The 255,894-nt window shown below is 44.9% G+C and overlaps 3 protein-coding genes and 1 long non-coding RNA gene across 5 annotated transcripts; 1 reads left to right on the top strand and 3 right to left on the bottom strand.

The window, feature by feature from the left end:
* Positions 1 to 16,050: 16,050 nt before the first annotated feature.
* RRP36 (ribosomal RNA processing 36) lies at positions 16,051 to 58,103 on the bottom strand. The gene is made up of 8 exons (XM_030195688.1): positions 57,971 to 58,103; positions 56,421 to 56,747; positions 46,396 to 46,540; positions 43,581 to 43,647; positions 33,186 to 33,290; positions 30,503 to 30,577; positions 21,496 to 21,613; positions 16,051 to 16,858 (listed from the first exon to the last, which is right to left on the bottom strand). Exons 2-8 carry the CDS (start codon positions 56,713 to 56,715, stop codon positions 16,719 to 16,721), a joined length of 945 nt encoding a protein of 314 aa, XP_030051548.1. The 5' UTR covers positions 56,716 to 56,747; positions 57,971 to 58,103; the 3' UTR covers positions 16,051 to 16,718.
* Positions 58,104 to 69,575: 11,472 nt separating this feature from the next.
* KLHDC3 (kelch domain containing 3) lies at positions 69,576 to 142,598 on the bottom strand. The gene is made up of 10 exons (XM_030195684.1): positions 142,381 to 142,598; positions 123,981 to 124,157; positions 123,757 to 123,872; positions 116,576 to 116,647; positions 109,560 to 109,773; positions 98,910 to 98,996; positions 95,051 to 95,159; positions 92,633 to 92,706; positions 71,142 to 71,220; positions 69,576 to 70,081 (listed from the first exon to the last, which is right to left on the bottom strand). The coding sequence occupies exons 1-10, from the start codon at positions 142,538 to 142,540 to the stop codon at positions 70,015 to 70,017; spliced, it is 1,155 nt and encodes a 384-aa protein (XP_030051544.1). The 5' UTR covers positions 142,541 to 142,598; the 3' UTR covers positions 69,576 to 70,014.
* A 45,985-nt stretch (positions 142,599 to 188,583) lies between these two features.
* MEA1 (male-enhanced antigen 1) lies at positions 188,584 to 235,218 on the top strand. Of its 2 annotated transcripts, none has more exons than XM_030195685.1 (4): positions 188,584 to 188,637; positions 225,133 to 225,437; positions 228,478 to 228,577; positions 234,908 to 235,218. In XM_030195685.1, exons 2-4 carry the CDS (start codon positions 225,150 to 225,152, stop codon positions 235,063 to 235,065), a joined length of 546 nt encoding a protein of 181 aa, XP_030051545.1. In that variant the 5' UTR covers positions 188,584 to 188,637; positions 225,133 to 225,149; the 3' UTR covers positions 235,066 to 235,218. The 2 variants fall into 2 exon arrangements, with proteins under 2 accessions (XP_030051545.1, XP_030051546.1); XM_030195686.1 differs by lacking the exon at positions 188,584 to 188,637 and adding an exon at positions 203,497 to 203,559.
* Positions 235,219 to 235,430: 212 nt separating this feature from the next.
* Positions 235,431 to 236,426, bottom strand: LOC115465294. The gene is made up of 2 exons (XR_003941389.1): positions 236,109 to 236,426; positions 235,431 to 235,759 (listed from the first exon to the last, which is right to left on the bottom strand). It is a non-coding gene; the product is annotated as an uncharacterized LOC115465294 (long non-coding RNA).
* Positions 236,427 to 255,894: the final 19,468 nt, after the last annotated feature.

Genomic DNA, 255,894 nt, shown 5'->3' with positions numbered 1-255,894 from the left:
CCATAAATGAATTTATCAGCTCAACTTAGAAACGAGAAAAATGTAGGCAGATAAAGACCAAATGGCCTATCCAGTCTGCCTATTCATGCCATCTACTCTCCCTATCACTCCCTTGGAGATGTTATGTACTTGTGCCAAGCTCTCTTGAATTCAGACACAGTTTTGTCTCCGCTACTTCCACGGGTGGCCATTCCACAAATTCACCATCCTTTCTGTGAAGAAGTATTTCCTCAGGTTACTTCCAATTTATCCCCTTTTCAATTCATCGTATGCGCCCTTATTCCAGAGCGTCCTTTCAAATTAAAGAGATTCACCTCCTGTGCCACATAGATATTTAAATTGTCTGTATCATATCTCCTCTCTCCCGCTTTTCTTCCAAAGTATTTTGAAATGTTTAAGTCTGTCCCCATACGCTTTATGATGAAGACCATGACCATTTTAGTAGCCGCCCTCTGGACTGAAGTCAGGCTTACTGGTCTGTAATTTTCTTGATCATTCCTGAAACCCTTTTTAAAAATCGGCATTACATTGGCCACCCTCCAATTTTCAGGTATTAAGGATGATTTTAATTACATGTCACAGATCACTAATAGCAGATCAGCAATTTCATATTTGAGTTATTTCAGTACCCTGGGGTGTATACCATGGTCCCATGATTTACTACTCTTTAACTTGTCGATTTGGCTCAGTACATCTTCCAGGTTCACTGAGCTTGCTTTCAGTTCCTCTGTATTGTCACATTTCTGGTACAGGTAGATCTCTTACGTTCAGGAAATATCAAAGTAAAGAATTAATGCTCTCTGCTATGGCCTTGTCATCCCTGAGTGCCTCTTGATGATATAATGGTTCCACAGATTCCATCACAGACTTTCTGCTTCTGATGTACCTGAGAAAGTTATTACTATGAGTTTTTGCTTCTGTGACAAGTTTCTTTTCATATTCTCTTTTAGCCTTCCTTTATCAGTGCTTTGAATCTAACTTGCCAGTACTTATGTTGCTTTTTATTTTCCTCATTCAAGTCCTTTTCCATTCTTTGAAGGATGATCTTTTGGCTCTAATAGCCTCTTTCACTTCACATTTTAACCGTGCTGGCTGTCGTTTCTGCCTTTGTCAATACATGGAATGCATCTGGTCTGGGCTTCCAAGATGGTATTTTTAAACAACATCCGTGACTGATTTAACGTCATAACCTTTACAGCTGATCCTTTTAGCTTATTTTAAACCATTTTCTCACTTTATTAATCAACCTTTTGAAAATTAAATGCTGCTACAGTAGATTCCCTTAGTGACTTCACTCTAGATATTAGCTCAGTGGCTTTTGCCATTGATGTGTCCACCGCTCTTCTTTCATGCACAGAATAATGCCACCTGCTATACAAGATCACTTCCTTTGGGTATTCTTGAAGCCCAAATGTAGGACCCTGTATGTTTAGCATTAAATCTCAGCAGCTACATTCTAGATCATTCCTCAAGCTTCACTAGGTCACTCCTCATGGTTTTCACACCTTCTAGCCTCCTTTCCTCCTCTACTTCTATCCCACTGTCAATTGGTGTACCTCAGGGATCTGTCGTGGGACCTCTTCTTTTCTCCATCTATACTTCTTCCCTTGGTACTCTGATCTCATCCCATGGTTTTCAGTATCATCTTTACGCTGATGACTCCAGATCTACCTCTCCACACCAGAAATCTTAGCAGGAATCCAGGCCAAAATATCAGCCTGCCTGTCTGACATTGCTGCCTGGATGTCTCAGCGCCATCTGAAACTAAACATGACCAAGACTGAGCTTCTCATCTTTCCCCCTAAACCAACCTCTCCTCCTCCCCCATTCTCTATTTCTGTGGATAACACTCTCATCCTTCCTGTCTCATCAGCTCGTAACCTTGGGTCATGTTCGACTCCTCCCTTCTTCTGCACATATTCAGCAGACTGCTAAAACCTGTCGTTTCCTCTATAATATCAGCAAAATTCGCCCTTTCCTTTCTGAGCACACTACCAGAACCCTCATCCACACTCTTTTCACCTCTCGCTTAGACTATTGCAACTTGCTTCTTACAGGTCTCCACTTAGCCATCTCTCTCTTTCAATCTGTTCAAAATTCTGCTGCATGACTAATATTCCACCAGGGTCGTTATGCTCATATTAGCCCTCTCCTCAAGTCACTTCACTGGCTTCCTATCCGTTTCCGCATACAGTTCAAACTCCTCTTATTGACCTATAAATGCATTCACTCTGCAGCTCCTCAGTACCTCTCCACTCTCCTCTCCCTACATTCTCCCCGGCAACTCCGCTCACTGGGTAAATCTCTTTTATCTGCACCCTTCTCCTCCACTGCTAACTCCAGACTCCATTCCTTTTATCTTGCTGCATACGACTGGAATAGACTCTTGAGCCGGTACGTCAAGCTCCATCCCTGGCTGTCTTCAAATCTAAGCTAAAAGCCCACCTTTTTGATGCTGCTTTTAACTCCTAACCTTATTCACTTTGTTCAGAACCCTTATTTTATCATCCTCACTTTAATATTCCCTTATCGCTTGTTCGTTCTGTCTGTCCTAATTAGATTGTAAGGCTGTTGAGCAGGGACTGTCTCTTCATGTTCAAGTGTACAGCACTGCGTATGTCTAGTAGCGCTTTAGAAATGATAAGTAGTAGTAGTTTTTCACACCTGTCTAGCCTTTTGTAGATTTTAATATATTTGACTACATTAATCAACTTCCTGTAAAACCCAAATTGATTTACAATACAAAATAGCCACCAGCTCTCTCATCCAACCCATTACAAAATCACAAAGAGAGGCACATTCTAACATACATAGCTAGCTCATGGGTAATGATTCCAACCCATTAGCATACAGCTCCCTCCCTTCACTTAATGCACAACAATCTTGACAGTGACCCCACTCATAGCATGAATTGTTGCCCAAACAACCAAGACTTAAGTGTCAGAAAGGTAGATAGAACATTCTCAGGGAAAGCATTCTACCAAGAGGATCTCAAAACATTAACATCTCATCCTCATGTATTGCCTCAGTCAAACCTGGGATCACTGTCAGCTGACCGTAGGTGACAACCTGGAACATAATTTCAAGTTTATCACCTAAATAAGCCAGGCTAACCATGCAATATTGTAGAAATAGTTGTCAACCATTTAAAACAAACACAAAAATCCAATAGGCAACCAACGAAATTGCTGAAGCTTAGGAGAACATGGACACACAAGTGCAATGCTCCAATAATCCTAGCCACAGTATTTTGTAGAGTCTGCAACCTTTCAAAGACCTTTGTGAAAGACCTGCATAAGCGGAGTTACAATAGTCTAATCTTTAAGACAATCACCTACGGTACAGTTACCACATTTGAAAAATATACATAAGGTCACAATTGTCATAATTTTGCAAAGTTGCACAAAACAGGGTTGACTTATAGCAAAGACTTGGCAAACATAAAGTTAAGAAGAGTCAAGGCACAGTCCAAGATCTTTTTCCTGTGATTTATGCTTATATTTCACACTGATCTTTTGTATATACAAAGTGTTCCAATAGAGATTATAGGGGTTTTTTTTGTCATTATTCCTGGGTATGTGCTTAGACCATATTTAAATGACTTTATTGTTGGACTTTGTTATATTATTTCAAATATTGATAACTGTATGTGTCCTATTTTCAGTGCTATATGTGAATTGTCAACCTCTGATGCATCCTTAGGGTAAAACATGGTCACCTTGGGTTTTATCTTTGTGATCACATTGTTTACACTGATAAAAATATATATATTCTTATATGCTGACTACAAGCCACATATAGTGTTGTAATTTATTTTGTGGTGCTGTTCCTTTTGGTTGTTTTTTTTTTAATGCTACCTGCCTCTCTTTGTTCTTGTTCATTTGGAGGCAGCTGGCTTTTCACCATGGGACAATGTTTTAAGTTTTAATGACGGTTATGTTCAAGAAAGACTACAAAACAGAACTGCTAAGTTCTATATTATTTCATGATGATTCTATCCATGATGATCAACTAACTCATTACATTAATCAAGCTAATCTTGGCAGACAGTTTCTCTGCTCGACATACTGTTTTGTGTTAAAGGGGTTTCTCAGGGTCTACATATTAACAATGAACCAAAGCTGTTTATAGAAAACAAGGATTTAGTTTACAAATGGAATGCAATTTTCAACTAATGTTCTTTAGATTCAATGACATTTCTTATTGACCATTCTTAAAAAAAAAAAAAAAAAAAAGAGTAGTTTCAGTCGAGATAGAACATACCCGCTACAGCACTCTTGTTCATGAACATAATAAAAAACGTTGACAATTTTAGAAAAGAAGTTACAAAATGAAATACTGACTATTTAAAAAAGAATGAGGTGGATCATCAGAAAGGATCAATGTACCCTTGGTTAGATGCAGAGAATCAGCATAGAGGTAAAGTTTACTAAGAACAATTGAGAGAGACTACATGAAAGTCTCTTTTAGAACTAATTATGACACAAGGTAAAAATTTAGAGATACTAGAGTGAGTGAAAAGGGAAGTGTTGATCTCCATAAAGAAAGGGAAAGGAAAGGATTAAAAGCAGTTCAGGGGAAGCTTTTCCTTCCCCTCCCTCCCTCTTTTCTCCATTTCCTGCACCAAAAAGGAACATCTGTGGCGATTTAGATTTTTTACAGGATATGAAACAGACAGGGAAGAGGTCCTTATGCAGGGAGAACCAACTAGGCCTGCATCTTGGGATCTTGACAGGTATTTGTGACCTGGATTGGCCACTGTTGGAAACAGGATGCTGGGCTTGATGGACCTTTGGTCTTTCCCAGTCTGGCAATACTTCTGTACTTATCACAACCAGCGTGGGTAAAAGGTGGGGTGAACGAAGCTATTAGAACCAAAAGAACATCCTTCAAAAAACAGAAAAGTATCCAAAAGAAGAAAATAAGAAGCAACATACGCATTGTCAAGCCAGATGCAAAGAATTGATAAAGAAGGCTAAAAGAAAATACGAAGAAAACTCATAGTAACACTTTTTTTTTCAGGTATATCAGAAGGAGGAAGCCTGTGAGGGAATCTGTGGGACAGTTAAGATCAGGAAGAAGCAAAAGGAGAAAGGAAAGGCCATAGCAGAGAGATTGAATGAATTCCTTGGTCTTTACAGAAGAAAATGTGAGAGATCTACCTATATTGGAAATAGTTTTCAGGGCTGATGATGCGGAGGAACTGAAATACATCTTGGTGAACTTGGAAGATGTACTGAGCCAAATTGATAAGTTAAAGAGTGATAAATCACCTGGACTGGATGATATACATCCTAGGGTATTGAAAGAACTCAAACATGAAATAGCTGATCTGCTGCTAGTAACTGTAACCTGTCATTAAAATTGTCTGTAGTACCTGGAGGGTGGCCAATGTGACTCTGATAGGTAAGCCTGACTTCAGTGCTGGGCAAAATAGTGGAAACTATTATAAGCAATAAAATTACAGAATATGTAGTAGACAAACATGGTTTAATGGGACAGAGTCAGCATGGATTCAGCCAAGGGAGGTCTTGCCTCACCAATTTGCTTAATTTCTTTGAAGGCGTGAATAAACATGTTCATAAAGATGAGCTGTTTGATGTAGTGTATATAGATTTTCAGAATGTTTTTGACAAAGTAACTCATGAGAGACTCCTAAGAAAATGAAGGAGTTATGGGATAGGAGCAGTGGTGTGATGGAGCCGGCTCGCAAAAGCCGGTTGTTACATTTTTAAAGATCTTGTGAGCCGGTTCTGCACGGAGAGCCGGCTCCAGTAAACGAGGTAAGCATGGCAGGAGGGTGCCACAAGCCATGCTTGCCTCACCTCCCACAGCCCACGTTTCCCTGCGCCTGCCCTGTACCGTCCTGGGCGGGGGTGGGTGTAAATCTTTTTTATTACCTCCGTTGAAGCGGGCGCGTCATTGAAAGCCCTGCCCATCTCTAGCCTTCCTTCGTGAGTTTGTTCCCTCAGAGTCCCTTCTGACGTCATTTCCTCTTTCCATGAGGGCAGGACTCTGAGGGAATGAACTCATGAAAGGAAGGCTAGAGACGGGCAGGGCTTTCAATGATGCAGCCGCTTCAACGGAGGTAATAAAAGAGATTTAAACCCTGCAGGGTGGCACAGTGGCAGGAAGAAAAAGGGGGATGTTGGGGGGAGAAGAGGGCCGGCAGGTGGATATGAATGGGCGGGGAGGATGGGGCGGAGAATTGCTGGACATGAATGGGAGCGGGAGGGGAGGGCAGGGGGGAGAGAGGAAAATCGCTGGACATGGATGGGAGGGGAGGGGGGGCAGAGGAGAATCGCTGGACATGGATGGACAGAAGGGGCAGGGAGAGAAGAGAATTGCTGGGTATGGATGGATAGAGGGGGGCAGGGGAGAAAAGAGAATTGCTGGGTATGGATGGATAGAGGGGGAGCAGGGGAGAAAAGAGAATTGCTGGGTATGGGATGGATAGAGGGGGGCAGGGGAGAGAAGGAATCCCTGGGTATGGATGGAGGGGGGCAGGGGAGAAAAGAGAATTGCTGGGTATGGTGGGGGGGGGGAAGGGGAGAAAAGAGAATTGCTGGGTATGGATGGATAGAGGGGGAGCAGGGAGAAAAGAGAATTGCTGGGTATGGATGGATAGAGAGGGGAGCAGGGGAGAAAAGAGAATTGCTGGGTATGGATGGATAGAGGGGGGGAGGGGAGAAAAGAGAATTGCTGGGTATGGATGGAGGGGGGCAGGGGAGAGAAGAGAATTGCTGGGTATGGATGGATAGAGGGGGGGAAGGGGAGAAAAGAGAATTGCTGGGTATGGATGGATAGAGGGGGGCAGGGGAGAAAGAGAATTGCTGGGTATGGATGGATAGAGGGGGAGCAGGGGAGAAAAGAGAATTGCTGGGTATGGATGGATAGAGGGGGGCAGGGGAGAGAAGAGAATCCCTGGGTATGGATGGAGGGGGGCAGGGGAGAAAAGAGAATTGCTGGATATGGATGGAGGGGGGGAAGGGGAGAAAAGAGAATTGCTGGGTATGGATGGATAGAGGGGGAGCAGGGAGAAAAGAGAATTGCTGGGTATGGATGGATAGAGGGGGAGCAGGGGAAAAGAGAATTGCTGGGTATGGATGGATAGAGGGGGGGAGGGGAGAAAAGAGAATTGCTGGGTATGGATGGAGGGGGGCAGGGGAGAGAAGAGAATTGCTGGGTATGGATGGATAGAGGGGGGGAAGGGGAGAAAAGAGAATTGCTGGGTATGGATGGATAGAGGGGGGCAGGGGAGAGAAGAGAATCCCTGGGTATGGATGGATAGAGGGGGGCAGGGGAGAGAAGAGAATCCCTGGGTATGGATGGAGGGGGGCAGGGGAGAAAAGAGAATTGCTGGATATGGATGGAGGGGGGGGAGGGGAGAAAACAGAATTGCTGGGTATGGATGGATAGAGGGGGGAAGGGGAGAAGAGAGAATTGCTGGGTATGGATGGATAGAGGGGGACAGGGGAGAGAAGAGAATTGCTGGGTATGGATGGAGGGAGGGCAGGGGAGAGAAGAGAATTACTGGGTATGGATGGATAGAGGGGGGCAGGGGGAAAAGAGAATCCCTGGGTATGGATGGATAGAGGGGGAGCAGGGGAGAGAAGAGAATCCCTGGTATGGATGAGAGGGGGGGCAGGGGAGAGAAGAGAATTGCTGGTATGGATGGCGGGAGGGCAGGGGAGAGAAGAGAATTACTGGGTATGGATGGATAGAGGGGGACAGGGGAGAGAAGAGAATTGCTGGGTATGGATGGATAGAGGGGGACAGGGGAGAAAAGAGAATTGCTGGGTATGGATGGATAGAGGGGGGCAGGGGAGAGAAGAGAATCCCTGGGTATGGATGGAGGGAGGGCAGGGGAGAGAAGACAATTGCTGGGTATGGATGGAGGGCAGGGGAGAGTTGCTGGACATGGGTGGATGGAGGGGAGGGGAGAGGAGAGTTGCTGGACATGGGTGGATGGAGGGGATAGGAGAGTTGCTGGACATGGATGGATGGGGAGGGAAGACAGGAAGGAGATGCACATGGATGGAGGGAATAGAGAAGAAATTCTGGACATGGATGGAGGGGAGGGAAGACAGAGGAAGATGCACATGGATGGAGGGGAAGGGAGAGAGGAGAAATGCTGGACATGAATGGAGGGGGGAGAGGAAAATGCTGGACATGGATGGAGGAGAGGGAAGGGAGAGAGAAGAAATGCTGGACATGGATGGAGGGGAGGGGAAGAGAGGAAAGAGATGAGATGAGATGAGGGCAAAAGGAAGAGAGGAGAATAACTGCACATGGATGAAGAAATAGGCAGAAGCTAGATCCACTGGACAGTCAAGTCCTGCGGAGGACCCTACGGATGTAGGGCAAGAAATGAAGAAGAAAGGCGGAAAGTAAAGAAATAAATGGAAAGGAAGCCCTGGAACAGAGGTTAGAGGACAGATAGCAGCAGAATCAGATACTGGGCCAGCATGATCAGAAAAACAAGTCACCAGACAACAAAGGTAGAACAAAAATCATTTTATTTTCATTATAGTGTTTGTAATATGTCCCTTGAGAATCAGGTGCTCAACGTTAAAAAGTTTATATTATTTATTTATGGCATTTTATCCCACATTAAACATGAATTAGACTGGAACCTGGGATCATTTAATTGTTTTTTCCTGGACAGCGTAATGCATTGCCCCCCCCCCCCCCGGCTCTCTCGCTGGCTATAGCCAGCTCTGCAATTTTGAGGGGGGGGCGCAGATGTGGACTGGGGAGAGAGCCTGTTAACATTTACCACCACACCACTGGATAGGAGGTAATATCCTTCTGTGGATTTAAGAATTGGTTATTAGACAGAAAACAGGAGGATAGGGTTATTAAATGGCTATTTTTCTGAATGGAGGATGGTGAATAATGGAGTGCTGCAGAGATCTGTACTGGGACCAGTGCTATTTAACATATTTATAAATGATCTGGAAAATGAAATGATGAGTGAGGTGATTAAATTTGCAGATGACACAAAACTATTCAAAGCTGTCAAAATTTATTTATTTGTTGCATTTGTATTCCACATTTCCCCACCTATTTGCAGGCTCAATGTGGCTTACATCATGCCGTAATGGCAATCACCATTTCCGGAACTAAGAAATACAAAGTGGTATTGCATTAAAGTTCATAGAAGACAGAGTAAAGTGAGTTAGACAGTCAAATATAGAAAGTTCATTTCCGGCATGGGAATGCATGCGGATTGTGAAAAAGTGCAGGAAGACCTTAAGAACTGGAAAACTGGGCATCCAAATGGCAGATGAAATTTAATGTAGACAAATGCAAAGTGATACACATTGGGAAGAATAATCTGAATTCACAGTTATCTGATGCTAGGGTCCATTTTAGGAGTCAGCACTCAAGAAAAAGACCTAGATGTCCTTGTAGACAATATGCTAAAATCTTCTGCCCAGTGTGTGGCAGCAGCCAAAAAAGCAAACAGAATGCTAGGAATTATTAGGAGAGGGATGCAAATAAGACCAAATCTATTATAAAGCCTCTGTATCGCTCAATGGTGCAACCTCACCTTGAGTATTATGTTCAATTCTGGTCACTGTATCTCAAAAAAAGATATAGTGGAATTAGAAAAGGTTAAAAGAAGAGCGACCAAAATGTTAAGAAGGGACGGAACTGCTCCCATGTGAGGAAAGGCTAAAACGCTGAGGGCTCTTCCGTTTGGAAAAGAGACAGCTGAGGAGGAATATGATTGAGGGATAACAAAATCCTGAGTGGTGTGGAGCAAGTGGAAATGAATCGATTTTTAACTAATTCAAAAAGTACAAAGACCAGGGGGACACTCAATGAAATTGCATGGAAATACTCAAAGAAATAGGAGGAAATAATTTTTCACTCAAAGAATAGTTAAGCTCTGGAACTCGCTGCCACAGAATGTGGTAACAGAAGTTAGCATGCCTGGGTTAAAAAAAAAAGGTTTGGACAGCTTCCTGGAGGAAAAGTCCATAGTCTGATATTGAGACAGACATGGGGAACCCACTGCTTGCCCTGGGATTAGTAGCATGGAATGTTGCTACTAATTGGGTTTCTGCCAGGTACTTGTGACCTGGATTGTCCACTGCTGGATATTGGGCTAGATGGACCATTGGTCTGACCCATACATGTGTCAAGTTTTCTTCTGATGGCAACCCTAGTGTGGACGGTTGTAGAAGGGGAAGGGTGCAACAGTAGGTGTGGCAAGTGACTTGGAGTGGGGCAAGGGAGGGGCATGGAGCAGGGCAGTGTCAGTTTTTTTTGTCAAAAGGTTGACAACCCTACCTGCTGAGGTTCCCTAGATACTCTTTGGTTTGCTATAGCTGACTGAAGGAAAATTTTGCTACCTTTAAATGTGTTGTGATTTTGTCTGAAGTGAAATATATCTTTCTGGGAACTTGTACACAAGACATCCTTTTGGCTACTAGGGGATCTCTGTATCGGTGGGTTACAGTAATGGGGGAATTTTAAAGTACTTTGCCCACATAGCTGGATCTTTTCTTAGTGAATTAATATTTTCCTTTACTCTCTCTGTTAGGAGAATTAGAACTCTTAATTGTAGTGAACTTGAATAATTTCTGGTTATTTTCATTGCTTAATATTGGGTTTCCTATGATAGCATTGTGCTTATTTGAGTTAGTTTTTCTGTACAAGTTTTCCTTGATTTGTCTTTATTTGAAATGTTATAAATAAAAATTTTTAAAACACATCTTGTTAACAAGGGGCAGGCTAGGCAGGGAGCTCCACCGAATTGGTCTGCTCAGAGCCCTGCAAATGTAAGACCGGCCCTGTCTGTCGGGCTGTTAGCTTCTTTGTATACGTTAAATGTTCTATTGGTCTGTCGTCAATAAAAATTGTTGAACCATAACTTATGCCTTTCAGAAAACTCAAGGTATCAATAAACTAACACAAAAAATAGGGTGTAATTCAACCTTATGATGGAAAAGATGCCTTAATAAATTTTAAGAGCAAGGACTATTATAAACCAGCTGACAAAGGTGATTTCTTAATAAAGAGCAACTTTCAGATAAAGTATTTTATGTATCTTTAGAATGTTGACCTACCTCCACCTTTCAACAACTGACTGACTGACTTTTACATTTTGGCAAAAAATGCAGGTTTCCTCATCCAATAATATACTTTTTTTTTTGTAAAGTCTCTGGAAGAATATAGATTGTAGGAATAATCAAAGGTCCACAAATCACCGGTTGTGGACTGGTTCCAAAGGTCCAGAAGTAGGCCATTTGTATCAGCCACTTCTTGAATCACTGTCCATCTTTACCGATACTCATTTATGTCCACTTGTTTCCCGCATCCCATCTTACATCCGAGATTCATCATATTTGACACAGATACTTGATAACATTCAGCGGACACATCACAATATTCTTTTTATAATATTAGATATGGATTCACTCTATACAATATTCCACAGAAAGAAGCTATTTTGTTTGTATGTAAAGGTGAAACAAAAAGAACTCTAACTGTTTGGATACCCACAGACTTCCTTACAGAATTAGCTGAAATTACTCACGGAAAATATTTTACAAGCAAATTATGTGGCCGAGTTTGAAAAAAAAAAAAAAAAAAACCCATCTTACAGAACATAATTTTTCTAATAACATTCAGCTTTGGAAATAAGTACATTGATGGTGTGTTTATGACAAGGTGAAGAAGTTCAGATGAATTAATAGATGTCTTTCGGTGGTAAATGAGTTATGATGTTGAAAAGGGTCCTTTCTCAGATATTTTGATTAAAAATACTAACTCTGAATTTGCCAGAAATATAGAGATTGGAATGGAAACCAACACATCATAATAAGTATTTTCATTGTGAAAGTTGCTTAAGAAGAATCTTCCGATAAGTCAGTTTCTTAGGTTAAGAATATCAATAGAAATCAAACAAAATAAAACATGGAAAAGAAAATAAGATGATACCTTTTTCCATATTTTCTTTTGTTTGATTTCTATTGATAACCTTAAGAGTGGACTAACACGGCTACCACACTCCTCCTACTTAGGTTACGAATACATTCCACACATTTTAGATTTTGAAACACAAGCCATTGATATGATAGAGACTTTTCCTAGGCAATATCCATATAAATGTATACAACTATTTAAAGAATCTGTGACAAAAACTCAAGAAATTATGATTTGTCCATTACACTTTCAACATTTGCCATTCGAAATAGAAAATATTCTTGGAAGGCATTTGATGATTATTTAAGGGGCACAATTTGAAAGTAGACTGTACTGAACAGCATATTTTACTATTCGACCAAATACGAATAATGAAAAATATTATTCAGCCAAGTATGAATAATGAGTATTGAGTTTTCACATAAGAAATAATAAAAGAAAGCAACATGAATTCAGAGATCAAGTGTATTGCAGTAGGATTTAGCACAGTAGAAGCCCCGGATTATTCATATTTGAATTTAAGTCACTATTTGGCAAGGACGACAGAAAATTTTAGAAAAAAAACAGGAGAGAAGGGTTGGTTTGGAGAAATGAAGAGGAAAGGGAGATATATAACAAAGAAAGAAAACATGAAAAGAAAAAAATATTGAAAATTGTTATAAAGGAAAAACAGAGAAAAAATGACAAGAAAAAGTTAGTGTAAACTAATTATGTCTTTTATTTACTGAAAACCTTCACAAAAGAGTTGACAGGTTTGTTTTTTATTGGTTAAAAACACATTATAAATTCTTGACTTACTCTTGTTCCAGTGAATGATATAAAAATAACCCCATTTTTGGCACATTTAGGGCCAGATGCACTAAACTTAACGAGCCAGCAACATGGTTTTTAAACTAGTTCTAGCCGGTTCAGCGCGCAAGTAGTAAACCAGAACACGCACAAAAGGGTTCTCCGAGCCATTTTCCTGTCACGGTACCAACTAACAAAAATGGAATGCAAAGCTATAATAATGAGCTAATTACTATTATTATGTGCATGCGATGCACTACCGATGCAATGCACAAAAGCAGTCCTTACCTTTACTGTGGAAATTTTAACGGGAGGTCTGGACCTGCCGGTTCTTCATTATCGCAAGTAGGAGAAGGGGAGAAACAAGGCAGGGAAGATGGAGCGCACACACACACACACACACACACACACACACAAAAAGTACACCGGCTTACACGCAGCTTATTTGCATGTATGAAAGCCATGTCATGTTTCTTTTTCAAATGAAATTTTACTGGCAAGAAATTGGGGGGGGGGGGGGGGGGGGGGGGGAAGAGGGGCAGTAATGAAATGTAAAGCATAAATGTAATGGTGACTTACCAAAAATGCAAGGAAGACAAGGGTCCATCAAACAGCATCTGTGGGAAACACTCAGGGCTTGGTTCCACCCCCAGCTGTTGCTTCCTTCTATTGGCCGGCTGACATCCTAGAACGCCCATCTCCCTGAAGATGGACTCTCATTGGCTGGCTGCTGTCCCAACTCCTCCTCCCTTCAGGGCTTCCCTGATGACATCACTTGAGAGCTGTGAACTGATTGGATCCGAACTTCCTGGTGTCCCCCTCCAGTAGTGAGTAGGTGGGACATCCCAGGCTGATGCTGTCCAATTGGTTTAGCCCCTCTCTGTGGAGGGAGACACCAGGAAGTTTGGATTCAATCAGTTCACAGCTCTAAAATGATGTCATCAGGGAAGCCCTGCAGGGAGGAGGAGTTGGGCCAACCAATGGAAGTCCATCTTCAGGGAGATGGGTGTTCTAGGATGTCAGCCGGCCAATAGAAGGAAGCAGAAGAACAGCTGGGGGTGGAACCAAGCCCTGTTGTTGATTCCTCACAGAATAGCAGAGAGGTTTTACCCACTTTTTCCCAGCAGCGGGAGGCACGGAGCCCCAACACATGTATGCCCATCCAAAAAAACAAAAAAAGCACTTGTGCAGGAAGCCGGCAAAAGAATCGGTTGAGCTGCTGGATGACCGAGGGGTAAAAGGGGCGATCAAGGAAGACAATGACGTAGTGGAGAGATTGAATGAATTCTTTGCTTCGGTCTTCACCGAGGAAGATTTGGGTGGGATACTGGTGTCGGAAATGGTATTTCAAGCGGACGAGTCGGAGAAACTTACTGACTTCACGGTAAACCTGGAGGACGTAATGGGGCAGTTCAGCAAACTGAAGAGTAGCAAATCTTCTGGACTGGATGGTATTCATCCTAGAGTACTGATAGAACTGAAAAATGAGCGTGTGGAGCTACTGCTAGTGATATGCAATTTATCCTTAAAATCAAGCGTGGTACTGGAAGATTTGAGGGTGGCCAATGTAACGCCCATTTTTAAAAAAGGTTCCAGGGGAGATCCGGGAAATTATAGACCAGTGAGTCTGACGTCGGTGCCGGGGAAAATGGTAGAGGCTATTATTAAAAACAAAATTACAGAGCACATCCAAGGACATTTACTGAGACCAAGTCAGCACGGCTTTTGTGTGGGGAAATCTTGCCTACCAATTTACTTCAATTCTTTGAAGGAGTAAACAAACATGTGGACAAAGGGGAGCAGGTTGATATTGTGTATCTGGATTTCCAAAAGTGTTTGACAAGGTACCTCATGAAAGGCTACAGAGGAAATTGGAGGGTCATGGGATAGGAGGAAATGTCCTATTGTGGATTAAAAACTGGTTGAAGGATAGGAAACAGAGAGTGGGGTTAAATGGGCAGTATTCACAATGGAGAAGGGTAGTTAGTGGGGTTCCTCAGGGGTCTGTGCTAGGGCCGCTGCTTTTTAATATATTTATAAATGATTTAAAGATGGGAGTAACTAGCGAGGTAATTAAATTTGCTGATGACACAAAGTTATTCAAAGTCGTTAACTCGCAACAGGATTGTGAAAAATTACAGAAGGACCTTACGAGACTGGGAGACTGGGCGGCTAAATGGCAGATGACGTTTAATGTGAGCAACTGCAAGGTGATGCATGTGGGAAAAAAGAACCCGAATTATAGCTATGTCATGCAAGGTTCCACGTTAGGAGTTACGGACCAAGAAAGGGATCTGGGTGTCATTGACGATAATACACTGAAACCTTCTGCTCAGTGTGCTGCTGCGGCTAGGAAAGCGAATAGAATGTTGGGTATTATTAGGAAAGGTATGGAAAACAGGTGTGAGGATGACATAATGCCGTTATGTCGCTCCATGGTGCGACCACAACTTGAGTACTGTGTTCAATTCTGGTCGTCGCATCTCAAGAAAGATACAGCAGAATTGGAAAAGGTGCAGCCAAGGGCGACTAAAATGATAGCTGGGATGGGACGACTTCCCTATGAAGAAAGACTAAGGGGGCTAGGGCTTTTCAGCTTGGAGAACAGACGGCTGAGGGGAGACATGATAGAGGTATATAAAATAATGAGTGGAGTGGAACAGGTGGATGTGAAGCGTCTGTTCACGCTTTCCAAAAATACTAGGACTAGGGGGCATGCGATGAAACTACAGTGTAGTAAATTTAAAACAAATCGGAGAAAGTTTTTCTTCACCCAACGCATAATTAAACTCTGGAATTTGTTGCCGGAGAACGTGGTGAAGGCGGTTAGCTTGGCAGAGTTTAAAAAGGGGTTAGACGGTTTCCTAAAGGACAAGTCCATAAACCACTACTAAATGGACTTGGGAAAAATCCAAAATCCCAGGAATAACATGTATAGAATGTTTGTATGTTTGGGAAGCTTGCCAGGTGCCCTTGGCTTGGATTGGCCGCTGTCGTGGACAGGATGCTGGGCTCGATGGACCCTTGGTCTTTTCCCAGTGTGGCATTACTTATGTACTTATATATGTACTTATGCGCTTGCAAAAAACAAAAAAAAAATGAGGTAAATCTATTGCTTTCAAATACACAGCTTGTCTGCGTGTGAGAGCTGTCTGTAGCATGCACAGAGCAGCCACGCATAGCGACTGACTGTTCTGCGCATGCTCAGCTCACAAACTGGCTTACCCCCATATCGAATGCAAATGAGCTGGGTTGCAAAAGCAACGAGCAGCTCATTTGCATGCGATTCTTTTTGTGAATCCCTCTGTGTTTCTAAATCAGTAAATTTTTACCAATTTGGAAATGAAGACGGATTCTTAACGGGACCTTTGTGCATCTGGCTCTTAGACCCCCTCCAGTGCTGCTTTTATTCCCAGCTCCTCCTTGACACCTGGATCCAGATATATCCAGGCCAGAATGTGACGTTTCTTGTCCAGGTTCCACAGAATGTGGCTTATTTCTGAATGAATGAAAGCTCACGGCAGTGAGGGTCAAGACAGACCATAAAGTCCAAAAGCACAGGAAAAAGGTAGCAGTCTTTCATTTAATAACTATGTCATGTTCAGTCACTGGTATGTGGTAGGAGGGTAAATAAACCCAGAATGCAAATAGTAATAATCAAACAAAATTCATCTTTACTACCTCCAGTGTTCTTCTCACCTATGCAGGGATGGCCGTGTGCCAGACTGCTACACCTCTAGTAAATGGGTACCCTGTATCAAACGTTCGTGAGTGAAAGAGTTAAAGAATTTATAATAGGCTCCGTTTTCTTAAGGTTCCTGCTTGAACAAGAGTGTCTGCATGCAACAGAAGACATGTAAAGGTCCTCAGCCAGTATGAGCATTTGACCTCTCTGAAAGCTCACTTTCTGTCCCATGCTTCTTCAGAGTTGCAGCACGTGACAGGGTATCTGATCTGAGGAGTCACCTCGCTCCTTTCTGACATGGAATTCACAAGCCTTTGCGGACAGGCATCTTGCGCTTGTCCTTGCTGGCATTTCGCTTCCGTTTCTTGCTCAAGAAACTCTCCAGCTTCCCACTCTTCTTCAACACCTCGTACTTTTCAGCCAGCTCCAATTTGCACTTCTCAGCTGCAGAACAAGGAAAGAATTGCTCATTCTAGCATGGTATAAACCTTCTAACCCAGCGCTCCCTCTTAACAGTGTCTTCTCCCTACATCTCCCTGCTCCCACGCTTTCTGTATCATCCTGTCCTCAGGATGCCTTTCTATAATTCTATTAGTGCTCCCATAAGCTGCTCTGTACCTCAACTAACTACACCCCTGGCTTTCTTCACTATAAGAACAGTACTGGGCAGACTTCTATGGTCTGTGCCCTGAGAAAGGCAAGGACAAATCAAACTCGGATATACATACAAAGTACGTATAAAGTATGTATCATGGATCTTCCTCCACCCCCATCCCGCTCTCTGTTGGAGTTCCTCAGGGATCTGTCCTTGGACCCCTTCTTTTTTCAATCTACACCTCCTCCCTGGGCTCGCTGATCTCATCTCATGGTTTCCAATATCATCTTTATGCTGACGACACTCAGCTTTATCTCTCCACACCAGACATCGGCCTGCTTATCTGACATTGCTGCCTGGATGTCCAACCGCCACCTGAAACTGAACATGGCCAAGACCGAGCTTCTTGTCTTTCCACCCAAACCCACTTCTCCTCTCCCTCCACTCTCTATCTCAGTTGATAACACCCTCATCCTCCCCGTCTCATCTGCCCGCAACCTCGGAGTCATCTTCGACTCCTCCCTCTCCTTCTCTGCGCATATCCAGCAGATAGCCAAGACCTGTCGCTTCTTTCTCTATAACATCAGCAAAATTCGCCCTTTCATTTCGGAGCACACCACCCGGACACTCGTCCACTCTCTCATTACCTCTCGCCTTCACTACTGCAACCTATCCCCTCACTGGCCTCCCACTTAGCCATCTATCCCCCCTTCAATCCGTTCAGTACTCTGCTGCACGTCTTATCTTCCGTCAGGACCGATATGCCCATATCACCCCTCTCCTCAAGTCACTTCACTGGCTTCTGATCAAGTACCGCATACAGTTCAAGCTTCTCCTACTTACCTACAAATGCACTCGATCTGCAGCCCCTCATTACCTCTCTACCCTCATCTCCCCTTACGTTCCTACCTGTAACCTCCACTCACAGGTCAAATCCCTCCTCTCAGTACCCTTCTCCACCACCGCCTACTCCAGGCTCTGCCCTTTCTGCCTCGCCTATGCTTGGAACAAACTCCCTGAGCACATACGTCAAGCCCCCTCCCTGCCCTCTTCAATGTCACCTTCGGCACATAACCATTATACCTCCATTGACGAAATCTAGACTACCCAATTTGATATTTCATCCTTTAGATTGTAAGCTCCTATGAGCAGGGACAGTCCTTCTTTGTTAATCTGTACAGCGCTGCGTAACCCTAGTAGCGCTTTAGAAATGTTAAGTAGTAGTAGTATCACATACCATGTAAAATGAGTTTATCTTGTTGGGCAGACTGGATGGACCGTACAGGTCTTTATCTGCTACTATTACTACTATTTAGCATTTATATAGCGCTACAAAGCATACGCAGCGCTGCACAAACATAGAAGACAGACAGTCCCTGCTCAAAGAGTTTACAATCTAATAGACAAAAAAATAAAGCAAGCAAATCAATTAATGAGTAGAGGAAAGAGGAGAGGAGGGTAGGTGGAAATAAGAGGTTACAAGTGGTTACGAGTCAAAAGCAATGTTAAAGAGGTGGGCTTTCAGTCTAGATTTAAAGATGGTCAAGGATGGGGCAAGACGTAGGGGCTCAGGAAGTTTATTCCAGGCGTAGGGTGCAGCGAGACAGAAGGAGCGAAGTCTGGAGTTGGCAGTAGTGGAGAAGGGAACAGATAAGAAGGATTTATTAATGGATCGGAGTGCACAGGAAGGGGAGTAGGGAAGGACGAGTGTGGAGAGATACTGGGGAGCAGCAGAGTGAATACATTTATAGGTTAGTAGAAGAAGTTTAAACAGGATGCGAAAACGTATAGGGAGCCAGTGAAGCGACCTGAGGAGAGGGGTAGTATGAGTAAAGCGACCCTGGCGGAAGAGGAGACGGGCAGCAGAGTTTTGAACCGACTGGAGAGATGACTAAGTGGGAGGCCAGCAAGAAGCAGACTGCAGTAGTCTAAACGGGAGGTGACAAAGGTGTGGACGAGGGTTCTGGTAGAGTGTTCAGAAAGAAAGGGGCGGATTTTACGGATGTTATAAAGAAAGAAACGACAAGTCTTGGCAATCTGCTGGATATGAGTAGAGAAGGAGAGAGAGGAATCAAAGATGACCCCAATGTTAGAAGCTGAAGAGACAGGGAGAATGAGAGAGCCATAAACAGAAATAGAAAACGGTTGGAGCGAGGAGGTGGGTTTGGGGGGGAAAAATGAGAAGCTCGGTTTTGGTCATGTTTAATTTCAGGTGGCGTTGAGACATCCAGACAGCAATGTCAGATAAGCACGCTGATACTTTGGGTTTGAATGCAAGGTGAGATATCAGGGGTAGGTAGGTAGATTTGGGAGTCATCAGCATAGAGATGGTAGGAAAAGCCATGGGATGAGATTAATGAACCAAGGGAAGAAGTGTAGATAGAAAAGAGGAGGGGACCAAGAACAGAACCCTGAGGTACACCGACAGGCAGAGGGATAGAAGTAGAAGAGGATCCACCAGAGTGAACACTGAAGGTGCGGAGGGAGAGGTAGGAAGAGAACCAGGAAAGGACAGAGCCCTGGAATCCAAGTGAGGACAGGGTATCGAGGAGTACGCTGTGATCGACAGTGTCAAAAGCGGCGGAAAGATCAAGAAGAATGAGGATGGAATACAGACCTCTGGATTTAGCCAGTAATAGGTCACTGGAGACTTTAGTGAGCGCAGTTTTGGTTGAGTGGAGAGGGCAAAAACTAGATTGTAGTGGGTCGAGAATAGCATGTGAGGAGAGAAAAATCAAGGCAGTGGTGGTGAACAGCACGCTCAAGTAATTTGGAGAGAAATGGGAGGAGGGAGATGGGTCGGTAATTAGAGGGACAAGTAGGGTCGAGTGAAGGCTTCTTAAGGAGAGGTGTGACCACAGCATGTTTAAAGGCAGCAGGGACAGTCACAGTGGAAAGTGAGAGGTTGAGAATGTGACAGATAAGAGGAATAAGAGCAGGTGAGATGGCATTAAGAAGGTGGGTGGGAATGGGATCAGAGGAACAGGTGGTACATTTTGAGGAGGAAAGGAGAAGTGTAGTTTCCTCAATAGTAACGTCAGGAAAGGAGGAAAGGGAATGAGGGGAAGGAGAGAGAGGGGAACGGACTAGTGGAGGGAGAGCTGGTGAGGTAGAGAATTCAAGGTTTATTTTTGAACCTTGTCATAAAAGAATTCAGCAAGGGTCTGAGGAGATAATGAAGGGGGAGTAGGGGGAGGGGGCACCTTGAGTTCAATGTGGTGAAGAGAAGTCGAGGGTTAGAGCCAAGAGAGTTAGTCAGTTGGATATAATAATCCTGTTTGGCGCGTAAAAGAGCAGATTGGAAGGAGGTCAGCATGAACTTAAAGTGTAAGAAATCAGCAAGGGCCTGAGATTTCCGCCAGAGGCGTTCGGCGGAGCGGGTACAGGAACGTAGGTAGCGGATATTTGAAGTCAGCCAAGGTTGGGGTTTTGTACGCCTTACAGGGCGGGTCATCAAAGGTGCAAGAGTGTCTAAGGCAGAGGATAGAGTATTGTTGTAAGAAGAAACAGCCTCGTTGACAGACGTGGATGGTGCCACAGTAGAGAGGAGGTTTGAAACATGGGAGGATAGAGATGAAGGGTCAATATCATGAAGATTCCTAGAGAAATTAGATAAGATAGGACGGGATTGGGAGGGAGGAGATTTAAGTGTAAAAGTTATAAGATGGTGATCAGAGAGGGGAAGATCAGAGGCAAGGAAACTAGAGGGTGAACAGTTGGAGGAGAAGATAAGATCAAGACAGTGACCATTTTGATGAGTGGGGGAGGTGGAGCATAGTTGGAGATTAAAGGCGGATGTTAAAGCGAGTAACTTGGAAATATAAGAGTTAGAAGGATCATTAGCAGGAATATTAAAGTCACCAAGGATGAGAGAGGGGGAGGAAGGATCATGGAAGAAGGCAAGTCAAGCATCAAAGTCACTGAGAAAGGATGAAAGGGACTTATCAGGGGGACGATAAATGACCGCTATTCTAAGAGGCAGAGGAGAGAAAAGGCGGATAGGGTGGACCTCAAAGGAGGAAAAACAGTGAGATTGAGGTGGAAGAAGGGGTTGAAATATGGAGGAGGGAGAGAGAAGTAATCCAACACCGCCCCTGCGACCAGCAGGGCGAGGAGTATGTGAAAAAAGATAACCGCCATGGCAGAGGGCTGTGACTGAAGCAGAGTCATAAGGGCAGAGCCAGGTTTCTGTTATGGCGAGCAGATGCCGTCATTTACTATGTTATCATCCTCTGCTACTCTATTTCTGACCCTCAGATCAGATTCAAAATGTCTCACCACCCCTAAAATATTTCCTACACCTCTCCAATGTCAATCAGCACCATTCCTGCTTGAGTGTTTTATGGGCTGTATGAGAACCTGCAAACTGCTGACACATACTGCCTGCTTTCACAAGGCCAGGCCTGGAGAAAGAACATAATCCTCCCATCAGTTTATTACAGACTTTTTTAGGACTCAGTCTACCATGCACAGAAAATCTACTTACATTTCTTCAGATAGAACGGCTTTTTGCCCTCTTTCGCCAATTTCCTTTGCTGGCGTTTGAAGATCTGCAGTCGCTCCCGCTGCCTCTGCCCATTTCTTCCAGCTGTTTCCTGCTGTACCTAGAAAACAAGAGTGAATTAGATGCACCCTGCTGAAGCCTCTGCCTCAGAGTGTTCATACCAGAGCAAATAAACAATGTATGTTTGGCTAGCCTGCACAATTTCCTTCCTGCTACTACAAGGATCCAAGATTCTTAACCCTGATCCTCACAACCTATCGTTCAATCTAGCTTTCAGTATCACCACAACTAATATAAGTAACAGATATTTACACTGGTGTATCTAGCTGGCTTACCACCCAGGGTGGGTCACTGCTGCATGCACCCCCCCCCCCCCCAAAAAAAAATGCATCACCCCACCACCCTTCCTTCTAGCAAGGGGGTCCACGGAGCTTCAAGCAGAGTTGTACCAGCCAGAAATTGGCACAAAAGCTACAGTATCTGGGTAATATCCAGTCTCCTCATCTATCTTTTGGTTGTAAGGTGATTCAGTAGAATCCATTTTATTAACACCAACAATCTGCTGCTTTCCACCCAGGGAGGGCATGCTCATGAGTCTGTCCATTCTTGGAAATAAACAGCTTCAAATTCACCAACACCAGCAACAATCAGCCTGAGATGTGCCAGTGATCATATTCTTGATGAAATCTCTGTGGCTAGGAGCATCAATGATGGTGACATAGTATTTGCTGGTCTCAGACTTCCAAAGGGAGATGCCAATGGTGGTACCACGCTCACTTTCTGCCTTCAGTTTGTCTAACACCCAGGCATACTTGAAGGACCCTTTTCCCATCTCAGCGGCTTTCTTTTCAAACTTCTCAATCGTTCTCTTATCAGTACTGACACATTTGTAGATAAGATGTCCAGAAGTAGTGGACTTGCTGGAGTCTATATGTCCAGTGATGATGATGTTAATGTGAGTCTTCTCTTCCCATTTTTGATAGTCAAGTGATGTTTGTCGATAGACACCTTTGAACTGCAGACTAGAGAATGACGTGGGGACAAAGTTTGTCCCCCAACCCCGCAAACTCTGTCCCTATCCACAGAAGCCTCGCTGTTTAACCACACTTAAGATTTACCTTTGGGTTTAAAATGCAAAAATCATGTGCATGTAAGGACTGCATACACGAATTAAAAGAAATGCCCTTAAAATGTAATAATACTGGACTGGTATGGCAAGCACTAATAAAACAGTGATGGAATATTCATTCACATAACAAGCAATAATGAGCACTAATTTTTCTAATCATTCTACAACTCCAAGCACATTTAATTCTTTTCTCACTATACAAAACAGGGAACCACAGAAAAACTGAAATAGAGAACTCCCTCAAGAAATCCAAAAGAGAAACAGAAATGTATTTTCCCCTGCACTCTGCAAAATACAAAAATAGAACAGACATACATTTCACAAAGCAGGCACATCTCCTCTTGGCTTCTTCCTTTCCTTCTCTACATCTGTTTGGCAGTGACCTTTCATTTCATGCCCGCCCCCATTTCTCTCACCTTAGTCTCTGTTTCACTTGTCATCTACCTACTAGCTTTTACTTTTGCTCCCTCTGTCTCTCACTTAATATCCAGTCTTCTAAACCCCTATCTTTCCCCATCTTTCACCCACTTCCATAGCCCTCATTCCCTTCCTATTAGCCCTCATCTACCCTCCACTGAATCTCATCACCCTATCAGTCCCCAGCTCTATCCTTGCCTCTTTCATTCCCTTGCCCCCATACCCCATGCCCTTTCTTCCTCCTCCCCCACCTTGCAAGGTTGTGTCACTCTCCCTCCCTTCTTCCTTCCCTCCAAGGTCCGATGTCGCTTTCCCTCCCTCCCCCTCCCAAGTTCGGTGTCACTCTCCTAATCTTCCTGCCTCCCCTCCCCCCCACAGGGTCAGTGTCACTCTCCCTCCCTCCGTTCCCACAAGGTCTGGTGTTGCTCGCTCTCCCACCCCCCCACCCCTGCTGCCAGGTTCTCTGTCGCACTCTCCCTCCCCCCTCTGCAAGCTCCAGTGTCACTCCTCTACCTCTCCGCTATGCTCCTGCTGCAGCCTTTCCATCTTTCGGGCTACCAGCAGCATTAGTAATAAAGACATTCAGGTACAGTGGGATTTTTATATGCTACTTTGGAGACATATGGGTTTGTGGGTAGTTTCTTTCCATGCTTAGAGCTCTATATCTCTCCTCAGACTTCTGTATCTGTTAACAATTGTATGTCTGACCTATTCCCAATTCTGAGGGGTACTAGGCAGGGTTGCCCACTCTCTCCACTGCTTTTTGTTTTGATGTTGGACCCTTTGTTGCGGGACCTACATGATCGACCAGATATTTGTGGATTTTGTGTCTGTTTTACCTGTTTCAAGGTGGCAGCCTTTGCAGATGACATCTTCGTACATATTATGAACCGTAGGGAATTCATTTCTGCACTTGGAGCTTTTTAATGAATACGGAGATTACATGGAGTTTAGAATAAATCTCCATAAGCCAGAGGCTTTGCCATCGTTGGAGCAGGTTACGACCTTCCTGATGTCTGGTGATGCTGCCATCGTTGATATGATCCCAGGCAAACCCATGTGCACAGAAAGCTTCTCTGACTACCCTCCTTTGGGTCGTTTTGAGATGCGGTGACCAGAACTGCACACAATAGAATGTTAGGTATTATTAGGAAAGGAATGGAAAACAAAAATGAGGACGTTATAATGCCTTTGTATCACTCCATGCTGCGACCTCACCTTGAATATTGTGTTCAATTCTGGTCACCACATCTGAAAAAAGATATAGTGGAATTAGAAAAGGTACAGAGAAGGGCGACTAAAAGAATAAAGGGGATGGGAAGACTTCCCTATGAGGAAAGGCTGAAGCAGCTAGGGCACTTCAGCTTGGAGAAAAGACGGCTGAGGGGAGATATGATAGAGGTCTATAAAATAATGAGTGGAGTGGAACGGGTAGATGTGAACTGTTTGTTTACTCTTTCCAAAAATTCTAGGACTAGGGGGCATGCGATGAAGCTACAAAGTAGTAAATTTAATACGAATCGGGAAAAAAAAATATTTCTTCACTTAACGTGTAATTAAACTCTGGAATTCGTTGCCAGACAATGTGGTAAAGTTGGTTAGCTTAGTGGGGTTTAGAAAAAGGTCTGGACAGCTTCCTAAAGGAAAAGTCCATAGACCATTATTAAATTGACTTGGGGAAAATCCATTGCTTTTTTCTGGGATAAGCAGCATAAAATGTATTGAACTTTTTCAGGATCTTGTCAGGTATTTGTGACCTGGATTGGCCACTGTTGGAAACAGGATGCTGGGCTTGATGGACCCTTGGTCTGTCCCAGTGTGGCAATACTTATGTACTTATGTAGAATACTGAGCATTTAACCCTACTCTCTATCTTTTAACCAGTATTTTAATCCACAATAGAACACTATCTTCTACTCCATGACTCTCCATGAGTCTTTCATGAGGTACTTTGTCAAATGCCTTTTGAAAATCCAGATACACAATAATCAACCAGCTCATCTTTATCCACAAGTTTGTTCATCCTTTCAAAGAAATGTAGATTTCGCCTCACTAAATCCATAGAAATCCACGCGAGGCGGGGAGAGTCTGATAGGTACGGGCGGAGAGAGGGATCTTGGGGTGATAGTATCTGAGGATTTGAAGGCGACCAAACAGTGTGACAAGGCGGTGGCCGTAGCGAGAAGGTTGCTAGGCTGTATAGAGAGAGGTGTGATCAGCAGAAGAAAGGAAGTGTTGATGCCCCTGTATAAGTCGTTGGTGAGGCCCCACCTGGAGTATTGTGTTCAGTTTTGGAGGCCGTATCTTGTTAAGGATGTAAAAAGAATCGAAGCGGTGCAAAGAAAAGCTACGAGAATGGTATGGGATTTGCGTTACAAGACGTATGAGGAGAGACTTGCTGAACAAAACATGTATACTCTGGAGGAAAGGAGAAACAGGGGTAATATGATACAGACGTTCAAATATTTGAAAGGTATTAATCCGCAAACTAACCTTTTCCGGAGATGGGAAGATGGTAGAACGAGAGGACATGAAATGAGATTGAAGGGGGGCAGACTCAAGAAAAATGTCAGGAAGTATTTTTTCACGGAGAGAGTAGTGGATGCTTGGAATGCCCTCCCGCGGGAGGTGGTGGAAATGAAAACAGTAACGGAATTCAAACATGCGTGGGATAAGCATAAAGGAATCCTGTGCCGAAGGAATGGATCCTCAGAAGCTTAGTCAAGATCAGGAGGTGGGGCTGGTGGTTGGGAGGCGGGGATAGTGCTGGGCAGACTTATACGGTCTGTGCCAGAGCTGGTGGTGGGAAGCGGGACTGGTGGTTGGGAGGCGGGGGTAGTGCTGGGCAGACTTATACGGTCTGTGCCCTAAAAAGCACAGGTTCAAATCAAAGTAGGGCATACACAAAAAGTAGCAAATATGAGTTATCTTGTTGGGCAGACTGGATGGACCGTGCAGGTCTTTTTTCTGCCGTCATCTACTATGTTTGTCTCATTAATCCATGCTTTTGAATGTGCTCTGTAATTTTCTTTATAATAGCCTCTACTATTTTGCCTGGCATCAATGTCAAACCCGCATCTTTATAGACACAACGTTCCAGCACTTTTGGTAGTCCATAAATCACATCTTGCACCGATTCATTACCAATTCATCCCATATTAAGTGTGTCATCCCTGAGGCAGATGGGTGAGTCCCGTTGAAACACGGTCCCGTGTTGGGTCCAACAGATGAGGTGCCTAATAAAGTTACAGGTACTACCCAGCTGGCTGCAAGAGTTTTCTTGGTCCACCCCTACTTCTGGATATGGCTGTTGTGTGTAGGGGGGTCCTTTACCTTTTTGGTTTGTATTTCCATTAATTTACTTACCACAGAAAGACTTACTGGCCTGAAGTTCCCAACCTCTTCTTTACTTCTGCTTTTGTGGCGAGGGACCACATTTGCCCTTCTCCAGCAATCTGGGACCACCCCCGACTCTAAAGAAGCATTAAAATGGTCCTTCATTACCCTCAGATGTATGTCATCCGGCCCCATCGCTTTGTCCACCTTTAGTTTAGCCAGCTCCTCCTACCACACCTCTATTCCTATTTGTGTTTATCTTTCTATTTCATTTGTTCTATGAAACTAGATATACTATGTGTAACGGAATCCTGGTTGTATTACTTGGGAATGGGCATTCATAGAAGATAGACGAGGAGGATGGGGTATTATTTTTATTCTATTCTAATATGAACTTGCACAACATTTCAGATAGAAATTTTAATTGGGCTGATGTGTTAGTAGGTAGCAATTCTTTGATAACTTTGTGTGTGGTTTACTGTCTGTTAATATCACCTGGTCTATAGGATTTGACTTTCTCTCTTCTTTACAGGTTAACTTTGATATTCTTTATGTTATGGAAGATTGTGTGTGTGAATATCTTTACTGATTTCAAGTAAAAAAAGAAATACAAAGATAAAAGGTGCAACAAACACCAAGGGACCTAGCCAAAACCACTATCCTATGCCTCACCCACCCCCATGTACCCGGCCTGATCTGGAGTCCACAGATAAGCGTTCCATGTTAAGCAATTCGTACATCTGATTCCACCATAACATCAAAGTGGGTGGATCTAGCCGAATCCACTGCAACAAAATACATCTCTTCGCTACTAGAGTTGCCTTTTGGAGAAATAGTGTAGAAAGCTGAGTATCCTCTACCACCACTGAGAAATCATCCAGTAAGCACATCTGGGGAGTGACACAACAATTTCTATTATAAAGCATGCTCAAGTGTTGCCAGAGATCAGTCCAAATACAGTGTCGATAGGAAGCATTAGCTGCATGACATTGAGGGCAAGTGCCATCAGAGGGAAGACTCATTTTTTTAGCTCTAGAAGGGTGTATATACATTCTCATAAGAAATTTATAGTGAACTTCCTGCAACTGAACATTGTCCACCAAACGAGAACTGTCAGTTAAGCTTTGGAGGCAAGAGTCTAATGTATAAGAGCCAAAATCATGGGCCCACCGATCTACAATCTTTGGAAGATGGGAGAGCTGTAGTTTCATATTCCCATATCATCGGTCCACAGCTGGAAGAGGACATTTTTCATCAAAGGGTAATTCTGAAAAGTCTTCTGGGTAATAGTGTAACAGGGTACCAATATAATGGCTTAACTGAAGATAAGTAAACCAGTCAGCTGGAGTAAGGAGACATGTGGTTTGTATCGTTTGATATAGTAACATTTTGGGTTCGTCTTATAGTAACATAGTAAATGGTCTTTATCCAAGGCATGTTGCACAGGTACCTCTGTCAGCCCAGGACTGGAATCTGGAATCAGATACCCTGGGCGGAAAGTCCACATTTCCAATAATAGAAAGTGAGATGTAGTAGAGTATAATCCAAATTTATGCCTAATGGAAGCCCATGCCCAACGCAGAGGTGATGGTAGTTCATGGTACATCTCAGATGATAGGTGACCAGGATGTAAAGATTGTGAATCAGATTCACAGTTTAGGTGTAATTATTGATGCAGAATTAACTTTCAAGAAACAAGTAATTAGTTACCATTTAGGACGATATTAAAGACCTGTTTCAGAAAGCCTATAATTGAAAGTTGAAAGTTAATTTAATTCGGATTTTTCATGGATATTATAATTTCAGATTTTTTTTTTTGTTACATTTGTACCCCGCGCTTTCCCACTCATGGCAGGCTCAATGTGGCTTACATGGGGCAATGGAGGGTTAAGTGACTGTATTCAGATCTTTTCAGGATGTTATGTTTAAACTTTAGTTTGTAGTGACTTAGAATTTTGTATGTTTTATTGTACACCACCTAGTGCGATATAAATAAATTAATTTGGGCAGAGGTGAAATCCTTCTTTTTTTTTAAAGCTGTGGTTGTTACCCAAACTGAAGACTGTCCCTCCTGATATTCAGTCAGCGTTTTTTTTTTTTCTTAAACGCTAACCGTCACCGGCTAAATTAACCTCCAATAGTCAGTGCTGGACACTGAATATTGGGGGTTAAATTAGATGGGGATGGCGGCCAGAGCCTAAGTAGGTCCCAGCTTATATTCAGCTGGGGTCCGCATAAGAAAGTTATCAGCTGAGACTTGTATAACCATTTTCATCCTTAAAAGCCCTCCGTATTCCACTCCCGGCCTCTGAAATTGCCCCTCCCTCCTAACCTGTCCCCCCCCCCCCAGCCTACAAGCATCAGAGCAACTCCCCCCAGGCCTACCTGCCTCCCTGGTGGTCCTAGTGGAGTCACTGGGGGCAGGAGTGAAGCCTCTTCGGTCCTGTCCACTGCAGCTGCCACAAGAGGGCATGGCAACCATGTCCAAATAGCAGCCACAAGGGGCAGGAGCGAGGGGGCTTTGCTCCTGCCCCCAAAGACTCCACTAGGACCACCAAGGGATGTGCTCTGATGGTTTCAGGCTGGGGGGTAATTTCGGAGGCTGAATGCTGCCAGCACCTGCATAAGGCCTGGTTCCTCCCCAATGCTGACCCTGACCTGCCCACATTTTTGTTGAATGGTCTGTATGGATATTCAGTGGTACTTTCCAGTTAAGTAGCCCTGAACATCCCCACTTAGGCAGCAGTATGTGATTTAAGCGAGCAGGAGAAGCTCCTGCCTATGATGTACATCGCCTTGGGTGAGTCTCTTCATAAAGGCAATTAATCAATCTCAATCAATAAATAAATCACTTTGGATATCGGCCAGTACAATTAATGCGGAAGACTTGGTTATACACTATATGATAACATGATATGATAACACAACCCTACGATTCCTAATTTGACTGTACCACATCAACTTTATTTTACCACAACATCATATTGTATTTGTTCACATTGGAGTCTGCAAACGCCTCTCCGGCACTATGTCAGCCACACTGAACCTACGAATACGTGGGAAAATGTGGGATACAAATGTAACAAATAAATGATTGTTTTAAAACTGGACTATTATAATTCACTCTATTTTGGTCTTCCACATCTGAGCATTTGACCTTTTTGCAAAACTACAGAACTGCATATCAGGGCTCTTCCAACATATCAGCCCAATTATGAAGGAACTGCACTGGTTACCGATTGAATTAAATTCTTTGTTCAAAATTCTTGTGTTGATACATAACACACTAAACCACAATACTTACTACCACTTATTGTCTATTTTGAAAGTCAATAAGCCAACCAGATTTTTATGGCTGGAGTCGGTCCTCACATTGAAAAATCATTTTTACAAAGTAAACAGATCAAGGAGACATTTTACGATTACACTCTCAATAAGACATCACCCAAACTTGTGTCACACTCACACCCCAGAAGATGACATTCCTTCCCAATGCAAACAAAGGAAGAAGCACAGCCAGGGATGCTAGAAGACCTCATCTATCAGTATGTACTGGAAAGATTGCCAACGGATGACAAGAACAAAAAACCATGAACAATTCCACAAGCAAAGTTTAGCTTAAAACGTTCACGTTGAAAGCTAAGTGCTGTTTTTACTGTGCAATTGGACATTAGATATTATGCACAGGAGATTTATTTGTTTGCTGCAAGTATTGTGAAATAAGTAATGAGAATTAATTGAAAGAAAAAATTGGGGGGAGGTTTTTTTTGCCAGTGATTGGTCTTAGCCAATAGGCAGCTGTGGTACTCTTGTCAGAATGACGGAGTGGAATGGACAATGGCTCATTTCCACAGCATGAGCTTATGACGGCTGAGGCTTTTTTCCTCCCATTTGAAATAATATCTACTAATTAAAAAATTGTGTACTACAACAGTGAAGAGAAAAGGATTGAATGTTGCAATTTATTTCTATAGGTGAATCAGAATTCCACAACTGATGACAAGATCAATTGATGGCCAATATGGAGAGCCTCCCCTAATTAGGATGATGATTCTTTTTAGAGAAGAGTTCAAAACAGGTCACCAAATATAGGAACGCTAAGCTCACCATTCTCTGTAGGAGCTGTTGTAACTTCTCCTTTTCTATTGGATCTTGAGTTTTCTTCAGTGCCTTCTGAACAACCTGTGAGAGACCACAATCATTTTATAATCCAAATTATCTGCATAACATAGAACTCTACTATGGATACACACAGCAACTCTCTAAACACTACTAACAACATACACAGTCCCTCCCATGCTAAGTGCATTTCTTTTACATTCAAATTACACATCCATTTATACATATGGCATCCCTGTCCTACACACAACCCTACTCGCCAACACAGACGCAGCATATGCCTCCCAAGCTACACCAAGTCTACTCACCAACACACAAACGGCATATTCCTTCCAACCTACACCAAGTCTATTCGCCAACACAGACGCAGCATGTTCCTCCCAAGCTACACCAAGTCTACTCACCAACACAGATGCAGCCAGACTTGTTGTAAGCTTGGGAGGGATATGCTGCGTCTGTGTTGGCGAGTAGACTTGGTGTAGCTTGGGAGGAACATGCTGCGTCTGTGTTGGCGAGTATCCCTACCAAGCTACACCAAGTCTACTCGCTAACACAGATGCAGCATAGACTTGTTGTAAGCTTGGGAGGGATATGCTGCGTTTGTGTTGGTGAGTAGACTTGGTGTAGGTTGGAAGGAATATGCTGTGTATTGGTGAGCAGACTTGGTGTAGCTTGGGAGGAATATGCTGCATCTGTGTTGGCGAGTATCCCTACCAAGCTACACCAAATCCACTATTTCTGGGATAAGCAGTATAAAATGTTTTGTACATTTTTCGGATTTTGCTGGGTATTTGTGACCTGGATTGGCCACTGTTGGAAACAGGATGCTGGGCTCGATGGACCTTTGGTCTTTCCCAGTATGGCAATACTTATGTACTTATAAGTCTACTCACCAATACAGACGCAGCATATTCCTCCCAACCAAATCTAAGTCTACTCACCAACACAGACACTGTGTCCTCTACTCACAACTTATATTCACCATCAATCCTATCCACTACATAATCTTACTGGCCAGAACCTCCATAAGCTAAGACAGACAGATGTACTTTTTGGGATTCGCCAGGTACTAATGGCCACTGTCTGATACAGGATGCTGGGCTCACTGGACCTTGATCTGACTCTGAGCAGCATTTCTTATGTTTTGGCACGGAATAGAGCCTTAATCTCTAATCTGTACAAGTCAACCTTACTGCTAACAATATCCTAGATTCAGGCACATTATAGAGCTGGGGATCTTAACACTGGGTACTCAAGGGCTGCAACTAAGTCTGGTTTTCAAAATAACCACAACATAAATGAATAAATATAGGTAGGTATGTATATCATATAAATGCTAGAAAACAGGTCAATTTAAAATTAGAGGACTACAGCTGAATTTCCCAATCTAGAAGTTTCCTTTTCTTTGGACCGCTTCTCCTCTGCTTTCTTCTCCTCCTATAGGCCTCTGATTAATGTTCCCCCACGAGACGATATAATAAAAACGTGAGAAAAATGTGTGCTGAAGTTTAGTGCATTTTATTTACACAAGACAGTCACAAACAGAAGGAAAAATACTCTACTGAAAAGGGGGCACCAAAAAATATAGAAGAGTAGAGCAACAAAACTTCTCACAGCTCATGTTCAAACCAAAAATTTATTCACAATTCTTCTAAAAACATTGGAGCACGACCCAATTTGTCAGCGACTATGGGTCTTAATATATCATTTTTCTTTTTGGATGTCTCAATAATCAGGATCATAAGGTCCAAAGAACATTTGTTCAGGATTGAACACCACTGGTTGAGAAAGGTTTCGTCAACAAATGAGGCTCCTTCATAATCCTAAGAAATTTGGAATTTTTCTTATTCTACAATATTGTAACAAAGTGGCATAATGCAACTCATTCTGAATAATTGATCTATTTATTTTAATCATATCAGTCCAAACATCAACTAAAGATTCTATAGTTTGTTCTTCGTCTTCTAAGGGTATGGATTCTTATGGAAAATGGACTTGTACCTAAAAAAAAAAAAGTGTTTAATCGATTTTCACAAAAAGGCTTATATTAGAACAGGAGTTCTCAAGCCAGTCCTCGGGACACACCCAGCCAGTGAGGGTTTTGGGATACCCACAATTTATTTTCAAAACATTTTAGCCCTCTAACTCCAAAGCGGGGTACAATAATACATAAATAAAATCAACATTAAAACAATCACATAACGTTTCCAGAAACAAATCTTACTTTCCAAAAACAAATGCATGAAATCAATTTGTATACAATGGATATCTGGTGTGTTCCAAGGACTGGCTCGAGAACCCCTGCATTAGAAGAACATTGTGCTCATAGCTTGAATGCACTCATTCCTGATAGACAAAGATCTAGTACTGCATAGCCATATGACTCTGTACCTGAAGTCATGCACATAACAAGTAATAATTAATGTGATTAAGTTAGGAAATGTGTAGGGAGTTGGCAGAGCAAGGGATGGAGCTTGGAAGAGGAGAAGACAGAGGAAGAAGTAGCTCTGCGGGTCTCATTTGTTCCTTTTACTGGTACCAACAAGGGAAAAGAGGCATTTTAGGAATACCTACTTTCCACACTCATGGGCAAACTTGATTTCCTGAGACTAAGCCTCACTTTGCTTTAATTTGCTACTTTTCATCTGTAAGTCAAAAGAATAAAAATTACCTCCTCCTCTGCCTCCTTGATATCCCTCAGGAAGCCGTACGTTTTCTCAAATACTTCTGGGTTGTACTCTCCTGAGAGGTTGTCAAACCGGGGATCTCTATGTACCTGCAGAGAAACACAAGAACTGTTCATCTATCCTAGATTTCTTATTCTCCTGTCACAGAATTTACTAGAACACAACATTATATTCAAAAAGTTCAACTCTTCAAAGTCCCAGAACAAAACTGCAGGAGCTGGAGGGAGAAGGGGGGTAAAATCTGCTCTCTCTAAAGGAGGCAATCACATACAAAAATTGTGCATTCAAACCCATGGAGGGGTATGCAATCACACGTCAGCCCATCCAGGCGGCTCCACTGCAGGAGCTGGGGGGTGGGGGAGAGGGGGTGAAATCTGCTCTCATCAAAGGAGGCAGTCACACACAAAAATTTTGCATTACCCGTGGAGGGTGTGTGCAATCACTTGTGAGCCCGTCCAGGCGGCTCCACTGCTGGAGCAAAACTGTCCTGTTCCAAGACGGAACTGGAAGAAGAGAGTGTGATAGAAGGAAAGAATATACTGATTTAATTTCTAGTTACCTCATGCCTATTTCAGTGGTAGTTTAATGTCAGTTAGATTCAGGTGCCCTAGGTATTTCCCTTTGCTTGGAGGGCTCACAGCCTAAGTTTCTACATGGAAAAATTAATTCTTACCTGATAATTTTCTTTCCATTAGTCCCAACAGATCAATCCAGAGACTTGTGGGTTGTGTCCCTCTACCAGCAGGTGGAGATAGAGAGAACCTCTGAGGTTTGCTATATATGGACCTGTGCAGCCAGCTGAACCTCAGTATGAACGATACCAAAGCAGTGGAATGGAAACAATAGAAAACTCTCCTGACATTGTCACACCAATTGCCCAACACACTTCCACCACTTCTACATTTATTTATTTTATTTTTTAATCAAACATTCAGAACGGAACCCAAAAAAAACCCTAACCAACTGCAACAAAACCGCAGATAGTAAACCCCGGGGGGGGGGGGGGGGGGGGGGGCCTCTGGATTGATCTGGTGGGCCTAATGGAAAGAAAAATTATCAGGTAAGAATTAATTTTTCCTTCCATGGTGTCCCACAGATCAATCCAGAGACTTGTGGGATGTACCCAAGCAGTCCTCAAGTAGGGGCAGGACACCCCCAACCCAGCAGAAATCACCAACGAGCCAAACACCGCATGTTGACGAGCTGCCACATCCACCCGATAATGACGAGTGAATGTATGGACCGAAGCCCATGTAGCTGCCCTGCAGGTATCTTCCAGGGAAACCAAACGGGACTCTGCATAGGAGGAAGCTTGAGCTCACGTAGAATGAGCACAAACTTGCAAGGGGGCTTGCTTGCCAATGCCATGTATGCCAAAGAGAAGGCCTCCGGTAACCAACGGGCTATGGTGTCCTTGGATGCCATATGACCCTTCTTTTATTGCCTCCAAAAAAAGACAAAGAGATGGTCAGAAAGACTAAATTCATTCGTCACCTCCAAATACCTGAGAAGAGCCCGTCTCACGTTGAGGCAGCAAAGAGCCCGGAATTGCTCAGGGTAATCTTCCTGGCGGAAGGCCGGCAAATTAATGGACTGACCCAAGTGGAAACGAGAAACCACCTTGGGCAAAAACGAAGGAACTGTCCTAATCGATACCCCCGCCTCCGTAAAACGGGGGAAGGAGTCTCTGCAAGAAAGGGCCTGCAACTCTGAAATTCTCCAAGAGGAAGTAATGACTACTAGGAAAATCGCCTTCAAGGTGAGATCCTTAATCGTAATCCCCGATAAGGGTTTGAAAGGAGGACGATGAAGCACTTTGAGAACTAGATTAAGGTTCCAGGATGGCAGAACTGGCATGTGAGGAGGGCGCAAACAATTTACGCCCCTCAAGAAATGAACCACATCCGGGTGGAAGGTGATGGACACCCCCTGAAGACGGCCTCTAAAACGTGCCAGAGCTGCCACCTGCACCTTAACAGAACTCAACGAGAGTGATTTTTGTACAGCCTCCTGAAGAAACGCGAGGATAACCGATACTGAAGCTGAAGCCGCAGACAATCCCGAACTCGCACACCACAAATCGAAGGTACGCCACACCCTAGCATAAGCTATCGAGGTGGATCTTTTCCGAGCCTACAGCATCGTAGCGATAACCCCGTCCGGATATCCTTTTCTTCTCAACCTCTCCCTTTCAAGGATCAAGCCGTAAGACCAAAGGGGGAGGGATCCTCCATCGAGACTGGCCCCTGCAGCAGAAGACCGTCCTGCGCCGGTAGCAGAAAAGGACGATCGAACAGAAACCTGATCACATCTGCGTACCAGGGACGTCTGGGCCAATCCAGGGCCACCAGGATCACTCGACCGGGATGACTGGCAGTGTGAGTCAGTAACCTGCCTACCATTGGCCACGGGGGAAAGGAATAGAGCAGGCCCCTGGGCAAAGGTTAAAGAAGGGCATTGATGCCTTCTGAGCCCAGCTTTCGTCCCCTGCTGAAGAAACGAGGAACCTTCGCATTGAATGTGGTGGCCATTAAGTCCATCTCTGGCATCCCCCAACGGGCAGTTATCTGATCAAAGGCCAGAGGGGAGAGCGTCCACTCCCCTGGCTCCAACTGGTGGCAACTGAGAAAGTCCGCTTGCACATTCTGTGACCCTGCTAAATGAGCCACTGTCAAGAAAGAGAGATGAGTCTCTGCCCAACGGCAGATCAGAACCGCCTCGCGCGCTAGGGGTGCACTCCTGGTGCCCCCATGACGGTTTACGTAGGTGGCCGCCGTCGCATTGTCCGAAAGAACTCGAACTGGGCAACTGCGAGGAAGAGACAGAAACTCCCGAAGGCCAGACGAATCGCCCATAACTCCAAGCGGTTGATGGACCATGACGCCTCTGTCGAAAGTCCAAACACCCTGGGCCATCTGTTGCAGGCAATGAGCCCCCCAGCCAGACAGTGACACATCCATGGTCACTACTTTCCAATCCGAGGTTGCCAGAGGAATGCCCGACACCAGATTCTTTTGAATTAACCACCAGTGCATGATTGTGTGAAGATAGGCCGAACATGGCACCCGAACCAAAGGCTCAAAAGGTGCCACTGAAGGGGGTGCATGTGAGCTCTGGCCCACTTTACCACATCCAAGGTGGAGGCCGTGGCACCTAGAACTTGTACATAGTCCCAAGCCTGCGGGTTCGGAGTTTGAAACAGTGCTCGTAACTGAGCCTGTAACCGCTGTGCTCGAGCTGAAGGAAGAGAAACTATCCCTGTTTGGGTATCGAAGCACACCTCCAAGTATTCCAGCGTTTGGGAAGGCGTTAGGTTGCACTTAGGGAAGTTGATCACCTAACGAAGCGACTGAAGCAACCCAACCACTTTGTCGGTTGCCCACAGACTCTCCTCAAAAGACACCCACACAAGCCAGTCGTCTAGATAGGGATGGACCTGAATCCCTTCCTTCCTGAGATAGGCCACCACTGCTACCAGTACCTTGGAAAAGGTCCGAGGCGCTGTGGCTATGCCGAAGGGCATCACTTTGAATTGAAAATGACGACCGAGCGCTGCAAAATGAAGAAAGTGCCTGTGGGGAGGCCAGATTGGAATGTGTAAATAGGTCTCTTTGAGATCAAGAGAGGTCAAAAACTCCCCTGGCTGTTCCGCTGCGATCACCGATCGGAGGGTTTCCATGTGGAAAAGCCGAACCCATAAGGACCTGTTGATGCACTTGAGATCTAGGACGGGTCGGCAAGAACCGCCCTTTTTTGGCACCACAAAATAAATGGAGTATCGACCGCATCCTCTTTCTGCTGGGGGTACAGGCTGGACAGCACCCAGCCATTGTAAGTTGAGGAGGGTGTGTCAAATGGCCCGCACCTTGGCGGGACATTTGCAAGGAGATTCCAGAAAACAGTCTACTATTGGACGAGCCAATTCTAACTTGTAGCTGTCTCTAATAACCTCCAAGACCCATTTGTCGGATGTTATCCTGGTCCATTCCACCAGGAATAGGGACAGTCTGCCCCCAATAACTGGCTGGATATGGACCAGGGCCCCATCATTGGGGGACCTGGCTGCGGGATGGTTTCTGTTACCAGAAAGGAAGGCCCGCCTGTCACCTCAAAAGGGCTGAGGCCTCTGAGAAGACCTTGTTCTCTGAAAAGAGGCCCCGCGACCTGGACGGTAACGCCGTGTATCCCTAAACTTAGGTCTAGGTCCCGCCGGTCGTACAAACTTGGACCTGTCCTTTGGGAGGCGCTCGCCCTTAAGAGTCACTAAGGTCCTTCACAATCTGTTCTAAGTCTGTCCCAAACAAAAGCTTTCCCCTAAAAGGAAGCCTTGCTAAACGTGACTTAGAGGCCACGTCTGCAGCCCAATGCCGCAACCACAGCCAGCGACGTGCGGTGACCGCTAGGGAAACCTCCTTCACTGAAGCCCTCAAAAGATCATAAAGAAGATACGAAAGGAAGGCTAAACCAGACTCCAAGGCTGGCAAAACAGCCACGAGACCTTCCGGAGAAGAGGCTTTCTGTATCCACGATAAGAATGCCCGCCCCATAGGAGCCACAAACTGAGGCCTGCAGGGAAAGGGCCGCTACTTCAAAGGACAGCTTCAAGCAAGTCTCCAATTTACGACCCTGAGGGTCTTTGAGCGCCATGCCACCCTCCACAGGGAGAGTGGTTTTCTTAGTGACCGCTATGATTAAGGAATCCACCGTAGGGACCTTCAGAAAGTCTAAGTCAAGAGCAGGTAGCACGTAAAGACGCGACATAGCTCTAAGCAACCTTAAGCCCACTGTCCGGCGTATCCCACTGCACCGAAATAAGGATCTTCATGGCTTCATGCACATGAAAGAAACGAGGTGGGCATTTGATGCCAGACATAATAAAGGGCACCAGACCTGTTCCCCCTGACGATTCAGGGGGTGAAATGGCCAAAACCTCAAAAGCCTTAATAATTTATTTATTTGTTACATTTGTATCCCACATTTTCCCACCTATTTGCAGGCTCAATGTGGCTTACATAGTACCGTAGAGGCATTCGCCAGTCCGGTAAAGAAACCAATACAGGTGGTATTATGGTTGAGTAAGGAACATATGTTTCAGTTACAATGCAAATCAAGAAGAGGAAAGATTATTTAGTGTCTAGTACAAGCTTTGGTTAAGATTGTATTGCAGAGTGCAGGCATTTATGCTGGGTCGGCGGGGTATGCCTTTTTGAACAGGTAGGTCTTTAATGATTTCCTGAAGTTTAGGTGGTCGTAGGTTGTCTTCACAACTTTTGGCAATGCGTTCCATAATTGTGTGCTTGTATAGGAGAAGCTGGACGCATAGGTTGTTTTATATTTAATTTTTTTGCAGTTTGGATAGTGGAGGTTTAGGTATGTTCGAGATGATCTGGTTATGTTTCTGAGTGGCAGGTCTATAAGTTCTGTCATATATCTTGGGATTTGGCCATAGATAATTTTTTTTTGTTACATTTGTACCCCGCGCTTTTCTACTCATAGCAGGTTCAATGCGGCTTACACATTATATACAGGTACTTATTTGTACCTGGGGCAATGGAGGGTTAAGTGACTTGCCCAGAGTCACAAGGAGCTGCCTGTGCCTGCAGTGGAAATTGAACCCAGTTCCCCAGGACCAAAGTCCACCACACTAACCACTAGGCCACTCCTCCACTTTGTGGACCAGGGTGCAGATTTTGAAAGTAATACGTTCTTTGATTGGCAGCCAATGCAGTTTTTCACGGAGGGGATTGGCACTGTCGAATCATGATTTGCCAAATATTAGTCTGGCTGCTGTATTCTGAGCGGTCTGGAGTTTCTTTGTAAGTTGTTCTTTGCATCCAGTGTAAATTCCGTTGCAATAGTCTGCATGACTTAACACCACTGATTGTATTAGGTTACGAAATATTTCCCTCGGGAAGAAAGGTTTTAAGCGTTTAAGTTTCCACATCGAGTGGAACATTTTCTTTGTTGTAGAGTTCATTTGGCTCTTGAGAGTGAGGTTGCGGTCAATTGTCACGCCGAGTATTTTCAGGCTGTTTGAAATAGGGAGGGTGTGTTCTGGGGTGATTAAGGTTGTTGGTTTGTATGTATTGTGTTGAGATGAGAGGATGAGGCAATGTGTTTTTTCAGTATTCAGTTTCAATTGAAAGGAGTTTGCCCATGAATCCATGGTATTCAAGTCGAATTTAATTTCGTTGTTGATTTCTGTTAGATCATGTCTGAAGGGAATGTAAATCTGCGTAGATGAATGGGTTGAGGCCTTGCTTTGATAATGCCTTGGCTAGTGGGATCATCATTATGTTGAAGAGTATTGGTGATAGTGGTGATCCTTGAGGTACTCTGCAGTCTGATTTCCAAGGTGGTGATATGTTTGATTTTGATTTTACTTGGTATGTTCTGGTGGTTAGGAAACCTTTGATCCAGTTGAGTATGTTTCCTCCGATACCGAAATAGTCTAGGAGTCTCAGTAGTATTTTGTGGTTTACCATGTCGAATGTGCTCGACATGTCAAATTGTAGGAGAAGTATAAATTTACCTATGGCTATTTCCTGCTTAAATTTGGCCAGGAGAGTGACTAGCCCAGATTCGGTGCTATGGAGGAGGTGGAAACCTGATTGTGATTCGTAGAGTATTGAGATCTTGTCCAAGTAGTCAGTAATCTGTTTGGTCACCATGCTCTCCATCAATTTAATTGCTAGTGGTATAGATGCAACTGGGCGGTAGTTGGTAATTTCGGTTGCTTTTTTCTTGGTATCTTTTGGGATTGGGTGAGTAGGATGTTGCTGTGTTCCTCAGGGAAAAGACCTTGTTGGAGCATGTAGTTAAGGTGGGATGTGAGGTCTGTTGTGAAGCGGTCAGGGGGCGGTTTTTAGTAGGTAGCTGGGGCAGGTATCCAGTTTGCAAGGGTGCTTGAGAACCTTTTGATTGCCTGGGCTACTGTTTCAACGGTGAGGAGCGTGAAGTTGACCAGGTTCGGTCGGATGGGTATTCTCCAGGGTTTGGGTCCAGATTATGATGAAGTTTTTGGTGTTGGTATTGTTCTGAGGTAGCGTTTTTCGTAGGTTGGTAATTTTATCATTGAAGTAATTAGCGAGTTTGTCAGCAGATGGGATGTCTGTGTTGGTTGCAGTGACCGCTGTAGTATCTAGTAGTTTGTTCACAATTTGGTATAATTTCTTCATATCCTTGTAGTCTGGCCCTATTTTAGTTTTGTAGTACGTCCTTTTGGTTTGTCTTATAGCGTATTTGTATTTTCTGTGTATCTGTTTCCATGCATTGAGTGTGTGTTCATCTTTTATTTTTATCCATGCTTGCTCGAGTTTCCTTGTTTGTGTTTTTATTTTTTTCAGATCATCATTAAACCATGGTATGGTGTTATGCCTGCGTGAGGTTCTTGTTCGTAAGGGTGCTATTTCGTCTAGTATGTTTCTGCATCTTTCATCCCATTCTGTGAGGTAGTGTGCAGAATCCGTTTGTGCAGTTCATCCGCCATTGTAGATCTGTAGCCAGAATATTTCCGGATCTATTTGGACTCTGGTGCTGTAAGTTGTAGGTTGTTGTGTATGGTAAAAGCCTTTCTTCCGCCATTTTAGTGATAGGTTTAGATTGTGGTGGTCGGACCATGGTGTTTCTGACCATTTAATATCTGTTATTTTAAGGTTCTGGTCTGATAGTAGTTGTATGAGATGAGGTCCAACGTGTGCCCTTTGACATGGGTTGGTTGCATTTGTGGCCATGTGAGGTCCCATGAATGGAGGAAATCCTTACATTCTTGTGTGTTAGTGGAGTTTGGGTCTTCTAGGTGAAGGTTGATGTCTCCTACTATTAGTATGTTGGAGTTGGTCGCCCATGTGTTTGAAATGAAGTCAGTGAAGGTAGTCTGGCACTTATTCCAGGACAGAGTTGAGATGGTTGTGGAAGGTTATTTTTTTGTTGTTACATTTGTACTCCGCGTTTTCCCACTCATGGCAGGCTCAATGCGGCTTACATGGGGCAATGGAGGGTTAAGTGGCTTGCCCAGAGTCACAAGAAGCTGCCTGTGCCTGAAGTTGGAATCGAACTCAGTTCCTCAGGACCAAAGTCCACCACCCTAACCACTAGGCCACTCCTCCATTGAAGTAATTAGCGAGTTTGTCAGCAGATAGGATGTCTGTGTTGGTTGCAGTGACCGCTGTAGAGGTTTTGTTATGGATTCTAAGTGAGGCAATTTCAAGTTGTGGTGTTATGGACTCGGCGATGGTTTTGATAGTGAACTGGGATTGGTAGATTAATGCTATGCCTCACTTCTCTTTTCCTTCTGGTCCAGTGAACCATTTATATCCTGGGGGGGCAAAGATCTAAGATCAAGGGGTCTTTATTGTCATGGAGCCAGGTTTCATTGATGAAGAGTAAGTCGAGGTTGTCTGACGTGACCCAGTCTTTTAGTAGAGTTGTTTTGTTTACTACAGATCTGGCGTTGATGTAGCCGATTTGAATTTTTTGGAATGGGTCAGTTATGTTTGGTGTTATGTGGATTTTTGTTATTGTGGGTTTGTTGTGGGGGTTCTTTCCCTTCTGTTGGGGTTTTCTGCGTATTGGTGGTCTTCCCTTTGGTATGATTGTTGGTGGTCTGATGAGGTAGTGTGTGTCTGGTCGGTCGCGCTGTTGCTCGAGTGATCTCCCTGGGAGCTCTTGTGTGTTGCCGTGCTTCCCTGCTATGGTTGGCCCGCAGGCATGGCTCCCTCACCTATGTAGGATCGGGTGCCCGGCTGTTCGCGGCTGCAGCGTGCGGGATTGGATGGACCCCACTGAGTTCACCTCTATTGCGCTGGGAGGCAAGCAGTGGAGACAGGGGTAGGCGCGCCGCGTGGTCCCTGTGCAGGCCCCTGTGGGAAGAAGTTCGATTGCCTCTCCCTGCACAGAGGGTGGCCTTGAGTCCGCTGGGTCCCAATCGTCTTCTGTCTTTCGCTTCTGGGCTCGAGCGGAAGCAAGGTCGGATCGGACTTGCAACGGACCCCGTGTGAGCCCTCGTGGGGTGAGGTTCACTTGCCTCTCCCTTCTCCGAGGGCTCGTCAGCGGATGCCGATTGCGTACGGGCCTCCTCACTTGATAATTGCTCACACTCGGGCACCGTTCTCAGCCACGGCCCGGTTTTATTCCAGTGTTATTCTTGTTTTTCTGGGCTCGGCGCTCCCTTAGGTATGTCCTAGTCTGACGCCATCTTGTCATGAGCACAGGGAGGGAAGGGAGGGAGGGAAGCTCTTCCCTGCGAAAAAGGCAGTCGTCGGATCATCCCCCTCCTCAGAGGGCAGGGTGACCTCATATGCCAAATGCAAAGATTCTGAGGGAGAGCCTGGAGACAAAACCAGGCCATCTGTGTCAGATAGCTCCTCGGGATCCAAAATCTACACCCGGGGACATTTTGGCAGGAAAGACTGAGAGGCTGCAGCAACTGAAGTTTGCTGAGGAAGAGACGGGGCTGCCTGAAGAGAAGCTCCTGACTTCTTCAAAAGAAAGGCATTGTGCATTAATAAAACAAAATCCAGGGAAAAAGGAACTGCAAGGGACTCCCCTGCTCCCTGTACATCGCTTCCCTCCATCGGAGCCTGTGCCACAGAAGCGCATTGCACCTCTTGTCTATCAACCGCCAACGCGTGCTGCACTAACTGCCCCGGAGAAATCGCTAAAACTATCCCCTGCGTTTCCGACTCACCGGACGCCTGAGGGGAACCCCCGTCACGCTGAACACTCGCTGCGGGCTGAAGGCGGCAAGACTCACACTCCCCCGATGCTGCTCTCCGGCCCCCACAACGTATGCTCCACATACGCCTGCCACAAAACTGACTCGGCAGAACGTCTAGTTCCTCCGTATGATTAAACAAAAACAAAGTCTCTTACCTTTTTTTTTTTTTTTTAGTCAGGAGAGAAAGGAAATACCCGATCAGGCCAACAGCCCCAGGCAACGGAGGAAAGGTAGGGGGAGACTGGGAGGGACCTGGCACCACCAGGTGTACACCACAAGCTGCAAACAGCCACTCAACCCGGTCTGTGCTAAAACTAGGCCCAAAGGACACCAGGAGCCAGATAAAAACCAGAGCTGCACAGGAATGTCCCTCTACCTGCTATAAAGAGGGAATACTGAGGTTCAGCTGGCTGCACAGGACCACATATAGCAAACCTCGGAGGTTCTCTCTATCTCCACCTGCTGGTAGAGGGACACAACCCACAAGTCTCTGGATTGATCTGTGGGACGCCATGGAAGAAGCACTGGAAGGTTTAAGTGACTTTCTCCAAGGCCACAAGGAGCAGAACTGGGATTTGAACTCTGGCCTTCTTGGTTCCCAGCCCACTGCTCTTTAACCTCTAGGCTACTCCTGCACTAGCTTTACCAAGGAAAGACCTACCTTCTTTCTTATGGGCACAACCTGTCGTAGGAAAGGCGTCGGCTTCTTAGCAGAGACTTCTACAGGCCTGAAAGCAAGACAGACAATCCTATCAGTCACATGGAAAGAGCCTGCCAGGTTTTCCCCACCTGTTTCAACTCACAATGATCACATTCTGTAGCAATAAATTCCAGACTTTAATTAAATATTTCCTATTTCTTTCAGATTTACAACTAGTTAGCTTTATGGAGCGCTCCATGGTCCTAGTGCTTCTCAGTAAATAACAGTCTCTGTTGACTTACTCCACCCCATTTAAACTATCATATCCTCCTCAACCATCTTGTTTTCAAGCTGAAGAGCCCTAGCATATTTAGGTCCATCAAGCCCAGTATCTGTTTCAACAGTGGCCAATCCAGGTCACAAGTACCTGGCAAGATCCCAAAACAGTACAATGCATTTTATGCTGTTATTCTAGAAATAAAATGAGCCAACACTCTGTCGAGTGTAAAAATCACAAATAAGATACACACACAAAAAATATGAATGCAAATGCACTCTACATCGAGGCTCAGTAGATACTATAAAGTGAAGTGGAGTCTCATATGTTGACACAAAAACAATTTTTCACTCAGTAGGTGAATGAGTGATTCGTGTGCATTGCTAATCATTGACTCGACCTCCACCACCCTCTTCTTATCACTGATTTGTGACTATTATCAATCCAACACTCTCAATATAATCAAATAAGCACAGCACTTAGCTTTGGCAGGATGGTGCACTCACACACCCCGTTTCGTATTAACTTTATCAAGGGGGAGTCACCAATTCTGATAACTGCCTCAAAAGCCGCTTTAGCCTTTCCTCATAGAGAAGTTGTCCCATCCCCTTTATCATTTTTGTCGCCGTTCTCTGTACCTTTTCTAATTCTACTGTATCTTTTTTGAGATGTGGTGACCAAAATTGCATACTGATATTCTCTAACAAAAGTATAAACATTATGTGTTGAGAATGGCTGATTTTTCATGCGCATAAGTAGTGTGAAAAAGTTACATCTGAACTTCTGTAACTTTAATTTTTCACATAGAAGGATGGGGTTTGGATGATTGAATTGCAAATTGTTTGCTGTCACAGATTTTGATAAAACCTAATTTTATTCCTCTCTTGGCGATTCCTTGGCTGTCCGATCTCGAACCCCGAGGGCTGTATCCTGGGCTTCCTGTGGTTATTAAAACTCCCACTTCAGACCTGGTACGGTTCTTCCCAGACTTTTTTTTTTTTTTTTTACACAGAGAACCATCAATATGCACCAGCTTTCTAGCTAGGTCGTGAAGACCCTGTTGGGCGCAACATGGGTTGAAATCGTTGGGTCACCTCTGGAAGGAGGGGGGACCTATTCATTTTTGGAATTACAGGAAGAATACAGCCTGACCCCCAGGGATGCTTCCATTACAGACAAGTCTGGGATTATATATGAGAAGGGCTAAGAATGCTTTAAGTCTGGCGGAGACTTCATTGGAGGCTGCCCTCAGGGGAGGCGGATGGCAAGGGATGTATTTCACAGCTATACCAGGCCCTGGCCCTATTGCATTATACAACTCCTAAGTCACAGTATACTAACCTTGGGGGGACTGATTTGGGTGCTACCTTTCCTGCTCAACAGCGAGAGAAGGGTCTAAAACGATTATTGAAAGTATTGTTGGCTGTACTTTGATAGAAAATGGCTACAAGATACTGTATACGTGGAACTATACGCCCATTGCGCTTGTATCAAGTATATAACAGGTTTGGGGCAATGTGGAGCACACCAGGGGACTTTTTTCAGGTTTGGTGGACTTGCTTCAAAAATAATATTCCAGACTTGCCGACTCACATCACGCAGGTTCAATGTGCTCCACGGATGGATTACTGTTTGTGAACTTTAAGCCGGTGGGAGTCAAACTGGAGACACACAAATTGGCTGCCCGACTGTTCATGGTTAGTAAAACTGCCGTAGCAGCCCATGGGAAATGTACAGCTGTCCCTTCTGAAGATCAAGCGTTAAGGAAACTGGACTACGTCTATCAGATGTCTCGGATCCGTCAAGAGAACATACTGCAATTTCACAAAGTGTGAAGACACCACGAGGGCACTGGCCTTTGAACCGTTATACTAGGGGCTATTATTAATAAGCCAATGAACAGTGTGCTTTGATGTTGTGTAAGAGAGGGTTGGGGGTAGGAAGGGATAGGGTTCTGTGAAGTTATGATTGCGCTTTTTCTAAGCTATATTTTAAGGAAAACCCTTATTTTTTGTTTTGGTGACTTTAGTTACCTTTTCCCAGAGATTATCACAACTGTTATTCTGGTTTTGTTATTATTTAAGACATGAGCATTAGTGATAGGACATATCTGAACTATTTTCAGGAACCTGCACTGTTATTTATTTGCTACGATAATTTTTCCCAAAATCCTAAGGGTCAGTATCTGTTATCCATGTGGGAGGGGTAATGAGTTTACGAGCCATGGGGTCAGGTGTGCTAAGTTACCCTGGACATACAGACCTGCATCTGTTTATCTCACAGATCCATTTGCAAACATCCCTTTCACCACCATAAGCATTACAGGTAAATGTGTTCAGTACTCGTGTCATTTTTGTAGCCAATACAAGTTTTTCATATGTTGAAAATGAGACAAAGCCTGTCAAGATGCTCTGGAAAAAAGGTTAACTTACAGCCAAAAAAAAACCCCAAAAGTATTTTGGCCAGAGGTGATGGCAAACAGCACAGCCCTTGGGCAGGAAAGAGAAGTCACAGACAGCGCAGGATCCCAGGGAGCACTTTTGAAATGTGCAGGATTACCTGTTCTTGTTTAGTCGTGGTTTCATCTTGTGGCCGTCCCTGGCTCTTTGCTCATTCTTTGTTTCATAAGCCACCTGGTTATACAGTTTTGTCCCCACCTTGTTTTGAAGCTGTAACAGTTCCTCAAAGGACATGCCGGAAAGTTCTGCGAACCAACCAAGACATTTATTTCTTTATTAAACATACATAAAATCAAATGCACATTTAACACTTTCAACAATTTCCACTTTAGGAGAACTCATCAAGAACAGGCCCAAAGTCATTCCTCTAAAAACGCCTTCAGAAACAAGGAGTCTTCAGATATTTTTAAATTGTTGCTTATTTGAACAAAGTTTCAAATGTCCCAGAAGACTGATCCACATAGTGACACCAACAACTGAAAAAAGCTTGAGTACTACTACTACTACTACTACTACTTAACATTTCTAGAGCACTACTAGGGTTACGCAAAGCTGTACAATTTAACAAAGAGAGACAGTCCCTGCTCAAAGAGCTTACAATCTAATAGACAAGTGAACGGTCGGTCTGATAGGGGCAGTCTGGATTCACTGAACGGTACAGCATTGAAGAGGTGGCTTAACAAAGACTTGAAGACGGGCAGGGAGGGGGCTTGGCGTAAGGGCTCAGGAAGGTTGTTCCAAGCATAGGGTGAGGCGAGGCAGAATGAGCGGAGCCTGGAGTTGGCGGTGGTGGAGAAGGGTACTGAGGAGGGATTTATCGTGTGAACATACTAGTACTAGGTCATTATCCAGCACAAACACACGAACTATCCTTCCAACTTACAGATGCTCAAGGTCACCTGTTTCCTGCCAATCCCCTTTATCTTCTACCCTGAAGCTACACTAACATCTTGACAATCCCTTTGTACATTCGCAATCTCTCTTGCTTGACATCCTGACATCCTTCTCACATTCTGCTTCCCTGTGATTCTGCACTTTGTCAATTTAAACCAGCTGTTCTCAACCCAGCCAGTCAGGCTTTCAGGATATCCACAATGAATATGTTGAGAGAAACCTGCATGTAGTACCTCTGAAGTATGCAAACTGTTCATGGACATTCATAGAGAAAAGCTGACACACACCGGAGCGAGTTCTCTGACTCATAAAAAACAAAGAATTCTTCCTTGACTGACTGCCGAGGATTTTGCATTACATTTTAGTAAAACGTCGATGGTCTTTAGCAAAGTTTTAATTCTGAAGTGCCTGGTTATTTTTCGTCTGTTGGGTCAGACTGGACAGATTCTGAACAGGGGTCAACAAATGAAAACTTCTCTTTAAAAGCTCTAAATCCACCCATGCCAATTCAAGAGGTTTGCTTTACACTGGGTTCTAAAAATGCTGCCCCAGTTATGTTCTTTGGGAAATTTATCATTAAAATTAAATTGATACCGAATAACCGTTACTGAAAAACAAACAAAAACAAACTTTAGACCTTGCTGATTTTATTTATTTGTTGCATTTGCACCCCACATTTTCCCACCTATTTGCAGGCTCAATGTGGCTACATAATACCGTGAGGCGTTACCACCTCCGGTGATGAAACAAATACAGAGTGATGTTATAGAGAATGAGATATTTGCGTTACAGACACATTAGAAAATCGAAGAGAAAAGTTATATAATGTTCATTGCAAGTTTTGGTTTCGTTGTGTTAGGAAATTATAGATAGATTTCGACATTGTTTATTTTGTCATAGATAAGGATATGCTGTGTTTCATCAATTGATGGATTCTGAGGAACAACCTTTTCAGTTTGGTTTGAAAAGAACCCATGGTGTTCAAACATTGTTAAGCACCGTTCAAATCCCGGACAGGCCCTTGTTTCCTGGGATACTGGGCTAGACGGACCATTGGGCTGACCCAGTATGGCAATTCTTATGTTCTTATGTCTCCGTCTCCACAAGTCCTGTCCGATCCCATCCACAGAAGCCTCAAACTATTATGATTGTATATTTAAATCATTTTATTCAAGTATAAAAAGCAATATTCAGTACAACTGTCGTTTTATAAATCACAACCAAAACAGAAAAATGATTTTAAAAAAACACTTCTAGCTCCCCTCCCAATTCACAAATAGCATCTCCACTATTATTTTATAGACCTCTATCATATCTCCCCTCAGCCGCCTTTTCTCCAAGCTGAAAAGCCCCAGCTGCTTTAGCCTTTCCTCATAGGGAAGTCGTCCCATCCCCTTTATCATTTTTGTAGCCCTTCTCTGCACCTTTTCTAATTCCACTATATCTTTTTTGAGATGCAGCAACCAGAATTGAACACAATATTCTAGGTGCGGTCGCACCATGGAGCGATACAAAGGCATTATAACATCCTCATTTTTGTTTTCCATTCCTTTCCTAATAATACCTAACATTCTATTCGCTTTCTTAGCTGCAGCAGCACACTGAGCAGAAGATTTCAACGTATCATCAATGACAACACCTAGATCCCTTTCTTGGTCTGTGACTCCTAACGTGGAACCTTGCATGACGTAGCTATAATTCGGGTTCCTCCTTCCCACATGCATCACTTTGCACTTGCTCACATTAAACGTCATCTGCCATTTAGACGCCCAGTCTCCCAGTCTCATAAGGTCCTCTTGTAATTTTTCACAATCCTTTTGCGATTTAACAACTTTTAATAACTTTGTGTTGTCAGCAAATTTAATTACCTCACTAGCTTCCATGACTGCACAGAATCATACCAACTTCTCACCACTGCCTGAAAGAATAGATGGTTCACAGTAGGTTCGAAGACTATGTTATGTAGCACAGAAGCATCTGTCCTCACAAGTGTTGCCCCTGTTCCATTACAGCACTGTGATGTCCCTGAAAATAGAACTGAGGCAGAACAAAAAGTGGTGAAGGTGGAACAAAAAGCAATGAAGGTGCCCAAAGTCACCCCATAGCACTAATATTGAAACTCATACCAGGAAACTGTTGCTACTAGGGGATTCCATCATCAGAGGCATTAACTTTGAAACAGTTCAAGGGGCCATGCAAAGTGAAATGCCTTCCAGGCTCCTCAGATACCAGAAGTACCAAGCAAATAATCTCTATAATCAGAGAAGGAGTCAAACACTGATGTTGTTATCAACCTAGGAACAAATGACTTGTCCAGTAATACCCCACTTGCCACGCGGAGAGCTTTTCAGGAGCTGGGAGAGGGGTTAAAACCTTTGATACAAACAATTGCTTTCTCTGAAGTACTACCTACCTTTGGAAAGGGAGAGAAAAGATTGCAAAGTACTGAGAATTTCAATAGCTGGCTCAAAGCCTGGTGTCACCAAGAAGGATTTAGGTACATAGGAGGATGGGGCAATACATGGAAAAAGAAAAGACTATACTGTACGATGGGCTGCATCTCACTGTGCCAGAAAAAAAGTCCTTGGGCAGAAATTTAGACAATATGCTTGTAGGTATTTAAACTAGATGGCGGGGGTGGCATATGAAGTCAGGTCACTTCAAGTGATCACCCCCAGCTAAAGACAAGATGTGACACTAGATAAGAAAGCAATGAAAACAATCTTAGTAAATCACTTCTTACCAACACAGCAGGAAGTGAAAACAAACCAAAAACTAAACAGAAGATAAAATGCCACTGAAATGTAGATGGAAAGCGATGACCACATATGCTCACAGTCTAAGCAATAAAGTTAATGATCTGCAAGCCCTGATGTTAGAGGCAGACTTAGACATTGTTGCAATCACAGAGACATGGTTCAATGATTCCCATGAATGGGATGCAAACATACCAGGCTATAATCTATTTAGGAAGGATACAGATGGTTGTAAAGGAGGAGGAGCAGCTCTGTATGTGAGAAATGATATCACAGTGACTGAAATGACAGGGGCCTGGGGAAAGGAAGAAGCAATATGGATCACCTGAAAAAGAGATGATGGAACTTCTGTCTACATGGGTGTTATCTACAGACCTCCGACACAATTGGAAGAACTCAACACAGAAAAAACACACTGCCTCATCCTCTCATCCCAACACAACACGTACAAACCCACAAACTTAAACACCCCAGACTACACCCTCCCTATCGCTGACAGCCTGAAAATTCTCGGGGTCATAATCGACCATATCCTGACACTCGAGAGCCAAGTGAACTCTACAACCAAGAAAATGTTCCACTCGATGTGGAAACGTAAACGCCTGAAACCATTTTTCCCCGAGAGAAACTTTCTGCAACCTGACACAATCAATGGTACTAAGCCACATAGACTATTGTAACGGAATTTATACAGGATACAAAGAGCAACTCTTAAAGAAACTTCAGACCGCTCAAAACACAGCAGCCAGACTTATATTTGGTAAAGCGCGATTCGAAAGCGCCAAACCCCTCCAGGAAAAGTTGCACTGGCTCCCAATCAGAGAGTGCATAGCTTTCAAAATCTGCACTCTGGTCCCTAAAAGTATCTATGGTGAAGCCCCAGGATACATGACTGACCTCATAGATCTCCCAACCAGAAATGCAGTCAGACCTACAAGAACTTACCTAAATCTCCATTACTCAAGTTGCAAAGGACTCAAATATAAATCACTTTATGCATCCAGCTTCTCCTACATAAGTACACAATTGTGGAACACACTATCAAAAGCTGTGAAAACAACGTATAACCACCTTAATTTCCAGAAAGCACAATTCCTGGAATAACATGTATAGAATGTTTGTACGTTGGGAAGATTGCCAGGTGCCCTTGGCCTGGATTGGCCGCTGTCGTGGACAGGATGTTGGGCTCGATGGACCCTTGGTCTTCTCCCAGTGTGGCATTACTTATGTACTTATGTAAGACCCACCTGTTCGAAAAGGCTTACCCTATTGACCTAACTTAAGGGCCTAAATCTCTGCAGCACAACTTAAACAAACCTTATAATGTATACTATACAGCTCTCCTTCTCTACTATTCCTAACTAGAACTATAAACCTTATAAGACTATAACATCAACCTGTATTTGTTTCTATACCGGAACTGGCAAATGCCTTCATGGTACTATGTAAGCCACATTGAGCCTGCAAATAGGTGAGAAAATGTGGGATACAAATGCAACAAATAAATAAAGATCTGGTCACAGATATCTATAAGTTGGGAAAGAAAAGAGAGGTGCTGTTGCTGGGAGATTTCAATCTGCCAGATGTGGATTGGAAAGTTCCATCTGTGGAATCGTAAAGAAGTAAGGAGGAGTTAGAACTAGGGCGTGTGATGTTAGAGACCTTTTAAATCCGCGCCATTTTAAGTGTCCGGTATGATGAATAGAAGGAAATCCAGCACTCACAGTAAGATGCTACATAAGGGGACAAAAAAGTGTGGTTATATTATGTCATTGATTTTGTTCTTTTTTCAGATCCCAGTTTTTGAGCACCACGGACCCTGAAGCAGGAGACGAAACCTTGGCCAAAGTCGGGCCGTGGTCAGTGGTTAGAGTCTCAGCAGACTACTGGGTGACTGGAAAGGTAAGTCTTTTTTCATACCTAATCTAACAGCTTCTTTGAAGAGTTAGTAGCAATAAAAGCAGGAGGTTTTCAGCCGGTGATGAAAGTGTTGGCCTCCCTAAGTTGATTATTATATTAACAACGGAGTGTCCCAATGTTTATTTGAGGCTTTTCCTCCTTAGACAACCCTAGTACATCGTCAACGGTAGATATCTTGTACTTTTTGATTGGCTTATTCTCAACTCACTAGCCAGGGTCTCCTGCCCACTCAACATTTCTTCTTTCTCCATGCTCACCATCCATCTTTCATCTCTGTGTACACATTTGTCTCCATGATCAGAATCTCCCTTTTCTGTGTCCCCTAGATCCATATACCCCCTCTATGTCCATATACCACCCGCATGCAGCATCTCACCCTCCCTTCCTTCCCTCTCCTCCAGCGCTGCCTCTGTCCCCTTTGGCTCCCTTCAGAGCCGTCTCTGTCCCCTCAGTTCCATCTCTCCCTCCAGCATTGCCCCTCTCAGCTCCAGCTCTCCCTCCAGGACTGTCCCCTTCCCCTGCGCAGGTCCTGTATTATTTTCGCTATGAAGAAGATCCCCCACAGGCCGGCTCCAGGGCCTTTCCTCCTCTGGCTCCCATCTCCTGAAGTAACTTCCTGTTTTGTGAAAACAGGCAGAAGAGTGAAGGCACCTAACAGGTCTGTGAGGGATCTTCTTCGCAGCTCAAAAAGGTAGAAAAAAAGACAAGACACAATGCGTCAAGGTGGGGAGGGAGGGAGGAAGCAGATGCCGGACCCACAGTAATCACGGTGGATTAAAAAACATTTTTTTAAATGTGGGAGTGAGGCTGTTTACTGCTCCTGCAGGAGAGTAAAACGTTTTGTTCCTGCATTTGTGGTAAAAATGTGGTAATTTTTTTTTTACTCTAGATTTACTGCGGATCCCTGTCCCTGCGTCATTCTCTACTGTATGGTCCATCCAGTTTGCCCAACAAGGCAGCCAAAGTTGAATCTGACACTCTGCACAAGCTCCATTAATCTTCCTGCCAATTTTGGGGAACAGAAGTCTGCTCCGCTCACACAATCATATGATCTCTAACATATTTATAAATGATCTGTAAATCGGAACAAGTGAAGTGATTAAATTTGCAGATGACACAACATTATTCAAAGTTGTTAAAACACTTGCAGATTGTGAAATATTGCAGGAAGACCTTAGGAAATTGGAAGACTAGGCGTCCAAATGGCAGATGAAATTTAATGTGGACAAATGAAAGAATAATCCTAATCACAGTTACCTGATGCTAGAGTCCACCTTGGGGTCAGCGCTCAAGAAAAAGATCTGGGTGTCGTTCTAGATAATATGCTGAAATCTTCTGCTCAGTGTGCGGCAGCAGCCAAAAAAGCAAACAGGATGCTAGGAATTATTAGGAATGGGATGAAAAATAAGACCAAGAATATTATAATGCCTCTATAGCTCCATGGTGTGACCCCACCTCGAGTACTGTGTTCAATTCTGGTCGCCATATCTCAAAAAAGATATAGCAAAATTAGAAATGGTTCAAAGAAGAGCGACCAAAATGATAAAGGGGATAGAACTCCTCCCGTATGAGGAAAGGCTAAAGAGGTTAGGGCTCTTCAGCTTGGTAGTCAACTTTGGAATGCTCTCCCAAGACCCATCTGAGCTATTAATAACTATTTACCTTTCAGGAAAATGTTAAAGTCCCATTTTTTCAAGCAAGTTTACCCTAATGGACCAGCTTATTGTATTGTTAATGTTAAAAAAATAAATAAGTGTTCAGATACTAATCAGTATATATTTTATCCTAGTTGTTTATTAACACAAAGCTATGTACTATAGACAGAGAATCTGATTTCTGACTCCCTGTCTCTCAGCTGATATAATACTAGAGTTTTATTTTCAGCAAGACAGTGCAGCAGCCCATCAAGCTCGAGAAACGGCGCAGCAACTGACGCAACAGCCCAGACTAAACCCGGTGGCTAAGTCTGGACAGCGAGATGATGATGGGAAATGCACTGTAGTATGAAACTGCTTTTCAGTCTATACGCGTTAGGTCTGTCGGAGTTCCTTTCTGACAATATCTCTATCAGATCTTAATAAACCATAAACTAACAAACCGTGAAATCTGCGACTGCACTGTGACAATGTAGGAAATGTGTGATCAACGCTGCAATAATATAGAGGCATACATGTCTTTGCACAAATTCTGTGACTGAAATCACTTTTACTTTGCAGGAGTAGCTCTGGGTATATCAATGCATACTAAATAATTATCAATCCAAGAAATAACAGGGAAGAATTTTAATATTTCTACCACAGAAAAGAATACAATAGAAAAACTGAGGACCAGGGAATGACCCACAGCATAAGTTTTGTGGGCAGAGTCCAAAAGGTTCCATCAATTGAAGAAACCAATAACTGAGAAGCGCTATTAGCGTCCACACTGAAATCCCCTAAGAGCCAAATAAAAAGCCAAAACATAGTAGATTAATAAGATGAAAAACTTAGGTTGAGTACATAATTGAAGAAAAAGGGTCTCAGGGACATGGAGTGGAGAGAGAGGAGGAGCTTACCAGCTAATAAATCCTCAGCATTAAGGGGAAGGGAAATGGGATTTGATATACTGCCTTTCTGAGGTTTTTGCAACTATATTCAAAGCGGTTTACATATATCCAGGTACTTATTTTGTACCAGGGGCAATGGAGGGTTAAGTGACTTGCCCAGAGTCACAAGGAGCTGCAGTGGGAATTGAACTCAGTTCCCCAGGATCAAAGTCCACTGCACTAACCACTAGGCTACTGCTCCACAACACTGCTCCTTAGTATGGACAAGTTGGTTGTGTCATCTGAAAATGTACAAATGTTAAACAAAGAGCAGATTGTGAGGAATTGCAAGAAGACCTGGTAAGATTGGGCAACCAAATATCTATAAACATCTTTAGCTCACATTTAGGAACAGCAGGTAAACGAATGTAAAAGGGAAGCATTTCTATCATCCATTGTTGTAAGCCACACTTCACAAACATAAGATTACAATAACACCGCGGTGACATTTTAAGCTGATGAACAGGGATAACATCCTCAACTTTAAAAATGTTTTCTTTAGGTCCCGCCATCACAAATAAGTACCTGTATATAATATGTAAGCCGCATTGAACCTGCTATGAGTGGGAAAGTGCGGGGTACAAATGTAACAAAAAATAAATAAAAAATAAGTAATGTCTATGATAAAAGGTTCTCACTTACATGAATAATAGAAGTTATGTTGTGAAGAATGTGGGAAGGGGGGAAACAGAGGTGGGAGGGTCATGAAGCTGTAAGTATGCCGATGTTAAAGGCTGTATGGATATGTATGTTAAAAAATTCTCAATAAAAGTATTGGAAATGTTTTCTTTACCAATGAATTAATTTGATTCCCCATCTTAGGCTAGGATCCAGAATCACAATGAAGAAAGGGATAATCATTCAGATTTATCCGTAAGTGATCTAAAGTTGTTCAATTGCCACATAACATAAATTTAATTTCAGTTTAATACCATTTGCCCAATATGCCAGACTGGATAGGCAAATGCTAACTAATGAATCTAATTGTTCCATATCCCTAGACACAAAAGTAATAACGTTAACTCATCTGCACACATGAATAGTTGAGTGGAAAATGGGAACTGAATTTTTCCCAGACTGCTCATAATTGGGAATGTTGCAACTATTTGGGATTCTGCCAGGTACTTGTGACCCGGATTGGCCACAGGTGGAAGCAGGATACTGGGCTAGATGGACCCACTATGGCTATTCTTATGTTCTTAAGAACTGGAGCCGGGGAAAACAAAATTGACTTATTATTGAATTTTACTCTGTAAGTTCTAAATTTCAAAAACCTTTTAAACCAAGAATAAACTGATCCAGATAATCAACTTTGATTCAACCACGATACCAGAATCTCATGATCTAACAGCAGCCTATGTAAAAGAGAAAAGTCCATCTAGATCTCATACCACCAGTTCTGATCTGAAACTAGTCCAAAAACATCTGGCAAAGCATTCTCAATGATCTGTCATCCTGAGGCTCCCCCCCCCTCCCAATCAACAGGGGCAAATGTTACTTCACCACCCTGGGCAAGTCACTGAACCCTTTGTACCCCAGCTATGAAAAGAAAAAAAGTACAACTTATATTGTGAGTCCACTAGGGACAGAAAAAGTACCTGTATATAATATGTAAATCACTTTGGTTGTATTACAGAAAGGAAGTATATCAAGAATCAAACAACCAAATTACAAAAATGGAGAGATCAATGCCAGGGGCAAATGAAAACACATGGTTTGAGGAGTGGAAGCAGAGCCTCCCATCGGGGCAAAAATCCCCTCATCACTGAGGGGAGAGGGGCCTGATACACAAGGAAAAGAGGGAAAGCAAAGTCCCACACATGGGGGAGCTACACACTTATCATAGAGAGATGGAGATCATGAGATCTTCCCAGAGAAGGGAGCAAAGCCAACAAGGAGCATGCAAAAGAGAGAATGCTGGTTATTAGGATAGGGTTTCAAAGGTAAAGGTGCTTTGGATAGATGTGGTACCTTTTCTTAGCTCCTGTTCTGGTTCTCTTGAAATAACAGTGTGGCTGCTCTGACTCTGGTCTTGCTCATCCTCACTGGAAGTGCCCTCCAAGCTGCTCTCAGGACTGCTCGCCTGCACCTCCTCCTCTGTGGATAACAGTTGCTTCTGAATTCTGCTAGCTACACGCATTGTCTTTTTACAAGTTCTGGATCCTTTTGCCCCATGCAGAGGTGGCCTTATACCGATTCTGCTGGGAATCTGATCCTGCTCAGCACTGCGTGCCAAAGTATTTGGCTGGGATGAGGAGCGGTACATTGTGACCCTGGAGCCAAAGATCTCTACAGGACCTGGAAAAGAAAGAGATGGATTAGTGCTTTGGTTAAATCTTAAACCCAAACAACACCAAGCATGACACCGGTAAACACATGCATACTAAGTACTAATACTTATTTCTACAGTGCTACCAGACGTATGCAGCACATGTAGGAGAGTCCCTGCTCAACAGAACTTACAATTTAATCAGGACAGATTCCAGGCATAAGTGGGAATGGAGTCTGCTGGCAGTGGAGAAGAAGGGACACATAAGAGAGATTTAGCCAATGGGAGGAGTGTAGGGAGAGATGAGTGTGGACTGAGGAGCTGCAGAGCCAATGCCTCACCCTTAACTGTCTTGGCCGTCTGAATTATTTAGACTGTAAGCTCTTTTGAGCAGGGACTGTCTCTTTGTATCAGGTGTTCAGCGCTGCATATGTCTGGTAGTGCTATACAAATATAATAATAATGTTGAAATGGATCGGGAGCCAATGAAGTGAATTAGGAGAGGGCTAATGTGAGTGTAGTAAGGATACGTCTTATCTACCGTGTGAACCGATACTCTCATATCACCCCTCTCTCAAGTCGCTTCACTGGCTCCGATCCGCTACCGTATACAGTTCAAGCTTCTCCTTTTAATCTTCAAGTGCACTCAATCTGCAGCCCCCCATTACCTCTCTACCCTCCTCTCCCCCTATGTTCCCACCCATAACCTCTGCTCTCAGGACAAATCACTCCTATCTGTACCCTTCTCCACCACCGCCCTTTCTCTCGCATCACCTTATGCCTGGAACCGACTTCCCGAGCCCATACGCCATGCGCCCTCCCTGCCCATTTTCAAGTCCTTACTCAAAGCCCATCTCTTCTCCCTTGCTTTTGGCGCATAACCACCTTCCCCACTCATGATACCTACACTGACTACATAGTTTGTCACCTTTAGATTGTAATCTCTCTCGAGCAGGGACTGTCCTTCCCCATGTTTAAACTTGTACAGCGCTGCGTAACCCTAGCAGCGCTATAGAAATGCTAAGTAGTAGTAGTAGTACTTTTTCACAATGAAGGCTTATAATTATGGATGTCTTCCTGCCACTAAGTTTTTTGTATCAAGTGAATTGGATTTTCACCAACAGTAGTAGTACTTCCCTTACGCATCCCAGAGAAAGAGATCCATTAATATGTGTAACTACATCATGGAGGCCAAAAGGTTAAAAAAAAACCCGGACACAGCTGGATCCTCCCAGATTCCATATTTACAAACCTTTAAAAGTTAATTTTTCTCTTTGCCCAGTCGTTTATCCTCCAAAACAAATGTTTTTAGAAGGCAGCAGCTGAGGATTATTCTCCCGAGATCCACCGACCTATTTCCTTACTATTCGTGTCCTCCATAACAGTTCCATCCTCCCTGCGACGGTTTACATGACGTCACAGGGGGCGACGGTTTACATGACGTCACAGGGGGGCGTAACTTAGCGGATCGGGCGTTCTGGAGCTTAACGTAAGGTTTAATGCCGGAAGGAGCGATTCTTTGTTTTCACGCCGCTACTGCTTACAGTATGCTGCGATCACCAGCCATAACCCAGCGCTGTACAAATCTTTTAGAAGGTTAAACAAAGCGGTACAATCAACTGGAATGGAAATGAGCCTATCTAGTCCACTATAAACAAGGAAGCCAATTTGGTTAATCTCTGTTTCTACTACCCCTAAGCAGCCGTCATCCAGTACACTCAAAACAAAAAAAGCAAACCTATGAGCTGCTGAAAGGAGGTTTAATAGACAGGAGTGGAAGTGAGCCTATCTAGTCCACTGTATGCAAGGAAGCCAATTTGGTTAATCTCTGTTTCCACTCCCCCTCGCAGCCGTCATTTCTATACACACAAAACAAAGCAAGCAAACCTATGAGCTACTGCAAGGAGGTTTAATAGACATGAGTGGAAGTGAGCCTATCTAGTCCACTATAAGCAAGGAAGCCAATTTGGTTAATCTCTGTTTCCACTCCCCCTCGCAGCCGTCATTTCTATACACACAAAACAAAGCAAGCAAACCTATGAGCTGCTGCAAGGAGGTTTAATAGACAGGAGTGGAAGTGAGCCTATCTAGTCCACTGTATGCAAGGAAGCCAATTTGGTTAATCTCTGTTTCCACTCCCCCTCGCAGCCGTCATTGCCATTCACTCAAAACAAAGCAAGCAAACCTATGAGCTGCTGCAAGGAGGTTTAATAGACAGGAGTGGAAGTGAGCCTATCTAGTCCACTGTAAGCAAGGAAGCCAATATGGTTAATCTCTGTTTCCACTCCCCCCCCCCCCACGCAGCCGTCATTTCTATACACTCAAACAAAGGAAGCAAACCTATGAACTGCTGCAAGGAGGTTTAATAGACAGGAGTGGAAGTGAGCTTATCTACTCCACTGTAAGCAAGGAAGCCAATTTGGCTAATCTCTGTTTCCACTACCCCATGCAGCCGTCATCTAGTACACTCAAAACAAAGCAAGCAAACCTATGAGCTGCTGAAAGGAGGTTTAATAGACAGGAGTGGAAGTGAGCCTAATCTCTGTTTCCACTCCCCCGTGTAGCCGTCATATCTAGTACACTCAAAACAAAGCAAGCAAACCTAGGAGCTGCTGCAAGGAGGTTTAATAGACAGGAGTGGAAGTGAGCCTATCTAGTCCACTGTATGCAAGGAAGCAAATTAGGACCGTCTAAGGTTTCCCTTCCCAGCGCAGCTGTCATTCCCGTTCACTCAAATCAAAGCAAGCAAACCTATTAGCTACTGCAAGGAGGTTTAAAAGACAGGAGTGGAAGTGAGCCTATCTACTCCACTCAGGAACCCAATTTGGTTAATCTCTGTTTCCACTACCCCCCCCCCCCCATGCAGCCGTCATCCAGTACACTCAAAAGAAAGCATGCCAAACTATGAGCTGCTGCTAGGAGGTTTAATAGACAGGAGTGGAAGTGAGCCTATCTACTCCACTGTAAGCAAGGAAGCCACTTTGGTTAATCTCTGTTTCCACTCCCCCCCCCCCCCATGCAGCCATCATCCAGTACACTCAACAGAAAGCATGCCAAACTATGAGCTGCTGCTAGGAGGTTTAATAGACAGGAGTGGAAGTGAGCCTATCTACTCCACTGTAAGCAAGGAAGCCAATTTGGTTAATCTCTGTTTCCACTCCCCCTCGCAGCCGTCTTTGCCATTTACTCAAAACAAAACAAGCAAACCTATGAGCTGCTGCAAGGAGGTTTAATAGACAGGAGTGGAAGTGAGCCTATCTAGTCCACTGTAAGCAAGGAAGCCAATTTGGCTAATCTCTATTTCCACTACCCCATGCAGCCGTCATCTAGTACACTCAAAACAAAGAAAGCAAACCTATGAGCTGCTGAAAGGAGGTTTAATAGACAGGAGTGGAAGTGAGCCTAATCTCTGTTTCCACTCCCCCGTGTAGCCGTCATATCTAGTACACTCAAAACAAAGCAAGCAAACCTATGAACTGCTGCAAAGAGGTTTAATAGACAGGAGTGGAAGTGAGTTTATCTAGTCCACTGTAAGCAAGGAAGCCAATTTGGTTAATCTCTGTTTCCACTCCCCCCCCCCCCCATGCAGCCGTCATCCAGTACACTCAAAAGAAAGCATGCCAAACTATGAGCTGCAGCTAGGAGGTTTAATAGACAGGAGTGGAAGTGAGCCTATCTACTCCACTGTAAGCAAGGAAGCCAATTTGGTTAATCTCTGTTTCCACTCCCCGCCACCCCCATGCAGCCGTCATCCAGTACACTCAAAAGAAAGCATGCCAAACTATGAGCTGCTGCTAGGAGGTTTAATAGACAGGAGTGGAAGTGAGCCTATCTACTCCACTGTAAGCAAGGAAGCCAATTTGGTTAATCTCTGTTTCCACTCCCCCTCGCAGCCGTCTTTGCCATTTACTCAAAACAAAGCAAGCAAACCTATGAGCTGCTGCTAGGAGGTTTAATAGACAGAAGTGGAAGTGAGCCTAATCTCTGTTTCCACTCTCCCGTGTAGACGTCATATCTAGTACACCCAAAACAAAGCAAGCAAACCTAGGAGCTGCTGCAAGGAGGTTTAATAGACAGGAGTACCTCCTAGCAGCAGCTCATAGGTTTGCTTGCTTTGTTTTGAGTGTACTGGATGACGGCTGCATGGGGGATTGGAAACAGAGATTAACCAAATTGGCTTCCTTGCTTACAGTGGAGTAGATAGACTCACTTCCACTCCTGTCTATTAAACCTCCTAGCAGCAGCTCATAGGTTGGCATGCTTTGTACTGGATGACGGCTGCATGGGGGGGGGGGGGGGGGGGGGGGAGTGGAAACAGAAATTAACCAAATTGACTTCCTTGCTTACAGTGGACTAGATAGACTCACTTCCACTCCTGTCTATTAAACCTCCTTGCAGCAGCTCCTAGGTTTGCTTGCTTTGTTTTGAGTGTACTAGATGACGGCTGCTTAGGGGTACTAGAAACAGAGATTAACCAACTTGGCTTCCTATACTGCTGCCTAGTGGTGTAGCACTTCTTTCATTGGGTTACTCCTAACTCAGAAGTGCTACACCACTAGGCAGCAGTATACCTGAGTGCCAAAGATAGTGGAAAGATCTGAGGGTACTCAAAAGAAATACACCCACATATATAAAAGATATCATTATAGTGAAGGGCAATATAGTGTAATTCGGGATTGGATTATATCAGTATGAGTTTCTACCAGGTAGCAGTGATCCTGGTTCCAGCAGTGGATTATATACTATCTATCTACCAGAGAATATTGGATAGTTATTTTCCCACCTTTCCTTCAGCATTAGGTCACTATACTATGACATTTATTTATTTATTTATTTATCTATTTATTTATATATTTCCACCATTTGTACCTCACATTTTCCAAACTAGTAGTTTGTTCAATATGGCTAACAGATAGCTTATGTTAAGACTCAGTATATGATTACATACATGGGTTGGTTGGTGTTGTCCTTGAATAGTTTTGAGGTATTCAGGTATTGTGATGTCTTGGCTGCCTTTGAGAGCTCAACGGGATACGATTGTTTGAAGAAATGTGCTTTGAGGTGTTTGCGGAATGTGAGGTAATGATTCAAGCGTTTGATTTCTTTCAGTAATGTGTTCCATAGTTTGGTGCAAAACATATGAGTAGCTGGTTTCATATGTTAACATATAGTAAATGACGGCAGATAAAGACCTGAATGGTCCATCCAGCCTGCCCAATTTTACTCCTAGACATCTAGGAAAGTGTATGGCAAGGTAGTTTATTGCGTTCATGATTGCATTGCATAGTGGAAGTTCTAGTAGGTTTGTCATGTAATTCAGTGTGAGGCTGAAGATTGTCCTGTAGGTCAGAGAACATATTTTGAAGGATATACATGATTTTTATTTATTACATTTGTACCCCGCGCTTTCCCACACATGGCAGATTTAATTGGTAGACAGTGGAGGTCGTGTAGTAGTGGTCTTGAGTTCTTGAATTGATGTTTTCTGAATATTAGCCTGGCTACTGTGTTTTGAGTAACGTGAAGCCTCTTTGGTGCTTGTTGCCTGCAGCCTGCGTATATTCCGTTGCAGTAGTCTGCATGGGCAAGGACCGTGGATTGGACTAGCGTATGGAAAGTTTTTGTTGGGAAGTTAGTTTTTGATCCATGTTAGTTTCCACATTGTGTGGAACATATTCTTTGTGGTATCAGAGGCTTTTTACTTGCCAACTATCTTAAGCAAGATTCAAGGTGAGTTACATCAATGAGAATAAGAGACTCATGCAATCAATCAGAAATTACACGACTATAACATACAAAAATATATAATAAACCTCCCCAATAAAAAAAAAAACATAAATGAGTACAAAATAATTGAGAAAAGACCTCCACCAGTTGTTCCTGTCACTGAAAAGCCCAACTCCAGGCTCCGCCCTTTCTGCTTCACCTCACCCCATGCCTGAAATAAACTCCCTGAGCCCATAAGCCAGGCCCCCTCCCTGCCCATCTTCAAATCCTTACTCAAAGCCCACCTCTTCAATGTCGCCTTCGGCAACTAACCACCATACTTCTATTCAGGAAATCTAGACTGCTCCAACTCGACATTTCGCCCATTAGATTGTAAGCTCTTTTGAGCAGGGACTGTCCTTTTTTGTTAAACTGTACAGCGCTGCGTAATCCTAGTAGCGCTCTAGAAATGTTAAGCAGTAGTAGTAATAAGTTAAATATTCTTTGTTGTTACTTTTTCACTGTAGACAGGTAAGTCTCTCCGTGTCTGGGTGGTCTGCAGCACCGAAGGGAAAACAGATACAGCTTGGGGGGGGGGGGGGGGCTTGAATTTTCCAGACCTCAGAACTTATAATGTCACAGCATTACTGCAGTGGATTAATGAGATGATTACTAGAGTCCATTTTTTCCCCTTGAAACTGGTGAATTTGGGTGTTATCCTTATCCTATATAATAATTCTCACCACCAACGTTCTAATGTGTGACTACCTGTGTCCGTGGCTCCTGGAGTTGCTGAGCTAGGCTCCGTAGCCAGGCTGACGTCACTCACAGCTGATTCCCAGGCAGGGGGAGGAGTAAGGAAACATGCGGTGTTCCCTACTCCTCCCCCTGCCTGGGAATCAGCTGTGAGTGCGCCAAGCGGCGCATCAAAAAAATGACAAGCACAGCACCACAGACAGCCATCAGACAACCCCCCCCCCCCAGCACATCAACCCCTTCGCCACGCGCAGCTGCCACTGGTAACACTGTCCGGCCGCTGCTGCTTCTCCTGTTGAGCAGCAGCGGCTGCTACAAAAAGAAAAAAAAGCCATAAATGTTTTTAAACATCACGCACGGCACCGCAGACAGCCATCAGGCATTGGCTGTCGGCTCTGCAGCCACTCCTCCTCTCGCCTCCATGTCACTGCCCCTGGAGTAAGACCCCAGAGGAGCACAACAAAGTGAGAGGCAAGAGGAGGACCGGCTGCAGAGCCGACAGCCAATGCCTGATGGCTGTCTGCGGTCCGTGCTTGATGTTTAAAAACATTATTGCTTTTTTTCTTTTTGTAGCGGTTGCTGCTGCTCAACAGGAGAAGCAGCAGCAGCTAGACAGCGTTACCAATGGCAGCTACGGGTGGCGAGGGGGTTTGATGCATGGGGGGGGGGAGGGGAGGGTCGCTGGACATGGGTGGCTGCAGGGGGGAGGTGAGGAGGGGATCCTGAGACCAGAGAGGTGGGGGTGGGGTGGGGGGCCCTGCAAAAGGGGGGTGGGGCACCTGCGAGAGGGGGGGACACTCACTCACTCTCTCTCACATACACTCTCTCTGACACACTCTCTTGTCTATCGCACTCTATCTCTCTGTCACACACACAGTCTCACACACTCTGTCTCTCTCATATTCTCTCTCTGACACACACACTCCATCTCTCACACACACTCTCAAACTTACACACTCCGAGGAAAACCTTGCTAGCGCCCATTTCATTTCTGTCAGAAACGGGCCTTTTTTACTAGTATCCCTATAAATCTGGTACACCAAGATCCTGGGAAAGTTTAAATGTAAGCTTCAGTTCCTGCAGCCTTTTCAACTAAATTGGAAATGGTGTAGGAAAAGACAGGAGAAGACAGACAGCGGGAGATTCTATATATGATGCCTGAAAGATCAGCACAGAAATCGCTGCCAACTGTATTTCTATACGTGACAGCTAGATATAGGCGCAGTATATAGAATATGCTCAGTTGATATCTCTGTGCCTCCATTTACACCAATGAAAATGTGGCGTAAATCCTAGCACGCAGATTTACACACACTCAGCCATATTCAATAACTACGTGCATAAATTTTGGACCGCCCATGAAACACCCATTTCCCTACCTCTATCCATGTTCCTTTTTGCCTGCACGATAGAAATTAGGCGCACTGCATCACAGACTGCGCTTAGCCAGCTGTAAGCATAAATTCTAATTATTGCAAATTAGGGCTCATTATTGCATGTTAAGAGCTGTTATCAAAGCTGATGAGCTTGTTAAGCCAATTAAGTTAGGCGCATTGTTACAAAATAAGCTTCGATTTCGGCATGGATCTCTATGTATGTTATGTAGAAGCCGGGGATCAGGCCTCACTATTTCTCAATTTGGTGGGGAATCCTGATTTTATTCTGGGTATAGGGAATTCTATTTTCCAACTCTGGGAGGGAAAGGGTGTTACACTTTTTTTTTTCAGATTCTTAAGGTTGGGGATGGAGGCTTCCCTTCGTTTGTACAATTTCAACAGCACTGGGACATCCCTCACACCTATATGTGGGTGTATTTTCAGGCTAGACATTATAATGACAGTATATCTCATAGATTTGAGGATGAACATAAGAGTAGCCATAGTGGGTCAGACCAGTGGTCCATCTAGCCCACTATCCTGTTTTCCAAACAGTGGCCAAGCTAGTCACAAAGTACCTGGCAAAAACCGAATTAGCAACAACATTCCATGCTATTAATCCTGAGTTTTAGCCTCTGCGTCAAATTTTTCTTTGTGTTCTCTTTTAGCCTTTTCTATTAATGCTTTGCATCTGACTTGTTTTCTTCATTTGGGTCCTTTTTCCATTGTTTGAAGGACAATCTTTTGTCTGTAATGTCCTTTTTTACTTCACATTTTAACCATGCAGGCTGTTTTCTCTTCTTTCCGCATTTGCAAATATGTGGAATGCATCGGGACTGGCCTTCCAAACTGGTATTTTTGAATAACATGTACTCCTGATTTAGTGTCCTAACCTTTGCAGCCAATCCTTTTAGTTTATTTGTAACCATTTTCCTCATTTTATTATAGTCGTCCTTTCAAGAATGAAATGCAGCTACAGTAGATTTCTTTTGCAGGTTCATCCCAGATAGTAGCTCAAACTTGTTCATGTTATGATCACTGTTTCCCAGGGGACCCAACACTACCACCTCTCAAACTATGCCCTGTATGCCACCAACGATCAGATCCAAAATGGCTCCCTCTCTGATTGGTTCCTGGACCAGCTGCTCCAAGAAGCAGTCATTTATTACATCCAGAAATTGTATCTCCCTGGCACTCCTTGATGCAAACATTTATCCAGTCAATACTAGGGTAATTGAAATCACCCACTATTATAGCACTGCCCAATTTGACAACTTTCCTAATTTCTGTAAACATTTCTTCATCCATAAGTTCATTCTGTCTCAGCAGATGGTAGTACAGCCCCACAAGAATACTCCTTTCCTTCACACATGGAATTTCTATCCATAATGATTGCACGCTATCTGTGTCATATGGAATGTTTATTTTATTCTTATATTTAGTAGAAATGTTATCAGAAATTAGGGAAGCTAATAAACTGGGGAACATGATAATAATGAGTGATGTCAATTACCCCGATATTGACTGGATAAATGTAACATCAATGCATGCTACGGAGGTAAAATTCCTTGATGGAATCAAGGACTGCTTTATAGAGCAGCTGGTTCAGGAGCCAAAAAGAGGAAGAACAATTCTAGACCTAGTCCTTAGTGGAGTGAATGATCTGGTGCAGGGGCCTCTTGATAACAATGATCATAACATGATCAGATTTGAAATAATCTCTGCAGTAAGTACACACATGAAATCCAATATGTTAGCATTGAAGTTTCAAAAAGGAGACTATGATAAAATGAGAAGAATGGTGAAAAAAAACAAGAGGAGCAGCTGCAAAGGTCTAAAGTTTATATCAGGCGTGGATGCTGTTCAAAAATACCATCCTGGAAGCCCAGGCCAAATAGATTCAATCTATTCAAAAGGAGGAAGGAATACCAAACGACAGATGGCATGGTTAAAAAGTGAGGTGAAGGAAACTATTAGAGCAAAAAGAAAATCTTTCAGAACATGGAAGAAAGTGGTTAGTGTAGCCGAGTTTAAAAAAGGTTTGGATGGCTTCCTAAAGAAAAAGTCCATAGACCATTATTAAATAGACTTGGGGAGAATCCATTATTTCGGGATTAGCAGTATAGAATGTTTTGTACTTTTTGGGGATCTTGTCAGGTATTTGTGACCTGGATTGGCCACTGTTGGAAACAGGATGCTGGGCTTGATGGACATTTGGTCTTTCCCAGTATGGCAATACTTATGTACTAATGTAAGGATCCAACTGAAAATAATAGGAAACTACATAAAGAATGGCAGATCAAATGCAAAGCACTGATAAGGAAGGCAAAGAGACTTAAAAAAAAAGAAGATTGCGTTGGAGGCAAAAATGCATAGTAAAAAATTTTTTTTAGGTATATTAAAAGCAAGAAGCTGGCAAAAGAATCGGTTGGACCGCTAGATGACCGAGGGGTAAAAGTGCCACTCAGGCCAAATATATTCCATGTTAAAAAAAGGAGGACGGAAAACCGAATGACAGCCGGCATGGTTAAAAGTGAGGTGAAGGAAACTATTAGAGCAAAAAGAAAATCTTTCAGAAAATGGAACCAACTGAAAATAATAAGAAACAGCAAAAGGAATGTCAAGTCAAATGGAGAAGGGTAGATTGTGGAGTTCCGCAGGGGTCTATGTTATATCCTGCAAATACCTAAACACAGCTCAAAGCAGGTCACATAGGAGAAAGCTGAGAATATCCCAGGAAATACAAATAATACTAGCAGGGAATTAACACAGAGGTCCCTTGACAAAGGCAGAGGTAGCGTGTGCCAAATCGTCCCTACCGCTGGGGTTGCACAGGAGCCCGGCGGTAGTTCTGAGTTTGCGAACTCAGTTTCCCATGGCAGAAAATAATTTTCTGGGTTTTTTTTTTTTCTTACCATGGGAAGGTGTTCCCGGCCATATTCAGCAGCACGGCCACACTGCCCGATTACCATGGGGCTTGACCTTGAGCCCTTACTGCAAAGTAAACAGGAGATGTAAGAGCTCAAGCGATAAATGGCCAGATGCTAATTTTGGACTTGGTGCCTGGCCATTATTGCTGCAAATAGAAATTCAGCTTTTTGGCAGATGCGCTAAGAGGTGGCCTGAATGCGAGGCTATTTTTCGGTGCACCTTTAAGGGTCCCATTTCATATCTACAAAAAATAATTAACAATCCATCCAGTATTCCCTAAATAAAAAGTTTTTAACTGCCCGTCTAAATGACAAATAATCAGTTAAGCATCTAACTTCTCCTGAAAGAGATACATATCTGGCATGTTTAAGAGATTTAATACCTTTTGCATTAGGGAAATTTAATTTAATCTAAGACAATATTGCAGTAGAGCTCTTTGACATAAGCTTCTGAAGCTGCCGTACCAGTGTTTCTACAAGCTTCTTTAAAGGGTCATGGTCCTGATATACTGAACTTTTTTTTTAATTTGGGGATCAAATCTAAGCATACTTTTTAAACCGCGGAAGGCTAATGGTGAAATAATAAAAAAATCCTGTGAATTGAATCTTATTTTTCTTTTGACAGATGTGCTGCTTCTGCTTGTGGATTACTTATGATATGCAGTGAAAAGGAGTCTTCTTGTATCTTCATTGCTGTTGAGATCCTGGGATCTCTTTCTTTCTTTAAATATTTAGAAAGCACAACTATCCACAGTTCTAGGCTGTGTACACTGAAAACATATATACATATACAGACTGGATGGACCGTGCAGGTCTTTTTCTGCCGTCATCTACTATGTTATAAATAGGGGAGCCTTCTACTTGAGAGGCACCTTGGGGACAACCCCTAGACAGAGAACACACAAGCCATTCCACCAAATGATGACAGAGATGTGCGTTCCAGCGATCCTCTGCACTAATTCATTGCTATCAGCTCACACATACCTGCATGTAGCATGTGTATATTTAGTACAGGCCTGGGCACTCCTCCTTTCGTGCAGAGGCTTCTGCTTAGATGATATGATGATTCCTGGAATGTCCAGATTTGCAATAAGGCAAGTCAAGGGGGTCCATGCCTTCTACAAAAACATCAAAGGTCACACACAAGGGTGGAAGTGAACAGATTCCAAGAAACCAGCCCAAACAAAGCCTAAGAGCATTAAAGTAAGTTTATTGGGACCCAACACGGTCCATGTTACGGCATGCAAGCCTTCCTCAGGCTTTTTCAGATACACAGCCTTATCATTGAGCCTTTATAAAGGCTCACATGTTCCCAGCAGTGCTGTTGCAATCTGAAGTATTTTGACCCCTGTGGAAGGCTTGCATGCCGAAACACGGACTGTGTTGGGTCCCAATAAACTTACTTTAATGCACTTAGTCTTTGTTTGGGCTGGTTTCTTGGAATCTGTTCACTTCCACCCTTGTGTGTTGACCCAGATTTGCAATAAAAACACTAGCTCAGAAAAATTCATCCATCACACGCCGTCTACTGGAGAAAGGGATCAGTGGCTCAGGACCACAGAGTTTTCTTCCACCATACCCAGTTTCTTTACAGTGAACTCAAGACAACCACTGTGACAGCACATTCTTACAGCAAGCGAGTAGGGGGCATGTCTAGGTTTAAAAACAGGTTTGGACAAATTCCTAGAGGAAAAGTCTATAGTCTGTTATTGAGATGGACACGGGGAAGCCACTGTTTGCCCTGGGATTTGTAGCATGGTATGTTGCCAGTACTTGGGTTTCTGCCACATACCTGTGACCTGGATTGGCCACTGCTGGAATTAGGATATTGGGCTAGATGGACCACTTGTCTGACCCAGTATGGCTATTCTTATGTTCTTAAGAGTGAAAGAAAGTGAAGGATTTCCTAGTGTCCTCTCTTGCACTATGACCTGCAGAAAATGGTCTCTTTCATCTCCCTTCTCCCTGAGCAGAGGTAGGTAGTACCCTTTCTGTGTTGCGCCCAGTGCTGAAGAAAGACGATTCCTCATACGATGTAGTATTAAACCTTCCCTCTCATCACAAGCAAAAGACCAATAACAACAAATTCTTTTAAAACTGCACTTGTTGTTTAAATACATACAAAAGAATATACAAAGAATTGTAGAGCTTATGTTCCTTTCACCACCACCACCCCACGTCCCCTTCTTGTTTGGCTTCAGGCACACCTGCCAACGAAGAGCACAGTGGTCAGGGTCAGTCTCTGTAAGGGAACAAATAATACGGTGGGATCTTAGCCAAGAGCAGACTGTGAGGTCTGGGTTTCCTCCCTCCGCGCAGAATGTGGAAGGGTAGGTGCTGGCAGGTTACAGCGTGACATGGGGTTCAGTCTCTGCTGAATGCGTGGGGGTGAGAGGCTTAACCTCTGTGGGCAGATCATGGAGTGAAAAATCTAGTCTCTGCAGACAGCACGCAGGCGTGAGATGCCCAGTCTCTGCAGGCAGAATTTGGGTTGGCAAAGCTGTCTCCAAACAGAGTCAATCTTGATGCTATCCTTGCGAGGAGAGGACTGGACGGCTGATGTTGCTGTTTGTTGTCATTGCTGTCAGCTCCCACCTGAAACAAGAAAAAGAAGGCTTGTAAAACGCACTTATCTCTTCACTGCCAGCATTAATCAGGTCTGTGCGTCTCCCTACATTTCCTTCCCAATGCATTTCCAAGCTCTTAAGCTACAGAGCCCCTATAATTTAACTGGAATCGATGCGCTACACAATCCGTCTAGCACAAGGATTGTGAGAGGTGACAAACACTAAGGACCTTGCTGCAGATACAAAGGAAAGCACAGTGAGTGGCGTTATGTAAGAGGAAGAGCCCCAAATAACATGATACACTACAGAGGTGCAAAGAAACTTCTACTCCTGCCTGCAGCCAGACTTCAGATCCTTCAAGGACACTTTCAAACAGTCTGGTCTGGTATCAAAGCAGTCCAGTGGTGTAGCAAGGGGGGGGGGGGGGGGGGGCGGGAGGGGCGGTCCGCCCCGGGTGTCAGCTCTTGGGAGGGGGGGGTGCTCCCTGCCCCCCCCCCCCCCCGCAGTGCCCACCCTCCTCCATCCAACCAGCTCCCTACCTTAAAAAAAATATCGAATCCGAAGCGAGGCACAGCGCCTCGTGCCTGCATGTAAAAGAAATGTGCACCGTCTCATCGGGCCTTCTCTCGCTCTGTCTGTCCTGCCCTTGCGGAAATAGGAAGTTGCGTCAGCGGAGGGCGGGACAAACAGAGCAAGGGAAGGCCCGATGAGACGGTGCACATTTCTTTTACGTGCAGGCGCGAGGCGCTGCGCCTCACTTTGGATTCCGATATTTCTTTTAAAGGTAGGGAGCTGGTTGGACGGAAGATGGTGGGCACTGGGTCGGGGGGGGGTGTGTGTGTGTCGATGCGCCGAGAGGGGGGGGTATGTCATCGTGTTGCACCTGGGGGGGGGGGTGTGTGCAACGGCGAACCGCCCCGCCCCGGGTGGCAGCCCCCTCGCTACGACACTGAAGCAGTCACAAAGATAAAAACTGCACTCCTCATCTATGTCTCAGTGCAGGTAATTTGCCTGCACCTCACGGAGGAAAAGCCACCAAGCAAAGCGCAGGGATTTCATTTTATATCTGGACTTCCCAGTTCAGGTACCTGAGATCATGTGGGAGACAGGACTGGTCCAGGTTGTGATGAATTACTGCTAACTTACACAGAGTCTTTAAGCTGGGATCTGAAAAACATGTAAAGAATTTAAATGAATAAAAAAAGCTAAAGTGAGAGAGCTACATTAATATTATTCCTAAAGAAAGGCATGCTGAGTCAGACTAAGGTCCACTGAGCGGAGTATCCTGTCTCCAACAGTGGCCAGTCTGGGTCACAAGCAGGGGTGTGCTGGTAAATTTTTAACAACAGGCTCTTTCTCCGGACGTAGCCAGCTCTGCAGTTGGAAGGGCCAGGGGTGGCTGGGGGGGTGGGGGGGTGGAGAGCAAAACTTGCCTCTCTCTCCTCCCTCCCTTCGTGCGAGCACGCTAGGCATACCTTTGCTGGCAGCCAATAAATGGACTGCCACCACTCCCAACATCTTGCTCTGAGCAGCATGCTGGAACTTCTTTCACATGCTCGAGAAGTCCCAAGTGCTGTTCAGAGCTGGAAACAAAGAGCAGGGAGCAGCAGCAGTCTATTTACTTGGCTGGCAGGGCTCAGCATCCCCACCAGTAAAGTAAAAGAGAATTCAGCAGGGGGCCCAAGCCCACATTTTGGGAGCCAGTTGTTAAAGTAGCCATGGAGGGCCCCCTACTTAAACAACCGGCTCCCAAAATTCTTAAAAACTTAACAAGCGGCTCTTGCGAGCCTGTGAGAGCCTGCTCCAGCACACCACTGGTCACAAGTATCTGACTGAGTCCCACAGCTGATTTTCAGGGATAAGCAATGGTTCTTTCAAGTTTTATGGCAAATAATATTTTATTGACTTTTCCTCTAGGAACATACCCAAACTTCTGAATTCACAGGTTAATTATGCACTGTGTGAAAAATACTTTCTATGATTTTTTTAAATTTGCTGGTTGTTAGTTTCATGGAGTGTCCGTTTTGTGTTGTGGAAGGTTAAAAGCTTTCAAAATGTAACCATTCCAATGGTGGGAGCAATAGCCTTCCCCACCCAAGTACAACATTGCAAACTTGGCCAGAAATAAAGAGTTCATAAGTCCAGTAAGGTTCCTATGTATCCCCTTCTCAGGGTTGGGGTTTTTGTTTTATGAAGAGAATATATCAACTATTCCATCACTGATGTGCCCAGGACATCATCGGTTGTTTAACTATACAAATAACCATACCGTCCCCTCCCCAACACAACCTCGATCATAGCCATTACTGGGGAGGTCAAACAAGCGAAAAAGTACTCACTTGCAAAGGCCCACTCAAAGAAGAACCCTAAGGCCTAATAACAGATGTTACAATAATCAAAAGACGTTAAAATCACTGCCTGGACTAGTAGTCGAAAATACCGACTTTTTACAAAGTATCTTAATCTATGCAATAACTTCAGCTTAAACAAAATCTTTTGTATCAGGAAATTAACACAAGTTAGACTAGAATCCAACTAATACTTATTAATAGGTCTGTAGTGGGTCATTACACTCGGATCTATCTTATATTTTGCAATGGGTGTTAAAATAACACTGCCTAAGACACCAGAAATGTGTCCAATCAGTAATCCGTGAAATAATCTCAGATGGTATATGCTATAATAACTAAGTGGTATATATACAACCTAAATTTCCTCAAAAATAATTAGAGAAAGAGCAAGAACAATTTTGTAATAATGATGGAAGTTCTCAGTGCATAAATACACTTCAATGAAAGTGTGATGATACCATGCAAATGACACTACAACCACTTCTGGCCAAGACCTTGGTCTATTTATGCACCAACACCGGGAAATCCATAAGTACAATAAAGTAATACCAACAGTGAAAGAATAAATAACCCATAAAAATATTGCCCAATCTTTTCAAAATTACTATTTCAATTCTTTCAGACCTGCTACTATGAATTCAATGCTGCAGTCCCAAAGATCATAATCAGTCCCCCATGCAGGCATAATAAACAGTCACAAAAAATGTGTTTCACCCCCCCACACCAAAAAGAAAATCATAAAAGAACGCCACTTATCTATGTTGCAATGTCCAAATAAAGTAAAATCAACAATCCAGATGCAGTTCTATGGTTCAACAGAGATCCTTCCTGAGGAACCCCAACTGCTGTAATCCTAGTACCATCCAGGGTGTCAGCCTTCTCCATGCACATGTTAAGTTTGTAATAAATAAGTGGGACATGAATCTAATGAACACTGAGATTAAATTTTGTTTAATAAGCAATAAACTTCAGAGGAATCTATTATCTGCTGGAATACCTTGTTCTTTATAAGCTGCCTGTGGTGAAGATAAATACAAATATTCAGGAAGATTTTGAATGGAACTATGTATTGTTGCCATCTTAATATTAAAATAACAAGCCAATTCCTTCACTGATGGAGGAGCCTGCAATGATGATTGCTCAGTCCCATCTCTGGAGCACTGGTATGCCAGTATGCAGCAGATGGCTGACTGGGAGTGCCGGACAGTTTCTGTTCCAACTCGTACAGTCTCTCAGGAGTACTGTGGCTTGTGGAAGTGTTCCTGGAGCAGCTACCCTCCTTGCCTCATGCTACAGTTTCATAGTTTCTGGACATGGGATAGGGGATGTGGTCGGGTGAGGGGTGTTTTCTTCTTTTTCCTTTTCTTTGTAAGATAAAAGACAGGTGGGTCACTTAACAGAGCTTTGATTTAACAGTTGGTTATAACAGATCTTGTGTTTCATTGTTTTGCTCATTTATTTTGCATCAATGACATTGTGTTCATGCTCTGTTTTGAATTACTTGTTAAAAAGATTTAAAAAAAAACAAAAAAAGAACACAGATTTGTTATGAAGCCAAATGGGTTTTTTTTTCCGGTTCAAATTCATACCTACTAATTTAGATTAGTAATTATGCTTTGCTTATGCTTTCCCGAGCCCATACGCCATGCGCCCTCCCTGCCCATTTTCAAGTCCTTACTCAAAGCCCATCTCTTCTCCCTTGCTTTTGGCGCATAACCACCTTCCCCACTCATGATACCTACACTGACTACATAGTTTGTCACCTTTAGATTGTAATCTCTCTCGAGCAGGGACTGTCCTTCCCCATGTTTAAACTTGTACAGCGCTGCGTAACCCTAGCAGCGCTATAGAAATGCTAAGTAGTAGTAGTAGTACTTTTTCACAATGAAGGCTTATAATTATGGATGTCTTCCTGCCACTAAGTTTTTTTGTATCAAGTGAATTGGATTTTCACCAACAGTGTTAAGCGACAACAGCTTTATTTCATCTTTAAAAAAACTGTTTGTTATACCATGGAGAAATGAATTTCTGAAATACTGTATCCTATCCAATGCATTTAAAGTTAATGACAGCCAATTAGTAAACATTTGGAAGGGTCAGTTTTTAATAAATTCAAATTGTGGAATCAATTCAGTCCAAAATTTTTCCTTATGAATTTCCTCCCTAATTATGTTATATAAGCACAGAAATTTTTCACCCTCTAAACTGTACCACTCCCTAGGTTTTTGCAGCCCAAATGCATGCATGTTTTTGAAGCATTTTTTCTTCTCTCTCTCTGACCTTGATTTAGTCCAGCATGTATCTTTCCCTACATATACTGCTCACAATACCCTTGAAGTTTGTGCTCAACCACCATAACCATCCATTTACTTTATCACCGTTGGCTTTCATGGGCCTACCACTTCCTTATCACTTTTGACCTTGCCTTGCCTTCCTCTATAATGGCTCCCTCCGTTTCCTATCATCCATCTTCTGCTGATCGTCTCCTCTTTTTACCCATTTTCCTGATAAGAGATCCTCTACAAAGACAAAGGGGTAACAGAGGCAGGTGGCCATTGTAAAACCTGTCATAACCAAAGAGGTTCAAACAATTACTAATCCTTTCAATGGTAAATAAAAAATAGGATGGAGGTGTTTTTTTTGACTAATGATGGTTTAATATAGTAGCTGCACATACAACAATGTACATAAGTACATAAGTAATGCCATACTGGGAAAAGACCAAGGGTCCATCGAGCCCAGCATCTTGTCCATTACAGCGGCCAATCCAGGCCAAGGGCACCTGGCAAGCTTCCCAAACGTACAAACATTCTATACATGTTATTCCTGGGATTTTGGATTTTTCCAAGTCCGTTTAGTAGCGGTTTATGGACTTGTCCTTTAGGAAACTGTCCAACCCCTTTTTAAACTCTGCTAAGATAACCGCCTTCACCACATTTTCCAGCAATTAATTCCAGAGTTTAATTACACGTTGGGTGAAGAAAAATTTTTCTCCGATTTGTTTAAATTTACTACACTGTAGTTTAATCGCATGCCCCCTAGTCCTAGTATTTTTGGAAAGCTATCATTTTAGTCGCCCTTCGCTGCACCTTTTCCAATTCTACTATATCTTTCTTGAGATGCGGCGACCAGAATTGAACACAATACTCAAGGTGCGGTCGCACCATGGAGTGATACAACGGCATTATAACATCCTCACACCTGTTTTCCATACCTTTCCTAATAATACCCAACATTCTATTCGCTTTCCTAGCCGCAGCACCACACTGAGCAGAAGGTTTCAGTGTGTTATCGACGACAACACCCAGATCCCTTTCTTGGTCCGTAACTGCTAACGTGGAACCTTGCATGACGTAGCTATAATTCGGGTTCTTTTTTCCCACATGCATCACCTTGCACTTGCTCACATTAAACGTCATCTGCCATTTAGCCACCCAGTCTCCCAGTCTCGTAAGGTCCTCTTGTAATTTTTCACAATCCTGTCGCGAGTTAATGACTTTGAATAACTTTGTGTCATCAGCAAATTTAATTATCTCGCTAGTTACTCCCATCTCTAAATCATTTATAAATATATTAAAAAGCAGCGGTCCTAGCACAGACCCCTGAGGAACCCCACTAACTACCCTTCTCCATTGTGAATACTGCCCATTTAACCCCACTTTCTGTTTCCTATCCTTCAACCAGTTTTTAATACACAATAGGACATTTCCTCCTATCCCATGACCCTCCAATTTCCTCTGTAGCCTTTCATGAGGTACCTTGTCAAACGCCTTTTGAAAATCCAGATACACAATATCAACCGGCTCCCCTTTATCCACATGTTTGTTTACTCCTTCAAAGAATTGAAGTAAATTGGTCAGGCAAGATTTCCCCACACAAAAGTCATGCTGACTCGGTCTCAGTAATCCATGTCCTCGGATGTGCTCTGTAATTTTGTTTTTAATAATAGCCTCTACCATTTTCCCCGGCACCGACGTCAGACTCACCGGTCTATAATTCCCAGGATCTCCCCTGGAGCCTTTTTTAAAAATGGGCGTTACATTGGCCACCCTCCAATCTTCCGGTACCACGCTCGATTTTAAGGATAAGTTGCATATCACTAGCAGTAGCTCCGCAAGCTCATTTTTCAGTTCTATCAGTACTCTAGGATGAATACCATCCGGTCCAGGAGATTTGCTACTCTTCAGTTTGCTGAACTGCCCCATTACGTCCTCCAGGTTTACCGTGAAGTCAGTAAGTTTCTCCGACTCATCCGCTTGAAATACCATTTCCGACACCGGTATCCCACCCAAATCTTCCTCGGTGAAGACCGAAGCAAAGAATTCATTCAGTCTCTCCGCTATGTCTTTGTCTTCCTTGATCGCCCCTTTTACCCCTCGGTCATCCAGCGGCCCAACCGATTCTTTTGCCGGCTTCCTGCTTTTAATATACTGAAAATTTTTTTTACTATGTTTTTTTTTGCCTCTAATGCTATCTTTTTTTCGTAATCCCTCTTGGCCTTCTTTATCTGCGCCTTGCATTTGCTTTGACACTCCTTATGCTGCTTCTTGTTATTTTCAGACGGTTCCTTCTTCCATTTTCTGAAGGCGTTTCTTTTAGCCCTAATAGCTTCCTTCACCTCACTTTTCAACCAGGCCGGCTGTCTTTTGGAGTTCCGTCTTTCTTTTCTAATTCGCGGAATATGTATGGCCTGGGCCTCCAGGATGGTATTTTTGAACAGCGTCCACGCCTGTTGTACAGTTTTTACTCTCTCAGTTGCCCCCCTAAGTTTTTTTTTTTACCGTTCTTCTCATTTTATCATAGTCTCCTTTTTTAAAGTTAAACGCTAACGTATTGGACTTTCTGTGTACAGTTACTTCAAGGTCGATCTCAAAACTGATCATATTATGGTCACTGTTATCAAGCGGCCCCAGTACCATAACGTCCCTCACCAGATCATGCGCTCCACTAAGGACCAAGTCTAGAATTTTTCCTTCTCTCGTCGGTTCCTGCACCAGTCCTTGATTTCATCAAGGAATTGTATCTCTGTAGCGTGTCCCGATGTTAGTAGGTAGCTACTATTACACTGAAGTCTTTCCTCCTCCATAGATAGAAGTATTTTAAAATTTGTTTAGGAATTTAGCATGCTGTAAAGAAACAGACTATTGTCATTGGAAGTCATCCTTTGATTCATCCACTAAAGCTGCAGACTGGTTAAATGTCACCTTTGCACCTCAGGAACACTTGCCCGATTCTAAAATGGATATTGAAAGACATTTGGTTTAAATTTTTGTGACTGGTTCTCAGATGATAGCTCTATGATAAATTTTCAACCACAGGACTCCTACATCACTTTTTTGACATCTATGGTTCTAGGGTGATGGTGAGAGGCCCTACTGCATCTAACACATGATCTATTTGCAATTTCTCGCTTTAACGGGAATGGCGAACAATTGTTGTTCCTGGGGAATGCTGTTGATAGTGGGGAGGGGGGCAGGTTTTAGAGTATGGGTGGGTTTTTACTGTTCTTTTGTTTTTAATATTTTGTTTCTGTATATTTTTTCTCCATTGGGTAATCAATTTGCTGTTGAGTCTGTATTAGTGTTCTTACAGTTGGGAAATGATGTCTGGTGCTTCCCTCACTCCAGGATGAAGGCTGGACATCTTGGGAGTGTGAGAACCATGACTGTACAACTGTACTTACTTCTCAGGTCTTGCTACTATGGGTGACTCACATCTGAGAATAGCCTCTTGGTCCTCCCCTGTAAAGCATGCAAAGATCTTAGCAACTCTGAAGCAGTGAAGCCACTGATAAAGCTTGTTTACAAGAAACAAAGCTAACTGATGCAGAGCATGCTAAATTAAAACGTGGTTGGATCAGGGAAATGTACTAATTCTTCATCTAATAAAAAAAGCAGGTGTTATAGTGCTTATACATAAGAATTGGCCCTGTAAAGTGCAAGTTATTATTAAGGATGATTGGGGGTTGTTTTTTGTTATTAAAAATTTTAAGTTCCAGGAAAAGAAATTTACCTTGTTATTTATGTCTCTAATGTCCATGAGCATGCATTTTTTAAAGAAAATTCTGCATAATCGTTTGGATAAGCTTCTGATGCCCTTACTTCTGGCACGGGATTTCAATCAGGTATTAGACCCTGGGCTTCGTAGGTCTTCCACCAGGGCAGCACCAGCCTGTCAGTCAGGTAAAGGGCTCCCTTATTTGTGCTCCTCTTTGGGCCTAGTTGACCTTTGGCGTTTGTATCATCCAACAGAACACGATTATACACACATGTTCAGGGCACATGATACTTTCTCCCGCATGGACTATATTTTGACTTCCAAAAATGTTTTTGCTATCGATAGTGCAGAATTGGGCCCCATGGCAGAGTTTGATCATGCTATAATATGTGTAGATTTGATGCTGGAGGGCTATCATGCTGGTGCCAGAGGGTGGAGTTTCCTTGCCTATTTTCTCAAAGATACTGATTTTCAAACCTATTTAAATCAGAAGTGGTCACACTATGTCGCTTTTAATGGTCAACATACAAATAATGGGAGACTTTATTAGTCTCCATATATTTTCCCCCATAGTTTTAAAACTTGAATTTTCTGCTACAGCATTAACAATAGACTCTAGAATGAAAAGCAGAGCCTAGTTCAGTCTTAGAAAACAAAATAAAAATAAAGGAGAGAAGCAAGCATTATTAACTAGTTTCCACAGTGTACAACCCTTTTCCCCATAGTTTAAACTGAAGCTTTCTCTCAAGGTAGAAACTTAACATCCAAGAGGATTAGAAAGGGTAGTAGAATGTCTCAAACCGTCCTAAAAGAAAGTTATTTTCTGTTCTTTGCACTGCTACTGACCTGAATTAGGTGTTAATTAAGGTGTGAGGAAGTAAAATATTTGCAAAAGGTTACAAAGGGCAATCGGATTACTGGGCTAGCTTCAAAGGGTTTGTTTGAAGCAGTCTCCATATCATTTCTCCCATAGATTTAAAACTTGAATTTTCTGTCACAGCATTAACAGATAGACTCTAGAAGAAACACAACAGGGCCTAGTTTAGTCCTTATTCCCACCCACCCTCCCTAGCTCCCACGCACCACTAGCTCAATTCTTCATTTATAGTAAATTATTCTAATTAGAACAATAAGAGGAGAGTTTTCAAAGAGTTTTAATTACATTTAATTAGTTTCTGAGACGCAAACACTAAATAAATTGCTTATTACACCATATAATCTTAAGGCTCTTTATATTCATCTGATATCCCTAGTATCTTAAGAAGTTTTAGTTAAACAACTCTTTAATACTAAGATGCAGACAGAAGTCCAGCAGTGAGAGAGGTGCTATCCAGTCTTTTGCATTGAGTGCCACAAGTATGATTATCTCCCAGTTGGTGAGATGTCATACGTGTGTGCTTGATGCACAGAGCTCCTAACTCTCAAAAAATGAGTCTGTTCTCTTCAGGCTGGAGGGTGGAGCTGAGGGAGAAAGGTACATAGAGGATGCCCACAGAGACGTTGTAGAGAAGTCCCACTTCCAGTCTGGCAGCCCCCTGTGCTGCCTTAGAGGAGGGAGATCTTTTAAAAGAGCAGCATCACCCTGCTGCAGCTGGATGTAATCCTGTAGCTAGGACCAGCCTACCAAGGGTTGCAATATCCTCTCGCACTGAGGATGTGTCTCCAGGAGCTTCTGGCCAGGAGTGAAGGGTTAGGACTGCTGTTGTAGTTGATGATTCGATTATTAGGCATATAGATAGCTAGATGGCTGGTGGACATGAGGATCGCCTGGTTACTTGCCTACCTGGTGCAAAGGTGGTGGACCTCGCGTGTCACCTAGATAGGATTTTAGATAGTGCTGGGGAGGAGCTGGCTGTCTTGGTACACGTGGGTACCACTGACATAGGAAAATGTGGGAGGGAGGTTCTAGAAGCCAAATTTACGTACAAAGCTCAAATCCTGAACCTCTAGGGTACCATTTTCTGACGTGCTACCCGTTCCATGCACAGGGCCCAAAAAACAGGCACAGCTTTGGAGTCTCAATACGTGGATGAGGCTATGGTGCAGGGAGGAGGGTTTTAGATATGTGAGGAACTTGGCAACATTCTGGAGAAGGAGAAGTCTATTCCAGAATGATGGGCTCCACCTTAACCAGGGTGGGACCAGGCTGCTGGTATCAGAATTTAAAAAGGAGATAGAGCAGCTTTTAAACTTGAACCTGGGGGAAGGCACACAGTCATTCAAAAGCTAATGGTTCAGAACAAAGTATCTTTCAAAGATATCACCAAAACAGGGAAGATAGGGTATCTGAAAGCGAGGTTGCAATAGAGACTATAGTAGACCAGGATTGAAATTCCATGTGTAAAGGAGAAAAGGATAGCAATAGGAGTGTACTACCGTCCACCTGGCCAGGATGAACAGACGGATGCAGAAATGATATCAGAAATTACGGATGCTAAACTGGGGAACACAATAATAATGGGTGATTTCAATTACCCCGATATTGACTGGGTAAATATAACATCAGGGCATGCTAGGGAGGTAAAATTCCTTGACAAAATCAAGGTCTGCTTTATGGAGCAGCAGGTACAGAAGCCAACAAGAGGAAAAATTCTAGACCTAGTCCTTAGTGGAGCGCATGATCTGGGCTCCGACTCTGGGCGAGTCTCCCGCTCTCAAAATTATCCCCAGTGATTTGTAGGTTACTGGGGTCACACTCCCAGTGGTCCCACAGTTCCCAGGAAACACTCCCAGACACAATACACAAACCACCAGGATTCTTTATCAGTCCAGACAGGCAGAGGCAATAAACAATTGTTTATTGTCTTAAAAAATATATTGAATGTTGAACAAAAAATGTGCAGTCAGCAAACAATAACTTGTAACTTAAATATGGATCAATTATAACATTAACGAAACATTTGTTTACTTTCTAAAAGGTACCTGGGGAGATCAGGACATATAGCTGCTCACCAGTTATCAAATATAAATGTTTTTGCAGGGCTTCAGCAAAGAGCTCTCTCTCTTTCTCTTCTTCTGGGCTGAAACTAGGGAAAAAGTCAGTAAGATCCAAATGAAAATGAGCTCCTGGGCCCGGCAGAGCCCAGAACAGTCAAGTAAAAAAAAAAAACAACAAAAAAAACCTGGTTACATCACTACAGGCATTTCCTTTATCTGTGTGCTAACTAAAAGAAAGAGAGGTCAGTCCTCTGTAACAGCTTTAACACCACCTGCTGGCCAAATAGGAGAAATACACTTCAGGACATAACTAAGGCAGGAAAATATCCAAAACATTTTACAGGCTTAAAACACACTGTTTCTTCACAGCAACTCTCCCTTTCTTGGTCTCCCATTGTATTCTCCCAAAAGGCTGCAACTTGTACAATCCACTGCCACTTGCCTGCTTTGTAACTCAAAGCCATTTGACCATATCACCCCACTGCTTCTATTGTCTGCACACATTCAGTTTAAGACCTTAACACTTGTATTTAAGGGTCGTCTACCTCATGCTCCCCTCTCTTTCATCTGTTTATTCCCTACACATGTGCCCGCACCCTTCTTTCTCTCAACACAGGCTTACTTGTGCTCCCTTCCTCCTCAGTTCTTTGCCTCGATGTCACTCATGCATCTGCAATTAGCTACATAGGACCCAAATTATCTCTTTCGTCCGAGCTCCTACTGGAATCATCCTACACCACTTTCAACAGTGCCCTCAAAACACTCCCTTTTACCCTTGCCTTCTCTCTTGATCCCTAAGTACATCTCCCTTTTTAGTCTCCTCTGTTCTCCATTTTCACCTCTTAAATTGTGTATTTTGTATATCACATTGAAGCAAGCGATGGTCCATGCAGTATATCAAGTTGTGGTAAAGAAAGATCTTGGAGTCATTGTGAATAACACATTGAAATTTCCAGTCCAATGTGTTGCAGCTTACAAAAAAAAAAAAAATGTTATGAAAATGGAATAGAGAACAAAACTGAAAATGAAATGGTAGATTGTAAATATTTAAATAAAATTAAATTGGAGGTCCTTGGTGCAACAACACCTTGAGTAATGTGAAATTCTGGCTGCCACATTTCAAAAAAAGATATAGTGGGACTGGAGAAGCTTCAGAGAAAGGAGTAAAAAATGATAAAGAGGATAAACAACTCCCATGTGAGGGAAGGCAACAGAGAGCAGAGCTCTGCAGCTTGGAGAAAATATGGCTTGAGAGGACATGATATATGTCTATAAAATCACAAGTGGATTGGAATTTGGAAAGGGTAAATAGGGGAACAATTATTTCATCAAATAGTACTAGGACTAGGGGATAAACCTCTTCTGTAACTGCTTTGATGGCTCCACACAGGCCAATCACGTGGTTTACTGTCTTCATCCTCCTACATAAGGATTACCATGGGTCCATCTAACCCAGTATCCCGTTTCTAACAGTGGCCAATCCATGTCATGGGTACTATTTTTATTGGTAATAAAGGTAAACAGAAACTATGGAACAATATAAAACAAACACAATGTACCAACATGCCACACTGCTCCCCCCCCCCCCCCCCGACCGATCACACAATGCAACTGCATGAGGATGACTATTGGGCTCATTTTTGAAAGAGAAGGACGCCCATCTTTCAACATAAATCGGAAGATGGGTGTCCTTCTCACAGGGTCGTCCAAATCGGTATAATTGAAAGCCAATTTTGAACGTCCCCAACTGCCGTCGTAGGGACGGCCAAAGTTCAAGGAGGCGTATCAGACGCATAGCAAAGGTGGGCGTGCCTAACACTAGGATGTCCTCGACCCATAATCGAAAGAAACAAGGACGTCCCTGACAAACACTTGGACGCTTTAACTGGTCGTGTTTTTCTTACGACAAGGCACAAAAAGGTGTCTGAACTGACCAGATGACCACCAGAGAGAATCGGTGATGACCTCCCCTTACTCCCCCAGTGATCACTAACCCCCTCCCACCCTCAAAAATATTGATTGCCAGCCTCAGATGTCTCAGGTCCATGACAGCAGTATGCAGGTACCTGGAGTAGTTTTAGTGGGTGAAGTGCACTTCAGGCAGGCGGACCCAGGCCCATCCCCCCCCTATCTGTTACGTTTGTGGAGGAAACAGCAAGCCCTCCAAACCCACCACAAACTCACTGTACCCACATCTAGGTGCCCCTCTTCACCCATAAGGGCTATGGTAATGGTGTACAGTTGTGGGTGGGGGTTTTTTGGGGGACTTAGCACACAAGGTAAGGGAGCTGTGTACCTGGAAGAAATTTATGAAGTCCACTGCAGTGCCCCCTAGGGTGCCCGAATGGTGTCCTGGCATGTCAGGGGGACCAGTGCACTACAAATGCTGGCTCCTCTCACGACCAAATGGCTTGCATTTCGTCGTTTCTGAGACGGACATCCTTGGTTTCCATTATCGCCGAAAATCAGAAACGACCAAGTCTAGGGACGACCAAATTTCAGGATTTGAGCATCCCTGACCGTATTATCGAAACGAAAGATGGACGTCCAGGGGTTTCCCCACCCTGGATGGGGACGTTTTGCAAGGACGTCCTCATCAAAACTTGGACGTGCTTTCGATTATGCCCCTCTATGTGTTTATTCTCCCTAGAAGAATAGTTTGTGTCCCTCCCCCTTCCGCTGTTCTCTGTGGTGCTCTAAATGATAAGTGCCAGACATTCAACAAGGCACTACGTTCCCTCTGAAGTAGTGCTCTCTGAGGTAATCCCTGCCAAATTGGGGTCCAAATTTACTGAAACATTCTCCATCTCTTAGGGGAAGCATTCTTTACATTCAGTTTCTTGAATTTCAGCAACTGATAAAAGTTCATTTTGCTATTGCAGTATGGTGGGTGGGTGGGTCAGAATGCCTCCAGACACTTAAAATACATTTCCCCAATAGAAAGGATTTTAGGAATAATCAAAGCTCATAAAAACTCAACTTTAGCAAAGAGCACAAATTCCTCGGCAGCCCTAAGTTGGCAACCTGTAATACTATGTAATATTTAAAATCTCATTATTGCATGGAACAGAGATAGCATTTATGTAAAATTTTACATATATGAATTTGAAATCCCCCCTAAGTCTACCCAAGCTGAATAACCCTATGCCTAAGTTTCATTGCGGCTCATCAAAAAGTATGGGAGATGTTCTTACAGCCTCCTAAGAAACCAAATCCCTTCTTCTCCCCAATACTATGGGACCCTTTACCAAACTGCACCAAAAAGTGGACTTAGTGACTCTTACATGGGCCATTCCCGTGTGCTAAGGCCATTTTTTTACTGCATGGGTAAAATGGCCACTTTTTCAAATTTTTTTACTAGCCATGCGCTAATTTTCCCATTAGCATGTACTCATTAGAACTTGACCCCTACTGACACCTATTTTGTAGTCAGTAATGGGTCATGCGCTAATCACGCATTAATTGGTTAGTATGTGGTAATGTAGCTGAGCTAATTAGCTCAAACACACCTACTGTCAGTCCCCAGACCCTCCCCAGCACTAGTGTGTGGGTAGCGTGAATTGATGCTAAAATTACTGCACGACACTTGAGCGCACCCTGCACTAAGGCATTTTAAGCTGCGGTAAGTATAGTAACATAGTAACATATAGTAACATAGTAGATGACGGCAGAAAAAGACCTGCACGGTCCATCCAGTCTGCCCAAGAAGATAAATTCATATGTACTACTTTTTTTATTTGTACTGTCCTCTTCAGGGCACAGACCGTATAAGTCTGGCCAGCCCTATCCCTGCCTCCCAACCACCAACCCCGCCTCCCACCACCAGCTCTGGCACAGACTGTATAAGTCTGCCCAGCACTATGTTCGCCTCCCAACTACCAGTCCCGCCTCCCACCACCAGCTCTGGCACAGACTGTATAAGTCTGCCCAGCACTATCCCTGCCTCCCACCACTGGCTCTGGCACAGACCGTATAAGTCTGCCCAGCACTATCCCCTCCGCCCAACCACCAGCCCCGGCACAGACCGTATAAGTCTGCCCAGCACTAGTCCCGCCTCCCAACCACCAGCCCCGGCACAGACCATATAGGTCTGCCCAGCACTAGCCCCACCTCCCAACCACCAGCTCTGCCACCCATTCTAGGCTAAGCTCCTGAGGATCCCTTCCTTCTGCACAGGATTCCTTTATGTTTATCCCACGCATGTTTGAATTCCGTTACCGTTTTCATCTCCACCACCTCCCGCGGGAGGGCATTCCAAGCATCCACCACCCTCTCCGTGAAAAAATACTTCCTGACATTCTTCTTGAGTCTGCCCCCCTTCAATCTCATTTCATGTCCTCTCGTTCTACTGCCTTCGCATCTCCGGAAAAGGTTCGTTTGCAGATTAATACCTTTCAAATATTTGAACGTCTGTATCATATCACCCCTGTTTCTCCTTTCCTCCAGAGTGTACATGTTCAGGTCCGCAAGTCTCTCCTCATACGTCTTGTAACGCAAATCCCATACCATTCTCGTAGCTTTTCTTTGCACCGCTTCAATTCTTTTTACATCCTTAACAAGATACGGCCTCCAGAACTGAACACAATACTCCAGGTGGGGCCTCACCAACGACTTATACAGGGGCATCAACACCCCCTTTCTTCTGCTGGTCACACCTCTCTCTATACAGCCTAACAACCTTCTAGCTAGGGCCACCGCCTTGTCACACTGTTTGGTCGCCTTTCAAATCCTCAGATACTATCACCCCAAGATCCCTCTCCCCATCCGTACCTATCAGATTCTCCCCGCCTAACACACACGTCTCCCGTGGATTTCTATTCCCTAAGTGCATCACTTTGCATTTCTTTGCATTGAATTTTAATTGCCAAACCTTAGACCATTCTTCTAGCTTCTGTAGGTCCTTTTTCATGTTTTCCACTCCCTCCGGGGTGTCCACTCTGTTACAGATCTTAGTATCATCCGCAAATAGGTAAACTTTACCTTCTAACTCTTCGGCAATGTCACTCACAAATATATTGAACAGAATCGGCCCCAGCACCGATCCTTGAGGCACTCCACTACTCACCTTTCCCTCCTCCGAGCGAATTCCATTCACCACCACCCTCTGGCATCTGTCCGTCAACCAGTTCCTAATCCAGTTCACCACTTCGGGTCCTATCTTCAGCCCATCCAGTTTATTTAAGAGCCTCCTGTGGGGAACCGTGTCAAAAGCTTTGCTGAAATCTAAGTAGATTACGTCCATAGCTCGTCCCTGATTCAATTCACCTGTCACCCAATCAAAGAATTCAATGAGGTTCATTTGGCACGATTTCCCTTTGGTAAAACCATGTTGTCTCGGATCTTGCAACTTATTGGCTTCCAGGAAATTCACTATCCTTTCCTTCAGCATCGCTTCCATTACTTTTCCAATAACCGAAGTGAGGCTTACCGGCCTGTAGTTTCCAGCTTCCTCCCTATCACCACTTTTGTGAAGAGGGACCACATCCGCCGATCTCCAATCCCTCGGAACCTCTCCCGTCTCCAAGGATTTATTAAACAAGTCTTTAAGAGGACCCGCCAGAACCTCTCTGAGCTCCCTCAATATCCTAGGGTGGATCCCATCCAGTCCCATGGCTTTGTCCACCTTTAGCTTTTCAAGTTGTTCATACACACACATGACGGGGATTGACGGAGGATGGAGAATGATGAGGCAGAGAGAGTGGGGAGATTGGGATGAGGGATGAGAGTGAGGTGGGAGGATCACTACAATAAATGAGTAAGGGGGCAATGAAAGGGACGAGGAAAAGGGGAGGGAAAGAGAAGGAAAATAAAGATTAAGAGTAGAGGAAATGTGGAAGATGGTGTGACAAGGAAGACGAGAGAGGGAGGAATAGGAGAGAATTGTGGAAAGGGATAGAAGAGAAGCAGGAGGAGAAGCCTGAAATCAGGAAAGGGTGATACGGAGAAGATGAGAGAGGTGGGTGTGATAGGAGTGGGAGAAGAAGATTGAGATAAGGAAAGGGTGATATGGAGGAGATGAGAGGTGGATGTGATAGGAGTGGGAGGAGAAGACTGCGATGAGAGCAAGGTGATAGAAGTGTGACTGAAATGTGGAAAATTGTTTACACAAGAACATGGCAGTGTAGAATATCACAATCAAAACAATATAGAAAATATGAAAAGCAACTCCAATAAATAGGAATGCACATGCAGACCCAAGAACACATACATGTAAGTAACAGTCCCAGGACCCACTCTACCAAGTCCTACAAGGGTGAAAAAGCAACAGCAACATTTCTGTCAGCAGAAAATAAATAATTGCAAGACTACAGTTAGACCTTACAAACTTAAATGAAGTGGCTGTAAGAAATAATAGTACTCCAATTGAACAGAGAGACTGATAAGTTGGACCCTAAGAAACTTTTTACATTAATACATTCCCTGACTAATGTAGACCATTTAATTTCAACTACTGGATCTGTGGCTCCTAGTGCTTTCAATTTCACATCTTTTTTTCGGAAAAAGGTTCTAAATAATAGTTCTCGTGACGCCTGGGACACAAAAGGTTCTGAAATATCAGTTTAATATAATCACAATAGATGACAATAGGAAGTTGTTAAGAAAATATGCTAAATCAGTGTATGTATTGGATATTTGTCCTGTTTATTTGATCAGAATGCCATTCAGCATCTTTTGTACATGTGGTTACCTACCATTTGGCTAAACACGAAATTGGGATCTGGTTCCTTTCCTATTTCAGACGGCAAGATAGCATTAACCCCATTTTGAAGAATAGCAAGGGTGACATTCAGGAGATTACAAAATTTATAGACCAGTTGCTTTTATCCCACTTCTTTCCAATCATCAATGGCATTCTTTTCAATTCTAATTTTATGTAAACCGCATTGACCTTTATTTAGAAATGGCGGTATATCAAAATTTTAATAAACATTAGGAGGGTTGGGTAACCAAGCAACTGGAAACTTATTTAGCTTTGAGATTTTTCAATCATCTTAATCAGATTTCCTTGAAGGGTTTAGCAAAAAAAAAAACAGTTGCGAGTTCTTTGCGCATGGAAATGATATGTTAATTCTAGGTCAGAGTTCTTTGATTATTCAACTTGATTTATCTCAAGTGCCTTTGACTTTGTTGATCATGAACTTTTGCTACAAATTTTGGATGGATTTAGAAATTCAAGGTACAGTTCTAAGCTGATTTCAGGGTTTTCTATCTGCTAGATTATATACAGTTAAGATGCAGCATCCTTCAGAGTTCACCACTTTCACTTGTATTTAATTTTTAATGCAATCTTTTTGGTGGCCCTTGACAAAATCAATGTGAAATCATTTATTTATATATGCAGATGTTGTTACTGTGGGTTTTTCCCTCACCTGACGAGAGTAGTAATAGGTTCTTTGGATTACAACAGTATTTAGAACTCATAGAAATGTGGTTTTCTCCCCCACAAGTTAAAATTAAATAAGAAGAAAACAGTTTTTGTGGAATGGACCATTCAGTAGAATAATTCTTTTATTGTAATTGAAGATAATAAATTTAAAATGGAATTTTCTTCCAGAATACTAGGTGTTCAGATTGATAGTCATCTTTCGATGAGAGCACTGGTTAATAAAATAGCAACGTATTCTCTTTTTGCTGTTAAACTCAGAACTGTTTGAAAATGTTTTGATAAAACAGTATTTTGATTTCTCATTCACTCTTTATTGACACAGACTATTGTAATACTATCTATATTGGATGCTGAAAAGCTGTAAAGAGTAGGTTGCAAATGGTTCAGAATTCAGCTGAAATACTCTGCTCACAAGTACTTTTTTCCTTAAATTGCACTGGCTGCCTATCGAAGTCAGAGTGTATTTTAAAATTTGCACTGTAATCTTTAAGGGGCTAATGCACAAAGGTGGCTATTAAATGCGGCAACCGTGAACTTGCTGAGTCGCAAACAGGGACCAATGCACAAAAGGGATGGTATGCAAATGAGATGCACGGCTATCCACATGCACAGAACAGGATGGTTTCGCTTAGAAGCAGCTGTTGATTCTGCTGTCTGTGAAGGTGAAACAGAGCTCTGTGTTGTTTGATTTGGCACCCTGTAGTGAGCCTCAGAAGATCAGCAACTCTGTGCTTGCTGTCTGTTTGCCTCAGAAGGACATGGAAACTAATGGAGACAAGGTCCTGGAGATTTTCTGATCTTATTTTCAGGAATTTTATGTTGAACTCTTTATTGATGTAATGCAAATACAACAATTTTATCAAAAGGTAGTCAGGGGGTTTGCAGCAAATCGGGATCCTGCTAAGTTGTAGATAGCTGGAAAAGAACTTGACAGATTGATTTGGTGTTTTAGGAGAAGACCTGTGGAAACTGATAACGAACTTGAAAACTGCTATTAGAGCAGCCAGTCTACCAGAATAGCAGTACAAAGTTTTACTAAGGCTTTGTGTCCCCTCACCGGACATGTTTGGTGAAGATATCCCACACTGGAGAGTGCTCGTTTGGGCCTGTCCAAGTATTGAAACACGTTTGGGACACGATAGTTGCTTATTTACAAAGCTGTGGGAAACAGTAACACATACTTAAATAAACTGGATGGGCTGAAGATAGGACCCAAAGTGGTGAACTGGATTAGGAACTGGTTGACAGACAGGCGCCAGAGGGTGGTGGTGAATGGAGTTCGCTCGGAGGAGGGAAAGGTGAGTAGTGGAGTGCCTCAGGGATCGGTGCTGGGGCCAATTCTGTTCAATATATTTGTGAGTGACATTGCCGAAGGGTGAGAAGGTAAAGTTTGCCTATTTGCCGATGATACTAAGATTTGTAACACAGTGGACACCCCGGAGGGAGTGGAAAACATGAAAAAGGATCTGAAAAAGCTAGAAGAATGGTCTAAGGTTTGGCAATTAAAATTCAATGCGAAGAAATGCAAAGTGATGCACTTAAGGAGTAGAAATCCAAGAGAGGCGTATGTGTTAGGCGGTGAGAGTCTGCTAGGTACAGATGGGGAAAGGGATCTTGGGGTGATAGTATCTGAGGATCTAAAGGCAATGAAACTGTGTGACAAGGCGGTGGCCGTAGCTAGAAGGTTACTAGGCTGTATAAAGAGAGGTGTGACCCACAGAAGAAAAGAGGTGTTGATGCCCCTGTACAAGTCGTTGGTGAGACCCCACCTGGAGTATTATGTTCAGTTTTGGAGGCCGTATCTTGTTAAGGATGTAAGAAGAATTGAAGCGGTGCAAAGAAAAGCTACGAGGATGGTATGGGATTTGCATTACAAGATGTATGAGGAGAGACTTGCGGATCTGAACATGTATACCCTGGAGGAAAGGAGGAACAGGGGTGATATGATACAGACGTTCAAATATTTGAAAGGTATTAATCCGCAAACAAACCTTTTCCGGAGATGGGAAGGCGGTAGAACGAGAGGACATGAAATGAGATTGAAGGGGGGCAGACAAGAAGAATGTCAGGAAGTATTTTTTCACGGAGAGAGTAGTGGATGCTTGGAATGCCCTCCCGCGGGAGGTGGTGGAAATGAAAACGGTAACGGAATTCAAACATGCGTGGGAAAAACATAAAGGAATCCTGTTCAGAAGGAATGGATCCTAAGGAGCTTAGCCGAGATTAGGTGGCAAAGCCGGTGGCGGGAGACGGAGATGGTGCTGGGCAGACTTATATGGTCTGTGCCAGAGCCGATGGTGGGAGGCGGGACTGGTGGTTTGGAGGCGGGGATAGTGCTGGGCAGACTTATACGGTCTGTGCCAGAACCGGTGGTGGGAGGCGGGGCTGGTGGTTGGGAGGCGGGGATAGTGCTGGACAGACTTATACGGTCTGTGCCCGGAAAAGGACGGGTACAAATCAAGGTAAGGTATACACAAAAAGTAGCACATGTGAGTTTATCTTGTTGGGCAGACTGGATGGACCGCGCAGGTCTTTTTCTGCCGTCATCTACTATGTTACTATGTATTACTACTACTACTAATTAGCATTTCTATAGCGCTACAAGGCGTACGCAGCGCTGCACAAACATAGAAGAAAGACAGTCCCTGCTCAAAGAGCTTACAATCTAATAGACAAAAAATAAATAAAGTAAGCAAATCAAATCAATTAATGTGAACAGGAAGGAAGAGAGGAGGGTAGGTGGAGGAGAATGGTTACAAGTGGTTACGAGTCAAAAGCAATGTTAAAGAGGTGGGCTTTCAGTCTAGATTTGAAGGTGGCCAAGGATGGGGCAAGACATAGGGGCTCAGGAAGTTTATTCCAGGCGTAGGGTGTATGGAGGTGTGAATGGAGGGAACAGGGGGTCATGGACTCACTCAATAGCTTCTATACAGTCTATGCTTGGGAAGTAGGCAGCATGGAGTATTGCTGCTCTTGCCAGCCAGCTCCCCAATTCTGAAACTGCCTCAGCTTCAGTTCATTTTCTCGCCTGCTTCTTGATAACAGTAGTGTGGTGGGAACCCAAGGCAGTTGCACTAGTTACCTCCCTCTCCCTCCCCACTCCTTCTCCCCCTCTATCTCCTAGAAAATCTGTTGGCATGAAGAGACAAAAATAAAAAAGCCCTGCTTTCTCTTATTATGCCATGGGTACTAAGCATATTTAAATGCTAGCACATTTCTGGTTGCCACTGTTACTGTTGGACAGCGATTCCTGGAATTTCCCTTCATCAGGAATTTTCTGAATGATGCTGTGTGTATTCCGACAGAAATGATACAAGAGGCTCTTTTAATTGCGCTTTCATGATCTACTTTTCCCCTCACTGTTTAAAAAAAAATGCCAAATTTTGATACATCATCTTTTGTTCTTCTACCCGAGTTTATGCCACAAAACACAGCTTCAGCTTCCCAGCTACTTTAAGTACTTTAAGCTATTAAGTTCCAATTATTCCCAGACCTCCTTCCAGTTCTTGTCCATCTCACCGATGTGTACTTAATGGATCTGGGTGTCCCAAATGCAGCACCTTAAACCATTTCAGAATGAAGTTCCTGTCCCAAACCCTTTACCATTTGCTTAGTCAAGAGTCATTTGTTCTGCCCCTCTGGTGTATCTGTATTTCGATTTTAATTTCATCTGCAAACATTTTCCCCTCAAATTATCCAGTAACATTACTAATAAAAATATTCAAAAGAATTAGTCCCAGTAGCAAATGTTGGGGAATCCCCCTCGGTTACTTAAGCATAATATGGGTTCTTACTAAAGGGACAGAGCAGAGCTGGGTGCTTATATCTGAAGGGGCAGCTTGGGTTGCTACTGTGACCTCCCTGATGCTTTGAACGTTTTCATTTTATATGTTTTGCTTTCACATACTGAAGTCCAGGATATACAGATCGGAGTGATCCATCAGGTCAAATTCATCCCCCATTCCTTGCTCTGGACATGGGCTGTAAAAGAAAAAATCATGACATGTTAGTCTCATCTCCTGAGAAGACGTATCTCTGACATAACATTCAGATGCATGAAGTGTTCATCCCAAGCCCAGCATACCAGGACCCTATTGTGAGCTAAATGGCCCAGCACAGTACCATCTGGATCCTCTGGACACCCACGGAGACCTGGGCAAAGCAAAACTCCCAGATCTCAGGTGGTGGTCCGGGGAAAGAGGCGGCATAGAAGTACAGAGGATGTGGTCCGGGGAAAGAGGCGGCATACGTTACAGAGGATGTGGTCCGGGGAAAGAGGCGGCATATGTTACAGAGGATGTGGTCCAGGGAAAGAGGCGGCATACGTTACAGAGGATGTGGTCCGGGGAAAGAGGCGGCATACGTTACAGAGGATGTGGTCTGGGGAAAGAGGCGGCATAAGTTACAGAGGATGTGGTCCAGGGAAAGAGGCGGCATACGTTACAGAGGATGTGGTCCAGGGAAAGAGGCGGCATACGTTAGAGAGGATGTGGTCCAGGGAAAGAGGCGGCATACGTTAGAGAGGATGTGGTCCGGGGAAAGAGGCGGCATATGTTACAGAGGATGTGGTCCAGGGAAAGAGGCGGCATACGTTACAGAGGATGCAGTGCGGGGGAAGAGGCAGAATACGTTATGGAAGAGGTGGTCCAGGGGAGGAAGAAGCACATGGTACAGAGGACATGGTCCAGGGGATGTTATGTTTAATAGGTCCCAGTACATATCTCCATGGCACGCCACTATTCATCCTCTTCCATTGAGAAAAATGGCCATTTAACCCCACCCTCTGCTTTCTATCCAATAACCAAATCCTAATCCAGAAAAGGACATTGCTTCCTATCCTATGACTTTTTAATTTTCTCAGAGTCTGTCATGAGGAACTATCAAAAGCTTTCTGAAAATCCAGATGCACTACATCAACCAGCTCACCGTTGAAGCAGATTAGTGAGGCAAGACTTCCCTTGGCTGAAACCATGCTGACTCTGTCCCATTAAACCATGTTTGTCTAAGAGTTCCACAATTTTATTCTTTAGAATAGTTTCCACTATCTTGCCCGGCACAGATGTCACCCTTTTTAAAAATTGGCATTACATTGGCCGGAGTGGTATCCTGTCTCTGGATAGATGGGAAGTAGAATATGAGGGGTCCATGAGATACAGTCCTTCATTAGGAGCTGTCCTGTACTTGTAAGGGTGGGGGAGGTTGGATGAATCCTAGGTCTGTGAGGCTGGCATGAATCCTAGGTCCGTGAGGTTGAGGGAAGTTGGTATGAATCCTAGGTCCGTGAGGGTGGGGGAGGCTGGCATGAATCCCAGGAATACTAAAAGATCAGCACGCACATTCCTGAATCTCCATTTCCCCAGCTGCAAAGGACTAAAATACAAATTAATACATGCATCCAGCTTTTCCTACATAAGCACGCAGCTATGGAATGTATTACCACTTGACGTGAAAATAATGTGAGACCTAACCAACTTTCGGAAATCACTGAAGACTTGCCTCTTCAACAAGGCATACCGCAATGATCGATCATATGAACTTTAACGCATTACCACCATATCTATTATTCCAACTGTGATCTCTTTATACCTGATTGCTTAATTATACTATGTCACTCATGTTCTTTATGTAATACCACTTATCTCTCTCACTCTGGAATGATGATCGCCATGACGGAACAATGTAAGGCACATTGAGCCTGCAAATAGGTGGGAAAATGTGGGATACAAATGCAACAAATAAATAAATTTCCCTATCATGTATTCTGTCTCTGTTACATTCCTAATAAGGGGCTGTGTCCTAGGAACCCGCCACAACTTCCCTCTTACAGAGAGAAAATATATTCATAATGAGAGGCTGTATCCCAGGGACCCCCCTCAATTTCCCTCTTACAGAGAGAGAATATATTCTTAATGGGAAAGGGAAGGGGAAATGGGACTTGATATACCACCTTTCTGAGGTTTTTGCAACTACATTCAAAGTGGTTTACATATATTCAGGTACTTATTTTGTACCTGGGGCAATGGAGGGTTAAGTGACTTGCCCAGAGTCACAAAGAGCCGCAGTGGGAATCAAACTCAATTTCCCTCCTATAGAGAGAATATATTCTTAATGAGGGGCTGTGTCCCAGGGATCCCCTCCTCAATTTCCCTATTACAGAGAGAGAATACATTCCTAATGAGGAGCTGTGTCCCACAGACCCTTCCTGCCTTCCTCCCCTCTATACAGAGACAGGTTACTTTCATAACCAAAAGATTCATCTCAAGGACCCCCCCCCCCCCCCCCATCATATGCAGAAAATTTGACACCCTTTAAGGAATTCACTCACCTGGTACCCCCAAAGAGGATTACTTTGTCTCCCACCATACAGCAACATTGTCTGCGGCGAGGACAGGGGCCCTTCCCCTTTGGTTCCGCTTTCTTCCAGGAAAACGACACTGAAGAAGCAACATTCATATTAGTAACTGAGACACAGACAAATGGAAACACATGATAATGGCAGTTTTGTTTTCCCTGTCAATTGCTATTCAGTTAGGTCTGAGCAGCTTGGAGCACAGGATACACTGCTGGGCTGTAGGGTCCAGAGAATCACTCCTGCAAGTTTAACTGTGAAGTGAGCTCCTCCATCCTCTCCAAGCTCAAACACTGAAAGAACAGGGGGCTTAGTTTTAAACCGGTCTTGTAGCTGCACACACACGGGTACTTTTAACACATTCTCTCATGGATGTTTCCAAAGAAACTACCCATGTTGTGCTTCCCTGACAATTAGTAAATGCATGGTACACACACACACACATCCATCCATTAAGTCACCGGCTACTGATGCAAGCAGCCGAGCAGAGGCAAATAGTAACACTGACGTGTACAGACACTGCTTTCCTCCTCCTAAGTAAACACATCACAGCCAAGAGCTATTTTATGCTGTAATCTGGATTGCAATTTCCTCCATCTGTCATTTCCGCCTTCTCTTTTTACTTAAATATGCTATTTTATACTTTGTATTGTAAACCGCTGTGTTGGTATTTCCCAAACAGCGATATATAAAAAACTAAACGAAGCAGTAGTTACAGTGGCAAACTTCTGTACAATTTTACCCCTCCAAGAAGAGCCATTTTCAAATGAACTATTCTAGCAGGGTACATTCAGAAATCTTCCTAAATATAATGAAATCGGTCCAGCATCATCTAGAAAACACTGGGAAAACCCCAGGAGCGGTTAAGCAGAGGCTGCTGGGTAATAATTAGGTGGTGCCCTCACCCTAGTCTATAGCATGGGGAGTTCAGTGGGGGGGCTGGCAGAACTAACCACTGGTCACATTTGTCAGGAGATGGATATGGTTTGAGTCATGCATTTCATACACCACCTTTTTGTGACAACTAAAGCTGTTTACATATTATATACAGGTACTTTCTCTGACCCTAATTATAGACTCACAATCTGCTTATGAAGGAGTTATTCAGTTGATAAGAGGTGACTGTGAGCAGTTCCTAATTGCCAGCTGCAGTACACGCAACTTTCCTGCAACAATTCACAATTTCCCACAGTTGTGGGGACATTAAATATGATTAAAGACAAAGCAAAGAGATACTGCCACATGCACCGGTGTGCATGGTGCTGGGGTTACATGAAGAGATGCAGGAGCACAGCAGAAGATGTCAGTTTCACTGACTTCATCAGCCTTACGCCACAGACAACTTGAGGCAGGAGCATGGTTCCCCCTCCCCCCCCCCCCCCCCCCATATAAGTAAACCAGGCTGTATTCCTCTCCCCTCAGAATAGCCCGTACCATGATATGCCTCCCTGTCGGGTGCCGGAACATCTGGCCGTAGGTCTGTAGTGAAAATAATTATTTTTTCCCTGCGTTTAGATGCCAGGCATACAGAGTATGTTTTTATGACCCATCAGTGGCTCATGCTTCTGCATCAAGTGAGTCTCCTGGAGAAAAACTATATGTGCCCGACACCGCTGCACTTCTTTCGAGAGCATCTTCCCTCTTCATTAGGGAGTTGAGCTCCTTCACACTCAAAGTGTCATCATGGGTGTAGCCCCATCACCCTTCCCCTCTCTTATTCCACAGTTCCTTGCTTCACTTCCCAACCCCTTCCCACCTATCCCCTCCCAAGAACTCATGTCCACCTCCTCTTCTCCTTTAAGTAGACCCTCTGGAGTGAGAAAGCAACTAACCAGCCCTCAGATAAAGTTCCACTCCTCATACCATCCCATCAGAGTCATTCCCCTCCTAATCCACCAGCCAGGGACAGTCAACTATCCTCCCCTCTAACCTTTAGACTTCCCTTCCCCCTCCCCTCAGTACCGTCCCTCAAGCACACTACCCGGGAGAGGGGTCGAAGACAAATATTATTGCTCCCATAATATCCAATGTCTCAGATCCCACCCTCACTCCCCAGCCTCGCTCTTCCCTTGTCCTAAGTTCATGGTCACAGCGGAGTCCTCAAATTATTGGTGCAATTGTAACCCTTCATCCCATTTTGTTGGTTCTTTCCTTGGTAGTAGAGGATGCTCTTTAGCTGAGTCTGATGAACCTAATACTGCTGAGATCAAAATCTTCTCTGCCTCCACTCTAGTACACGCTCAATGCACTCTTCCATTCACCGAGAGATACAGTCCAAAAAGAAAGGTCCAGAGGTATTTGATGTGTTCCTCTCTGTTTCCGCACCGCCTTGCACACCTCATGCCCCTTTCTCAAAGTGGATCGAGTCAAATCTGCATAGATCTCAATAATGTAGGTCTTCCAAGTCAGAGTGTCCAGAGATCTTGCTTTAGTTGAGATACACTCTTTCATGCTGTGCTCATGGTAGCAAGCTATGACATCACAGGGTATCATCACGCTGCAGCCCAGCACCCAATGAACCCACTCTATCTGCATTAGCTGGTCATTCAGTGGATCATCTGCAGGACGGCTGCTGAGATCTTCTGCACTACTTCAACACAATTCAAAAATTGTGTTTTTGAGGGGGTTCCAGAGACTCCAAGTCCCCACATCTTTGTTCTAGACTAGAGTAACAATCCACTTCTCATGCTCTGCCAGAACCCGCCCTGCTCCTCCATTTGATTTTCAACATCCTCCACCCACTCCAGTCTCACAGATGTCAGTGCACAACTCCCCCATTTTGTACATTATCTCTGCCTTCAATTCCTCAAGATCTTGTTTAAGCTCCTGGAACCACTCCCACAGCACAGTCTGCACACCCGCACCCTGGCACAGCTTTTGTGGGGCTCTACTCCAGCTCGCATGCCTGGAACTCTGTATTCTCTACCATCTCACGCGCCTCCTTCCTGGATGGGTCACTGCTCTGATATGCAAACTCCCTTAGATTGACGGTGTGCTGCTTACTGCTCACGTCTGCCTGATAGCTCCATTGCATAATCTCTGATAATCCACCACACGGCTCGCTCCAGGACTTGGATTACACTCTTATTTGTTATTGCTCTGGGGTGGTGAAATCACTTCCTACTACTACTACTTAGCATTTCTATAGCGCTGCCAGGGTTACGCAGCGCTGTACAAGTTTAACATGGGGAAGGACCGTTCCTGCTCAAAAGAGCTTACAATCTAAAGGTTACAAACTATGTAGTCAGTGTAGGTATCATGAGTGGGGAAGGTGGTTATGCGCCAAAAGCAAGGGAGAAGAGATGGGCTTTGAGTAAGGACTTGAAGATGGGCAGGGAGGGCGCATGCCGTATGGGCTCGGGGAGGCTGTTCCAGGCATATGGTGATGCGAGGCAGAAGGGGTGGAGTCTGGAGTTAGCGGTGGTGGAGAAGGGTACAGATAGGAGTGATTTGTCCTGAGAGCGGAGGTTGCGGGTGGGACAATACGGGGAGAGGAGGGTAGAGAGGTAATGGGGGGCTGCAGATTGAGTGCATTTGAAGGTTAAAAGGAGAAGCTTGAACTGTATACGGTAGCGGATCGGGAGCCAGTGAAGTGACTTGAGGAGAGGGGTGATATGAGAGTATCGGTTCACGCGGTAGATAAGACGTGCGGCAGAGTTTCCTTCCACAAATCTGAGCTTTCAGGTGGTAAGATAAGAGAAATCCCAGCACAGATACATCATGTTTCCTGCTGTGGGGTAAGCTTTCTCTCCACTGCTTACTATGAAAATGTGCTTCAGATGGATTTAGACCTGTGTCTATCTAATACAGTAACCTGAAGAAAGTAAGGAAATACCTGGGTTGAACTTCCAGAGATCATGGAAATGTCGGTTCAGGCGTGCATTGTACCCTCCAAATACATACAGCTCTTCATGCAGGGCAACTGGGAAAGAGAAAACCACACATTACATACAGCTGTGTGAATTACAGCAACACAGGAAAACATGAGTATAGAGATAAAAAGGCAGTATCTGAACTGAAGAAAACGTATGGAGAAGCACTAAGGATCTCTGGGGGACAGAAATGGATGCAGATTCACAGACAAGACAAGCCATATGGTCTTGTTCTATGTTTAACAAGTGGGAAAAGCTCATGGAAAATTCTTGCCAACCTTTCTGTATGCAAATGTATTTCTATCTATTGCCTGTTTGCGTGTGAGATGCTTTGAATGGAGCAGCTCACAAACATTCCATTGGTTTGGAAAGAAAAATAAAAAGAAACCAAATATGATATTTCTAACTGTAAAATTGTCAACATAATTGAAAGGATGGATTGAACAGTTTAACCACAGGGTGTCTCAGACCTATGGAAACAGGTTTTATCATGCTTCTCTACCACTAGGATGTCACAGCCAGTAGCAAATTACACAGCTCAGCCATTAGGTGTCACTCTACATAGCAACAATTAAGAAAGCAATATAATCCAGTGTGTACATTTTATTTATTAATGTAATTTATACTTGCACATTGCTACACTTCTGAACAGTTTATAGAGTCACATACGTTAAATCAAAAAACTATTACATTTAAAATCAACAGACTGTTGCACAAACCTGCAGGATTTCATGCAATACACAAAAGAAAGGGAAAGGGGATGGGATTTGATATACAACCTTTCTGTGATTACAATCAAAGTGGTTTACATATTACATGCAGAGAAAGACAAATAGAGATGGGACTTGATATAATGAAAGTAGTTTGCATATTATATACAGGGAAAGAAAAATGGGGATGGGCCTGTATATACCATCTTTCTGTGATTGCAATATGAGTAAAGAGGTGTGGTAGCCGTGTTAGTCCACTTTTAAAGGTAATCAACGTCGTGGAGTCAAACCTAAGATAAGTGCGAGTTTTGACTCTCAATAAATAAACAACAGGGAAGAGGAGGTTTTTCAAGCCAGTGATGACAGATAGAACTCCTATGAATTGATAGCCATAGAGCTAAGTTTCAGGAGTCTATTGAGGCTTTTTCCTCCTGTACAACAACACATTGAAGTTTATAGCTTAGAAAATATTTAGAGATATACTGAGTTAAAATTTAATGCCAAAAAGTGTAGAGTGATGCACTTGGGGTGCGGAAACCCAAAAGAGAGATACCGGATAGGAAGGGACAGATTAGTAATCTCAACTCAGGAGAGAGACCTTGGGGTGTTGGTGTCAGAGGATCTGAAGGTGAAGAAACAATGCGACAAGGCAACGGCTGTGGCCAGAAGGATTCTAGGCTGCGTAGAGAGGGGCATAACCAGCAGAAGAAAGGAGGTGTTGATGCCCCTCTACAAGTCGTTGGTGAGGCCCCACTTGGAGTATTGTAAAAAGACTGGAAGCGGTGCAAAGAAAAGCTACAAAAATGGTATGGGATTTGCGTTGCAAACTGTACGAGGAGAGACTTGCTGACCTGAACATGTATACCTTGGAAGAAAGGAGAAACAGGGGTGATATGATACAGACGTTCAAATATTTGAAAGGTATTAATCCGCAAACTAATCTTTTCCGGAGATGGGAAGGCAGTAGAACTAGAGGACATAAATTGAGGTTGAAGGGGGGCAGACTCAGGACTAATGTCAGGAAGTATTTTTTCATGGAGAGGGTGGTGGATATGTGGAATGCCCTTCCGCGGGAGGTGGTAGAGATGAAAACGGTAATGAAATTCAAACATGCGTGGGATAAACACAAAGGAATCCTGTTTAGAAGGAATGGTTCCGTGGAATCTTAGCGGAGATTGGGTGGTGACGCCGGTAATTAGAAACAAAATGGGAGATGGGCAGACTTCTACGGTCTACGCCCTGATCGTGACTGAATAGATAAGGATGAGTTGGAGTGTAAATTTTAAGGGGCTTCGATGTTAAATAAATAACTTAGTACAAGAACAGTACTGGGCAGACTTCTACGGACTGTGCCCTGAGAAAGGCAAGGACAATTCAAACTCGGGTATACATATAAAATATCACATACCATATAAAATGAGTTTATCTTGTTGGGCAGACTGGATGGACCGTATAGGTCTTTATCTGCCGTCATTTACTATGTTACAGCAGGGTAGAGGGTTGGTGTAATATCATCCTATGGACTCTCTAAAAAGGAAGTCAAATTCTCCATCATATTAAGTTGAGATGACAGAACATCACAATGTCCCCCTTGCTGTGATTCCAATTATTTGGAAATTAATATCATTTGGAAATCAAAATAAAATAAGCATTAGACAAAACCAATAATTATTTGAAATATTTCCATAACAAGATCTCAGCAGATAATAAGTGGTATACTGGAAAATTTAAGAATCTCAGATTGGAGGACCTCAAATGATTTTGCACAGTCTCAAGTTGCTTATGTATATGTAGGCTATCCTTAATATTGGAAGCCCCAACTTGTTAGACAACACCAAGTCAACTAGATAGCTGCCGACTAGATGGTCGCGTGAGCAGATAGCTCTAGGGACCTGGGTCGGTGATCGGCCGAAGAGCAGGAGCACTCAGGACCGCCTGATCCGAGTCGGAACTGAACAGAGACAGACGGCCCCACCAGGGGACGGAACTGGCGAGTGCAAGAGGTCTGCAGGCAATCCCACCTGGTCCGGACGACCCCTGAGCGCCGATCTCAGACCCTACCGCCTCAGGTCCAATGCTGCCTGGGCCCCAACCACCTCACCCATACTCCCCAGCATTACCGAACGGGAATTGGTGCCCCTCATCCCGGCAGCCCGCTAGGTGGAGGACCACACGGTGAACACCCCGGCCGACCCAGAAAGCGCTGGAAGAAGTTGACTAGGGCTGGGCAGCAGCGACGCGAGACGTACCCACCTGGGAGGCTCCGAGCCCCAAGGAAGTGCTCTGGTGGAGTGAAAGCCGAGCCCCGGTGAGGCGCCGGACGGCTCCTGAATGGAAGAGTCAAGGGCTGCATGATCCGACTAGCGTTGGGCATGAGCCAGCCCGCCCCCGACTGCCAAGCGGAGAACCAGGTGATAGACGTCGCCCCGGCCTAACCCAGGACACGCTGGGGGAAACAACTAGGGCTGGGCAGGAGGGACGCTCCCAATCGAGCAGGACGCGCCCATTGCAGCTCCAGACCATCGGGGGCGAACACTCCCACCTACGTAGTGTCCGGTGGAGTCAGCAAGCAGCCCGCCTCTACTCTGGAGCACGGACCGCATGGATGAGCCTGGAGTTGACCATACACCGACCCAACCATCCGGCACAACAAATATCTCTCCATATTTCTACCTAAAACCAAGGACACAGCACTGGTCCAACCATCGACATAGCTCTTAAAGCTACAGAATCGCTGTATCCTGGAGCAACACACCTAAACATCCAACAGTCTCTCCTAAATCCAGCCACCAACACATCCCCAAGAATCGCGGAGTCTCTGAGCCCTAGCACATCTGAGCATCTAACCGTGAATAAACCATCTATATCTAATCAACAAATGAAACATCAGAACCACCATAGACACCAACAATTCTACAGACAAGCCAAAGATACACAACACTCACAAGACCAGAACACAAGACTCTGTCACAAAGAACAAAATCCTACTACGCACCCCATCAAACACGATAGCCCAAGTGAATTGATACCATAATGAATACCACCGAACTGTTCCTAGCAATCTACTCATTATCCATGATCCACCTAACATTAACCACCCCACTCACAGAAATCAACAATATACCCATACTATACAATCACCGAATACTGACCAGACTCACCACACCACATCAGACAATAACCAAAACAAAGGAAGAAGACCAACATGTGTACAACCTCAACAAAAGGAAAAAAAAGGCTACAAAAAACCCACACAAACTAAGACATGACAACTAACAAAAGTCCACATAATACCGAACGCAGAAGACCCATAATCAAAAAATTCAAGTAGGCTACGTCAACGCCAAATCCGTGATAAACAAAACAACAACAACAACAGACTGGCTCACGTAAGCGAAACTTGATCTACTCTTCATCACTGAAACCTGGATCCATGATCAAGAGGACCCTATCATCTTAAACCTATGTCCTACAGGATATAAAATCACTTACTGGACCAGAAAAGGAGAGAGAGGAGGGGGTATATCGCTCATATACAGATCTCACCTCACTACTGAAATCACTGCCGAATCTATAACTACCCACCTCGAAATAGCCTCAATCAGAATCCACCACAAAACCCTGCTCAACCACTTAAATTGTGTCCTGTTTTACAGACCACCATGCAACTGGAACGAAAGTCAAGCAGACTTCATGGACTTTGTTTCAAATACATGTATCCAACTCCAATATACTAGTATTAGGATACATTAACCTTCACCTAGAAGACCCAAACTCTACCAACGCACAAGAATGTAAGGACTTCCTTCATTTATGCGATCTTACATGGCCCACACATGCAAACAATCCACACGAAGGATCATACACTCAACCTCATCTCATACAAACTGTCCACCGACCAGAACCTAACCATAACACAAACTAGATGGACAGAAACACCAAGGACCGACCATTACAAATTAAACCTATCCCTAAAATGGCAGAAAAGGGGTTCTCTCCACTATACTATCTCTCAGAATGGGACAAAAGATGCAGACACATACTAGACGTAATAGCACCCTTACAAACAAGAACTTCACGCAGACACAACTCGATACCGTGGTTCAACAAAGAATTGAAAAAGTTAAAAACACAATCAAGGAAACTGGAACGCGCATGGAAAAAAATAAAAGACGAACACACACTCAATGCATGGAAAAAAACACAAAGGAAATACAAATATGCAATAAGACAGACCAAAAGGTTGTACTATTTATTTATTATTACATTTGTACCCCGCGCTTTCCCACTCAAAGCAGGTTCAATGCGGCTTACATAGTAATAGGGATTACAGATTATTGATAGTGAAACTTGATAGGGAAAATACAAGTTAAGTAAAGAAGAATAATAAAAGATATAGGTGGGTAGAGATGTGCAAGTGTTGGGTAAATAGGTTCATAGGATTAGTTTGGTTCATTTGGGTAGGCTTGCTTGAACAGATGGGTTTTTAATGATTTCCGGAAGGGTAGATAGTTCCTGATTGATCGGATAGGTCTGGGGAGGACATTCCGGAGTTGGCTGCCTAAGAAGGAGAAGTTGGATCCATAGTAGGTTTTGTACTTGAGTCCTTTGCAACTGGGATAATGTAGATTGAGGTAAGTTTGTGAGATTTCAGACATGTTTCTGGTGGGAAGGTCAATCAGATTGATCATACAGTCCGGAGACTCACCGTGGATAATCTTGTGGATTAATGTGTGGACCTTGAAGTTGATTCGTTCTTGGATAGGGAGCCAGTGAAGTTTTTGTCGAAGAGGTATTGCGCATTCAAATCGTGGTTTGCCAAAAATGAGTCTTGCTGTATTTTGGGCAGTCTGAAGTTTTTTCAGGATATGGGTCTTGCAGCCTAAGAAGATACTATTACAGTAGTCGGCGTGGATAAGTACCGTGGATTGCACCAGGTTCCGGAATGTTTTCAGGGGGAGATATGGTTTTACGCGTTTCAGTATCCACATCATGTTGAACATTTTTTTTGTAGTGGATTTTGCGTGATTTTTGAGCGAGAGGTATTTGTCTAACGTCACTCCGAGGATTTTCAAGTTATCAGATATGGGGATTGTGATGTCGGAGGTGTTAAGATTATTTGGGAGGAGTGCGGAGTGTTGAGATGAGAGGATTAGGCATTGTGCTTTCTCTTTGTTCATTTTCATCATGAAGGCGTTGGCCCAAGAGGTTAAGATGTTCATGCCCAAGGATATTTTGTCGGAGATTTCTGTTAGATTACATAGTAACATAGTAGATGACGGCAGAAAAAGACCTGCACGGTCCATCTAGTCTGCCCACGATAAACTCATATGTGTATACCTTACCTTGATTTGTACCTGTCTTTTTCAGGGCACAGACCGTATAAGTCTGTCCAGCAGTATTTCCCGCCTCCCAACCACCAGTCCCGCCTCCCATCACCGGCTCTGGCACAGACCCCGTATAAGTCTGCCCTCACCTATCCTAGCCTCTCAACCACCAACCCCTCTTCCCCAATCAGAATCCACCACAAAACCCTGCTCAACCACTTAAATTGTGTCCTGTTTTACAGACCACCATGCAACTGGAACGAAAGTCAAGTTGGGAATGAATATGGTGACATCATCGGCGTAGATGAAAAGGTTGAGACCATGCCTGAATAGAGTTCTGGCTAGGGGGATCATCATAAGGTTGAAGAGGATCGTGGATAAAGGCAATCCTTGAGGTACCCCGCAATTTGGTGACCAGGGAGATGAGATAGTTGAGGTTGATTTAACTTGGTAAGATCTTGAGGTGATGAAGCCTTTTATCCAGTTAATGATATTTCTGCTGATCCCAAGTTTATCCAGTAGTTTGGTTAGAATATTGTGATTTACCATGTCAAATGCACTGGATAGATCGAATTGTAGAAGTAGGATGTTGTTTCCCAATGAGATTTCCTGTTTGAATTTGGATATTAGAGTGAGTAGGACGGTTTCTGTACTGTGGACTGGACAGAAACCCGACTGCGATTCATGAAGAATGGAGAATATTTGTATATAGTTGTTGATTTGAGAGGTCACTCTGTTTTCCATCAGTTTAATTAGCAAGGGGATGGAGGCGACAGGGCAGTAGTTGGTCACATCACTCGCTGGTTTCTTGGGGTTTTTAGGTATTGGAGTAAGTAGTACGTTGCCATGTTCAGTAGGGAATGAGCCTTGTTGTAGCAGGAAGTTTAGGTGGGAGGTGAGATCTGTGATAAAGTGTTCTGGGGCATCTTTCATTAGGTAGTTGGGACATGGGTCGAGATGGCAGTGAGATTTGGAGAGCTTGGTGACTGCCATAGAAACTTCTTTAGTGGTGAGGAGGGTGAAATTTGTCTATGAGCGATCGGCTGGAATTTTGTCCATGTAGGGGTCCAGTTCGTCTAGAAAGGTATCGATATTTGTACAGTCCTGGGGAATCGTGCTGCAAAGATTGGTAATTTTGTCATTGAAAGTATTTAGCCAGTTGGTTAGCAGATGGGTAGTTTAAGCGTGAGGATGTGATTGGGTTGGTGTTAAGAAGATTTTTTTATGAGTTGATATTGTTTTTTTATGTCTGTGCCGCTGGTTGTGATTGTGTGTAAAATTGGGCCAGACTACAATAACACGAAGAAACTATACCATCTCGTGAACAAATTACTAGACACAACGCCGGTCATCACAACCAACACTGACATCCCATCTGCAGACAACCTTGCTAAATATTTCAATGAAAAAATTATAAACCCACTAGCCAAGGCCTTAACCCATTTATCTACGCTGATGACGTTACATTATAACATTCCCTACAAACATGATCTGGCAGAAATCACCAATGAAATCAAACTCAGCTTAAACATCATGAACTCATGGGCAAATGCATTCCAACTAAAACTCAATACAGAAAAAAAACCACTGTCTCATCATCTCATCCCAATACAATACATACAAACCCACAAACATTAACGCCCCAGGATACACCCTCCCTACCTCAGACAGCCTGAAAATTCTCGGAGTAACAATCGACTGAAACCTCTCACTAGAGACCCAAGTTAAATCCACTATAAAGAAAATGTTTCTCAATGTGGAAACTCAAACGCGTAAAACCATTCTTCCTAAGGGAAATATTTTGCAACCTGGTACAGTCCATGGTATTAAGCCACGCAGATTACTGTAATGGAATCTATGTGGGATGCAAAGAACAAATTATAAAGAAACTTCAGACCGCCCAAAACACAGCAGCTAGGCTTATATTTGGAAAAACGTGTTTTGAAGCGCCAAACCACTCTGAGAAAAACTGCACTGGCTTCCAATTAAGGAACGTATCGCTTTCAAAATCTGCATGACAGTTCATAAAATTATTTATGGCGAGGCACCAGGATACATGACAGACCTCATCGACCTGCCAATTAGAAACACCATAAAATCAGCACGATCATACCAAAACCTTCACTACCCAAGCAGCAAAGGATTCAAATACAAATCCACTTATGCATCCAGCTTTTCCTACTTGAACGCACAACTGTGGAACGCAGTACCAAAAGTAGTAAAAATATGCTCGACCACCTGAATTTCTGGAAAGCACTAAAAACAGATCTGTCCAGAAGGGCATACCCCACCAACCCAACATAAAAAAGCCTGGATACCTGCGACATAACGTAACCAAAGACTGTAATGGACATTTCCTAACTCTTCCTCTCCAAGTTTCCCCAATTGTATTTACCATACATGTATTTCATTCTACCATAATATCACCTTGTAATTGTTCATACCTTGTATTTGTTCATACCGGAATTGGTTAACGCTGTTTACGGTGCTATGTAAGCCACATTGAGCCTGCAAAGAGGTGGGAAAATGTGGGATACAAATGTAAAATAAAATAAGCTGAGATTCTCTCTTTAAGGAAACATCTAAAGAAGATATTTTATGTTCCAAATCATCCACTTTAGAGACCATAGTCTGGGAAAAATCACACAGTTTCTATACAGGTCCCTAAACCAATGTTTCAGTCCTCTTCACAATCTTCCAAACATGAAATAACAAAACATGTGAATCACTGGGGTAATTAAACCACCTTAAGGAGATAAAGAAGACGAGGATTACTGCACTGCTATAGTTTCTACTGCAGAGAAAAACCATTCTGGGACAAATTCCAACAGGAGAAAGATGGGATTGTTCAGGGGTCAGCCTTTCCGCTGAACATAAAGCACCCGTATCTTCTCTAATCAAATGTCTTTCAATCGGGCCTAGCAATGCAGAAGTACTCACAATTAGATGTTTAGTCTTTGCCTTGTGTTTCTCCATTCCAAAAAGTAACAACTAAATAAAGATATCAAAATCCACTTGTAAAGGTTCCTGGCCCACCAGGGCTCACAAGGGGCCTGATGTGCCCATCATGGCATGCCCCTTTGGCCACGCCCTGCAGCATGCTGCAGAGAGTTGCTGGCTTTTATCATTGAAGCTGGCCCAGCAAGATGACATCATTGGGCTGGAAAAGGTGCTCCCACAGTGGGGAGGAAACCTGACAAGCCTTCGGGTACTCAGCGTTCTGTCAGGACAGACTCCTCCTCTCCAACCAGTGCAGAGAGTTGCTAGCTTTTAATCGCTGAAGCCGGCCCACCAATATGACGTCAGCAGACCGAAAATGGTGTTCCCACGTCGAGGGGAAACCAGACAAGTCTTCGGGTAATCAGAGCTCTGTAAAGACGGACTCCTCCTCTCCAACCAGTGCAGAGAGCTGCTAGCTTTTAAGCCGGCCCACCGAGATGATGTCAGCGGACTGGAAATGGTGTTCCTGTGTTCGGCGGGGGTGGGTGGGGGGATGGAGAGTCAAGCCTTCAGGTACTCAGCGCTCTGTCAGGACAGGGAAAGGGATGGAATTTGATATAATGGAAGCGGTTTCCATTTTATATACATGGGAAATTAAAGAGGATGGGATTTGATATAATGAAATTAAATTTACATTTTATATACAGGGAAAGGGGATGGGACATGATATGATCAAAGCAGTTTACATATTAAATAAAGGGAAATGGGATGGGACTTGATATACCACCTTTCTGTGATTACAATCAAAGCAGTTTACATATTATATGCAGGGAAAGGGAAAGGAGATAGGATTTGATATAATGAAAGCCATTTACACATTATACACAGGGAAAGGGGATGGGATTTCATATACTGCCTGTAATTATAATCAAAGCAGTTTACATATTATATACAGGTAAAGGGAAAGGTGACGGAATTTGAAATAATGAAAGTGTTTTATACTTTATATACAAGGAAAGAGAGAGAGGATGGAACTTGACATAATGCTTTTCTGTGATTACAATCAAAGCGGTTTACATTTTATATTCAGGTACTTATATTGTACCTCTGTAACCACAAAAAAACAATCGTGTGTCTGTGTCTTGTTTGTGTGTCCGGGGGGGGGGGGGGGGGGGGTATTTTCATTATGTAGGCATGTGAGCTCTACTTGTGTCTGAGTAAACTGAGAGAGGTGAGAAGGGAGAGGCAATTTAAAAGGAGTAATTCCTTAATTGTTATGTATCTGTGTAGCAATGCTTTTATGCTGCAGTGGCTACAATGGTTAGTTATAACTGCTTCTCCATAAAAATGCATTCACCTACTTTTTTTTTTTGGGGGGGGGTAAGGGAGGTAGAATTTGATCTGTTTGCCCCTTTGCCCCAAGCTAAAAAAAAAAAGAAAAAATTTGGTTCATCTACTCCTGACTGATGAGGCGGAGACAGACAAGATTTACACGCACAGGATCTTCCTGATCCCCTCATAATCTCCCTCTGGACCATGAGAAGCTGTGACATGCTGGCCTCGCATACAGAGGAATTTCCTGATCCTTCCTACTCTCCCTCTGGGCTAGGAGAGGCTGCTGACATGCTGGACTCACATGCTGAGTGACTCCTTCTGCCTTCTGGAAGCTGTTGTGTTGGGGGAGTGTCCAACCAGCAGTCTGTCTCTGTGTCAAACACTTTAATTTTGTTGCAGTAAATTTCATGGTTTGAGTGGAAAGGGCCAAAACGATCAGCTCTGCCTCCAAATACATACATCTTGGTACCAATGATGGTTGCAGAGTGGAAGTCTCTCCAACGAGCTGGAATACCCTGAAATAAAAGCAAAGGACATTAGATTGGGCCAGGAGTAAAGACAGTGTATAAGGTATGCGAGGGAGGGGGTAGGTGGACGTGAGAGAGAGCGAGTGTATGCGTGAAGGGGGAGAGGAGATGAGAGCACAGTTAGGAGAAACAGTGTTATCACTCCTATATTGTTCCAAATATTTAACTATAGGCCGCAAGCTAAAGCAAATAACCACAATACATAGATCCAAAGTATTTGCTGCAACTCATGAAGATCTACAATTATGAGTTCTTAAAAACTGGCTGTAAGCTACATCTTCTTCGAGTGCTCTGTTAAAGCTGGTAAAGTGTAAATACTTATTCACATCGATCTTTTTTGGAATGTATTATAGTGATATCTAATCACACTGTCTAAAAAAGTTATTTTATTTTCATGGTAATCCATTTTGAATTTGAGGTTAGACTTTCTGGTATTAAGCTAACTAAAAACAAAAAAATTCAGATTGTTTCTATTCATTACCTTTCCATATCATATATTATCTATGTATCTTTGCTGTCCCTTGATCCAACTTTCTGTCACCATTATAGAAACTGTGCGTTTCCCAAAGCTGAGAGAGAAATTGAAAAATTATGTCTTACCTGATAATTTTCTCTCTTTAGTTGCAACAGATGAATCCAGAGACTTGTGGATTCTGACCATCTACCAGCAGGTGGAGATAGAAAGCGCTGAACTGAACTGTCTTATAGGATGGAATGCTCCTTGGTCAGTCAGTATTTCTCATAACAAAGCAGAAGGAAAAAGAATAACAACATTTCTCCTTCCCATAGGGAAAAGAGAGAAACAAAGAACTGCAAACACGTAATCTGATTACAACAGTCCATCTAAAATGTAAAAATGCAGCAACAAGTTCCAACAGAGAGAACTAACCAATAGGAACCACCGGAAAAACAGAGTGGGCCTCTGGATTCATCTGCTGCAACTAAAGGAAAGAAAATTATCAGGCAAGCCATAATTTTTTTTGTTCCTTAGCATCAGCAGCAGTTGAATCCAAAGACTTGTGGGATGTAGCAAAGCAGTCCTTAAGTAGGGTGGGAACCTGAAACTCCTGCAGATAGGACTGATACTCTAAAAGATGCATCTGACCGAATAGACACATCCAAACAGTAGTGTCTGGAGAAGATATGGAAGACCATTTCGCTGCCCTACATATTTCCTCTAGGGAGAACAGATGGGCTTACACCCAGGAAGTTGCAACAGTTCGGGTAGAATGTGCCTGAAATCTGGCCAGAAGTAGTTTACCTGCTAGTAAATACGTGGACACGACAGCCTCCTTGACCAGTAAGCAATCGTGGCTTAGCTTTTTGAGGTCCCGAGCAAAGCACGAACTTATGATCTGACCAACGGAACTTGTTGGTCACTTCCAGATAGTGCAGGAGTACAAACTGAACTTCAAGCAAGCGGGAAGAAACAATGTTTGACTGAGATAAAAGGCAGAAACCCACTTCAGGAAGAAAAGATGGGACTGTGCGCATCATCGCCCCTTCAGAAGAAATCCGAAGGTTCTCAACAGGACAAAGCCTGGAGTTCCGAAACCCACTTGGGCAGATACATGATCTCTGATTAAAACTAGGCTGCCTTGGATGACAGCACCTGTTATCTGTAAAACAAGGGTGAGCCTGACCCGACTGGAAAGAACATTTAGACATGTCCTCTGGAAGATGCCGAGTCTTTGAGTCACTGAGATCTTTCACCAAATTCTCTAAGTCCTCACCAAACAACAGATTGCCATTAATAGGGAGTTTAACCAGCTGCTGTTTGAAGCTGCATCTGCCGCCCAGTGGTGCAACCACAGCATACCGATGGGCTGTGACCGCCAAAGACATCTGCTTGGTCGACGCCTGAATCAAGTCATACAAGAAATCTGCCAAATATGCCAGCCCCATCTCCACATCTGGCAGTTCAGTAGGAGGTTGACCGTTGGACTCCTGGAAGGAATCTGAAATCTGTTGCACCCGTCTAAGGCATGCCCTAGCAGCATATGAACTGCAGATAGTCACCTGCAGAGAGAGGGAGTACTTCTGAATTGTCAGAAGAGGCTGCACTGAATCCACCAGTTGAGGCTGAGTTTGGATTGGAGGGTCCAAGAGAGATGGGGACGAACAGCTGAAAAGGGACCGCTAAAGTAGTCTGATGTGGAATGTGGCCCATGGAAGAACATCCAAGACACAGGCCATTGTGCTCAGAACTTGAATATATTCCCACACCATGATGAGCAACAGGAAGAAATGTCTTCCCTAAGCCTATGTTGAATATCACTCTCAGATATTCCAAGATTTGTGTTGGAAACAACTGACTCTTGGTGAACCTGAATACCAATCCTAAACACTTAAGAACAGTAGTTATCTTGGATGAAAACATGATGACTTTCTTGATAGGAAGAGCCGCAAATCAGCCAATTGTTGAGGTATGAATGAACCTGAAATCCATCTTTGCAAAGGAAGGTTGCCACTACTACCATGACCTTGAATAAATGTTCTTAGTGATGTGGAAAGGCTGAATGGTATAGTCATAAACTGATAATGTTCTGCAAGGATTGCAAATCACACAAATCTTCTGTGGGGAGATCAAATCGGAATATATAAGTACGCTTCCTTGAGATCCACGGAGGTTAGAAACTCTCCCTGCTGCTCTGAAACTATTACAGACTGTAATATTCCCATTGTAAAATGTTGAACCTTTAACACACTGACTCTTCTGAAGTCCAAACCCAGGTGGAAGGAATTCCCTATCTTTGGAACTACAAAGTAAATGGAATAATTTCCTTTTCCCCAGTCACATCTGGGGACAGTCTCTACTGTGCCTAAATGAAGAAGTGTTTGCAAGGTGGCTTGAACTGCTTGACATCTGGGCTAGAGCTTGCATGTAGATTCCAAGAAAAAATCTGCAATGGAATGGGAGAACTCCAGTTTGTAACCCTGTTTTATTAGTTCCAAGATACATTGGTCTGAGGTAATTTTGGTCCACTCCTCATGGAACCTGGAGAAACCCGAGGAGTGAGTCGAGACCCCCTCACTTGGAGGTGCGGGAGGCATTGATAGACCTGGAGTTTGAAGCAGAGTTCTTTCTGTCAGCATGAAAGAAGGCTTGACTTTATTGAAGTGGGGAACCCTGAAACTTAGATTTGCCTGGTCTGTAGAACTTGGCCTCAAGAAAACTAAGATGAGACCGAGCGGATTTAAAAGAATCTTCAGGCAATACTCTGAGACTTGGATTCCCCTAGGTCTTTAACAAACTTCTCTAGATTTTCTCCAAACAAAAGTTCACCTCTAAAAAGGTAGCTTGCTAAATGTGACTTAGAAGCCACATCGGCTGTCCAGTGCCTAAGCCAGAGCCATATCCTTGCTGAGAGTGTCAAGAATTGGCTAATGTGGCTGTCCACTAGAACTGGCTGGCATGGCTAAGACACAGAAGAGGGAATCCAAAAGCAGAGAAACAAAAACACATAGCCAAGAATGCACAAGGAATCTTCAAAATGGAGAGCATCTCAGCTACACTTTATTGGTGAGACCCAACACAGTCTGTGTTTCTGCAACAGGGCCCAGGGTCTGATAATTTTCTTTTCGTTAGTCATAGCAGATGAATCCATTTACCAGCGGGTGGAGATAGAGAGCACCAAGTTAAACTGTGCCATATGGGATGGCATGTTCCTTGGTCAGTCAGTGTCTCTCATAACAAAGCAGAAGGAAACAACAAAATTTCTCATATCCCTTTCCTCACAGAAAGTGCATATTTATTTTTATTTATTTTGTTGCATTTGTACCCCGCACTTTCCCACTCATGGCAGGCTCAATGCGGCTTACATGGGGCAATGGAAGGTTAAGTGACTTGCCCAGAGTCACAAGGAGCTGCCTGTGTCTGAAGTGGGAATCAAACTCAGTTCCTCAGGACCAAAGTCCACCACCCTAACCACTAGGCCACTCCTCCAACATTCAAAAGAGGCACAATCTAACAATTCTCTCCTTCATGACCCCAGCCAGATGACTTCTTCATCCAATCCCGTCCCAACTAAGTCAAAAAGTTACTTGCAATTGCCACGGTTGACAGCCAGAGCTAGATGGTGTAACAGAATATGGATGTTTGTACCATTGTGCACTGTTGATTGCAAGCTGCAGTGGGACTCTGTGCTTACTCTCAGCTGGTTGCTTTAACCATTAAGCTATTCCTCTACACTGAAGTAGCTCTGTAATACTGCTAGTAGTCCAATACAATTAAAAGGTGCAAAAGTGCAATAGAAGCATTTAGATACACTGACATACAGCTAGTGATGCCACTGATACAGTGGTGGTTGGAGCTGGTATGCAAGAGTTTAGCCAGCGTCAGTGTACAATACCAGAGAGCAGAACTGCTGTGTAAAAGCAACATAGCTAACCTTTAGCACTGTAGCGTAGTGTTACCTGTCCCAGTCATGCAATCAACTGCTTGTCAAGGCAAGCAATATGAGCGAGTGAAGTAAAATATGCCCCATTTGAAATAGAGCTGAGTTCCACAGCTTCTAATATTATGCACAAACCAGCCTTGAACCTGTGACCTTCAGGATTAAAGCCAGCCACCTTCTGGTTATCAAAGCTCTGTAAACACTGCAGCTGGAGAAAATGCCACCATGGCAGCGCTGCGGTTATGGAGACCAGGAGAGACCTGGGAACAGTGCAAATAACGTCAGGAAAAAAAAGATGTAAAACTTCTCACAGAAATATGGAGCCAATAGCACTAAGTCTGACTCTATACTAAACTCCTTTGTAAAGATGTTGAAAGAAGGAATACCTGAATATACCTGTATGCCAATATAAATAAAGTTCTGGTAACAAAAAAAGTTCCACAAATGAAGTGAAAGAAACTTTCAGGTTGTTTTTTTTAAAGAAACTGTCAAAAAGTGAAGGGACTCAAAGCAGATCCCACGGCAGCAGGAGATGATATTTTATGAAGGCATATCCTGCTGCCAATGGATGGGGAGACCACTCCTTTTGCAACTGGGCGCTGGCCGTGAATCAGCTGTACTGAGGCAGACCAATAAGTGGGATAGGTGGAGAAATGGGTGGCTATGGGTGGAGCTAGGTGGAGCAATAGGCTGGGGGCAGGCCCTTTATCTCTCACTGAGAGGGTCAGCCTCCTTGGCAGCTCTGTTGCTGGCTCCCACCCTAGAAACAAATCTTAACTCACCACAGACAGTGTGGTCTTTTTTGGTGTCTGCCACCAACAAATTCACTTTAGGCAAATGTGGCTTTTTCTAGCTCAGGCGTGGAAATGGGGTAAAGATGCAACATAACCTTCGCCACCCGAAGGGTTGCATCCTGGGTGACCCATTAAGCAGTGATTATTTCCTGCATTGCCTCATGGACTAGAAAAGACTTAGGTGTATTCTAGTGCTCGCCATTTTAGAATCAGAAGAACTTGGAGAGCCTTAGTAATAAAGGAAGGCAATTTAATTATGAAAACCCTGCACTGCGGTGTTTGTCAGATTCCCCTGTAAAATAGCTCCCCCTCCTCCAATTGCTCCTGCATCTGTGCAGAAAGGGACTACCCTTAAATGACTCCCTCAGAATGAGAGGGAGACAGGGGAGCAAGAGACCCTATTTCTGAGCTGGAGTGCAAAAGTCTTCTCTTTAGGGCAGGGTCCATCAGTGGAGACTGAGCCAGTGAGCAAGCCAGAAATCTCCAAAGTATGAGCTAAAAAGAAACTGTCAAGTTCCCCTACCAGACATCTTCAATATATAGGCATAATGGAGCAGAAGATTAAACTCGGGGGGGGGGGGGGGGGGGTGCAGAAGACCCCACCCTCCAGAAAAACGCCCAGAGTGGCTGACTTCTTTGTAAAGGTCTCTGAAGGAGGGACAGGTAAAGAAGCCACCGGCAGTGCTACCCCCAAATCACGCTGCCAAATCACTTTCAGCCCCATGAGGACAATGAGCCCTCACCTTTCCAGTGTGGGAAACCAAAGAGGCCTCCCCAAACACAGCCCCCTGTGCCAGAGGGCAGCCTATAAAGTCAGCTGGACACTACCCTAAAGCTGCTCTCCGCTTCTCACAGCAGGAACAGCATTTAACAACTTCGGCAGCCATCACAAAGAAAAGAAAAAGTAAAATCATGACTGACCCAAAGTTGAAGGATACACTCACTCTGGGAGAGTCAAGAGCCCTGCCTGTCGAACTCAGTGCTGCTGGAAGAGCACTTGCATCCACTCCATTACTAAGCCCTTTATACTGGCCCAAACCAGTAATTCTCCTGCAGCCAAGGCTGAGGACTTTAAAGAATTATGCCCCATTTTTTTCCCAGTGAGGAAGGAGAATGGAGAAAGGGCTGCAGACAGACCTGGTATCACCAAGTGTACCCCCTCAAGCTGGCACTGCTCAGCCGTGCACTCCAAAGCTCCACTGAACAGCAGCTACCATCAAATGATACCAGGAGCTCGTGAGAGACCATCCATCCGCCTGCTGGAGATAGAGAATACTGATTGACTAAGGAGTATTCCATCCTATAAGACAGTGCGGTTCAACGCTCTCTATCTCCACCTGCTGGTAAATGGTCACAACCCACAAGTCTCTGGACTCTGTTTTTCACAAAACAAGGATAACAAGCTCAGAATAATCCTGCAGAAATCACCAGAACCTGGAACTGCCCATTTCTCTTCTGTACTTCAATTCTTTCCTCTCACCTCTCTGTTTGTTACTTTAGCAACACATGTACACATTTACACACAGACCCCAACCCCACCACCACACAGAATTTAGATGGAAGAAGCCATACATTTCAAATGCTGGATACCACACTCACTTTTGCATTAATCAGTGTCCAGGTCATGGTACTGGAATCCAGTTTATGAATGTCATTAGAGAAACAGTCTGCCTAGAAGTCAAAAAGAAAAGAAAAAAGGCTCACTGCCTGAAAGAAAACAAAAAAAGAAGAGAGGAAGCCAATTCCCTTGTCATTCTAATGCCTGAGCAAGTCTCCCTCAAACCCTCATTCCATGTCCCTCCTGTCCCACCTGTGTTATATAACTCCTTGAATTCTCACACCAACCTTCCACCCCAACCCTCACACTGTTATTCCTAAACCTGTAGGTCACTTCTCCACTATTTCTGTCATTATATGGTTTATTTGTGCTCGATATACCGTAATACCTAACTGGTAGGAATTAGCAGTTTACAATTAAAAATAAAAACAGAGAATCACATGCAACTCTCCCACCCTGCAGAAAGACATCAGCACCAGATTCATACTTTTCAGAGGCGGTACTAATCCCAATTCAAACAATACTTGACACGTAGCAAAGCCTAGTGGAAGGTTCAGAGCTTTCCTACCAGAACCTCCTCTCTGGGTCCACTGACTTGTCTCTTTTTAGTTTTCATTAGTTCGATGGCATCTACATTGGCCAAGTATTCATTGGCTATTTATCGTATTTTATAAGTTTTAACTTGACTGTACAGCACATTGGACAACCTTCAATTGGAACAGTTGTTATAACTTAAATACAAATAATTTTACACATTTCTTCTTTCCTCAGTTTTACAATCCCACTGCTGCTCTTCTTACTTTCAACAACACACTAAAAACGTTGTCATCTCGCTTTAGTGTCCAACTGCTTTTTCATGATCCCGTCTTTGCTGGAATATGATTACTAATGCAGGTGTCAACCAAGCCAGCAGTTAAGCTCTCTCTCATATATATCCCCCCCCCAAAACTCACCCTAGTCTCTCTTACAGCTCCATACCCTATTATTCACTACCTCTCTCATACAGCCCCCCAACCTCCTCTTCACTCAATCTCTCTCATATATATCCCCCACCTCAAGCTCCGAATGCCATTCTTCACTCACCATCTCTCATACAGCCCCCTAACCTTACTCTTCACTCAGTCTCTCTCATATATACCCCCAACCTCAACCAAGTCTCTTACAGCCCCATACCCCATTCTTCACTCTCATATAACCCCCAAACATCACTCTTCACCCAGTCTCTCTCATATATCATAGTAACATAGTAAATGACGGCAGAAAAAAACCTGCATGGTCCATCCAGTCTGCCCAACAAGACAAACACATATGTACTACTTTTTGTGTATACCCTACTTTGATTTGTACCTGTCCTCTTCAGGGCACAGACCGTATAAGTCTGCCCAGCACTATCCTCGCCTCCCACCACCGGCTGGCTCTGCCACCCAATCTCGGCTAAGCTCCTGAGGATCCATTCCTTCTGAACAGGATTCCTTTATGTTTATCCCACACGTGTTTGAATTCTGTTACCGTTTTCATTTCCACCACCTCCCGCGGGAGGGCATTCCAAGCATCCACTACTCTCTCTCCGTGAAAAAATACTTCCTGACATTTTTCTTGAGTCTGCCCCCCTTCAATCTCATTTCATGTCCTCTCGTTCTACCGCCTTCACACCTCCGGAAAAGGTTCGTTTGCAGATTAATACTTTTCAAATATTTGAACGTCTGTATCATATCACCCGTTTCTCCTTTCTTCCAGAGTGTACATGTTCAGGTCATCAAGTCTCTCCTCATACGTCTTATAACGCAAATCCCTTACCATTCTCGTAGCTTTTCTTTGCACCGCTTCAATTCTTTTTACATCCTTCGCAAGGTACGGCCTCCAAAACTGAACACAATACTCTAGGTGTGGCCTCACCAATGTCTTATACAGGGGCATCAACACCTCCTTTCTTCTGCTGGTCACACCTCTCTCTATACAGCCTAACAACCTTCTAGCTACAGCCACCGCCTTGTCACACTGTTTCGTCGCCTTCAGATCCTCAGATACTATCACCCCAAGATCCCTCTCCTCATCCGTACCTATCAGATTCTCCCCGCCTAACACATACATCTCCCGAGCGTTTCTATTTCCTAAGTGCATCACTTTGCATTTCTTCGCATTGAATTTTAATTGCCAAACCTTAGACCATTCTTCTAGCTTCCTCAGATCCTTTTTCATGTTTTCCACTCCCTCCCGGGTGTCCACTCTGTTGCAGATCTTAGTATCATCCGCAAATAGGCAAACTTTACCTTCTAACCCTTCGGCAATGTCACTCACAAATATATTGAACAGACTTGGTCCCAGCACCGATCCCTGAGGCACACCACTACTCACCTTTCCCTCCTCCGAGCGAATTCCATTCACCACCACCACCTGGCTTCTGTCCGTCAACCAGTTCACCACTTCGGGTCCTATCTTCAGCCCTTCCAGTTTATTTAAGAGCCTCCTGTGGGGAACCGTGTCAAAAGCTTTGCTGAAATCTAAGTAGATTACGTCCATAGCTCGTCCCTGATTCAATTCTCCTGTCACCCAATCAAAGAACTCAATGAGATTCGTTTGGCACGATTTCCCTTTGGTAAAACCATGTTGTCTCGGATCTTGCAACTTATTGGCTTCCAGGAAATTCACTATCCTTTCCTTCAGCATCGCTTCCATTACTTTTCCAATAATCGATGTGAGGCTTACCGGCCTGTAGTTTCCAGCTTCTTCCCTATCACCACTCTTGTGAAGAGGGACCACCTCCGCCGTTCTCCAATCCTTCGGAACCTCTCCCGTCTGCAAGGGTATGTTAAACAAATCTTTAAGAGGACCCGCCAGAACCTCTCTGAGCTCCCTCAATATCCTGTGGATCCCATCCGGTCCCATGGCTTTATATACCTTTAGCTTTTCAAGCTGTTCATACACACTCTCTTCTGTGAACGGTGCTCTATCCACTTCAATCTCATTTATACTTTTTGCAGTCCATTGCGGTCCTTCTCCAGGATTTTCTTCTGTGAAAATAGAACAAAAGTATCTATTTAGCAAATTTGCTTTTTCTTCTTCATTATCCACATAGCGGTTCGCAGTATCTTTTAGTCTCACAATTCCCTTTTTAGTCAGTCATTCTCCTTTCACTTATATACCTGAAGAAAATTTTGTCACCCCTCCTTACATTTCTAGCCATTTGTTCTTCCGCTTGCACTTTTGCCAGACGTATCTCTCTCTTGGCTTCTTTCAGTTTCATCCTGTATTCCTCCTTGTGTTCTCTTTCTTTCGTTATTGTATATTTCTGGAACGCCAACTCTTTAGCCTTTATTTTCTCAGCCACTTGCTTGGAGAACCATATCGGTTTCCTTTTTCTCATGCTTTTATTTACTTTCCTTACATAAAGGTTCGTGGCCTTATTTATAGCTTCTTTCAGCCTGGACCACTGTCCTTCCACTTCTCGTATTTCCTCCCAGCCCATCATCTCCTTCCTCAGGTATTCCCCCATTTTACTAAAGTCAGCACGCTTGAAATCCAGAACTTTGAGTTTTGAGTGGCCGCTCTCCACTTTTACTCCCCCACCTCAACCTAGACTTTTTTACAGCTTTGAAACCCATTCTTCACTCACCATCTCTCATACAGCCCCCCAACCTCACCACCAAGTTTCTCTCATATATACCCTCACCTCAACCTAGTCTTTTTTACAGCTTTGTAACCCATTCTTCACCCACTCTCTCTCATACAGCCTCCCAACCTCACTCTTCACCTAGTCTCTCATATATACTCTCCCACCTCAAGTCTCTCTTACAGCTCCGTACCCCATTCTTCACTCACCATCTCTCATACAGCCCCTCAACCTCGCCACCCAGTTTCTCTCATATATATCCCCCCACGTCAACCCAGTCTCTTACAGCTCTGTACCCCATTCTTCACCCACTCTCTCTCATACTGCCTCCCAACCTCACTCTTCACCTAATCTCTCCTAAAAATATTGATATGCATGCTTTGGCCTAAGATGTGCTTACTTCCCACTGAATTTTTATATAGTGTCTACTGATGACCAAGCAGAGATATGGAATACCATCCTGAGAGGCCATTGATGTGGAAGTTCCCTTGTGTCACTCAATCAGTAAATGTCATCATACTCATCCCTGATATGACTTTTAATAAACAAAGCAGGTACAGAGAGCAGAGAGTCAATGTCGAAAATGTAAAGGTACCAGTGCTTTTATGGCTTATAAAGAACAGTGGAACCTTTATGAGAAGGAGGCTAAAATAGAAAGCATAAATATTTTCAGAATTATTTTTCTAGTACTAATCAGTCTAGGAAACTGTACGATCTTGTTTCCAAATTAGTGTCAACCTATACAGCCATTCTGTCAATTGCAGAGGGATGTGCTTATGAGCTACCTATTTTTATGGAAAACGTAGATTCAATACATACTTCCTTTGTTTCAAGTGCAGGATATTAAACTCCATTATCACTATCAGATAAGCCAGATGAGTTAAATATCTCTGACAGTGTGTATCCACAACATTTAAGTGATGCAAGAGAATGACACGGAGATGGGAACCTGCAGTAAACATGGGGACGGGGACAGAGCCACAGCCCAAGAGGACGGGGACAAACTTTTTCCACGTGTCACTTTCTACTTTGAAGCAGACGACAATATTTTAATTTTTTTGGAAAAACAAGCAAACATGCTGGCCATAGCTAGCAAACGTTGCATGGAGGATCATGTACATTCTGGTACCACCACACATTCTAAGGAGGGACTGTGGAAGACAGGAGAGCTAGACTGAATCCTGAGATTGTTGATGACTTCTTATTCATCCACAGATTACAAAATCATAACAGTGCTTCATAGGGTATACAGAACGGGTTGTATTTTGTACTCCTGGACTTTTAACAGGGTGGATTAGGATTCCTTGGGGTAGTAGAAGTCAGCTATTGTTGGGGTTGGAAGGGTAGAGGGTGGTGGTGGGAAGGAGGGTTATTATTGTTCTCTATTTGTAATTTATACACAACAGTTGCACAGCATATTGTTCCTTTTTATACTTTAATAAAAAGATTTAAATATAAAATCATAAGTGTTCAAGGCTTCTGCAGATGAGAACAGAGTCCACGGGGATGGGACGGGGCCTGTGGGGATGGGGTGGGGACAGAGACAGAACACACAGGGACAAATTTTATCCCCGTGTCATTCTCTAAGTGATGCAGTTACCTCTTGGTCTACATTTAGGGGAAAAATTATGAAGCTGCATTAAGGCAATAACCAGTCTTATTAGCCCCTTAATGCGACTTAAATGGGCTCTAATGCTGTGTTACTTGACCTAACACTGTACTGATTAAGTTACCCTGCGGTACATAGTAATGAGATGCAAAACATACAAATGCATATAAAGCACATCATTACTATGTAAATGGTATAACATGACTTGCAGTAAAACACAAGGAGGCATATTTTCAAAGCACTTAGCCTTCCAAAGTTCCATAGGTTTCTATGGAACTTTGGAAGGCTAAGTGCTTTGAAAATATGCCTCAAGGCCTACAGTGCTTCACCCTCCCCCGATCAGGATCCCTAATACCCCCAATCTGAAGCCCCCTCTGCACACAAGCCCCTCACCCCCACCCTGCGGGCCTACTGGGCAGTATCTTGTGGTCCAGTGGGCAGGAGTGATCCCAAGTTGCTCCTGTCCTTGCCGGTGCCTTCTTTCAAAACGGTGCTCCTAGGTGTAGTCTCACAAGATTACCACTAGGGGTCATGCATTCAATATGTTGTGCACTCAAATTCCAGAGCATGCAAGTTGAAGGGGGGCATGGCCATGTCAGGCAGGTCTATGCATGGATTATAGAATACTAGCATTTATGTGCCTAATTGCCCACAGTGAGGTGCAAACATTTACGTCAGCCACTGAGCTATCTTATGAGCTCACACGGACTTAGATGCATAAATATGGACTTACATTACTATTCTCTAATGGCAGTTGTGCCCATCATCCCAGCACCTAACGTTAGGTGATCTATAGAGAATTACCCCACACTGTGTTGATCCTGCAAAGGCTGATTTACCAAAGGCATGCTCAGTCAGAGTAAAAGTCCATCTAGACCAGTATCCTCTTTCCAACACTGGCCAGTCCAGGTTACAAGTACCTGGCAGAATCCACAATACTTAACCTGAGGGATAAGCGGAGGCTTTCGTCAGGTCTACCTTAACACTGGTTTATGGGCTTATCATCCAGGAATGTGTCCAAACATTTTTTTAAACTCCAGCTACACCTCTATTTTTATCACATCTTCTGGCAACAAGTTCCAGAGCTAACTATGTGTTTAGTGAAATATATTTTCTCCTATTTGTTTTAAATGTGCAACTGTGTAACTTCTTGGCATGCCCCATAGTCCTTGTACTTTTTGAAAGAGTAAACAATCAATTCATGTTACCTGTTCCACTCCATTCAGGATTTTATAGACCTCTATCATATCCCTCCTCAGCCATCTCTTCAAGTGTGTTTGATTGCCATAGCCCAGTGGAAAGAAGACACATTTAAGTTCAATCAGGCAAAATCTGGGGCTCTGTGGATTACTGGGCAGAAGTAAAGCCTAACATCTCTTTATCTGTTACAGACCGCTAAATATAAAAGACAACAGACACAATTGTAAATGTTCTCATCTCCTTGTTGTGGCAAAACATTATCTTTTATATTTGTCCATCTCTGAATGGAGTTTGCTCAAGGAAGCTGGTAATAAACAACCCAGACGCAGACTATTAGCCAAAACACGGGCTGTGTCGAGTTCTTGAACAACTTTTGCTTCCTCCAATCTGAGACAACTCCCCGGATGATGTGAGCAGCAAGGAGAGGGAAAACTCTTCACCTGTGCCTCCTCCAAATGAACACAACAACTTGGCACATCCAGTCCCCTGGCAACCCAATAGCTGTTGAGCCCTGTTCCAATGGGATTCCTTGTATCCTCTGACGGCTAATCTTTTTACCTATTTACTTCCAGGTTTTGGCTCATTATATTGGCTCATTCTTACCATCGCAAAAAGTAACATCTTCCACATTCTATTTCTCTCCTTGTATGCCAGTCCCAGGCATTCATTACCCAATCAAAACCAGCGAGAAGTGCTACTGAACCATGAGCCCCACATCTTTTTCCTTACAGACCCTGACAGACAGCTCTCCAATCCCATTCCCAGTCCCTCTCCCCTCTGCTGCTGAAAGCATCTGCACCTACCAGCTGCTCATAACCTCCAAAGATGTACATGCTCTTTCCCAAGACGCAAGCTGAGTGTCCATCTCGAGCTCCTGGAATCGTACCAGATACCTTTGGAGTGAACCACTTGTGAGAAGCTGAAATGGAGAGGGAAGGAAAGAAAATAGCTCTCATAAGACTCCAAAGGCACAAAGCTTCACATTGAGGGATGTAAGGAATAAGGACACAGACACTTCTTCACTTACTGACGTCAAAGGCATACAACACATTGCAGGCACCTTCCATGTCATTACGGCCACCCCAAATATAGATGAGATCATCAATGAGGACAGCGGTGTGACCATATCGCATATAAGGAACCTCCCTTAACGGGTCCCAGCCACTGGAGCGTACTGTGGGGAGCTTTGTCCAGCGAAGAGAAACTGTGGAACAGACACACAGGATCATCTATCAACTACTTCCAAAATATGAAAGAATCTGAGAAAACACATGATCAAACCATAAACTGCCATGTGATGTTCACAGGAAGTGTGGTATATTTCATTTTATGTTGCAACATTTTTTATTGATGACATAACAGGAGTATTAGAACAAACATGAGTATGAACGAAATGGCCAATATCAAGACCTACAAAATTAAGGTAAGCAAGATATAACCTGTCATCAAGTTTTCCCCCAAGGAACTCCCTCAGCCCCCGCCCCCCTCCCTTCCCCATCCTATTCCCATCCCTTCCACCTGGATCAAGGAGAGTATAATTTGTCAGAAAAGTTTTCAAATACTATAAATAGCAAACAATAAGCACTATAGAATCATGCTAAGGAAAATATCAAGTACAATATCATTACAGTTTTTCTGTAATCTCCCATCCAATTCTTCCAATCCTCCCACCCTCTTACCTAGCCGAGAAAAGAAAGAAAAAAAAAAGTCAAAACCCAATGTGGAGCTCTAGGTTATAGGCGGGGGCCACCATCCTTTGTGTCCCTATCTAGCATTGAGTACAGAACCCCGCCCCCTGTTTTCCCATCCCCCCGCCCTAATATGCAATGCCTGATCCCCACCTGCCCCATTGAAAATCTATTCAAAATATGGTATATTACATTTGAAATAAACCATATCGTGTTCAGCAGAGTAGAAAAACTTCATCTCTACACATGCCAGACTATTTATTCTCTAAGAGGACCATGCTCAGGTTCCCAGCAATTCTGCCCCTCCCTCCTGGGATATTACTAAGATCAGTGCCAGGACTTCAAATGACCTGAGGAAAGCGCCAAGTTCCTCTCATTATCAGCAATACTGTGCAGTCTAGACAGTCCAGACTTCCATAATTGTTCTATCTGTAGTTCCAAAGACAGCTAACGAGGCAGATAACCCTGGGAAACCCTAGGGTCTGTTTCTGCTATTCCTGTTCTCACAGGGCTTTGAAGTTTAACTATCTTTGTAGCAGAGACTTATCTTCCATCTGGTGTTGTCTAAGGGGCAAATGGATTTGTTCTGTACATACATAAAAGAAGCTTGGTGTGTACAAAAAAGTAAAATTAGTTCTTACCTGATAATTTTATTTCCATTTCAGTGCTATGTCTCTTCCTAAAACCTGATTGTCTAGGGTGTAAGATGTTTTTAGATTCAGTATAAGATTGAAGTTGATTAAGTACTACTGTTTCCAGTACTTTTGATAAAAATGAAAGATTAGAAACCAGTCGATAGTTCCCAGGCATAGGTGCCCGGTACAAGAGGCTTGGGGAGGCTAAGCCTCCCTTGCTGCAGCAGGATGGATCAGCTGTGGAGTCCCGCTGCTCTGAGAGGTTTAAATTGTTGATTTACCTCCATCCTCAGAGAAGGAGCTGCAGTGAAAGCCCTCTAGCCTTGTGTAACCAGTTGTATAAATTGGTTTATGGTTTAATTTGTTTACCTTACTGCTTGGAGAGCAGGGGGTGGGGGGGTTGGCTGGAGGTGTCCTGGGTTGCCAGGGAGATATTTAACGAGGATGACTTCCTGACCTGCACTGAGGACAGATAGCAGCAGAACTGGATACTGGGCCAGCATGATCAGAAAAAGTCACCAGACAACAAAAGTAGAAAAGATCATTTTATTTTCATTATAGTGTTTTGAATATGTCCACTTTGAGAATCAGGTGCTCAACATTAAAAGTTTATATTTGCTTACTTATTTATGGCATTTTATCCCACATTAAACATGAATTGGGGTGTTTTGTGGCTCTACATGAGAATTGTGATGATATGACCTCTTGTTTCCTTTCTGAGCACACTACCAGAATTCTCATCCACACTCTTATCACCTCTCGCTTAAACTGTTGCAACTTGCTTCTCACAGGTCTCCCACTTAGCCATCTCTCTCCTCTTCAATCTGTTCAAAATTCTGCTGCATGACTAATATTCCGCCAGTGTCGTTATGCTCATATTAGCCCTCTCAAGTCACCTCATGGCTTCCTATTCATTTCCGCATACGGTTCAAACTCCTCTTATTGACTTTGCACCGCTTCAATTCTTTTTGCTAAGGATGTAAGGGGAATCGAAGCGGTGCAGAGAGTGGTGTGGGATTTGCGTTGCAGGACGTGTGAGGAGAGACTTGCTGGGCTAGACGTATGTGCTCTGGAGGAGGGGAGAGGCGGGGGTGATGTGGTGCGGACGTTCGGGTATTTGAAGGGTGTTAATCCGCAAACGAACCTTTTCCGGAGATGTGAAGGCGGTAGAACGAGAGGACATGAAATGAGATTGAAGGGGGGCAGACTCAAGAAAAATGTCAGGAAGTATTTTTTCACGGAGAGAGTAGTGGATGCTTGGAATGCCCTCCCGCGGGAGGTGGTGGAAATGAAAACGGTAACGGAATTCAAACGTGTGGGATAAGCATAAAGGAATCCTGTGCAGAAGGAATGGATCCTCAGGAGCTTAGTCGAGATTGGGAGGCGGGACTGGTGGTTGGGAGGCAGGGATAGTGCTGGGCAGACTTAAATGGTCTGTGCCAGAGCCGGTGGTTGGGAGGCGGGGCTGATGGTTGGGAGGCGGGGATAGTGCTGGGCAGACTTATACGGTCTGTGCCCTGAAGAGCACAGGTACAAATCAAAGTAGGGTATACACAAAAAGTAGCACATATGAGTTGTCTTGTTGGGCAGACTGGATGGACCGTGCAGGTCTTTTTCTGCCGTCATCTACTATGTATGTTACTATGTATGTTTCATATTTTTGACGGTCTGCATTTTCCGTATGGGTGGTATATTGGTGTATTAGGTTCTGCCCAGCGTAATATTTATGGTACAGTAAGGTTCTGAGTGTGTTTTTGCACAAAGTTGTGCATAGTGTTTTGCAGTTGAGCGATTGTGCTTAGAATATCCTTTTGCAACCACTTTATTCTTTGACATATGATACATATCTAATATCTAAATTTAATAAAAGGTATTGTGACTTATTTTTATTTTTTTCTGTGTGTTATCAGACAATTATGGATTTAAGCTCCACCCCTGGCCCCACCCCCTTTAGCCTCCCCAAACAGTTGGGCCATCGACCGCCTATGTTCCCAGGGGAAGATGAATCCAGGGTAGGTTTTTTCAAGATAGGTTTTACCAGTGCCTCTAAGTGTTGTTGGAACTATTCCTTCTGTAATGCTTTTTATAATGATTAAATATAAGTGCGCTTGTAGTTTTACTGAAGCACTTTTCAGCCAGTTAGATGGAATCAGATCTAAAGCACTGTAAGCTGGTGAAACATGTGATATCAGCTTTTGAAATGATATTAATGATGGGATGTCGAATTGATGCCATGTCCCTGATAGAGCTAGAGGTGAATTTAGAGCAAGTATTTCCTCTATTTTTTTTTTTTTGGCTTATCAAATTGCAGCCTTAAGTCATCAATCTTTGAAATGAAGAATTTTGCCAAAGTTTCAGATTCTATACATACTGTCTCTGTATGTAAACCTGGTTTAGATGTTAAGTATTTCAGAATACGAAAGAGCTGCTTAGATGAATTTGAGGCATCCTGTATTTGTTTTTGCCATTTTCAGCTGCTTGATATAATAGCGTTGGCATTTTTTACATTTATCTTTTAATTCTGTTTGTCGTTTACGCCATAGTCGTTCAGCTCTTCGTACTTGCTGCTTGCATAGTTTCAGCCCAGAATGATACCATGACTGAGATCTTTTTATTCTTGGTTTCATTGTTTGCAAAGGGGCAATATTGTCATTTTCCTTGGGTGCTGACTCCCAAGGTGGACCCTAGCCTCAGGTAACTATGATTGGGATTATTCTTCCCAGTGTGCATTTGTCCACATTAAATTTCATCTGCCATTTGGATGCCCAGTCTTCCAAATTTCCTAAGGTCTTCCTGCAATTTTTCACAGTCAGTATGTGTTTTAACAACTTTGAATAGTTTTGCGTCATCTGTAAATTTAATCACCTCACTTGTCATTCTAATTTCCAGTACAGATCCCTGCGACACTCCACTATTCAACCTCCTCCATTGAGGAAAAATGGCCAATTAACCATACTCTCTGTTTTCTGGCCAATAACCAATTTCTAATCCACAATAGGAAATTGCCTCTTAGCCAACGACTTAGGGAGGTAAAATTCCTTGATGAAATCAAGGACAGCTTTAAGGAGCAGCTGGTACAGAAGCCGACAAGAGAAAGGAAAAATTCTAGACCTAGTCCTTAGTGGAGCGCATGATCTGGTGCAGAAGGTAATGGTGCTGGGGCCGCTTGATAACAGTGATCATAATATGATCGGATTTGATATTAGCTTTGAAGTAAGTATACATAGGAAATCAAATACGTTAGCGTTTAACTTTCAAAAAGGAGACTATGATAAAATGAGAAGAACAGTAAAAAAAACTTACAGGAGCAGCTGCGAGGGTCAAAAATGTACAATCAGGCATGGATACTGTTCAAAAACACCATCCTGGAAGCCCAGGCCAAATATATTCCACGTATTAAAAAAGGACGATGGAAGACCAAATGACAGCCGGCATGGTTAAAAAGTGAGGTGAAGGAAGCTATTAGAGCTAAAAGAAAATCCTTCAGAAAATGGAAGAAGGAACCGACTGAAAATAATAAGAATCAGCATAAGGAATGTCAAGTCAAATGCAAAGCGCTGATAAGGAAGGCTAAGAGGGACTTCGAAAAAAAGATTGCGTTGGAGGGAAAAACACATGGGAGGGGATAATTGAACAGCGCCGGCCATCTCCGAATATGGCGCCATGAAGGGGCAGAGCCAACTGTATTTTCAAAAAAGATGGCCGGCCATCTTTTTTTTTGATAATACGGTTGGGGGCGCCCAATGTCAGAGATGGCCGAGTTTGAGCTGGTCTGCTTCAGTTTTTGCTTATAATGGAAACCGAAGCCGAGATCGCAAACCTGACCAAATCCAAGGCATTTGGTCGTGGGAGGGGCCAGGATTCGTAGTGCACTGGTCCCCCTAACATGCCAGGACACCAACCGGGCACCCTAGGGGGCACTTCTAAAAATTAAAAAAAAAAAAAAAAATTTAAATAGCTCCCAGGTGCATAGCTCCCTTACCTTGGGTGCTGAGCCCCCCAAATCCCCCCCAAAACCCACTCCCCACAACTCTACACCATTACCATAGCACTTATGGGTGAAGGGGGGCACCTACATGTGGGTACAGTGGGCTCCCATTTACCACCACAAGTGTAACAGGTGGGGGGCGCGGATGGGCCTGGGTCCACCTGCCTGAAGTACATTGCACCCACTAAAAACTGCTCCAGGGACCTGCATACTGCTGTCAGGGAGCTAGGTATGACATTTGAGGCTGGCATAGAGGCTGACAAAAAAAGTTTTTAAAGTTGTTTTTTGAGGTTGGGAGGGGGTTAGTGACCACTGGGGGAGTCAGGGGAGGTGATCCCCGATTCCCTCTGGTGGTCATCTGGTCAGTTCGGGCACTTTTTTGGGACTTGGACCTGAAAAAAAAAAAGGGTCCAAAAAAAGCGGACCAAATTTTCGTGAAGGCCGGCTTTCTTTTTTCCATTATCGGGCAAAGCTGACCATCTCAACGCACGCCCCCCGTCCCGCCTTTGCTACCATGCCGACATGCCCCCTTGAACTTCTGCCGGCCCCATGACGGAACGCAGTTGAAGCCGGCCAAAATCGGCTTTCAATTATACTGATTTGGCTGACTTCAGGAGATCACCGGCCATCTCCCGATTTATGTCGGAAGATGGCCGGCGATCTCTTTCGAAAATCAGGCCCATAGTAAAAAATTTTTTTAGGTATATTAAAAGCAGGAAGCCGGCAAAAGAATCGGTTGGACTGCTAGATGACCGAGTAAAAGGGGCGATCGGGGAAGACTAAGCCGTAGCGGAGAGATTAAATGAATTCTTTGCTTCGGTGTTCACCGAGGAAGTTTTGGGTGGGATACTGGAAATGGTATTCGAAGCTGACGAATTGGAGAAACTTAATGAATTCTCTGTAAACCTGGAGGATGTAATAGGGCAGTTCTACAAACTGAAGAGTAGTAAATCTCCTGGACCGGATGGTATTCATCCCAGAGCACTGATAGAACTGAAAAATGAGCTTGCGGAGATATTGTTAGTAAAATGTAATTTATCCTTAAAATCAAGCATGGTACCGGAAGACTGGAGGGTGGCCAATCTAACGTCGATTTTTAAAAAAAGGTTCCAGACGAGATCCGGGAAATTATAGACCAGTGAGTCTGACGTCTGTGCCGGGCAAAATGGTAGAGACTATTAAGAACAAAATTACAGAGCATATTAAAAAAGCATGGATTAATGAGACAAAGCCAACATGGATTTAGTGAAGGGAAATCTTGCCTCACCAATCTATTACATTTCTTTGAAGGGGTGAAAAAACATGTTGATAAAGGTGAGCCGGTTGATATTGTGTATCTGGATTTTCAAAAGGCGTTTGACAAAGAACCTCATGAAAGACTACAGAGGAAATTGGAGAGTCATGGGATAGGAGGCAGTGTTCTATTGTGGATTAAAAACTGGTTAAAAGATAGAAAACAGAGAGTAGGGTTAAGTGGTCAGTTTTATCAATGGAGAAGGGCAGTTAGTGGGGTTCCCCAGGGGTCTGTGCTGGGACAGCTGCTTTTTAACATATTTATAAATGACCTAAAGATGGGAGTAACTAGTGAGGTAATTAAATTTGCTGATGACACAAAGTTAGTCAAAGTTTGTTAAATCGTGGGAGGATTGTGAACAATTACAAGAGGACTTTACGAGACTGGGAGACTGGGCGTCTAAATGGCAGATGATGTTTAATGTGAGCAAACTGCAAAGTGATGCATATGGGAAACAGGAACCCGAATTATAGCTACGTCATGCAAGGTTCCACGTTAGGAGTCACGGACCAAGAAAGGGATCTAGGTGTCATCATTGATGATACGTTGAAACATTCAGCTCAGTGTGCTGATGCGGCTAAGAAAGCAAAGGTAAAATTATGTATAATCATACCTGATAATTTTCTTTCCATTAATCATAGCTGATCAATCCATAGACTGGTGGGTTGTGTCCATCTACCAGCAGGTGGAGATAGAGAGCAAACTTTTGCCTCCCTATATGTGGTCATGTGCTGCCGGAAACTCCTCAGTATGTCGATATCAAAGCTCCATCCGCAGGACTCAGCACTTAGAGAATTACACCCACGAAGGGACACTCTGCCCAGCTCACCACCGCCGAAACGGGGGAGGGGAATTAACCCAGCTCATCCCCACACAAGTGGGGGAGGGGAATCCGTCCAGCTCATCCCCGCGGAGCGGGGGAGGGACACCACACCCGCCGATGCGGGGGGATCTGGCTTATCCTGCAACCGCAACCGCGGGAGGAGCTGACTGACCCTAACACCGCCGAAGCGGGAGGGGTACAAAGCTGCCCTACAGCCGCACGAAGCGGGAGGGAGTGCCGGCAGAATTTAAATCTCAATCCAGCCCCGAAAACGGAGGGGAGAGGAATGCAGCAGCTCACTGTAACACAAACTCGTCTTAACTCTTGAAGAATCCAAGTGAAAAAACTTGAACACGAAGTCTTTCTGAAGTAACTGAAGACTAAACTTGAACCTGAAATGCAACCAGAATAAAAACAGTACAGATATCTGGGAGGGGCTATGGATTGATCAGCTATGATTAATGGAAAGAAAATTATCAGGTATGATTATACATAATTTTACCTTCCATATCATCAAGCTGATCAATCCATAGACTGGTGGGATGTACCGAAGCAGTACTCACCCAGGGCGGGACATAGAAATCCCTGACCTCAACACTGAAGCTCCAAACCGGGCCTCCGCCCGTGCAGCCACAGTCAAACGGTAATGCTTGGAGAATGTATGAGCCGAAGCCCAAGTTGCCGCCTTGCATATCTCTTCCAAGGAGACGGATCCGGCCTCTGCCATCGAGGTCGCCTGAGCTCTCGTGGAGTGAGCCTTCAGCTGGATAGGCGGCACCTTCCCTGCGGCCACATAAGCCGCTGCAATGGCTTCCTTGACCCATCTTGCCACTGTAGGCTTAGCAGCCTGCAGACCCTTACGAGGACCTGCAAACAGGACAAACAGATGATCCGATTTCCGGAAATCATTGGTCACTTCCAAGTATCTGATGATGACTCGTCTCACATCCAGATATTTAAGAGCAGAGTACTCCTCTGGGTAGTCCTCCCTACGAAAGGAAGGGAGACATAGCTGCTGATTCACATGGAAGCGAGAAACAATCTTGGGCAGGAAGGAAGGCACTGTGCGAATAGTCACTCCTGCCTCAGAGAACTGTAGAAAAGGCTCTCGACATGAGAGCGCCTGGAGCTCGGAAACTCTTCTGGCTGAAGTGATAGCCACCAAAAAGACTGCTTTCAACGTCAGGTCTTTCAGAGATGCCCTTGACAAGGGTTCAAACGGCGGCTTCTGCAATGCTCTTAGCACCAGGTTGAGATTCCACGCAGGCACCACTGAGTGCAGAGGAGGGCGCAGGTGATTAACCCCCTTGAGAAAGCGCACCACATCTGGCTGCGAAGCCAGGGAAGCACCCTTCAGGCGGCCCCTGAAGCAAGCCAGAGCCGCTACCTGGACCTTAAGGGAACTGAGCGACAGGCCTTTGTCCAGACCTTCTTGCAGGAACGTCAACACTGAAGAAATTGGAGCAGTGAAAGGAGAAAGAGAGCCTGCTTCACACCACGCTGCAAAGATACGCCAAACCCTGGTGTAAGCAGTAGAAGTAGAGCGTTTCCTCGCTCTCAGCATAGTGGCGATGACCTTGTCTGAGAAGCCCTTCTTCCTCAGACGCTGCCGCTCAATAGCCAGGCCGTAAGCCCAAAGGGGGAGGGATCCTCCATCACCACGGGACCCTGATGTAACAGGCCCTGCTCCACTGGCAACCGCAGAGGATCGTCGACTGAGAGCCTGATCAAGTCCGCATACCAGGGACGCCTGGGCCAATCCGGACCCACCAGGATTATCCTGCCGGGATGCTTTGCCACCCGGTCTAGTACCCTGCCCAACATGGGCCAGGGCGGGAACACATAGAGAAGCTCTTGTGTCGGCCATTGTTGGAGAAGAGCATCTACTCCCAGGGATCGAGGGTCCCGTCCTCTGCTGAAGAAGCGCGGCACTTGGCAATTGGCCGATGACGCCATCAGATCTAGGCTCGGCTGGCCCCAGCGCTTCGTGATGTCCAAGAACGCCTGAGCAGATAGCTGCCACTCTCCGGGCTCCAAGGTATGGCGACTGAGAAAGTCCGCCTTGACATTCATGACTCCGGCAATGTGGGCCGCTGACAGCTGTTCCAGGTTCGCTTCCGCCCACTGGCATAGACTCATAGCTTCCTTGGCTAGAGGGGCGCTCTTGGTACCTCCCTGGCGGTTGACATAGGCCACAGCCGTGGCATTGTCCGACAGGACCCGTACAGGCTTGAACACCAGTACCGGGATGAACTCCAAAAGCGCCAACCGAATGGCTCTGAGTTCCAGGAGGTTGATAGACCACTTTGCCTCTGCAGGAGACCAGAGCCCCTGCGCTGTCCTTCCCAAGCAGTGGGCTCCCCAGCCCGATAACGAGGCGTCCGTCGTGACGACAATCCACTCTGGGGACACCAGAGGCATTCCCGCAGACAACTTGTCTGTCTGCATCCACCAGCTCAGCGCCTTGCGCACTGCTGGATCCAAGGGAAGACGCACAGCATAATCCTCCGACATCGGAGTCCAGCGCTGCAGCAGAGAGTGTTGTAGTGGTCTCATATGAGCCCTGGCCCAGGGCACTACTTCCATCGTGGCCGTCATAGAGCCCAACAGCTGCACATAGTCCCAAGCCCGAAGAGGAGAGGCTACTAGGAACTGGTCCACCTGAGCCTGAAGCTTGACAATCCGATTGTCTGGCAGGAACACTCTGCCCACTTGGGTGTCGAATCGAACTCCCAGATACTCCAGGGACTGAGTCGGGCGCAGCTGGCTCTTCTCCCAGTTGATGATCCATCCCAGGGAGCTCAAAAGAGCAACTACCCGGTCCACAGCTTTGCCGCACTCTACATAAGAGGGGGCTCGGATCAACCAGTCGTCCAGATAAGGATGGACTTGTACTCCTTCCTTTCGCAGGAAGGCCGCTATGACCACCATTACCTTGGAAAAGGTCCGCGGAGCAGTAGCCAACCCGAACGGGAGGGCTCTGAACTGGAAGTGTCGGCCCAGGACTGCAAAACGCAGAAAGCGTTGATGAGGAGGCCAGATGGGAATATGCAGGTACGCTTCCTTGATGTCCAAGGATGCCAGGTACTCCCCTGCCTTCACTGCCGCTATAACAGAGCGGAGAGTCTCCATGCGAAAGTGCCGCACTTTCAAGGCCCGATTGACCCCTTTGAGGTCGAGGATAGGCCGGACAGAACCTCCTTTCTTTGGTACCACAAAGTAAATGGAGTAACGCCCCTTGCCAAGCTGACTTTCTGGCACCGGAACGACCGCACCCAGGCGGATCAGATTGTCCAAAGTCTGCTGCACTGCCACAGCTTTGACCGGAGACTTGCAGGGAGAGAGTACAAACCCGTCTCTTAAGGGTCGGCAGAACTCTAGCTTGTAGCCGTCTCTGATGACTTCCAGCACCCAAGCGTCTGAAGTTATTGTGGTCCACTCGCCCAGAAACGAGGACAGCCGTCCTCCAATCTGCACTGGGGCGTGGACCAATACCCCGTCATTGGGTACGAGACCCTGGGGGAGGACCGGAGGGAGCACCTCCGGGACGGCGGTCTCTGCGAAAGGAATGCTGCTTGGGGGAGAAATTCCTCTTAAAGGAAGAGGGGGCAGAAGCACCCGACCTGCCCGGGCGGTACCGACGGGCTTCCTGAAACCGTCCTCTGGAGGTACCGGGACGAGCACTCGCCCGAGCCCTGACCTCCGGTAACTTCTTGCCCTTAGACGTGCCGAGATCAGTCACGATTTTGTCCAGCTCGACCCCAAAGAGCAGCTTGCCTTTAAAAGGCAATCTAGCCAGGCGGGATTTTGAGGCTTGGTCAGCAGACCAATGTTTCAGCCAAAGCCACCGCCGCGCAGAGACAGTCTGAGCCATGCCTTTCGCTGAGGCTCTCAAGACATCATACAGCAAGTCTGCCAAATAGGCTAAGCCCGATTCCAGGGCTGGCCAATCATTCCTCAAGAAATGATCCGAGGGGGAAGCCCGCTGCACCATAGTCAGGCACGCCCTGGCCACATAGGAGCCGCAAACTGAGGCCTGCAAACTTAAAGCAGCCGCCTCAAAGGACGACCTTAAAGCCGCCTCCAATCTCCTGTCTTGGGCGTCCTTTAGGGCCGTGCCACCTTCCACCGGCAATGCCGTTTTCTTAGTCACCGCAGTGATTAAAGAATCCACGGTAGGCCACAGATAGGCCTCACGTTCACTCACAGCCAAAGGATAGAGGCGGGACATAGCCCTAGCCACTTTAAGGCTCGCTTCTGGGACATCCCATTGAGCCGAAATTAAGGTGTGCATGGCATCATGCACGTGGAAGGTTCTAGGCGGGCGCTTGGTCCCCAGCATAATGGCAGAGCCAACAGGGGCTGAGGGAGAGACGTCCTCCGGAGAGGATATCTTCAAAGTGTCCATGGCCTGTAACAACAGGTTGGGCAAATCCTCCGGGCGAAAAAGCCGCGCTGCAGAGGGGTCATCCGCTCCATCCGAGCGGGGATCCGTCTCCACCAAGGAATCCGCAAAGGACCGTTGGGAGACCTCAGACACGCTGCCCTCATCTACATCGGAGGAGACAAATTCCTCCAAGGCCTGGGAATCAACCCGAGGGCGTTTACCTCTGGGAACCTCAACCTCTTTACCAGAGGAGGGAGCGGGGGCAGCGTTGTGCATGAGGAAGGCCCGATGTAGCAGCAAAACAAACTCGGGGGAGAAACCCCCCAGACTGTGCACCTCCGCAGCCTGGGCAACAGCCCTAGGCGCGCTCTCAACCGGCGCTCGCAATAGCGGGGGAGAGACATGCTGCGCATCCAAAATGGCGTCCGGCGCGAAACTCCGCGAAGGAGCCGCGCGGGAAGAACGGCTCTTAACTTTAGCCGCTTGTGTGCCGTCGCCCAAATTAAGGGCGTTCATGGCATTAATGTCTCCAACCTCAAGGGCGGCCCAAGAAGAAGCCGTCCGAGCCGCGTGGCCGGCCAAGATGGCGGAGGCGAGGAGCGGGGGATGGGCGTTTATGGCGGGAAAAACCGCCACGCCGGAGGAAGGACCGGGACATGCATCGGTTGCGAAACTGTCACCCACCAAGGGCGAATCCGGCTTGAAGACCCCCGCATCCCCTCTAGAAGCGCTCGAGCGACCCGGGGAGCGACCCTTTGCGCCCTCGCCCTCCGACGCCATGAGCCACGAGGAGAAGAATCGGGGAACCCCCGCCCGCTATAAAAAGGTAAAATTACCTGCTGTCTGCTCCGAGTTGTAACGACCTGGTGTCTCAGTGAGTAGCTGCAATAGACGCTTAAATAAACGTCGAAATAAACGCCTTTAAGGCCGTTCAAAATTTTTTTTTTTTTTTTTTTTTAACGGAGCCAGCGGGAGGGGGGAGAAAAGGAGGGACCTGGCACCACCAGGTTTGCACTTGCTCAAAAGAGCCCTCAACCCCAGGCACTCAACAAAACCTAAAAATTAGGCTTGGAGGCCTAGCCAGAGCTGCTGCTGTGTGTGACCACCACCTGCTGAGATAGAGAACATACTGAGGAGTTTCCGGCAGCACATGACCACATATAGGGAGGCAAAAGTTTGCTCTCTATCTCCACCTGCTGGTAGATGGACACAACCCACCAGTCTATGGATTGATCAGCTTGATGATATGGAATAGAATGTTAGGTATTATTAGGAAAGGAATGGAAAACAAAAATGAGGATGTTATAATGCCTCTGTATCGCTCCATGGTGCAACCTCACCTAGAATATTGTGTTCAATTCTGGTCACCGCATCTCAAAAAAGATATAGTGGCATTAGAAAAGGTGCAGAGAAGGGCAACGAAAATGATAAAGGGGATGGGACAACTTCCCTATGAGGAAAGGCTAAAGCGGATAGGGCTCTTCAGCTTGGAGAAAAGGCAACTGAGGTGAGATATGATAGACGTCTATAAAATAATGAGTGGAGTTGAACGGGCAGATGTGAAGCATCTGTTTATGCTTTCCAAAAATACTAGGACTAGGGGGCATGCGATGAAGCTACAATGTAGTAAATTTAAAACGAATCAGTGAAAATTTTTCTTCACTCAACGTGTAATTAAACTCTGGAATTCGTTGCCGAATGTGGTAAAGGTGGTTAGCTTAGCGGAGTTTTAAAAAGGTCTGGAAGGCTTCCTAAAGGAAACGTCCATAGACCATTATTAAATGGACTTGGGGAAAATCCACTATTTCTGGGACAAGCAGTATAAAATGTTTTGTACATTTTTGGGATCTTGCCAGGTATTTGTGACCTGGATTGGCCACTGTTGGAAACAGGATGCTGGGCTTGATGGACCTTCGGTCTTTCCCAGTATGGCAATACTTATGTACTTATGACTTTTCAATTTTCTCAGGAGTCTCTCATGATGAACTCTGTCAACAGTTTTCTGAAAATCTAGATAAGCTTCATCAACTGGCTTACCTTTATCCACAAGCTTATTCACGCCTTCAAAGAAATGAAGCAAATTGTTGAGGCAAGACTTTCCCTTGGCTGAACCCATGCTGACTGTCCCATTAAACCATGTTTTTCTATGTGTTCTGTAATTTTATTCTTCTAATAGCTTCCGCTATTTTGCCTGGCACTGAAGTCAGGCATACTGATCTGTAATTACCCAGATCACCCAGGAACCATTTTTAAAAATCGGCTTTACAATGGACACCCTTCAATCTTCAGTACTATGGACGATTTTAACAGCAGGTTACACATCATTAACAGCAGATCAGTAATTTCACATTTGATTTCTTCCAGTGCCCTAAAGGTGCATACCATCCAGTCCAGATGAATTACTTACCCTTATCGATTTGGCTCAGTACTTCTTCCAATGAGTGGATGAGGCGATGGTGTCAGGGAGGAGAGCTTTAGATTCGTTATGAACTGGGCAACATTCTGGGAAAGGGGGAGCCTATTCCTGAAAAATGGGCTTCACCTTGACCAGGGTGTAACCATACTGCCGGGATCAACATTTAAAAAGGAGATGGAGCAGTTTTTAAACTAGAAACTGGGTGAAGGCCAACAGTCACAGGAGGACAGGGCATCCCAATAGCGAGGTTTCAAGAGAGACCATAGTAGACCAGGAGCTGTATTTTCAAAGCACTTAGACTTACAATGTTACTTAGTAATCTATGGAACTTTGTAAATCTAAGTGCTTTGAAAATTAACACCCAGGTGTCATTAAATGCAGTGGAAAAAGCCAACCTCAGTGTCCATGGTTACCAAAGTTTATTCTTCAGTAATCAAACTTACAGAATGACCCAACAAGGGCCATGTTTCGACAAACACAGTCTTCGTCAGGGGTATCTTCTAAATCAGCAAGTTATGTATTGTCACACTCAAAAAGTCATAATAGCACTACTTTGAAAACACACAGCGATGCAGCACTCCACAGACGCTGTTCTGACTTTTTGAGTGTGACACCCTGGACACTATGGTAGGATTTTTCCACTTTTTTGGTTTGATCCTGTAACAGTGTGGACTTTTAGTGCCTGTTGTTGTTTGGTCTTGAAATACAGAGCAGACAGATTATAAAGATTGCAAATTATCACTGTCAACTGCTGAGCAAACTGTAAATAGAAACAAGAAAGATTCTTTGAAACTGCAAACACAGGAAGCCTAAGAAATAAGATGGGAGAGTTGGAATATATTAAACTAAATGAAAACATAGATATAATAGGCATCTGAGACCTGGTGGAAGGAAGATAACCAACTGGTCACTGTCATACGACGGCACAAATTATAACTGCAGTGATAGGGTAGATCAAATTGGTGAAGAGGTAGCATTATATGTTAAGGAGAGCCTTCAATTGAATAGACTAAGAATTCTACAGGCCACAACACACATCTTGGAATACCTATGGATAGAAATTCCATGTGTAAAGGGGAAAAGGATAGTGATAGGAGTTTACTACTGTCCTCCGGGCCAGGATAAAAAGACAAGATACAGAAATGTTATCAGATATCAGGGTGGCTAACGAACTGGGGAACACAATAATCATGGGTGATTTCAGATACCCTGATATTGACTGGGTAAATGTAACATCAGGGCATGCTAGGAAGATAAAATTCCTTGATGAAATCAAGGACTGCTTTATGGAGCAGCAGGTTCAGGAATCAACAAAAGGAAGAATAATTCTAGATCTAGTCCTTAGTGGAGCGCATGATCTAGTCCAGGAGGTAATGGTACTGGGGCTGCTTGATAACAGTGATCATAATATGATCAGATTTGATATCAACTCTGGAGCAAGTATACATTTCCTAACACATTAGCATTTAATTTTCAAAAAGGAGTGATAAAATGAGAATGGTAAAAAAAAAAAAAAAACACACACACTTAGGAGCAGCTGCAAAGGTCAAAAAGTTACATCAGGTGTGGATGTTATTTAGAAACACCATCATGGAAGCCCAGACCAGATATATTCCATGTATTAAAAAGGAAGTAAGGCTAAACGACATCCGGCACTGTTAAGTGAGATGAAGGAAGATAAAGAGAGACTTTGAAAAGAAGATTGCGTTGGAGACAAAAACATATTAAAAACTTTTTTTAGGTTTATCAGAAGCAAGAAGCAGGTAAAAGAATCAGTTGGACCACTAGATGACCAAGGGGTAAAAGTTGCACCCGGGGAAGGTCATTGCGGAGAGATTAAATTAATTCACTTCAGTCTTCACTGAGGAAGATGTGGAGAGATACTAGTGCCAGAAATGGTATTTAATACTGATGAATAAGAGAAAACAAACAAAACTCTATAAACCTGGAAGATGTAATGGGGCAATTTGAAAAACTTAACAGCAGCAAATCACCTGGACCGATAGAACTGACAGATGCGGTTCATGACGATACCTGCGTTGTACACTGATTCGAATTGGTTTTTTAATCAGCTTCACGACCAGTCTTGGAAATACATTTTAGTTTATTATTTCCAAGATCCCTGATGCAGGCTGACTGGGCCAAAACACAAATCGTGTCGTGTTGTGTTCCATGTTTTTTAGAAGCCTACTGAATAAACTTTGGTTTGAACATCAACTGTGAGGAAGTTTCTTTGCTCTACTTCTCTACTTTTGGTGCCCCCTCTACTACTACTACTACTATTAAACATTTCTATAGCGCTACTAGACTTACGCAGCGCTGTACAAATTAACATGAAAAAAACAGTCCCTGCTCAACAGAGCTTACAATCTAAATTGGACAGACAAACAGACAGCTAGGGGTATATACAGTATATACAGTAGAGTATATTCCTTCTGTTTTGTGACTCAAGGTGCATTAAGGCCATAATGATTCTCCCATAAATCTCCTCTAGACCAAATGCTGAACACAAAACAAAAATGAGATCAAAATACAAAACAAAAGAGGATCGTGAAAAATTACAAGGGGACCTTACGAGACTGGGAATTTAAGTGGCAGATGAGTTTAATGTGAACAAGTGCAAAGTGATGCATGTGGGAAACAGGAACCCAAATTATAGCTACGTAATGCAAGGTTCCACATTAGGGGTCACTGACCAGAAAAGGGATCTAGGCGTCATTGTTGATGATACGTTGAAGCCCTTTGCTCAGTGTGAAGCGGCTGCTAAGAAAGCAAACAGAACGTTAGGTATTCTTAGGAAAGGAATGGAAAACAAAATGAAGATGTTATAATGCCTTTGTATCGCTCCATGGTGTGACTGCACCTCGAATAGTGTGTGCAATTCTGGTCACCGCATCTCAAGAAAGATATAGTGGAAATAGAAAAGGTACAGAAGGGCGACAAAAGTGATAAAGGGGAAGGGACTACTTCCCTATGAGGAAAGGCTAAAGTGGCTGGGGCTCTTCAGCTTGGAGAATTGACGGCCAAGGGGAGATGATAGAGGTCTATAAAATAATAAGTGGAGTGGAACGGGTAGACGCGAATCGCTTGTTTACTCTTTCCAAAAATACTATGACTAGGGACAAATCAGAAGATATTTCTTCACTCAACTTGTAATTAAACTCTGGAGTTCTTTGCCAGAGAATGTAATAAAAGCAGTTAGCTTAGCAGGGTTTATAAAATGGTTCGGATAGTTTCCTAAAAAAAAAGTCCATAAGCCATTATTAAAATGGACTTGCGGGGACTGTTTAAAATGTGGGGCAAGCGGAGCATCTTTGGGCCACATGTTTTGGTCCTGTAAGGGCATTGAGAAATTTTGGAAATCAATTGTTTGTTATGTTGCCAGTATATGGAAGCAAACATGGCATTATGACCCAGCCCTACTATTTGGATGCCCTGATTTAGGCTTCGCGACCAGGAGGGGATATGCTGCATTTGTATCGAGAGCCATAATTATTGGCAAACAGACCATCTTGTCAGAGTGGATGTCCTATCAGTACCCCACATTGCAACAATGGTGGGGTCGCATGATCTTTATGCTTCGAATGGACAGAATGGACATTGTAGATTTCGATTCTACAACTGGAGAGTGCTTTCAATGTAGGTGGAGTCCATTCTGGAATACAATGACACCTGCAGCTAGGAGTCATCTATTGAACCTTTAGATACTGCTGTGTTACATGGAATGAGGGACAGAAGCAAAGGGAGGTTTGGGGTACAGAGTAGGAGGGAGGGTGGGTAGTATTTTGTGCAAGGTATTTTTCATCATATAGGGTTTGGAGGGAGGAAATAGGGGGAAGAAGGGGTGGAAAAGGGGGAGAAATACTTTAAAATATAGGTGTAAACTTCACTGAGGAATATGGGGGTTTTTTATATGTAATGAATCGCTGTAAACTAATGCAAGTGAAGCGTGTATCTGTATATGACTTGTTTAATAAAAATAATTTAAACATAAAATAGACTTGGGGAAAATCCACTGCTTATTTCTAGGATAAGCAGCATAAAATATATAGTACTTTTTTGGGATCTTACCAGGTTCTTGTGACCTGGATCGGCCACTGTTGGAAACAGGATGCTGGGCTTCATGGACCTTTGGTCTGTCCCAGTATGGCAAATGAAAGAGCAGCAAGTTTAACACACTATTGGAATACACTCACCTGCATTGAAGACATGCACATCAATCTGTCGTAATGTCTCATAATCTTCTCCAGAGCAATAGCCCCCAAAGGAATAAATTTTGTGTCCAACAGCCACAGCAGCATGATTGACCCTCCGTGGCCCTCCTTCCAAGTGTACACTCCACCGCAACATTCCCATCCACCCTTGCCACACGGTGCACACCAAAATCCTATCACAGTCCCACTGCCATGTTGCGCTGCAAGAAAAAGGGCAGAGTGAAATATTCACCACCAAAATGTTTTTATTTTTTGTTTTTGTTACATTTGTACCCCGCACTTTCCCACTCATGGCAGGCTCAATGCGGCTTACATGGGGCAATGGAGGGTTAAGTGACTTGCCCAGAGTCACAGGGAGCTGCCTGAGGAGAGAATTGAACTCAGTTCCTTAGTTCCCCAGCACCAAAGTCCACCACCCTAACCACTAGGCCACTCCTCCACTCCATTCCCATCCACCCTTGCCACACGGTGCACACCAAAATCCTATCACAGTCCCACTGCCATGTTGCGCTGCAAGAAAAAGGGCAGAGTGAAATATTCACCACCAAAATATAGTCAAGAAGCAGAGAAAGAGGGGAAAAAAAAAGAAAAGAATAGGAAAGAGACATCTTGCACCAATCTATACCATACCACGAGAGAATAATGTCCCTGAGTCACACACATTGACCCTCACCAAATGCAGAATAAAAGTGACCACAAACCAAACCAGCAGTAATTTTATCCATCTGGATTTAGCTCACACTTCTAACAGTAGCACAAGGTGAGAGTTACATGCAAGCGCATTAGGTGTTTTCCTGTCCCCAGAAGGCTTACAATCTAATTTTGTACTTGAGGCAGAAGAGGGTTAAGTGAGTTGCCCAAGGCTGCTCTAATCATCAAACAAACTATAAACCCCAAGAAGCCAGACACTGTCTGCACTTGATAACATTAGGTTGTTTGATAAAGAAAATAGTTAAAAAAAAGGGGGGGGGGGGTTCTGGACAGATGAATGACAAATGAGAAGGTCCTTTGCAGCAGTAATGAGGGTGCTTGAGCTCTATTTTCTCCAAAGTAAATCCATAAAGTAATGGTGAGGAGGTAATCGTGGAAAGTGCTGAAGTAACCTAGATGTGGCTTTTTATTTTCTAAGACACAAACCACAACCAAGGCGGAAGATGAACCAAAACAGACCAGAAAAACCATAGGGAGTAAGAGCACCAGAAAAGTTTAATAGGACCCTACACGGTCCGTGTTTCGGCCAATAGGCCTTCCTCAGGGGTCCTGAATCTGGTGCACCTCCGAGATACTCATAAAACAAAAAGCAAAATGACTGAACTGGACAAGGTAGCAGGTCCCTGGTATGTTAGAGTGCTCTGTGCAGTTCAGTCATTTTGCTTTTTGTTTTATGAGTATCTCGGAGGTGCACCTGTAAACGTCAGATTCAGGACCCCTGAGGAAGGCCTGTTGGCCGAAACACGGACCGTGTAGGGTCCTATTAAACTTTTCTGGTGCTCTTACTCCCTATGGTTTTTCTGGTCTGTTTTGGTTCATCTTCCGCCTTGGTTGTGGTTTGTGTCTTACTTTACGGGAGATTTGGACCTTCCTTTTGTTTGTTTGGCAATTTTTTTATTTTCTAACCCAGCTGTTTTCTGTGCTGTGCACAGTGCTGGTTGGATTTCATTACTTGTTTAACATTTTGTTTTCATAAAAGTGCCATTATATATAAATACCCAGAAACAATACATGCATAAATTTCTACCTGCTCTGAAGGTTTAAATGCTTGCAAGCACAATCGTATTTTATAAACTACAACTCCACAATACCTATATGTGCGATTTTGTCAGCAACTTTATAAGAACCAATTTCCAAGTGCAAAACACATTTTACCATTTAAAAAAAAATGTTTTATAGTTGTTTATGCATTACTTTGGCAACATATATAAAAATCATGTCAAAAACGTTTCCTGAATCAGAGGAAGAGTGTACACAGGCCCCAGCCTCACACAGAGTATTGAAAATAAGAACATGAGATGCGTCATACTGGGTCAAATGGTGGCCAGTCCAGGTTGCAAGTACCCAGCAGGATCCTAAGGAGTATTTAGTTATTCATTAATATGATTTAATAACCTGTTTGCCAAAAGAAATTGTCTTTATAGTCAGAAACAACAAAATGTAAATACCACACAAAGGGGAATACACAAAAACAGATAAAACAGTACCATATATTAAATACTAAAACCTCATAAAAACCAAGTTTCATTAACTTTAGAAAGCAAAAACTGTGTAGAAGAACCTAGAGTTAAAAAAAAAATACCAGTATGGTACAAACATTATTTAAGATAAAACAACAACATGATAAATGACCCAACACGGCCTTCTTTCTGCATCAGGGGTAAATTAAAGTCTGTAAAAACATAAAGAAGAATATGAATAAAGAATAGATGGAAATCAGTGGAAACAAAATCTATACAAATGAAATAAAAAAACAAGTGCATAACATTACTTGTTAAAGCCATACTGGAGGCCAGCTAAAAATGATGATACACAATAGACCAAGTAAAATTATGCAAATGCATAACTAAGGGGGGGGGGGGGAGTTACCAAACTTTATTTGGGCAATAACCCTTGTTCTTTGTCCCTAAATGCCATGTAAAGGGCACTAACACAAAGTTAAGTCACCTTAGGGACATAGTAAAGCAATGCAAACAAGTAAACACATATAAACCAGTTCATTACCGTGGCGTACGGCGTGGTGGAAAACATGCATACTGCAAGCTATGGTACAGCCATTAAAATGGAGAGCAGCAGGGTGTCAGGAGCCTCTCTTAAAAGAGGTCAGCATCTTTCAAAAGAAAAAACAAAACAAAACCCTACTCTCTTGCGTGTCTACCACCCAACAGAATGTCCCTATAGTGGCTCCCCCCCCCATGAAGCCTCTCCCAAAAATGAAGCACAACCGCACCCCCCCCCCCCTCCCAGGCTCCCCTCTCCTGAAGAATCCTTTACATGGAAAGATGACACCTAGTGGTTGTACTCTAGAGTAGTCCTAAGGCTCATCAGTAGCTCTTTGGATGCCTGTACTAGCAAGTGCAGGAGCAACTATGCATTAGGCACCAGGGGAAATTTTAAGATTTGTAAGGGTAAGCTTTATTGAGGCGAGTGTCAGGAGACTACAAGTTTGTAAAAGTTCTAGCCTTTTTAAGTGACGACTCTTAAGCAACAGGCTGTGGCTTGGCAGGTGGGTTGCAAGTAGCATTAGTCATTTACAAGGCGAGAAATTGCAGGATATCATCTCCTGTGGTAAATCAGACCCACCTTTTACTCTACCATGATAAAATCCCCCCTAACAGCGTATAACATCATTTGATAAACCGAACTCCATGCTGGTAAGACAGATAAAAACAATGAGGTGGCACAGGCCAGATGAAAATATACTGGAACATAACATGTACGGTTTCCTAAATCCACTGATCAATAAAAAACAAAGCAGCAAGATGTTCAACCTCAGACACACCCTAATTACCATAATACATGTTTTGTAGAGGAAAGAGAGAATAGGCACACCTTAATCCAAAAATAAACTTTAAACAAGCCTGAAACGCTACCCATAGCAATAATGAATTATTTTGACATGCTAGTGATCTAGGAGCACCGTTACTATCATCGGTATCTCACAGGAGGAAAAAAAGAATAAACAGTGAAAAACATCCACACCGGATGGAGAAAAAGAACTGTTAAAAAAACAAAACAAAACCCAACACCATGAAAAATTAACTCACAAAAATTACCAAAATCCCCACTGAACTCAACTTGAAAAAGCCCTACGTCCTTGTAAAATATAAATGTCTTTCAATATTAAACAGTCTTAACTGATGAGAAAACGTTCTACTTCACAAGAAGGCACTTATCTAATGCATTCAAGAAAAAATCTTCCTTGTATTGTTCAAACTCTATAAGGATCCATCTTCCATCACCGATTACTAAAAAGGGTCTCTTATAAGGTAAAATTAGTTCATACCTGATAATTTTCTTCCCATTAGTCCCAACAGACCAATCCAGAAACGAGTGGGTTATGTCCCTCTACCAGCAGGTGGAGATAGAGAGAACTTCAGAGTCTTACTATATGTGGAAATCTGCAGCCACCTTAATCACAGTATTGTCGATACCAAACAGCTGAAGAAGAAAAGTAGATCCAATATAAAAGTTCACTCCTGCCTCCAGATAGCCTGTGCAGGCTCTTCCTCTACAGCTAAAGTGGGAGGGGAAACCGCCGAAGTGGAGAATTGCATCATGATAGTCCTCCATCTTCTGTAGTTTTCCTTTATTTCTTGTTGGTCCCTTAGTAAAGGACAGAACCTAATGGACCAGAAACAGGAATAAACAGCCCCCATAAACAATGGAAATTACAGAGACAAGAACAGCTGACAAGGAGTAGAAAAGAGCAAAAGAATGCCACAATGGCCTGGAGGCAGGGAAAGGGTTAGGGGAGGGACCTGGTACCACCAGGTGTACCCCATACTGGCCAAGAACAGCCACAACCCCCCCTAGCTCAACTAAATCTGAGGGAACAAGTTAGGAGCAACCTCAATCCAGAGAGCTGAACAGGAGATGTCCATCCACCTGCTGAGATAGAGAGAATACTGAGATTAAGGTGGCTGCTCATGTCCACATATAGTAAGATTCTGAAGTTCTCTCTATCTCCACCTGCTGGTAGGGGGACATAACCCACTCGTCTCTGGATTGATCTGTGGGACGCTATGGAAATACCATTGCTCCAATTGTGCCCCTGCACACAGAATATGGCAGAATGACCTGTGCCTGCTAGGAATCTCAGCGTCTTCCTTGTACTCCAACGCGGAACAACCAGGAGTCTTCCCCTCATTGTTAATGCTTCAGTAAGACATAGTTTAGCCTCTCAACTTCAACAAGAACGCCTTGTTTTGCTTTTAATAGCGGCATCAGGAGGTGCACACATTAAAGACCCATCTCTTCGACAAGACTTATCACAAAGACCAAGTCATGTGAAACTCACACTTATACCATGAATGTAAATCAATGCCTTCTGTCTCTTACTTTTATGCATTCCATTACCATCCAACACAAACCCTGCTGTAACTCCAAATGCTTAACCTCTTCTCATTTCCACTATCCATGATGTATTGTAAGCCACATTGAGCCTGCAAAGAGGTGGGATAATGTGGGATACAAATGCAATAAATAATAATAATAATAATAACGGGCCGTGAGATACCGATGATAGTAATAGTGCTCCTAGATCATTGGCATGTCAAAATAATCCATTTTTGCTATGGGGAGCTTTTGAGGTTTTACTTGTTTAAAATTTATTTTTGGATTAAGGTACACCCATTCCGTCTCATTTCCTCAGCAAAACATGTATTATAGAAATTAGGGATTTTTTTCAGCAAAGATTTTTCTTTCTTAAATCAAATTTTGACAAAAAAATAAGGTCATGAAAAATCTTAAATAGCAGCATTTAATAGCAGGTGACATTTGTGTACAATCAAGTAATGTGGAAAGCTTTAACCATATGTCAAAACGGATCTGGAAAAGAAAAAAAAAATAGACCACCTCAAATCCAATGAAAACAGACTATAAAATGTGTAAAACACATGAGACAGTCCCAGTTTTGACAAGAGCTTACAGTCTATTCAATCATTAAAATAACTGGGGGAATGAATATAATACCCTAGAAGAAAGGATTAAAGTGCAACACGACAGGGAAACATATAAATGTATTGTTCTATATTCTGATATCAATATAATAATTAAAGTGTAGTCATAGGTAAGTGGAATGACCACGGATCTAAAAGGCTCTTTTACGTTTCCACATTGTGTTTTAATCATTGCACACTAAGGGCTCTGTTTATTAAGCAGCGTTATAGACGCGTTAACATTTTTAACGCACTTTAACCATGTACATGCCTACAATATTCCTATAGGCGCCTACATGGTTAGCCTGCGAGCTAAGTGTAGGCGCACTAAAAACACTAAGGGCTCTGTTCACTAAGCCATGCTAGAGGTGCGTTTGTGATTTTAGCGCGTACTGCGTAGGCGTCACAATATTCCTATGGGCACCTACACAGCGTGTGCTAATTTTGTGCACGTGCTAAAAACGTTAGCGTACCTTAGTAAACAGGGCCCTAAACTTAAGATCAACATTTTTGGGAATTTCCTCTGTGATAGTCTAGGTTTTTTTCAATAATTAACACCATCGGGTCTAAAGACCATTTATTTAAAATACCTGCCCATTTCTGCAAAAATTGTCATCTGTAAACAGCTTGGGAGGTTTTACTATTCTCAAACCCCAGGGAATAATTTCTCTCTTACAATGCTCTAACATAGTGGCTCCATGAAGAGTCGCCCTTGACAGTTTTTTGGATTGATTAATATATTTATCCCAAGACATCAAGCAAATGGGAAAATTAGGTTCTTACCTTGGTAATTTTCTTTCCTTTAGTCATAGCAGATGAATCCATTACGAATGGGTTGTGTCCATCAACCAGCAGGGGGAGATAGAGAGCACTGAAAAACCATAGTGCCTCATGGCCAGCTAGCTCCATCTGCCTCTTCAGTATTTGAAGCTTCCAAAGCAGTGTTACACCGCAAAGTAGCATAACATGAACTTTCCTCACAGCGGATGAACGCCCCAGAACAGGAGCAACAATTCAAAGGAGGGACAAACTCGACCTCCTGTAACAGAACAGAAATCCTGAAGACTATTTTCCAACTTGGAGTGGAGGAGTGGCCTAGTGGTTAGAGTGGTGGACTTTGGTCCTGGGGAACTGAGTTCGATTCCCACTGCAGGCACAGGCAGCTCCTTGTGACTCTGGGCAAGTCACTTAACCCTCCATTGCCCCAGGTACAAATAAGTACCTAAGCCGCATTGAGCCTGCCATGAGTGGGAAAGCGCGGGGTACAAAAAAACAAAAAAACAACAAACTTCTCCTAATGAGGGAACATATCTACAGGAAAAACTAAACATATACAGTAACAACATCAATCACACAAAGAATCACTGACGGAGGGCCCATGGATTCATCTGCTATGACTAAAGGAAAGAAAATTACCAAGGTAAGAACCTAATTTTCCCTTCCTTGTCATCAAGCAGATGAATCCATTACAAATGGGATGTATCAAAGCAATCCCTAGATAGGGTGGAAACAAGCCACACCACGCGCAAGCACTTGTGCTCCAAAATGCGCGTCTCTCCTGGCAGCCACATCCAGCCTGTAATGTCAGGCAAATGAGAGCTCAGAAGCCCATGTCGCTGCACTGCAAATATCATGAAGAGATAGTGCTCCAGTTTCCTCCCAGGAAGAGGAAATCGCTCTTGTGGAATGTGCCTTAAAGGCTTCAGGCGGAGGCCGGCCAGATAGCGGATATGCTGAAAAGATAGCTTCTTTGAGCCAACGGGCTATAGTGGCCTTAGACGCTGGAGACCCTCTGCGCGGACCTGACAAAAGAACAAAAAGATGGTCAGAGGTCCTGAAGGTATTTGACATGCGCAGATATTGCAACAGAGCCCTTCGCACATCCAGAAGGTGCAAATGCCCAAAGGCTTCCGGAAACTCCTCTCTGGAAAAGGAAGGCAGGAAAATAGGCTGGTTTAGGTGAAACGCTGAAACCACCTTAGGCAGGAAGGAAGGCACCGTACGTACCATAACTCCGGACAATGAGAATTGCAGAAAAGGGTCTTGACAGGACAGCGCCTGGAGCTCAGACACCCATCTCGCCGATGTAATGGCCACATCCTTCTCTGAAGCTCGCCTAAGCGGCTCGAAGGGCGAACACTGAAGGGCCTTTAAAACTAACCCCAGGTTCCAGGCCGGACACGGAGCCCGCACGGGAGGACGGAACCAAGCACCCCTCTAAGCAACCGTGCCACATCCGAATAAGCAGCTAGGGAGAAGCCAGTGACCTTCCCTCAAAAACATGCTAAGGCTGCCACTTGAACACGCAGGGAATTATAGGCAAGGCCTTTTTGTAAACCATCCTGCAAAAAGTCAAGTATCATAAGTACATAAGTACATAAGTAATGCCATACTGGGAAAAGACCAAGGGTCCATCGAGCCCAGCATCTTGTCCACGACAGCGGCCAATCCAGGCCAAGGGCACCTGGCAAGCTTCCCAAACGTACAAACATTCTATACATGTTATTCCTGGGATTTTGGATTTTTCTAAGTCCGTTTAGTAGCGGTTTATGGACTTGTCCTTTAGGAAACCGTCCAACCCCTTTTTAAACTCTGCTAAGCTAACCACCTTCACCACATTTTCCGGCAATGAATTCCAGAGTTTAATTACACGTTGGGTGAAGAAACCTTCTCTCAGATTTGTTTTAAATTTACTACACTGTAGTTTAATCGCATGCCCCCTAGTCCTAGTATTTTTGGAAAGCGTGAACAGACGCTTCACGTCCACCTGTTCCACTCCACTCATTATTTTATATACCTCTATCATGTCTCCCCTCAGCCGTCTCTTCTCTAAGTTGAATAGCCCTAGCCTCCTTAGTCTTTCTTCATAGGGAAGTCGTCCCATCCCCGCTATCATTTTAGTCGCCCTTCGCTGCACCTTTTCCAATTCTACTATATCTTTCTTGAGATGCGGCGACCAGAATTGAACACAATACTCAAGGTGTGGTCGCACCATGGAGCAATACAACGGCATTATAACATCCTCACACCTGTTTTCCATACCTTTCCTAATAATACCCAACATTCTATTTGATTTCCTAGCCGCCGCAGCAGCACACTGAGCAGAAGGTTTCAGTGTGTTATCGACGACGACACCCAGATCCCTTTCTTGGTCCGTAACTCCTAACGTGGAACCTTGCATGACGCAGCTATAATTCGGGTTCTTTTTTCCCACATGCATCACCTTGCACTTGCTCATATTAAACGTCATCTGCCATTTAGCCGCCCAGTCTCCCAGTCTCGTAAGGTCCTCTTGTAATTTTTCACAATCTTGTTGCGAGTTAACGACTTTGAATAACTTTGTGTCATCAGCAAATTTAATTACCTCGCTAGTTACTCCCATCTCTAAATCATTTATAAATATATTAAAAAGCAGCGGTCCTAGCACAGACCCCTGAGGAACCCCACTAACTACCCTTCTCCATTGTGAATACTGCCCATTTAACCCCACTCTCTGTTTCCTATCCTTCAACCAGTTTTTAATCCACAATAGGACATTTCCTCCTATCCCATGACCCTCCAATTTCCTCTGTAGCCTTTCATGAGGTACCTTGTCAAACGCCTTTTGAAAATCCAGATACACAATATCAACCGGCTCCCCTTTGTCCAAATGTTTGTTTACTCCTTCAAAGAATTGAAGTAAATTGGTCAGGCAAGATTTCCCCACACAAAAGCCGTGCTGACTCGGTCTCAGTAATCCATGTCCTCGGATGTGCTCTGTAATTTTGTTTTTAATAATAGCCTCTACCATTTTCCCTGGCACCGACGTCAGACTCACCGGTCTATAATTTCCCGGATCTCCCCTGGAGCCTTTTTTAAAAATGGGCGTTACATTGGCCACCCTCCGATCTTCTGGTACCATGCTCGATTTTAAGGATAAGTTGCATATCACTAGCAGTAGCTCCGCAAGCTCATTTTTCAGTTCTATCAGTACTCTAGGATGAATACCATCCGGTCCAGGAGATTTGCTACTCTTCAGTTTGCCGAACTGCCCCATTACGTCCTCCAGGTTTACCGTGAAGTCAGTAAGTTTTTCCGTCTCTTCCACTTGAAATACCATTTCCGACACCGGTATCCCACCCAAATCTTCCTCGGTGAAGACCGAAGCAAAGAATTCATTCAGTCTCTCCGCTATGTCTTTGTCTTCCTTGATCGCCCCTTTTACCCCTCAGTCATCCAGCGGCCCAACCGATTCTTTTGCCGGCTTCCTGCTTTTAATATACCGAAATTTTTTTTTACTGTTTTTTTGCCTCTAATGCTATCTTTTTTTCGTAATCCCTCTTGGCCTTCTTTATCTGCACCTTGCATTTGCTGTGACACTCCTTATGCTGCTTCTTGTTATTTTCAGACGGTTCCTTCTTCCATTTTCTGAAGGCGTTTCTTTTAGCCCTAATAGCTTCCTTCACCTCACTTTTCAACCAGGCCGGCTGTCTTTTGGAGTTCCGTCTTTCTTTTCTAATTCGCAGAATATGTATGGCCTGGGCCTCCAGGATAGTATTTTTGAACAGCGTCCACGCCTGTTGTACAGTTTTTACTCTCTCAGTTGCCCCCATGACAGAAGCCCGCATAGGTGTAATCGCTTTAGCAGCACACCAAGCCTCAAATTGGCCCCAAATCCTGGCATAAGCCACAGAAGTGGAACGCTTGCGGGCCTGTAGGAGAGTGGAAATACCTTTACTGGAATAACCCTTGTCTCTCAATTGTGCCCTCTCAATAGCCATGCCATAAGACCAAAGTGGCAGGTGTCCTCCATGGTCACCGGTCCCTGTGACAACAGATTTGGTACCAGAGGCAAAGGAAGGGAAGCCTCTACCAGCATCCGCCAGAGATCTGCATACCACGGCCTCCTGGGCCAATCCGGGGCAATGAGAACCACCTCTCTTGATGTAGCCGAATCTGCAGGGGTACTTGCCCTATCAAGGGCCACGGAGGGAACACATACAGGAGGCCCTGAGGCCAGGGTTGAGCCAAGGCATCCAACCCCGCCGAGCGAGGACCTCTCCATCTGCTGTAAAAGCACGGGACTTTGGCATTTGCGCTTGAGGCCATATGATCCGCTACGGGAGTCCCCCACTTGGCACAGATCCGAAGAAACACTTCGTCTGCCAGTTCCCACTCCGCTGGGTTGATTTGATGCCTGCTTAGATAATCAGCTTGCATGTTGCTCTGACCTGCAATGTGAGCTGACGACAGAAACTGCAGATGTAGCTCAGCCCAGTGGCAAATCTGCGCGGCCAGTGCTCTGCACTGAGTGCCGCCTTGTCGATTTATGAAGGCCACCGCTGTCGTGTTGTCCGACAGAACTCTGACAGCCAAGCCTTCCAGGGTCGAGTGAAAAGCCAGAAGAGCCTGGAAAATCGCTTTCAACTCCAAGCGATTGATGGACCAGTCCGACTCGTCGGGTGTCCAGAGACCCTGGGCATGCCTTCCCCGGCAATGTGCACCCCAGCCCTTCAGGCTGGCATCTGTCACCACCAGGCACCAATCGGGGAGCGCTAGCGGCATTCCTCGCCGCAGCACGCTGTCTGAGAGCCACCACTCCATACTGAGCCGGGCCACAGGGAGCCACGTGAGTCTGCACTGATAATTCTGAGAAACTGGAGACCATTGTTGAAGCAGGGAGCACTGCAGAGGTCTCAGGTGCGCTCTCGCCCAGGGCACCACTTCCAAGGTGGCCGTCATTGACCCTAACAGCTGGACAATGTCCCAAGCGCGGGGGTGAGGCATCCTCAGGAGCAGATGGACCTGGTTCTGAAGCTTGCACCGCCTTTGCTCGGGAAGAAAAACAAACCCCGAAGCTGTGTCGAACTGGACCCCCAAATATTCTAGAGATTGAGAGGGGGTCAGGTGACTTTTGGCCATATTGACGACCCAGCCCAGAGATTGAAGTACTGAGACCACTCTGGCTGTTACTTGATGACTCTCCTCTGTCGAGTCCGCTTGAATGAGCCAGTCGTCTAGGTACGGGTGAACCCGAATACCCTCTCGCCTGAGAAAAGCAGCTACTACCACCATTACCTTCGAAAAGGTTCGGGGAGCTGTGGCGAGGCCAAAAGGCAAGACCCGAAACTGGAAATGTTTTCCCATCACCGCAAAACAAAGAAACCTTTGGTGCGGGGGCCAAATAGGAATGTGCAAGTAAGCTTCTTTCAGGTCCAGAGGCGTGAGAAACTCTCCTGGCTGTACCGCCGCAATGACAGAGCGCAGGGTTTCCATGTGAAAATGCCGCACTCTTGGAGACCTGTTGACTTCTTTTAAGTCAAGGATGGGCCGAAAAGACCCCCCTTTTCGCGGCACCACAAAGTAAATGGAGTAACGGCTGGAGCCCTGTTCGGAGGGAGGCACCGGGGATACCGCCCCTAGGTGAATCAAGCCTTGCAAGGACTCCTCTACCGCTGCCCGTTTGACAGCAGAACCGCATCGGGACTCCACAAACACGTCTCTCACCGGGGCATTGAATTCTATTCTGTAGCCATCTCTGATCAGGTCCAAAAACCACTGATCTGAGGAAATCTTGACCCACTCCTCAAGAAAGAGGGAAAGCCGTCCTCCTATTGCAAGAATCGAGGAGAGGGCCGGCGCACCATCATTGAGAGGGTTGCCCTTGAGCCGGTCGTTGCGGAACGTTTATCCAAACAAAAGGAGTTCCTCTGCTGAAAGCGGGCACGAGAAGTGAACCCAGCAGAACGCCCCGGGTGGTACCTTCTAGCTTCACGGAAGCGAGGTCTGTAAGAGGAGGGAACTGCCTGACCCTTGAAGGAAGGCCTCGGCCTATCCTCGGGTAAGCGCTGGGGTTTAGGATCCCCTAGGCCTTTAACAATTTTCTCCAACTCCTCACCAAATAGGAGAAGACCTTGGAAGGGCAACTTCACCAACCTTTGCTTAGAGGCCATGTCAGCCGCCCAATGCCGTAGCCATAGAAGACGGCGAGCCACCACAGCCATCTGTTTAGCCGAAGCTCTGACCAGATCATAAAGGGCGTCAGCCAAGAAAGACACGGCCGACTCCATCCGTGGTGCCACCTCAGAAAGGGGCTCCGCTCCATCCCCGGGCTATTCCACTGCCTGTTGCAACCAAGCGAGGCAGGATCGGACAGCATAGCAGCTGCATGCAGACGCCCGTAAGGATAGGCCTGAAATTTCAAAGGACCGTTTCAGAGCTGATTCCAGGCGTCGGTCCTGCATGTCCTTCAGGGCGACTCCTCCTTCAACTGGGAGGGTAGTCCTCTTTGTCACAGCCGTGACTAGGGCATCCACTTTAGGCACTTCTAGGCGCGCCAAATGCTCCTCACTTAAGAGGGTATAATTGCCCCATTGCCCTGGCGACTTTCAAAGGCCCCTCGGGGTCAGCCCATTGAGCCAAAATAAGCTCTTGGATGGAGTCATGCAAAGGAAAGGCTCGAGCAGGCTTCTTAGTACTTGCCATCCTCGGATTACCAGAGGAGGCCTCGCCACTCCCAGGATCTTCAATAGAGAGGGTCTGCAGGGCATCGAAATAAGCGCTGGCAGCTCGTCGCGATGGAAAATCCTCACCGTGGAAGGATCATCTGGATCTGGTGGCAATCCTGCACCTTCCTCTGGCTCTTCAGACCACGAGGGCCTGCCAGACCCCTCAGAATCCTCACATCCCGACCACGGGGGGGAGAAGGGGGGTGCGCCACTCTTGTAAGGGGAATTAACCCGTGCTTATCTTGCGGCCAGCCATCAGGGGAATACACGCCTGACGGCAATCCGAGTCCTGGTTCCACTGGAGGGGGAACAGTTAGCAGGGTAGGATGAGACCGCTGCGGGAGAGCTCTTTTTAACATGGATGCTTTATGCAGCAGCAACACAAACTCAGGGGAGAAGGGCTCACCCTGGCCACCCGGTTCCAGTCCAGGGATAGAAGCTCCCCTGTTAGCCTCCACACGAGGCTCCCCTCCAGTTTCAAACCCCTCCGCTTCTGCAGGGGTCGCGCCATAGGGCGCGTCCAAAATGGCGCCCGCTGCCAGCTCCACTGAGCGGGAAGAAACCTCGCTCGCCATGCTTGTGCCGGCCCTGACGTCTGAAGAGCACGATTTACAGAGCCCTGCTGCGGATCTGTGCTTGCCACAACAGGAACAGCGCTTTACAACCTCCGCAGCCATCGCCGAAAACAGCGGAAAATTCAAAATGGCGGATTCACGCTAAAAACGTCCCGATCACGGGCCCTCCCCAGAGGAGCTAGAAAACGCTCTTACCTCACTAGACCGAGTCCTCAGAGCTCTGGTCACGCTGCACAATCAGAAGAAAACCTCTTTTCTTGATTCGCAGCACCAAAGCACGACGCAACTTTTTTTTTTTCTAACCCTGTGAGGAAAGTAGAGGCAACAGCAATAGAGGCAATTTTTCCAACTCCTGAGGTTCAGTAGTGTAGGAAAGGCAGGGAAAAGACGAACCAATGTGCCTGCATTCACCAAGGAGAGTGTGGGAAAAGACAGGGACAGGGCAAGCCTATGTGTCTACATCCACATCGGGGGCCAGGTAAGGCAGGGAAAGGGTTAACCTATGTGCCTTTAAAGTGAAGCTGCAATAGCCACAACACCCCTGCTACAACTGGCAAAAGCACAGGAGCCACCCCAGGCAGATTTTTTGAAGGAGCTGAATAAGCTGCAACCACCCTGCTGGGGAGATAGAGAATACTGAAGAGGCAGATGGAGCTAGCTGGCCATGAGGCACTATGGTTGTTCAGTGCTCTCTATCTCCCCCTGCTGGTTGATGGACACAACCCATTCATAATGGATTCATCTGCTTGATGACAAGGAAAGTGTCTTTATTACCCATGGAAAACAGAAGGTCTCTGTAACGTATCTGATATAAATTTGCTCCAGAATTTATATCAGATATGTTACAGAGACCTTCTTAAAATGGCAGACTTGAAAAAGTCAGTATCTGAAGCGGATGAATTTGAGAAACAACATGCAGACATAAAGGGAAAGGGAAATGGGACTTGATTCTGAGGTTTTTGCAACTACATTCAAAGCGGTTGACATATATTCAGGTACTTATTTTGTACCAGGGGCAATGGAGGGTTAAATGACTTTCCCAGAGTCACAAGGAGCTGCAGTGGGAATCGAACTCAGTTCCCCAGGATCAAACTCTACTGCACTAACCACTAGGCTACTCCTCTACTCCTCCTCAATTACAGCAATCTAAATCTAACAATTTACAAAAATTCAAAATTAAGAAGTTTAAACGAGATGCAGCTGACTATGGGAAAGAATCTGCATATTTTTTTTGTTACATTTGTACCCTGCGCTTTCCCACTCATGGCAGGCTCAATGCAGCAGGCAATGGAGGGTTAAGTGACTTGCCCAGAGTCACAAGGAGCTGCCTGTGCCGGGAATTGAACTCAGTTCCCCAGGACCAAAGTCCACCACCCTAACCACTAGGCCACTCCTCCACTCCACTTGGTTACAAGAGGAAAAGAAAAAACAAACCTGACAAACCCACTAAGTTCGCGTTTGAGAGATCCGATTCTTCAGAAAACTTGTCCTCGGGGCCAGATGAGGCTTTTTTTTTTTTTTTTAGACAAGCAACCCAAGAAGAAAATGCAAAAAGAAAGGAGGGTAAGATCCCACAACAAAGGATCTTCACAGTACCTAAACACCAGGTCAACAAAGGAATAGAAAAATGTACAGGTCTGTGGTAGTCAATATATCAAGTTATCAGCTGACTTCCACAGAGATAGAGCCAGTGGAGTGCTGGAGCAGGCTCTCGCAAGAGCCGGTTGTTAAGTTTTTAAGAATTTTGGGAGCCGGTTGTTAAAGTAGGGCCCTCCATGGCTATTTTAACAACTGGCTCCCAAATGTGGGCTTGGGCCCCCTGCTGAATTCTCTTTTACTTTGCTGGTGGGGATGCTGAGCCCTGCCAGCCAAGTAAATAGACTGCTGCTGCTCCCTGCTCCTTGTTTCCAGCTCTGGGCAGCAGGCTGGGACTTCTCCAGCATGTGTGAGAAGTTTCAGCATGCTGCTCAGAGCAAGACGTTGGGAGTGGTGGCAGTCCATTTACTGGCTGCCAGCAAAGGTATGCCTAGCGTGCCCCCACAAAGGGAGGGAGGAGAGAGAGGCAAGTGTTGCTCCCCCCCCCCCCCGGCCACCCCTGGCCCTTCCAACTGCAGAGCTGGCTATGTCCGGAGAAAGAGCCTGTTGTTAAAAATGTACCAGCACACCCCTGGATAGAGCCATTGAGCAAGGGATTTTCTTTTGTTTCCATTAGATTCATTCAAGATATGAGATTTTTTAGGACTACATTTAAAGGAATTCTTTTCGGAACATTTGTTTGAGAAAGAAAGAGTCCAGAGTATGCAATAAATCTACTTGGGTGCCATTTACACCATTGAGTGCCAATTTGAATGTATATAAAGAACTGATTTTGAAAGAGGTGGATACATATTAAAAAAAAAAAGGTTTATCAGTCATAATTTAACTAAAGAAGACAACAGAGCTCTTAAACATCCACGCTATGAATCCAATATCCACATAAGCAGAGCTGATAAAGGTGGAACCATAGTCTTTATGGATACTTTAGCTTATGATGAAGAAGTGTACAAGCAATTATCAGTTGAGACCGAATATGTTAAATTACAATCGGTTCCTACAGCCATTTTGAAAAATGAGATCAGAACACTCACTGAAGAAGCATATGATGGCATGTTGACTAGAACTCAGTTTTTATATTTGAATTGTGAAAATCCAAAGGTGTCAGTTTTCTATATACTACCTTCAGGTACTACAGATGATTTTAATGACAGGTTACATATTACTAACAGGAGATCAGCAATTTCATGCTTGAGTTCTTTGAATACCCTTGGATGTATGCCATCTGGTCTAGGCAATTTCCTACTCTTTAAATTTGTCAATTTGGCTCAGTACATCTTCCAGGTTCACCACCATTTCTTTCAGTTCCTCTGCATCATCACATTTGAAAACCATTCCCGGTACATCTTCTTTAGTAAAGACCAAAGCAAACAATTCATTCAGTTTTTCCACTATGGCCTTGTCCTCTCTAAGTGCCTCTTTTACTCCTTCGTGATCTAACGGTCTCACGGATTCCCACACAGCCTTTCTGCTTCTGATGTACCCGAAAAAGTTGTTACTGTGAGTTTTAGCCTGTGTGGCAAGTTTCTCTTCATATTCCTTTAGATTTCTTTATTAATGCTTTGCATCTGACTTGCCAGTGCTTGCTTCTTATTTTCTTCATTTGGGTCTTTTCCATTCTTTGACAGAAATTCTTTTGGTTGTAACAGCCTCTTTCACGTCACCTTATAACCATGCTGGCTGTCATTTTCACTTCCTTTCATCTTTGCAAATACATGGAATGCACCTGGTCTGGGCTTCCAAGATGATACTTTTGAATATCGTCCATGCCTGATTTAGTGTCCCAATCTTTGCAGCCGATCCTTTTAGCTTCTTTTTAACTAATTTTCCTAATTTTATTTTTTTATTTATTTGGATTTTAGTCACACCTTTTTCAGTAGTAGCTGAAGGTGAGTTACATTCAGGTACACATAGTAACATAGTAGATGACGGCAGAAAAAGACCTGCACGGTCCATCCAGTCTGCCCAAGAAGATAAATTCATATGTGCTACTTTTTTTTATTTGTACTGTCCTCTTCAGTGCACAGACCGTATAAGTCTGCCCAGCACTATCCCCGCCTCCCAACCACCAACCCCGCCTCCCAACCACCAGCTCTGGCACAGACCGTATAAGTCTGCCCAGCACTAGTCCCCCCTCCCAACCACCAGCCCCAGCACAGACCGTATATGTCTGCCCAGCACTAGCCCCGCCTCCCAACCACCAGCTCTGCCACCCATTCTAGGCTAAGCTCCTGAGGATCCCTTCCTTCTGCACAGGATTCCTTTATGTTTAGGAATCAAGTTTTTGAGATGACACAAAACTATTCAAAGTTGCTAAATCACATGTGGACTGAAAATGCAGGAGGACTTTGGGAGGCTGGAAGACTAATCAGCCAAATGACAGATGAAATTTAATGTGGACAAGTGCAAAGTGATGACAATTGGGAAGAAAACACCAGATTATAGCTACATGATGAAAGGTTCCACCTTAGGAGTCACCACTGAGGAAAAGGACTTACTGCGTTGTCATGCACAATACATCGCAATCTTTTGCTCAGTGTGTGGCAGCAGCCAAAAAAGCACACAGAACATTAAGAATTAATAGGGACGGAATACAGAAACAAAGACTATAATAATGCTACTGTATCACTACATGGTGAGACAATCTCGAGTACTGTGTGCATTCTGGTCACCATATCTCAAAAAAGATTAATAATGGAACTTGAAGAGTTACATAGAAGGGAAACTAAAATTATTCAAGAGGATGGAATATTTCTCATGTGGGGAAAGGTAAAGAGGTTAGGGTCTATCTTGTTGAAGATGGGGGAGATATAAAATAGAAGTCTATAAAATCCTGAGCGAAGGGAATGAGAAGTGCGAATCAATTGTCTAGTCTTTCAAAATGTACAAAACCTAGGGGGCACTCCAACTTTCATAGAAGCACATCTAAACAACTAAGAGAAAATATTTTTTCACTAACATATAGCTAAGCTCTGAACTCCTTTCTACACTATGTGGTAAAAGCAACTAATACACTGGGTATTTCCCTGTTTCTTAAGGGCTCACAATCTAATTTTGTACCTGAGGCAATGGAGGGGTAAGTGACTTGCCCAATGTCACAAGGAGAAGCAGTGGGATTTGAACTGGACACTTCTGGATGTCAAGACCAGTGCTCTAACCACTAGACCACGCCTCCACCCTTTTGAAAATTAAATGCAGCTACAGGTGATTTCCTTTGTGGGTTCATCCCAGATAGTAGCTCAGACTCGATCATGTTATGATCACTTTTTCCCAGGGCACCCAACACCACCATCACCTCTAGCACTATGCTCTGCATGCCACTAAGAACCAGATAATTTTTGAACTTCAGACCAGGGAGTTTGTTTATGACTGGGCCCATGTTGCCTACATTATTTCTCTGCTGTCGGGCCAAGCCCTCGTTTGGGCATCCTCCCTATTGGAGTGAAGCTTGGAAAGGTTTCTTGAGCAGTTCCGGAGGGTCTTTCAAGAACATGGTAAAATGTCCTCCGTGGCTTCCAAGTTCCTGAAGCTTAAGCAAGGGTCCCAAACCTTGAGGAAGTATTGCCATCCAGTTTCATACTTTAGCAGCTGAGTTAAATTGGAATAACAGCAGCCTGTCAGTGTTTTTTTTGGCAGAGGATGGCACCCCGAATAAAAGACGAACTGGCTGAACGGGACCTCCTGTCATCATTAGATGATGTCATCCACCTTTTCAACTGGGTGGACATCTGGCTCGGTGGAGAGCGGGCTCGGGAGCAGAAATCAGCCCGCAGAATTCGACTGGTGCCTAGCTTTCAGCATGACCTGTGCGGGACCCCCAGGAACACCACTCCTTCTGACCGGAAAACTCATGCAAGTGGATCGGTCTTCCCTTTCAGAATCAGAAAAGTAGAGATGCTGGTCGCTGAATCTGTGTCTGTACTGTGGGAAGAAGGGGCAATACATGCTCAAATGCCCTAATAAATCGGGAAACTGTTGGACCTAGACCTGGCTGGGAAAACAGCACTAGTACTACTACTACTTATAATTTCTAAAGCACTACTAGACGTATGCAGTGCTGTACACTTGAACATGAAGAGACAGTCCCTGCTCGACAGAGCTTACAATCTAATTAGGGCAAACAAGAGATAGGGAATATTAAAGTGAGGATGATAAAATAAGGGTTCTGAACAAAGTGAATAAGGGTTAGGAGTTAAAAGCAGCATCAAAAAGGTGGGCTTTTAGTTTAGATTTAAAGATGGCCAGAGATGGAGCTTGACGTACCGGCTCAGGAAGTCTATTCCAGGCATTTGGTGCAGCAAGATAAAAGGAACGGAGTCTGGAGTTAGCACTGGAGGAGAAGGGTGCAGATAAGAGAGATTTACTACTACTACTATTAAACATTTCTATAGCGCTACTAGACTTACGCAGCGCTGTACAAATGAACATGAAAAGACAGTCCCTGCTCAACAGAGCTTACAATCTAAATTGGACAGACGAACAGACAGCTAGGGGTGGGGAAATTGCAGTGGTAGGGGTGATAAGTGAGGGTGTTGAGTAAGAGAGTAATGGTTAGGAGTCAAAAGTCTATCATGTCTCCCCTCAGCCGTCTCTTCTCCAAGCTGAAAAGCCCTAGCCTCCTTAGTCTTTCTTCATAGGGAAGATTTACCCAGTGAACGGAGTTCCCGGGGAGGAATGTAGGGAGAATGAGAGTGGAGAGGTACTGAGGAGCTGCAGAGTGAATGCGCTTATAGGTCAATAAGAGGAGTTTGAACTGCATGCGGAAACGGATAGGAAGCCAGTGAGGTGACTTGAGGAGAGGGCTAATATGACCATAACGTCCCTGGCGGAATATTAGTCATGCAGCAGAATTTTGAACAGATTGAAAAGGAGAGAGATGGCTAAGTTGGAGACCTGTAAGAAGCAAGTTGCAATAGTCTAAGCGAGAGGTGATAAGAGTGTGGATGAGGGTTCTGGTAGTGTGCTCAGAAAGGAAAGGGTGAATTTTGCTGATATTATAGAGAAAGAAACGACAGGTTTTAGCAGTCTGCTGAATATGTGCAGAGAAGGAGAGGGAGGAGTCGAAGATGACCCCCAAGGTTACGAGTTGATGAGACAGGAAGGATGAGAGTGTTATCCATAGAAAGAGAGAATGGGGGAGGAGGAGAGGTTGGTTAGGGGGAAAGATGAGAAGCTCAGTTTTGGTCATGTTTAGTTTCAGATGGCGCTGAGACATCCAGGCAGCAATGTCAGACAGGCAGGCTGAATCTTTGGCCTGGATTCCTGCTGAGATTTCTGGTGTGGAGAGATAGGTCTGGGAGTCATCAGCATAAAGATGATACTGAAAACCATGGGATGAGATCAGAGTACCAAGGGAAGAAGTATAGATGGAGAAAAGAAGAGGTCCCAGGACAGATCCCTGAGGTACACCAACTGACAGTGGGATAGAAGTAGAGGAGGATCCACTAGAGTTTACGCTAAAGGTACGCTGGGATAGATAAGAAGAAAACCAGGAAAGAACAGAGCCCTGAAATCCAAGTGAGGACAGCGTATCAAGGAGTAGGCTGTGATCAACAGTGTCAAAAGCAGCAGATAGATCGAGAAGGATGACTATAGAAGAGAGACCTTTGGATCTGGCTAGGAACAGATCATTGGAGACTTCAGCAAGCGCTGTTTCAGTTGAATGAAGGGGGCGAAAGCCAGATTGAAGTGGATCAAGAATAGCTCGAGATGAAAGAAAGTCAAGGCAACGGCGGTGAACAGCACGTTCAAGTATCTTGGATAGGAAAGGGAGGAGGGAGATTGGGCGATAGTTGGAAGGACAGGTAGGGTCCAATGAAGGTTTTTTTAAGGAGGGTGTGACTACGGCATGTTTGAAGGCATCAGGAACAGTCGCAGTCGACAGTGAAAGATTGAGGATATGACAGATGAAAGGGATGACAGTAGGAGAGATAGTGTTAAGTAGATGGGTGGGAATAGGATCAGAGGAACAGGTAGTTGGTTTCGAGGAGGAAATAAGATGTGTAGTTTCCTCTTCAGTTATTTCGGAAAAAAAAGAAAAGGAGGCAGGGGTTGGAGGGTTGAGAGAATGGACTACTGGAAAGAGAGGTGGAGGTGACCTGGTTGAGAATTAAAGTTTAATCTTGTGAACCTTATCATGAAAGAACTCAGCCAGAGTCTGGGGGGAAAGTGAAGTGGGGGTTGGAGGTGAAGGCACTGAGGAGAGAGTTCAGTGTGGCAAAGAGACGTCGAGGGTTTGAACCAAGCGAATTAGTCAACTGGATGCAATAGTCCTGTTTGGCAATTAAAAGAGCAGACTGGAAGGAGGTCAGCAAGAATTTGAAATGTATGAAGTCAGCATGGGCACGGGATTTCAGCCAAAGGCGTTCAGCAGAGCGGGCACAGGAACGTAGGTAGCGTATTCTAGAGGTCAGCCAAGGCTGGGGTTTGGTACGTTTTACAGAACGGGGAATGGGAGGAGCAAGAGTATCCAGAGCAGAGGAGAGAATAGTATTATAGGAAGAGACAGCCTCATTGACAGACTTGGATAACATTGACAGACTTGGTAGAGAAGAGATTAGAAACATTGGAGGACAGAGTAACCACTAGGTTCTCTTATCCGGATTCCTCGCACAGATTTCTTGATTTCTACTATTCTAGAGCTAGTGCAAGTATCTGCTACCATGGAAGCCTTCGTCGATTCCAGAACAGGAGGGAATTTCATCAACAAGACTTCTGTCTGGCACAACAATATCCTTACTCAGGATTTCCACAAAGGCTATTCCAGTCTCCTCAGTATATGGGAACATTCAGGGACATATTAAAGCCAGAACAGCTCCCCTACACCTGAGAACTGGAGTTCTCCACAGGGAGGCCATTTTGGGACTTCTCTGGCTACAACAACACAATCCGGGAATAGACTAGAGCAATGGGGAACTTGCAGCCTGGAGTGAGCCTTGTCAACACTACTGCCTTGACCCAGTGCTTCCTGCCATGGTTGTAGCTGGTATAGAGTTGAAAGTGCTGGAGGGGCTACCTCAAGCTTGTAGGGAAAGGGAATGGGACTTGATATACCGCCTTTCTGTGGTATTGGCAACTATATTCAAAGCAGTTTATATAGTATATACAGGTATTTATTTGTACCTGGGGCAATGGAGAGTTAAGTGACTTGCCTAGAGTCACAAGGAGCTGCAGTGGTATTCGAACCCAGTTCCCCAGGATCAAAGTCTGCTGCACTAACCACTAGGCTACTCGTCCACTCCAGCCTATGCAGACACGTCATGTCTCTCACCTTGGTCCGGGTCTTCCGGCGGCACAGGGACACGCACCACCATAACGATTCTGTGCTCCCTCGCGTCTGTCGTCAGACGCTGGCCCGAAGATGCCCCGATGCTGACGCCCCTGTGCAATGCGGCTCTCCGCCCCAGTGTGGCTGGCTGATGTCAGATGCTGCCACTATTTCCACGAGCTTTCCCTGTCCCTCGGGGCTTCGGCTTCTAATGAGGTAGGTGTCACGCTGCACTTTGTTTCCATTTTCACTTGTTCCTCGTTACTGACTCCTATCTGCACCCGGATTACTCTCTGACCTGCTGCCTGTCTACTGACTTTTGCCTGCACCCAGATTTTTCTCGTCTCGCTGCACAAGTCCTGCCGGCCGGCCACACCTGGGGGCTTAAGCCCCGGGGAACGGCGGTCACCGCAGATGAACTTTGGGGTTCCTCGGCCGCCAAGCAGTATCCGGGTTCGAGTCCTCGCACCCGGCAGCGCTCTACTTGGCCTAAAGAACTCACAACTCTGACACACGTATTCTCCAAAAAACCTTCCCCCACACCGGGAGTATGAATGACCCATCAAACTCTAGCCAGGCAAGATGCCACCGCAGGGATAGGCATACCTACTGTCCATTCTGGAGACCCAAGCCATGTCTGTCTATATTACTGACAATCTGCACAGAGGTTTCATTCATCCATCCACTTCTCTGGCTGGGGCAGGCTTCTACTTTATAGGGAAGAGAATGGCTCCCTCTAGCCTTGCATCAACCATCGTGGGCTGAATACCATCACGATAAAGAACAAATACCTGCTCCCTCTAATGTCAGAGTTGTTCGATCGCCTACAAGGGGCCCACATTTTCACCAACCGGGAGCCTACAACCTTATCCAGAGGGAGATGAGTGGAAAAACAGCCTTTAAACACCAGAGATGGCCATTATGAATTTCTAGTTATGATGTTTGGACTCTCTAATGCCCCTGTGGTTTTCCAAAGTTTTGTAACATCATCTTCTGGGACCTCTTACAACACTGTGTCCTGGTGTACTTAGACGACATCTTTATTTTCTCCAAGACACTGGGACAATGCTGGGAATATGTCAAACAGTTACTGCAATACCTATGTGAGAATCACCTGTACGCCAAACTGGAGAAGTGCATCTTTGAGCAGAATGAGCTCTCTTTCTTGGGTTATATCATATCTGACTGGGGTTTGAAGACAAATCCTGCTAAGCTCTCAGTCATCCGAGACTGGCCTCTCCCCTAGGGGCAACAAGCCCTGCAGCATTTCTTGGGCTTCTCAAATTACGATCGCCAGTTTATCCAGGACTACCCTTCCATAGCCACAGCTCTTACCACCTTGACCCAGAGGGTTGGCAATATCGGCTTTTGACCTTCTGAAACAAATCTTGATGACAATTCCGATACTTCGCTACCCTGACCTGGAGAAGTCCTTCTTTGTGGAAGTTGATGTGTCTTCTATAGGGGCTGGCGCTCTCATTTCCCAATCCAACCCAAAAGGCAAGTTGTCATCATGTGCCTTCTTCTAAGAAATTCTCACCCGCCAAAAGAAATTATACTATCAGAAATAGGGAATTATTAGCTATCAAGATGGTATTAGGAGTGATTCCATCTGCTGGAGGGACCAAAACTTACCTATTTGATCTTTACTATCTTAATAGATAAATTAATATTATTTTTAATCAATTGCTGTATACAATTACTAGTAAAAAAGCCCCGTTTCTGATGCAAATGAAACGGGGGCTAGCAAGGTTTTCTTCAGAGTGTGCATGTGGGAGTGTGTCCCTGCCCTCTCTCCCTCCCCCTCCCCCCCTCCGAGTCCAGTCCTTCAGTGATAAGTTTCCTGCTGTTCTGTGCTTTTGTTACAGAGAGAGTGAGGGCATCTCTCTCCCCTCCCCCCTCTGAGTCCTTCACTGTGTGAGATTTCGTGCTGTGCTGTTTTCCTTCACTCATGGGGAAACCGGATATCTCTGGCGCTTCACACTTCCGGCTGGAGGCTTCATAGAACGTTGGTCTTGCCTTTTATATATATAGATGATGTTATAATTTGGGAGTATGGCCCAGTTCTTCCTTTTACTCTTCTGTAATCCGCCTTGAGCCGTTCTTGGGTTAAGCGAAATATTAGTGATCATGTTAGATTAGATAAACGATAAGCAGCCCATAGGTATAAAATGGGCTTCTTAGCAGTTAGTGCACAGTCAGCTTTAGTAGAAGGGCATCTAAGATACTCCAGGATCAATCCATGACAGGCAATATTTTTTAATAAGCTTTATTTATTCAATTTCAGTAATCAACCAGGCATAATACAATGCTATTGTAAACATATAGCAAACCATATCCTTGTTCAGTATTCAAAACCAAATGGATCCCTTCCCCCCCCCCCCTTTAAAGTCCTTCAGAAAAATCAATAAGGGTCATTTTAGCCTATAACAGAAGTCAAATAAAAATATACGGTCTGGCAAAGTGTTGAGTACTAGGTTCATGAAACACTGTCACCGTGGTTTGGGATCTCCACATAGTATAGGAGCCCCATACTTTATGATAAAGCGGGATCCACACATACTTTATAGCCACATGACAGGCGATTTTCAAAGCAATTCTCTGATAATACTATGGCAGAACTGAAGTGGTCTCTACTATTAATGCATCATTCTCAACCGCTGAAGTTTGAACCAGTTTGAAAAAAGACAGAGATTGCTGTTAGAAGTCCCCATAAATAATAAATTGCACTCACCAACCCTAAAAAAAAAATTCAACTGCTGAACTACAAAAATATCTCGTTTGTTTAATGAGTCATGACACTGTAAAACACTAGCCCTGAGGCTATTGAGGTAGTAGCAGGATAGAAGTCCTTTATGTTATTTACTGATCCACTTGGGTTCAGGTTCAAGCAGCGTGAATTAAGCTAGAAAGATAAAAACTAACACCAAGGTCAACTTTTCAAATGACTGCTTTGACAAAGCCAAAGAGATACAATTGTAATATCTTTTTTTCATATACAAAAACAATCCGGCTGTCACAAAAGGTTCAAATACAAGCTAAACGATACAGATAAAATGGTTACAAAATATTCAGCTACACATTTCTAGGAAGAACATCAACAAATTCACATAAATAGGTTTTTAATCTCTTATGAAAGAACATAAGAATATAAGCGTTGCCATACTACGACAGACCGAAGGTCCATCAAGCCCAGTATCCTGTTTCCAACAGTGGCCAATCCAGGCTACAAGTACCTGGCAAGATCCCAGAACACTAAAACAGATAAGAAGTTATAAGATTATGCGAAATATAAGTACAGTGCAATCCACTTAAGTGCAAGGGTCTGGGACCAAAGAAATGCATGCAGTTAACTGGAGCGTACATAAGTACATAAGTAATGCCACACTGGGAAAAAGACCAAGGGTCCATCGAGCCCAGCATCCTGTCCACGACAGCGGCCAATCCAGGCCAAGGACACTTGGCAAGCTTCCCAAACGTTCAAACATTCTATACATGTTATTCCTGGAATTGTGGATTTTTCCCAAGTCCATTTAGTAGCGGTTTATGGACTTGTCCTTTAGGAAACAGTCTAACCCTTTTTAAAACTCTGCCAAGCTAACCGCCTTCACCACGTTCTCCGGCAACGAATTCCAGAGTTTAATTGGGTGAAGAAACTTTTTCTCCGATTTGTTTTAAATTTACTACACTGTAGTTTCATCGCATGCCCCCTAGTCCTTGTATTTCTGGAAAGCGTGAACAGACGTTTCACATCCACCTGTTCCACTCCACCTCTATCATGTCTCCCCTCAGCCGTCTCTTCTCCAAGCTGAAAAGCCCTAGCCTCCATAGTCCCATCCCCGCTATCATTTTAGTCGCCCTTCGCTGCACCTTTTCCAATTCCACTATATCTTTCTTGAGATGCGGCGACCAGAACTGAACACAATACTCAAGGTGCGGTCGCACCTTGGAGCGATATAAGGGCATTATAACATCCTCACACCTGTTTTCCATACCTTTCCTAATAATACCCAACATTCTATTCGCTTTCCGAGCCGCAACAGCACACTGAGCAGAAGGTTTCTGCATATTATCGACGACGACACCCAGATCCCTTTCTTGGTCCGTAACTCCTAACGTGGAACCTTGCATGACGTAGCTATAATTCAGGTTCTTTTTTCCCACATGCATTACTTTGCACTTGCTCACATTAAACGTCATCTGCCATTTAGCCGCCCAGTCTCCCAGTCTCAAAAGGTCCTTCTGTAATTTTTCACAATCCTGTAGCGAGTTAACGACTTTGAATAACTTTGTGTCATCAGCAAATTTAATTACCTCGCTAGTTACTCCCATCTCTAAATCATTTATAAATATATTAAAAAGCAGCGGTCCCAGCACAGACCCCTGAGGAACCCCACTAACTACCCTTCTCCATTGTGTATACTGCCCATTTAACCCCACTCTCTGTTTCCTATCCTTCAACCAGTTTTTAATCCACAATAGGACTTTTCCTCCTATCCCATGACCCTCCAATTTCCTCTGTAGTCTTTCATGAGGTACCTTGTCGAACGCCTTTTGAAAATCCAGATACACAATATCAACCGGCTCCCCTTTGGCCACGTTTGTTTACTCCTTCAAAGAACTGAAGTAAATTGGTCAGGCAAGGTTTCCCCACACAAAAGCCATGCTGACTTGGTCTCAGTAATCCATGTCCTCGGATGTGCTCTTAACCGTTGTGACCCAAAGAAGCTTGACTTCTGATAAACATATGTACAGTACTGTTTATTATACGTACAGTATACAGTCTCCATTAACTGACGTTAGGCTTACTTGAAGTAGTCATAGACCTCTGTACACTCTTGTGTCTGAGTTCCACAGACTGTCTGCTAGACAGTAAAAACTGTCATAGCACTGACATACAGTGGCCTCCAGATAGGCCCGCATGGTGTTGAGACTCTCCAGCGCTCTTGCAAAAGTGACAGGAGGTAGTTGAATTTCGTCAGCATGTGCCTCACTGCTCATTTCATCATCTCTTTCATCATCAGCCGTTGCCTGAATGTAGACACATATCTCAACATCAGTGCTGTCGTCAGCTGTTTGTAGACCGTAATCAACAGCTATGTAGTGATGAAACTCCTCTTCAGTAACACCGGCTGGGATGTCAATAGCCTGTTCATCTGACATGTTTGCAACAGCTGCATCTGTTTCGTCCCTCTCCACATCCCTAATAAAGCATGCCCGCTTGTAGCAATTCACAATGGTTGCCTGTGTAACATGATTCCAGGCTTCTATCTGCATATGTAGGGAATCCAACAGTGATAGATTACGAGCCAGATCAACAGCACGTTTATCCTTGCCAGTCTGGTCATCCATAGCGCTCATCATACGACATAGCACAAGAGCCCGATAATATTGTTTGAAATTGGCTATTACGCCCTGATCCATAGGTTGGATCAGAGAGGCAGTGCTTGGGGGCAGGAAGACCACCTTGCTGTTAGACAGCCTGACATCATCACTGTGTGCAGCATAATTATCACAAACCAACAAAATCTGATGCTTTTGTGCCCGCATTCTAGTGTCTAACTTCTTTAGCTACTGCTTCCAAATTTCCCCAGTCATCCATGCATTTGCATTAGCCTCATATGACACAGGAAGTCGCTTAACATTCTTGAAGGAACAGGGCTGTTTGCTCTTTCCAATGACGAGTGGTTCCAACTTCTCACTCCCATCCATATTGCAGCAAAGGATGATCATCAGTCGGTCCATCGACGTTTTACTTCCTGTAGTTTCGGCTTGTTTGAATCAGGAATCGCTCGCCAGTAGAGACTGTTTTCATCAGCATTGAAAATGTCACGAGGTGCAAACTCGTTCAAGATGGTAGGAAGAACTGAAACAACCCAATTTTCAACACCAAAGTCATCAGTGTCATGTTTTTCACCATGCTGTTTCTTGAATTTTATGTTGTTTCTCTCCTTCCATCTTTCCAACCATCCAACGGTGGCTTTGAATTCAGTTAGTCCAAGACTTTCAGCTAGCTGATTAGCTTTCTCCATAAGCAGTGGACCACTGACAGGAAACTGTCTGCTCCTGACTCGAGAAAACCACCGAAGAAGAGCATCTTCTACATCCTCAGCTTTTCCCACCTGTTTTCGTTTCTGGTGTGGATTTGTATTGTTTTGCCAGTCTTCCAGAAGATGATCTTTCTGCTTCAAGATACGTGAAATTTGACTGGGATTGACACCATATTCTTTAGCAATAGATGCTTGACTTTATTTTCTAATTTTTTAAGAACTTCTATTTGTTCAGCCAGTGTTAAAGTCTTACAGTTGCGCGACGACGACAACTCCAGTGTGCACTCTAACAACATTCTTTCGCTTATCCTGCCTGTGGCAGTTAACCAACGAGATTTCAAATTTACCACCCCTTTGTCACGTGCCAATCGGCTTCCATATTCCGTGCGTGCAGAGGAACAGTCTTAAACCATGCATATAAGCAAATCTTGCACTTATCAGTGGTGCGCTAAACCGAAGTTTGTCCCCACAGAAATTGATGGCGCCAAAAACGGGACCGAAGTACGGCATGCAGTTAAACACAGCATGCGCTTATCCGACGTGCACTTAAATGGAGTGCACTGTACTTTAAATAAATTATAACAATAGCCATTCTGGACAAGACCAATGGTCCATCTAGCCCAGTATCCTGCTTCCAACAGTGGCCAATTCAGGTCACAAGTACCTGACAGAATCCCAAATAGTAGCTACATTCATGCTACTGATTCCAGAGAAAAAAAAGTGGCTTCCCCCATGTCTATCCTAATAGCACACTATGGACGTTTCCTCCAGAAACTTGTTCAAACCTTTTTTTAAACCCAGATACACTAACTGCCAATACCACATCCTCTGGAAATCAGTTCCAGAGCGTTATCTATTCATTATAATGGTCTTATTTTCTATACCTTTCCTAATAATTCCTAGCGTTTTGCTTGCTTTTTTGGCTGCTGTCAAACAATGGGCAGATGATATTATGCTGCTTATTGTAGAAATAAGCAATTGATTTTCCCAGGTCCATCATAATAGTGACTTATGGACTTTTCTTTTAGGAAATGATCTACACCGTTTTAAAACCCTGCTAAGCTAACTGCTTTTAGCACATTCTCTGGCAACAAATTCCAGAGTTTAATTACACGTTGAGTGAAGAAATATTTTCTCAGATTTGTTTTAAATTTACTACTAAGTAGCTTCATTGTGTATCCCCTAATCCTAGCATTTTTGGAAAGAGTAAACAAGAAATCCATATCTACCCGTTCTAAACCACTCGTTATTTTCTAGACCTCTATCATATCTCCCCTCAGCCATATCTTCTCCAAGATGAGAGCCCTAGCCGCTTTAGACTTTTCTCATAGAGAAGTCATCCTATCCTCTATCATTTTCATCACTCTTCTCTGTATTCAAGGTGCAGTCACACTTTACAAGCAAGAAACCTCTCTCTTTCCTGTGAGGAGCTGGATCTACAAGAACAACTACTACTTAACATTTCTAGAGCACTACTAGGGTTACGAAGCTGTACAGTTTAACAAAAAAGGACAGTCCCTGCTCAAAAGAGCTTACAATCTAATGGGCGAAATGTTGTGTCAAGTGGGGGCAGTCTAGATTACCTGAATAGAGGCATGGTGGTTAGGTGCCGAAGGCGACATTGAAGAGGTGGGCTTTGAGCAAGGCTTTACTCAGGAACCTTCATGCAATACCATAACTTATTCTTCTTTACCATGTATGTATGAACATGCTATATATATATATATATATATCATGATCTGTTCCATATATCTTATGTTCCATGTATATTATCATGTATGTATGCACCTTAACACAATACCATTTGTAATTCTGTTACCCGGAAATGGCAACCGCCATTACGGCAAATGTAAGCCACATTGAGCCTGCAAACTGGTGGGAAAATGTGGGATACAAATGCTACTAATAAATAAATAAATAAATAAATAAGCAACACCCTGAGATGAATAAAGATATGTAAATGTATCTTATCAAGATTTAAGTTTTGTGGAGATTTAAAACAAGCATTGTGGAAGCTTTTCTCATAGCGGCATTCCAAGAAGTGCTTAAAGGCTACTCACTCTCCTTTGTCTCACAAATACCTGTCCTACTCTGCCCACCTCCCCCCTCTCCATTGCCTGAGGTAACTCCAAACCGGCAACTTGAAAAAGAGAACTGTGCATTTGTAATCTTCCTTCAAACAGCAAAGGAAATTGACACATCTATGAAAATGAGAGCTACACTGTGGTCTGTCGCCCACTCTAAACTCTCCCTTCACAGCTGCATGACTAAAGAACAGCAGCTTGAAAGGGGAACCTACCTAATAACAATGAGGCATAGGTTTTATGGAGATTTAAAACAAGCACTGTAGTAGCTTTTTCTCATAGCTGCATTCCAATCTTAAGGTCAATTACTTCCCTGTGTCTCACAAATACCTATCCTGTTCAGCTCGCCTCCCCCTCTATTGCTTGAAGTAATTCCAAACCAGCAACTTGAAAAAGAGAACTGTCTGCATTTGTAACCTTCTATCAAACAGCAAACTAAGAAAATTGTCAAATCCGTGAACATGAGAGCTACACTGTGGCCTGTAGCCCGCTCTAAACGCTCCCTTTCTCCCTTCACAGCACGACTGATTATGGAAGAAAGGCAGCCTGAAAGAGAAACCCTACCTAATGAAAGGGAGGCAAACACTCTTTTTTCATGGTCTCTGTGTCCAGCTCTGACCACAGAGCCCCTAGATATGATAGATTGGATTCCTGTCACGTCTTTTGTTGACTGTTCTGTTTCAGTCTTTATAATACACAATTTGCACCATTGTGCATCAGGGAAATTCTGTAGAATAAAGTCAAGTTTACTAAGCGACTTGGGTACACCACTGGTGACTCTGGCAATTAACCCCTAATTACCACTACTCTACCACAAGTCTCACAACATATCCCATTATGGCCAATATTAGATCATGGTTTTTCTACTGTGGATAACAGGGTTAAAAGCCACCTCAATCAATGAGTGGACCAAAATCCCTGTACTTATTACAGAAAGACGCCCCCCTCACCAACTGGAAAGGCCAAACTATAAAAACCAAAACAAACCAGAGATCAACACCCTAACCAATACCAAAAAGATAAGCACAAACAACAATCACAATGGCCACAACATCAAAAAAGATAGAAAACAGACATTTACAGAATGTTAAATACACCAACATCAACACATACGCACCCATTCCTATCCTATATAATAAAACGCACCTCCAACGTTCTGAAGCCGTCAATACTACTACTACTACAATTCAATATGTCAAGCGTCTTCGACCTAGTAGATCACACAAAACTAATGACCCTGCTCGACAACATAGGAATAACTGGAGCAGTAGTAGCCTGGTTCAACGGTTTTCTAAAAACTAGATCCTACCTTGTCAAGATGTCCAATGAATTTTCAGCCTCTGGATCCATGAATGTGGGGTTCCTTAGGGTTCCCCAATATCACCATTATTCAATGTCCTGATGGCTCCACTTGGCAAGAAACTGGAAAAAACAGGTTTAAACCCATTCATATACGCAGATGATGTCACCTTCTACATACCTTTCAACAGCAGCATCACAGAGACACTGGATAAAGCCATAAAAGGACTCAATCTCATGGAAAACTGGGTCACAACTGTCAAACAAACTGAACCGAGACAAAACCAAACTCCTGGTTTTATCCAGCCAGCACAATCTCACTACTTACCAAAACCTCATAATACATCAACAATCTTACATAATCGAAACAAATAAAAATACTAGGAATAATTCTCGACAAACATCTGACCCTTGTCAAGACCAAGTTGCTGCAATCATGTGTTAAAAGCTTCAAAACACTATGGAAACTGAAAAAAAATCTGAGACTATTTCCCCAGACAGTCATTCCACCTTGTAATACAGACGCTGATATTCTCCTAACTAGACTACTGCAATGCAGCATATGTAGGCTACAAAGAAAACCTACTACGATCGTTAGAGAACATCCAAAACACAGAAGCAAGATTGATATTCAAAAAGTTGAAATATGATAGAGCAACCCCACTACTCATAATGCTACATTGACTCCCAATCAAGGCCAGACTATTTTTCAAAACCAGCACAATCATCTTCAAAATACTGTTTGGAATGTCACCGGAGTACATGCTAGATATGATCAAACTATCACCAAGAAATGAAAACCCAGGAACCAGAGGTTACCTACTACTTTATCTGCTCACTGCAAAAACATACAAGTCCACCTACACAGCGGGATTTAGCTACCTGGGATCAAAATGGTGGAACTCAATTCCCATAGTCATGAGAAACATCACAAACTACCTCCAGTTCAGAAAAGACCTAAAGACCTACCTCTTCAGGAAATTCTATGAGTAAAATAGGCACTATCATTCTGGAACAACATAGTAAACATAGTAAATGACGGCAGATAAAAGACCTGTAACAGTCTCTTTTTGTTTTCCATTCCTTTCCTAATAATTCCTAACATTCTATTTGCTTTCTTAGCTGACGCTGCACACTGAGCAGAACGTTTCAACGTATCAATGACGACACCTTTTCCTGGGTGGTGACTCCTAATGTGGAACCTTGCATCATATAGCTATAGCTTGGATTCATTTCCCATATGCCTCACTTTGTACTTGGTCACATTAAACGTCTTCTGCCATTTGGCTGTCCAGTCTAGTAAAGTCCTCTTGCAATTTTTCACAAACTGCTTGCAATTTAACAACTTTGAATAACTTTAAGGCTCATTTTCAAAGCACTTAGACTTACAAAGTTACAAACGTTACAAAGGAGCTCATTTTCAAAAGAGAAGAACATCCAAAAAGTGGCATAAATCTGCATTCGGACGTTTTTCTCACAAAAACGTCCAAATAGGTATTTTCAAAACCAATTTTTAGACGTTTTTCTATTAAGTCTGTCAGAAGTGCATTGAAATCACAAGGGGGCATGCCAGGGGTGTTTTAAGGGCATGGGATCTAGGCATTCCTAACACTTGGATGTTTTTCAGCCATAATGGAACAAAACAAAACCGTCCAGTACTAAAACTAAGGCGTTTTGAGCTAGACCTGTTTTTATAACGAATAAGGCACAAAAAGGTGCCCTAAATGACCAGATGACTACTGGAGTGAATCAGGGATGACCTCTCCTTACTCCCCCAGTGGTCACTAACCCCCAAAAAATGTGATTTAAAACATTACTTGTGAGCCTCTATGCCAGCCTCAGATGTTATACTCAGGTCCATTAGAACAGCATGCAGGTCCCTGGAGTAGTTTAGCGGTGGGTGGGTGCAGTGCACTGCAGACAGGTGGACCCAGGCCCATATCTGTTATACTTGTGGAGGACACTGTTAGCCCTCCAAAATTCACCAGAAACCCACTGTACTGACATATAGGTGCTCCCTTCACCCATAAGGGCTATGGTAGTGCTGTACAGTTGGGAGTAGTGGGGGGGGGGGTTGGGGGGGGGGGGAGGACTCAGCAGACAAGGTATGGGAGCAATGGTGAGATCTGTACCTGGGAGCATTTTAAGAAGTCCACTGCAGTACCCCATAGGGTGCCCTATTGTTTTCTGGGAAGTCTGGGGGACCAGTCTACTAAAAATGCTGGCTCCTCCTACATCCCAATGGCTTGATTTTGTAAGTTTTGTACTTGGCCTTTTTTTTTTTTTTCAAAAATGGACCAAAAAAGCAAAACATCCAAATCACAAAACCTTGTTCAAAACAGTATTTTCGAGAAAAAAAAAAAAAAGGATAGAAGGGGGAAGGGGCGGAAGGGGGGGAGGGGTTGAGTTCGAAAATGTTAAAAATTTCAGGCAGACCAAACATTGTGTTGTAATTTCTTTTGAACTGTTTGAATATGTTGAATTACCTGAATAAAAAGGATAATTAAAAAAAAAAGGATAGACGCTTTTCTTTTTTGAAAATGACCTTCTTTCCAATTCAGACTTTTGTGTTTTTTGCAAAACGTCCAAAGTCTGACTTAAACATCATATTGAAAATGCCCCTCCACGTAACTCTGTAAGACTAGGGGCCCCGTTTACTAAGCCGTGTTATAGGCCCGTTAACATTTTTAATGCACACTAACCATGTACGTGCGTTAACTGTGTACATGCCTACAATATCCCTATAGGTGCCTTACACAGCGCACGCGCTAAATTGTAGGTACGTTAAAAATGCTAACGCGCCTTAGTAAACAGGGCCCTAAGTGCTTTGAAAATATGCCTCTATGTAACTTAGTAAGTCTATGACCTTTGAAAATGAGCACCTTTGTATCATTGGTGAATTCAATTACCTCACTAGTTACTCCCATCTCTAGATCATTTATAAATATGTTAAAAAGTAGCGGTCCCAGCACAGACCCCTGGGGAACCCCACTAACTACCCTTCTCCATTGAGAATACTGACCATTTAACCCTACTCTCTGTTTTCTATCTTTTAACCAGTTTTTAATCCACAACAGGACATTACCTCCTATCCCATGACTTTCTAATTTTCTCAGGAATCTTTCATGAGGTAATCTGTCTAATGTAATCATTTTAATGTTTCAATTCTGAGGTAAAGTATTTCAAATTGGAGCAGATTGTTATGTAAAAAAAAAAAAAAAAGTGCTCCAGAAGTTTCTTAAAATTTGCAGATGCAAAGAAAATATCAACATCAATTGGTTCTGTCATCTTGAGTTGGAAAATGTATTAAGGACATACAAGCAGGGGCTAAAATTCTGAATATTAGACTGCAAAAAAAATGTAATATAAGCCTTAATTAGCAGCCAATAAAGTTTTCACAGCAGTGGAGTGGTCTGATCAAACGTACTTGCGCCATGGACTAGTCTGGCGGCTGTGTTTTGTAACGTTTGTAGTTTGACTAAGAGATTGTAGGAGCAGCCAACAAAATATTACAGTAGTCTAGATAGGGCAAGACATAAGCTTGTACTATGATTCTGAATACTGCTTCAGTCTCTAAATAAAGACAATGGGTACTCTTCATTGCTTTTGGAGTTCCACATCGCCAGAAACTGCACAAAATCCTTCCAAAAGGATCTAAACCAGCCCAAAACACGAGCAATGCCCTACTCGGCTAATCTGGATACAATCAGATTGGGATTAGGTACAATGAAGTTGTAAAACATGACGAAAAAGATGTTCTAATCCATGTGGAAACTCAAAAGAGTAAAACCGTTCTTCCCGAGATACATCTTCCGTACCCTGGTACAGTCAATGGTAATAAGTCATCTGGACTACTGCAACACACTGTACGCTGGCTGTAAAGAACAGACCATCAAAAAACTCCAAACTGCCCAAAATACTGCCGCCAGACTCATATTTGGAAAAACTAAATGTGAAAGTGCAAAACCCTTAAGAGAGAAACTTCACTGGCTCCCACTTAAGGAACGCATTGCATTCAAGATCTGTACGATTGTACACAAAATCATTCACGCAGACGCCCCAATCTACATGCTAAACCTCGTGGACCTACTTCCCAGAAACTCCACAAGATCATCCCGCAAATTTCTCAACCTGCACTTCCCCAGCTGTAAAGGACTAAAATACAAGCTGATGCATGCCACTACCTTCTCTTACATGAGCATGCAGTTATGGAATACACTACCTACAGACCTGAAAACAATCGACAAAACAACTATCTTTCGCAAATCTCTGAAGACATATTTCTTCAACAAAGCCTACAATGAGAACCGATAACCTCACTAATCCACTTCACCAACCCACTCAGTTATGAAAGCCCACCTTCTATAACTACCCTAATCACTCCCTTCCTTCTTCTCTCTTCCCTTACTTAATCTCTGCACAATACTAACTGTATCTGATATCCTGGAATGACAATGTTAACAAGACTATGTAAGCCACATTGAGCCTGCAAATAGGTGGGAAACTGTGGGATACAAATGCAATAAATAATAATAAAACAATCCAAAGTCTTGTCTACCATACAATGGAAATCATCAATTATAGCCACCAACATTGTTTTCATTCCCTGACCCAACCAAAGTTCTGTTTGGCAGGGATTTCAGATGCAGCTGTTTCACTGGAATCTAGTCTGTTTCTGCCAGTACTGCTAGCTCTTAAAGAGTAGATCCACTCCTCATCACTAACATCTACAGATATGTGGTGGCTTTGTAAAATTATTTGGCACAACTAGCTTATGGCTCCAAGGGCTTCTCTAAACTGATAGAATTGCGTGAGCAACGTGATCACATCACATGTCCGCAAAAACTGCACTGGCTACTAGTACAATACAGGGCTAAATTTAAAACTATGTCTGATCGTCAAGGTCCTTAAGGATCTCACTCTACAGTTTGTGCAGGTTATGAAAGACCGCAGTGGTTGCCAATTGAGGCCAGAGTTTTGTTATAACTTTGTTGCTTAGTTTATATGATTTGGGGTAGAGAGGTGTGGTAACTTCTCCTTTTCACCCCTTCTCCTTCTCTCTGTGGGGTAATTTCTCTTTTTAACTCCCCTACCCTCTCCCTCCGTGTGTGGAGTAACTTCTACTTTTCACGCATTCTCCCTCTCTGGGGTAACCTCTTTTCACACCCCCACCCTCTCTCTCTGAGTGGGGTAACTTCTCCTTGTCACTCCTTCTCTCTCTCAGGTAACTTCACCTTTTCACTTCCTCTCCCTCCCTCTCTCTCTCTCTGGGGTACCTTCTCCTTTTCACTCTCCCACCCTCTCCCTCAGGTAACTTCTCCTTTTCAGTCCCCCCCCTGTTGCTTAGTTTATAAGATTTGGGGTAACTTCTTTTCACACCCCCACCCTCTCTCTGAGTGGGGTAACTTCTCCTTTTCACTCCTTCTCTCTCTCTCTCTCTGGGGTACCTTCTCCTTTTCACTCCTCTCTCTTAGGTAACTTTGCCTTTTCACTTCCTCTCCCCCTCTCTCTAGGGGTAACTTCTGCTTTTCACCCCTCCTCCCTCTCTCTGGGGTACCGTCTCCTTTTCACTCTCCCATCCTGTTCCTCAGGTAACTTCTCCTTTTCACTCCCCCCTTGTTGCTTAGTTTATACGATTTGGGGTAACTTCTTCACACCCCCACCCTCTTCCTCTCTCTCTCTGGGGTAACTTCTGCTTTTCACCCCTCCTCCCTCCCTCTCCCTCAGGTAATTTCTCCTTTTCACTCCCCCCCCTGTTGCTTAGTTTATAAGATTTGGGGTAACTTCTTTTCACACCCCCACCCTCTTCCTCTCTCTCTGGGGTAACTTCTGCTTTTCACCCCTCCTAACTCCCTCTCCCTCAGGTAATTTCTCCTTTTCACTCCCCCCTGTTGCTTAGTTTATAAGATTTGGGGTAACTTCTTTTCACACCCCCACCCTCTTCCTCTCTCTCTCTGGGGTAACTTCTGCTTTTCACCCCTTCTCCCTCTCTCTGGGGTACCTTCTCCTTTTCAGTCTCCCACCCTCTCCCTCAGGTAATTTCTCCTTTTCACTCCCCCCTGTTGCTTAGTTTATACGATTTGGGGTAACTTCTTTTCACACCCCCACCCTCTTCCTCTCACTCTGGGGTAACTTCTGCTTTCCACCCCTCCTCCCTCTCTCTGGGGTACCTTCTCCTTTTCACTCTCCCACCCTTTCCCTCAGGTAACTTCTCCTTTTCACTCCCCCCCCCCTGTTGCTTATACGATTTGGGGTAACTTCTTTTCACACCCCCACCCTCTGTCTCTCTGAGTGGGGTAACTTCTCCTTTTCAGTTCTTCTCTCTCTCAGGTAACTTCGCCTTTTCACGTCCTCTCTCTCCCTCCCTCTCTCTGGGGTACCCTCTCCTTTTCACTCTCCCACCCTCTTCCTCTCTCTGGGGTAACTTCTGCTTTTCACCCCTCCTCCCTCTCTCTGGGGTACCTTCTCCTTTTCACTCCCCCCTGTTGCTTAGTTTATAAGATTTGGGGTAACTTCTTTTCACACCCCCACCCTCTCTCTCTCTGAGTGGGGTAACTTCTCCTTTTCAGTTCTTCTGTCTCTCAGGTAACTTCGCCTTTTCACTTCCTCTCTCTCTCCCTCTCTCTGGGGTACCTTCTCCTTTTCACTCTCCCACCCTCTTCCTCTCTCTGGGGTAACTTCTGCTTTTCACCCCTCCTCCCTCTCTCTGGGGTACCTTCTCCTTTTCACTCCCCCCTGTTGCTTAGTTTATAAGATTTGGGGTAACTTCTTTTCACACCCCCACCCTCTTCCTCTCTCTCTGGGGTAACTTCTGCTTTTCACCCCTCCTCCCTCTCTCTGGGATACCTTCTCCTTTCCCCCCCCCCCCTGTTGCTTAGTTTATAAGCTTTGGGGTAACTTCTTTTCACACCCCCATCCTCTTCCTCTCTCGCTCTCTCTGGGGTAACTTCTGCTTTTCACCCCTCCTCCCTCTCTCTGGGGTACCTTCTCCTTTTCACTCCCCCCTGTTGCTTAGTTTATAAGATTTGGGGTAACTTCTTTTCACACCCCCACCCTCTTCCTCTCTCTCTGGGGTAACTTCTGCTTTTCACCCCTCCTCCCTCTCTCTGGGGTACCTTCTCCTTTTCACTCCCCCCTGTTGCTTAGTTTATAAGCTTTGGGGTAACTTCTTTTCACACCCCACCCTCTCTCTGAGTGGGGTAACTTCTCCTTTTCACTCTCCCACCCTCTCCCTCAGGTAACTTCTCCTTTTCACTCCCCCCTGTTGCTTAGTTTATAAGCTTTGGGGTAACTTCTTTTCACACCCCACCCTCTCTCTGTAGGGTAACTACCCCTTTCGTCTCCCTCTCTGGGATAACTTGAGCTCTGCTCTCAGGGTCTTTTCTCACCACGTCTCCTGCGCCCTCTGGGCCTCTCACTTGTCGCCCCTTCCAGTCGGCCCCTCTTCCTCTCTCTCTCTCTGGGGTAACTTCTCCTTTTCAGTCTTCCACCCTCTCCCTCAGGTAATTTCTCCTTTTCACTCCCCCCTGTTGCTTAGTTTATAAGCTTTGGGGTAACTTCTTTTCACACCCCACCCTCTCTCTGTAGGATAACTACCCCTTTCGTCTCCCTCTCTGGGGTAACTTGAGCTCTGCTCTCAGGGTCTTTTCTCACCACGTCTCCTGCGCCCTCTGGGCCTCTCACTTGTCGCCCCTTCCAGTCGGCCCCTCTTCCTCTCTCTCTCTCTGGGGTAACTTCTCCTTTTCAGTCTCCCACCCTCTCCCTCAGGTAACTTCTCCTTTTCACTCCCCCCCTGTTGCTTAGTTTATAAGCTTTGGGGTAACTTCTTTTCACACCCCACCCTCTCTCTGAGTGGGGTAACTTCTCCTTTTCACTCTCCCACCCTCTCCCTCAGGTAACTTCTCCTTTTCACTCCCCCCTGTTGCTTAGTTTATAAGCTTTGGGGTAACTTCTTTTCACACCCCACCCTCTCTCTGAGTGGGGTAACTTCTCCTTTTCACTCTCCCACCCTCTCCCTCAGGTAACTTCTCCTTTTCACTCCCCCCCTGTTGCTTAGTTTATAAGATTTGGGGTAACTTCTTTTCACACCCCACCCTCTCTCTGAGTGGGGTAACTTCTCCTTTTCAGTTCTTCTTTCTCTCAGGTAACTTTGCCTTTTCACGTCCTCTCTCTCCCCCCCTCTCTCTGCGGTACCCTCTTCCTTTTCACTCTCCCCACCCTCTTCCACTCTCTGGGGTAACTTCTGCTTTTCACTTCCTCTCTCTCCCTCCCTCTCTCTCTCTGGGGTACCTTCTCCTTTCACTTCCCCCTGTTGCTTAGTTTATAAGCTTTGGGGTAACTTCTTTTCACACCCCACCCTCTCTCTGTAGGGTAACTACCCCTTTCGTCTCCCTCTCTGGGGTAACTTGAGCTCTGCTCTCAGGGTCTTTTCTCACCACGTCTCCTGCGCCCTCTGGGCCTCTCACTTGTCGCCCCTTCCAGTCGGCCCCTCTTCCTCTCTCTCTCTCTGGGGTAACTTCTCCTTTTCAGTCTCCCACCCTCTCCCTCAGGTAACTTCTCCTTTTCACTCCCCCCCTGTTGCTTAGTTTATAAGCTTTGGGGTAACTTCTTTTCACACCCCACCCTCTCTCTGAGTGGGGTAACTTCTCCTTTTCACTCTCCCACCCTCTCCCTCAGGTAACTTCTCCTTTTCACTCCCCCCTGTTGCTTAGTTTATAAGCTTTGGGGTAACTTCTTTTCACACCCCACCCTCTCTCTGAGTGGGGTAACTTCTCCTTTTCACTCTCCCACCCTCTCCCTCAGGTAACTTCTCCTTTTCACTCCCCCCCTGTTGTTTAGTTTATAAGATTTGGGGTAACTTCTTTTCACACCCCACCCTCTCTCTGAGTGGGGTAACTTCTCCTTTTCAGTTCTTCTCTCTCTCAGGTAACTTTGCCTTTTCACGTCCTCTCTCCTCCCTCCCTCTCTCTGGGGTACCCTCTTCCTTTTCACTCTCCCCACCCTCTTCCACTCTCTGGGGTAACTTCTGCTTTTCACTTCCTCTCTCTCCCTCCCTCTCTCTCTCTGGGGTACCTTCTCCTTTTCACTTCCCCCTGTTGCTTAGTTTATAAGCTTTGGGGTAACTTCTTTTCACACCCCACCCTCTCTCTGTAGGGTAACTACCCCTTTCGTCTCCCTCTCTGGGGTAACTTGAGCTCTGCTCTCAGGGTCTTTTCTCACCACGTCTCCTGCGCCCTCTGGGCCTCTCACTTGTCGCCCCTTCCAGTCGGCCCCTCTTCCTCTCTCTCTCTCTCTCTGGGGTAACTTCTCCTTTTCAGTCTCCCACCCTCTCCCTCAGGTAACTTCTCCTTTTCACTCCCCCCCTGTTGCTTAGTTTATAAGCTTTGGGGTAACTTCTTTTCACACCCCACCCTCTCTCTGAGTGGGGTAACTTCTCCTTTTCACTCTCCCACCCTCTCCCTCAGGTAACTTCTCCTTTTCACTCCCCCCTATTGCTTAGTTTATAAGCTTTGGGGTAACTTCTTTTCACACCCCACCCTCTCTCTGAGTGGGGTAACTTCTCCTTTTCACTCTCCCACCCTCTCCCTCAGGTAACTTCTCCTTTTCACTCCCCCCCTGTTGCTTAGTTTATAAGATTTGGGGTAACTTCTTTTCACACCCCACCCTCTCTCTGAGTGGGGTAACTTCTCCTTTTCAGTTCTTCTCTCTCTCAGGTAACTTTGCCTTTTCACGTCCTCTCTCTCCCTCCCTCTCTCTGGGGTACCCTCTTCCTTTTCACTCTCCCCACCCTCTTCCACTCTCTGGGGTAACTTCTGCTTTTCACTTCCCCCTGTTGCTTAGTTTATAAGCTTTGGGGTAACTTCTTTTCACACCCCCACCCTCTTCCTCTCTCTCTGGGGTAACTTCTGCTTTTCACCCCTCCTCCCTCCCTCTCCCTCAGGTAACTTCTCCTTTTCACTCCCCCCCTGTTGCTTAGTTTATAAGCTTTGGGGTAACTTCTTTTCACACCCCCACCCTCTCTCTGTAGGGTAACTACCCCTTTCGTCTCCCTCTCTGGGGTAACTTGAGCTCTGCTCTCAGGGTCTTTTCTCACCACGTCTCCTGCGCCCTCTGGGCCTCTCACTTGTCGCCCCTTCCAGTCGGCCCCTCTTCCTCTCTCTCTCTCTGGGGTAACTTCTCCTTTTCAGTCTCCCACCCTCTCCCTCAGGTAACTTCTCCTTTTCACTCCCCCCCTGTTGCTTAGTTTATAAGCTTTGGGGTAACTTCTTTTCACACCCCACCCTCTCTCTGAGTGGGGTAACTTCTCCTTTTCACTCTCCCACCCTCTCCCTCAGGTAACTTCTCCTTTTCACTCCCCCCTGTTGCTTAGTTTATAAGCTTTGGGGTAACTTCTTTTCACACCCCCACCCTCTTCCTCTCTCTCTGGGGTAACTTCTGCTTTTCACCCCTCCTCCCTCCCTCTCCCTCAGGTAACTTCTCCTTTTCACTCCCCCCCTGTTGCTTAGTTTATAAGCTTTGGGGTAACTTCTTTTCACACCCCCACCCTCTTCCTCTCTCTCTGGGGTAACTTCTGCTTTTCACCCCTCCTCCCTCTCTCTGGGGTACCTTCTCCTTTTCACTCTCCCCACCCTCTTCCACTCTCTGGGGTAACTTCTGCTTTTCACTTCCTCTTTCTCCCTCCCTCTCTCTGGGGTACCTTCTCCTTTTCACTTCCCCCTGTTGCTTAGTTTATAAGCTTTGGGGTAACTTCTTTTCACACCCCACCCTCTCTCTGAGTGGGGTAACTTCTCCTTTTCACTCCCCCCCTGTTGCTTAGTTTATAAGATTTGGGGTAACTTCTTTTCACACCCCACCCTCTCTCTGAGTGGGGTAACTTCTCCTTTTCACTCCCCCCTGTTGCTTAGTTTATAAGCTTTGGGGTAACTTCTTTTCACACCCCCACCCTCTCTCTCTCTGAGTGGGGTAACTTCTCCTTTTCAGTTCTTCTGTCTCTCAGGTAACTTCGCCTTTTCACTTCCTCTCTCTCTCCCTCTCTCTGGGGTACCTTCTCCTTTTCACTCTCCCACCCTCTTCCTCTCTCTGGGGTAACTTCTGCTTTTCACCCCTCCTCCCTCTCTCTGGGGTACCTTCTCCTTTTCACTCTCCCACCCTCTTCCTCTCTCTGGGGTAACTTCTGCTTTTCACCCCTCCTCCCTCTCTCTGGGGTACCTTCTCCTTTTCACTCTCCCACCCTCTTCCTCTCTCTGGGGTAACTTCTGCTTTTCACCCCTCCTCCCTCTCTCTGGGGTACCTTCTCCTTTTCACTCTCCCACCCTCTTCCTCTCTCTGGGGTAACTTCTGCTTTTCACCCCTCCTCCCTCTCTCTGGGGTACCTTCTCCTTTTCACTCTCCCACCCTCTTCCTCTCTCTGGGGTAACTTCTGCTTTTCACCCCTCCTCCCTCTCTCTGGGGTACCTTCTCCTTTTCACTCTCCCACCCTCTCCCTCAGGTAACTTCTCCTTTTCACTCCCCCCCTGTTGCTTAGTTTATAAGCTTTGGGGTAACTTCTTTTCACACCCCCACCCTCTTCCTGTCTCTCTCTGGGGTAACTTCTGCTTTTCACCCCTCCTCCCTCCCTCTCTCTCTCTGGGGTACCTTCTCCTTTTCACTCCCCCCTGTTGCTTAGTTTATAAGCTTTGGGGTAACTTCTTTTCACACCCCCACCCTCTTCCTGTCTCTCTCTGGGGTAACTTCTGCTTTTCACCCCTCCTCCCTCCCCCTCTCTGGGGTAACTTCTCCTTTTCACTCCCCCCTGTTGCTTAGTTTATAAGCTTTGGGGTAACTTCTTTTCACACCCCCACCCTCTTCCTCTCTCTCTGGGGTAACTTCTGCTTTTCACCCCTCCTCCCTCCCTCTCCCTCAGGTAACTTCTCCTTTTCACTCCCCCCTGTTGCTTAGTTTATAAGCTTTGGGGTAACTTCTTTTCACACCCCCACCCTCTTCCTCTCTCTCTGGGGTAACTTCTGCTTTTCACCCCTCCTCCCTCCCTCTCCCTCAGGTAACTTCTCCTTTTCACTCCCCCCTGTTGCTTAGTTTATAAGCTTTGGGGTAACTTCTTTTCACACCCCCACCCTCTTCCTCTCTCTCTGGGGTAACTTCTGCTTTTCACCCCTCCTCCCTCCCTCTCCCTCAGGGTAACTTCTCCTTTTCACTCCCCCCTGTTGCTTAGTTTATAAGCTTTGGGGTAACTTCTTTTCACACCCCCACCCTCTTCCTCTCTCTCTGGGGTAACTTCTGCTTTTCACCCCTCCTCCCTCTCTCTGGGGTACCTTCTCCTTTTCACTCTCCCACCCTCTCCCTCAGGTAACTTCTCCTTTTCACTCCCCCCTGTTGCTTAGTTTATAAGCTTTGGGGTAACTTCTTTTCACACCCCCACCCTCTCTCTCTCTGAGTGGGGTAACTTCTCCTTTTCAGTTCTTCTGTCTCTCAGGTAACTTCGCCTTTTCACTTCCTCTCTCTCTCCCTCTCTCTGGGGTACCTTCTCCTTTTCACTCTCCCACCCTCTTCCTCTCTCTGGGGTAACTTCTGCTTTTCACCCCTCCTCCCTCTCTCTGGGGTACCTTCTCCTTTTCACTCTCCCACCCTCTTCCTCTCTCTGGGGTAACTTCTGCTTTTCACCCCTCCTCCCTCTCTCTGGGGTACCTTCTCCTTTTCACTCTCCCACCCTCTTCCTCTCTCTGGGGTAACTTCTGCTTTTCACCCCTCCTCCCTCTCTCTGGGGTACCTTCTCCTTTTCACTCTCCCACCCTCTTCCTCTCTCTGGGGTAACTTCTGCTTTTCACCCCTCCTCCCTCTCTCTGGGGTACCTTCTCCTTTTCACTCTCCCACCCTCTTCCTCTCTCTGGGGTAACTTCTGCTTTTCACCCCTCCTCCCTCTCTCTGGGGTACCTTCTCCTTTTCACTCTCCCACCCTCTCCCTCAGGTAACTTCTCCTTTTCACTCCCCCCCTGTTGCTTAGTTTATAAGCTTTGGGGTAACTTCTTTTCACACCCCCACCCTCTTCCTGTCTCTCTCTGGGGTAACTTCTGCTTTTCACCCCTCCTCCCTCCCTCTCCCTCAGGTAACTTCTCCTTTTCACTCCCCCCTGTTGCTTAGTTTATAAGCTTTGGGGTAACTTCTTTTCACACCCCCACCCTCTTCCTCTCTCTCTGGGGTAACTTCTGCTTTTCACCCCTCCTCCCTCCCTCTCCCTCAGGTAACTTCTCCTTTTCACTCCCCCCTGTTGCTTAGTTTATAAGCTTTGGGGTAACTTCTTTTCACACCCCCACCCTCTTCCTCTCTCTCTGGGGTAACTTCTGCTTTTCACCCCTCCTCCCTCTCTCTGGGGTACCTTCTCCTTTTCACTCTCCCACCCTCTCTCTCTCTGGGGTACCTTCTCCTTTTCACTCCCCCCTGTTGCTTAGTTTATAAGCTTTGGGGTAACTTCTTTTCACACCCCCACCCTCTTCCTGTCTCTCTCTGGGGTAACTTCTGCTTTTCACCCCTCCTCCCTCCCTCTCTCTCTCTGGGGTAACTTCTCCTTTTCACTCCCCCCTGTTGCTTAGTTTATAAGCTTTGGGGTAACTTCTTTTCACACCCCCACCCTCTTCCTCTCTCTCTGGGGTAACTTCTGCTTTTCACCCCTCCTCCCTCCCTCTCCCTCAGGTAACTTCTCCTTTTCACTCCCCCCTGTTGCTTAGTTTATAAGCTTTGGGGTAACTTCTTTTCACACCCCCACCCTCTTCCTCTCTCTCTCTCTGGGGTAACTTCTGCTTTTCACCCCTTCTCCCTCAGGTAACTTCTCCTTTTCACTCCCCCCTGTTGCTTAGTTTATAAGCTTTGGGGTAACTTCTTTTCACACCCCCACCCTCTCTCTGTAGGGTAACTACCCCTTTCGTCTCCCTCTCTGGGGTAACTTGAGCTCTGCTCTCAGGGTCTTTTCTCACCACGTCTCCTGCGCCCTCTGGGCCTCTCACTTGTCGCCCCTTCCAGTCGGCCCCTCGGCGCTCGCTCCTTTTTCACCGGAAGACATTACAGACACCAAACAGCGCAACTAGTTCCGCCACACTTAACCGGAAGTGTGGATAATGCGGGCGCGGACGCTCTGCCCTTCGTACCCCGCTCGCTGCTTCTGACGTCATTTAAAGAGGACGCAGTTTCCGCCGATGACGTGTCAGAAGCGACGCGGAAGTGATGGTGAAAAGAGGTTTGTGAGGTGAGTTGGAGCCTGGTGAAGGGTAGAAAGTCCTGGTGGGGGAGAGAGAGAGACATAACTGACCCTGAGAAGGGAGCCAGGGTTCCTTTAGCCTTCTGTATTTTGGCACAGAGGTGCTTCTAGAGCTCGTATTCACATGGTAATGCCACACTGGGAAAAGACCAAGGGTCCATCCAGCCCAGCATCCTGTCCAATCCAGGCCAAGGGCACCTGGCAAGTAATGTACTTAGCAGTTATAGAAGCCATAAATCGTGAAGGAGATAGGTGGAGACTCAACTGGCTTATACTCTAATAATGAGTTCATTAAATAAAGAGGTGAAGCCTCAAGAAGCCCCCGGCTCAATGATTAAAGAGCTCTCAGGAGGCTGGACTGCTTCATCATCGGCAAACACCCCACTGATCTACTGCAAATGTTCTTACAAATTACTATTTTGCTTCATTTTTCTTTTAAACTTTTTCTTTACTCTTAAAGGTCAAGTATATAAATTACTTAGCTTTGTCCGCTAGTGCTGAGTATCTATTTGGGCTAAGATTGACGCAGACCATTTGACCCTGAGGCAGGTGACGAAACGCTGGCCACCGTTGGTCATGGTCGTATTTAGCGTCTTGAGAGCCTGGATACAAATCTAAGTAATTTATATACTTGACCTTTAAGAGTAAAGAAAAAGTTTAAAAGAAAAATGAAGCAAAATAGTAATTTGTAAGAACATTTGCAGTAGACCAGTGGGGTGTTTGCTGAAGCAGTCCAGCCTCCCGAGAGCTCTTTAATCATTGAGCCGGGGGCTTCTTGAGGCTTCACCTATTTAATGAACTCATTATTAGAGTATAAGCCAGTTGAGTCTCCACCTATCTCCTTCACGATTTATGGTTTTTCAGATAGAAAGTATTAGAGGGAGATTGCCTTCAGTATTAGTTTGAATCTTAGCAGTTATAGAAACAGCAGATAAAGACCATATGATCCATCCAGTCTGCAGCCCCTAATTCTTCTGCCTTTTGCTCCCAGGATGCCTAGAAACAGAGATCAGGTGCTGCACTCAATGATACCACAAGGTATAGACCATTTCGAATCTTGGTTGGGGGACGACGACTCAAAACTCCACCTTCCACCCTAGCTGCCTGGTTTTCAAGAAAACAAAAAATCATGCAAGCCAACCTAGAAACATGACGGCAGATAAAGGCCATATGACCCATCCTCTGTAACCCCTAATTCTTCCTGTTCCTAAGCGATCCCACATTTTTTATTTATTTATTGCATTTGTATCCCACATTTCCCCACCTATTTGTGGGTTCAGTGTGGCTTACAATACATTGTAAATCATGGAAATGTAGTTTGTTACAATCAATTATTGATTCCATTGTGAGAAGTTAAGCAAGACAAAGTCAAGGTGTCGTTAGGGAAAAGGTCAAGGAAAAGAACAATGGAAAGAGACAACTGGAAATCGGTAGGGTGATAAAACCTTAGCAAAAGAACATTCGGTATAACATTTTCTGTGAGTGAAGGTTTAAGTGTGATGAGATTACGGGGGATTAGAGTTCAGAAAAGAATGTATTGGTGTATTTCTGGAATAGTGAGTGTGGACTTCATGTGTACTGCTCCTTGCAGTAAATTTTATCGAAGAGATGAGTCTTCAGTAGTTTGCGGAAGTTGGTAAGTTCGTGGATTGTTTTCAAGTTGCGTGGTAGTATATTCCAGAATTGCGTGCTTAAATAAGAAAAGGTTGATGCGTGCAGCATCTTGTATTTTATGCCTTTGCAGTTAGGGAAGTGGAGGTTAAGAAAAGTTCGAGATGATCTTTTAGCGTTCCTGGGTGGTAGGTCTATTAAGTCGGACATGTAGGCTGGAGCTTCACCGTGGATAATTTTGTGGACTAATGTGCATATCTTAAAGGTAATGCGTTCCTTGAGTGGGAGCCAGTGCAGCTTCTCTCGTAAGGGTTTAGCACTTTCGTATTTTGGTTTTCCGAAGATGAGTCTGGCTGCAGTGTTCTGGGCTGTTTGAAGTCTTCTTAGTATTTGCTCTTTACAACCTGCGTATAGCGAATTGCAGTAATCCAGATGGCTGAGGACGAGGGATTGCACTAGGTTGTGGAAGACGGATCTTGGGAAGTATTGTCTTATTCTTTTCAGTTTCCACATGCAGTAGAATATTTTTTTGGTTGTGTTGTTTGCATGGGTTTCGAGTGTTAGGTGGCGGTCGATAGTAACTCCAAGGATTTTTAGTGTTTCTGAGATTGGAAGGTTTAGTTTTGGTGTATTTATAGCGGTAAATTCCTTCGTGTTGTATTGGGAAGTATGTATCAGGCACTGAGTTTTTTCTGCATTTAGTTTCAGATGAAATGCATCTGCCCAGGTGTTCATGATGTGTAGACTTTGGTTGATTTCATTGGAGATTTCTTTGATGTCTTGTTTGAAAGGGATGTATATTGTTACATCATCGGCGTATATATATGGGTTGAGGTTATGGTTTGATAGTTTTGCCAAGGGGATCATCATTAGGTTGAAGATGGTTGGTGAGAGAGGTGATCCTTGTGGTACTTAGCCTAGAATGGGTGGCAGAGCTGGTGGTTGGGAGGCGGGGCTAGTGTGGGCAGACATATACGGTCTGTGCTGGGGCTGGTGGTTGGGAGGCGGGACTAGTGCTGGGCAGACTTATACGGTCTATGCCGGGGCTGGTGGTTGGGCGGCGGGGATAGTGCTGGGCAGACTTATATGGTCTGTGCCAGAGCCGGTGGTGGGTGGCAGGGATAGTGCTGGGCAGACTTATACGGTCTGTGCCAGAGCTGGTGGTTGGGAGGCGGGGTTGGTGGTTGCGAGGCGGGGATAGTGCTGGGCAGACTTATAAGGTCTGTGCCAGAGCCGGTGGTGGGTGGCAGGGATAGTGCTGGGCAGACTTATACGGTCTGTGCCAGAGCTGGTGGTTGGGAGGCGGGGATAGGGCTGGCCAGACTTATACGGTCTGTGCACTGAAGAGGACAGTACAAATAAAAAAAGTAGCACATATGAATTTATCTTCTTGGGCAGACTGGATGGACCGTGCAGGTCTTTTTCTGCCGTCATCTACTATGTTACTATGTACTCCACATTCAGGTGTCCATGCGGCAGACGTGGCTGACTTTGATGTGACTTGGTATGAACGCTTGGTTAGGAACCCCTTGATGATGAAACAAAAAAGTGAGGAGAATGGATGAGGATACCAACTGTTTTATATTTATTCACTTAAAAAATTCACTTAAAAAATTACATGTGCATAAACAGCGACCCGACACGGCCGTGTTTCGGCACAATGGCCTGCTTTTTCACAATTTGCCGATAACTCTTAGGAGAGGAGTATTTAGATGCTCGTTTTTAAAAAAATATATATATCTCATATATATTATTTTTGAAGAGAGGAGACCAGAGAGATTTGTTTCCTGTTATTTCCCTTGGAACAAACATTCTAAACTACATCATTCAAGGTTATAAAGACCCCTGAAGCAGGCCATTGTGCCGAAACACGGCCGTGTCGGGTCGCTGTTTATGCACATGTAATTTTTTAAGTGAATTTTTTAAGTGAATAAATATAAAACAGTTGGTATCCTCATCCATTCTCCTCACTTTTTTGTTTCATCTTCACGGTGTCGTGAGGATTTTTTACCTCCTTTTTTGCCTTCGCTAGGAACCCCTTGAACCAGTTTAGGACATTTCCTCCAATGCCAAAATATTCGAGTATGTGTAATAGGATTCCGTGGTCAACCATGTCGAAGGCACTTGACATGTCAAATTGTAGGAGGAGTATATTGTTGCCGGTTGCAATCATTTGTTTAAATTTAGTCATGAGGGTAATTAATACTGTTTCTGTGCTATGATTCGATCGGAATCCTGATTGGGCATCATGCAGTATTGAGTATTTATTTAGATAGTTGGTGAGTTGTTTAGTTACAATTCCTTCGGTTATTTTGGTTGTTAGTGGTATGGATGCTACTGGTCTGTAGTTGGTTATTTCTCTTGTGCTTTTCTTTGTGTCTTTGGGTATTGGGGTGAGTAAAATTTTTCCTTTTTTCTTTTGGGAAAAGTCCGTTTAGTAGCATGAAGTTTATGTGGTTCGTTAGGTCTGTTATGAATTGTTGAGGAGCTGATTTCATGAGGTTATTTGGGCATATGTCTAGTTTGCAGTAGGATTTGGCATATCTTTTAAGTGTATCAGCGATGAGGTCTTCTGATAGTAGTTCGAATTCGGTCCAGGTTCTGTCTGCTGGGTATATGCCGTCTTCTGGGTCTAGACAATCTAGGAGTGAGGCGTATTCGATTTGGCTGGAAGGTATTTTAAGTTTTAATTGTATAATTTTCTCCTTGAAGTATTTTGCAAGGCTGTCTACGTCTGGTATATCTTTGCTGTTGTTTGTAACTGGTGTGGTGTCTAGCAGTTTGTTCACAAGGTAGAAGAGTTTATGTGTGTCTTTGTAGTTTGGTCCTATTATTGTCTTGAAGTGTAGTCTTTTAGTCTGTTTTATGGTATATTTGTATTTCCTCCGAAGTAGTTTCCAGGCATTTAGTGTTTGTTCATCTCTTTTTTTATTCCATGCACGTTCTAGTTTCCTGACTTGTTTTTTAAGCTTTTTCAGCTCTTCGGTGAACCATGGGTTTGATTTTTTTCTGTGTGATGTTCTGGTTTGGATCGGGGCGATTTTGTCTAATGTTGTTGTACATAAATCGTCCCATTCTTGGAAGAATTGGATGGTGTCAGCATTGGTTGACCATTCGTACTGGTAGATCTGTTGCCAAAATGTTGTGGGGTCTATTTTTCCTCTCGTGGTGTATGTTGTTCGCTCATGTTTATTGATTGTGTTTATGTGTGTTTTTTGCCAGTAGAGAGAGACATTTGTTTTATGGTGGTCTGACCATAGTGTAGGTGTCCATCTTGTGTTGGTAAGTGTGATAGCTGAGTCCGGATCGAATTTGTGTGTTATAATGTCCAGTGTATGTCCTTTTTCGTGTGTTGGTTGCGTGTTGGGTGCATGTAGATCCCAGAGTTTTAGGAATTCTTTGCATTCTCGTGTGCCTGTTGAGGTATCATCTTCAAGGTGTAGGTTAATGTCTCCTATTATAAGGATGTTTGTGGCAGATACACACATGTTCGAGATGAAGTCCATGAGTTGTGTTTGGGAGTCTTGCCATTCTCCTGGTGGTCTGTAGAATAGGATTGCATTGAGGTGTCCTATTAGGTTTGGGTGATTAATTCTTGTCGATGCAATTTCAAGTTGTGGTGAGGTAGATTCACCCGTGGTTGTGATGGTGAATTCGGGTTTGTAAATAATGTCTATTCTGCCCCTTCTTTTTCCACTCCTTGTCCAGTGGGTGATTTTGTAATCTGTTGGGCATGCTTCTAAGATGGCGGGGTCTGTAGGGCTATGGAACCAGGTTTCTGTAATAAATAGAAGGTCTAATTTATCTGTGGTGATCCAGTCTAGTATATCTACTGAGTTGCTTACTGCTGATCTTGCATTGATGTATCCTAGTTGGATTGGATAGTGTTAATTTGTTGAATCTTGAAAAAAGTGAGACAGTTGTCAATCCTAATCTCCTGAGTCCTGAAAACATTTCACAGGAGCCCCCCCCCCCCCCCAACTATCTGGATCCAAAATATGTGCTTTGAATGTGGAGCTACCCACAACAGTACATATAAACCAGTAAGAGAAGGTTCTAATTTAGTCAGAAGGTTACACAGTACAGTTTAAAAAATGAGATATCTGAATCACTAAAAGGGGATTATTTTCAGTCCAACCTCTGAGGATATGTCTGTATTTGTGTCTGGGCTCTTTGTCTGTGACTAGGTGAGCAGAGAGATAATTTGAATTGAGCGATTCCCATACTTCTATTTTTTTTCACTGTATTAACATTTCTGTGCTGCAGAAGTTGGAGGAAATGTATTTGGATTTGTTTTTTTTTGTTGGAGGGGAGCCTTTTTTTTTTTTTTTTCTTTGAATTAGTCCCTTTTTATAACTCATGTATTTTCTCATTCCATATCATCATGCCGATCAACAGACTGGTGGGTTGTGTCCATCTACCAGCAGGTGGAGATAGAGAGCAATCCTTTTGCCTCCCTATATGTGGTCATGTGCTGCCGGAAACTCCTCAGTATGTTCTCTATCTCAGCAGGTGGTGGTCACACACAGCAGCAGCTCTGGCTAGGCCTCCAAGCCTAATTTTTAGGTTTTGTTGAGTACCTGGGGTTGAGGGCTCTTCTTGAGCAAGTGCAAACCTGGTGGTGCCAGGTCCCTCCTTTTCTCCCCCCTCCCGCTGGCTCCGTTAAAAAAAAAAAAAAATTTGAACGTCCTTTAAGGGCGTTTATTTCAACGTTTATATCAGCGTTTATTGCAGCTGCTCACTGGGACACCAGTTGGTTACAGCTCGGAGCGAAAAGCAGGTAATTTTACCTTTTATAGCGGGCAGGGGGTTCCTCGTTCGGTCTCCATGTGGCTTATGGCGTCAGAGGGCGAGGGCGCGAAGATTTGCTCCCCGGACCGCGTGTGTGCGTCTAGCGGGGATGCGGGGGTTTCAAAGCCTGACTCGCCTTTTTTGGGCGTCAGTTTGGAGTCCGGTCAGTGTCCCAGTTCTTCCTCCGGTGCGGCGGTTTTTCCCGCCATAAGCGCCCATCCCCACCTGCTCCCCCCCTATTTTGACCGGCCACTTTGCTCGGACGGCTTCTTCTTGGGCCGCCCTCGCGGTGGGAGACGTTAATGCTATGGTCGCCCTTGATTCAGGCGACGGCAAGAAAGCAGCGAAAGTTAAGCGCCTTTGTTCCCGCGTGGCTCCTCTGAGTTTCGCGCCGGACGCCATTTTGGATGCGCAGCATGTTTCTCCCCCGCACTTGCGAGCGCCGGTTGAGGGTGCGTCTAGGGCCGTGGCCCAGGCGGCAGAAGTGCACAGTCTAGGGTTTTCTCCCCTGAGTTCATTTTGCTGCTGCATCAGGCTTTTCTTATGCTAAACGCTGCCCCGGCTCCCCCCTCTGATCAAGGGGTTGAGGCCTCCGGAAGCAAACGCCCTCGGGTGGACTTCCAGGCCCTAGAGGACTCTGTCTCCTCTGATGTAGATGAGGGCAGCGTATCTGAGTTCTCCCAACGGTCCTTTGGGGATTTCCTTGGAGGAGACGGATTCCCGCTCGGATGGAGCGGATGACCTCTCTGCAGCACGGATCTTTCGCTCAGAGGATTTGCCCAACCTGTTAGTGCAGGCCATGAGCATATTGAAGATTTCCTCTCCGGAGGACGTCTCTCCCTCAGCCTCTGTTGGCTCTGCCATTATGCTGGGGACGAAGCGCCCGCCTAGAACCTTCCACATGCATGAAGCCATGCACACCTTGTTTTCGGCTCAATGGGATTTCCTAGAAGCGAGCCTTAAAGTGGCTAGGGCTATGTTCCGCCTCTATCCTCTGCCTGAAGGTGAACGGGAGGCCTTTCTTGGGCCTACCGGGGATTCTTTAATAACTGCGGTGACTAAGAAAACGGCATTGCCGGTGGAAGGTGGCACGGCCCTAAAGGACACCCAAGACAGGAGATTGGAGGCGGCTTTAAAGTCGTCCTTCGAGGCGGCTGCTTTAAGTTTGCAGGCCCTATGTGGCCAGGGCGTGCCTGACGCTTGTGCAGCGGGCGTCCCCCTCGGATCCTTCCTTAAAGGCTGATTGGCCAGCCCTGGAATCGGGCTTGGCCTACTTGGGAGACTTGCTGTATGATGTCTTGAGAGCCTCGGCTAAAGGTATGGCTCAGACAGTCTCTGCACGGCGGTGGCTTTGGCTGAAGCATTGGTCTGCTGACCACGCCTCTAAGTCTCGCCTGGCTAAGTTGCCTTTTAAAGGCAAGCTGCTCTTTGGGGTCGAGCTGGACAAGATTGTGACCGATCTCGGCACGTCTAAGGGTACCAAAGAAAGGAGGTTCTGTCCGGCCTATCCTCGACCTCAAAGGGGTCAATCGGGCCTTGAAAGTTCGGCACTTCCGGATGGGGACTCTCCGCTCTGTTATAGCGGCAGTGCAGGCAGGGGAGTTCCTGGCATCCTTGGACATAAGTACATAAGTACATAAGTAGTGCCATACTGGGAAAGACCAAAGGTCCATCTAGCCCAGCATCCTGTCACCGACATCAAGGAAGCTTACTTGCATATTCCCATCTGGCCTCCTCATCAACGCTTTCTGCGTTTTGCAGTTCTGAGCAGACACTTCCAGTTCAGAGCCCTCCCGTTCGGGTTGGCTACTGTTCCGCGTACCTTCTCCAAAGTAATGGTGGTCATTGCGGCCTTTCTACGCAAGAAAGGAGTACAAGTCCATCTTTATCTGGATGACTGGTTGATCCGAGCCGCCTGGGGTGGATCATCAACTGGGAGAAAAGCCAGCTGCGCCTGACTCAGTCCCTGGAGTATCTGGGAGTTCGATTCGACACCCAAGTGGGCAGAGTGTTCCTGCCAGACAATCGGATTGTCAAGCTTCAGGCTCAGGTGGACAAGTTCCTAGCAGCCTCTCCTCTTCAGGCTTGGGACTATGTGCAGCTGTTGGGCTCAATGACGGCCACGATGGAAGTAGTGCCCTGGGCAGGGCCCATATGAGACCTATACAGCTCTCTTTGCTGCAGCGATGGAATCCAGCTTCAGAGGATTATGCTATGCGCCTTCCCTTGGATCCAGCGGTGCGCAAGGCGCTGAGCTGGTGGCTGAGGCCAGACAAGCTGTCCGCAGGAATGCCTCTTATGACCCCGGAGTGGGTTGTCGTCACGGCGGACGCCTCTTTGACGGGCTGGGGAGCCCACTGCTTGGGAAGGACAGCGCAGGGGCTCTGGTCCCCTGCAGAGGCAAAGTGGTCTATCAACCTCCTGGAACTCAGAGCCATTCGGTTGGTGCCTTTGGAGTTTCTCCCGGTTCTGGCGCTTAAGCCAGTACGGGTCCTGTCGGACAATGGCCTATGTCAATCGCCAGGGAGGTACCAGGAGCGCCCCTCTAGCCAAGGAGGCCATGAAGCTATGCCTGTGGGCGGAAGCAAACCTGGAACAGCTGTCGGCGGCCCACATTGCGGGAGTCATGAATACTGCTCAGGCGTTCTTGGACATCACGAAGCGCTGGGGCCAGCCGAGCCTAGATCTGATGGCGTCATCAGCCAATTGCCAAGTGCCGCGTTTTTTCAGCAGAAGACGGGACCTTCGCTCTCTGGGAGTAGATGCTCTTCTCCAACAGTGGCCGACACAGGAGCTTCTCTATGTGTTCCCGCCTTGGCCCATGTTGGGCAGGGTGCTAGGCCGGGTGGCAAAGCATCCGGGTCGGATAATCCTGGTGAGACCGGATTGGCCCAGACGTCCCTGGTATGCGGACTTGATCAGGCTCTCAGTGGACGGCCCTCTGCGGCTGCCAGCGGAGCGGGGCCTGTTGCATCAGGGTCCCGTGGTGATGGAGGATCCCTCCCCCTTTGGTCTTACGGCCTGACTATTGAGCAGCAGCGTCTGAGGAAGAAGGGCTTCTCAGACAAGGTCATCGCCACTATGCTGAGAGCGAGGAAGCGCTCTACTTCTACTGCTTACGCCAGGGTTTGGCGTACCTTTGCATCGTGGTGTGAGGCAGGCTCACTTTCTCCCTTCACTGCTCCAATTTCTTCAGTGTTGGCGTTCCTGCAAGAAGGTCTGGAAAAAGGAGTGTCGCTCAGTTCCCTTAAGGTCCAGGTAGCGGCTCTTGCTTGCTTCAGGGGTCACCTGAAGGGTGCTTCCCTGGCCTCGCAGCCAGATGTGGTGCGTTTTTCTCAAGGGAGTTAATCACCTGCGCCCTCCTCTGCATTCAGTGGTACCTGCGTGGAATCTCATTCTGGTGCTAAGAGCCTTGCAGAAGCCACCTTGTGAGCCCTTGTCGAGGGCATCTCTGAAAGACTGACGTTGAAAGCAGTCTTTTTGGTGGCTATCACTTCAGCCAGAAGAGTTTCCGAGCTCCAGGCGCTATCATGTATAGAGCCCTTTCTGCAGTTCACTGAGGCAGGAGTGTCTATTCGCACAGTGCCTTCCTTCCTGCCCAAGATTGTTTCTCGCTTCCATGTGAATCAGCAGTTCTGTCTACCCTCCTTTCGTAGGGAGGACTACCCAGAGGAGTACTCTGCTCTCAAATATCTAGATGTGAGACGAGTCATCATCAGATACTTGGAAGTGACCAATGATTTCTGGAAGTCGGATCATCTGTTTGTGCTGTTCGCAGGTCCTCGTAAGGGTCTGCAGGCTGCCAAGCCTACAGTGGCATGATGGGTCAAGGAAACCACTGCAGCAGCTTATGTGGCCGCGGGGAAGGTGCCGTCTATCCAGCTGAAGGCTCACTCTACTAGAGCACAGGCGTCCTCAATGGCAGAGGCCGGGTCCGTCTCCTTGGAAGAGATTTGTAGGGTGGCAACTTGGGCATCGGCTCATGCCTTCTTCAGACATGGAGACTGTGGCTGCTCGGGTGGAGGCCCGGTTTGGAGCTTCAGTGTTGCGGTCAGGGATTTCTGTGTCCCGCCCTGGGTGAGTACTGCTTCGGTACATCCCACCAGTCTATGGATTGATCGGCATGATGATATGGAAGGTAAAATTATGTATCATACCTGATAATTTTCTTTCCATTAATCATAGCCGATCAATCCATAGCCCCTCCCAGATATCTGTACTGTTTATATTCTGGTTGCATTTCAGGTTCCAATTTAGTCTTCAGTTCCTGTTCAGGAGGACTTCGTGTTCAAGTTTTTTCAATTGGATTCTTCAGGAGTTGAAATGATTTTGTTTTACAGTGAGCTGCTGCATTCCTCTCCCCTCCGTTTTACGGGGCTGGATTGAGACCTAAATTCTGCCGGCGTTCCCTCCCGCTTCGTGCGGCTGTAGGGCAGCTTTGTACCCCTCCCGCTTCGGTGGTGTTAGGGTCAGTCAGCTCCTCCCGTGGTTGCGGTTGCAGGATTAGCCAGATCCCCCCACATCGGCGGGTGTGGTGTCCCCCCCCCCCCCCCCGCTCCGCGGGGATGAGCTGGACGGATTCCCCTCCCCCGTTTCGGCGGTGGTGAGCTGGGCAGAGTGTCCCTTTGTGGGTGTAATTCTCTAACTGCTGAGTCCTGCGGATGGAGCTTTGATATCGACATACTGAGGAGTTTCCGGCAGCACATGACCACATATAGGGAGGCAAAAGGATTGCTCTCTATAAGTACATAAGTAATGCCATACTGGGAAAAGACCAAGGGTCCATCGAGCCCAGCATCCTGTCCACGACAGCGGCCAATCCAGGCCAAGGGCACCTGGCAAGCTTCCCAAACGTATCTCCACCTGCTGGTAGATGGACACAACCCACCAGTCTATGGATTGATCGGCTATGATTAATGGAAAGAAAATTATCAGGTATGATACATAATTTTACCTTTTTTAACCCTATGTCAAATTTGGTCCTGTTCCATAAAATGTTCAGAGTGATTTAGCAATTTTATCAAATAATTGATTTGGAGTACAATAAATTTAAAGACAAAAGTGTAGTTTAAATATGTGATAGTTGAACAGTACTACTACGACTACTTATTTCTATAGCGTTACTAGACGTACATAGCGCTGTACACTTGAACATGAAGAGACAGTCCCTGCTCGACAGAGCTTACAATCTAATTAGGACAGACAAACAAGAGATAAGGGAATATTAAAGGAAATTTCCAATGACATTAACCAAAGCCTCCATATCATGCATTCATGGGCGGACGCATTTAAGCTGAAACTTAATGCAGAAAAAACCCAATGCCAAGTACTTAGCTCTCAATATAACACGAACAAATTCACCACCATTAATACACCAAATCTGAACCTTCCAATCTCGGATACCCTACAAATTCTTGGCGTAACCATCGACCGACACCTAACACTTGAAAGCCATGCAAAAAACACAACCAAGAAGATGTTCCAATCAATGTGGAAATTGAAGAGACTAAGACCTTTCTTCCCAAGGACTGTTTTCCGCAACCTGGTACAATCAATTGTGCTTAGCCATCTAGACTACTGCAACGCACTCTTCGCCGGTTGCAAAGAGCAAATAATCTAAAAACTTCACCCAGCCCAGAACACTGCAGCCAGACTCATATTCGGCAAAACAAAATATGAAAGTGCTAAACCCTTACGAGAAAAGCTACACTGGCTCCCACTTAAAGAACATATCACGTTCAAAATTTGCTCCCTAGTTCACAAAATCATTCACGGAGAAGCACCAGCCTACATGTCAGACCTGATAGACTTACCACCTAGGAATGCTAAAAGATCATCCCGCACATTCCTTAATCTGCACTTCCCAAACTGCAAAGGCCTAAAATACAAACTAATGCATGCGTCAAATTTCACCTACTTGAGTACACAGCTATGGAACACACTGCCGCGCAACCTAAAAATGAGCTACGAACTAACCAACTTCCGAAAACTACTGAAGACCTATCTCTTTAATAAAGCATACCACAAAGATCAACAAATGTAAACATACACTACTCCTTCACAGATATTCAGAACTGCCTTATAATATCTGCTTGTTATACTACTATCCTGTTATATCATTATCATGTTACCATGATTCTTCTGTAAACTGTCTATTTTTCTACTATATCTTCACCATTTATGATGTATTGTAAGCCACATTGAGCCTGCAAAAAGGTGGGAAAATGTGGGATACAAATGCAGTAAATAAAAATTAAGGTGAGGATGATAAAATAAGGGTTCTGAACAAGTGAATAAGGGTTAGGAATTAAAAGCAGCATCAAAAAGGTGGGCTTTTAGCTTAGATTTGAAGACGGCCAGAGATGGAGCTTGACGTACCGGCTCAGGAAGTCTATTCCAGGCATATGGTGCAGCACGATAAAAGGAACGGAGTCTGGAGTTAGCGGTGGAGGAGAAGGGTGCAGTTAAGAGAGATTTACCCAATGAACGAAGTTCCCGGGGAGGATTGTAGGGAGAGATGAGAGTGGAGAGGTACTGAGGAGCTGCAGAGTGAATGCACTTATAGGTCATTAAGAGGAGTTTGAACTGAGAGAGTAGTGGATGCTTGGAATGCCCTCCCGCGGGAGGTGGTGGAAATGAAAACGGTAACAGAATTCAAACACGCGTGGGATAAACATAAAGGAATCCTATTCAGAAGGAATGGATCCTAATGAGCTTAGCCGAGATTGGGTGGCAGAGCCAGCCGGTGGTGGGAGGCGAGGATAGTGCTGGGCAGACTTATACGGTCTGTGCCAGAGCCAGTGGTGGGAGGCGGGGATAGTGCTGGACAGACTTATACGGTCTGTGCCCTGAAGAGGACAGGTACAAATCAAAGTAGGGTATAGACAAAAAGTAGCACATATGAGTTTGTCTTGTTGGGCAGACTGGATGGACCATGCAGGTCTTTTTCTGCCGTCATTTACTATGTTACTATGTATGCGGAAATGGATAGGAAAAAAAGCAAAACAGCGAAGATGACTAACAAAAACAAAAATAATCAAAAATTAAAAACAAGAAAAAATCAAATTTGTTTTTAAAAATACAAATGCATAAAAAAAAAAATAATAAAAACACAGCTGTGTTTTGGGCTTTTTGCTTAACTTTGTTTCAGGGATCATTTAACGCCACAGTTTAAAAAGAGACACACATATTCCCTTTACAATTGGATAGAATTAAAAATCAACACACGGTGAGAAGACTCCTGACGCAGGCCTGTACGGCCGAAACACAGCTGTGTCGAGTCCCTTTCTCCCTGCTATCCTTTGATTAATAAAGTATTTACATTTTTTAATAAACAAGTGTCGTCTTTTTCATATTTTTTATTTTTTTATGCATTTGTATTTTTAAATACAAATTTATTTATTTTTTTTCTTTTTAATTTTTGATTATTTTTGTTTTTGTTAGTCATCTTCGCTGTTTTGCTTTTTTGGTGTTTTTTGCGAAGACTGATTTCTTCTGTTTTTTGTACTACGAAACGAATAGGAAGCCAGTGAAGTGACTTGAGGAGAGGGCTAATATGAGCATAACGACCCTGGCGGAATATTAGTCGTGCAGCAGAATTTTGAACAGATTGAAGAGGAGAGAGATGGCTAAGTGGGAGACCTATGAGAAGCAAGTTGCAATAGTCTAAGCGAGAGGTGATAAGAGCGTGGATGAGGGTTCTGGTAGTGTGCTCAGAAAGGAAAGGGCGAATTTTGTTGTTATTATAGAGAAAGAAACGACAGGTTTTAGCAGTCTGTTGAATATGTGCAGAGAAGGAGAGGGAGGAGTCAAAGATGACCCCAAGGTTACTAGCTGATGAGACAGGAAGGATGAGAGTGTTAGCCACAGAAATAGAGAATGGGGGAGGAGGAGAGGTTGGTTTAGGGGGAAAGATAAGAAGCTTAAATGGGTGGCAGGAGCACTGCCACCCATTTAAGCTAGTTTTGATACAGTAATGTCTTTAAATTGTAACTCCAAAGGAGCCAGAGGTAACTTTGACGTGCTACCTCTCGCTCCTCTTGGAATTCTTTTGGTCCACCCCTACTTTGTGGCTTGTTGGTTTCTTGACGTAGAGTGTTTGTCGCCTGTTTGTGCTCTTGGAGCTTTAAATGTCTTTTACCCCAAATCAGTTATCTGAGAAATTTGTGTGTGTTGGGGTCAGTATTTTAGAATTAATATTCCCATTTTTTTTGTAATAATTTATAGAGTTATTTAGCCCCCAAAATGACAGTCATTGTTACCCTTTCCAACTCATTGGGAAAAGACAGAGGAAGATAATTTTACAAACTGATAGTAAGAACAGTAAATCAAATGGCACTTTACAGAGAGAGGTTACTAATGAGGACAGTGTACCGGTTCTGATTCTTGTTTCTCTTGTCCTTAGGTGGCATTTCATGCATATTTTGGGGGGATGATGGGGAAGGGGGCCCCCTTTCTCCCTATGTTGCAGTGAGAAGGAGGGGAAGAGCTGAGCCCTTTGCTACAAAGGTAGATACTAACATACAGTGACTACAGGAAAGGAAATGTGCTAACCTGTTGCTGTTCTCTTTTCTGTGCTGTGTTGAGTCGCCTTCTGCTTGCTCTTTGCAGAATCTGACCTACCAGCCTTGTATTCCTTTGTACCTAAAATAGCAGTCACCCGTCTGTAGTAATCCTCTGAGGCTATTCAGTTTCAGGCATAGCCTTGAGCTTTCTGAAAATAAAGAAGCAGAATCCTTGGTGTAGGATAAAGTGGCTTTTGCCTTTCACTTCTTGCCCTTTCCATTAATGAGAGCATGAACAAATTAAAACGAGGAGTGCGATTTGATGCTGGAGCAGCTGCTGCTCTCATGCTGGAGGCACGAGGTAAAAGACCCTCACAGAGGGCTACCCTGGTGGTTTCAATGGCAAGGCAATGAGCTCATGCAGAGGGTTTCCAGTTTGTGCTCCCAGGGTTATCCAATAGGCAATACATCATATATAAACCCAAAATATGAATCTAAGGAAGCTGCAAAGACACTATTACATATAACATAGTAGATGACGGCAGAAAAAGACCTGCACGGTCCATCTAGTCTGCCCAACAAGATAAACTCATATGTGCTACTTCTTGTGTATACCTTACCTTGATTTTTATCTGCCATTTTCAGGACACAGACCGTATAAGTCTTGCCCAGAACTAGCCCCACCACCCAAACACCAGCCCCACCTCCCAATCTCGGCTAAGCTTCTGAGGATCCATTCCTTCTGCACAGGATTCCTTTATGTTTATCCCACGCATGCTTGAATTCCGCTACCGTTTTCATCTCCACCACCTCCCGCGGGAGGGCATTCCAAGTATCTACCACTCTCTCCGTGAAAAAATACTTCCTGACATTTTTCTTGAGTCTGCCCCCCTTCACTCTCATATCATGTTCTCTCGTTCTACCGCCCTCCCATCTCCGGAAAAGGTTAGCCCTGGGGAAACAGGGATTGAAGACGCTTATAACGAGTGTCGAAGAGTAATATCATGTAATGGTGGGATTTAGGGTCTATAATTGCTCGGTTTTGAAAACAGCCTTGCAGTGACAGTTCAGCTGTAAATCATGCATCAAGACCAGCGTAGGAACAGAATATAAATTGATGGGTGGGAAATCTTCTCGTGCTTGTGAGTAAAGGCTCGGGGCACAAGATCCCAGTTTTGGTTCTAGCTGAGCTGAAAAGATCGAGGAGCAGGAGGAAAAAAAGGCCACATTGTGTGTATTCAGAACCTATACTGAAGCCAGAAACATGGAGACCCCTGGAGCATCGGTCCGTATGTCTTGCAGGTCAGTCATATGCCTTTCAAAACCTATACTGAAGCCAAAACATGGAGACCCCCACACCTGTTTCCAGAGCATCAGTCTATGTGTCTCAGAGGTCAGTCAAATGCCTTGCCTTCTACAATGCAAAAATTGTCCCACACTGTGTATATTCAGAACCTATACTGAAGCCAAAAACATGGAGACCCCCCATGCCTCAAGATAGAGGTCCTAATCTCTCTTCCCCCCCCCCCCCCCAATTAAAACTGTAGTGTCATAGTACGCCGGAAAAGACATATTAAAAAAAATTAATTGGAGCCACTATTAGATCCATACACAGTAGCCGATGAAACTTTTCTACTGTGTAATTTCCCTTACGGAATTACAAATCTTTCTTCCAGTTCTGAAAAGGTGCTTAAATTGTCAAAAGGTAGTGCATTGTCTTAAAATACATTGTTCTGTGGGAAGCAGCATAGTATTGTCCCACAGAATCTCTCACTAATTTAGCATGTTTACTAGCTGTAAGGTGTGTGTCGTCAGAATGCAGTTCATTTTTCCCTATCATCAAGCCGATCTATCCATAGACTGGTGGGTTGTGTCCATCTACCAGCAGGTGGAGATACAGAGCAATCTTTTGCCTCCCTATATGTGGTCATGTGCTGCTGGAAACTCCTCAGTATGTTCTCTATCTCAGCAGGTGTGTGGTCACACAGCAGCAGCTCTGGCTAGGTTTCCAAGCCTAATTGTTTAGGTTTTGTTGAGTACCTGGGGTTGAGGGCTCTTCGTGAGCAAGTGCAAACCTGGTGGTGCCAGGTCCCTCCTTTTCTCCCCCCTCCCGCTGGCTCCGTTAAACAAAAAAAATATATATTTTTTTAACGTTCAAAAAGGACGTCCATTTGCAGCTGCTCACTGGAACAAGTCGGAGCAAGAAGCAGGTAATTTTTACCTTTTACTAGCGGGCAGGGGGTTCCCCGAACGGTCTCCACGTGGCTATGGCCTCGGATGGCAAGGGCGCGAAAAGACGCTCCCCGGAACGCGTTCGCGCGCCTAGCGTGGAAGCCCTTTCGGAACCGGGAGAGTTCACCGGTTTTTCCTCCGGCGCGGCGGCCTTTCCTGCCTTAGGCGCCCATCCCCTGCTGGCCGCCCTCCCGGTCGTGACCGGCCACGCGGCTCGGTCGGCTTCTTCTTGGGCCGCCCTCGAGATGGGAGACGTTAACAGCTTGGTCACCCTTGAATCGGGCGACAGTAAGAAGTCGGCGAAATTAAAACACCCTTCTTCCCGCGCGGCTCCTTCTCGGAGTTTCGCGCCGGACGCCATTTTGGACACGCAACACGCCTCTCCCCCGCTACTGGGAGCGCAGATGGAGGGCGCCTATAGGGCCACGGCACAGGCTGCAGAAATGCACAGACTGGGGGGTTTCTCCCCTGAGTTCATTTTGCTGCTGCATCAAGCCTTTCTTATGCAGAACACTGCCCCTGCCCACCTCTCTGATCGGGGTGATGAGGCCTCTGTGCTTAAGCGCCCTCGGGTGGATCTTCCACCCTCGGGGGACTCAGTCTCCTCTGATGTGGATGACGGCAGCGTGTCTGAGTTCTCCCAGAGATCCTTAGCGGAATCGATGGACGAGACTGATCCTCGCTCGGATGGAGTGGACGACCCCTCTGCAGCGCAGCTTTTTCGCTCAGAGGATTTGCCCAACCTGCTTGTGCAGGCCATGAGCATTTTGAAGATTGCCTCTCCGGAGGAAGGCTCTCTCTCAGCTTCTACTGGCTCCGCCATTATACTGGGAACGAAGCGCCCGCCTAGAACCTTCCACGTTCATGAAGCCATGCAGACCTTAATTTCAGCGCAATGGGATGCCCCTGAGGCGAGCCTGAAAGTAGCCAGGGCTATGTCCCATCTGTACCCCTTTCCTGAGGGGGAATGGGAAGCCGTTGTCTGGCCCACGGTAGATTCCTTAATCACTGCCGTGACTAAGAAAACGGCGCTGCCGGTGGAAGGTGGCACTGCCCTGAAGGACGCCAAAGACAGGAGAATGGAGGTGGCCTTAAAGTCGTCCTTTGAGGCGGCCGCTCTGAGTTTGCAAGCCTCGGTTTGCGGCTCCTACGTGGCTAGGGCGTGCCTGACTGTTTTGCAGCGGGCTTCCCCCTTGGACCCTTCCTGGAGGGCGGAATGGCCGACCCTGGAGTCGGGTTTGGCCTACTTGGCAGACTTGCAGTATGATGTTTTGAGAGCCTCGGCCAAGGGCATGGGTCAGACAGTCTCTGCGCGGCGGTGGCTCTTGCTTAAGGACTGGTCTGCTGACCATGCATCTAAATCTCGCCTAGCCAAGTTGCCTTTTAAAGGCAAGCTGCTCTTTGGGGACGAGCTGGACAAGATCGTGACGGAGCTTGGCACGTCCAAGGGCAAGAGGTTGCCGGAGGTCAGGACTCGGGCCGGCAGTGCCCGTCCTGGTTCCTCTAAGGGCCAATTCCAGGAAGCCCGTCGGTATCACCCGAGCAAGTAAGCCTCCTCTGCCTCCGCTTCCTTCAAACGGAACTTCTCCCCCAAGCAGCATTCCTTTCGTAGGGACCGCCGTCCTGGAGGTTCGTCCTCCGGCCCGCCCCCAGGGTCGCGTACCCAATGACTGGGACCTGGTCCATGGCCCAGTGCAGATAGGAGGAAGGTTGTCCTCGTTTCTGGGTGAGTGGACCAGGGTAACTTCAGACGCTTGGGTTCTGGAAGTCATCAGAGACGGTTTCAAGCTAGAGTTCTGCCGACCCCTAAGAGGCGGGTTTGTAAACTCTCCTTGCAAGTCTCAGGTCAAAGCAGCTGCCGTGCAGCAGACTTTGAGCAACCTGATCCGCCTGGGCGCGGTGGTCCCGGTGCCAGTAGATCAGCTTGGCAAGGGGCGCTACTCCATTTACTTTGCGGTGCCAAAGAAAGAAGGATCTGCTCGGCCTATTCTCGACCTCAAGGGAGTCAATCAGGCCTTGAAAGTTCGGCACTTCCGGATGGAGACCCTCCGCTCCATAATAGCTGCGGTGGAAAAGGGAGAACTCCTGGCCTCCCTGGACATCAAGGAAGCTTACCTACATATTCCCATCTGGCTTGCCTCATCAGCACTTTCTGTGCTTTGCAGTCCTGGGCCGACACTTCCAGTTCAGAGCCCTCCCGTTCGGGTGGGCTACGGCTCCGCGGACCTTCTCCAAGGTAATGGTGGTCATCGCTGCCTTCCTCCGCAAGGAGGGAGTGCAAGTTCATCCCTATCTGGACGACTGGCTGATCCGAGCCCCTTCCTATGCGGAGTGCGGGAGAGCTACAGACAGGGTCATTGCTCTTCTGAGCTCCCTGGGATGGATCATCAACTGGGAGAAAAGCCAGCTGCGCCCGACTCAGTCCCTGGAGTATCTGGGAGTTCGATTCGACACCCAAGTGGGCAGAGTGTTCCTGCCGGACAACCGGAGCGTCAAGCTTCAGACCCAGGTGGGCCAGTTCCTAGCCTCCTCTACTCTTCGGGCTTGGGACTATGTGCAGCTGTTGGGCTCCATGACGGCCACGATGGAGGTAGTACCCTGGGCCAGGGCTCATATGAGACCACTACAGCACTCTCTTCTGCGGTGGTGGACCTCAGTCTCGGAGGATTACGCCGTACGCCTTCCTTTGGATCCAGCGGTGTGAAAGGCGCTGAGCTGGTGGCTGAGGCCAGGCAAGCTGTCCGCAGGAATGCCTCTTACGACCCCAGAGTGGGTTGTCGTTACGACGGACGCCTGCTTGACGGGCTGGGGAGCCCACTGCCTGGGACGGACAGCGCAGGGGTTCTGGTCTCCTGCAGAGACGAAATGGTCCATCAACCTCCTGGAGCTCCGAGCCATTCGGTTGGCGCTTCTAGAGTTTCTCCCGGTACTGAGGCCTGTACGGGTCCTGTCAGACAATGCCACGGCTGTGGCCTATGTCAATCGCCAGGGAGGTACCAGGAGCGCCCCTCTAGCCAAGGAGGCCATGAAGCTATGCCTGTGGGTGGAAGCGAATCTGGAACAGCTGTCGGCGGCCCACATTACGGGAGTCATGAATGTCAAGGCGGACTTTCTCAGTCGCCATACCTTGGATCCCGGAGAGTGGCAACTGTCTGCTCGGGTGTTCTTGGACATCACGAAATGCTGGGGCCAGCCGAGCCTGGATCTGATGGCGTCCTCGGCCAAGTGCCGCGTTTTTTCAGCAGAGGACGGGACCCTCGATCTCTGGGAGTCAATGCTCTTCTCAAGCAGTGGCCGGCACAGGAGCTTCTCTACGTGTTCCCGCCCTGGCCCATGATGGGCAGGGTGCTAGGCCGGGTGGCAAAGCATCCGGGCCGGGTGATCCTGGTGGGTCCGGATTGGCCCAGACGTCCCTGGTATGCGGACTTAGTCAGACTCTCGGTGGTCGGCCCTCTGCGGCTGCCAGCAGAGCGGGGCCTCTTACATTAGGGTCCCGTGGTGATGGAGGATCCCTCCCCCTTTGGTCTTACAGCCTGGCTCTTGAGCGGAAGCGGCTGAGGAAGAAGGGCTTCTCAGACAAGGTCATAGCCACTATGCTGAGAGTGAGGAAGCGCTCTACTTCCACCACTTATGCCAGGGTTTGGCGTACCTTTGCGTTGTGGTGCGAGGCAGGTTCTATATCGCCCTTCACTGCTCCAATATCTTCAGTGTTGGCGTTCCTGCAAGAGAGGCTGGAGAAAGGCCTGTCGCTCAGTTCGCTGAAAGTCCAGGTGGCGGCTCTAGCTTGCTTCAGGGGTCGTCTGAAGGGGGCTTCCCTGGCTTCTCAGCCGGATGTGGTACGCTTTCTCAAATGAGTTAATTACCTGCGCCCCCGCTCTGCACTCGATAGTGCCTATGTGGAATCTCAATCTGGTACTACGGACCTTGCAGAAGCCGCCCTTCGAGCCCTTGCCAAGGGCATAGCTGAAGGACCTGACGTTGAAAGCAGTCTTCCTGGTGGCTATCACATCAGCCAGAAGAGTTTCCGAGCTCCAGGCACTCTCGTGTAGAGAACCGTTCCTGCGATTCACTGAGGCAGGAGTATCGATTCGCCCAGTGCCGTTCTTCCTGCCCAAGATTGTTTCTCGATTCCATGTGAATCAGCAGCTTTACCTACCCTCCTTTCGTAGGGAGGATTACCCAGAGGAGTACCCTGCACTCAAATACCTGGATGTTAGATGGGTCATCATCAGATACTTGGAAGTGACCAGTGATTTGTGGAAGTCGGATCATCTGTTCGTGCTGTTCGCAGGCTCTCGTAAGGGTCTGCAGGCATCTAAGCCTACAGTGGCACGTTGGGTCAAGGAGACGATCGCGTCAGCTTATGTGGCGGCGGGGAAGATTCCACCTATTCAGCTGAAGGCACACTCTACTAGAGCACAAGCAGCCTCGATGGCGGAGTCCAGATCTGTCTCCTTGGAAGAGATTTGCAGAGCGGCTACTTGGTCGTCGGCTCATACCTTCTCACGACATTACCGCTTGGATGTGGCTGCTCGGGCCGAAGCCCAGTTTGGGGCGTGAGCGTTGCGTTCAGGGATTTCCATGTCCCACCCTGGGTGAGTACTGCTTCGATACATCCACCAGTCTATGGATTGATCGGCTTGATGATAGGGAAGGTAAAATTATGTATCGTACCTGATAATTTTCTTTCCCTTAATCATAGCCGATCAATCCATAGCCCCTCCCAGATATCTCTATTGTTTGTGTTCTGGTTATATTTCAGGTTCAAGTTCAGTCTTCATTTCCTGTTTACGAGGACTTCGTGTTCAAGTTCTTCCAATTGAAGTCTCTTCGAGTTGAGACGATTTTGTGTTACAGTGAGCTGCTGCTTCCTCTCCCCCCGTTTCGGCGGTGGCTGGATTGATAACTAAATTATGCCGGCGCTCCCTCCCACTTCGTGCGGCTGTAGGGTAGCTTTCTATCCATCCCGCTTCGGCGGTGTTAGGGTAAGCTAGCTCCTCCCGCGGTTGTGGTGGCAGGATAAGCCAGTTCCCCCCGCATCGGCGGGTGTGGTTTCCCGCCCACCGCCCTGGCGGTGGTGCGCTGGAATATTTCCCCTCCCCCGCTATAGCAGTGGTGAGCTGGGCAGAGTGTCCCTTTGTGGCTGTAATTCTCTAAGTGTTGAGTCCTGCGGATGGAGCTTTGATATCGACATACTGGGGAATTTCCGGCAGCACATGACCACATATAGGGAGGCAAAAGATTGCTCTCTATCTCCACCTGCTGGTAGATGGACACAACCCACCAGTCTATGGATTGATCGGCTATAATTAAGGGAAAGAAAATTATCAGGTATGATACATAATTTTACCTTATTGTTTCTTAAGTAATTGCAGGACCTTGGTTCTTCTTGACCGGGTTAGAGAGATCCCAGACATTCAAGGAGACCAATCCAAAACTCACTCGGCACAATGTTCTGAATGTCAACAGCATTATAGTTCTTCAGCACACTCAAATATGCCATCTCATATAACTGGTTCTGATATCTCTCATCCCTCAAAAGAGTAGCCATTGTGGGTCAGACCAATGGTCCATACAGCCCAATTTCCAACCGTGGCCAGTCCCAGGTCACAAGCAGTGGCTTCCCCATGTCTCTCGATAGCAGACCATTGACTTTTCCCCCAGGAGCTTGTCAAAACCCCTTTTTTTTTTTTTTTTTTTAACCCAGATACGCTAACCGCTATTACCACATCTTCCGGCAATGAGTTCCAGAGCTTATTCGTTGAGTGAAAAAATATTTCCTCTTTTTTTTTTTTTTTTTAACTATTTCCATCAGCCCACGTGATGCAGTGAGCTACTACTACTACTATTTACTACTATTTAGCATTTCTATAGCGCTACAAGGCGTACGCAGCGCTGCACAAACATAGAAGAAAGACAGTCCCTGCTCAAAGAGCTTACAATCTAATAGACAAAAAAATAAATAAATAAAGTAAGCAAATCAATTAATGTGAACAGGAAGGAAGAGAGGAGGGTAGGTGGAGGCAAGTGGTTACGAGTCAAAAGCAATGTTAGAGGTGGGCTTTCAGTCTAGATTTAAAGGTGGCTAAGGATGGGGCAAGACGTAGGGGCTCAGGAAGTTTATTCCAGGTATAGGGTGCAGCGAGACAGAAGGCGCGAAGTCTGGAGTTGGCAGTAGTGGAGAAGTGAACAGATAAGAAGGATTTATCCATGGAGCGGAGTGCACGGGAAGGGGTGTAGGGAAGGACGAGTGTGGAGAGATACTGGGGAGCAGCAGAGTGAATACATTTATAGGTTAGTAGAAGAAGTTTGAACAGGATGTGAAAACGGATAGGGAGCCAGTGAAGGGTCTTGAGGAGAGGGGTAGTATGAGTAAAGCGACCCTGGCGGAAGACGAGACGGGCAGCAGAGTTTTGAACCGACTGGAGAGGGGAGAGGTGACTAAGTGGGAGGCCAGCAAGAAGCAGATTGCAGTAGTCTAAACGAGAGGTGACAAGGGTGTGGAGTGTTTTGGTAGAGTGCTCGGAAAGAAAGGGGCGGATTTTACGGATGTTGTAAAGAAAGAAACGACAGGTCTTTGCAATCTGCTGGATATGAGCAGAGAAGGAGAGAGAAGAGTCAAAGATGACCCAAGGTTTCGAGCTGAGGAGAATGAGAGAGCCATGAACAGAAATAGAAAATGGGGGGGAGCGGGGAGGTGGGTTTGGGGGGGAAAATGAGAAGCTCGGTTTTGGTCATATTTAATTTCAGGTGGCGTTGAGACATCCAGACAGCAATGTCAGACATGCACGCTGAAACTTTGGTTTGGATGCAAGGTGAGATATCAGGGGTAGTAGAAAGGTAGATTTGGGAGTCATCAGCATAGAGATGGTAGGAGAAGCCATGGGATGAGAGTAATGAACCAAGGGAAGAAGTGTAGATAGAAAAGAGGAGGGGACCAAGAACAGAACCCTGAGGTACGCCGACAGGCAGAGGGATAGAAGTAGAAGAGGATCCACCAGAGTGAACACTAAAGGTGCGGAGGGAGAGGTAGGAAGAGAACCAGGAAAGCCCTGGAATCCAAGTGAGGACAGGGTATCGAGAAGTATGCTGTGATCGACAGTGTCTAAAGCAGCGGAAAGATCAAGAAGAATGAGGATGGAATATTGACCTCTGGATTTAGCCAGTAATAGGTCATTGGAGACTTTAGTAAGCGCAGTTTCGGTTGAGTGGAGAGGGCGAAAACCAGATTGTAGTGGGTCAAGAATAGCATGTGAGGAGAGAAACTGAAGGCAGCGGCGGTGAACAGCACGCTCAAGTAATTTGGAGAGAAAAGGAAGGAGGGAGATGGGTCGGTAATTAGAGGGACAAGTAGGGTCGAGTGAAGGCTTCTTAAGGAGAGGTGTGACCACAGCATGTTTAAAGGCAGCAGGGACAGTCGCAGTGGAAAGTGAGAGGTTGAGAATGTGACAGATAAAAGGAATAAGAGCAGGAGAGATGGCATTAAGAAGGTGGGTGGGAATGGGATCAGAGGAACAGGTGGTACATTTTGAGGAAGAAAGGAGAAGTGTAGTTTCCTCAATAGTAACTTCAGGAAAGGAGGAAAGGGAATGAGGGGAAGGAGAGAGAGGGGAATGGACTAGTGGAGGGAGAGGTGGTGAGGTAGAGAAAGCAAGGTTTATCTTTTGAACCTTGTTGTGAAAGAATTCAGCAAGGGTCTGAGGAGATAATGAAGGGGATTAGAACCTCTTTTCTTCTGCTGATCACTCCCCTTTCTATACAGCCTAGCAACCTTCTGGCTACGGCCACCGCACCACTAAGCAGCAGGGATTCTCCTCACCTCTCAACACTGAATATCAACCCTATTGGGCTATTATAAACAACTGATAATTACGGATGGGGAGAGGGATCTTGGGGTGATAGTATCTGAGGATCTGAAGGCGACGAAACAGTATGACAAGGCGGTGGCCGTAGCCAGAAGGTTGCTAGGCTGTATAGAAAGGGGAGTGATCAGCAGAAGAAAAGAGAGGTGATCACGTGACGCCATGGTGCAGGGCAGACGCTGGTAAGCTCAGCTCTGTGCCCACTTAACCCAATAATCGGCTGAATTGGCGAGCCCACAGCGGAAAAAGGCACAGCTTCGCACTCATCAGCTGGGGGAATTGACTCGCGATTGGAAAGACCGAGAGAAGAAGCGGAATGGCGACAAAAACAGTCAGAAAGGAGCGAGAGAGACTCAAGCAGGCTGACAACAAAATGGCCGACCAGCGTGATATCGGAGAACTTACAGCAGGCTCTGTATGGATGACGGAGATCACTGCCGAGATCACAGCGGCGGTTGAGGCGGCCCTAGATAAAAAATTACAACAACTTTATGATAGAGCGGAAGAAGCTCACGAGCGCATCGATAGCATGAGTTTGGAGCTGGACGAAGGGCTGCAGTGAGTATCGGAGGTCGAGGAGGCAGCTGAGGCCCAGAAGGAGATCACCGCGAAAATGGAGAAAAGGGTGCAGAGCCTGGAGGCTAAGCTCGACGACTTAGAGAATCGCAGCAGGCGAAATAACTTGAGGTTAGTCGGGCTCCCAGAGTCACTAATAGATATAGAATTACCAGCATTCTTGGAGGGGTGGCTGCCACAGTCCCTGCATATAGAGGATAAAATACATAATTTCTGTGTGGAGAGGGCACTTAGAGTGGGGCCCCTACGCCCATCAGAGACCAGGGCACGAGTGGTGATTTTGAAAATCCTCAATTTCCGACATAAGCAAGCTATATTGGAAGCGATACGAGGCGGGGGCACCCTGACTTATCAAAGTAAGAAAATCCTGTGCTTTCAGGATTATTCTCAACAGGTGCAAGCATTGAGGAAAACTTTTACGCCATTGTGCACAGACCTGTTCCAGAAAAAGATAAAGTTTGCACTTCTATATCCTGCAAAACTGCATATCTCTATTAATGGAGTTACAAAATTTTTTGATAAAGTGGAGGCAGCGAGAGAATATGTGCAGCAACACGGGAATGCGCAGGATACGCCATGAAAATACCTAGAAGGGAGATATTGAAAGCTGGGAAGAGTGAAGATCAGTTTGCAATAAAAGTGAATAGAGCCTTGGGGGACTGGTTTGCGGGCATTTGGACTGAGCACCGGATGGCGGTTCGTGGCTGAACGAGCATATGGGATAATACCAGGTTTTGAGGTTAAGGTTTCAGATATGTTTATAAATAGGAAGCAAGTACAGAACTATTATCCAGATTCCGGTATTCCCTTAGAGGGAAGGACAGATAAAATTGGATATAGTAACTGGGACAATTTTGATCAGAGTATGGCAAACGAACTCGGAGAGACAGCCCCAAAGACTGAAAATGTGCAGTTGAAGAGTTTAAGTAGATGAGCCGGATTGGAGTAGATCTCCGGAGTGAGCACGAGCCTGATCGAGATTATATGCAAACGTGAGAATCCGCAGTTTGCACAGTGGACTCTCTGTAAGCTCATATGCAGGAGTCTCGAGGTTGTATGTGTATATGGGATTATAAAAATGCCTAAAGTTTCTGTTGGGACTTTATTTGAAGGGGTTTATATAGTTAAATGTATCTGGAATAGGCTTCTGCCTCCCGAGAGGGAGACAGATAGCTAACGATTAGTATGATGGATGATACGAGGTAGATGTGCCTGTATAATATGCTGGGAATGAGAGGGGGAGCTGATGGGTAGGGGGGATATGTTGATTGGGAGAGTGTGGGTGTTATATCGTGATTACCATTTGGAACGGGAGGGGGGGGAAGGGGAAGGGGAGCTGGGAGGAGGGAGGGATTGGGGGGGATAGGGAGGGGAAGGTCCTGGGTAGTTGAATCTCAACGGGCAATACAGTGTATACAAATGGAGGTGATGGAGCGGATTAATGAGCATTTGTGGGGAAGAACAGCGGGAGCGGCGCTGCTGGGACGCCGGGCCTGCTGGGTACTAGACGTAGTATACTTGATAAGGCCAGCATCAACAGGCTTAACGTAATGGGACTTAAAGTTTACTCCTGGAATGTGGGGGGTATATCTTCTCCTATAAAAAGAAAGAAAATACTTCATAGCCTCAAAAAGAAAGGGGCTGATGTAGCGCTCCTACAAGAAACACACTTAACGTCCCAGGAGCATGCAAAGCTTCAAACCTGGTGGGTGGGGACCATGCTAGAAGCCCCAGCGGTAGGGAAAAAAGCAGGAGTGGCGATATTATTCCATAAATCTTTGCAGGTGGTGATAGAAAAATCATGTCTCGATGAGGAAGGGAGATATATACTGGCTCAGGTAAAGGTGAATGGTAATTAATTTCTAATAGTGAATGTATATGCTCCTAACGTGTACAGTAAACAATTTTATCAGACCCTCATAAGTAAAATTCAGTGCTTTAATATACAGCATAAAATAATAGGGGGAGACTTCAATGTGGTAGCGGATCACAAGATGGATAGATCTCATACTAGTGCGGGCAAGGCTGTTGGAGCTAGCAAAGGCATAAACCTGATATGTGGTGCATTGGGGGTGGTAGATGTGTGGAGGGTATTACATCCAGACCTTAAAGATTATACACATTATTCTAGAGCTCACAACACACAATCACGAATCGATTATTTGCTGATAGATGAAGAGAGTTTTGCAGAGATATTGGAGGCCGATATTGATCCGACGATAATATCGGATCATGCGGCTATATATATCAAATACAGGGATCAGCAGCTACAAAGCAAACAGTATCGCTGGATCTTCCCCCTGGATCTGTATTACGATCCAGAATTTTGGACATATATCAGGGGGAGATGAAAAGAATATACAATTCATAATGCCCCCCATGTAAACACACCGAACCTTTACTGGGAAGCGGGGAAGGCTGTCTTAAGGGGTGAAATAATTGTGTTTAGTGCCAGGAAGAAGAAACAGAGAAATCAAGCAATCATAAGACTGGGGAAACAGTTAGTACATTTAAGAAGGGCATATGGGCAGCATTCTGGAGGTCGGGTCGGGGATCAACTCCTGGCCACACAAGCGTCCTTGAATGAGTTGCTGCATCAGAGAGCAAGTAAATCTGCTGTTTATTATAAATTTCAATTACATAAGTTCGGCAATAAGCCATGGAAAATGATGGCAAGATTAGTGAAAAGAGCGAGGGGACAGAGAAGAGTGATGGCGATCAAGACTCAAGGGGGGGCAATAGTACACACCGATGCAGAGATTCAGAAAGTGTTTCATGATTATTATGAGAGGTTGTATGCAAAGAATGATGCTGATGATCTAGACCCAGATATGTATCTTGAGAATGTCACTCTGCCTAGAATTACGGAGCAACAGAGGATGGAGCTAAGCAGAAGAAAAGAGGTTCTAATGCTCCTGTATAAGTCGTTGGTGAGGCCCCACCTGGAGTATTGTGTTCAGTTCTGGAGGCCGTATCTTGCTAAGGATGTAAAAAAAATGGAAGCGGTGCAAAGAAAAGCTACGAGAATGGTATGGGATTTACGTTACAAGACGTATGAGGAGAGACTTGCTGACCTGAACATGTATACCCTGGAGGAAAGGAGAAACAGGGGTGATATGATACAGACGTTCAAATATTTGAAAGGTATTAATCTGCAAACTAACCTTTTCCGGAGATGGGAAGGCGGTAAAACGAGAGGACATGATATGAGAGTGAAGGGGGGCAGACTCAAGAAAAATGTCAGGAAGTACTTTTTCACAGAGAGAGTGGTAGATAATTGGAATGCCCTCCCGCGGGAGGTGGTGGAGATGAAAACAGTAGCGGAATTCAAGCATGCGTGGGATAAACATAAAGGAATCCTGTGTAGAAGGAATGGATCCTCAGAAGCTTAACCGAGATTAGGAGGCGGGGCTGGTGTTTGGATGATGGGGCTAGTGCTGGGCAAGACTTCTACGGTCTGGGTCCTGAAAATGGCAGATACAAATCAAGGTAAGGTATACACGAGAAGTAGCACATATGAGTTTATCTTGTTGGGCAGACTAGATGGACCATGCAGGTCTTTTTCTGCCGTCATCTACTATGTTACTATGTAACTAACCTGGATATACAGATGAAATAGAACCTCCGGGTCACTGTATGGACAAATATCTAAACAAACCAATGGTGAGTATGACTGCTAAGGCTGGGGGAAAAAAGCGAGGAAAAAGTGAGGCCTACACCACCTGTGGATCCCAATATGGTGGTGACATGCAAAACAGAAGTACAGAAAAATTTGCTATCCCATGTAAAGGAGATTGTGGGTCATAGCCTTACATATTAGCCTATCTAATATTAAACAAGAATTAAACGGTCTTACTGAATCGGTTACTAATTTTAATGGAAGATTCGTAGTGAGTGTCGGCAGATAAAGACCTGAACAGTCCTTCCAGTCTGCCTTACTGTCACATAAATCACACTCTTGACACTTCTCGAAATGTGCGTCCCACATGTGGATAAAAGTGGTATTTAGTATATATATTTTGTTTAGTGTATATAATGAGCAGAATTATGTTTCCTGGTGTTTGATGTACTTCTTTTGGATATGCCAATAAAGATGATTTATTAAAAAAATAAAATTTCCTTGTAACTTCACTAAGTGTCCCCTAGTCTTTGTACTTTTTGAAAGAGTAAAAAACTGATTCTCTTCTACCCATTCAAAACCACTGAGGATTGTGTAGACCTCAATCATATCCCCCCCCCCCCCCAAGCCATCTTTTTTCCACACTGAAGAGCCCTAACTTCTTTAGCCTTTCCTCACATGAGAGGAGTTCCATTCCCTGTATCATTTTGGTCGCTCTTTTTTGAACCCTTTCTAATTCCACTATCCAGCTTATTTTCGAAGGAGATGGCCGGCCATCTTCCGACACAAATCTGGAGATGGCCGGCGATCTCCTAAAGGCGGTCAAATCGGTATAATCAAAAGCCAATTTTGGCCGGCGCCAACTGCTTTCGGTCGCCAGGACGGCCAAAGTTCCCGGGAGCGTGTCAGAAGGGTAGCGAAGGCGGGACAGGGGCGTGCTTAAGAGATTGGCGCCCTCGGCCGATAATGGGAAAAAAGAAGGGCATCCCTGGTGAGAATTTGGTCCACTTTATTTGGTCCCTTTTTTTTTCAGGTCCAAGTCCCAAAAAAGTGCCTGAACTGACCAGATGACCACCAGAGGGAATCGGGGATCACCTCCCCTGACTCCCCCAGTGGTCACTAACCCCCTCGCACCCTCAAAAAAAACAACTTTAAAAACTTTTTTTGCCAGCCTCAAATGTCATACTCGGGTCCATCGCAGCAGTATACAGGTCCCTGGAGCAGTTTTAGTGTGTGCAGTGGACTTCAGGCAGGCGGACCCAGGCCCATCCCCCCCTACCTGTTATACTTGTGGTGGAAAATGGGAGCCCTTCAAAACCCACTGTACCCACATGTAGGTGCCCCCCTTCACCCCTTAGGGCTATGGTAGTGGTGTATAGTTGTGGGGAGTGGGTTTTGGGGGGCTCAGCACACAAGGGTAAGGGAGCTATGCACCTGGGACCAATTTGCAAAGTCCACTGTAGTGCCCCCTAGGGTTGGTGCCCTGGCATGTGAGGGGGACCAGTACACTAGGAATCCTGGCTCCTCCCACGACCAAATGCCTTGGATTTGTTCGTTTTTGAGATGGGCGCCATCGGTTTCCATTATCAGCGAAAACCAAGGGCGTCCATCTCTAAATCTGGCGATCTCAGCATTTAGGTTGACCATCTTTAATGTTGACTTAAATGTTGAGATTTGAGCACCCCCGACCGTATTATCGAAACGAAAGATGATCGCCCATCTTGTTCGAAAATACGGTTGGCCCCGCCCCTTCGCTGCACCGTCCTCAGAGATGGGCATCCCCTGTCGAAAATGCCCCTCCATGCCTTTTTTTTGTTTGTTTTTGTTTTGAGATACAGTGACCATAATTGAATGTAGTACTCGGAGATAAGGTCACACCATGGAGTGATACAGAGGCATTATACTGTTTTTGGTCTTATTTACCATGCCTTTTCTAATAATTCCTAGCATCCTGTTTCTTTTTGGCCACCGCCACACACAAAATTCCATGGTATTCTCTACAATAACACCTAGATCTTTTTCTTGGGTGCCAACCCCCTAAGGTGGACCCTAGCATCAGGTAACTATGATTCGGATTATTTTTCCCAATGTGCATCACTTTGCATTTGTTCACATTAAATTTTATCTGCCATTTAGATGCCCAGTTTTCCGATTTCCTAAGTTTTTCTTGAAATTTTTCACAATCCGCACGTGTATTGACAACTTTGAATAGTTTTGTGTCACCTTCAAATTTAATCACTTCGCTCATCCTGTTTTCCAGATCATTTATAAATATGTTAAATAGCACCAGTCCCAGTACAGATCCCTGTGGCACTCCACTATTCACCTTCCTCCATTGAGAAAAATGGCCATTTAACCTTACCCCCTGTTTTCTGTCAAATAATCAATTCCTAATCCACAAAAGGACATTGTTTCCCATCCTATGTATTTTTTAAAATTTTCTCATGAGTTTCTAATGAGGAACTTTGTCAAAAGTTTTCTGACAATCTAGATACACTGCATCAACTGGCTCGTCTTTATCCACGCCTTCAAAGAAATAACGAAATAAACCCATGCTGAATCTGGCCCATTAAACCATGTTTGTGTTCCGTAATTCTATTCTTTATAGTAGTTTCCACTATTTTCCCTGGCACTGAAGTCAGGCTTACCGGTCTGTAATCACCCTGGAACCTTTTTTTAAAAATCGGCATTACATTGGCCACCCTTCAGGTTTTTGGGGGTTTTTTTAAATAAAAGAGAATATAAAAGCAAAATTACTAAACTAATTCAGAGTTCCTCATGCACACTGTTTGATTCCCAATAGTTGCTTCAACCACAGCCATGAGGATTCCAAACTGCCATTGAATTAGGAAAGTTAGAGATTCCACCCCCCCCCCCCTCAAAAAAAACCCAACCCCACAGAAAGCTATGGGCATCTGTTCAAATACCTCCACATCTCTTAATGAGGAGATGGCCAAGTGTTCTTCGGTTCAAACAGTTCATGATGTGCATAGATAGGAAGTGCAGGTTCTTGCAGTCTGTGTTGAGGACTTAACGGCATTGGGCTAAAATCCAAATACTTTTTCACCTCCTCCATGACCATCTGATCAACATTTAGAATTTGAAGTCATGCAGGATAGAGCAAGGCATTATTTTATTTGCTCAACTTTCACAAATCCCTGCTGCTGTTTCCGTAATGCTGTAGACAAATCCTCAAATATAAAAATTCTTTGGCTCTCAAAAAAGAGCTCTTTGTAGTTGAGCCACCTCTGCGATCTGTCTTGGCGACGTTGTGTAAGCACAGCATGAGGGTGCATGGCTTGCCATGGGAGACTTAATGCAGGTGCAGATATCCAACATGCAAGGTCAGTCTTCAGGTGATTGACTTTCTGCACAAGGTCCAAAGCTCCTGGCAGACATCTTGTGAGAAACTCCTCTGCATTTGTTCCTCTGCTTTTTCGTGAACACCTACAAACCTCTAATTATTGCGGCAAGAGCTATTTGCATACTCTTTTCTGTCCTCAAACAGCTTGCATCTCCTCTCCAGCTGATTGATATTTTACTGCCGTAGATGGTAAGCACATTTTCCAAGCTGCTCATCTGAGTCTCCTTCAGTGCGCTCTTCCTGCTTCTGGACTGAAGAAACCAACCCACAGGAGGCTCTTAAATAAACTGGATGGGCTGAAGATAGGACCCGAAGTGGTGAGCTGGATTAGGAACTGGTTGACGGACAGACGCCAGAGGGTGGTGGTGAATGGAATTCGCTCGGAGGAGGGAAAGGTGAGTAGTGGAGTGCCTCAGGGATCGGTGCTGGGGCCAATTCTGTTCAATATATTTGTGAGTGACATTGCCAAAGGGTTAGAAGGTAAAGTTTGCCTATTTGCGGATGATACAAAGATCTGTAACAGAGTGGACACCCGGGAGGGAGTGGAAAACATGAAAAAGAATCTGAGGAAGCTAGAAGAATGGTCTAAGGTTTGGCAATTAAAATTCAATGCGAAGAAATGCAAAGTGATGCACTTAGGGACTAGAAATCCATGGGAGATGTATGTGTTAGGCGGTGAGAGTCTGATAGGTACGGACGGGGAGAGGGATCTTGGGGTGATAGTATCTGAGGATTTGAAGGCGACAAAACAGTGTGACAAGGCGGTGGCCGTAGCTAGAAGGTTGTTAGGCTGTATAGAGAGAGGTGTGACCAGCAGAAGAAAGGGGGTGTTGATGCCCCTGTATAAGTTGTTGGTGAGGCCCCGCCTGGAGTATTGTGTTCAGTTTTGGAGGCCATATCTTGCTAAGGATTTTAAAAGAATTGAAGCGGTGCAAAGAAAAGCTACGAGAATGGTAAGGGATTTGCGTTACAAGACGTATGAGGAGAGACTTGCGGACCTAAACATGTATACTCTGGAGGAAAGGAGAAACAGGGGTGATATGATACAGATGTTCAAATATTTGAAAGGTATTAATCCGCAAACGAACCTTTTCCGGAGATGCAAAGGCGGTAGAACGAGAGGACATGAAATGAGATTGAATGGGGGGGGCAGACTCAAGAAAAATGTCAGGAAGTACTTTTTCACGGAGAGAGTGGTGGATGCTTGGAATGCCCTCCCGCGGGAGGTGGTGGAAATGAAAATGGTAACGGAATTCAAACATGCGTGGGATAAACATAAAGGAATCCTGTTCAGAAGGAATGGATCTTCAGGAGCTTAGCTGAGATTGGGTGGCAGAGCCGGTGTTGGGAGGCGGGGATAGTGCTGGGCACACTTATACGGTCTGTGCCCTGAAGAGGACAGGTACAAATGAAAGTAGGGTGTACATAAAAAGTAACACATATGAGTTTATCTTGTTGGGCAGACTGGATGGACCGTGCAGGTCTTTTTCTGCTGTCATCTACTATGTTATGTTACTATTAGGCATATTTTCAAAGCACTTAGCCTTCCAAAGTTCCATAGGTTTCTATGGAACTTTGGAAGGCTAAGTGCTTTGAAAATATGCCTCTATGTTACCTTGTCGATGACATCCAATTTAAACAATGCTGTTGAGTTTGTCAGAGAAGTAGTTAAGTACCTGTTGGAGTGAACCAATGCTGAATGCTCTGCTGTCAAGTTCCATTGTCTTCCCTTTTCCTCCAAGATAAAGGCTCCTACACTCTGTTCCTGATTTAAATTGCTCTTCTCCCAATTTGGCTTTAGGGGTACTGTCTGCCTGCATTTAAAAAAAAATGATTTATTGGATGGTGTGAAGAAATAGTGTTTGTTAAGCCTGTAAAATGTATTGGATATTTTCGTGCCTTAAGTCCTGAAGTGTATTTCTCCTACTTCGCCAGCAGGTGGTGTTTCTTTGCCATAAAGCTGTTACAGAGAAAAAAAAATGTTCTCTCTTTAGTTTGACACAGACAGGAAGCAAGAAGCAGTATACTTACTGGGCACTGATTAGCCCAGGATCTCATTTCCTTTAGAGTATACTGATTTTGCCTCCAGTCTTAGCCCAGGTGAAAAGAGAGACAGATCTCTTTGCTGAGGCTCGGTGAATTATATATCCTGATCTTCCCAGGTACTTTCTAGGAAGTAAGCCATTGTTTAGTGTTATAATTGATCCATATTTCAGTTGCTTGTTATTGTTTGCTAATTGCAGTATTTTTATTTAATTGTTCAATTTTTAAAAGACAGTAAACAATATTTAGTTTATTGCCTTTCTGTCTGGACTGATAAACAATCCTGGTGCTTTGTGTGTTGGGTCTTTGAGTGTATCCTGGAACTGTGGGACCATTGTGAACGTGGCCCAGTAACCTAGAAATCACTGGGGATAATTTGAGAGTGGGAGACTCGCCCAGAGGTGGTTGTGACCCAGTCAGTGAGAGGATGATGCTAGTGTAGAGCATGAATGGCAGGTGCAGGTGGGCCTGAGTTGTGCTGGGGATAGACCCTCTAAGTGGCTGCAGGGTAACCCCAGGTGGGTGGTTAAGCATTTCGTGACAGAGGGAGCCTTAGATATCGTAAAAACTTGAAATTTAGGTTGTGCACCACAGTTTTATTACTGATTAATGTTGTCCTCCCAGCTTCTCTAGCACATGAAATGATGACCCCCCCCCCCCCCCCCCCCCCAAAAAAAAAAAAAAAAAAATCCTTCCTTAAGCTCTTTAGCCTTTGCTGGTATGAGTTGTTCAGCCATGTATTTTTTGAGGTGAATTGCAGTGACTAGCTTTGCACACGATACTTGAGGTGCAGGCACACCATGGAATGATACAGAGGCATTATGTTATTCTTTGTTAGGAATTTTTAGGAAAGAGAAAATGAAACATTCTGTTTGCTTTTTTGCCTGTTGCTGCTACACACTGAACAGACGATTGCAATGTGTTGTCCTAATGTGGAATCTAGCATTGTGTATCTATAATTTAAATTGGAGTGGAGGAGTGTCCTAGTGGTTAGGGTGGTGGACTTTGGTCCTGAGGAACTGAGTTGGATTCCCACTTCAGGCACAGGCAGCTCCTTGTGACTCTGGGCAAGTCACTTAACCCTCCATTGCCCCATGTAAGCCGCATTGAGCCTGCCATGAGTGGGAAAGCGCAGGGTACAAATGTAACAAAAATAAAATTCTTCCCTATGTGCATCACTTTGTAGTTGTCCACATTAAATTTCATCTGCCGTTTGGATGCTCAGTCTTTCCTGCATGTGATTTAACAATTTGGGAAAGCAAGTGAGCTGTTAACGCATATAGCTGCCTGTATAAGTTATCAGCCAGTGGCAGACACCACTTTTCATTTAGATCAAGAGCTGCTTGCTATGCAGATAGGGGTGTTGAGTGTACTTGATGTACTTAAAACACCAGTGGCAGACATTGGGTTTTGATAAATTTGATCTACTGATATATTTTTTTTGTTACATTTGTACCCCACGCTTTCCCACTCATGGCAGGCTCTATGTGGCAGCCCAGAGTCACAAGGAGCTGCCTGTGCCGGGAATCGAACTCAGTTCCTCAGTTCCCCAGGACCAAAGTCCACCACCCTAACCACTAGGCCACTCCTCCACGACCATTTGCCTGTGTTCTAATAGGTTTTCTCTGTTTTATTTGTATTACATAAATATCACAGAGAGAACCTATATTGAATTCTGTTTCTCACCAAATTTTGCCGTTTTCTGACCATTAACTTGCATTTTCTTTCAGTTCGCTCAGGCAAAGAGGTGTTTAGTTTATTGGTCACTTTTCTTTCCTCTTGCTCAGGTGGGGGAGGGCCCATGCCGCTTCCTCACAGTTATCTATTTATCTCTTAAGGGTGTTCAGCTCATGGACTGCTCTGTCTCTTTCTTTTGGCCAGGTCTCAGGAGACCTTGTATGGAAGTTGAGGAACCAGCAGGAAAGACAATGGGCCCAGAGAGGATCTTTCCAAACTCAAGTGATGATGCGGAGGCACCGGTCCCTCATGAGACAATTACAGACTGGAACAATGAGGATCCTGAAGAAAATGAAGAACAGAATGAGGAAGAGGAGGATGGAATGAATGATGGATACTGCTACCAACCACTGAATCAGGAACCTGAGCAGGGGACAGGAGAAAACAGCGGTTATTCAGAGCAGGATGAGGAAAGTGAAGCAGAGCCCAGCATCCAGGAAAGATTACAGGTAAGGGACAGGGAGATGAGCCTAATCTTTATTGCAGGTTACATCTAAGAGAGAGACGGATGACTGAGTCCTCCATCTAGAACCATATAAGAGAACAAGATCTGTATCTGGAGGAAAGAACCGGCATAGGATATGCAGGGAAAAGCCCAGCCTCCAGCAAAGAGAACGAGGAATACAGACAGGGAGGTGAGTCTTGTATCCAGATAGGGCTGGATTAAGGCCTAGGCAAACATTTAGAGCAGCAGTTCTCAACTCGTGTGTCACAGGACCAGCTTGTGGAAACAGCAGCGGCTGGGAAAGGAGAGCTCAGGCAGCAGGAAACAGGAGATGCGGCATTAGGGTTAGTATAGCTGCATCTTGTCCGCCAGACCGTTTCCTGCTGCCTGTGCTCTCCTCTCCCAGCTGCTGCTCTGAGAACTGAGGTTGCACTTCTTTTGGGAGGAAGGGGGCAGAGAAGGGACATAGCTGCTAGAGTGTGGAGAGGGGACACGGAGCTGCTGGACTATTGGGGGAGGACGAGAGGGCACATGGAGCTGCTAGACCATCGGGGGGGGGGGGGGAGGAGAGGACACAGAGCTGATGGGCCATCGGGGTGGAGAGAAGACCTGGAGCTCCTGGACCATCGAGGGGAGAAGAGGGGGACAGAGCTGCAGGATCATAAGAGGACAAGGACTTGCTGGATTATAGGGGTGGTTTGGGGATCGGAGACAGGGAGCCCCTGGACTAGAGGGGTGGTGTGGTGTAGGGAAGAAGTGACACATAGCTGGGGGTGGGGAAGAAAGTGGAGGGACACAAACTGCCCTATGGTGGGGGGGGGGGGGGGAAGTGGAGGGAATGAAATTGGAGAGAGGACAAATGGACAGCACACGCTGGAAGAAGAGCAGAAGATAGTAAAGCAGGAAAAAGAAACCGGGACCAACATGCTTGGGGAAAAATAAAATGACCAGACAGCAAAGGTAGAAAGTGTTTTATTTTGAATTGAAGTGCAATATGTTAGCTTGGGGAAGTATGTATCTGATGCCTGTAGTTTGTCCAATAAAAAGGAAATGGATTTCTGTTTTTCTCCCATGTTGTGGTACAAGCCTAGCTTAACTTACTGAGATTCCCAGTTCTGTTATCTTCATTTTTCTATTTATGATCCTTTAAGGACATAAGCATTGCCATACTGGGACAGGCTGAACGTCCATCAACCCAGTATCCTGTTTTCAACAGTGGCTAATCCAGGTCATAAGTACCGAGCAAGATCCCAAAACAGTATAATACTACTACTACTACTTCTCATTTCTATAGCGCTACTAGACGTACGCAGCTCGTACATTTTATGCTGCTTATCCTAGAAATAAGTAGTGGATTTTATTTATTTGTTGCATTTGTACCATCAAAGGCGTTTGCCCAGTTGGTGGATAACAAATACAGTGAAACCTCGGTTTTCGTTGACTTCGGATTTTGTCGTTTTCGATTATCGTTTTGGTTTTTTTTTGTGAAATTTTTGTCTCGGTTTTCGTCGGTCACCTCGGATTTTGACGGCGTGCCCAGGCTGCTAATTTTGTGTTCTCACGGGTCGTTCTTCTGAGGCGTTGTTTCCAGTTGTGGGGTCACACTGCTGCTTCTGGTTGAGTGCCTGTACAAAATCGCCAGCTCTTTAAGGAGAAACATTTCGTCGTTTAGAAGAAAAATTGCTTGTTGCCTCGGTTTTTGTCGGTTTCGGTTTTCATCGATTATTTTTCGGACAAATTATCGACGAAAACCGAGGTTTCACTGTACAAAGTTGTACAGTGATCGTATGAGGTATAAGGGGAGGGTTGGAATGGATGAAGATTGCGTGATGTCCTGTTCGATCATAGTCATGCTGTGTTGGTAGGTGAAGAGGGTTACGTGGGGTTGTTGGGGTAGGCCTTTTTGAAGAGGTAGGTTTTTAGTGATTTCTTGAAGTTCAAGTGGTCGTGGATTTCCTGTTAGGGCGGGACCAGAGTTTGAGAGACGGAAGGCTGAAGGCGCGCCGAACCAGGAGCACGCTTTTCGCTGCTACTGCTGACGCCGCCTTAACTCGGACAAGGGAAGACTTTCGTGCTCGGAGGGAGAGAGGGATGGAGGCCGGGCGGGCTGGTGCCGGGTGGGTGGGTGGCCTTGTGCCTGCTGCCGGGTGGGTGGCAGGCCTGGTGCTGGGTGGCAGGCCTGGGTGGGTGGCCTGGTCCTGGGTGGGAGGGAGGGAGGCTTGGTGCTGGGTGGGAGGGAGGCAGGCAGGCCTGGTGCTGGGTGGGAGGCCTGGTACTGGGTGGGTGGCAGGCCTGGTGCTTGGTGCTGGGTGGCAGGCCTGGGTGGGTGGCCTGGTGCTGGGTGGGAGGGAGGAAGGCTTGGTGCTGGGTGGGAGGGAGGCCTGCCTGCCTGCCTGCCTGGTGCTGGGTGGGAGCGAGGCCTGCCGCTGGGAGGGCAGGGGGGAGAGGAGGGTGGCTGGAGGGGAGGGCAGGGGAGAGAGGAGGGTGGCTGGACATTAATGGCTGGAGGGGAGAGGAGGGTTGCTGGACATGGATGGAGGGCAAGAAATGAAGAAGAAAGGAGGAAAGTAAAGAAATAAATGGAAAGGAAGCCCTGGAAACGGAGTTAAGAGAACAGGTAGAGCAGCAGCAGAATCGGCCTGTCTTTTTCCAGTCAGCAGCACACAAGTGATGTGTGTGATTGGGTACCAGTAGCCAGAAAGGCTGTCCGGCAACCAGGGCTGTCCAAGGCTTGGACCAGGTGAGCACAAGCTCAGGGTGCCAGAAGCCTTCCTCACCTACTGCTGGGGGTTCAAGCTGCCATATAGGGGCTTTTTTCTTTTATATGGCAGCTTGAACCCCTTAATGGCATCATTTTAAAGAACTTGGGGTTACGCAGGTGAGCTGCCTGCCTTGGGGGGGGGGGGGGGGGGGTAATTCACCAATGCAGGAGAGGAGTGCCACACTCCTTTGAGCTGCATGTGTATGTATGTGTGCGACTGAGCACTTGCAGTAGGAAGGGTTGTGTGTTGAAGAGAAGGTCTCACACTGCTTCTCTTCTTCAGGCTTTGAGACTGCATCTCCCTGATCCTCCAGTAGATAGCGAGGAGGAAGAAGAGGAAGAAAAAGCAGAAGAAGGTCGGAACTCCATCCCCATGGATGCAGGTAAATCCTGTAGGACTTAGTTTCTTCTTCCATACAAACCTGAAATGCAGAATATGGTAAAATGTGTGTTGTTTTATTCCACCTTTCATATACTGCATATTGCAACACATCTAAGCAGTTTACAGCAAATGAATTATAAACGATCTAAGGAAATCAACATTTCTCCCCCCAAAACCTAGCCCTCTACTTTTCTTGCTAGCTCCTTCTTGCCCTCAGGTTCCTCACTCTTCCACATATTCCTGTATAGCAGTGGTTCCCAAACCTGGCCTTGGAGCTGTTCATAAGGGCTGCGTCAGCGGCAAAAAAAAAGCAATATTGATTTCTCTGAGCACGTTGCCATCTTCTGGAGAGCATTTCTGCTAGAAGTTTTATCACTGTTGGTTTTTCATGTTTTACGGTGCCTTGTCCAAGAGGGGTTTTTTTCCCCCCTTATGTGGGCGAAACACGGCCTGTGTCGGGCATTGCTTTTAGTTTGTGTGATCATCAATAAAATCAGTTGGTATTTCTCATTGATCTGCTTGGTTTGTTTTCACATTGGAGTTTGCAGATTGGTTGCTCTGTTGTTTCCCTGGCAGCTCCTCAACCAGTCGACTTCAGGATATCCACAATGAATATTTTACTCTGTTTTCACTGCATGCAAATCTACTATAATAATTCGCACCTCCAACGTTCTGAAGCTGACTGCCAGGAAGTTGAAGCCCGGTTCGTAATGTCTGACGCCTTCCGGTGATGTCACCGTGTTGCCTGGGAAACCGCAATGCATCTCAGGAGGAGGCAGGAAGCGGAGAGAGTCCAGCAAAAGGACGGCCAGCGACACCGACGGCCGCTGCGGCGGGAGGAGTGCCCATGTCCGGCCTTTAGGCGACGGTGGCTCCTCAGCACTGGCTGTCCATCAGCCCCCCCTCGCTCTGCTCCGTTTCCTTCCCTTTGCAGCCGTCCATTCCTCCCCCCTCCCTGGGAGTCAGAGACTAAAAAGAAACCACCAGAAGGAAGAAGAGGAGGCAGCGAGGCCTGAATGACGGTGCTGTGCCCAAGCTTGGAGAAGAGCGAAGGACATTGGTCGCCCCAGGAGGAGAAGTGGCAAGCGCCCCGCAACGACAGGGAGGAGACGCTGCCCTTCCCCGTATCCCCCACCGAGCTGGATTTATTTATTGCTCTGGGAAGAGGAGGACGACTTGCCTAGATCGCTCTGCCTTCGCCCTCCTCCTCCTCACTGCGCCCTATTTACTCATTCCAGATGGATTTATCCTTCTCATCCTAGCCTTGCAGACTATTTATTTATTGTGCTGGGAGACACCTTTTGAAGTGGGGGAGGAGGAGGAGGAGGAGGGGCGGGTCCTGAAACTCAAAGGGGAGGGGTGCCTGGAACTCGGAGGAGAGGGAGGGAGGCAGGTAGGGGGGGGCGTGGAACTCGGAGGCAGGGAGGGGGCCCTGGAACCTTGCTAGCGCCCGTTTCCTTTCTGTTGGAAACGGGCCTCTTGTACTAGTATCTGATAAGTCTTCATTGTGAATATCCTGAAAACCTGACTGGTTGGGAAGCCCCCAGGACACGTTTGGGAACCAGTGATACAGTGGTGGAAATAAGTATTTGATCCCTTGCTGATTTTGTAAGTTTGCCCACTGACAAAGACATGAGCAGCCCATAATTGAAGGGTAGGTTATTGGTAACAGTGAGAGATAGCACATCACAAATTAAATCCGGAAAATCACATTGTGGAAAGTATATGAATTTATTTGCATTCTGCAGAGGGAAATAAGTATTTAATCCCTCTGGCAAACAAGACCTAATACTTGGTGGCAAAACCCTTGTTGGCAAGCACAGCGGTCAGACGTCTTCTGTAGTTGATGATGAGGTTTGCACACATGTCAGGAGGAATTTTGGTCCACTCCTCTTTGCAGATCATCTCTAAATCATTAAGAGTTCTGGGCTGTCGCTTGGCAACTCGCAGCTTCAGCTCCCTCCATAAGTTTTCAATGGGATTAAGGTCTGGTGACTGGCTAGGCCACTCCATGACCCTAATGTGCTTCTTCCTGAGCCACTCCTTTGTTGCCTTGGCTGTATGTTTTGGGTCATTGTCGTGCTGGAAGACCCAGCCACGACCCATTTTTAAGGCCCTGGCGGAGGGAAGGAGGTTGTCACTCAGAATTGTACGGTACATGGCCCCATCCATTCTCCCATTGATGCGGTGAAGTAGTCCTGTGCCCTTAGCAGAGAAACACCCCCAAAACATAACATTTCCACCTCCATGCTTGACAGTGGGGACGGTGTTCTTTGGGTCATAGGCAGCATTTCTCTTCCTCCAAACACGGCGAGTTGAGTTCATGCCAAAGAGCTCAATTTTTGTCTCATCTGACCACAGCACCTTCTCCCAATCACTCTCGGCATCATCCAGGTGTTCACTGGCAAACTTCAGACGGGCCGTCACATGTGCCTTCCGGAGCAGGGGGACCTTGCGGGCACTGCAGGATTGCAATCCGTTATGTCGTAATGTGTTACCAATGGTTTTCGTGGTGACAGTGGTCCCAGCTGCCTTGAGATCATTGACAAGTTCCCCCTTTGTAGTTGTAGGCTGATTTCTAACCTTCCTCATGATCAAGGATACCCCACGAGGTGAGATTTTGCGTGGAGCCCCAGATCTTTGTCGATTGACAGTCATTTTGTACTTCTTCCATTTTCTTACTATGGCACCAACAGTTGTCTCCTTCTCACCCAGCGTCTTACTGATGGTTTTGTAGCCCATTCCAGCCTTGTGCAGGTGTATGATCTTGTCCCTGACATCCTTAGACAGCTCCTTGCTCTTGGCCATTTTGTAGAGGTTAGAGTCTGACAGACACCTGTCCACAGACTCAGTGAATCATTCATACAGGTGACCATTGCCGACAGCTGTCTGTCATGCAGGTAACGAGTTGATTTGGAGCATCTACCTGGTCTGTAGGGGCCAGATCTCTTACTGGTTGGTGGGGGATCAAATACTTATTTCCCTCTGCAGAATGCAAATAAATTCATATACTTTCCACAATGTGATTTTCCGGATTTAATTTGTGATGTGCTATCTCTCACTGTTACCAATAACCTACCCTTCAATTATGGGCTGCTCATGTCTTTGTCAGTGGGCAAACTTACAAAATCAGCAAGGGATCAAATACTTATTTCCACCACTGTATATGTTATACACCCAGCAATACTGTCATTACATCTCTGCTCCTCCCTTACCCACAGAGATTGATAATCCGAGGGAGGGGTCCACCTGAGATTAGATTGTTTGTTTTACTTTTACAGATGGTCACTCCACAAACCTTTTTTTTTTTTACTAAAAATTATGTATGTTAATAACATAAAATATAGTTTGTTTAATATTAGTTAAAAGAACCCCCCCCCCACCCACTCATCTAGCGCAGAAGAACATGGAGAAACATGATAAAAGCTGCTACTCCCTTAAAGAAAGAGAGAAACCCTCCTTTGCCCGGTCATGAGGTTACATATCTCCTAGGCCAGCCACCTCCCTTCTCCATCCTAGCAGTTTACTACCTAGTCATCTTCCAGCTTCAGCTTGATCTCCTGGTCTGCATTGCCACTGATCTTTTAAACTGCTCTCGCATACATTGATTTCTCAGCCCAAGTGGACTGCTCCAGTGTTTCACGTAGAGTGACTTACACAGATTAGTTGTTCAGCTACTATGGTGCTGTCTTGGCTCAAGTGGGTTATTGTTCTGGTTCTGTTTTAGGCAGTGCAGGTCCTTGCTCTTTCTGCTCACACTGTCTCAGCCAGTGTGGTTCATATTTTTTCCATTGCTGTCTACCCCCATGGGTTCACTGCACCTGATGCCCAGCTGCTCAACTTTTCACTCTTAAAACTAGACAAGGCTTTAATTCCAGTTGGAAGGTGTGACCAAAAAGCTGCTGCCTCACACACAAACGTTGTCTAAAATTAATTTCCAGTAGTGAATAACTTTTGGGCTGGAAAATGTTAAAAAAATTGGAATGTCATGTAAGATGCATTCTTCCATATACTAGCCTGCATATTAATGTCATCATATAACCCAGTATAGCTCTGTCCAATATTTTGGAAACTACACTAGCTAATTTAAACATAATCCGGTCCTCAACTGGAAGTCATTACATAAAATGGAGTGAAAAGACCAAACAAATGCAGTATTTTGTATAGTTTGCAACCGTTTTAAAAGATTCTTAGCCACCCCCAAATAAACTATATTGCAATAATCTAGTTTACTCAAATTTTGAAGACTGAACTACCAACTGAAACTGTTCAAACAATATATTTTCTAATTCTTCTCAATTTCTGCATTAACCAAAAACAACTCTTTGTGAAATGATTTATGTGTGCCATCATGGTCATCTTACAATCGATAATAACCCCTGAAATCTTAATTGATCTTTCTAGTGTGTATGTTGTTGTATTCAGTATAAATGTGAAATCATTAACCTCAACATCTTTCCCAATCAGCAGAAACTTGTTCTTTTCCTTATTAAGCTGCAGAAAATTCTTACCCATTCCAAGTACCAATAAAAGATGTGATCTTGTGACTTCTGATAGTAAATCCACTAGTTTAGATCTAATTGGAAACAGTATCTTCATGTCATGAACATATATATAAGTTTTGTAACCAAGCTTGTCCAGTGAAAATCCTAGAGATGATTACACATTAAATAAAAGAGGTGACAGCAGGGAGCCCTGAGGCACCTCACAACTGGGCAGCCACCCATCTGAAAGCTCACCCTGCATCTTAACCAAAGCCCCTAAACCACTTCAGGATGCGACCCGATATTCCAATACTGTCTAATTTCTGCAAGAGAACATCATGCGATGTTAGATCGAATGCATTATTAAAGCCCGATCACCAACGCTAATAAGTTGTTTAAGTTGTGAAAACAAAGTACATAATACATTTCTGTAGTATGGAAAGCACGGAAGCCTGATTGAGAAATGTCTAGGACATTAAATTGATCTAAATCATCGGCTCAATAATCTTGACAAAGTATGGAATTGAGGCCACTGGTCTGTAGTTGGTAACATCCAATGCTGGAATAGTTAAGTTTTTCCTGATCAGATTGAGAACAATCTTGCCAGGTTCAATGGGAAAATGATGTTGCAACTCAAGAAACTTTATTAATACAGACAGTTTGTATTCTTCATAGTCTCTTAAAGACACAAAGGATCTACTTGAGGCAGTTCATAGAAAATATAATAAACACTGGCAACGAGTCAAAAATCAAAGCCCACCTTCCTTCCCATTATATATGCTGTACTGAAGTTACCGGAAAGTATATACAGAGCAGTGATATCCAACTGATGAAAAATAAATCAAACAAAATTAAATAATGGTGTTCTACTCTATATCAGCCTAGCATGCATTTGCCCCCTCCCTTCCCCATGTTCTTGAGACACTTCTTCAGTTTCCCCTATCCACCATGTGAAATATCTGCTTTCTAAGTCGTCCCCCCCCCCCCCCCCCTTGCCCATGAGGTGCTCTTTCAGACTCCTCCCCATGTGCATGTGTTGTGTCCTGCTATTTGGTTGTAATAATACTTATTCTATAGCTGTACAATGGTGATAAATCCCTGCCCCAAAGATTTTACAGTCTAAGTAGGCAGCTCACAGTGGGATATAAATTGACTGTCAGTGGCAATGGGATCATTGTTGTGAGCACTAGGCCATCGCTACTTCCTCTAAAGTACTGGCATCAGCCCAATGTCCATGAGGTGCTCCTCTATCCCCTGGCATTGTTGCTGCTGATGCCTTTTGAGGGTTTCACTACTTTCTTACTGTGGGGTCCTTTTACTACGGTGCACTGAAAAATGGCTTGTGCTGTTGTAGGTGCGTGCATTGGACGCGCGCAGGTCCATTTTTCAGCGCGCCTACAACAAAAGGCCTTTTTTTTTTTTTGCCAAAATGGACGTGCAGCAAAATAAAAATTGGCGCATGTCCATTTTGGGCCCAAGACCTCCACTACCCATTGACTTCATGGTAAGGTCTTGCTCGTTAACTGGGCAGTAATCGTCAGCATGTGTACACTGTCGATTTACCATCCAGTTACGTGCCACACGGTAGAAAATAAAAAATATTTTCTGCCGTGCATATCGGACACGTGTAAAAAATGGAATTACTGTCCGGGACACGCGGTAGCTCCAAATTGATGTACTTTATGCGTTTTAGTAAAAGGGCCCCTGTGCGTGCTAGGAGCAGTTTTATGCCATCTTAGACCTACCACTGTAACTCCTCTACTTAGTTCTGAAATGGAGTATAAAGAAGGGGGGTTGAGAGAGAAGTTAGAGATGGTTTTATTCCTAACTAATGCAAAATATTGCAGAGCACGTGCAACTGGTGATGCGAACTATGACTGAAGTTAAACTGCCGTCACTGGGAGTCCCGACCTGGGCTCAGCAGATGTCGGACCAGCAGTGGAAGGATATAGTGCACAAGACCTTGCAATCTCGGGCAAGCTGGTTTAACTCCAAGAAGAACTGAAAACTGAGCTGCTTCTCCACATCATGACTGACTCTCTGTACCGTCTGCATCTGATGGGCTGCTACCGTGGACCTCAGGCTGCCTTTCCACAGCATCATTGATCTTTCAGTTTCTGGTTCCTTGAAAGCTGCTTTGTGTCAAATGTTCTTGATGTACTAATAAAGTAAAAAAAAAAAATTTATATGTCTACCCATGCAACTTAGCTCAGCTCCCCTTGCCATGAAACATGCCTGTTTGTGGGGGGAGGGGGGAACAAGTAGCTGGAAAAACTAGCCCCAACTTTGGCTTAACAAATTAGGTCGAACTCCTCTGCTCTCCTTCAACCCACACATAAGGCTCATCTGTTGACTCTTTTTTTTTTAGAAAAGGTTCTTTTATAGAACAAGGTATTTCTAGACCAACTGGACCATACTGTCGTTATTGACTAACAGAAGAAAGGATTATGTAACCTAAAGGACGGGGGAGAATTAGCAGCAGTCAACTTAGCTTCTATCTTTCCCTCCTCAGTATTCGGGTCTCTGTCTTTAGAAGTGCAGGCAGATGACAAATAAGAAAGACAATTTCTTTTTTATGAAACATATGTTTGGATCAAAAACTGGCTAGAGGTCAAAACTTCATAAGTTCATGCTTAATACAAATTATTCAGACTGAAATTGGCACATGTTTAATTCATATACCAGGTAGAAGAGGGTAGCTGTAAAGTTCTAAAATACAAACTAGTCCATGCATCCTGCTTTTCTTACATTGACTCGCAGCTGTGGAATGCATTACCACTTGATTTGAAAAATATTCATGACCTTATCAACTTTAGAAAATCATTAAAGACTTTCCTTTTTAACAAGACTTATCATAATAATTAATAATAGGAACTCCAACACATCACTACTCACTTGATAATCTGTCTGTTTTCTGATTTATTGAATTGATTATATCCATTATGTTACACTTGTTATTTATGTAACCAATTGTTTATTTACTCTTGATTGGTGCTTGTTAGCCACATAGGTGGGAAAATGTGGGATACAAATGCAACGAATAAATACAAATTGATTTGGCCATGTTGAGCTATGAAAACTGCTTGGGGTACAATAGTTCTTTCCACTTTGCCAATTTGTTTTCAATTAAAGTCAGTATGGGTTGACGAGCAGGAGGAGACTTGATCAGTGCTTTCTATTACCACCCAGGTACTGGAAAGCAACAGTCAAGTTAGCAAAGTCAGTTGCGTTTGAGAATAAGCATATTATCTTACTTTTATATAGCAGGCTTTGATCAGTAAGGTGGACCATCTGCTTCAACTTCTTCCACCTCAGTCGCATTGCTTTTCTTCCTTTGAAGTCCACTCCAGCCATCTATCCACTGTACTACCTCTCTGAGTAGCAGTCCTTGGGCCCCCCCTCCCCTGCCCCCGATAAGTTCCTTTCTTGCTTTCTCACTGACTTTGACTCCTGGCTTTCCTTCTTTCTTGAACCTTTATCTCCTTCCCTCACGCTTGGGGATTTTAACATTCATGCTACTAATCCCTCATGCCTCTAAGTTTCTCACTTTGAAATCCTCATTCAATCTTCAGCTGTGCTCCACTACCCCTACTCACCAGAATGGCCACTGCTTTGATCTTGTCTTCAACTGCACACTCTCCAATTCCTCCACCTTAGTTCTTCCCCTCTCTGACCATCATCTGATTACTTTCACACTAAATCACCCTCCTCTCCCCCCCCCCCAGTCCCATCCAATCTCAACTAATCCATTTAGGAATGTTCAAGCTATTGACCTTTGTACTCTCTCCACTGCTGTTTCATCGCTTTTCATTCAGTGTTATCCATGCCTGGCAATGAGAATGTCTCTAACTATAACCCTATTCTCTCCTCTGCTCTGGACACTCTTATAAGAGCATAAAAAAAAAACATACTGGTCAGACCAATGGTACATCTAGATCAGTATCCTGTTTCCAGTGGTGGTCAGTCCAGGTCACAAGTAACTGGCACAAACTCAAACGGTAGCAACATTCCATGCTACCAAGCCCAGGGCAAACAGTGACTTCCCCATGTCTATCTCCAGTCTATGTACTTTCCTCCAGGAACTTGTCCAAACCTTTTTAAACCCATTTACACTAACTCTTCTGAGCAAGGACTGTCCTTATTCGTTACTTTGTACAGCGCTGTGTAACCCTAGTAGTGCTCTAGAAATGTTAAGTAGTAGTAACCGCTTATTATTGCATCTTCCGGCAACGAGTGCCAGAGCTTAACTATTTGTTGAGTGAAAAAATATTTCCTCCTATTTGTTTTAAAAGACTTTTCATGTAATTCCATTGAGTGTCCTCTAGTCTTTGTACTTTTTGAAAGAGTTAAAAATAGATTCACTTCTCATTCTACATCACTCAGGATTTTGTGGACCTCAATCATATCTCCCTCTCAGCTGTCCTTTTTCCAAGTTGAAGAGTCCTAACCTCTTTAGCCTTTCCTCATATGAGAGGAGTTGCATCTCCTTTATTATTTTGGTTGCTCTTCTTTGAACATTTTCTAATTCCTCTATCTTTTTTGAGGTACTGTGACCTGAAGTGAATGCAGTACTCTAGGTGAGGTCGCACCATGGAGCGATAGAGAGGCATTATGTGGTTGGGTCATATGGCCTTTATCTGCTGTCATGTTTCTATTATAGTATTCTTAGTATTATTTACTATCCCTTTCCTAATAATATCTAGCATCCTGCTTGTTTTTTTGTCCGCTACTGCACACTGGGCAAAAAATGTCAGCTTATTGTCTACAATGACACCTAGATCTTTTTCTTGGGTGCTGACTCCCAAGGTGGACCCTAGCATCAGGTAACTATGATTCGTTCTTCCCATTCCTCATTCTGTAAGGCATACCAAACCCCAGGCTTGGCTGACCTCGAGAATCTGCTATAGAAAAGCGTCTAAATGTTCATGCCTCACTGCAGTCAATTTGGGCATTTGGAAAACAAAAGCCAACTTTTGGAGAACTCAAGACATAGATGGTATCAGTGGTTGTTCTCTCAATCTTCCTTCATCACCTGCCATCTTTTCTTTTATGAAATCACTGAAGAGGAAATGGCTCATTTTCTTTCCTCCTCCAAACTCACTACCTGATCCTTGGATCCTATTCCCACCCATTTACTCGGTACTATCTCTCCTCCTATCATCCCTTCTCTCATATCTCAATCTTTTACTTTCTGTTGCAACTGCTCCTGATACTTTCAAACAGACTGTAGCTACAGCACTCCTAACAAAAAAAACCAAAAGGAAAAGCTTTCATTTGACCCTACCTGCCTTTTCAACTATTGCTCCTTTTCCCTCCTCCCCTTCTTATCCAAGCTCCATGAATGTGCTGTTCACTGCCGTTGTCTTGACTTCTCCACTTCAAGCTATTCTTGCTCCACTACAAGCCAGATTTTGCCCTCTACATTCAACTGAAACAGACCTTGCTAAAGTCTCCAATGACCTGTTCTGGCCAGCTCCAAAGGCCTGTATTTTAGCCTCATTCTTCTCAATCTGCTGCTTTTGACACAATGATCACCACTTACTCTTTGCTATGCTATCCTCACTTGGAGTTTGGTGCTCTGTTCTTTTGTTGTTTTCATCTTCTCTCCCACTGCACTTTTAATGTATGCCCTGGTGGCTCTTCCTCCACTGCTATCCTACAGTCAGGTGGTGTAGCTCAGGGCTCTGTCGCGGGACCTCTTTTTTTCAATCTGTACTTATTCCCATGGTGCTCTGATCTCCTCCCATGGTTTTTGGTATCTACTTCTTTATCTACTCTTCTACTTGAGAGCTAAGACTAGTTAACAAAAGATAAGGAATTACAAAGGAAGATAAATATATATTACAGCCATCAATCTTGTTTGTCATTCAGTTTCTTTTTTCAAGCCAGCTGGTTGTATGGTGTCCCAGTAGTGAATCCACTGTTATTCAAGATGGCTCACTTGTTAAAAGGTGTCACAACCACATGGGAGATGCAGTACTTTAAACTCCATAAAATTGAAGCCCTCCACACTGTGATGCCATCTGTCATTGTTCCATTAATGGATCTTCCATCTTAAGCTATGTGAGCAATTCAAGTGTTTTATGAGCCAAACTTTATCCTGGTGAATTGTCTTGCCAGGTACAAAAGATGACATAGCCAAAGCGTAAAGAACTTGAGGGCTGTTGCAGTTCTAGTGTGATCAAGCCTGATGAATTAGAGAGGATCATGGCTGTTATGTGCAGACAATGCAGAATTTGTTCTTATCTCAGTCAGAAGGAATGGGAACACAATACAGGTCAAGGAACATGCTTTTTAAAAAGTTGGTAACCAAACAGTCCCTTGGTTTTCTGCCACATTAGGGCATGGTCAAGATTTGCCTTTAAAACATCAGATGCTCATGTAACACCTGCCACTGATTTTAATTGAATAGTTTTTATCAACTGAGATTTAACAGAAAATTATAAAACACAGACCAGAGGACTGCTTGGCTCTGAGTCAACTGGGGAAGGATAATAAATGATCAGGTGGATAGGAAGAAAGACTAACAATAGATGCTGGAGGAGGGAAGGTAAGAGAGGAGTGGATTGATGGTGGTGGGTGAGTGGACATTTGAAGAGAGAGTGTATGGGTGGAAGTTGGAGTCTATGTGATCCAGAATTTGGTAGATGTGATTTCATTCAGAAAAGTGCAGTCATGCATTTAGTTTGCAGAACTTCAAAAGCATAGTACACGAGGAGAGGCACTGAGGTGAATCAAAACTGTATAGGAAATGATAGCAGAAAAAGACTATTTATTCCATGCCCTATTTATTCTGTCCCTGCTGATAGACACCTCCCAAATACAAAATGTGATTTCTCTCCAGCCAGGTCACTCAATCTTTCTCCTTATCACTTGCACAGTCTTGGATAGAAAAGCACACAAGTCCCCTCTTAATTCCCTTTGGCATCCTACCTTACCTTTGCCAAAACACAGGGCTTTGTATATCTAAATAACCAGCACCAACCATCTGGCCTTCTAGGTGCTCTGCTAGTCTGGCTACATGAATGCTTGAATTTCCTCTAGGACTTCAGTCTGCTAGCTAGATTTAGCTACTATGTAAGATGCATGTGGTGTTTCTCATGCTACTAACCTTTCATACTGACTGCTTTGCTTCCTATTTGTCCACATCGTGCAATAAGGAAAGAAAAGAGAAAAATATTGGTGTAATCGTGTCTGACGATCTCAAGGTTGTCACACAATGAGACAAGCAGTGGCATGAGTCAGAAGAATACTAGAGTGTACTGGAGTGTTCCCAAGCCTGTCTTCATGTACTAGTAGCTGCTCATATTTTTGGATAATGCATATATATGCATGAAATAAATCTGCATAGGTATTTAATGTATGCATATATTATTCCTGTGTACAAAATTTAAAAATTCTCTAATGTAGTGTTTTTACGGAACTTCCCCATCCAGCCTTTTCCTTCCCCAGGTTCTAGTTCCCCCTGCTCCATCTCACACTAACTGCAATTCTTCCTCTAACTCCCAGCAAGACCCCTAATTCTGTTTGTTCTGCCCCCACTTCCATCTCCATGACACAATCTCAGCTTTCTCTGTTGCCTCTCCTATCCTCATGGTACATTCTGTTTTCTCTATGCTCTTCCACCCCCCCCCCCCCACCAATCTCCAGTGTGCACTCACCTTACTTTATTGGTCTGGTCTCCCCCCCCCCCCCACCCCCCCACCCCCATGGCATATTCTTACATTGCTCTGCTCCCTCTGACCCTTCCCATGGCAATGATGGCACATTCACCTTGCTCTGCCCGTACTGACACTTCCCATGGCACATTAGGAGACATGAGTTGTAGGGATCAGTGCAGGAGGAAGAAAAAGTACATCAGGTCACTTCCTTCTCTCTGCCCGACTGTTTCTGTGAACCACACAGGCCTCCCTACAGCCCTGCTGTTCATATGAGCAGTCAAGTCTAAGCCAGCAGAGGAGGAGGACGTGAAACGCTGCACATCAGGTCACTTCCTCCTGTTGCTGCGTGATTGGGGAGGGGGAGAGAGACCTGATGCGGGCACGTCGCAGTATTTTGCACAAGAAGTGAAGGATTCTGTGGGTGTGCTGCACACTTGCACACAGTTTCCCTAGGAGTAATATATAGCGCAGGCATATTCATTGTCGGTATTCACCTGACCACTTGACTAGCTGCGGGAACCGTGTTTAAGAATCAGTGGGAAAGGGAAAGGTGATGATTCCTTTATATAGCACATTAGTAAGACCTTATCTAGAATGTTTTGCTTAATTCTTCTCCAAGATCTAGTGAGAACGAAGGCAATTTAGAGAGAGGACTGAAATGCAAATGAATATTTAAGGACCTAATTTGTAGATTCTGGACTACAGTAAAGGTGTAAATAAAGTGGAAAAGAAGCTTAAGTCTATATCCCACTAATCCCAATGAAAACACATGGTCATGCAATTACTTCTAACATCATTCAGGAAAAGTTGATTTCTCTCAGTTTAGCTTGTCCTTTTGCTCTGTATCTTTTAGGGTTGACAGACATCCAGTTTGTTGCTCGATCAGAGTCTAGTTTTGCTCATATTTGAAGCTACAGGCTTTAGTATGTTGCCCTTAGCTACTAGCTCTTTTGAGTTACGTGATAGGGGTGTGCTAGCGTCTCCCAGCAGAAAACATGAGTAATTCAAAAACATCAATAACTGCCGAAAGCAAATAAGTGTGTGAAAATGGGTCACTGTAATGTCCACTGTTGAACCTGCTGTGTAAATTTTAAATCATAGAGAAAAAAATACATTAAAACATGAGTTTTCAAAACATGCTTTGACTTGTCCCTTTTCAATCATTGATCAAAAACCTCCATGAAATAAACAAGTCTTTACACCAGTCACAAAATTCTTTCTAGAAATCATGTAGACTAAAAAAAAAAATAATTAATTTATACAAAATAGTCATTCCACACTGAATTACTGAGAAGTCACTGAATGAGTCCCAGTGTCACTAAATGTGTTTGATATCTTTGATGACAACATTCCTCTCATCCAAACCAAAACCTCACAAAAATGCAACACAAACCCATGGTACAATGAAGAACTGAAAGAACTAAAAACACAATGCGGAAGGCTAGAATGAGCCTGGAGAAAAAAGAAAAATGAATATACAATAACCACATGGAAGACTAATAAAAGAGGCCCGTTTCCCTCCCTCCCTCCTCTGAGTTCCAGGAGCCATCCCTCCCCCTTCCCCCTTGAGTTCCATTACCCGCCCCTCCCCGTGGAGTTCCAGGACCCCCTCCTCCCCCTCCCCTCCCCCTTGAGTTCCAGTACCCGCTCCTCCCCTTCCAGTTCCGGCCCTCCCCTCCCGTTGGAGTTCCAGGACCCCCTCCCCCCTCATCCTGTGCCCCCCTCCTCCCCTCTAGAGTCCCGTGCCCCACTCCCCCTTCTCTCGTCCCGTGCCCTCCGAGTTCCATGCACCCACTGTCGTCCGAGTTGCACAACCCCGCGCCTCCCTCCCTCTCTGTGGTCTCCGAGTGCAAGCAGGACGTGTGCAGCTGCCCCTCCCATTCGTGCCAGCTGTTCTTTAAAACTTTTTGCCTCGTGATCCGCCAGCAACAGTGAACTCGAGCAGGCACGGAACGGCACTTCAGACTGCCTTCGTTATCGCTTCTGTTTCAGCTGTGCCTCTGGTCCCGCCCTTCCGCAAACAGGAAATGAGGGCGGGACCAGAGGCACAGCTGAAACAAAAGCGAAGGCAGTGTGAAGCACCATGCCGTGCCTGCTTGACTTCACTGTTGCCGGCGGACCAGGAGGTAAAAAGTTTTAAAGAACAGCTGGCACTTATGAAGTGGAGGGGCAGCCGCGCATGTCCTGCTTGCACTCGGAGGCCACAGAGAGAGAGAGAGAGGGAGGGAGGGAGGGAGGCTGGGGGCGGTGGAACTCGCACGGGCAGGTGGAACTCAGAGGAGAGGGGAGGCGTGGAACTCGCACGGGAGTGGAAGGAGGTAGGGGGCATGGAACTCGGAGGAGAGGGGGGCCGTGGAACTCGGACGCGAGTGGAAAGAGGGAGGGAGGTAGGGGGTCTTGGAACTCGGAGGGGCGATTCTGTACTCACCTCCGGTTGCTGGTGCTGGGTTCTCTTCCCTCTCACTTCCTATTGGTCCGCCCTGTGACATCATCCCCAGCGCGGACCAATGGGAACTGTGTTACGAACCCAGGCATCCAGATGGAGGTGCAAATTATTATATAGGATATCACAAAATAAATACAAACACAACATAAGACAAGCTAAGAGAAAATTCTATAAAGAACAAATGGTTCAGACTATAAAATCGATTAAAATCGTCCTCAGTCTATCTCAATAGATTAAGGAATATGCGACCATTTTCCATGTCTCCTCTCTTTTTATGTTCCCTCAATACCCTGCTTCTTATGTGCTACTCCTATCTTTCTATTATTTCTTATTTTTCATGTTCCTGGGTAAGAATAAATGGTAAATGTGAGAAGCTTCTCTTGTTTATGGTTGTGTTTGGTACTTTACCCAGCCGGGGGTCTAAGAAATCAGTTGAGGAATTTGTCTGGGAAAGGTGTCGGGTTGCTGGTTCTGAGATCCAACACCTATTGGCCCAAACAAAAGTGGTGTTTCTGCTCGGTTCTGTTTGGATCAGAACCTCCAAGTGTGACAGGTGCACATGTCGCAATTGGCAAAGTCCAGAGACTTGGTCCCAACTGACCGAGGGTACGGTTCTTAAGACATACGGCGAAGGGTGAGAAAAAAGGAAGACGGCTGTGGTAAGTACTTGGGGTATTTTGAGGTTTATGTTTGTGCCAAGCAACTTACTATCTAAACAAATTCTCAATATTACATGAATCACAATCAGGATTTCGCCCCCTCCATAGCACTGAAACAGTACTAATCACTCTCTTAGCGAAATTCAAGCAAGAAATAGCAACTACTACTACTACTATTTAGCATTTCTATAGCGCTACAAGGCGTACGCAGCGCTGCACAAACATAGAAGAAAGACAGTCCCTGCTCAAAGAGCTTACAATCTAATAGACAAAAAAATAAAGTAAGCAAATCAAATCAATTAATGTGAACGGGAAGGAAGAGAGGAGGGTAGGTGGAGGCGAGTGGTTACAAGTCAAAAGCAATGTTAAAGAGGTGGGCTTTCAGTCTAGATTTAAAGGTGGCCAAGGATGGGGCAAGACGTAGAGGCTCTGGAAGTTTATTCCAGGCGTAGGGTGCAGCGAGACAGAAGGCGCGAAGTCTGGAGTTGGCAGTAGTGGAGAAGGGAACAGATAAGAAGGATTTATCCATGGAGCGGAGTGCACGGGAAGGGGTGTAGGGAAGGACGAGTGTGGAGAGATACTGGGGAGCAGCAGAGTGAGTACATTTATAGGTTAGTAGAAGAAGTTTGAACAGGATGCGAAAACGGATAGGGAGCAATAGGTAAAAGCATACTCCTCCTCCAATTTGACATGTCCAGTGCATTTCACATGGTAAACCATAATATACTACTAAGACTCCTAGACTACTTCGGGATCGGAGGAAATATACTTAGTTGGATCAAGGGTTTCCTAACCACTAACATATCAAGTGAAATCAAAATCAAACATATCATCACCGTGGAAAGCAGACTGCAGAGTACCTCAAGGATCACCACTATCACCGATCCTCTTCAACCTAAGGATGACCCCAATAGCCAAGTCCTTATCCGACCAAGGTCTTAACCCTTTCATCTATGCGGACAATGTCACAATATACATTCCTTACAAACACGATCCGACAGAAATCACCAACAAAATTAAGCTCGGCTTGAACATCATGGACTCATGGCCAAATGTATTTCAACTAAAACTCAATACAGATAAAACAGACTGCCTCATCCTCTCATCCTAATACAATGTGAACAACCCCATAAATATAAACACCCCAGATTACACCCTCCCCATCTCAGACAGCCTGAAACTCCTCGGCGTTACAATCGACCGCAACCTAACACTAGAGAGCCACGTGACATCCACAACTAAGAAAATGTTCCACTCAATGTGGAAACTCAAACGCGTGAAACCCTTCTTCCCGAGGGAAACATTTCGGAACCTGATACAATCAATGGTACTAAGCCACCTAGATTACTGCAATGGAATTTATGCGGGATGCACTACTACTACTTAACATTTCTAGAGTGCTACTAGGGTTGCGCAGCGCTGTACAGTTAAACAAAAAGGACAGTCCCTGCTCAAAAGAGCTTACAATCTAATGGGCGAAATGTCAAGCATCAAGTGGGGGCAGTCTAGATTACCTGAATAGAGGCATGGTGGTTAGGTGCCGAAGGCGACATTGAAGAGGTGGGCTTGGAGCAAGGCTTTGAAGATGGGCAGGGAGGGGGCCTGGCGTATGGGCTCAGGGAGTTTATTCCAGGCATGGGGTGAGGCGAGGCAGAAAGGGTAGAGCCTGCAGTTGGCGGTGGTGGAGAAGGGTACTGAAAGGAGGGATTTGTCTTGAGAGCGGAGGTTACAGGTAGGAACGTAAGGGGAGATGAGGATAGAGAGGTAAGGAGGGGCTGCAGATCAAGTGCATTTGTAGGTTAATAGAAGCTTGAACTGTATGCAAAGAACAACTCAAAGAAACTTCAGACCGCTCAAAACACAACAGCCAGGCTTATATTTGGAAAAACGTGATTCGAAACCGCCAAGCCCCTCTGTGAAAAATTGTACTGGCTCCCAATCAAAGAACATACTGCTTTCAAAATCTGCACCCTGGTTCATAAGATTATCTACGGCGTGGCCCTGGGATACATGACAGACCTCATCGACCTACCAATCAGAAATACAACAGGATCAACACAAACATATCTAAACCTCCACTACCCAAGCTGCAAAGGACTCAAATACAAATCAACTTATGCATCCAGCCTTTTCTACATAAGCACACAACTTTGGAATGCACTACCAAAAGCCGTGAAAACAACCTATAACCACCTATACTTCCGGAAATCACTAAAAACCTACTTATTCAAAAAGGCATACCCTACCGACCCTACTTAAATACCTGAACCCTGCAACACTACGAAACCAAAGAACGTAATGGATATAACTTAACTCTTCCTCTATACGATTCCATATGTTTGTTCCACATGAACCTCATTCTACCATAACATCACTGTGTAACTGTTTATACTGGAATTGGCAAACGCCTTTATAGTAGTATGTAAGCCACATTGAGCCTGTAAATAGGTGGGAAAATGTGGGATACAAATTAAACAAATAAATAAATGCAAGAGTCCGGTATGATGAGGAACAGTAAATAACAGCTGAAAGAGAAATATAACCAGTGAGTTTAGAAACGCGGAGGAGCAGCTAGTCCTAAAGGTGAAAGAGTAAGAATAAACATGGAGTGACGATATGGATAGAGCTAGTGGAAAATCTGACACTAGCTAGAGGGCTGCAGGAAAAAATGTAACAAGATAAATGCATGAGAGAAGAAAAGGGTCAACAAACCTGGAGCTGAAAACAGCCGCAGTGTCGCTAAACTAGCAGCGTGGAGGCAGCAATGGAGAGGAAACCAGCTAGTCTCTTAAAAAGAAGAAAAGGTGGCAATAAAGGGGGCATGGTCAAACAAACTGAAAGAGTAAACTCAGCCATAAACGGCCATGTGGGGGATCCAGTTTCTCCACTCTTTGTTGGTTTTTATTTTCTGAAAGGTTATGCTAAAATATAAATATACCACGTGTATTGCTCTCCCTCAATGCAGCTCTCTGGACACCCAATCAGATTTGTCTGACAAGACCTCCTTCTACTGAAACCATGTTTCCTTGGGTCCTTTAATTAATTGGATTAAAAAAAACTTTACTATTTTTGTTTTAAAAGTGTTTCCATTAATTTTCAAGACAACGGCCTGTAGTTCCCAACCTCTTCTTTTATTCCGTTTTTGTTGCGAGGGACTACATCTGCCCCTCTCCAGTCCTCCAGGACTACTCCTGACTCTAGAGAATCATTGAAAAGGTCAGCCAGCAGAGCCACTACAACATAAGCAGTATAAAATGTTTTGTACATTTTTGGGATCTTGCCGAGTATCTGTGACCTGGATTGGCCACTGTTGGAAACAGGATGCTGGGCTCGATGGACCTTTGGTCTTTCCCAGTATTGCAATACTTATGTACTTATCCTCCAGTTCCTTCAGTACCCTCGAATGTTTGCCACTGGCCCCATTGCTTTATCCACATTTAGTTTAGCTCGCTCATCAAGAACACAGTCCTCTGAAAAATCTCAATTCCTATTTGTGTTTGCCTTCTGTGATCTTGCTCCTGGCCTTTCAGCTGTGACCACAGAACAGAAATATGTATTAAGCAATTCCACCTTACCTTTATCAGCTTCTACATATTCCTCCCCTTCACCTTTGAGACTCACAAAGCCACTTTTGCACTTCCTCCTATCACTAACATATCTATCTATCTATCTATCTATCTATCTATCTATCTATCTATCTATCTATCTATCTACCTACCTATAAGTATTGTTTCCCCATTTTATCCTATTGGTTATTTTTTTCTTCCATTTGCATCTTTGTTTTCCTGACTGAGATACCAGCTTCTCTTACCTTTTCCAAATATTATTGCCTGCCTTCCTCTGTGATCTCTTTTGGTTTTATAAAGGCTAACCTCTTTTTCCTTACCTTTTCAGCTACTACTTTTGAGAACCAAAGTGGCCTTTTCTTCTTACTTTTATTTACTTTCCTTACAAAAAAGTTTGTTACCCTTAACAATAGCTTTAGTTTTGTCCATTGCTTTCCTACTTCTTCCAGATGTTTCCATTCAGACAATTCCTTGAGGTAATCACCCATCTGAACACATTTAGTTTTTGGGTTTTTTTTTAAAGTCTAGAACCTTCAGTTTTGAATGAACCCTCTCCATACCTATCTTAATATAAAACATACCATGTGGTGATCACTGAATGCCAGATGATCACCTATAACATCAGGAACACTCTCCCCATTTGTAAGCACTAAGTCCAGTGTGGGTTTATTACCAACTGCTGGAACAGTTCCCCCAGTAGAGAATCCAGGATCTTGCTGCTTTTAGAAGACCTCACAATAGGGATACCCCTGTCAACATTTGGCATGTTAAAATTACCTATTAGTAATACTTCTCCTTTCATAGCTATATTTTGAATGTCTTCAATTAAATCTCTGTCCATGTGTTCTGTCTGTGAAGAAGCCTGTATATCACACTAATGTAATGTCACGTCTGTGGTCCTGACCCCTCTCAGACTTACCTTATTTCTGGGGGTCAGCTTCTGAGCTGGCTTCCGTCTGTCCTTTCTGAGTTAGTTCTGTCTCTGTGTGCTGGCTGCTTCTAGCATGGCTCTAATTACTCCACTATACTGCACCTGTGTGTGTTGAGCCTCAGTATGCTTTCTGCCTGCTTCTTGGTTTGTGCTCCCCTCACCCTCTGGTGACCAGAACCAGTGGCTGCCATAGACTGTCTTGCTGTCCCTACCTGTTCCAGGCTTCAGCGCAGTCCAGTCCGGATCTTCCAGGCTGCCAGACTTGTCTTTCTTGTTTGTGCCTGAACAGCACCCGTAGTTGCCTTGAGATTGCTGCAGCTGAGCCTCAGGTGCTGATGGGCTTTATTAATCACCTAGAAGCTTCTGTGTTTGCCTTTGCATCACCTAAGGCCCTGGTTTGTTGGTGCTTGCTGTACTTTTGCCTAGTCCAGTTTATAGTCTGTATTCTTGCCTGATTCTAGTTTAGTCTTTGTGTAGCTTCTTGTACTTTATTGCTTGTTTCCCAGTCTTGTTTCTTGTTTGTATGTCTTTGTCTAGTTCTAGGTTGTCTGTGTTTCTTGTTCAGTGGCTGCCTGGCAGCTTTCAGTTCTGTCTCTTACCTATCAGTGTTTTTCCCTGTTTCAGTGGCTGCTTGCAGCTTTCAGTTCTGTCTCTTGTCTACCAGTGTTTGTTCCCTGTTTCAGTGGCTGCTTGCAGCTTTCAGTTCTGTCCCTTGTCTGTCTGAGTCCTAGTCTAGTATTCTGCCTGGCCTCCCTGTGTGCTCTAGTCCCTGAGTGTATCCTGCTGGTATCCAGTTCCAGCCCTGTCCGGCAAGTCCTGCCGGCCACCTGCACCCAGGGGCTGAGGAACGGTGGTCAAGTGCAGGTGAAGTCTAGCTGGCCCTGTCAGAGTTCTGCCTTATCCCTGTGTGGGGTGGTTTTGCCTGCCACTGCCGCTCCTCGGCAGTGGTCCAAGGGCTCACAAACCTAGTTCCTGCTTTTGAAAACGTGACATGTAAATACATTTTTCATTCCCACTTTCCAGATTGATCTACAGTGCCTCTTCCTTACCCTGTAAGTCCTACAGTTGTGTGGTTTTAGTATTATCTTTAACATATAATTCAATTCCCCCTCCCTTTCTTCATACCATCTTTCCTGAACAGAGTATAGCCTGGTAGAACTATATCCCAGTCATGGTTCTCTGTGATCGCCACTAAATCCAAATCAGGTTCTTCCATCACAACCTCAAAATCTAAAACCTTATTTCCCATTCTATGGGGATTAGTCTATCCTGCCTTCCAGACGATGACCCTTTTTCACATTTGTGTAGGGATATTTAATGCTTCAGTTACCTGAGTACTTCTTCCTTTCTTTGATAGATGGACACCATCTTTGCTCAAAAGCCCTTGGAAAAGCATCCCTACACAGATATTTGAAAACCTGACTGGTTGGGTTTCCCCCAGGCCAGGTTTGAGAGATTCTTCCGAGGTCTGAGCAAGATACTCCACATTGATAATATCAGAAGATATCAAAGGGGGTTAAACTGTTTCCTCAGTGTTGCATTTGTGCACATTCATGAAGTAGAGGGCTATCAGACATACCAAAGCACATGCATTTTGCATGTGACACACACATTTGGCCCTGTTCTCCAGCTCACATGCCAAAGCCCCCTCCTCTCACATACTGGGACACTGCACAGGAGCTATTGTCCTGTGCATGATATAAGGTGCGTTCTCCCTAAAGTACAAGGTCAGGTCAGTGTGCAGAGTTTATGCTTGCAGTTTGTCTACCTGTGCCTTCTGCTTTAAGGTCCCCATCTGATCACCTCCTCCAGCTCCCTCAGCTGTCGGTCTCATGGTCTCCCATAGAGGCTGCCTGGCAAGAAGAGTCACTCAGTCTGACTTGGAGACTGGCCAGCAATTGCTTCACCCACAGCCATTGTCATCCAAAGGAGCCTGATTTCTGGTAAGAAAGGCTCAGGGGAGAGAGGGAAACCAACCTTGCAAATCCCTGATGCCAAACCCCACCCCAGCACCTCCTACTCCAGGACACCAGAAAGTCAGTTGACCTCCCTTCCAAAAGTCTCCACTACTCCCTCAGACTTACTTGAATGATGCCCTGGTGGTCTAGGGTAAGCCTGGATACAGCAATCCCCAGTCACTGCTTCATGTGCCAGCTCTACGATTCTGAATGGTGGCTATGAACTCTCGCAAGACTACTGTGAGAGGTCGCAGCCATCATTTTGAGCCTCGGAGCTAGATCACCAGGGCATTGTTCGGGTAGATCTGGGGTGGGAAGAGGCCTGAGGAGGGAATGGGATAAAGATGCTACTGTTTGGGGGGGGGGGGGCAAGAAGGGAGAGAGGTGCTGTATCAGGGAGGTGAGGGACAGAGGTGCTGCATCGGCAGGGGAAAGGAGGGAGAGCGGTGCTGACAGGTCTGTTAGGGGACAGATCCAATGGGTGGGTGAGGAGGAAAGAGGTTGAAGAGAGGGAAAGAGATGCAGAACTTTGGGAAGGGGGGAACAAAAAAAGAGAGAGGTGGTAGGAGTTGTGGAGAAAGAAGGGAGAGGTGCTGGTCCTGAAAAAAAGGAGACAGGAGCGAGGGAAGAGAGAGGAACACTTGCTGGACCCCTGGGGGATTCAGAGGGAGGGAAGAAAGAGGGATAAATGCTGACCCAGAGAGAGAAACAGGAGGAAAGGAAGAGAGAGAGATGTTGGCTCATGGGAGGGAGGGGGAAATAGGGACATAGAGCAGTTAGTTGGACAGGGCAAGAATAGGAACACAGAGATGGGAGATGCTCAACATGACAGGAAGACAGGGGTGATGCTGGATCAGATAGATAGGGATGAAGAGAGAAGATGGATGGTGGACACAGAGAAAAAAAAGAAGTGCCAAATGGACAAGGAGACTCTGGCAAGAAAGTTAAGAGAAGAAGAAGGAAAGCAGAAACCAGAGACTAGAACCAACACAATAAAAAAAATAAAATGACCAGACAACAAAGGTAGAAAAAAGAATTTTATTTTCTATTTATTGATTGCAATATGTCAGTATTTGGAATGTGCATCTGCCATAACTAGTTTTAGACATGGCTGGGACCTGTGAGAAAAACGTCTCTCAATCTCCAGCATTGGGATGGGACACCCTTGGCGTCTCTGCTATCAGCAGTGGTAGTGGAGAGGGTCTGAATCATTAAACAGTGCTTTTTACTAGACTGTCCTTGTCCCTTTATCTAAAGAGGTTCTCATAGGTGCAAGACACATCTACAAGCCTATCATGCACATCCTCTCAAAGGCCTGTCCCTCACAGCCATGAGTCTGAATGCTCCTATGGTCACACCTGAGGCTCTTAATGTTGTAAGAGAATCATAGATTGAGTGGAATAAATACTTACGACCTGCCACTCTTTGACTCACTGTATAAATAAAGCTTTTTCGTTTCTTTTGAGGGAGAAACTTTGTGAAAATACTTTCCGCATCATGGTATTTATGTACTAAATCTTGCAGAGTTGGAAAGGTCCTTCCACTTCTTTGCTCTTTCCAGTGCAGATTCAACAACCCCTGCTTGGCATGATAACTGGGTCCTGTTGAATCCAGGAGTCTCCTGGATGTAATGCTTCTCATCCTCTTACTTTGAAACACAAAGTACTAAATTCTTATAATATATTGTGATATAAGGTATGTGCTGCACTGTAAAGACACACAGAAAAGAAAGCCCATGCCCCAAAGAACTACAATCTAGTCAACAGACATTGAGGATAGTTGAACACTGAGGAGAAAAACATGGCCAGCAATTTCTCTTGTACTCTTTCACCTATTAACAGATGGCTAATGCCTATATAGTAGAATCTATAACAGGAGCTTGTATTAGAGGGGACATAGAGATACTATGGACTTAAAGCAGGGGAAAGAAATGTAATGACTCTCTTATTACCGATAGAGGTCACTTTAAAACAGCAGTGGTCTCTGCACTCTTGAAGCTTATAGAAGAAAAAGCAATAGAGTGGGTGGGTGAAAGGCAAACTACATAAATGTCACCAACAATAAACAATCTTACTTCCTTTCTTAAAATAAAAAATTAGAGCATGTAACAGCAATGTCAAACTGAAATATCTTAGTTGTAGAAATCCCAACTGATGTGACTAGAGGCAGGTTTTGTCAGACAAATCGGATTAATTTCTTTGACTGGGTGACCAGAGAGAGGGAGAGCACAAGATGTACTGTATTTAGATTTTAGCAAAGTCTTTGATATGGTTCTGCATAGATAACTAATAAATAAATAAAGCAAGTGCCCTTGGTATGGGCCCTAAAATGACTGACTGGATTAGGAACTCTTTGAGTGGAAGGTGACAGAGGGTAGTGGTAAATGGTGCTCATTCTGAGGAAACGGATTTGACCAGTGGTGTACCACAAGATTCAGTTCTTGGGCTGGTTCTTTTTCATATTTTTGCAAGCGATGTTGCTGAAGGGCTGTCTGGTAAGGTTTGTCTCTTTGCATATGATACCAAAATCTGCAATATGGTAGACACTCCTGATTGTGTGAATAACATGAGGAAGGCCTTAGTGAAGCTAGAATGGTCTAGAATTTGGCAGCTTAGATTTAATTCTAAAAAATGCAGGGTCTTGCACTTGGGCTGCAAAAATCCAAGGGACCTGTACAGTTTAGGGGATGAAGAACTTTTGTGCATAAAAGAGGAGCATGATTTGGGTATGATTGTATGTGATGACCTTAAAATGGCCAGATAGAAAAGATAGCGAAAACTAAAAGGATGCTTGGGTGCATAGAGAGGAATGGCCAGTAGGAAAAAGGAGGTGATGACGCCCTTGCATAAACTCTGTTGAGACCTAATTTAGAATATTGTATACAATTCTGGAGACTACACCTTCAGTCCAGAGGGTGGCTACTAAAATGGCCACTGGTCTTTGTCATAAAGTGTATGGGGACAGACTTAAAATTCTCCATATGTATACTTTGGAAGAAAGGCGGGAGAGGGGAGATATGATAGGTATTTAAATAAATACTTATGCACAGGAGGTAAGTGTCTTTCAATTCAAACAAAGCTCTAGAATGAGGGGGGGGGGGGGGGCAAAGGATGAAGAAGGGTAGATAGTGGGGTTCCTCAGGGGTCTGTGCTGGGACTGCTGTTTTTAAACATATTTATAAATGATTTAGAGATGGGAGGAACTACTACTACTACTACTACTACTACTACTACTACTACTTAACATTTCTAGAGCGCTACTAGGGTTACGCAGCGCTGTACAATTTAACAAAGAGAGACAGTCCCTGCTCAAAGAGCTTACAATCTAATAGACAAGTGAACGGTCGGTCCGATAGGGGCAGTCAATTGGGGCATTCTGGATTCACTGAACGGTAAGGGTTAGGTGCCGAACGCAGCATTGAAGAGGTGGGCTTTAAGCAAAGACTTGAAGACGGGCAGGGAGGGGGCTTGGCGTAAGGGTTCAGGAAGGTTGTTCCAAGCATAGGGTGAGGCGAGGCAGAATGAGCGGAGCCTGGAGTTGGCGGTGGTGGAGAAGGGTACTGAGAGGAGGGATTTATCCTGTGAACGGAGGTTACGGGCGGGAACGTAAGGGGAGATGAGGGTAGAGAGGTAGTGAGGGGCAGCAGACTGAGTGCATTTGTAGGTAAGAAGGAGAAGCTTGAATTGAATGCGGTATCTGATCGGAAGCCAGTGAAGTGACCTGAGGAGAGGGGTGATATGAGTATATCGGTTCTGGCGGAATATGAGACGTGCAGCAGAGTTCTGAACAGACTGAAGGGGGGATAGATGGCTAAGTGGGAGGCCGGTGAGGAGTAAGTTGCAGTAGTCCAGGCGAGAGGTAATGAGAGCGTGGACGAGAGTTCGGGTGGTGTGTTCAGAGAGGAAAGGGCGAATTTTGCTGATGTTAAAGAGGAAGAAGCGACAGGTCTTGGCTATCTGCTGGATATGCGCAGAGAAGGAGAGAGAGGAGTCAAAGATGACTCCGAGGTTGCGGGCAGATGAGACGGGGAGGATGAGGGTGTTATCAACTGAGATAGAAAGTGGAGGAAGAGGAGAAGTGGGTTTTGGTGGAAAGACGATAAGCTCGGTCTTGGACATGTTCAGTTTCAGGTGGCGATTGGACATCCAGGCAGCAATGTCGGATAAGCAGGCCGATACCTTTGCCTGGGTCTCCGCGGTGATGTCTGGTGTGGAGAGATACAGTTGGGTGTCATCAGCATAGAGATGATACTGGAAACCATGAGATGAGATCAGGGAGCCCAGGGAAGAGGTGTAGATTGAGAAGAGAAGGGGTCCAAGGACCGATCCCTGGGGAACACCAACAGATAAGGGGATGGGGGTGGAGGAAGATCCATGAGAGTGAACTTTGAAGGTGCGGTGGGAGAGATAGGAGGAGAACCAGGAGAGGACAGAGCCCTGGAACCCAAATGAGGACAGTGTGGCAAGAAGTAAGTCATGATTGACAGTGTCAAAAGCGGCGGATAGATCCAGGAGGTAACTGAGGTAATTAAATTTGCTGACGACACAAAGTTCTTCGAAGTTGTTAAATTGCGAGAGGTTTATGAAAAATTACAAGAGGAGCTCATGAGACTGGGCATCTAAATGGCAGATGATGTTTAATGTGAGCAAGTGCAAAGTGATGTGGGAAAGAGGAACCCGAACTATAGCTACATAATGCAAGGTTCCACATTAGGTGTCACCGACCAAGAAAGGGATCTCGGGGTTGTTGTTGATTATACATTGAAATGCTCTGCTCGGTGTGATGCGGCGGCTAAGAAAACAAATAGAATGTTAGGTATTATTAGGAAAGGAATGGAAAACAAAAGTGAGGACATTATAATGCCTTTGTATTGGTCCATGGTGTGATCACACCTCGAATATTGTGTTCAATTCTGGTCACGGCATCTCAAAAAATATATAGTGGAATTAGAAGAGGTACAGAGAAGGGAAAGGGAAATGGGACTTGATATACCGCCTTTCTGAGGTTTTTGCAACTACATTCAAAGCGGTTTACATATATTCAGGTACTTATTTTGTACCAGGGGCAATGGAGGGTTAAGTGACTTGGCCAGAGTCACAAGGAGCTGCAGTGGGAATTGAACCCAGTTTCCCAGGATCAAAGTCCACTGCACTAACCACTAGGCTACTCCTCCACTCATTCCACCAATAAGAGCCAACCTCATCAGTGATGTCACAATGACTTGACTACCCGATACTTGGCTCACTTCTGTTATTGTGATGTCATAAGGGAAAGGGAACTGGGACTTGATATACCGCCTTTCTGAGGTTTTTGCAACTACATTCAAAGCGGTTTACATATATTCAGGTACTTAATTTTGTACCAGGGGCAATGGAGGGTTAAGTGACTTGCCCGGAGTCACAAGGAGCTGCAGTGGGAATCAAACTCAGTTCCCCAGGATCAAAGTACACTGCACTAACCACTAAGAGTTGGGACAACTTCCTTATGAGGAAAGGCTCAAGCGTCTAGGGCTGTTCAGCTTGGTGAAGAGACGGCTGAGGGGAGATATGATAGAGGTCTATAAAATAATGAGTGGAGTGGAACGGGTAGACGTGAATTGTTTGTGTACTCTTT

This window comes from Microcaecilia unicolor, chromosome 3 (genome assembly GCF_901765095.1).
Source record: "Microcaecilia unicolor chromosome 3, aMicUni1.1, whole genome shotgun sequence".
NCBI lineage: Eukaryota > Metazoa > Chordata > Amphibia > Gymnophiona > Siphonopidae > Microcaecilia > Microcaecilia unicolor.
This window is presented reverse-complemented; position numbering and strand designations above follow the sequence as displayed.

Bases quoted from the DNA above. Each gene is read 5' to 3' on its own strand.
- RRP36 (XM_030195688.1), bottom strand. From the start codon at position 56,715: ATGTACCGCTCCTCATCCCAGCCAAATACTTTGGCACGCAGTGCTGAG. The intron at 46,541-56,420 runs GTACCACATCTA...GTTGGTTCGCAG, and splicing joins AGAACAGGAGCTAAGAAAAG to AACTTTCCGGCATGTCCTTT. The intron at 43,648-46,395 runs GTAATCCTGCAC...TCTTGCTTTCAG, and splicing joins CCACGACTAAACAAGAACAG to GCCTGTAGAAGTCTCTGCTA.
- KLHDC3 (XM_030195684.1), bottom strand. From the start codon at position 142,540: ATGGGAATGTTGCGGTGGAGTGTACACTTGGAAGGAGGGCCACGGAGG. The intron at 95,160-98,909 runs GTATTTCCTTAC...TTGCTTCTTCAG, and splicing joins TCTCTGGAAGTTCAACCCAG to TGTCGTTTTCCTGGAAGAAA. The intron at 70,082-71,141 runs GTACCTGAACTG...TTCTTGTTTCAG, and splicing joins TGTCTCCCACATGATCTCAG to GTGGGAGCTGACAGCAATGA.
- MEA1 (XM_030195685.1), top strand. From the start codon at position 225,150: ATGGAAGTTGAGGAACCAGCAGGAAAGACAATGGGCCCAGAGAGGATC. The intron at 225,438-228,477 runs GTAAGGGACAGG...TCTCTTCTTCAG, and splicing joins GCATCCAGGAAAGATTACAG to GCTTTGAGACTGCATCTCCC. The intron at 228,578-234,907 runs GTAAATCCTGTA...AAAATATTGCAG, and splicing joins CTCCATCCCCATGGATGCAG to AGCACGTGCAACTGGTGATG.